At 43.9% G+C, this 276,685-nt stretch overlaps 1 protein-coding gene and 2 long non-coding RNA genes across 6 annotated transcripts; 2 read left to right on the top strand and 1 right to left on the bottom strand.

Moving 5' to 3' along the window:
- Window positions 1-45,259: 45,259 nt before the first annotated feature.
- CTTNBP2NL (CTTNBP2 N-terminal like) lies at window positions 45,260-259,837 on the top strand. Of its 4 annotated transcripts, XM_073320254.1 has the most exons (7): window positions 45,260-45,417; window positions 77,580-77,667; window positions 130,462-130,609; window positions 233,965-234,072; window positions 251,186-251,416; window positions 254,220-254,327; window positions 255,257-259,837. In XM_073320254.1, the coding sequence occupies exons 3-7, from the start codon at window positions 130,580-130,582 to the stop codon at window positions 256,727-256,729; spliced, it is 1,950 nt and encodes a 649-aa protein (XP_073176355.1). In that variant the 5' UTR covers window positions 45,260-45,417; window positions 77,580-77,667; window positions 130,462-130,579; the 3' UTR covers window positions 256,730-259,837. The 4 variants fall into 4 exon arrangements, with proteins under 4 accessions (XP_073176355.1, XP_073176358.1, XP_073176356.1 ...); XM_073320255.1 differs by lacking the exons at window positions 45,260-45,417; window positions 77,580-77,667; window positions 130,462-130,609 and adding exons at window positions 222,580-222,663; window positions 233,266-233,408; XM_073320257.2 differs by lacking the exons at window positions 45,260-45,417; window positions 77,580-77,667; window positions 130,462-130,609 and adding an exon at window positions 222,549-222,663.
- LOC140901424 (uncharacterized) lies at window positions 249,267-263,985 on the bottom strand. The gene is made up of 3 exons (XR_012155850.1): window positions 263,801-263,985; window positions 262,508-262,580; window positions 249,267-249,597 (listed from the first exon to the last, which is right to left on the bottom strand). It is a non-coding gene; the product is annotated as an uncharacterized LOC140901424 (long non-coding RNA).
- LOC140901423 (uncharacterized) lies at window positions 259,991-273,722 on the top strand. Its single transcript, XR_012155848.2, has 3 exons — window positions 259,991-260,052; window positions 263,688-263,748; window positions 265,666-273,722. It is a non-coding gene; the product is annotated as an uncharacterized LOC140901423 (long non-coding RNA).
- The last annotated feature ends 2,963 nt before the right edge of the window (window positions 273,723-276,685 follow it).

Below are 276,685 nucleotides of genomic sequence, written 5' to 3'. Positions count from 1 at the left end.
GGTCCCATTTGGCTTTGGTCACTGAGTCTGTGAAAATAAAACATTGTTTGTTTGCAAAACAAAATTCTGTTTTTCAACAAAATTTCACATTCACTAAAAGTTTTTGATCAGCTCTGCTCATCAGGCCATGTCTGCGTTACTGGCACAGCTGCAGTGACGTGAATCTGGAGCTGTACACCCATAGTGCAGATGCAGACTACAGCGACAGAAGCAATTTTTCTATCCCCGTTGGAGCTTCACTTCCCCAGGTGATGGTAGCTAGATCAGTGGAAGTATTCTTCCATCAGCCTAGCTGTGTGGACACTGGTGCTTAGGTCAGCACAGTTATGTCAATCTAAGTATAGACCAGGCCTTGGAGAGAGGAGTGCCGATAGAACCTATACTTTCCATACACCTCCAGTCCTTACTAGAGGCTTAATTGCAATGGAGGCTTTTATGAAAACCAGTTACAGGGCCAAATTTGTAGCTGAGTCTGAGTCTAGGAAAAGTTGCTGTAATTTTACACTCAGCTCTCACTATGTATGTTTCAGGGGCGCTGGAAAAATTTCTACAGTGGGGGTGCGGAGAGCCGTTGAACCAAAGTGTAAACCCTGCATGTGATGGAAACCACTTCAAGCCTGGGAGCATGGCTGCATCCCCAGCACCCGTAGTTCTAGCACCTCTGGTATGTTCCACTAAATCAGAATTGCTCTGGACTCAGAGAATCATAGAATAACAGAGTTGGAAGGGACCTCTGGAGGCCATCCCGTCCAAACCCCTGCCCAGAGCAGGACCAGTCCCAACTAAATCATCCCAGCCAGGGCTTTGTCAAGCCTGACCTTAAAAACCCCCAAGGAAGGGGATTCCACCACCTCCTTAGGCAACTCATTCCAGTGTTTCACCACCCTCCTAGTGAAAAAGTTTTTCCTAATATCCAACGTAAATCTCCCCCACTGCAACTTGAGACCATTACTCCTTGTCCTGTCCTCTGCTATCACTGAGAATAGTCTAGATCCATCCTCTTTGGATCCACCTTTCAGGTAGTTAAAAGCAGCTATCAAATCCCCCCCCTCATTCGTCTCTTCCATAGACTAAACAATCCCAGTTCCCTCAGCCTCTCCTCATAACTCATGTGTACCAGACCCCAATCACTTTTGTTGCCCTTTGCTGGACTCTCTCTAATTTCTCCACATCCTTCTTGTAGCGTGGGGCCCAAAACTGGACACAGTACTCCAGATGAGGCCTCACCAATGTCGAATAGAGGGGAACAATTATGTCCCTCAATCTGCTGGCAATGCCCCTACTTATACACCCCAAAATGCCATTGGCCTTCTTGGCAAAAAGGGCACACTGTTGACTCATATCCAGCTTCTTGTCCACTGTCACCCCTAGTCCTTCTCTGCAGAGCTGCTGCCTAGCCATTCGGTCCCTAGTCTGTAGCGGTGCATTGGATTCTTCCGTCCTAAGTGCAGGACTCTGCACTTGTCCTTGTTGAACCTCATCAGATTTCTTTTGGCCCAATCCTCCAATTTGTCTAGGTCCCTCTGTATCCTATCCCTCCCCTCCAGCGTATCTACCACTCCTCCCAATTTAGTGTCATTCGCAAACTTGCTAAGGGTGCAATCCACACCATCCTCCAGATCATTAATGAAGATATTGAACAAAACCGGCCCCAGGACCAACCCTTGGGGCACTCCGCTAGATACTGGCTGCCAACTAGACATGGAGCCATTGATCACTACCCGTTGAGCCCGACAATCTAGCCAACTTTCTACCCACCTTGTAGTGCATCCATCCAGCCCATACTTCTTTAACTTGCTGACAAGAATACTGTGGGAGACCGTGTCAAAAGCTTTGCTAAAGTCGAGGAATAACACGTCCACTGCTTTCCCTTCATCCACAGAACCAGTTATCTCATCATAGAAGGCAATTGATTAGTCAGGCATGACTTGCCCTTGGTGAATCCATGCTGACTGTTCCTGATCACTTTCCTCTCCTCTAAGTGCTTCAGAATTGATTCCTTGAGGACCTGCTCCATGATTTTTTCCAGGGACTGAGGTGAGGCTGACTGGCCTGTAGTTCCCAGGATCCTCCTCCTTCCCCTTTTTAAAGATGGGCACTACATTAACTTTTTTCCAGTCATCCGGGACCTCCCCCGATCGCCATGAGTTTTCAAAGATAATGGCCAATGGCTCTGCAATCACATCCGCCAATTCCTTTAGCACTCTCAGATGCAGCGCATCCAGCCCCATGGACTTGTGCACGTCCAGTTTTTCTAAATAGTCCCGAACCACTTCTTCCTTCACTCCCTCGAACTTGTTGAGGGAACCCTCTAGCTAAATGTAGGTGATTCCTGCACTACTACTATCAGCAAGACTGCACTTTTACCAATAGAGCCAGTTTTGCTTATGGGGGTGGCTTTACTATCCCAGCATACGGTGCATTCGCATTAGAAACACTTTGCCAGTGTCATGTATGTGTGTGTTCCTAGGGCCTTCTGGTGGCAGTTTGTTGGTCAGGGATCATATTGCTATGGTGGCAGAAGTCTGTAGTGTAGCCATAGCTTTAGTCTCCATTCCACTGTAAATCAGTGGATCCGATATAGGCCTATGGATTGCACCTACTTATCAATGTCAAGCTTATCTCCACTTGTCTTAGACATCACTTCAGAATTTGGCACTACAGTTTCACCTGTTCCTGCTACTTGTCCCCACTGGTCACCATACATCTGTCTTCCTCATCCCAAATGGTGGTTTTGGGGATGAGTGTCATGTCCTAACCGGAGGATTAAAGATCTCAGACCTTCTGTGTGTAGATCATGGTCATCACTTCTTAATCTTCTCCTTGATAAAATAACAGATTCAGTATCTTAAGACTGTTATTGCAAAGGAGGGTTTTCCACATCTCCACAGGTTTGGAGTATGACGTCAGGGCACAGGTTTTGATCTCAGCAACACTTCTATGAATGGAATTCAGTTATTTTGAATTGGAGCAAATGAGTTAAGGATCTGATCTTATGCCTCAAAATTTCATCCAGCCAGCAAAAAGAATTCCAGTAAAAACTTTTGTTTGCTTTCATAAGATTTGAAAGATTTTTATAAGTTTATTAACGAGTTCATACAAAGTAGCATGAATTTATAACCGTTTATAGCAAATATGAGAACTATATAAAATCTAACTAAGCTATCAAAATTAGTGGGCTATATTCTGATCTCTCACTCATGTAAACTAGCTTCACTGGCATTATTCTGGATTTATACTGGTGTAATGGAAAGTAGAATTTGCCCAGATATCTCCTTTGCTGTTCATGAAAGGATACAGCCTGCAAAAGATAAAACCTATTGTCTGTTTTGTTTTTAATTCCTTTTATTTATTTGTTTTAGCTTTCTATGACCAAAAACACCCCGACTCTATGGCATACAATGAAAGTAATTTCTTTTGAAAAGGAGAAGGGGCAGGTGGGGAAAAGCAGAATTTAAATTAATCCAAATCCTCCTATGTATGATTAATTGATAGTCTCTCACTGGGCCATACAAGATAACTAATTACTACAGAATTAGTGCAGTGTTCTCATTGACATTAATGCCCCTTTACACTGTTCTACCAGTGTAAGGAAGCCTTAATATAGGTGTTATTTTTCTAAGAGAATTTTGTACCTGCCTTAAGGAATCTTTATATTGCCAGAGTGGTGTAAAGGAGCCTTTAGTCTAAATGAGAATTAGGCCCACAGTCTTGGTTCATCAAAGAAAGAGGTTCCTACTGTGGAATCTTTAAGGGGTGTGTCTCCATTGCAAAGTTAACACACGTTATCTAGCTTGAGTGAGGGTGGCCACGTGACGAAATAACACTCAAGCCTCTGTGACCACACACTGACATCACTCATGGCATTAAGACTTCTGGGGGCACAGCCTGTGACTCTCCACTGCAGTAATATAAGTAGCTTTATGATTCTCTCCCAGGGCGTGGCGAGAGAACTTGTCTGTGCTTTCTGGGCCCATGGAGAATTGACGGAAAGTGTTGAAGGACTGGGGATGGTGGAGTGAAGCTAATTTGTGTCCACACTGCAGACTGGCCATGTTGGCAGCACAGAGCTGTCCTAACTCTAGATTTAGCCTATGCCTTCGGAGGGGCTGGTTAACTTGAATTAAAAGCACCATCTCATTTGAAGGAGTACTTGTGGCACCTTAGAGACTAACCAATTTATTTGAGCATGAGCTTTCGTGAGCTACAGCTCACTTCATCGGATGCATACCGTGGAAACTGCAGCAGACTTTATATATACACAGAGAATATGAACCAATACCTCCTCCCACCCCACTGTCCTGCTGGTAATAGCTTATCTAAAGTGATTGAGTTTGATTGATCACTTTAGATAAGCTATTACCAGCAGGACAGTGGGGTGGGAGGAGGTATTGTTTCATATTCTCTGTGTATATATAAAGTCTGCTGCAGTTTCCACGGTATGCATCCGATGAAGTGAGCTGTAGCTCACGAAAGCTAAAGCTATTACCAGCAGGACAGTGGGGTGGGAGGAGGTATTGTTTCATATTCTCTGTGTATATATAAAGTCTGCTGCAGTTTCCACGGTATGCATCCGATGAAGTGAGCTGTAGCTCACGAAAGCTCATCCTCAAATAAATTGGTTAGTCTCTAAGGTGCCACAAGTACTCCTTTTCTTTTTGCGAATACAGACTAACACGGCTGTTACTCTGAAACATCTCATTTGAGTGAGCATTTGGGGGGCGGGGGATGGGACTCAAGTTACATCAACACTTGAGTTTTTATTGCTGGAGTTAACTTTGAAGGGAAGACAAGTTTCCTGAATACAACCGGTACAAAGGATGTCATTTCATTCACAAGAAAGAATAGTGCACCAAAACTGGCCTAAATCCTACCCTCATTTACTTCTGTGTACCTTCACTGGCTTCACTGTAAGGGCAGCTTTAGAAATATAACAAAAAAGAAAAAATATTATATGATGTTAGTTTATTGCTGTGGTTCTCAATCTTTACTGACTTGTCATGCGTACCCGCAAGTTACACTTCACTTAAACTACTTCCTTATAAAATCAGACATTAAAAAGACACAAATGTCACAGCACACTGTTGCTGAAAAATTGCTTAGTCTCATTTTTACCATGTAATTATAAAATCAATTGGAATATAAATATTGTACTGACATTTCAGTGGATAGTATACAGAGCAGTATAAACAAGTCATTGTATGAAAATTTAGTTTGTACTGACTTTGCTGGTGCATTTTATGTAGCCTGTTGTAAAACTAGGCAACTGTCTAGATGAGTTGATGTGCACCCCGCCCACCGGAACACTTCTGCGTACCCACAGGGGTATGTGTACCACTGGTTGAGAGTGCCTGATTGACTGCATCTAAGCTTAATGTGGGTCCAATCCCATTCCCACTGGAGATCACGGGAAGATTTCCCATTCTCATGAACTGGGGAAACACTGGACCATATACGGATATCTATAGTAGAATGCAGTGGCTTATTTTATCTGCAGCCAACGGTTCACATACAAATTGAGTGCATGAAGGAAGTTCTGTAATGAGATGGACAGGCAATTATTAGATAATTGCTTTGAGAAGAATAGTCTTGCAGATAAAGCCCTGGCCTAGCAGTCTAGAGATCTGAGTTCAATACCGGTTTCTTCCACAAGCTCCTTGTGTGGCTGTGGGCAAGTAGATTAATTACTCCATGTAGTTTGTGATCTATCAAAATGAGGATACTAATTCTTCCATGTTTCCCTCTCTTTACCTTCTTAAGCTCTTCAGGAGAGGGATTGGTCCTTACTATGTGTGTACAACTTACAGGCCCTGTAGTGTTTTTGTAAAATACCACCCCCTTCCCCACACACAAATTGTTTGAGGTCTCTAATATATTCACAATTAAAATACCAGATGTTTCATTTGTACTACAGCTGCAAATTAGAATTTTCCCCCTTTTTTGTGAATTTCTTTCTAAAAATGTTATTTCTCCCCAAAACAAGTCAAATTATTTATTTTTACAATCTGGATGTCTTAATTTACTTCTGCTTGGAACATTTCAGTATTGACACTTTCAAAATTTGCCAGTTACAGTTGATTCCACCCCTCACCCTCTCCACAGATCTCATTTCTGTGAGTTATAGGCTATTTAAAAGAGCTCAGTGAGGTGTGAAGATCAGGATATGAGCCATACAAATTTTACATTATTGAAGTAAGATGTTAAACATTTAAATCAATTGATGTAAGGGCCAGATGTTCGATCTTTCAATGGGTTATAATAGGGAAAGTCATTGGGTCAAGTCTCTGTAGGAATTTGAGTGGGACTGGAAAATACACTCCAGTCTCCTTAATCATTTACGCTTCTGTTTTAGAACTGGGAACTCTCTCTTCTGCAGGTATAATTTGTGATGAGTTTGCTAAATCTTGGTATCTTTCTTGTTATCTGACCACATCCTGCTGCTGATGGAATTATTTATTGATAAGAACATACTTTGCATTAGTGAAAATTCCATCTGGGGAGTTAAATTAAACTCAGTAAATGGCTATATCAAGTATAAAAACTTTCTCTTTAAATGGAGATTGTGACACAATTTAAGTGCAAACACAAAATACAAAAGTTTCTCTTTCGATTTGATTGAAGAACTGCCTCTGTGCAAGTGATCAATGCTGACATGAATAGCAAGATGACATGATAAATGAGAATTCCATTGAAATACATATTTGCTTACAAACAAATGAGAAGATAGTGACCTCTCTAAGATCAGAATTTGAGCCTGTAACAGAGCTGGGAATAGAAGTTAGGGGACAGTGGTGTAAAATTGTCATAGATCCACTGACCTATGACAATTAACACTGGCTCAGCATCTGCCATAATGAATCCTAATGTCCTGTTCTAGAATATACTCAGTTCTAGGACTAGAACCTGGAGTCCTTACTCCTAGACCCCTGCTATGACCATTAGAACCTGCAACTTTATCCCCATTTCTTTGGTCAAAGTGCTCTGTTCTCTCATCTCTGAGCTGAGCGCCCCCTACTCTCATGACTATTCCCAAATTGAGCCAGAGATTTAAAACACACAGAAAGGGGCAGAATAAACTGAGAATTGTCTTCGGGAGAATAAGATGAAAGAAAGTTGCAAAGGCTTCCCCTTTCTCCTCTTAGAGCTGTTCTGTTACAGTCCCGTATGCTCTCAGCAGTAATGTTCACTGCTCACCCAAAGGTAGAGATTAATGGGACTTTTATTTGATACCCAGTTACCTGTCAAATGGCAATGCTCCTTTCCTTCCTTTATGCCTTGTTTCATATTAGTAGCAATGGAGCACTGTACTGTAAAATCAGAAGTCCCAAAATGCAAGTGGTCACAAATATGAAATATGATTCCGCCACCGCTACCATCCCATTCTCTGCAGAGTGCCACCAATAAGTTTTGAATTAGCTGGAGAACGTTAAAATGCTGCTATTGATCACTTCTCTCCCAGGAATAACTCGGGCTGTTTCTGGCAAAGAAATGCCTTCTCTCTCCAGGGCTGTGAGACGTGCTTCTGTGGAAATGAAAGCCCTGTACACGTCACATACAAAGCTCACCAGGATGCCTGTGAGCCACAGCATCTAAATGAGTTATCTTTAATAGCAGGACAGAGTGGGGCATCCATGTACACCCTGATTGGTTCTAGCAATGGGAGAAACAGGAATCTAATCTGGGACCATTTTCTGGAAGATGTGGGAACCTTTCCTTCCTCCCCACTACATCTTGCTTCCTGGACAGGAAGGATGGTCCAGGACTTAGGGTGCTAGCTGGGGAGTTGGAAGACGTGAGTTCAGTTTCCTCCTCTGAGACTTTGGGCAAGTCACTGCAGGTACATCTACACTTCAGGCAGGGTATAGACTATAGATGCTGCATGCCCACTAGCATGGGTATAAATAACAGTGTAGATGACGAGGCACGGCTTAGGGGGAGTAGAGTGGAATAGCCTGAACCCCAGGATATATCCCCTACACAGTTCTCTATGGGCCCAAGCAGAGCCTTCTACATCTACACTGCTGCTTCTGGCAGTGTAGTGTCCCACTGCCGGAGCCTTTCCCAGCCCCAGGGAAAGTCTCTGGCAGCAGGGAAAGTCTCTGGCAGCAGGGGAGCGGTCGGGAAAGGTTCTGCCACCAGCCCCTTTCACCGCTGCCTGTAGCTACACATCGCAGTGGCAGGTGTAGACACAGCTTTGCCTTTCAGGCTGACTGCCTGGACACCTGCGCTCTGCCTGCTGCCATAAGCATCAACAAGGCCTCAGTCTCTGTGCCTCAGTTTCCCATCTATAAAGTAGAGATAATGGTATTCCCCTTGGTCACAGAGGCGAGGTGCTCCAGGCTACCATAACGACGGCCACACAAATTCCCAAGAGAGAGAGTGCGTGTGCATTCCTCTGTTGTAGAGAAGTAAATAAAGTCCCATGTTGCCGTTGGTGGGATTTCGGGAATAGATCCCTAGCTGCTGAAAATCAGCACAAGTTCCACTGAATTCAATAGAGGAAAAAACTTCACTATTGTAGGGGGTGGAGCAACTCCAATTAACACCAGCTGAGGACTTGGCTCCTGGCATTTTCCACCAATGGAAAGTGGCATGTGAACATTGATGGAGAGAAAATGGGCTTCTTTATTCCAAGCTGGGGTAGAACAGAGGCGACGTTGAGTGGGAAATGTATTGGACAGTTTGCCACAATCTTCATTTTGCAATAAAATATTTTTCAAATGTGCAGGAGTGACATAGTAAACTATTTCCAAAAGGAAGGTTTTTAACATGCGTCAGAGAAGAGGGCTCCGTGCCCTACTCTCCTTCCCTGATGAGACATTGCAATCAAAAGGCATTAGAGGTAGAAACTTGAAAAACTATGTAATTTGGCAAGTGAAAAATATTAATTTCCCTTTCTTGTTTATGCATTATGTCAGAAGAGTTTGTACACCTGAGTTAGCAAGAATGAGCTATAGTACGAGCCTATAAATTACACTTCCCACAATCGTGTGCTCAGCATGTAGCGATTACTTCTTTAATCATCCTCTTTCTGTTCTGAGTGGTGGCTGTTGTGCCCTGGTGTCTGGGAGCTACAGTATTGTTTGTGCTACCTGTAAATCTCTTTACTGTTCGTAAATGGCACCCCTGACACTGCACAGGTGAATCAATTCTTTCCCTTTGTGTTTTTTTTCCCCTACTCTTCCTTTTTCTCTGCCTCTCTCCCCCCATCACACCCCCTGGCCCATATATGGAACATGAACTGTCCCTTGTGCTGAATAGCATTGGAACATATGGTTTATGTTTTGCAAGAGGTCAGACTAGATCAGTGGTCCCCAAACTGTGGGGCGTGCCCCTCTAGGGGGGCACAGTGGAGCCTGGGCCAGCCCCGACAGGGAACAGGGAGAGAGCGAGCACCACCCTGCCCCCAGTTCTGCTCCATCCCTGGATCTGGCCCCATCCATGACTCTGCGTCTGGCTGGGGGGTAGACAAGGAAAAGTTTGGGCACCACTGGACTTAATGTTCACCATGGTCCCTTGTGGCCTTACAATCTATGAATTCACTAGAAAATTATTACCTTTCCATAGGATGTTTGGTAGTGTAAGAGACCTCCTCTAGCTTCATAGAAACTTATTTCGCTCCTGTAACATTTTCTAGGTTAATTTAAAAATAAATAAATAAACGAGGCTGTAGACAAGTTTTCATTCTCTGTTAAGCTCCATAGGGTTTTAGAATGATTTCTATAAACCTCTACTGGCTTCATCCCAATTAAATTCTCTGGGCCCAATTCTCCATTCTCCTGCACCTTGTGTGGTCATTTATACCACTCAAAAACCTTGCTGTTGTGGCTTGTTAGCTTTTCCTACCCATTTTGCTTTGGTGCAAATGATGACAAGGTGCCAGGGCAATGGTGAATTGGACTCCATAGCACAATCATGTTAGAGTTAGAGGCACACTTTCAAGCACCAGTAATTAGACTTCATTCAGACTTGCAGGTGCATGGCGGTGTATACTGCTTTCCCCATGCACCCAAGCCACAACTGTACCCTAGGGGGTGGTGGCAGCCATACCTCATTTCCCCTCCCTGCAGGTTTTGCTAGGGGAGGGCAGGTGACTTAGGATGGAGGAGGAGGGCAGAGCTTGGGTGCTGGTTTGGCTTTGTCATCCTCATTGGAATTTGCACTGGATGCTGAAAACCCCTTCCCTCAACAATCTGTATTCACATTCACTCCTGCCCCTGCTCCTGGGGCACATCTCACTGGTCAAGCATGGGACTCTTCCAACTTCCCTGTTTACAGTAAATGAAGTATGTTTGTTCCTTCCCACTCTTAATTTTTCCGAGGATTCTGCAGGCCTTAGCGATTAAATCATCTTAATTAAAACCCACTTTACCCCTTTAGAACTTGTGCTAAATATAAAAGGAAGAAACAAAAGAAATATTCACTGACGAAAAGCTGTAATGAACCCATGTCAGGAGCTTGATACAAACTGGAAGTTTAAATAAAGACAATGGTGTATATGAGTTAAAGAAGTGAGTCATCCTGTTTATCATGGAATTTAATAGCTGCTATCGGAGTGTGTCCAAAACTTCCTGTTATATAAAAATAGGGTTCTGTCTGCGGTTACCCCAGTGGGAGTAACCCTGTGCTGGTTAGGTGTTCCACCAGGAAGAGTTGTTTGAAGCTAGGGGATTTGGTGCTGCGGACACTTGTGTGAAGTGTCTTTCCTTTTCACCTGCATGTGGTTCATAACTAAGGCGCAGAAGCACTTAAAGTAAGACTCTTTGGGAACACATGCACCTCGCACACAATTTTTCATCCTACGTGAGTGGCAGCTGAAGCGCTGAATTGGACCAGGATTGCTCAGAAGCTTTGGAAGGTTCTTGCTAAATCCTGGGCTGAGTTTCAAGCTCCCAAAGGAACAGGAAACTAGTCTGTGTTTTTTGCTGGGCTTGGGACTTGGTAATGATGTTTTCACAGCTCCTTTGCCATATCTTACTTCTATGGCCTCTGGGCTGATTTTGTATGGCAGTTCTTGTGCTTCTAGATAAATTTCCTTTGCAACCATTGAAATCTACTGAGAGAATGTGTATATTGGTGTTGTATGCAGGTAGAGCTGGATTTAAAGGGGTTGATTTGCAGAAGTCTTGAGCACCTGCACCTTCAACTGAAATCAATGGGAGCTTAGAGTGCTCAGCACTGTTGATGATCAGTACCTCAGGTCCTGATACTGCAACTGGCTCAGCCCAGACAGACTCTGAGCTTACCCAGAGCCTTCCTGACTTCAACAGGACTCCATATGTGTAGAACCGGGTATAGGATCAGGGCCTTGGTGTGAAATAGAAGGCTACCCTTGTGACAAAGTTGTGTGTCATTTAATAGGGATGGCATCCTCAAAGTTCTATGGCAATGGAGAAGGGTTCTGTAGAATTTACTCTAAAATGTATAGCGTTTAATAGATAATGATAACCTTAAATGAACCATCCCAGAGACTGTAATAGGAAATTGTATCCTTTTAAAAGAATGCTATAGGATGTTTCAAAAACCCTGTGGCAAGGATATCGGTTCTCATTCAATTCCACAGGACTTGTCCATAAAGGTACCTGCCATAGAGAGCTTTAGCTCCTACTGCAGGCTGAGGGCTGGAGTGGTTACAGTTAATTTAAACTGATCAGTAAACGTTGGTAAAACCAATTTTACTGTACACACAAACCGGCAAAACATTTCCATCAAAATATTCTGAATTTACAGATAAGCAAAATAAGAAAAAAATCTGCTTGATCATTTGTTAGGGTTTTTAAGGGTATTTAATTTGTATGGTTGGACCCGCTGTTGGCAGTTTTGTTTTAATGGTTATAAAGCTTTAACTTTTTGACTCTCCGCATCCGTCGTTCAATAATCATTGTCCAAACACCCCCTATTATTTGACCATTTCATAATCTCCTGCAACTGTGAAAATTTAAATTGATAAACAAGTTTAACAATAAACATTGATATTATCCAAAGAAATTATTTTAAAAAATCAAATTTTGCCACGCCTACTTAGAACTGTAACGCATGTTGTATTCCACATTTTTAGCTGAATTCTCCCTGTAGGGTAATTAGCTGGTGAGTGAGCAAGTCCTTCACCTAGTAAAGGGAACAGATGGTACTGATGATCTTTAATAGGCAGTCACCGAAATCAAAGTAATGAAGCAGCTGCACGTTTTCACACTGGAGCAGCTGAAAGCAGAATCTTTATCAGTTCTGATGCTCACTGTGTAGCCGGGGGGGACACTGCTTTCTTCTCGTCGTTGGTTTCCTGGGTCGCAGGCAGAAAAGGAGTTGCCATGTTTAGAATTTTCCAAGACATCTTTGACAGCTGAGGGTGTTAGAGTTGCTTGGGCTTTTACCATGATCAGCGCCTGCAAGGGCTATAGGCATGATTAGCAGGGAGTCTTCAGATCACAAAGAGGCCTGCATGATACCTGGTCCATTGAGAAAGGGCCCAGGGGGAAACCCCATAGGAAAAAAACAAGGTGTAACTTAATCAAAAAAACTCGGGAAGAACTATAAATGAGAGAAACCTTAGAGTTAAAATGAGGAGACCCGTGAGAGATGGAAGTGTGTTGAATTTAGAGAGACTCTTGCTGTAACATGCGGATCCAGATTTCAGAACCCACGCAGTGAGGGAGAGGTGCTGATGGTGCTACCAGCTGAGTCCCCGGTCCTTCACACTTTCTGTCCCCTCCGCCTGGGCTTGGGGGCGAGGCAGGACCACTCTGGCAGCTCTACACCAGTGGGAGAACCTCTTTTCCCCAAGTCACTTCCAGAGTGGTGTAAAGGGGCTATTACACAACCCAGAACTGACCCCGGGAGCTGCAAGGCATCTGGAATCATAGAGGCCGAGACTAGGCTGCTGGTTTTTTATGCCCCTTGGTCCTCTCTGAACTAATGACTGATGGCACCTATGTTCATGTAAGCTAACCAGCTGGTTTTAAAATGCCTGACATTTTAGCTTAAATGCCTGAGTGTTACTGGCTAGCACCTGCTAAACTTCCCTGGGAAGTTCTAACTTTCATGCTTGAAACGCTAATGAGAGTTGTTTGGAATTTGTTCCTCTGTCACTCCCTGCCTACATTTACTCATTCTTTGTCATAAAATAGGACTCCAGCACTGAGGAAACCAAAAGCCCCTTTCCACGGCCTACTTGAACATAAGTGGTTGATCTTAGAAAGCTGTTGTTAGGAGTGAGGGTTTGAAGTTTAACCCCTTTCAGTCTCCTATGGAGTTTTCATAATCTCTCCCTGAATTGCAGAATAACAAGAGTACAATTTAAACTGCAGACAAAATAACTGGAAATCACACACTGTCACAGCCGCTGAAGAGAGAGCTATAAATATACCCTGATTGAACACAGTAGGCAAAGATGAGAGTGAGGATAGCGTACTAGACAGTGCATTATCTCTGCCATCTGTTTTCTGCTAACACCCATTTATACAAGAAACCAACACTTGAAAATATTGGATGGGAATAATTGTTCCTTTGGAATAATTTTCCATTGGATTCAATTAACCATTAATTTAGTACAAGTCCTATTAAAACTTTGCAACTGACACTCTTGCTGAGATTTTCCAAGTTTAGTGAGTGCCACGTTTATAAGCAATGGGTTGGGATATTATAGGAAACGGCTTGTAATTTCACCTAAAATTCAAACTTCAACCAAAACAAAATTTTGGAGATTATAAAATGTTGGGTTAATTTGTTGGCTTAAAACACTCCAATTTTATGTTCTGTGCTTCTATTCAGCCATTGCCATTGACTTCAGAGGATAGAATTGCTTGCATCACCTTGAGGCTTTAGTTTCTCTCTCCACTCTAGACTGGAAGCCTAAGGCTGAAATAAAAAGGAGACTGTTTGTTCTCTAAGCCTTTCTGGGAGACAAGAAGAAGAAAAAATCTCAAGAGAAAATCCAGTCTTTCAAGATTTTCCCTATGTTTTGCATTCTGACATGATTTTTTAAAAAAGCGTTTGGATCAGTATCTAAATTCTTGGTCCTTATCCAATCCACACTTTTTTTTTTCAAATTGCACTGACTTGTTCAGACGGTCAAACAGAGGATTTGTCGTCTAATTTTTCAAAGGAAAATGTTAGTTATTTAGGCTCTCCAGTACCAGAAGGAAGAATTTTTCCACCCAAGAACTGAAAAAAGGCATCACTTGCCTTCTTCTGAAACATCATCTCCATAATGAATCTGACCCGCTGTTCATTGGACTGTTAGAGGGATTTTCCTCACTTGAAAGCAGTTCAAATGGAGATTAGGGGTTGGTAATGAATCTATTAAAAGAAGACATGGAGGGTTGCTTCTACTCCAGATCGCACTGTTTCCATTTCTTTCCCATCTCCAGCTGGCAACTGCCTGGCATATTGGCATAATTCACCCATTGTTACTTACCCAAAGCTCACACAAGGTTCTCTGAAACTTATACAGAACCTGGCCTGGATTTGTTGCTTGCAGGGAAAACCCAAACCAGGACAGATTCACTGTTAGGTAATTAGAGACTCGTGAAACTTCCCTATTTGCTGGTTTCAGAGGAACAGCCGTGTTAGTCTGTATTCGCAAAAAGAAAAGGAGTACTTGTGGCACCTTAGAGACTAACCAATTTATTTGAGCATGAGCTTGAAGTGAGCTGTAGCTCACGAAAGCTCATGCTCAAATAAATTGGTTAGTCTCTAAGGTGCCACAAGTACTCCTTTTCTTTTTCCCTATTTGCTGTTTCCTGTAGCTCTGAGACCTGTGGCTTCTCTCCTCTAGGAATTTCACAAATAAAATTGCTTCTCAAAGACATGGGAACCAAAGCTTTCTATAGCAGCTGTAGCTCATGAAAGCTTATGCTCAAATAAATGTGTTAAGGTGCCACAAGTCCTCCTTTTCTTTTTGCGGATACAGGCTAACACAGCTGCTACTCTGAAACCTGAAATATAGCAGTTTGGTATCTCTGTGATGCTACAACAATAGCCAGACATTCACATTTCTAAATCCTGACTCAGGGACTGAACGCTGTTTCATCTCTTTGACACACTAGACAGACGGGAGTTTAATTATTAGAACCCTTGATGAAATGGAAAACAAAGGGCCAGTTTTGTAGAAGAGGCGTTAAATTTCATTAAAGGAACGTTTTGCAAAAGGACAATGCAGCCATTTCTGTCCTTTTGCTAACTGGGCCTGCTTTGTTAGCAGATATATCTTAAAAAGATACCTGCATGCATCACGTCTTCAAACATAAAATATCCCCAAATGGTTCCTTTATTACTACAGCATCTGTTAACTCTAGAAAGGGAAAATATAGCGGAGCACAGAACAGTGCACAGCAACAAGCCAGTGAGGGCTAATTAGCTCAGTGAGCATGTTTTAAATTGCTAAACATAAGTATATTTACTTTCTTGTTTGTCCCTAAGTGTTAGCACTACTTCGATTTTTTTTTTTACTGCAATTATGTGATTCCCTGGTGGCACTGGCTTAGAAACTGGCCTCTCTTAGCTGAAAGTGATTTTGAAGTTGAGAATAATTTTGATGTTTGTAAATGGGAATTGTAAATGCAGTTTTTAAAAAAAAAAAATCTTTACCCTTAGGGTTCAGTTACTATGGTGATGGGCACAGAATAAGAATCTAGGCATTTTGTGGATCACATCTCTCCTACATCATGAGGGTTCACATAAACCCAATGTAATTTTTTATCCTAATTCAAGTAATTAGTTATGCTCATATCTATCTTATAAATGCCTAATCTCTTTGTTATGGATCCTGCTAAACTCATGGCCTCCACCATACCTTGTGGCAGTGAGTTCCACAGATTTATAATGTGTTGTGCAAAAGACGTGAATCTGTGGCTCAAGTGTTGCTAAGTACTTCACACCTGAGCTTTCTTCTAAGTGGCTTCTTGGGTTTATCCTAAAACATAAAGGTCAGTAGATACCATGCTCAGTAAAAACTGAAAATGTAAAACATTTGGAGCTAAGAGATTTGAGTTGTTTCCAGACTCCCACTTCCACTGTTAATCTGAAGTTCATTCTGATATTTATTTTCTTTCAGTTACTATTTTTTTGCAGTTAGTTAAATTGAGAGATTGAAATATGGTATACATCACATCCTGAAACTTACTTAATTGTGTTAAGATTCCTGCACCAACAAATGAAACCCTAAGGGTTCCTCCTCCACGAAAACTGCTATCAGGGTTAGAATTCAAACAGAAAAATAAAATTCCATATCAACAATGTATTGGAAAGCTACACAATCTGTTTCAATGATCCATTTGTGACAGGATCCCAGAGTACAACCAAGAACTCTGGGACTACTGTGCTCCCTTAGCCTCGGCTGGAGAGTTATCTCACCTAACGCTGTGCAGTGACCAGAAGCAAAACCCCGTCAGGTGCTGTGATTGCTCAGCCATCAGCATGTGGAGCCACACACCCAGCTAAATTGCATGAGTGCTCTCTCAGCCACTCATGAATCACACAGAGAGAGACACCAGCCAATCACCCCAGCCTTGCACTCCAGAAATATACCATCTTACACTGCTCAAGACTCTTGGACAGTACAAGCTCGTTAATTAGTTTGCCACTTCTTCAAAGGAAAGTGGACATGCACCCTCAGCCTTTGTAACCTGAGCTGAGACTCCCCAAGTACTTCAACCAAACACACTATTTTAGGTAAATAGAAAACAGATTTATTAACTATAGAAAGATAGATTTTAAGTGATCATAAGTAGCAGTCACAGAGATCAAAGTTGGTTACCTAAAATATACAAATAAAAGCACATTCTAAATTCTAACATTAACGGCAAGATTTGAATGAAATAGTCTCTTGCCCCAACAGATGTTACGTGCAGCTCACAGTTCCTCAGTACACAGACTGGACTCCCTCCCAGCCTGGGACCAGTCTCTCTAGTTCAAAGTCTTTGTCTTCCAGATGATGATCTGGGTGTTTGAGATAAGAGGAAGGGAGAGAGGCCAAGTGGTGATGTCACTGTCCTTCTTTTATACTTACTTTCAGGTGCTGAAAAGATCCTGGCTATGATGTGGGGGTTAGGCAGCCCTCGTTTCCTGGGAAATTTCTGGGAGAGTGGATTCTTTTGATGGGCCATTAACGCCTGTTTGGCCAGTGATAACTGCTCTTTTGTCCCTACTGAAAGGCTGGCTGGGGGCGTCTCCCAACTTCACAACATATTTCAGTAGCATATATAGCAATATTTCGTAACTTAACATGCAATGATAGTACATACAATCCAACAGGATATTAAGATTCAGCAGATAAAGACTTTAAAAATGAAACCTCACAAGGCATGCATTGTACAAAACATCATAATCGTATGACAGTGGTGACTATGGGGACTCCACAGTACTCCTTTGAGGTACAGAGTTACACCATTTTGTTCCAAAATTCTGTGCACACGCACTATGTGCTCTCCAAATTAGGGGCTAAGTGAATAGATAGGAACAGGTTTTAAAGTGAATCAGTAAGCAGTTTAACATCATTTTATAATTCGCATGTCATTTAACATTGTTGCTGATTATTATTTATTATGTATTAACTAAATTGCCTGTTTGCAGGCTAGAGGATTCCAATCTCCAGTCCTGACATACTGGTATTTTACACTAGTGCTACACTTCACTTAACAATAAATAATAATGGATAAGCTAACTTTAAAAAATGGTTACACTGCACTGCCAACAAACGGAAAAGGTGGCTACTTGCTACCCAGAGACCTTTCTCACCGACTATTCATCCACTGGTGTCAAGGTGCAATGGGCTGTTAAGAGCCTTCTGGAAGAGAGCACACATTAATACAAAGTGTCATCGAATGCAAGGCACTGCTGTCATCTCTTATTGAAAGAGAGGTGAAATATGAAGCCATGTCATGTTCCAGTTTTTGTCCTTTAACCTAAAGCGCTGAGGTATGGCTCCTTTTGGGATAGCTTAGCTGGCATCTCTTCATATGAGCAGCTGGGATTTTCTCTCATGCAGTTGTTTTGCTATTTCATCCCTTTCTCTGTGTAATAATTACTGAATGTGCTGGAACATCTCCATTCTAAGAGACACACATGCAATATCAGCTGCTGTTTGCAGAAAGCCCTTAGAGGTGACGCTCCCAACACAAACTGATGAAAGGGAAGATTTTGGAAGCCCCCCACCTCACAAGGGTGTCGAGGAAAAATGTGTTAAAGATTGCAAGGTGCTCAAATACTATGGTGATTGGGGCTGTATAAGTACCTAAGACAGACAGGAACTGCACTTTGATGTCCAGCCAGGTTCCATTTATAGTTTAGAGGGTTAGTTCTTGCCTGGATATTTTGAATAAAATGCAGAAGTCATCTCCACAGGCAGAAAGGTATCACACTGCAATGGAAAAGCCATGCAGGCTAGGGCATCTAGGGATATTTTGCCACTGGCCTAATTTGTAAATTATAGTCACAGATGTGTGCATTTTGTAGAGCTGGTCAGGAAACCTGTTTTAAAAAAAATTTCTTTGAAAATGATCAGGAGTTGGCTGAAAAAATAAAAACGCAAATACACCCGCCCCCTCAAAAAAAAAAAAAAAAAACAACCCCAAAACCAGGTTTTTTGTAAGCAAACTTAAACTCTTTCAGTTTTGCCAGAAAAACAAAATGTTTGGGAAGGGGTCAGGAAAACCCAAACTTTCTGAGGAAATTGGAAGGTATTTTGCAAAAATGTCCATTTGGTCTAAAAGCCCCTGTCCAAAAAATAATTCTGATTCAAAATTTCCAGCCAGTTGTAGTATTTTGGCAGATGAGCACTCCTAGAGGACGAAATTCACTCAGCACAAGGCTTCTGCACCACTTCCATCACCGAGGGCTTCAGTGAGCAGGCATATTTTCTCAACAGTTCTGGCTGGGGTAGCTCTGAAAAGCACTGTGGGGTCCTCAGCAGCCCTGACTCATGAACTTGGTGACTCATTGGGTTCTACCTGGTGCTGCTCTGAATGCTCTGAGTCCCATGCCAGCTCTCAGTGCACATTGACTAACCATCCTCATTTCTTTTAATGCTTATTCTTCTGCTGTGTCATCTCCTTTGTCTCTTATTGAGATTTCTATTTGGGTCTCGTTATGCCTTTTCATGAAGGGGATCTTTGCTCTTGATCAGTCATGCAGGAGTGTTTGTGTGCACCTGCATAACAGCTCTTGAATTTATAACAACGTGCAGCTGCAAACAGCAGCTACAATTGCTCTCCTAAGCATACGAAGAAGGAAAATGCCAGGTTTGGGGTTTGGAGCTTGGTGTCTCTCAAAGAACATTTCTCATGGACATTTTAGTATCAGGACCCTGATTGCTAATAGTTACACCTCACTTACACTTTAATAATGAGTGAGATTTTTCAGGATAAATGGTTAGGTGTCATGATAGATGGACTTATCTCCTAATGGAGAAGTAGTGTATTTATTTGAAAAAAATCATCTACAGTTACAGACGCAAACATACTTCTACCCAGCTCTGATTCTAGCTTTGTCTGCCTTGTGTACCCCATCCTCCCTGGACCTTGATACAGAAAATAGAGGCATCTAGTGGCTGAGTCATATACTTAAAGTAAACACACAATTACAGAGGGAAGACTCAGATGCAGATCTTAGCAGTCTGACGAAACGAGTTCATCTGCTACTTTTTAATATCTTGGATAAATTGATGCTGTTCAAATCCCACTCCTTAGTTAATGAGGCAGAGGAGATTACCCCAAACCGAGGAGACACCCAGGGAGTTTTCTATGAAGAAGCCTGAAAGTGAGGGAGGCTTTGTATAAAGCACTTTAAAGTTGCTTTTATTTGTTAGCAACAGCTTCTAGCAAGATGAATAATTTGGGAGTGAAGAATATATTTTGAGACAGAGCAGGAGCCCTTGATCTGAAACTAATTTGTTATCAAAAAGTTAGATTTATAAGTTGCATTTTATTCTGAGCAGTATAATGGAATGTAAATATATATATACTGGGTCTCATTCTCCTCTGTTTTACGCTGCTGTCATGTCATTGAGCTCAGAGGAGTAACACTGACAAAGCCAATGTGGAAAAACAGGTCCCCCATATTTTCATGCTAATAATCGGTTAACATATAGCGGTGGTCCCAAGTTCTGCTGTTAAGAGTTGCAGCAGTAACTTGAGCCAAGTTAGGAAGAAGACCTCTGGCATTACTGGGCTTGATTGCAGATTTGCAGTGGAGGTACACAAGGTTTACACTGAAGAGCAGAACCAGGTTGTTATGTGTTTTGGACTGGAGTTGACGGGGTGTCTGGATTATTGCTCTGTCAATGCTCAGTAATTGAATCTTATCCTTTGTTGTCTGAAGACCTAATTATTCTAATAGTTTAGAAAGGAATATTTTTGCCACCAATTTGTGAAGAAATTTATATCTTACATGTAGGAAACATCTTCTCACATACTTTATTGGAGAGCGCAAACCACACTGTAGAGCCCTAGAACACATGAAGTCCTAGATAAAATAGTGAGGGCTATGGAAGTGTTTGAATCTTTATATGAACCAGGAAACAGGCTTTATTTGTACTCCATATAGCTTCTTTTTCAAAACTCTCTTTGACCTGTTACTCCTTGTAATGCATTCTGGAAAAAGTCATGGAGGCCTCTCGTAGTGAACTGAACACCTGTAAAATTCCAATGCCCTAGCAACCAAAGACTGTGTGACCTAGTGGGCAAAATGATATCGCAATGTAAGGACATTCTTCTCCTTTGAGGTTGGACCATTTATGAGAAATTCTTCATATCTTTTAATATCTGTGTCACTCAGCTACTGTCAGGCCATGAATTCCTCCAGATAAGGAAATAAACACCAACCCCCATGCAAAGACTGCATATACCTCTCACAGCCATGGGCTGCACTTCTATAAATTAAATTTTTTTTTCTCTTCCTCTCAGGAAGCATTTGGAGGTTTTCAGGTGCCTCTTCTGGAGATACAGGTACCTTGCTACAGCAAATACACAGACTCATTCTGGGTTTAATAATTCTCCTGCATTCACTAGACTCTCACTCAAAGGTGAGCATAGCCCATGGTGGGAGCGGAGAACAGGAAGCCTGTAAGTGTGTCCCATGTCCTGTGCGTGCACTGCTGTAGCCCCGTGGCTAGTCTTGTTTTGACTTCTGTGCTCTCCAGTGGCCTTGTTTGCAGTGGTAGGGAGTATGCCAACCTTTATCAACACTGGTAAAGATGCTGGCTCCCCATCTTGGCCCTTCAGTGGGGTTTGAATCCTAGCTCAGTCAGGAGATCATGGGATTCTTAATCTCAGAGTAATGGGTTTAAATCCCTTTTGGGAGCTACTTCTAGCACAACCCATCCCTTGGGCTATCAGAAGAGTTTGAATCTGGGATCTTCAGTTCTTAAAATAGTTTCTCTACTGCCTCAGCTAAAGGCATCTCTCCTTTCAGCTAGCAATTGTAGTAGACTTGTGTCCCTTTATGTGGACCATCCACTAGATACTCCTGGGGGAATTCTGCACCTCTGCACATGCACAGAATTTATGTCCCCACAGATTTCTTTGCTTCTTTGCAGAAAAATGACTTTCTGCTGGGGAAGCAAAGGGAAGTCACAAGAGCGGTCATGCGACCCTCCCCAGCAGTATGTTTTGGGTGCCCAGGGCAGCTGGCAGAGAGGTAAATCACAGTGGGGCAGGAGGCAGGACTGGGGAAGACCTGGCTAGTGGCTTCTACCCTGCACTGGACTCAGTCGCTAGTCCTGACTGGGGAGGACAGGATTTTGTCTTCCCTTGCACAGCATCTGGGGCTGGTCAGACCCACCCCCAGATTCCTCTCTCGGTTGCAGGAAGCTCTGCAAACTCTCCCCCTCCCTCCCTACTTCCTCCACCCATCACTCCTTAGCTGCAGCAGGAGGGATCCCTGTACAGGGAGCTTCTCCCCCATCCACCCAAACCCTGTGCCTCCAGACCCCCTCATACCCAGACCGTACTGCCTCCCCTCCCCTCCCTGAACTCAGAAATCCTTCTGATGAGCCCCACTCCCTCTGGACCTCCCTGATGAGCCACTGCACCTGGATCCTCACCCCACTGAGCCCCAACCAGTTGTATCTGGATCCCCACCCGACTCCCCCAGCATCTGGACCCTCTACTGAGCCCCCCACATCCAGAGCTCCATCCCCCCAACACCCAGATGATCCCCACCCCAACGAGTCCCAACAGTCTTTACCTGGGCCCCCTGCAGAGTCCCATTACCATTGCACCCAACTCCCCTTTCCCCCCTCCCCCAAGCTCCTGTACATACAGATCCCCCCAGCACCTGGATCCCCCACTAAGCCAGATGGCCCCACCCAGAACCCTCTCAGCCCACATCTGGATCCCCCCACACTAAGCTCCTCCACACTTGGATTCTGCCTTACTGAGCCTGCCTGCCCACACCTGGTATACCTGGCATGGAGGGGCAGGGCCTGGGGGTGTTTCTGGGGCAGGCCCGGTCCTTGCACTGTGTTAGGATTGGGTGCAGCCTCATCGCTGAGTCTTTGTCTGGAGTGGGGAGGAGGGCAGCTTCACAGTGATCTCCCACCTCCGTGAAGTTAGTGATCTGTGCTCCCCAGTCTAATGCTGGAGCCTCCACATTTATTTGTCAAATATAACTGGCAGAATTTTGCAGAATTTTAAAATATTGTACACAGAATTTTAATTTTTTTTGAGTGAAGAATGCCCTCAGGAGTAACTAGAGATGGATGAAGACTCTCTCCTTGTGTGAGACACGTAGGGGCTAGTGCATGTCTCTGGGGACTGCTCTCGCAAGCAGCTTCAGTAAAGTCTCTAACGTAGGGGGATGGCAGCTATTCAGAATAGAGCTGAGTGGCAAAAGGTTTTCCCATCCTGTGGATATTTTCAAGAGTTTGAAAACATTTTCTGCCTCAAAACACTTTCTGTGAACCAAAAAAACCATTTTTAATTTCACTTCAAGTTGATCAAAACACTTTATTCTGATAATTTATAAAGGTTTTGAGTGTGACCTTTTTTTTTTTTGTATAACCTTTTTTAAGTCTGATTAACTTAAACTTCAAAACAAAACAAAAATGGTTTTGGACTGGAAAACTGGGAATTTTTTGTCTTGAAATTGTTGAACCGAATAATTTCAACACTTTTTCTCTGCATGTTTTCCAAGCCAGAAAATCAGTTGAACCCATTCCTGTTTCTCAAACAGCTTCAGTTTCAATGAATCAGTGTTTGTGATTAAATAATAATTCATCGAACAATGGCCACCAGCTCTAATTCAGAGCTGGCCTTAACATTCAGTGACATGCATCTCGGAGCATGACTTCCCCCTCAGCGAACCCGTTCTGCATCCTGAGTATCTACTCCCAGGCAGCCCCAGTATCGAATGGGAGCTGAATCTGTTGTGTTGGTGAAAATGCTGTGATGGGAATGTCCGGCAGAGCTGACATTCATAGTTACATCTCGCTTTTGGGTTAGAGTTCTGTTTGCGCTTGTCTGCAGCAGCAGAGGCTTCCTAGTGAGGGAGACCTTTACAAATTACAGACCTGACTCAAAGCCCATTGTGTTTTGGAGAAAGGGAGGCAGAAATTTGAGGTATTTTGTAGTAATATCATAGAATATCAGGGTTGGAAGGGACCTCAGGAGGTCATCTAGTCCAATCTCCTGCTCAAAGCAGGACCAATCCCCAAGTTTTGCCCCAGATCCCTAAATGGCCCCCTCAAGGATTGAACTCACAACCCTGGGTTTAGCAGGCCAATGCTCAAAGCACTGAGCTAACCCTCCCCCCAATATGGCATTTACCTCCTTCGCAAGCCTCTTTGGGAAGGCCAGTGCAGTCTGCGAGAGAGAGTATGCCATCTAGGAGCTAGGGCGAGAAGGCTGGGAATCGAACTCCTGGGTTCTATTCGTACCCAAGCCTCGGGCTTGCTGTGTGACCTGGCACTTCACCGCTGTGGGCCCCACGTTCCCTGAAGGAGACAATAATCCTGCCCTGCTACAGAAGGGGCCTTTTGTATTGGCATTATCTGAGAAAATGAGCAAACTATTCACAAGAACTGCTCAGATTATTTATTGGGAACAAATTACACATTTTTGGCACTTTTGTCCAATAAATGATTTATAAATTATTGTTATTATTTATCCAGCCATGTAAATGGCAGAATAATAGCCAACTAAGATGACCATTTTTATATTTTAATCCATAGAATTAATTATTCATCCTGAATAAAGGTTCATTATTCTACTAGTTTGAGGCATGCTATAGATGAACTGATGCCTGGTGAGCCACCCACGTGTATGTTCACTGCCAGTGAAGCTACTCTTTTCTTGTGATCTCCATGAAAGGAAATGGCAAAAAAAATTTAAAAAGGGAAATCAAATGTTTCTTCCAGTTAATCAGGAAAACTTGAAATGAGTTCTCATTCCAGGAGAGCGATTATAACTACTTACCCACTTGGCTGTACCTGCAAACCTAACAGCACACCTACAGGACAGTGTGAAGCTCCTTTTTGAAACTAGAGAGAGAAAAGATGGGTGAGGTAATACCTTTATTGGCCTGATCTCTGTTGTGAAAGAGATGAGATGAGCTTAAGGAGGGGTCTGCCCTCGGGCTGGTTTTGTTCAACATCTTCATTAATTATCTGGAGGATGGTGTGGATTGCACCCTCAGCAAATTCGCAGATGACACTAACTTGGGGGGAGAAATAGATACTTGGAGGGTAGGGATAGGGTCCAGAGTGACCTAGACAAATTGGAGGATTGGGCCAAAAGAAATCTGATGTGGTTCACCAAGGACAAGTGCAGAGTCCTGCACTTAGGACGGAAGAATCGCTCGTACCGCTACAGGCTGGGGACCGACTGGCTAAGCGACAGTTCTGCAGAAAAGGACCTAGGGGTTACAGTGGACGAGAAGCTGGATATGAGACAACAGTGTGCTCTTGTTGTCGAGTAGGCTAATGGCATATTGGGCTGCATTAGTAAGAGCACTGGCAGCAGATCAAGGGAAGTGATTATTTCCCTCTGTTCAGCACTGGTGAGGCCACATCTGGAGTACTGTGTCCAGTTTTGGCCCCCCCACTACAGAAAGGTTGTGGACAAATTGGAGTCCAGTGAAGGGCAATGAAAATGATCAGGGGGCTGGGGCACATGACTTATGAGGAGAGGCTGAGGGCTTGTGTAGTCTGCAGAAGAGAAGAATGAGCAGGGATTTGATAGCTGCTTTCAACTACATGAAAGGGGGTTCCAAAGAGGATGGATCTAGACTGTTCTCAGTGGTAGCAGATGACAGAACAAGGAGTAATGGTCTCAAGTTGCAGTGGGGGAGGTCTTGGTTGGATATAAGGAAAAACTATTTCACTAGGAGCGTGGTGAAGCACGGGAATGGGTTACTTAGGGAGGTGGTGGAATCTCCATCCTTAGAGGTTTTTAAGGCCCAGTTTGACAAAGCTGTGGCTGGGATGATTTAGTTGGGGTTGGTCCTGCTTTGAACAGGGGGTTGGACTAGATACCTCCTGAGGTCTCTTCCAACCCTAATCCTTCTATGAGTCTATCGTTACTCCCCGCACCTTGTCTGTCTAGTATCCTGGGGCAAACACTGCTACAACAACACTGCCAGCAACTTTTGTAATTATAGACAGTCCCCACTGGTGCTAATATAGGAGTGGAAGGGTTGGCTGCATCACTTCATTGCTGAGCTGGGGGATAACACTCGTGGGGAGATGGCAAGCCTTAATAAATGGTTCTCAAAGGCTTTGGGGGACCCTCAGATCAACAGGTGCTATAGAAATCCGGGTCAGCTCCTCAGCAGCAATAAATTAAAGTCACAATCATCATCGTGCTTTGTTAGCCAGATCCTCACCAGGTTTGTAAATTGAAGTCCGTGGTGATACACTGATTCATACCAGTTGAGGCTCCTGCTCTAGCCTGGAGCCTTAGCCTTTTGTTCTCCATGGGAGGAACTAAGCCATCATTTGCAAAGTTGCACTGCAGCACAAGTCATTTCTGGATTATCTGACAAAATGTAGGATGGCTATCAGATGCCTGTGTGTGCTGAGTAAACAAGAGCACATCATAAAGACTTAATTATAAAACCTAATGGTGTAAGACTCTTATGATTTGTGGAAAATTGGTCATTAACTGCAGGGGTATGAAAAACAAACATTTTTTTTCTGGCATTTCCATTCAGCTACGGTGAACAAACACACATTGGAAAATTTAGAAATGTAACAAATTATTCAAAGTGGCAAACGTAATGGGCTCATTTTTATGGGGCTTGTTTCTAGTGGCTGGAGTGAGTTTGGCTAATAAATTTACAGCCCAAATTACAACGAAAACTTGAGTGTTTTCTCACGACTGAAGAAATGAGCGTGCTTTTCATCTGCTTTGCTTTGGAGCTGCTGGCCAGAGACCGATTAACCTTTGCATCTGATTGAAAAAGAACAGTGATAAGGAACTAGAGTATTAACCCTTCAAACACTGATGAGTTCCATACAGTCAGCTAGTGCAATGGAAGCTGGGGATAGCTGGAAAGATGTATATATTGAATATATTCAAACGATCTTGGTTTAATGCAAGGTCAACAAAAGTCAAGACATGTAAGAGCATGAGGCCTGATTCTCACACTTGCATTACTTTCACACTGATTGGAGTTACTCCAGATTTAGCCTGGAGAAAATGAGAGCAGAATCAGTCCCAACATTTCCAAACATCGTTAACTTGGCCTGCAGTGATGGCTTTTAATCAGTGCAGGATATGCAGCTGTAGCTTTCTGCACCATGGTCCTGAGCACCTACTGTAAACATCACCTCTGCCCTGATTCTCCACGGTCCTCTCTTGAGCTCTCCAAATTTCCTTCTTCCCTCTCTGTCCCATCTACCACAGCCGGAGAATTGCTGTAACACCACCTCACTTAGCACTCTCCCGGCATATCAGCACTTCTGCTGGGCAGTAGTCACCCAGGAGGGAATGTGAGAACAAAGAGCTGGGGCAGGTGGAGGTCTCGGGTCATAGGCAGGGAGGGAACTTTAATTGTACTTCATATATCCAAGCTAAAGCTGACCCTATCAGCTACACTGCACAGAAGGGGATTCATTTCCATTCCTTTCCATGCAGTGTGTACCTCTGTACTGCCACATTGCCAGTGGGGTTGGGTCAGAAGTGCACAGTGCCAAGAGGGATGCATCTCCAGCACTACAAGTGCCGTTACATTCCCGGGGCTCTACTCAGTAAGTGGCAAAAACGAACTGGTCAGTCTCCATCTCTGCCTGTTTGGCTTCCTGTTAAGGAAGGTTATTGGATTGAGATTAATTTCAGGTTTTTTTAATGCTGAAATAAACCAGAAACTTTTGAAGCTGGCTTTTCATCAGATTGACGCATGTTGTGGGCTTCTAATCTGAATAAGGGAGTAAGGTTTTTGTCCAATCCAATACATGGGTAGCAAGAAATAGGTCATTTTTAATTAACTGCAGTTAACTTGGTTGATTCCCCTCTCCCAAACATGTCACTACTTCTAATATCAATCATCAAATAGCCTCTCCCAGAGCAATTATTCTAACAAAATTGGTTGCTATCATAGTTAACAATTTTCATAATAATGAATTAATTGCCCCCCGGCTTACCTACCCTCTAAACAACAAGCTAGGTATTAGTTTCTGGTAGTGATTCATTTCAGGGGACTTAGCACTTAATTACATTTTAGCAAAGTCTGTTTTGAATCCTTGGAGGTGTGAGACACTGCAGGCTTCGAACATATCTTGTTGAAGGGATCTGAGTAAATTATTCTATTCATTCTTAAACTCGCTTATCATGAGATTGTTTTGTCACTGCTGATTTATCTTTGCCCAAAAGAGCTCGCCCCAGTTGTAAGGTTTACATTAATAAGTAAATCTGCTTTAAAAATAATAATTACATTGTGTGAATGCATTTCAGCGGTGGGTGGCATGATCTCTCCTTGGATAACTTGCATATCAATCGGTAAAGCCATTGAAATGGTCTGGGATGTTTGGGGATGAAATACAACTACATACATGCAAGTTCATTATAATTTGTATTCCTACTCCTTGTATTTCACGATAATTGCGCATGTATTAACCATTCTACTTCACAAGAACAAGGACTGCCAGATTGGATCAGAGAGGGCAAGAGTCGATCTAGCCCATTATCCTGTTTTTGCATGAGGGCAGTATCAGCTGTTTCAAAGGAAGGTGCAAGATACCCAAAGTAGTCAACTAAGGGAAAATCTGCCCCCAGCAAAGGTTTCTTCCTGACCGCCATCAGTTGGGATGGGCTTAAGCCTGGAAGCACAAGTGTTTCTATCCTTTCCAAAACTCCCCCCCCACCCCCATATTTACTGTGATAACTCTGGCTAGTCGTGTTCTCCATATAAATATCTAATCCTGCTAAGCTCTTGGCCTCATCAGATCTTCTGGCAAGGAATCCCAAAGGCTAACTGTGCATGGTGTGAAAAGTATTTTTAATCACATTTAAATTTGTTGCTTTTCAATTGTATTGAAAATCCCCTAGTTCTTGTATAGTTATTGTACTGTAAGACAGGTTAAATAGCATTTTCCTTGACTGTTGTGTTTGTAAATCCAAACTTACATCCAGTTTTAGACAAGGAAGCTAACATTTATCTTTGTTTATTGAGAGAATTAATTGAGGTTTCTTAAGCCTTGTAAGATCCTCTGATGTCAGACATTACCTAGCTGCAAAGCAGTTATTAATACTGGGGTTGACTTTCAAGGCCACAAAGAAGAGTTAGGGATTCACAGCAGCCCATGGGAGCTGAGTACCTGACTCCCCTTGGCTTTAGAAACTCTGCCCCATTATATGACAGAGATGTCTTGAGTAGAGTGTCAGTCTACAACCCCAAACCAGGGACCCACCACCCCAGCTAAGAAAGCACAACAATGGACCCAGAATTCAGGAGGATTGTTTTCAAAATAGGGTTTAAGGGATGCATTGGCCTTGGGCTGACCCTCTGCACAGGAGTGGATTTAACCCCAGATTAATAAATCGGGTATAAATGCCCCTTTGAACCGCTTTCCATTGTCAGAATCTTACTAACCAGTCACTGCTCACCTGAGAGGACACAAAAGATGCTAGGGAAAAAAAATAGTGAATTTAAAATGGCTTCTCCTATTGTACTTGCTGCTGGATGAACTATTTAATGATGTGAGTAGCTTGTAGGGAGAACCCAGAACCCTGTGGGCAGAACCCATAGGCTCTTTTACCATCAGGTTTCTTTTATGGAGAGAAGTCGAGAAAGCTCTCTCCGTTCCCGTCGCATTGTAGCCACAGGCTTACTCTTCCTTCTTAGAAAAGGGCCTCGTTAATCAAATGTTCTGGAAATGCATGTGATCAGCTGTATCAAAATCACTAATCCTCATTAAGAAATAATGAAAATCCAGGCTTGCCGTACACCGTGCGGGAATTTACTTCAGTGGACTCTCCTTCCCACCTCTTTTACAAAAGGTTGGCTAGGAAAAGTATTCTGGGGGGACATCATTTGGAATAGAATATTTGGCAAGAGAAGAGGAAGAAAGCCATCACTTGGGATGTACAGGTCGAATGAGCACATTTTAAGGAAAGCCAGTGTGATCAATGTAGTGGGCCTAATTCTCTTTTTAGATTGGTGTTACTCTATTGGCTGCAGGGCAGCCGTTCCTGATATTCGCTGGTGCAAGGGGAGATCAGAATTAGCCCCCATGAGTGTTGAAAGTGCAGTTGCTTTAGGTTATTTGGTGGCCAAGTTCTGCTCTCAGCTACACTGGAGTAAATCTGGAGAGACTGATGAAGTCAGTGGAGTTTGTCATTGAGACTAGAGCACAGCCCTATGAATTATTGCAGTTAGATATTCCAGTGTTCGCTCCAAATCCATCTAGTATCCCTACTGCACAGCATGATAGCTGCCCCTGCCCAGTCTCTCACAGACAGAATCAAACGTCTACACGATCAGGTCTTGAAATCCAGTTCTTGCTTCTTGGGGAAAATAATGGGCCTGGTGCTCTGTGCAGTGATTACACCCACACCATGCCCATGTCAGAAGTCAGCAAATCAGACACATTCTTTACACAAGTGTAAGTGACAATATAAGGTGCAAGGAAGAGGAGACCCTGACTCCATATCCTTATGAAGGTCTTTTTTTTTTTTTTTTTTTTTTTACCTGTACCCTTCCTCTACTCATCGCTCGAACAAACTCATGCCAAACTTGAGCCCCTCTTATGACCTTCTTGTCAGTAATTCTATTGCAGTGGAAAGAGGCAAAAGGCAGTCATAGAAACGGTGCATGACTCTTCAAATTACTTTTTCCAATAACAGCCATTTTAAAATGGACCTCAGCATCATAGGCAGGTGGCCCGTGGGATTACTGTTGTTTGATGGCACGTGTATCAGACCAAAGATCAGCAATGCATTAATTAATCATTCGCCAGTTCCTGGACAGTGCAGCCAGAGGAATTAAAAAATGCTAACCCCAGGACCAGTGAAAACATACCGTGCGCAGGCTACGTTTTCAAAAGTGGGACACTAAAGGTTGCAAAAGTAGCATGGCCCAGAGACAGTAACACATATTAAAATGTCCTCTCCGAATACACCAGAAAGCAGGGTTGCAATATTTCAGGCTACAAATGACTTCATCACATGATCAAGCCCTCCAGCAGAGTGTCCTTGCTTAATGGTAACTCCTCATCAGATCACATACAGCCTAATCCAAAGCAGTCAACTTGAAAGACTAATATTCTATTCTATATACGTTCTTGTACTGCACTCATCCCAGTACGATCTGATGTCAAGTAGCTGTGGATCAGACCAATAAGGAGTAAAGCAAGATATTAAGGAGTTCATGGCAAAGTGAAACATTCTTCTAATGTCCAAAAATATATCCACAAAAAGGATTCTCCTCTCAAAAGACAAGGGATAAGACGACATGGCCCAGTTCACTGATTCTTAAAAGCTTCTGTGTAATTTACCTTTGAAAAGTTAGTGCAGGCAACTTGGAGTCAAGACTGCTGTGTTCTGTTCTAAGATCTTCCACTGATTTACTGAGTTAGAGTTGGGCAAGTCACTTAACCTACTTAACAACGCACTTCCCGCTAAACTGGCTTCCCCATCCATATAATGCATATAACAATCTTTAACTCGCAGAGGCGTTGTAAGGATTTCCTAATGATGGCAAAATGTTTTGAGCTCCTTTGTTGAAAGGTGCTTTAGAAGTTCAAAGCGTTATCATTGCTAACCCTCAACACCATAAATACTAACAAGATTTTTACTTTCATCTCACACTCCCAAGTCGTAACACTGTGAAGAGTTAATATCTGATTAAACAATACGCTGCACAAAGAGGCTCATTATGTAGAAAGAAAAATGATTTCTGTGGTTGTTTTTGCCGTTTGACTTCATCTGAGAGAAGAGAAGATATGAAATGGGAGCGGCCAGAGAGAGTTTTTCATACTTGAAAAAGTGATAAAACTTTGATAACTTCCAAGCCAGCTCAGATGGCAGGCAGCAAAGACAAATATATAAAACATCAAAAAGTACAGGAAGGCAGGCAGTGCCTGCGTGCTCCAAATTTAGCTCGCCACAGTTTAATTCATTCTTAAAGCAGAAGGAAAATCTTCCCCATAAACAGTTTGCATTACAGACCCACTTCTGTGTGTGATCAGTCAGAATGAAAGGGTTAGAGTCACTCTGTGTGACTAAAACCCCCCCACACATATGAAATGAATCTGTAATAAACTAACTGAGTGACTTTTCAGGTTGGTGTTAAAACATTTGTAACACACCAGAACTGCTAAAAAAGGGAAGGAAAAAATTGTGCATGCCTAGACTTTGAGATAATGAGAAAGATCGAAAGGAAATATTTAGATGTCAGGGTTTGAAGTTCAGCCATTTTTAGCAGGGTTGGGTTTTTTTCATTTACAGTGTAAATCTGGAAGGATTTTTTTTTACTTGCAAAACAACTCTTCCCGTGAGTAAAGGCATGCCAGTGTGGACATGCTCCCAAATGTACGCTGCCAATGCTCCCAGAGGAGTGAAATTTACCCTTCTGCAGCCCAAGTCCCATGCAAGTCAATGAACAAAAAGCCAATGCGACTTATGCTGAGCTATAAGGGTACACTTAAGTGCTCTGCTTAATAGGGGTGGATTTAAGCACATGCTTAAGTGCTTTGTTAAACTGGAAGCTAAACCCTCAAAATAAAGCTTCAGTGGGTTTTAAGTGATACATAGGCATTTGCTGGCCTTCAGCAAAGGGGATAATTTACCTGAGAAACCGCTAGTGTTATATGCCTTGATTACCAATGAGAGAGAGGGAGAGAGAGAGGGGAATAAATGCACCTTCTAGTAGCAGCTGGAGGAATGAAGAACTTAAAATATGAAAAGATACCCTATGGCAAGGTAATTATACATTTGACTTTGCTGGAATTACCAGTTACTTCAATCTTTCTGACTCAGGCAAATATTTTAATAAGTTGCAAATATTACTGATTCGTCTGGCTTCCATTTCCATATCATTAAACAGGAGAAGGTCTTGGGATAGTCAAGTGGGTGTAATAAAAAGAATCCCATTATTATTTAACCCTAATTAATGTCCATTGAAACTAACTGTTAACTGGGTTTAATAACTTGTGATTTTGATCTTACTAAATAACCACAAATTATTACTGTGAATGTTCAGCTGGGAACCTAATTAACCACTTGTTGCATAGGTCTTTTTTGTTAATTGCATGGCAGTTAACAGTATCCCATGCACTATTATTAAACACATGCTTTTGGGGTAACTAATCTGCATAATTGTTACTAAATCTAAATTAAACATTTCACTGAGACTCTGAAAACACTGCAAATGCCTTTACTTGCAAACAGCAGCAATCAATCAATAAATAAAAATTCAATATTGAAACAAGGCCAGAATTCTGATTTGCAATTTTTGCACTGTGGAAGGATAAATATCTGCTCTCCAAATCCACCAAGCAAGCAAAAGTCAGCTCAAATAGATGGATTTTGATTCATTTTTTCCTGATAGCACTAGCTAATAGGATGCTAGCTGCGATATTCCATCATAACACTGAGATGGTTCTCCTAAGAAAAAATGTAGCAAATTTTGCTACATCTGTTGCCTGAAGGAATGGTAAGGAGCTAATCTACACTTTGGCATCAGAATTATTCACTATGCCCAGTGGGAGCCTGAATTATGGGAGAGCTGTCCAAAAATGTAAGCACCTCAAGCAAACCCATGAGGAATTTACCTGTTGTCATGAATAGGAAGCAAATAACCTCTCCCATTAGCTCAGCTGACCTTTACAAATCTTTGACATAAACAGTCCTGCTTTTTGGGAGGGTAAATTCAGCCGCCTCCTGCATGGGTAGAGATGCGGCTCACAACAGGCATGAAGGGGGGGGCCGAGATTTGGGTGGCTTTGCTGGTATTCCTTCCCTGTCCTCCCCCATGCGGCAGGGAGCTGGCGGGGAGCAGAGATCAACCAACCATTCCCCTGCTGCCCCACACATTGTGTAGACGTCCCCAGCCCTGGGTAAGGAGCAGCGGCAGAATGGCGCTTCCCCTGCTCTGGAGCTCTGGAGGCTGTGGGCCTCCTTTCATACCTTTAACCCAACAGGACTTCCCTGCGCCCAGCCTTACTGAGTGGGGCTCTCTGCTGGAGCCAGGATTTTGGCTTTTGTGAATTTCACTATAAGTGAAAACTGAAGGAGATGTGGTTGCCATCAGGAAATTGCATCCATCCATCTGCCCTGGTTTTGGGCTTTCTCCAGACTAAACTTCTCTCTTAATAAAAGATTTTGAAATTCAGCTTGAGAAAGCGCCCAACCCCCACCTCCACGTGATCCAAGAAGCTCGCCCACAAACACAGGAGCCATAAGCCCAGACATTGCTGATATTCCAGCGCAGAACAAAAATCTCATTCAGCCTCAGCCTTTCAGCTCACTCTTGTACATTACAAAGAAGCAGAATAGGGTGTAACTCATTTTTGCCATGTGCCGATCTCACTTGTGGTTCACCCCTGTGCAGAGGAACAGCCCAAAACCTTTGCAGCACTTAAGTCCCACTGAGGCCCTCAGAACAGGATTTAACCAGTGCTGACTCACTGATAATCAATGGCATAGTGTTCAGGAGAGTGAATTTGTCCAGAAGAGACTGAAGCTGCATTTTTCAGAGCAGTCAAAACATTTCAGGCCTGATGCTGAGAGCATTAAGCTATCCGCTTTGTAATACACTCAATCAGAATGCCATAATGTATAGACTATCTTCACAGAATCCATTAACAGTGCATAACAGGGAATTAGGAAGCTTTCATCAGCAGTGCAGGGATGAGGAGTCAGTTTGCCCCTGATCTCCAAGCAGAAACAGTGAGCATTTTCCCCCTTTCTATTGGCGTGATTGTTAAAAAAATACCAATTATGTTAAAATGAAAAGTCATTAAAATGCAGTTATTTCAGCTGTATATGTTTATAGCTATATAACTATGCTGAAAGACCAAATCTGAAGATCTTTATGTGCTTAATAAAACTGAATAATTTGCTAGGGGGAAAAAATCTTCCCTGTCAGTAGCAAGTAAATTTGATTTTTCCACGTGACTGCAAACCTATTACAGGTATATAAAACACAGATGGTTGGATACCAGATCACATGTTCCCATGCTGGGAAAGCTGCACAGTAATTCTGGGGCACAGAAGGAGGAGAACTATTATTTAGATTTTTTGTGGCAGAGCCATCTTTTTGTTCTGTGTTTGTACAGCACCTGGGGTCCTGGTCATTACAATAATACAAATAACAACTTATATGCTACCCAGGCTACTAGTACACAAACCAGGAAACAGACTTCAGCCCTAGATCTAGTTGGAACCTGAAATTCCAAAATTCCATTTATTTTCATTCTAAACCAGAATGAAAATTTGAAATTCCCCATGAAATGAAAATGTCAACTTTTTTTTTTTGGTTTGACCTGCTCAGTGAATCACCATTTTCCAATGGTAAACTAACTGTTCCATCAGAAAAGTGTTGGCCAGCTCCATATAGGGTACAGTATCTAAATGATCATCCCTGGTATAGCTAATGAAATATCTGTCAAGCCCTAACCATATAATGTGTGTGTCTAACCTAATCCAATGGAGAAAGCACCCACCAATGTAGTGTTTTTCTCCTTTGTCTAATATTCTCTTGTCTGCATTCCAATTTGCTAAGCATAATACAACATGCTTTTTTACCTCTGACCTCCTCTTCAGAGAGGAGAAATATGCGGTGAAATCCTGGCTCCACTGAAGTCAATGGCAAAACTCCCAATGACTTGAATGGAGCCAAGATTTCACCCATAGTCACGTGGTTAGTTCAGAGGTCTAGATTTCAGAAGATCTGGATTCCATCCCCAGTTCTGCTTCAGGCTTCCCATCACTAAAACTCCCTGTGCCCAATTTCCTCACCTGGGTAAATGGGGAGGGGAAATGTTCTTTCAGTCTATTCCCACTGAATGAAATATAGGAACGTCGATATATAAGTGTCAGGATTCTGGCAACTTCCTTTTCCAGCAGTTTCACAAATAAATCACTTACACCCACTCAAAGAGGGTGGTTCCATGATTACCCCTGATTGTCAGCACAGAATGAGCGTTTTAGTTACCCATTTTTTGTATTAAACATGAAAGAGAGGTGTTGAAACCCTCATTCCAGACACGCACTCACTCTTCCTCCTATGGGTGAGGAAAGCTGCTAGACAGTTGAGGGTTTTCTAACACTACTAAACTCCTCCCTGTGATGTAGTCTTTTCAAAAGAGTATTGAGCAACTGATTAACTATAGTCCTGGAGATCTGACAGGCTTTCAATCAGACACTTTCACAAACAGGCCATGTCCAAGTGATAAATTGACTACTAGAGAAGATAAACAAATATAACCTCTAACTAGTGCTGTGACACTCATCCGTTAGGCGGTTGCTTTGAGTACGCTGGAGGAGAGCACCTCCGTCTTTAAAACTCAAGGCTTATATCGAGGTTGCCTTCATCTGCAGGGAAATCACGTGGTGAGGAGATGTGCCCCGTCTATCTGTACCAGTTGTCAAGGCTGATGTCAACCCAGAGGCCTCCAAAGCCCTTCACTGTGCTGCTTAGAGCATCCTTCAGATGTGGCTGGGCACCACAGGGAGTTGAAGAAAGGGCAGAGGTGAGAGTGTAGCAATGCTCAGATTCCCATTTTAGAGTGCTGCAGAGCCAGAGCTGCAGCAGCACTGTGAGTAGCAGTACCGGCTGGCAATGGACGAGGTATTTTAATTCCCACAATGTCACACCGCTTGTAAGGACAGATTCCTTAAGTGATTCGGGGCCCTGGCGCCGCCCCCTGCTTGGTGGCTCTGTGGTTATTTTTGTCGTGTCTGTTGCCATAGGGGTGAGACAAATAGCTGCGGAGGCACAGGGTACCAGACACAGCAGACAGACGGTCTTAGGAAGTTTGAAAGAGAGTGTGACCGAACTGGGGGGGCAGTGAACCTTGTAATGTGGTGAGAGTAAATCTCACAAGCCTGCATCTATGCAGGCACCTCTGGACAAGCTCATTACACTCACTAGAACCTTGAAAACGTAGCCAGGCCAAGCTTTTACATAAGCCATGATCCAGCTCCCAGTCCGTGGATGGGTGTCTTTCCGATGCCTCATGGAGTTTTAGATCTGACCCATGTTCATCAAAGATACATGACTAATACTTGTGTGCTGCTTTGCTTGGCCCTTGAGGGAGATAAGAGTAACAGGGGGGGAATGCAAATGCAAAGAGGGAGGATAAAGACAGGAGAAATCTCAACCTGTGGATGGAGAGAAAAGGAAAGGGGCACAAAGCCTTTGTATTGGTCCCCTAGCCCTGACTCACCTTACTCGCTGGAGATGTGTTCTCTGCATGGGCATGAATTTATGAGGCCTGTGCATCTCTTACATCCCACGGCAGCTCTCAGTGGCACAAATCCCTGTGCAGCAGGGGTGATTTTCAGCCTAAGGTCCCACTTCTGCTGGTTGCTTCTTACCAGCCCATTGATAAAAGAGTAGCTGCTGTTTACCTCACAGCCGGTTATTTTTCTGTCACCCAAAGAGGCTTGTGAAGAGGAAGGATCAGGACAATATAAAGAATAGTTCTAAAGCACAAAGGAAGATGAAGGAAGTGTACAGCTCATACCCTAGGCCTCCCTGGTAACAAAATACATGGCAGCAGTAGAATATAAAAAGGATGGTTTTATTTCCATAAATAATGATGGCAGGGAATTGTGCCGTAAGTTTTTATTAGACATTAATCATTTAGAAAACAGGGCAGCGTTTCCAAGTGAAATACAATCCAGTGCAAATAAGTACATTGCAGGGCAAGTACAACATCATCTCCATCCTTGCATGAAAAGGAAATTATATGGAGTCACATTGCTTCCATCTATAAGCCCTGCAATTCACTCTCATTAATAGAGATTACAATGTGTTCCATGGTCATATTTTAGAGTTATGCCTATAACTGTATTTATCTCTGCATACACGTGTCAGTCGAAGGATCTCTCTCTCTCTTTGCACTAGATAGAAGAAGAAAATTAAGAATGATGAGGAAATAGAGCTGCGTTAGCACAGTGTCTCTTCCAATAATGCTAGAACAATGTACTGGGGGTTGTGATGAATTCTTCATCACCGACAATTTTTAAATCCAGGTTGGATGTTTTTTCTAAAAGATCTTCTCTAGGATTTATTGTGGGCAAGTTGCCTGACCTGTATCATACAAACCATACTAGATCACAATGGCCCCTGCTGGCACTGGAATCTAGGAGAAATGTACTGGGGGCCAGCATCTCCCTTTAAATGGAAACAGAGTAAAATTTTGCACAATCAAATATCCCTCTCTGCTCTTTCGAGCTGTGCTGACATACTAAAACATGACTCATTCAGGTTCCCTCCAGTGGCATGCACTTCCATTTCATTTTAATTCTTCTTTTTGGGTAAAAGTGTTGGGGGGGGGGCTCCCTTCTTTGTTCAGATTCATTTGTTATAAGTTGAAGTTGTTCAGAATGGGGCCTTATTTCTACAGAAAGTGTCTTCCTCTGTGAACGTCTCTCTCTCTGTCGGTTCAGCCATTAGGCCATGTAGCACAGTGGAAAACAATCATCTGAAGAGCCAAGTGCTCATTAAAATACTGAAATGTGCTTAAAAATTCTGCATGAATGATGGTAAATTGTCCTCTGGCTCTTCAGCTCTGAAGACGGTCTTGTCTTGGCCTGTCTCTGTCCTTGCTTTCATTCAGACTGTATTTTTCCTTAAATTAAATAACTTTTTTGTAGTTACTGTATTATAATTCTAAAAGGCGTTTGTGACACTGAGGCTGAGGGCCGCATGGGGAATTCTGCTGGGCACTTATAAGCAGGGTAACACTTATTGAGGATGTAATTGCATAAGGAAATAAACAGCTGTTACCCTCCTCTCCTGATTTCCTTCTCCCCATACCGTCCTGCAGCCTCATCCTGTCCTGAAGGAAAGGAGGACCTTTTTAGAGGAATTCCTCCTGCAGGACAGGAAGCATGTTAAAGCTTGTGGGTGTGCCTTCTTCACTTAAATAGTCATAGTCCTGGAATGTTCCTTTTTTGGAGAATTCCTATGCTGGAGAGCATCCCAGCACCAATGGATGCTCATTTTCAGAGCTGTAGATTCACCCTCAGATGCTGCTGTATCATAATATTATTGACATTGGCTGGAGAACAAGATGAGTGACATTACATCCCACCTCTTGGCTAGGAAAGGATACAAGTACATGAGTCAGGACAGATTTACTTTGACGCATTGAGATACTATCTAGTGTCTTGAAGCAAAAGGGGCCCTAAGAGGTTATGCTGTCACTGTTATCTTAGAATGCTGGCTGATCTTACAAACAGTGGGCCAAATCCTAAACTGGTGGAAATTGGCAGTCAGTGCAGCTATGTGGATTTATACTAGCAGGGGACCTGACCTACACAGAGTGGAATCGGTTGAAGCAGCAACCCCTCCCCAGGCACTCATAGCCAAACACTCAAACCAAAACTTCTCAGAGGTTCTGCAAAGTTGCTCAATATTTTCCAAACATCCCCACTGTTTCTCCTTTTTTGGTACACCCTCTGAATCTGGCAGATCCAGGAAGCAAAACCTTATAAGGTAACCTGTTCTCAAAAGCTATCCCGACCAATTTTTCAGATCTGAAATTCTAGAGAGGATTCAGATAAGCAGCAGAACTTTTGAGGAGCATGTCCAACCTGGAATCAGGCTTCTGGGCTGGACTGTGCCATTGTAAGAATGGTGATCACTTATGTAAGTAGTCCCATTGAATTCAATAGCCACCATACAATTAGGATGCATCAAACAATGGGACTAAATGTATGAACAAGTGCTCACTGATGAGTGAAACTCATCCCCGTGCAGAAAGCTACCCAAGGGTCAATTTCTCCTCAACGTGGAATAAATGTTGCCTCTCCTAGCTCTTAGAGGTTTGTCCATCTGCGGTTCCATTCTATGTATGTTGCAACAAAGCTCCAGAGCGCATGATGCTAAGAAATGGACTATCAATCTTGCTCTGCAGGAAGGGGCTGAAATGTAGACCCTGGTTATTATTTAAACATTGGTGTGTTTGTGGTTGAATAATTGTTATAAATTGGAATCCTCTTAAATCAGCATCCTGCGCTGTCAGTGCCATGTCTCATAAATAAAAGCTTTTACGTTGGCTGCTTTGCAGCTCCCCCTGGAGAAAGGTACAGAGAATCAATAATGAATTTAAGACCAGTCTGTTTGAGCACTTGAAAACAGAAACCCACATCTTGCAGTACACCAGGGTATAAGCACAAGCAAACTCCAATGAATATCTTGTCCCCACAATCATTTAATTGGATCATAGGAGGAACAAAAAGTTGAGATTAATGTCCCATTTCTCACATCTGTCCTTGTAGGTCTGTAGAAGGTACAGGGTGAAAAAAAGTTTGCAAATTATTATGGAAATTCTGGCTTGCTAGCAGAAGATAAACACGCTCAGTATGAAAACAGTTTAAGCAACCGACTCAAATAGACTGTCAACATTTCACAGCGAGGTGGGTCCTGAATGCTGACAGGGAAACAAGTAGAAATGAGAGCTATAGGGCTGTGTTTTCCAAACATTTCCGAAAGGGCTGCACACCTCAAAAGGCCACATGTCCAAATGTTTGCGAAGCTAGGCTAGCAACAGATATGAATTTAACTCCAATCCCCTTGAATGCAATGACAGTTTAGAAAGAAAATCTGTGGATGGGTGAGGATGAATATATGCAAATGAGTAAATAAGTACCTGAGGGCATGAGATTGTGTGAGTGTGGATAAGAAAGTGAGGGCAGGTATGAGTGAGAGAACGAGTCTGTGGGTGTGAGAAAAACAGAAAGATGATGTGAGAAAAGTGTGCGTATCAGTTTCGGGAGGTCTCATTTAGTTTTTTCTCTGTTTTTATTCATAATCTTCCTGACAATCGTTTAACATTTTATTGACTTCACTTTTCTAACAGGATCACTTTAGTTAGACAATAAACCCTCACAACTTCTCTGATAGGAAATGCTAAACTCCGTTTGTCGTTTAATGCCCATCTCAGCCTCTTATGTTGTGAGCTGGCTCTTAAGGCATATCTGTCATTATTTTCCTCTGCTGCCAAGTGGACCCCATTGAGTCAGACAAGTGACAATTGGAGCTGAAATTCAAGTTGCTCTTGGGGGCAGGGTTGTTCCTCCCTTCCCTGATCAATCTTCTCTCTGTGGAAGCAATATTTTTTAGCGCAATTTCTCGTTGCATGCACAGTAAATTGACCTACTAAGGATGTGTCATGTACTGTCCAAACCTCTTCACTAATCTCTGGCTATTGAAAGGACTCTGTGTTAGCACAGAAATGGCCTTTTACCATTACAATGCCTTCCATTATAATGAAGTGTTTTCCTGAGCACACAGCAGCATCTTATTCAGCTCCTGAATATTAAACCATTAATAAATGCTGTCTCTGAAAACGACTCTGGCCAGGAGCTTTTCCATTGAATTCCACTGTAATAAATTGTTGGTGGTACATGTAGGGTTAGGTGAAGCCTTTAGGCTACACCCTGAGTAATGGGAACCATTAATTGCTCTGCCCCAGAAGGAACTGTGGCTCAATGGGTCACTATTTGTTGTGTATTTGGCTCTTGGTGGAACTGAAACGCTATGAAGAAACCACAGGAGCAGCTACATTCTGAATAACCATGTTTACTAGCTGAATGCAAACAGGCGGGGCCTACCTATAGACCTACTGTGGCTTTCACCATTACGTAGAAGACAGTGAGCACCGCTAGACTACTGTATTCCTTTATGTTACATTATTGTTTCCCTTCTTCCCTTTTTTCTCGGGGTGGAGGGAGGAGAGGAGAGGGAATTACAGCTCTCCTAGAAAGGATGCAGTTTATTTCCCTGTTGAACCTGACTACTCTGAGTGAGAGCGGACAAGCCAAGACTCCATCCCCTCCTGCCTGTCTCTGTACTCGCCCTGCCTATTTGCTTGCATGGGGGGAGAACCCAGGGAATCAGTGCTCTGCATCAGACCCAGATGCAAGATCCAGGTGAGTCTATCCAGGGAGCGGCAGGGCATTACCTCCCCATTTTTCCCTGTTCAGCTCAGTAAGTCAACGGCCCAAGCTAGTCCTGAGTGTCCATTTATTAGCATGGACTGAGAAATGACAATGCGGAGACGCCTCCCATGCAGGACAGCTCACCGCAGGAGCACAATGTGTGGTTTCATGAGGCTCCACTCAATGGCAAACTTACCCTTTTCAGATGTGCCTGACTTATCTGATGAATAATTTCGAATGAATAATATTCAAGATCTGCTTTTGTGGGCAAAAGACAAATTGAAAAAGAGGTGACATTTATTGAATAAACATTTTATGAATTATCCACCCAGCTCCAAAAAAGAGTGAGCAAGCTGGAGTCGCTCATTAACAAATCATTAATGGCCTGAATGAGTTTTGCCTCCAAGCCAAAACCTGCAGCTGGGTCCATGAAGACAGACCGTTGGGCCTATTCAGGATTGGGGTCTTGCTTCGTAAGGATTTGTGAAGGCACTGGACTGGGACTCAGGAAATCTGGGTTCAATTCCTGGCTCTGCTACAGAGTCCCTGTGTGACCCTGGTCGAGTCATTTAATATCTCTGTGCCTCAGTTCCCCAGCTGAGAAATGGGGATAATGAGACATACTTTCTTCTACCTTTTGTCTGTCCTGTCTGTTTAGATTGTAATGTAAACTCTTCAAGGAAGGGGCTGTCTCTGCAGAACTGAACATAATGGTATATCAGTATCTGGGCACAATAATAATGCATAATAATATGAATAGTTTAAATAATCTTGTCAGAATAAATATGAAACTACAATAGTTTTTAGAAAGCTAAGATGCTATTAGAAATCTCTCCAGGGACATCATAAAAAATGCCTCATCCAATTTAAGACATTTTTAGGGGATGAAAAAAATACCAGCTCTAAAACACAGTGTAACTCATCCAAGCTGTCACCTTGAGGAATAAAGCCAAGGTTACAGAATGTAAACAGTAAAGTGTCCACCCAATCCAGCCATGCCACTGGAAGCCACATTAGCATTCTTTAGTTTCCTTTGATTTATAATATCGCTGAGGAATTAAGCGTGTTAAAAATAATTTCCCCCAGGTGGTGTGTCTTTGCCTGCTTCTTTTCACATTGAAATATCAGGAGTTCTATCGGCTTGGAATTAACTCAGGAGATACCAAAGTAATCCCTGAAGAGCGGGGTGTGGCCCCTGCCAGTTTCATAGGAAGCGCCTCCAGCAGCAGTCATGTGTGGCTCTGCACTGCAGACCCGGGAGACGGCAGAAAGGATCTGAAGGCATTTGAAATGATGCTCCCAAAATAGATCATTGACTTTAATGGGCCAGATCAAAGCAAAAAGGCTTGGAAGAGAGCCCGGATAAAAGAGACCATGAAAGGTAGAGTGAGATAATGACAGGCAGGAAAGCATGAGAGACATGGACTGCGAGGGCATAGCTGTGTGCAACGCATCCATACTAGAAAGCACATAAAGTAAAGAAAGGGAAATACAAACAAGGATGCAGCATGCCAGAGACAATATTTAGCTCAGAGAAAAGCCCTCGTGGGGTTCCTAGTGGATCTGCTGTTGTAGCTTGCCTGGCACTTGCAAGGGTTTAGAGTCCAGAAGGCATTTGGTGAAAGTCCCAGTGAGTTACCCATTTATTTTTCTTGGATTAACTTGCACATTGCTATTAAAGACGCATCTCCAGCACTGCTTGCTAGGGAGCAATAGGGTCCACCTCCAGCCTACTGGGCCCCACACAAGACTGCAGCACTGTGTGTTTGGGGTGAAATTCAGCCCTGTGCAGGGGGCCAACAAAAGGAGTGGGCATGTCTGTGGGATCTGAGCAGTGCACAGGGCCTGGGCTGGCCTGCTGGACAGGGGTGAATTTCACCCAGAGTCTCTAGGCAGCTCCATCTTTTACTGTTCCTGTCTCTGGTATTTATTATTGTGGTAGCAATAGAATATGCTAGACAAGGGGATAGATTCTCACCTGTCTGAACAATGCCTAGGAGCAATGAGAGGTCAGCCACCAGGAAATCCCTCCCTGCCCCCAGCATGTCCCTCCATCCCTGACACAGCACGCTGTATGCTGCGGGTGAAGAAGGCAGCTACGCCGCTCTTGCCATCTTTACATATGTGGAGTGTTCCTCAACACATGGGGAATGCTCTGCTAGCCTTCTCTGGCCAGCTTGAGCAGTGCAAAGTGAACGTAGCACACCAGAGAATTTGACCCCATGGTCCCTGTTTGACAGAGTGCGGAATAAAACCAGGATGGTGCAGGGAGGAGAAAAACTGAAACAATGAATGATGGTCTTTCAGGATCCTCTCTCTTTTCCTTTTGATCTATGTACTTCCTGTTCTAAACAGAGCTGAGGCGCCAGTGTGGTATGAACTGAAATGAATCCAATGTCCGATTGAGTTGTATTTTTAATAAGCACACTCAGATCCCAGGGTTTGAGGATATAGCAAAGAAATAAATCAATGCGTTATCGCAGGAGTAAGAAGAGAAGATACCACTAAAGTCCATCCAGTTTTAGTCCCAAATATATTGGGCACTGAATTGAACTGATATAGAAATATTTCTTAATGGCCCAAATTTTTTCAGAACTGATCACCTGGACCCTTGATGTTCAGACTGACTAATGAATTAAAAACAGCTCTGACTTTCACTGATCCTCTTGCCTGGGTTATTTGTCATGTTCTCCCCTCTTCTATTGGTGTGAAACCAGACAGGAGTGAAGTTGCAGAGACTGCCTAGAGTTAGCACAGTTTAAAGCTATGCAAGCTCTTTCCTGGTATAAAGTCTGCTAGTGTTAGGGCTTTGTCCCACTTCGGTGGCCATCAACGTTCTCAGCTTAACCAGCCCTCCCGTGGTGTGACATACTCTGTGATGAATGGGCAGTCATTGGAGTCGCTTCACACAGAGATTTCATTTCCACTTTGGGTAAAATTCATCTCTGTGCAAAGGGGCGAGCACAAAGAACACCTTCAAAACAAGCCTCAAGTAGGACTTATGTGGTGCATAGGCTTTGTTCAGGTCATCTGCACTGCAGCAAATTTCACCCTTTGAGAGATTTCAAATGTGAGCTCTGTGTGTTTTCACTAGTAGTCGTGAATTTCATCCTTTCATCCTTGCTTCCTGCAAACACATTGTGGGTGGTTCTTGGTTTTGTTTTTTTAATGTTGTTTTTCCAGAAAAACTAGCATAATACTTACTCTTGGTAAAGCCCTGTATGTTTAAGAATTTACCTCAGACTTTGTTTTTCTGTCAAAATGACACTTCTTTGCCTACAGAAACTGGTTTTATTTCACATATGAACATTCACACAATCAGTGCACAAACCAAACCGTGTGTATGTGTGTGAGAGAGAGAGATTCTTGCCCCATTTTCAGCACCTTTTATTTAAAATATTTAAAATAGGTCAGGACTAGTTTTCAACATCACGTGGAGTGTTGGTTTCCCTCACGAAAAGGATGTGGCCCCCACAGCACGCTATATGGCACTTCAGGTGTTCAGACTCTCCCCAAGACGGGTGACCGAGACAGGCGTCTCCTGGGTCAGATGGTAAAAATCTGTGCAGCTCAGCTGAACTCGGCAGGCTACTCGGAGTTGCAGCAGCTGAGGCACTAAGCTGTGCAACCTCGCAGAGCTTTGCAGTTGATTAGCTACTCAACCTTCACCGCATCACATCTGACAGAGGTGGACTTTATTATCTCCATTTCAGAGATCTGGAAACTGAGGTAAAGAGAGGTTAAGGAACTGACCCAAGGTCCTACAGCTCTGCAACAGAATTCCTGCCTCACGCTGAATGTCCCAGACCCCACAGCCTCTCCTCCTGTGTACCACCTATGGAGCTACCGACCCAGGACAGCAAATACACAGGTGAGAGAAGGCCTTCATTACTCCATATTGCATGGATGGAATCAGGTTTTCACTGTTTCTAATGCACAAAGCTGAATATCTAATTCTCATGATCAAACACTGATAAGGCCAGGCTATTTTTTATTAGTTCCTTTCAGCAAGACTTTATTTTTTGTCCTCCATGATTGTTTGCTTTTGACCATTCATGTTCATCCTCTTCCCAGTAACCTTGGCATTATGTTCAGTTCTGATTTCTCCTGAGGACAGTATTAATTAGACCCTAAAATTGTTGACATACTTCCATCTCGGAAATCTTCATAGCCTGTGACCTGTGCTGTTTCTCTGGCACATGGAGATTTTCTGACATGCTTTTCATTGTGTCCTCCTCACGGCATGGTAACTCCTTGTTTGCTGGTCTCCTGCGAGTGTTCAGATACATGCAGAACTCAGCTGCCAAAATGCTCAGAGGGGGCAGCTCTCTCTTATGGTCACCCTGAATTCACGGCAGAAGGGTGTTTGTCGGTTAAGTGAAATTAAGGTCAGACAAGTGAGTCTTTAAAACTGCCAGTGTCTGGGTCCATATTTATTCCCTCAGCGATGTCCAGTTCAAATGTGCTGGAGTCACAAGAAATATCTTAGGGTCAAATACTATTCTTGGTAATGGTATAAACCTAGAGTAATTCCATTGACATCCAGGCTTTCAGATACCACAATTATGAGAGAGGCATGAATGCATTGGTAGACTAGACAGTGCCTGATATTGTGCAGTGCTGAACACCAGACCAGCTGAAGTCAATGGGAACTTAGTACTTTGGACAATCATGTGCATTATTATTATTATTTATTATTTGTGTTGTGGGAGTGTCTAGGAGCTCCAGTCATAGACCAGAACCTCATTGTGCTAGGCGCTGTACAAACACAATAAAAAGACAGACACTGCCCCAAAGTGTTTACAATCTAAGCCCATCAACTTTGATTGTTATAATGAATAATATTATAATGGAAATTGTGACTAGAACCTGCAAGCTGGTTTTGGAAATCTCATCCTTTATTTATCTGGTGTAATCACAAGCACTTTCCTCAGGGCAGACTTTTGAGGAATACCATGTTCAGATCCCAAACTGGTTACTCATTAATATAAATCGAGAGAATTATGCAAGGTAAAGACTTTTTTCCTTTAAAAATCTGCTCTTGTTCCAGTCCCTTCTCACTCTCCTTGTATTCTAAGATGAAGAGAAATACTTGACAGTATTTCCCCCAACTTTGTTGCTGGAGGGTAGAGTTTGATTTATACACCGTATTTTGTTAAATATATTGAACTAAAAAAGCGACAATCTGAGGCCTTATCTTGTTTGAATTATGGTCCTGCCGGCTGCCAGAAACATTTGTTATGAAGGGGAATGGGGGGAAGGCAGAAAAAAATCACATTACAAATTGCTCGCAAACACAAAAGTGAGTAAAGAGGAGGAGTAGATGTGAACATTGGTATATAGATATTAGTTGCTTCAGAGAAGGAATCTTGTTTCACCTGTTCCATCTAACACACTGATGAGCTCCATGCATCATGCAGGATTTGGTTAAGGTTACAGGAGACCTTGCTAGTGTAGCCAGAGTGAGCAGGAGGCAGCTGGGGAAACATACACCTAATATGGTGCAAGAGTGAAGAAATTTGGATCCTAATTTGATGTCTGTCATAAAACAAATTCATGCAGCTGAAGGGTTTAGAGGACCCTTATCACTTGTACTAAACAACCCAGGAGATTACTCAGTAAATCCAGATTTAATTTGGGGACGCTGTCTTTTTGTACTTTGGAGAGTTTCAGACATTTTCTCTTTACCTCCAGAGATTTTAACCTTTTCTGCTTAGTGCATTTTGTACACTTGACTGGCTGTATACCATTTGTAAGGGCAGGATTGTTGCAGCGCACGTGGCAGAGAGCTGCGTTTAAGGCCTCGTTGGTTCTGTTTCAGGTTCTGCCACGAACTGTCTGGGTCAGGAAAAGGTGAAATCCTTTTCATTCCCTCCCCCACACCCCTACCCCAGTTATTTGCAGGTTGCATGCGTTTTTCACACACACAAGCATACCTTTACATTTGCTAACTCGATCATTGCACGTGCGCTCACACACAAGTCTCAACCTGCTGGTGCATCTGCTAATGGGAACACGTGGTGGTCACGCATGCAGACAAGATGCACTTTCGCATATGACAGCCGATACCGAGCGCGCGCGCACTGAGAAAATGACCCAATGTGCCCAGCTCACATTGCAGCACCTATTTTTTATAGCTTCATATTCAACTGAAACCTAAAAAATCGCAAAAATGCAGGGCTGAAAGGGACCTTGGGTTTCATCAAGTCCAGCCCCCCGCACTGAGGCAGGACCAAGTAACCCGAGACCCTCCCTGACAGGTGTTTGTCCAACCTGTTCTTAAACACCTCCAATGATTCCACAGCCTCCCTTGGAAGCCTGGTCCAGAGTTGAACTAACCTTACAGTTAGAAAGATTTTCCTGCTACCTGACCTAAATCTCCCTTGCTGCAGATTAAACCCATTACTTCTTGTCCTAACTTTCAGGACATGGAAAACCATTGATCTCCCTCCTCTTTGACAGCCCTGAACATACTCTGTTATCAGATCCCACCTTGGCCTTCTCTTTTCAAGATTAAACATGCCCAGGTGTTTAAAGCTTTCCTCATTAAGTTAGGTTTTCTAAACCTTTTACCATGTTTTTGCTTTTCTCTGGAATCTCTCTCCAATTTTTCTACATCATTCCTAAAGTGTGATGCCCAGAATTGGATATAGAAATATAAAAGCAAAGCCCTCTCTTTCCTCCAGCATGATGTTGCTGCTATTTAAGGTCTATTATCCTCCCTCTCCTCTCACATTACTGCCATTAGTGTTATAAATGGGCTGGGTATATGGAGAGGAGAAGAGACCCCCAGGGTAGCAATTACTGGAACTGAATTGTCTAATGCAAGAGGCGGCATTACCCTGGTGTAATTTGATCATAAAATAAATTGCATTGCCCATAAACTGGAGTTTCCCCCAATTGTTTCTGTGCGCTCAGAGCCAGAAGGACCACAGAGAAATAACCCACATCTAGCCTGCTGTGGCCACAACAGTTTTCAGGCTCCAAGGAAAATGGTCACTGCATGTAAGCAGCTGAATATTCATAACAAGATTAAATTCATCTACTGATGTGGTGCCAACACTAACCTCTCCCAGCCAGAACCCCTTGTGTGGAAAAAACATACCCACGCTACTGATCGAAGATCCACTTACCTCATGGGGACTTAACAGACCCCAACATCAGCACTTGTCATGGAACTTGGTATATTGGGGGTTGCTGTAATTTGTGGGTTTCTCTAGGATATGCCTTTCCATCCACGCCAAGGACTTAGAAGGAGCTTTCCTCACACCTGTCGCTGCTGCTCTGAGCATCTGCCAAAGGGGAGAAGGGATGCTTGAGAGAAAGGGAGGTGAAGCCTGTATTCAGTGGTCTTTCCATGTTCTGTCCCAGTCCCTTCCTCCTGCGTCAGCTTCAGTCTGAAACTTGGATCCCCACACAGCAAAGCAGCAGACACGACTGCGCTTCTCTTTTTACCCAGATAAACCACAGGCAACCACTGGGGTGTTACAATCTCAGCAAATGGCCAGCATTCAGCGGGGGGACCTGCAGGGAACATCCAAGATGCTGAAGGAAGTGATGCTGACTTCCGAGCAGGCAGCGCGCTTCCTGTTGCATTGAGACTGAACTGATGCCCCTAGATGACGGGAGGGAACACTGTGCACCTGCCATCCTTTAAATGACGCTTTAAACTGAGACTCTGGTTACTTATGGCCATTCAAGGTCCCAGAGTACTTTTTGAAAGAGTCAGGAATGCACAAAAACATCAGTGACCCAGCCAGACTCCAGGCTGGGTAACTGCCAGCACCTTTTCAACTGGATGCTGTATTCTTCACTTCCTGGCCTACGGTGCTGTGCAGTGTGACAAACCACGCATGACAGCTGTTAGGCACATTGCTTAGTGCACTGCTGAAAGGCACTAAAGTACTACAGTGCTGAGCATGGTATAGGAACCCGTACAGACTAGAATATGTGCTCTTAAACAGCTTCACTTTTTAGCCTAGAGGGGGCACATTTCAGTGGTGGGTGCAGTGATCCCTGTTTGCAAAACACTGGTGCGTCCTCCAAGACAACTGAGGCTATAAAAGCCTAGGGTTTTTAGTAAATATTGTGTGCACACCTATATGTAGTGAGCTGAATCTTGTGTCCACAGAATCCCCCGGTTATTTTCCTGCACTTTCCTTTCAGAATCCAAAGTAGCCGCAGGGCTCTCATGGCAAAGGAAGAGCGTGCTCTGCTTGACATTCCTTTGGCAGTTGCTGTAGTTTCTTCTTCCTCCTGCCTCCCTTCCTTTTAAGGTGTAGGGAAGCATTTTAAAGGCAGTCTTTGTACTCCCACGCTCTCCTGAAATCTCTGCAGGCTCCCTGGGCTCCAGGCTTTCCTCTGAATCACCTTTGGACGCTCTGCTGGAGACTCCTGCTGCAGACGTTTCCTGCATCTATTTTGCAGGCTGTTTTTGTGTTCCCTTTCCCTTGTTCCTGATGATTTTTTCTCTCCCGTGCAATTATCCTAGCTGCGGTTTAATAGACAAATAAACGTGCAATCCTACAACTAGATTAGAAACCAGGACCCCTTGCCACAGGCATTGACGCAAGCTCTGGGAAAACCTGAAATATCTAATAGCCTAGTTAACCCCCTCCAGTCCACCCCACCCTGCCAATAAAGTTCAGATCTGTGTTATTTCAACAGCTCTGCTTACTGTGCTCTGCTGTAATGAATTAGATCAAGCAATGAAATCTTAAGGGTGATTTGCCAAAATTAACTGGTATATATTGAAATATTGTATTACTAGTCTTTATTTATTTGTATTAGTATCGTGCCTAGGAGCCCTAGTCGTGCACCAGAACCCCTTGCGCTAGGCGCTGTACAAACACAGAACAAAAGCCAGGCCCTACCCCAAAGAGCTGACAATCCCACTAGAACAAACATTTTAATTAGCTGTGTCTGTCTGGTAGTTCAGATACAAAAACATCCCCAAATTCACTTTCCCAGGCTTGAAATTTTATTTTGGAAGAAGGAAATATATACCTAATTCTTTCACATTTGGAAAGGTTAAAAAAACAAAAATCCTGAATTGTGGCCTTAGTTAGTGACTTTCCTTTCCCTGAAGAACATACAGTCTATTAGATATAAGCTGCAATGAGTATGGCGGACAAAAGTTGGGGGGAAAGGGAAGGTAGGAAACGCTAATAAAAAGAAGACCTGCAGTTACATGCAGTAGGTGGCTATTATACAGCTGGATCGGTGGTGAAGGTCCAAATCTTTCTTCTTAAAGTAAATCAATAAAATCATCTCTCTGTAACTGATTCACAAGCAAGCCATCCCCACTTTCCTGATTTCTTTAGTCCAAGCACATGCCCACTTTCATTTTCAGGATGCTGTGGTCAGGGATCCTTTGTTAAGAAGCTGAGCAGTTTGTGGGGCATATCACACATACAGTTAGCATGAGACAAAAGATACTCTGTTGCCCAGGCTCCAGCTGTCTGTTTGTTGAAAGTGCTTGTGTATTTCCTGCTGAGAATCACGTAAATCACTCTTTTTAAAATACAGATGAAAACCTATTTAGCAGGCAAGCAATTTCCCTGTGACCTACTTCACTGCAATAATTCCTCTTGCAGACCTCGTTTTAATGACTGGTGTTGTTATCTGATACGTTCTTCTGGTGATGTGCTGACAGTAAAGACAGGCTCTCAGACAGAGAGTAAAAAGCCCTATTGAGGCAATGGCCTTTCCTACAGTTGGTGACCAGCCCACCTAAATATTCAAAGCTCCACCTACAGCCCCCAAAGCCTGACCTCTTTAGCCCTTCTAACTCCCAGCATATTCACAATGTGGGTGTCATCCTGTATCCACAGGTGCCTTAATCAGAATACCCAAAATATATAGATTCATAGATTCATAGATATTAAGGTCAGAAGGGACCATTATGATCATCTAGTCTGACCTCCTGCACATCGCAGACCACAGAATCTCACCCACCCACTCCTGCAATAAACCTCTCACCTATGTTGAGCTACTGAAATCCTCAAATCATGGTTTAAAGACTTCAAGGTGCAGAGAATCCTCCAGCAAGTGACCCGTGGCCCATGCTACAGAGGAAGGCGAAAAACCCCACAGGGCCTCTTCCAATCTGCCCTGGAGGAAAATTCATTCCCAACACCAAATATGGCGATCAGCTGAACCCTGAGCATATGGGCAAGATTCACCAGCCAGATACCCAGGAAAGAATTCTCTGTAGTAACTCAGATCCCACCCCATCTAACATCCCATCACAGGCCATTGGGCCTATTTACCATGAATATTTAAAGATTAATTAATTGCCAAAATCATGTTATCCCATCATACCATTTCTTCCATAAACTTATCGAGTTTAATCTTGAAGCCAGATAGGTCTTTTGCCCCCATGTCTTCCCTTGGAAGCCTATTCCAAAACTTCACTCCTCTGATGGTTAGAAACCTTCGTCTAATTTCAAGTCTAAACTTCCCGATGGCCAGTTTATATCCATTTGTTCTTGTGTCCACATTGGTACTGAGATTAAATAATTCCTCTCCCTCTCTGATATTTATCCCTCTGATATATTTATAGAGAGCTGCAAAACCTGCGGCCATATCTCCACTGCTGCAACAATCAACTCCCCTCTGCCCCAAACACACCTTTCAGGGTTCATGGGTCCTATACAAGCTTATCCCAACATGTGGTGGACCTCATCCAGTGCATCAAATGCCCTAACAACAACTAAGGGGGTGGAGCGCAAAACCAGACTATTACCCTTGTGGATGAATTTCACAGAAAAGCCATAAGAGAAAGACACCCTGTCAGCTGTGGGCAAACACTTTTCACAAAGCGATCACTCCAGATCTGATCTCTCAGTGCTTGTCCTGAAGAGAAACCTGCACAACACCTTCATAAGGCAAGCCTGGGAACTTACATTCATAACTCAGCTAGACACTAAAACCCATGGACTTAACAATGCGTAATAACATCTGAATGTCAGACATTGAAATATCATACATGAACAATAATACCTAGCTTTTCTAAGGTGCTTTTCATGCACACATCTCAGAGCACTTCACAAAGGAGGTCAGTATCATACCCCCATTTTGCAGATGGGGAAACTGAGGCACAGGGACAGGGAAGTGACTTACTTGATCTACTCATAAAGCCACTGGTAGAGCCAAAAATAAAACCCAGGGCTCTTGTGGCCTAGTCCAATGCTCTGGCCACTATGATGCGCTGCCTGGAATGGATACTGGCCAATGTTCCATTTGAGTTCTCATTCCCTTCATCTTGTTACTCGTGTATGTGGGTGACATTCACCTCTGTGGAGTGGGACAGTAAAAAGGTTCTGCAATACACAGGTCCTCAAAATGTGGTGGGTCAACTTCACCCATAGTGAAAAATGATGTAATTTTAAGATGCTACGAATTGTAGAAAAGGAAGTGTGTCTAGAAGCTGTGCTTAGTCATCCTGGGTCCATCTTTTCACTGTCTCGGGTTCCTTTCTTTTAGCAATAGTTTAGTATCCACCACAAAAATGGAAACCTGTCCAGCTTATACCAGAACATTGCTGGGTTTTAATTATTATTTATTTACATTATTTACAGGAATCAATACAATACAAAACGTAGTCATATTTGCTTTCCAACATACCCTAAATACTGCAAAAGGGGGGGAAAAAAGGTGTATTTTTAGCTTGGGTGAGCTAACCCACGTTAACTAAATTGGGTTGAAATAGCAGTGAAGGCATGATAACTAGATTTGCACTCGGGTTAGAAGCTTGAACTGAATCCTGAAATGTATCATTATCATGGTGTCTCATGGAAATCATAGAATATCAGGGTTGGAAGGGACCTCAGAAGGTCATCTAGTCCAACCCCCTGCTCAAAGCAGGACCAATCCCCAACTAAATCATCCCAGCCAGGGCTTTGTCAAGCCTGACCTTAAAAACCTCAAATACGGAACCACAGGCTCCCCTGTAGGCTTCAACTAGTGCTGCTCACCCAAGTTAAAATCTGAATTGCTGTGTCTTCACTGCTCTTTAGTGTGGTTGTCTAATACAGATTAGCTAACCCAAGTTAAGAACACACCTTTATTTGCAGTGTAGACATACCCTTAGTTACTGCATAAGCAGAGAAACATCTGTGGGAGGGATTCAGTACTTCTCTTTTTCTTTCTGAGCGGTGCACAAAGGGTTATGGAAAGGACCCTGGCAGCATTCCTCATATGCCTCTCATGCAGCTTATAATGCTTTCTGGAAAGGATGGGAAGAAGGTTTGCTTACGATGCTTTCCCCATCTTTGATACAGCGAAGGAAGTTAATTATTTCAGGAATTTTTTCTAAATACTATAAAAGTCCTATTCTGGCCCCAAAGCCCATGCATCATCACCTATTTGTTGGTCCAAAAAAGAAGACCTATTTTCTGCCTTCTCTACTTATTCATGACAAGCAATATAGATATAAACCTTTTCTCCATAACATTAGCTTCTTGCCTTATTAAGTCTATGGGGCTATTTGCATAAGCAAAGCTACTCATATGTGTAAATGTCCACCGGATCATGCTCTTCGTTTGTGTCCTTTCCTGGGATACAAACAGAGAAGTTTGATAAAAACATAAAATGTTCTTGCTGGAAGGTTGCAATGTGACACTACTTTATTCTTAGAATTCAGAATAACACACACAAACCCCAAAACAGAGAGAAATACCAAAACAGAAACACAAAGCAGGTTGATTCCTGAAACAGAGAAGCACAAGTTAACTCACCCCACCTTACTCTAGGCTGGCTGGCTGTGGAACTCACTCTGCCAGGCCCAGATCGTGTGCTTCCCGACTGAGCTCCCTACATACAAGCAGGGCCAGGAAAACCTTTGCCATGTAGAGTGACAGACCTCAATCCTCTAGGCAGGAAGCTCAAAAGGAGAGACAAGACGAGAAGCAGTTTTCACTTTGGCAAACTGCTTCCTAACATTTTGAAACCAACTTCAGTGTTAAAAAAAAATGCTGGCAAACATTTTGCATCAATCTCTTGTGAAGTAAATTTCATTAGTCTGATCTCAGCTCTCCCAATATCCCTGTACAACATACTCCTGAGTTTCATGGTTAATTGTGTGGTCTTCTCTCTTGCTCTCTACTCTTCCAAGGGTAACATTTACAATATTTTGTGTTGTTTTAGAGAATGTTTGCCTAATTAAAAATATGTTCACCTTAAAATGTGTCATTATCAGGGTGTCTCGGGGAGACACTAAACCCCAAGCCAGTAACTGACAGGACTATTTGCTGTACTGAAACATTGTTTCGTGAACAAATATTACATCTAGATACTGGGATGACAGATGAACCAGTAATAGCAGGAGAGTGAATGATAGAGAGATCCAAAAGCTCTACTGTAGATTTAAACACTATTAAAACAAATCCTGGCCCCACTGAAGTCAGTGCGAGTTTTGCCATTGACTTCAATGGGGCCAGGATTTCATCCTTTGTATGTATGTTCCCTTCATTCATTGCTCACGTTGTGTGTTGGGTTTCTGATTCTGTTGGGCATCTTTTACCAATATAGTTTTCTAATGCCCTCTTTCCAGTGCTTTGACAGATACCTGAGACCGGCTGTATTTCTAAACCAATCAGCATTGCTCTGTCCTTTGTCCTGTAGACAACAGGAGGTAGGTGGTGGAAAGACAGTATGGTCCAGTGGGTAAGATACTGGGCCTGGACTCAGGAGACTTGCCTTGTATTCCTGGCTCCTGCCCTTCAGTAAAATGGCGACAGTCACACTTACCTTCTGTTTGAGAGTGTTTTGAGAGGTAGCTATGCGTTTATCTGTGGCTGGGGTGATTCCGAGCTCAAGGAGACATGTTTGCACTAGCCCTCATGGAGTTAGAGCACTAAAAACAGAGTGTAGCCGTGGCAGTGTGAGAGGTGGGATGGGATAACTGGCTTGAGAACATGCCTAGGGCTTGGATGGGAATGTACTCTGCTCTCCTCTTCCCTCTGGGAATCAGGCCCCCAGCTTGAAGTGTAGACATGCTCGTAGAGCTGGCTGAAGGGGGCTATATCACATCTAGTACAGAGGAAAGGTTTACAGTGTCTGTTCAGAGGCATGAACACAACCCCACCTTTCACTGTGCTGATCCTTAGCCTACATCGTGTGCTTTCCACAACCACCTTGTTTTCTACTGTAGGAAACAGCCCCTTTTTGTATTGTTCGCCAAGTTGACTTGCTGGTGTTGGAAAGCACTGGACTGGAAATGTGTAGACATATTAGCTGGTTGAAGGCTGTGGACTAACTAGTCCAGGCACCAAATATATGCTTCTCCAGAAAGCAGATTTCTGAAATGAAAGAGAAAAAGGCTATCAATCCAGACAGCATGAGAGACACTGGCCTCCCCAGCAGAGAAGAGAAACAGGGCTTGACTGAGAGAGCATGTAAAATCAAAAGGAAAGTAGGAGAGAAGCTAAGTTTTAGTTGAAGTGGTTGCTGTAACTTTTTCCATTGATGCACCCTCTTTCCCTGGCTTACCCCTGCTTTCATTTAAGCTTGTTATAGCTCCCATTATAAGCTGTCAAAAATGAAAGAGCCGCAGAAGACCAGCTACAAAACGGTTCATTTTAATCAGAATGGCAACAAACTATTATCTTTTACATGAAGGTATTGCTTTAACTTTACCATATATTGCAGAGATGATGGATAAGTTTAAAAGATGGATATTCTCATAGGGGTTCATGAAAGGTCACCTTTTTCTCTCTTTCTAAAGAAATTATTATTTCAAATTGACTTTAAAAACCATAAAGACGTACAGGTAAAAGCCAAATAAGAATTGTGGCCCTGGTACATTTCCTGGACATTGTATGCAGAAGTCAGACATCAACAAGAGGCAGTTGAAAAGCTCCACTAAATCCAGAGTTCTGAAATCAAGTAGCCACTGCTCTGATGAAAAACAGATGCGTTCAGTCCCCGGTCTCTGTCAGTCCAGCACCTTCACCAGCACTACAGTCTCTTATAGTAAAGATATTCACATACAAACATACAGAGACTGGGACTACTCTCTCCTCGAGATGAGAGCATGGACAACATCCAATGTTCTCCAAAGCTCTCCGCACCCATAACTCTAGTGCACAGAACATGTCAGGTGAAGAGGGAGAAACATTTATTCTAAAGAAGAATTGAAAACACAAGGCTCCTTTTCCTGAAATAGAGAGAGAGAGAGGAGAAATACTGTTGGCAGTCTCCCTAAAAATTATAGAGTAAAATTGATTTTCCCATTGACTTCCAGAGAGCCTTAGTCTCCTAAGTCTCTGAGGACTAGCTGTAAAAAAGGTATTTAGGCACCTAAAGATGCAAATAGGTGCTTACCATGATTTACAAAAGCATCTAAGCAAGTCAGGCACCTGCCTCCCATTGACACTCATGAGAGTTAGGTACATAACCAATGTAGCCACTTTTGGGTACCCATCTGTACCTTTAGGAGCCTAAATACCCTTGTAAATTTTACCCAGACTCTATTTTGCAACCCCCAAAAGTGTGGGTGACTAAGTTTAGATGGTGTCTACTGACTCCTCAGTGTCTTTCCTTTTTTTGTTCCCCGATGGCAGGTGTAAAATGAATGTAAATAGAAGGCAATAATTCTACTCTTGGTTATACACTTAGGACACTTATAATCTTACTGTCTGCACTGGAGGATGAGGTGGGGATGGAATCCTAATCTTTACTCTGTTTCAGAGTTGTAGGAAAACCTATCAAATAACATTTTTTCAGTCATCAACGCTGTGTGCTGATAGAAAGAGGAGCTAGTGTGGCTGAAAGGGCATGACCATTGTTTTGGTTTAATCTTACAGACAATTCTTACTTTTTTGATACTGTAACTATCTGCAAGGGCTAGGACTTGCTGATGAGTTCTACAGATTCACAAACTCAAATTCTCTTTTGAAGGCCACAATTCACTATCTTACAACTTGTGCACTTATTTGTTAAATGAGTTGCAAGCAAAACTGTGCACATGCATCGTTTGCTATTTCCATGACCATCAGAATCAAGGAATGTGCATATTAGGTGTGCAATTTCACAAACTATGCACGTTTGCATGCTTAAAGACAGCTGAGTTCTTTGCTAGAGACCCAGACTAAAAATCTCCTATCGTCTATCACTTGCCTGTCTTCTGGTAGTAAAAACTACACAAAAATCACCAGCTGTTGCTCCACAATTACAGTACTTGCGTGTACAAATTTGGCACACAACTCTGTGTGCATTTTCACACACAATTTGTTTAAAAGTGTGCTCTGTATTTCACTATTTTTGAGCTATTTACTTCTCTTAAAGAGGATAAAGACTTCTTTAGAAATTATTCTTCCTCCCTGTCTTATACAGTATCTCCTGCAACTCTTATCCTTTTTAGTAAACTAAGGACATTTGCACTGATGCAGACTCTTTGTTCTTTAAAAGTCTCGTCCGCACCTGCTGCTCATTCCCCACCTGAAGTCACAATCGTGCCTTTGTGACCTCACAGTTTTCTCCACAGCAACCACTTGCTTTTCTTCCCCCAGCCTTTCCCGGAAAGGCACACTGCTCTGTAACATCCCATCCGGGGGCTTTGATGCAGATGAAAGCTGTGATCTGCTGTGATCTGACCAATCCTGTATGCATCCCCTCACAACACACTGGTACCAGCTGTCTTTACATTGAACACACATCATTAAGCAGCAGATACTGTAGTGCAAAGTGAACCCTCCTTAACAACCCCCTGAACTGAGTAAATATGCAGCAATCATTTTTCCCTCCAAGTTCTCAATGGAAATACAAGTTTAGATCCTGGGCAGCACTTAACCAAGGAGGTTGCCAGAATATACTTTTGAAAACTATAATAAATTAGACACACAAACTTTATTAAATAGGATTAAATTGAGAGGATTTTAGCTAGGAATACAAACAAAAGCTCTAATTATGCTAGGTTAATACCATTGAAGCTAATGAAAGTTAGGAGTACTCAGCTCCTTCCAGTACCAGACACTCTGCAATGCCAGCTCATGTCATGTGCATATTCTCTGGTAATAGAAAATGTATTTCATTGCCAGCTGTTTACCTGCAAATGCATGCCCATTTATTTGAAATTTCAGTGTTGCAGGGCAATATCAGCAATTTGTCCTGGTATTTATATCTCCGTTCTTGCAGCATGGTGATCTTAATGTGTGAAGGAGGGAGAGGGAAACCTACTTTGAAATATCAGAAATGAAGAAGAATCACGGAGGACTGGCCGTTTCCATGTGAAGGAACTGGAAACAGAATAGGAAGGGAGCAGGAAAGGAATGATCTGGAGTGGAGGTCTCTTTCTCATTGCGCGGTTTGAGAAGATCTTATCTGTGGAAGTAGGAACAGATTGGAATGGGTCTTTTGAGGGTGAACAGCTTCAATAGATGTGTGAGGAGAGATTAGAAGGTGGGGGAGGCGGGTTCTGAGTGATGGGGTAAACTTAATTGAAACTGGAACACTGAGCATCCAAAATTCAGTATGAGCAAGGAGATACCCTCCAAGTGATTGCCTCGTCATGTCTGTCTGCGCCTTTGTGATGGGGTTGTCATCTTGTCCAGCTCTTTTCCCTGGTCTGTTTATTAATTCCTAATTGAATAACTCTCACATAAATTAACATATTCACCAAAGGGCTGCTTCCAGGTTGGCTCCATAGTAAAATGAGTGGCACTGGAAATCCAATTAGACACAAAGAGAGAGTGCCATCTCCATAAAAGCAGAGCATATGCAGAATGCAGTCAAACACACTCACTATGGAAAGCTGCTAGATTACACAATGGTCACGTGGGATTAGCTGCTGCAAATTCATATTTATCCCAAGGTGGTTGTGAAGCAATTGGTGTTCATGACTACCCCAGAGATAAGCACTCTTTCAGTGTCAGGTAAGGTAACCTTGTGTTGATTAAAGTATGTTCAGACACTCGTTAAGTTATTCTCCTTTGCAAGAACACTGTGAATGGCACAAATTTGGAGGCACAGAAATTCTTGTATTCTATTTACAGGGTTGCCACCAAGCCTAGTGACCCTCAACAGACATGTCAAATAGACTTCTGCAAGTTTACTCAACAGGAGTAAGCTTTGGCTTTATATAGCATCCTTAATACTTTAGATACACCAAGACATTCTCGTAAGCAACGAGTGCTATACTGGCAGAGCAGTGATTGCAGAAAGGGATGCTGCATGCAGATACAGCTCGTATGCAAACTCAGGTCATGGGAACTCGTTTCTCGCTGAGAAGAGGGCATGCTGGCAAAGAGTCTCCAACCTCTTTTCAGACCTGACATAAGAACTTTAACAGCCAGTTGACATTCCTCAGAGAGAGGAGCAAAACAGACCTGGGTTTAATGTCTCATATGAAGGCTGAATTCCCCACAAGTCTGAATACCTCTGCCCTCTTTGACTGATGCTACTGGCCCACTCTGCAACCCAAGGGCTAAATTCTGCTCTGATTCACATCCTCTGGGGCTGCACAGTTGTTGTTAAACAGTTGCACATAATGCCATAGGAATACATGGGTTAAAAACAGAACCTAATCAGGAATATGTGAGATGCAAAGGGAAATAGCCCATGTGGTGAAAAGTAAATTAGATTGTAATGACCATTGTAATTATAACACAAGAAAGACATTTGCATGGTATGTATATTGTTTTTCTTGTAATGTCCCTTTAAATAGCAGCAGCAGCTTCAGTATGACTTGGTGATTCTGTAAATTCAGATTAAGGTTCTGGTCTCTTTGGATATCACCAATATCTGCTTATAAAACCCAGCTTGGTAACATGAGTTCACACATATTCTGACTGCAGTAGAAATTTGTTTCCTTGACGGGAAAAAGTAAAAATAAAAACACGAAAGCTGATGCTCAAATAAATTGGTTAGTCTCTAAGGTGCCACAAGTACTCCTTTTCTTTTTGCGAATACAGACTAACACAGCTGCTACTCTGAAACCAAAGAAAGAGAATGATTAAACTCCCAAGAGTTCAGGCCCCTGGAAATAGTTCATGAAAAGTCTCCTCATCCCTAGAATATTTACGATTGTATCCAGTTTCAATATGTTAACACCCTCTTGCATTCTGTGCAAACATAATTCATCTATTCGACTCAATGTTATATTTTGGGGAGTTGGGAAAGAAGCTGCCAAGAAACTAACAGTTATATATAACTAGAAAATTCAAAGTCTCTGGTTACAGTTCACTGAATTACAGGTAAATCAGGCCATTTCCCCATAGCCAATTGTATAGCTATATTCAGAGATCAGGTACTGACCATCCAATTGCCTAATTTTAAGAATCACATTTGGAGCAAACTCCATAATAATTTGGTTTGTCTACCTCAAGCTCCCAAGCAACTTCTAGATTTGGACACTGTAATTTATCTCAGCCTATGGATTTCCCTGTGGCAACCATCTAAATCAATGCAGAAATGGCTTTGAACATGATGGAGTGTCAGGGTTTACCTTGCACTTTGAGCTGGATTATTTTTTCATTTCTCAAGATGAAGTGGCTATGTTGAGAAGTCAGAGACCATAGGTTGGCATTAAATTACTTCATTTCTTCTCAGTTTTGCATTGGCCCATGGCACTTGTCAGATTTATAATTTCTCCCCCAACTCTTTTTGATTTGGCCAGTGACACCTTAGCTACTATATTGGCAAAATAAATAAATCACAGGTCTTAAGAGTGATCAGTATTATTAAGAGTGCTTTGTGCCAAACATACTCCCACTCAATACGTATGCTTCTTAGTAATGTTCCTAGTTTGTCTCCCTCATTGAACATAACTAGCTTCTGCTTTGGGTTCAGTAGTGTACCATAGGCTATGTTAATGTGCAGGCAGCTGTTGAAACTGAAGGAGCAACAGGAAAAGAGAGCATCATACCGCAGACTTTGGTCGATCTTCCCCATCCCTGTTCCAAGGGAAAGCAGAGGAATGATTATCCCAATCAGCCAACCTCCTGCCATGGAAAAACAAAGGTGACTGGCCAGGAGTGATCATGAGAACAAAACAAATGGAGAATGATACGCTGATCCTGCTTACTTATACTACGGAGGTGTATGTTGTCACACACCATCCTGCTCTCTTTATTCAATACTTAGGCTATCTGTATTATGCCTTTAACAACAAATCACTTATCGATAGCAGCACAACTTCAGAGGTGACTACCAGTGGCTGCTAAAGCTTGCCAGTTATTCTAATTACTTTTAGATGATTTAGCACTCTATGGTGTCTGTATTAAAGGTGCATGTATCTAAAGGTAGCATGGACTCTGAAAAGGCTGTTCAAAATTAAGTTTGTTGTGCCAATAAAAGGTAACTTCAGCGCATACGACATATAGCAGGCTACTTGGTCTTTAATATTTCATCTGTCAAATCAGCAGGGCTTGTGGTAAACTTAAGGTTCTGGAGCAGCCAAGACTCTCGCTCCTGAAGATCTACTAAATCGTTAATGTTTCGTTTTCAGTTGCACCCCAACATGCTGTAACCCAAGGATTAGTCCTATTGTTTGGCATTGAAAGATGTTTAAATTGGTGGTTTTGGAACTAGAAAGAGGCAAAAAGCATTGTTTCTGTTATACCACTCCAGCCCAAGGGGACATAGTCTGCAGCATTCCCTTCTCTGGTAATTTTCCTTTCCCCCCCCAGCCTTGAGAAGAACTCAGAAAAGTCTTGAGTCTAGATGGGAGAAGGCAAAAACCAGGACATGGCACTTTTGGAATAGGGCACCATGCTTTTCCATTGCAACAGCTGTAGAAGCTCAGAGTGACAATCTGTAGAGGAATGTATCTGATGTCTAGCCTCTGAAGCAGGTTTGCCAGAAGCTGGGAATGGGCGACGGGATGGATCACTTGATGGTTCCCTGTTCTGTTCATTCCCTCTGGGGCACCTGGCACTGGCCACTGTCGGAAGACAGGATACGGGCTAGATGGACCTTTGGTCTGACCCGGTATGGCCGTTCTTAGGGACATCATAAGAACATGAGAACTTATCTGGGCAGCTTCACTCCACTCCCCACCTTGTGCTCAGTGATGACGACATGCTGAGAAGCCATTAGATGATAAAATAGAGTTGAAGTTGGCCAAATCCCACTGGTAAAAGGATAGTTGAGAATTTTAAGGTTAGGAGAACCCGGTGCTTATCTTTCCAAAGGTGTCCTGTGGCTGCTGCTTCTAGAGCCGTTTCATGAGACCCCGTTTGCAAAAGGAAAGGCATGGTATACGCTGCAGCTGCATGACTGCGGATGAGCGTACACCTGTGCACATCTCAGGCAGAGGCTTGCTAGAACTGATCATCAGACAGACGTCCAGGACTAACCCAGAGCTTTTGCATCTGTGCGTCCACACAGCGTGCATGCAAGGCTGAAAGCGAGAGTTGTCCACTCACACCAGTAGTCTATCCCACTGGAAGCTCAGTGCTAGAGCTGGAGAAGTTACTGGATTCTCATTGTCTCCCACCTTCCCTCTGAGTCATTATTGGATTCTCTGCCACTGGGGGCTCTGGAGAGGAGATTATTTTATCTGGAATTAAATTGAGCAGCATTGTCAGTCCTGACGCAGGCTCTTCAGTGCTTAGCTCCTACAGGAGGGTAATATGCATAAGACTAATATATTTTAAAACTGATTGGAGTGGTTGTACCCAGGTTTATCCAAATCATATCCCCAAAGTAGCAACCAACTTCCTTCCCTCCAGCTGAAGAAGGCTTCTAAATCCCACAAGCTCCCTGCTGTACTGTGGGTCCACTATGCTCCTCCTTCGTTAGTGCTTCATTAGAGGCTTACACAAAAGTGTTAAACTAAAGCAACTTTTAACAGCAGAAACCACCTCAGTTTGTGACATCATAATAACATACTCAGCACCAATGATGATATTGCAACATGCTTGTAAAGCTCATGCTGTGCACCCGTCTAGTTACAGGTTAAACTACATGGAGGATAACAGTCTACTGCTGCTACCAGCTGGTGGAGTAACTCTTTTAGCTCAAGTGTTAGAGGTCAGTGTTTTTGGTATTAGGCAGTCTAGGCTCAAACCCACCAGACCCCTCCTAGGGAAGGTCGGTACAATGTTTGATATTGATTGACATGGCAAATGAGCCCCTCAGTAGCAAAGCTCCAGTTTCTATGCAAATGGACCTAGTAAAAATAATAACAAAGAGAAATATCAGGACATACAAACAGAAGTACCTCTCAACTTTGACTAAGTTTCCCATACAGCCTGTGTAGTTCGTGCTCCCTCAATTCCCACCTCCTCCACTAAATGAAAAACTGGTAAAGGAGAGAGGATTTTTCCCCCTCACTGCTTCTTCTGAAGTTGGGCTACTTTAATTTAATATTTTGCTGCAGGTTCCAATCACAGTGACATGAAAATTACCAGGAACAGCTGGGTTCTGTGGTGCCAGCAGGCAGTAGTTTGCCTTGTCTGTAAACAGTTGGGAGGTAAACACTGTCCCAAGGAGTAATTAAGACTATCCAGAGCCAAGTGCTGCTTGGGCTAGCTGCAGCGTTCTTACCTGCCGGCCTCCATTGCCAATGCTCTGATTAATAACATCCCAAACCACTTGATGTGTTGTTGATTCAAAATTCAATAAAAGGGCTAGCCAAACCAAGCAATTTTTCTTCTAAAAATAAAAAGTAACAACACATTTTCAGGCAGGTTAACAAGGTGTGTCAGTCGCTCCAGAGTTTGTCTTTCTCTCTGCAAGGATATGTTGGGATGCTCTGTGGCTTCTGACAGCCTTTTTAAATAAGGGGAATCCAGCATGTAACCCCAAATTGTGTGACTTGAGTGGATTCCATGGTCAGATCAGCACCTAAACTTGGATAAGGGGAAAAGACCTCTTGTGTGTCACCATGACATCATGATCCTGTGTTTCCAAGATGATGCTCTGTTAAAGGGGAAGTAAAAGTAGGGCTCATCGTCACCTTTTTTGTTTTCTTTATGATGTATTAAAAACAGGCATATATGGTTTTTTCACCTTAGAAATTCAGGTCTTTGTGCAAGAAACTATGACAATTGGAGAAGTTATGACATCACAAGCCACAAGAGCTATAAATCCAAGGTACTGAGATTTTGTTTTCTCATTGCTCTTTTCAACACCTCTGATATTCCAAATGCTAATGAACGCTTGGGGGGAAAAGCAACTTTGTCAGATATTCAACTCAGGTGGGAGAGCTCTTGGTATACATCTCCTGAGACTTCTAAGAGGTCCTCCAGCAATAGCAAAATCAGACATGATCTTCTTTATCTATCTAAGGGTAAAACCAAGCAGAAAAAAAACTTTAAATATACTTAGATTGTAAGCTCTTTGGGGCATGAACTTTTTGTTCCCGTGTTTGCACAGTGTCTGGCACAATGGGTTCCTGGTCCATGGCTGGGGCTCCTAGTTGCAACTGCAATACAAACAAGTAAATTGTGTGTCTGTCTGTCTGTCTAATAAATATTCTGCTTTATACAAAGGAAGCAAACGCCCACTTTAGTAAAAAGTTTGCAGATTGCATTTCAGAGATTCTCCCCCCCCCCTTTTATTAATGATCATAGAATACCAGGGTTGGAAGGGACCTCCGGAGGTCATCTAGTCCAACCCCCTGCTCAAAGCAGGACCAATCCCCAAACTAAATCATCCCAGCCAGGGCTTTGTCAAGCCCGTCCTTAAAAACCCCTAAGGAAGGAGATCCTAAGGAAGGAGACACCTCCCTAGGTAACCCATTCCAGTGCCAGTGAAAAAGGTTTTCCTAACATCCAACCTAAATCTCCCCCACAGCAACTTGAGACCATTGCTCCTTGATGTGTGACATTCACTTCTCCATGCATAGTGTCTAAGTAACAGAGTTTTGTGCAGGAAACAGGAAATCAGGTGAGGTGTTCCAGAAGAGAGAGGGAAGTATTACTGCCATTGTACAAGGTACTAGTCAGTCCTGATCTGGAATACTGTACCATTTTGCTCACCCATGTTCAAAACAGATTAATTCAGTGTAGAGCAGGTGACCAGGTAGGCTAACAGGATAATCAGGGGAATGGAAAACCCATTTTTCATAGATTCCAAGCCAGAAGGGACCATTGTGATCATCTAGTCTGATCTCCTGTAGAGCACAGGCAAGAGAACTGCCCCAAAATAATTCCAAGAGCAGAGCTTTTAAAAAGAATCCAATCTTGATTTTAAAATTTCCTGTGATGGAGAATCCAACACAACCCTTAATAAATTGTTCCAATGGTTAATTATCTTCATTGTTTGCTTGCAGTTTTCTTCTTCAAGAGATTTTACAAGTATTAACTTAGAAGTATCAAATAAACACTTCTTTTGTTGTGAGCAGTTCCATGGACTCAGTTAATATTAAGAAGGACAGTCTTTTCCTGAAAACAATAAAGAAGTAGAAGGAGAATTACATGGATCTGTTTTCTCTAAAGAAGTTGATTTTTTAAGCAATGCCAAAAGGCTCACCCATAGTTTGGTAGAATTTTAAAGAGGTCCAAGAAGTCTAGTGCTAAGAAAAAAGAAATGTTAGAAACAGTTGGAGTGTCTGCCGGCTTCGTTCAGCCCAGTTGCATCAAAAAAAGAAGCCCAATCAATAGTAAAAGCTGTTCAGAACTCTCAATAACCTGTGGAGGTGGGAAGGGGGAATCTATAAAAAGAAGCAGAAGGCAGCCAAGAAAGAGTAGAGAAGCGAAAAAAAAAAAAAAAAAGAATTGAGCATTGATCCACAGAGAATATTTCAACAAACACTGAAAGACTCGTAAACATTCAGCGCTCACAGTAGCCAAAGCAGATGGTGAGAGAAAGAGAGGCACTCACACATATGGATGAGGGATGGAGAGAGGGTTACCAAGAATCCAGAAAAAGAACTTGTGCACTAGGGCTAGTTGAAAATTATCCATCAAAACTGGGGTTGGTTGGTTGGTTTGTTTTATGACTTCTTCCCAAAGCAAGTTTTTCCTCAGAAAGTATTTGCTTTCCAGAGCAAATGTTTGGCTTTTCATCAAAAAATCCCGAATCAAAACTTTTCACTCGTTGGCCAAAATCTTGTTTGCAGTCTTAGGACCAAAACTCTAAATTTTCCACAGGGAGAAAAACCTCCAACCCACTTTATTATATTCCATTGCAAAAGAGAGCACCAGACTCTCGTATAAGTGTCATTATGTGGAAACAAAAGCACCCATTTTAGAAAGCCTAATTTGGTATGTTTGATTGGGGATTGGGATAATTCCTGCAGAGCTAATTGGTTGGGGTCTTACAGCAGCTTGTAATGCTATCTTTATCAGCAAGTATATAATTCAGCCAATAGATTCTGTCTGTGCTGTATAGAAGTCCAGACATGGTGTAGTGCCTGGTAAACAACAAGGACAAGAGTGCAACTCAAACTGCATGGAAGTCTGTTTGTTTGGGGCTATGATTGTTTTTTTGCTAAATGCTTCCTGGTTTAGAGGGATTATGAGTCTGTATTTCATGACAGTTACTGAGGGAAATGTATGAAAATAAGATACTTAAATTTCCCAATCCCATTAAGTTCCCCACTGAGGATTCTTTACCAAAACCTGAATTTATTTTTACCAAAACCTGAAAATTTTCTGTGCAAACAGAAGTTTTCTCATGAATGTTTGTTTCCATTTAATCAAAAATGCATTTTTCATGCAAAAAAAAAAAAAAGTTTTGACAAAAAATGTTTTTTCTGGCTCCACGCGGGGCACTAGTACCTTCTCCCAAGGATTCAGAGCCTGCTACCCAAAAGGGTCTGATGTCCTCCGTTTGGATGGAGGGCAGGTGGTGTCCAGGCAGAGGATGATATTTGGATTTGTGTGGCAGGAGTAGCGGTTCTCCGCCCTTCCCTTCCCAAATAGCCAGTTCCTCCTTTCCCCACCGACCCAGTGAGCTAGACTGCAGGGTTTCTACGGCAGCTACAGTATGCAATACCCAGGCCTGCTTCCTCCCTCTCTAACACTCATGCCCTTTCCCAGATCCTGCGCCAGTTGCATCCTCCTCTCCCCTGCCAGCTTCAGCCTTACAAAAACCTATTTAAGGCAAGGTACTGCCAACAAAACCCAGCCCTTCTGGAAAGTCATAGCCCAAGCTTTCTGGTAGAAACAACTCAGGATCTGGGGCTGGTAGCTCTTGGGCCTCCAGTTTCTATATCTGTACGTGAGGTCCCACTATTCCCTTCTTTTTCCTGAGTGGAAATAGGGAGGCCTTGGCCTCTTTTTTTCTCATTGTGCAGTTTCTGTCATTTCAGTTCCCTTCTGTTCTCCCTCAGGGCTTTTAAACTCAAATCTACTAATGTGGGCTCTCCGAAGGCCTGTCTCTTGTGGACAGCTCCACCCATCCATCTCCTACACCCCAAGAAACAGTGCTGTTCGTTTTTGTTCTTTCCCTCCTCAAAGAGATGGTTCTCCAAAGAGCTGAGCCCTCAGGGCTAGCACCTTTAAATCTTGTCCATTGTTCCATCGGAATGAACGTTCTGTAGCGACGGTGATAGGGAATTTATGAGGGGACTCTGAGAAACGTTCCGGGGAAATTAGCAGTGGGAATGTTAATAAAGCAAGTAAAGGTGGTAGGAAATTGCGGGGGCGGGAGAATCTAAATGCATTAATTAGCTCCACCAATTCAAGGGAAAGAAATGTGATTAAATAATTCACCTCTACGGAGATTTGGGTCTTGTCCTCTGGATTTCACTCATCAGCAGGAACAACAGGCGACTTCGTACACCAGTAACTTGTATGGCTTGACTGGCTTGTGTGAGGAAAATAAAAAAGAGAGAGAAAAAAGAAAAAAAAATCTTCAAGTTTAGGCCGGCAGGCACTGGAACTGGCAGGCCGTGAGCAAGTGAATGCAGTCTGGGGTAGATAATATCTTTCTCCCAATGGGGGAGAAAGCAGAGACTTCTACGGCTGCTGTCAGGGCTGCCTCTTCTGGGACTGGAGGGCATCAGGTCATTCTCGGGTAGCACTAAATACACCCAAATAAACTGAGAAAATAAACTGAGAAAATAGACCTTTTATAATAAAGAAAAGAGGGAAGAAGGCAAAGTAGTTTTTTCTTCTGCCTCTTTAGGGAGCTGAACTGTCCTTGGGCTGACTTATCAATGGTGAGGGGGGAGGGATAGCTCAGTGGTTTGAGCACTGGCCTGCTAAACACAAGGTTGTGAGTTCAATCCTTGAGGGGGCCATTTAGGGATCTGGGGCAAAAATTGGGGATTGGTTCTGCTTTGAGCAGGGGGTTGAACTAGATGACCTCCTGAGGTCCCTTCCAACTCTGATATTCTGTGATTCTGTGTCTGGAAATGGTTGGTACTGATCACACGAAAGGAGATGCTCTTACAAAGTTCCATAGAAAAAGTCTAGATAGGAGTCAAAAGAAGAACATATTTCACTCTGCAGCCCAATTTGAATAAATATTATGAGCTGGAATAAAACAGACTCCGATCCAAAATACCCAATCCGACAAGGATTACATACCCCAAAGTCATTTTGTCCAGTGTTGCTTGTTCAGGCAGGCATTTCAAGAGGCCACTTGCATATGGCTCTGCAAAATGTAATTAACTCCAACTGGAATCTGAGCAGGACACTGTGGCTAATGCCAGCTACTCTTGCAAAATGCACCTCGGGATCTTTAATCCAGCTAAGGCTCTATCAAGTGATTTAAAGCCAATTGGGAACACGGGCATTGGTGGACGGATATAAGTGTCTTAAAACTAGATCAACGGAGAATTATTAAAATGACAAAAAAAATTAAGAAAACAGTTGTAAAGGTAGCCTGCCTATAGTGCCTCTGTTTGAAACAGCAATGGTCCTGATCAGAAGCTGGCCTGACTTGTCAGCCTCACAAAAATCCTCTAATAAAACGGGGGAGGAGAGGTTATCTATTTGCTTTATGGAGACCTTCAGATTTTCATTTTAATGGGACACGGTGCTTGACAGATTGAGCTCTAGCGAGAAGCTTATTGTAAATTCAAGCTGGGGCTTACACAAGCCAGTGAGTCTATTTTCTTCCCTTGTTTGCTGGTTGAGCAGGCTGCCACTCAGAGGGATGACTCAGCATTTTGTCAGGGTTGGCATCCTTCGTGCCGGGCTCTAACCTTTCTGCAGCATTTTACACAGGGCTGCCTTGCCCCCAGACAGTCATTGGCAGCAATGTCAACCAGCTTGGATTGCAAATCGAGAAGTGAGGCTGAAGTAAAAAGCAGAAATATGTACGAGACAACATACACACACAAAGCAGATGAGGGGGCTGTGTGGAAAGGCTTGAGAGAGAAGTAACAGGTATAATCACAGCACAATAGACAAATGATATAGATGGGACAAATGCCTTGTAGGCAGCTACTGTCAAAGCTGACAGCAGTGCCAGAGAACAGGTAAGGCTCAGGTTTCCAAGCACGGTGGCAATTTAGACCTGTATCATTCAGCTCCATTGACCCAAATGACTTGGAGGAGACTGAATAAGCTCAAACCTGGGCTGTGACTGACATTTGGAACGTGACAGCTGGGTGCCGCATGCTTTTCACTGCCTGAGAAACTTAAGCTACGTACTGGATCCTAGACCACAAGTTGGTCTCTTCCTCTGGTTACACGTCTGTGTCCCCACCAAGTCTATAAAAGAAAAGAAGAGTGAAGGCGATTGCTGTGCAATGGAAGAACCATTTTCCCCCATAACTCCATGGGATAAAATTCAGCCTGTGCCGAGGGCTAACACACTGCCTACGCACACTAAGTAAGTCGTTCTAAACCCATCAGGGGCCTGTATTGAACTCCCTAAAAATCTCGCTCCTGTCTCCCTCGAGTGAGCGGGTAAAAATGTAACAGGCTGGATGAAATGTAAAGTAAGCTGCTAACTTCAGGTCCTTTCACCTTCCTGCTAGGTCACGCTGCATTCTCTTGCACTGGGGCTAGAATGGGGCGAAACTTTTTGGGCAAATATCTTCTTTGCCCAAAAGTGCAGTTTGGGGTTGACCTAAACTGTTCATGAATTCAGATCAAATTCGGCAAATAGTTTTGGCTGGGAGAAAAAAAGAAGATGACGACTACAAGAAAAGGAAATTGCTGTCTCTAAAATCTTCAAACCTGCTTGCCTAAAGTTAGGCATCTACATCCATATTTAGGCACCTCAATAAACATGGCCTGATTTTCAGGAATCTCCCATTGAATGTAACAGGGTTTTATTATTATTTTTAGTAGGTTTCATGCAGTTTAATAGGATTTGTTTATATTTTTTTGTTCTTAATTTAAAGTGCTACATGCTGTTAATTAATAGATTTAATAGATTACACAGTAAGGCCCCAGTCCAGGAAAGCATGCAGGCATCTGCTTCATTTTAAGCACATGAGTAATCCCACTGAAGTCGATCAAACTACTCATCTGCTTAAATGCATGTGCACGCTCAAGTGCTTTGCTGCACCGGTGCTGAAATGAGAGTCTCAGTGGAGCCTTTTGGTACAGTTTTCTTTGGACACGGAGGCGATCTGTAGCATTCTGAACATTTTTGGCACAAGGGGTGAAATTTTCAAAAATGCCTGTGAGTTAAGTGCCTAAGTCCCGTTTTTTTCCATCTCTTCAACTTGCTCCCCGATGCCTTTGCTGAGGGATCTGCACTTCCCTTGCTGTGGTCTGGCACCTTCCTAATGCCCATAGCAGATCAGGAATGTATCACTGGACAGGTGAGCAGTGCACTGAACTGTTTTTGGGAGCGGCACATCCGTCGGCCCAGGCCTTCGCAAGTTGAGGAGAGTTCAGTTCATTCTGAGACATTTTTTTAAAAAGCAGAGAGGCTAAGTATCTCCCTCAACTGAGGAAGGCTGGGTTATGGTTAAAGCACTGGATAGGTACTCTGGAGACCTGAGTTTGTTTCCCAACTCTGCCACAAATGCGCTTTACAACCTGGGGCAAGTCACTTAACCCATCTGTAAAATGGGGGGAATTAATAGTTCCTTTGTCTTGTCTACTTAGACTACAAGCTCTTTGGGCAGAGACTTTCACTTTGTGTATCTGCAGCATCTAGCACACTGGGGCACGGAGCTCATTTCGGCCCTGTAGGCACAACTGAATATGAATAACAATAACGATTACATGTGAAATAGCAAGAGTTGACCTCTCTGTCAGGCTTCTGCAGCCCAACTGTTCAATATTTACAGTACATAATTCAGAGTTGAGACCATCTGGCTATGTCTGAGCATTGGAGCACACAATTGTATAACATCAGACACTCTTTGGTTTCAGCCCAGCTTCCCTGCTCATTCTCGTAGAATGTGATCCTCTGTCTTGTTTGTGTGTGCGTGTTGGGATTGCTTCTTCTAAAGTTGTTTTTAGTGGGTGTTAGACGTTTTCCTTTCTGATTGACTATAAGCATATGGCACCAGTCAGTACGTGCACAGAGAAATAACACATCATTTTCTGTAGCTGCCTACTAAAAATCTAAAGGAAATGTTTTTAGTACAATTTTGTGGATAAAGAGAGTGGCTTTCAATTTTCAGTTGTTTGGTTTGAAGCTGGAATTACACTAAGCCATAATATGTGAGATTCCTACCTCTATTCTTCTTGCAGAGACAATATCACTGAATACTGAATACTCTTCAAAAACAGCCATTTACAAATTGCAGCAATATTGCACTTTGCTTTCACTTACAGCGATAAACCTGTTGGAGAAAGATTCATATACACTGATGTATTATTAATATCTTAGGCTTATTTAGTGACCTTCCCCTTGAACTATACCAGTTATTTACAGAGAGTACCCAGTGCTGAAATGCATCCACTTCTGTGAACTCTGTATCCAAGCTGTGCCAGAAGCAAAACACTGCTCCAATTTAATGATAACTTCTCTACTTTCAAGTGCAGATGAAATTTAAAGACAATGGACAAAATGTTGTTCTCGGTTTCAATGATGTCTATACACTCTGATGTCTCTGCAGTTATGTCAGATTTATGCCAACATAACCCAAGGCAGAATTTTCTTCCAGAAATGGAGTTATCCACACTGGAATCTGATCAGAACGCTGCCTATGACACTGACCACTCGCTTTTGCAAAATGTGCCAGGGAAACTTTAATGACACCAGATGATCAAGGAATTGGGTTTTATGCCTCATCCAGCAGAACAGCATTGTCCAGTGCCATGCTGAGGCATCGGTTCAGTTCTGACCATATATAATTGTAGGAAAAAAATAGAACTTTTCAGCATTGTTTCTTTCTGTGGAGCACAAACTCTCCACTCCATTTAGCTTCATCCCAGATGCTTGCTATTCTCCTTGCCAGGCCCTGGTGTGGGATTCTTGGTTTCCTTCACAGCAGGTGGAGATATTGCAAATATCTAAAGCAAGGCAGAGAGATGCACTACTTAGGCATCTTTCAATGCGGTGAATTATAGCAGTGGAAACGCACGTTTCTGTAGGTAAGAGAGCCTGAGCCAATACCCATTCAATCAAAGGGAATAGGTATTGTTTCATATTCTCTGTGTATATATAAAGCCTGCTGCAGTTTCCACGATATGCATCTGAAGAAGTGAGCTGTAGCTCACGAAAGCTTATGCTCTAATAAATTGGTTAGTCTCTAAGGTGCCACAAGTCCTCCTTTTCTTTTTGCGAATACAGACTAACACGGCTGTTACTCTGAAACCTTTCTATTGACTATAATGGAAAGCCTAAGGGCTTATTTCTTCCTGTATGGCCAGGCAGCAGAATACAGAGCACATTTACAAAAGTGCTGAGCACCCAGCAGCTCCCATGGTGACACTTATGACCAAATTTCCAGAAAACCCCAGCAAGTCTCTGAATGGCAGTTCAGCTATTCTGAAAATCCAGCCCTGATTTTTGGGTGCTGAACACTGTGAAAATCTGGTCCATAGTGTTTTAACAGGATTGCTTTGTACATTTGAGTCTATAAGTGTTTATGTTCGATTAATCTCTAACATTTTGTTTCAAGCGTCTTACTTAACCTTTTCAGCATCGGATGACTCTGAGTACACTTTGCTCTCTCTCTTTCCTCTGTTTCACACAATATGTTTTTATAATTTCAAGGGGTTTGATGTGTTTTGAATCCCCATCGCTGCTTATGTTTATAAAGCTGGCCACTGACTGGCCTCCTCCTGGAGTCAATCTGATCACAGAGCTGGAAAAGTTTTGAAATACTTTATCAAAACATCATCATCTTGGCTCCTACAGTAGTACAAGGCTTTCACTGGATCCAGAGCTGAACTCTTTTGAAGTTTTCACCTCCGGGCCTTAATTTTTGAGCTGAAAATTCTCTTTATTGTCGCTTCTTGAGGAGTCATGCAAAGAACTATATTTTAAGCAAGACATTCTGACTGTTTCATTAGGGAAGAGCTGGCTATTATTTTTCTCATGCTCCTTCTATTTCTTCCATAGACTCAATCTCTCCTTCTTGGCAGTGGAAACTATCTGCATTCACCAGGGGCCTGTTTCTCCTGTTCGGCACCAGTGTCAATCAGGAGTGACTCCACTCACGTCAGTGCTGATGTACCACAGGGAGATCAGGTGCAGGCTCAAATACCCCAAGGACCTGATTTTAAACAGGTGCTGGCCAGCTACAACTCCATTTGATCTCCAGAGGGCGTTGCAAATGCTCAACTCCTCGGAAAGCTGGGCCTTAGAGCTTTCACACACTTCTGAAGAGTGAATTCTGCTGTCAAGGGAGTAACTGAAACCCATTCAGCACAGGTAGGAGACCCTGAGGGAATGGATGTCTCATTTAGAGCCCCCCAGGGAAATGGGGAGGCTGAAGGAACCCTTTACCCCCCTCAAACACTCCTTTGGAGCTTTGACTTTGTTAGCACATAGTACAGGAGAGGTGGTATGGAATCTCAGGCTGGATTTTCTAGTTGTTCCCCTTTCTGATGTGCTGGTGCTTGAAATCAGTGCAAAGAGTCATAGGTAAAACAATAAGAAAAGGAGTACTAGTGGCACCTTAAAAGCCTCTCAGACACAGAGCAAACTTACCATCACCTATTCCAGGAAATGTGAACTGGTTTAATAGAAAGCAACACCACGAAACACTTGGATATTACGGTGATGGATACTAATAGAAAACTGTAGGAGAGACGGACAGGATGAGGAAGAGCTAGCTGTCGCAGGGGAGTGACTACACTACATGGATCGATACACTGTTGACTAATATATATGTTGGGCTAGTACGTGTATCTATGGTGTACCCACGCCATGTGTATGCTGGTATGGAGTAAGCACAAATAGCATTAAACACAAAATTCTAGTAGTTGTATAGTTTTACTGAGCCTATACTTTTCACATAACCCATGTGATCTCTTATGCTAAGTATCCCATAATCTCTTGCATTCACTGAAGAAAGTTTTGGGTAAAGCAAATGGGGAAGCTTTCAAGACCAGGACAGATGAGTGCTTTACCATAGCAAGAGGAAGGGAGTTGGTAACAAACCTAGGGGGTACCTCCATGCCCTTTAGTACCTGGAATGCATATGTTCAGAACAAGAAGATAGGGAGTACACCATGGTCCCAGAAAAGCAAGGCAGAAAGCTGACTGGTTCAGTGTAGTTTCAGGTAATGCATATAGTACCTTGTACTTGTAAATAGGGCCAGCTCTACAGGTTTTGCCGCCCCAAGCAGTGAACAAAAGCTGCCGCCAGGGACGGCAAAAGGGAGAAGCTGCCGCCGATTTGCCGCAGCCGGCAGAACAGAGGGTGGGGGTGCGGATGACATTCAAGTATATCCTTCCTGTCCCACGGCAGCAACTTAAATGTAGAGCAATTGGCTTTGTAACTCATTGTCTTGATGCAGCAAAGAATCTACTGCAGCATTACGGCACAGTGACAGAATGCACTTTAATGGTGAAAAAATATGAGTATGATCGCGAATAAGATTTTATGGATTTATGAAAAATACATACACGTATCTTGTTGAACATAGCTTTCCATTTGGAAGCTGATTTTAATTAGATATCCTGATATTATGCTGTTCATAAATGATGCAAGTGGTAAAACCTCTTCTTTTCCTTCCTTGGTATATACGAATGCAAGCTCAATTCTGGAATTTAATACATGGTAATGCTTTGGATTTCAAAAAATAATCAGGCAGCATCAAAAATATAAACAGCTGTCATCTACCCTGCCTCTTAAAGGGTACTGTGCCAGGGTGAGAGAGCCACCGTAAAGCCTTCATGTTGAAAGTCAAGAATGGGGATTTATTTGTTTATGTAAGAATTCATTTCCTCCACTTTCAATGTAAATTTATTTCTCCAGTGTCTATCTGGCCCTCTTTGATATGTGAAACTGATGTGCTATTGTACAGGAAGGAGGAACATATGTGCCCAATATACATCTTTCACCTCTGAGGCACTCAAGTCATTTGCTTGGCTTCAGTGCTTCCCATTATACTATAACTAGCTCAAGGATAGGTCCCTGAGCTGCTCAGGAGGAGTGGGGGGGTTTCTTGTGAAGGTGCTTGTTGCAGAAGAGGCTTTACTCTTTGGGTGTAAGGGGGGAGGGAATTGGAGATTACACAAAGTAAAATAGCTTATGTCAAGAAAGATCTAGAGCTCTTGATGCTGGGATGTAAGTGCAATGTGGGACCTAATTTCATGTCCATTGGTGACACACCAGGCAGGGAACCATATCCCTTTGAGCTGTGGCTGTGAGGCTCCAGTCCTGCAAAGAAAACCTCATGTGTGGAGCCCTGTGCTCAGGGAGAGCCCCACTAAATTCTCTTGCGAGCACAAGAGTACACCCATGTGGTTCTGTTTGCAGGCGTGAGGCCAACCTAACAAGTCAGTGTGACCTCTGCTCTTATTTGTAAATCCAGAGTAAGGCAGTAAAGCCAGAGGAGTTACTCTGGATTTATGCAGTTGAAAATGAAAGAAAATTGAGACCACTGTGTTTCTGTTGGGATCAGATCATGCTTGAATAAATTCACTAATCACTTACTGTATAACTTGGGGGTCAGAAGGGGTGTGCCCAGTCTTCATTTATTCACTCTAATTTAAGGTTTTGCATGCCAGTAATACATTTTAGTGTTTTCAGAAGGTCTCTTTCTATAAGTCTGTAATGTGTAACTGAAATTGTATGTATGTAAAGTAAATAAGGTTTTTAAAATGTTTAAGAAGCTTCATTTAAAATTAAATTAAAATGCAGAGCCCCCGGGACCAGTGGCCAGGACCCAATGAGTGGCACTGGAAATCAGCTCGCATGCCGCCTTTGGCACACGTGCTATAGGTTGCCTACCCCTGGTATAACTCATACCTGGCAGAGATGGCTGAAAGTCAGGGACAGTAATTGAGGCATCAAAATTCATATTTTTGGACCATTTTTAAATTTTGATTTTTTTTTTCAAAGCAAAACTTCATCTCTTGTCTTTGCTGAGTTTGGCAAAGCTTCACCACAGGCAGAATTGAACTTTTAACCAGAAAAAAGAGAGGGTTTTTTCTTTTAAATGTGTGGCACTATTGTTAGAACTCTTCCTGCACAAAAACCTGGACTAGTTTTAATGAGCTAAAGAGAGAAAAAATGAGAGAGAATGTCTGACCTGTGAATAAACAGACTTACAGAAGATAGAGATAAAATAACCAGTTAGATCCCATCCAGTCCAGTCCATCTTCCTGCTCGATAGTTCCCGATAGTCAGTCATAGAAGACATATCTAAACCCAACAAATAAGAAAAGCTAAGCCTTATCGACCAAGGGAAAAAGAAACCTTACATGCTACAGTGATGATCCACCATTCATGTGGTCAACAGGAACTCTGCTATATTAGTTGCCATACTGACTTGAGTGGTCATATTGGTGAGCTGTGAAAGAAACGGGAGTTTTCTCTTTGCAAGCCATGACAAGCAGGCTTCACTCAGCTCCTGAATAATTCAGGATGTGCCTTTGATTAATTTCATGTGAAAACGGAAACAAAGTTTACTGCAACTATAGGCCCTTGAAGTGTGGATTGCCAGAGAAAATGTGCAAAGTGCTGTCATGAGAGGATTAATTACTTAGATTAAATATTTTATAAGTTAAATAATGTGTATTTTTGGAGACCAAATGGAATGTCATTTTTCCCCCAAGACAGGGGAAAGTAACTGTATTCGCTTCCCATTAAACCCACAGAGCCCAGTAATAAAGGAGGATGAATTGGGGCTGTAATTTCCATCTGACACTCAAATTTATATTCTGAGCAGCTTTTCATCTTCTCCCTGTAAGTATTGCTTCAAGCTTTAAAGTTTCTACATCAGTTATATGGCTTTGGGGCGGGAAGGGGGGAGAAAAAAGCCCTGTTAATTATGATTGTCTGTTACCCTCTTGCAAGATCTAAAAGGAGATTGCATGATGGAGGGTGTTTTTTATTATTATTATCTGTCCTGTGCAGGATAATGGCAGAGCCTCAGTGTATCATTTTCCTTTTTTCTTTGAGAGAAAAAAGCTGAAGTCAATTTCAGGCACTGGATAGCACAGGAAACTGCATGCTGTTTTTGAAGCAGTGTGCACATCTAGGGCAGTCCCAGCTTGCAAATGCTCCGGAGGAACCACCACGATGGGTCAGAATCCAGTGCCAGGGCGAGATTTTCAAAGCAAGCAAGTGGATGTGGTCACATAGGGAAAACTAATTGGCATTGAAAATCTCAAGACCAGGGTTTGTCTGGCCTCAGTGGTGGGGTCCAGGTTTGATTGGTTTGTCATTACATGAACATCTGTCCACTAACAGCTGGGCTGGAAACACTTGGTCTCATTCATATTGCTAAAGACTCAGCTTATCTCACCTAGGCCACTCAGTTGCCATCCAATGACTTTTGTCACCACAGTCTTGGTCAGATTTGAACTCAGGATGAGGTTGGAGCCAAATCCTGCAAGCTACTCTTCATTGTCATTCCCCTGTTCCCATGCAACATCATAGTGATTTTGGCTGGGTTCAGCACAGGCATGCAGAGAAGCTTCCAGGATTGGAGCCCAAGAAGTGAAAAGCTCCATTGATTTAGAGATCTTTGTATCTCCTCACCACCAGCCATCCAGTCCCCTCAGCAAACCTGCTTTAATTTTGCCGTTGGACTTTCAATGACACTGCATACATTTGGGATATTCTTTCCAAATTAAAATCCCATTCATTGTGCTATGCCTACAGCCTGCAGAATCCCAGACTGGGGCTGGAGCCAGAGCACTGGATGCGGGAGGAGACTGGCACCTTGCTTGGCTTTTTCTGCAAAGAAACTGAGAATTGTAATGAGCAGCTATGTCTAATATCTTTTCCTTCTTGGGGATGGTTGAGTGAAATATGTCATTTGGTTGGAATAATGTAGCAGAAGATTCATTACTCCCTTAGAAGGTTTTTCAAGAATAATTGGACAGTAGATTTTACCTTAGGTTCCTCGATCAAAACTGCTGATCTCAAAGCTACAAAACTGCAGGTCCTTGGAACAAAGGTCAGGCAAACTGATTTGGATGCTTTGTAAACTGGCTTTAATCCAAATTAATCCCGTGACAGATTAAAAACAAGTTTGGATAAATTCCTCCTCCTCCTCCCTCTCCCCCTCCCACGCCCTTTTAGGCCTTCCATCCTTTAAGACAGCGGTTCTCAAACTGTGGGTAGCAGTACCATTTTAATGGGGTCACCAGGGCTGGCTCAGACTTGCTGGGGCCAAAGCCAGAGCCCCAGCACCCGAGACCGTAGCCTGAGGGTTTCAGCCCTGTGTGTTGGGATTCAGGTTACAGGCCCCCTGCCTGGGGCTGAAGCCCTTGGGCTTCAGCTCTGCTCCTCCCCCAGACAGTGGGGCTCAGGCAGGCTCAGGCTTAAGTCCCCAGTCCTGGGGTCGTGTAGTAATTTTTATTGTCAGATGGGGTCACGGTGCAATGAAGTTTGAGAATCCCTGCTTCAGGATCCACACTGAGTGGTCTCAGCAGATCAGACACTTTTTGCTGTCTTTTTCCAAATTCAAACCCTGGGGGAGGCTGAAGTCCCCCAGCAGCAAGGGGGAGTTCCATGCCCTGTGACCAAAGGGCATGAGAACTGGTGACAGGAGCATGCTGGAGCCTATTGGAGAGACAGAGGGCATGTCCACACTGCAATAAGAAGTAGACCTACCCAGACAAAATCCCCTTCCAGGGGAGATTTTTGTGGAAATTAACAGCAGTTTATTTAGCTTTGGAAGGTGGCAGTGGTTCTCTGCTGAAGTTGTGAATTCTTGGCTGGAATGCATGAAACCCTGTGCAATGTGTAGCAAAAAAAAAAAAAAAAGAGGTTAAAAATACAGGCCTTCCCCAAGCAGCCAGAAGCCTTGCAGCTGCTGCCAGTTATCCACCAGTTGGGCTTAATGAGACGGCAAGAGTTCTGTGGAGGAATGTGCAAAAACCTGATTAGCAGTACCTGTTTCCCTTGTATGAGTAAGGTCTTATTGGAAAAACCCGGGAAGTGGGTGGGCACAAGCCCACCCACTACTAAAGGCCCCTCCCCAAGCCTAGCAGGAGGGACCACTGGACCCAGGGACCAACTAATTACGGGGAACAACTAATGAAAAACAGGGATTGGAGTGAGGGTCAGAGGTTCAAAATGAGGGTACTGAATGGGGACACTGAGCAGAGAACCCCGGACAGCGCCCACTGCTCCTCAAAGCTGTCAAGGGAGCCAGCAGACACTGCCCAGTGGAACTCTGCCTGGATGCGTGAAACAAGGGAGAGGTATATCAGTGGTTCTCACCTGTGGGGTGTACACAGATCTTCCACAGGGCGCATCAACTCATCTAGATATTTGCCTAGTTTTACAACAGGCTACATAAAAAGCACTAGCAAAGTCAGTACAAACTAAAATTTCATACAGATAATGACTTGTTTATACTGCTCTAGATACTATCCACTGAAATATAAGTACAATATTTATATTCCAATTGATTTATTTTATAAGTCTACGGTAAAAATGAGCAAGTCAGCAATTTTTCACTAGTATTGTGCTGACACACATGTATTTTAATGTCTGATTTTGTAAGCAAGTCGTTTTTAAGTGAGGTGAAACTTGGGGTACACAAGACAAATCCGACTCCTGAAAGGGGTACAGTAGTCTGGAAAGGTTAAGAGCCACAGGGGTATATAAACCAGTGGCAGGATGCATGCTTGAAGGGAAGGTACTGGGGGCTGGGTCTATGGTGTAGGTTTCTTGTTGTTTTGTGTTGCAATAAATCCCTCCCTCTCTTTTCTTTTCTAATCAGAATTTGCTGAGGGAAGGGGAGCTTTTATTTTTCTATCGAGAGAGGGGAGCTTCAGGGAGTCTGAGATTGTCAACTTTTGCTAGCTGTATTTAGGCATGTAGGCATAAATTGTAACTAGAGGTTCAGCTGCGCTCTGTGCATACACACAATGAGATACAGTCTCTACCCTAAAGATTTTACCATCTAAATGCATAGGACGGTTTAAGGAAGGATTCTTGTCCTCATTTTACAGATGGGGCAACTGAGATTCACCGGGAGTCCACAGCAGAGTTGGGGAATGAGCCTGGGTTATGTGAGTCCTAGTCCGGTGTCTTAACCACAACCCATTCTTCTTTGTAAATCTAATGTATTTTTTCACTACAATATGATGTTCTCCCTTTGCCCTTCCTCTGAGTCGTTCATCCCGTCTTTCTACTGGATTTTTCTGGTTGTTCCTCCTACATGTAATGCCAACCCATCAGTGTCCTGTGTCAGCTTTTGAACCTGTGATGTTCACATGGGTATGAGATTAACCTGGACAAGTTTGTCCATCTCTGAACAAGCTGTGTGCTGTGTTGCCTGGTGGTGAAAATCTCTCTGAGGCCATTCTCGGGTGTGTGTGTGTGCTATGACTGGCTGCAGCATGGACCGGAACAGATCAATTCAGGAATATCCCTGGTTTTGCTCACAAGGCAGAATGTTTCCACATTGGCTGTGGAGACGCTGATTCCTATGGCAACGTTTTGTATTGTATTAATTTCACTGACACATGAAGGGTAGTCTCAGCCCCCTGTGGCTTCCATTTACTCCAGACTCTGACTTCAGTGTGCTTACATCCCGACCTTAGTGTTAATGTTAGTGCTCGTATTTACTGCTTGATTCGTCTCCAAAATGTCTGAAGGCTATGATATTTTCATCTTATTGAGAGCATTATATTTCCTAAAGGCTATTAAAAAACAAAACAAAAAACAAAAAACTGAACTCCACATAGATTCTGGTATAATTCCCTCCATTTGGAGTTGACATGCATGCTAATAAAGACATAAGGAAAATAGCTCTCAAAAGGCGAAGGAAAGATGGAACCCAGCAGCGAGCCTTAGCCAGAGATGTGCTTAGCTGTCTGACACTATATTCACACTAATCTCTAGCAATTAAAATGTGGTATCTCCTATTTCAAGCTGAGTAATGATAAGAGGTGCCATAAAATTGAATCATATATACCCTAGCTATTCAGAATAGAATAATTTAGGAGCCTTTCATCTTCATAAGTATATTTGTGCATTTTTTTTAAAAAAAGTACATCTATTCTCTTTCGTGTTGGGTTGTAATTTCTATTCGAGTGTGAGAATCTTATAAAATGATTAATCGAATTATCTTCCGAATGACACATTAATATTTTTGTGGAAGGAATGGTAACTTACTTTCCCCAGTTTTTAAAATTTCTTTTCGAACTATCAAGCCCTTCTGGCACTAGGTGAAGTCCAAAGAGTTCCAGGGGGTAGATCTTCTGAGGCATAAATAAATGGCATTTAGATGTCTAATTCCTAATTAATGCTGGGATGTTCAAAGGAGCCTAAGTAAGGTAGGTGCCTGAATCCCATTGACTTTCAGGGTCTTTTGAAAATCCAAGCCCTATTTGTTCACTAAATATTGCAAATCTCTAAAAATTCTGTAGCCCTTCCTAATGAATCTGATGAGTTTTGTTGCAGTTTGATTAATGCATTTGCATGTCCTCTTTGAAGTTCCTCCTAAAGATCCACTCCTCCTTCAGTGCCACCAAGAAATCAGTTAATATACATTGAAAAATATCAGAACCAAGCCCCTGATCCTGAAAACTCTTCCACATTTGTTTTTAAGCATGTGAGTGCCTTGACTTCAATTGGCACTGCCACTGTCAGTGTGTTTAAGGTTCCTCTATGCTAAGTCCACTGGCAACAAGTGATACTCATATGCTTAAATATACATGCATGAATATAAAATTCTCCCTTCTTTGTTTCCCAGTACACCCTGAATTGTAGGTTGCAAAATTCCTGTACTGGACATTGCCTTGTTTTGTGTCTTGGACATTAAGCAATGTGTGCACTGTCAGTTCTTATACATGTTACTTACATATTAAAAAAGCAAGACCTTTCGTCAAGAATATTTATCAGGAAAAGGGGATAGGAATGGGCTGGGAGATGTACCTTGCTGCTTCAAATAAGCAAGTCATTCTTTCAGTCACACACTGTCAAATGCATTGTGGGGGAGGGTTAGCTAGGTGGTTTGAGCATTGGCCTGCTAAACCCAGGGTTGTGAGTTCAATCCTTGAGGGGGCCATTTAGGGATCTGGGGCAAAAATTGGGGATTGGTCCTGCTTTGAACAGGGGGTTGGACTAGATGACCTCCTGAGGTCCCTTCCAACCCTGATATTCTATGATTCTATGAAAGGGGGGAAAACACTGTTAATTCATTGCCTGAGACCTCACTTTATTAGGGGTTAGAGATGGTATGGATTCTATTAGCCTGTTGCTAAAGAGGAACTTCTTCAATAAGGTATTTGAGTAGATCAGTGGTAACCGATAGAAATACAATAGTGATTTAGGAATAGTTACAGAATTCCTTTTTATAATGAGGCCATATGTGTTTGTTCACACCAGTATCTGCCCATAAATCCAATTTAACAGGTGTGTTAAATTAACTAGCACCAGAGAGGGATTTTTCTAGCTTGTAAATGAGAGAGAATGGAGCAATTGACTCTTAATATTTAGCTTCAAAATAATCGCGTTTACTGTGACTTTAGAACTCTTTGTTTCTTTGTAACAATCACTGCCATAACTTTAGCTTTATGAAGCAGCTCAGTTCCTTGCATCTGGATGCTGAGCCCTTCTAAAAATCTAGCTGCAGTCATGGGACTAAGCTATTGAGAATCTGGCCCTGTGCTCTTTGCTGTTTGTACACACTCAAGGAAAACAGTGTGGCCTATTGGTTGAAGCAGGGGATTGTGAAGTCAGGAGCCAGGGCTGGGTTCTATGCCCAGCTCTACCAATCTCTCACTTTGAGGAAGTCACTCAATATCTTTCTGCTTCAGTCTGCTATTCTGTTAAATGGGTATAATAATACCAGCCTACCTCTGAGAGAGTTGAGGGTTAAACTACATTTGTAAAGGACTTTGTGATCCTTGAATGAAAGGTGTGCAAATGCAAACTATGATTTCATAGCAGTATACTCACTTAGCCAGAGAGTTTATGCAACAGCATTATGCAGTTGTCAAGAAGTGCTGAGGATTTTTGAACGTCTTGTATCTTCCTAACAAAGGGAAGCATCTCATAGAGAGCCACTGGAAATGAGGCAGCGCCCGTTTCCTTCTTGTGTTAGAGGATTTTAATACAAGACCGCATAAGACACACGAAGTCCCCAGTAACATTGAATCTTCCCGGTCAATGCAGTGGAAATACAGATGAGAGGGCTCCCTTTAGCATGTACATGCATGGGTGTGCGCATGCATACCAACCCTTCAGACCAGGTCACTGTAACAGCTCAGTGGGTTTCAGCGTTGTCTGTGCACTTGGGCTGGATGCAACCGACAGCTCCACTGTCAGTGGCTGTGCCAGGCAGATGACCCCTCTCGTAACATAGAATATGCCCAGACTGTCCTTCCAGCACACTGCCATCTTTTGGCACATGGAAGGAAAGAGCGCAGAGGGCAAACAGGAAGGTTTGATGGAGCACTGAGCTGTTTTCTGCCTGCTGCCCAGTAGCATTCACCCCTGGATAAAGCTCTGCTCACACCAGCAGCTTTCAGTTTAAACTCTGCAGTTGATGGCGACTTACCTTGAATCATTCATGAGTGTTATGTTTGGTGTGTGGGTGTGTCTGGTGTTCACTGTTTCAGTAATTTCACAAGCTCTTTCTCATTTGCATCATTCTCTTCTTCAGGGATTTAACTGTATTCTCTTACCATATTCCTTCTTATACCTTCCTGATTGAGTTAAAGTAACTATTTTATTAAACTCCAGAATCCTGAATGTATTTGTCTTCCTAACCCATATCCTATTACATGCTCTCAGACCACCCACATGCTTTACTGCCTTTACATTTGCCCTGCAATCTTTCATGCCAGTTGACTTTTCATCTTCAAATCCCTTTTCACATTAAACACAGACCCACATTGTCAGCCCCATTTTTCTTTGAAATCCATCAGAAGTCCATGCCAGGAGTGGCCGGAGGTGTTCTTCACAATTTGCAAACAGCATTACGGTCTTGGGGGAAATGTCCTAGAGCGTTGCTCTGAATTGATTAAGTAGTTTCTCAGCTTAGATATATATTTTCCAGCACACAGTTTGACAACATTTTTACCTCTAATGGAATTTTATCCAGTCTTGATCACTGAACATACTTCACGCCCAGAGCATGGCTCACTAAAGCCTCATATAAAGTTTTGAAAATCAACAGAAGAGAAGGATCTCTGTGGTCTCTCAGACTGGTTTCTCTAAACAGACAAACAAAGCCTCCATTTTGCTGCCTATTTTATAGGCACACTCATATGGCCAGAGAGAGGAGAACATACGTCCTTTTCCAGATTTGGCCAGGGTTTATTGGGCTTTGCCTGCCCAGAGCCCAAACCTGATCCAGAATCGAAAAAGGATACTTAGCTCTACTTGTCTGTCTACCTATGAACTTAAATAGCCCCATTGTTGTTGTATCTGAGCACATGCCATGAATCTGTGACTATCATCGCTATACTCCTGTGGGGTAGAGAAGTATTACCCTCATTTTAAAGATGGGGAACTGAAGCATAAAAAGATTAATGGACTTGGCCAAACTGATGTTTAGAAGTTCAGGGGTATCTATTTATTTAGTCCCCATTACTTTTTGTTCTCCCTGCTGCTGGTTGATTCCATGAGGAAATCGATTCCCACAGCGGTGCTGAGATGAAGCAGGAAGCAGCAGAAATCTCAGGAGAGACTATTCTTACAAGATTCCATAGTCTTCAGATTCAAGAAGTGCAGCTTGCTTGGATAAAGGTCTGATCTGCTGGACCCTCACCCCAAATGTCTGAGAGAGACCATTGCTGATTACAGGGAGCATCCCGCTGTGGGTAGGGGAATATTGCATCATCTAAACTATCACGCTCAAATGTGCAGATGTATTAAAAAAACATCTCCACAGTATCCCTCAGCGCCACAGGGCACTCTTCCACAAGCCCCAGAAACCAAAACAGGTAGCACAATGAACCTGGCTATTCAGGAGGGACAGACTCTGCTCTGTCTCGGGAGAAAAGAAATCTCTCAAGCGGCAGCAGTGTAAACTGGAAGTAACGCCACTCCACTCGATGGATTTACATCTGTGTAAAACAACTGAACAAGAGATCAGAGTCAGACCTCTGTCAATCCTGTGGCAGCCTCCAGAAGAGACGCAAATTTGGGAGGACACCATGCTCCTAATTATATTTATTCTGCCTGGCTGGAGTGGCAGCTGGAGTGCGTTCTAGCTAAACAAAAGGGATACTTGGCAGTGCCTGGCATTCAATTTGCGGGGCTTAGCATGAATGAACGAATTCCCTCCCGCGAACTAAAATCTACTGAGTCTATTTCAACGAGCAAGTCCTGGGAATGGCACTGTGTGGAGCTGCTCAGGACATAATTCTCTCAAGATTTTGTAAATTCAACTGAGGCTAAAATTTTCGTGGATGAAAATGTGTGGAAAATTTTGCAGCTCAGTTCCTCCTATTCAAACTACCTTTCCAATCTTTCTAGAAACAGCATAATGAAAACAAAACAAAAACTTGGAGGCAAACCATAAAGTATTTTGCTTCTGACAAAACTGGTGAACACATGATCTTCCATGAGTTGCACTGTAGGCATGAAATCTTTGTACCTGGCTTTGTGAGGGGACAGATAGCTAGAACCTCTGTTACTTGAGACATTTTAAAACCAAACTGGACAGAGCACTGGAGACTAGATCACGTGGGGCAATCCTGAACTAGTAGTGAGTTGGGAAAAGATGGCTTGGTTCCATTTGGTTCAATCTCTGGAGCTATGAGTCTCTTATTCTAAGAGTTCAAAGCATCAGATGGATCTAGAGAATGCGTTCTCCTACCACAAATACTGTTCCTAATAATAATCTTAAACAGAAGGAGAAAGATAAGAATTACCAGACTGGATCTGAGCATGGAACCATCTAGCCCACCAAATAGTTCACAGGATGGTGCAAGAAACTCTGATGTAGGAGAGAGACTTCCACCCCAAGGATGTCTGATATAAAAGAAGAACCTCTAAATAATGAACAGTAACAGAAAAAGCCAGCGTTTTATTGAAACATTGACAAGAAAGAGAATAATTGATGTCAGTGGTGGAAAGCAGTGCTAGAGAGCACTTCTGTTTATGCACAAATAGCAACAGAAGGCAATCAGCAATGAGGGGAAAGGGTACAGCAAGCACATGACAAACTGAACAGGGATTTGGTAAAACGTGGCCTCTGGGAAAGTTTTCCTGAGTGTTGTGGTCAAGCCATTAAAAGTTCCCATCAGACTGTACAGCTACTGTCTTGCTAAGAGTCTTGCAGAGAAGAAAAGAAAGGAAATAAGTCAATAATATATCTTTGTGCTCATTTAATTTTTATTCACTGTAGATCGGTACAGATACCAAAATAGCTCACTTCTCAAGTGATTGTTTAACATTTTTGTACTGTGACAGTTTCCTGGCTGCAACTTGAAACTAGATGAAGCTAGAAAGATCATCTCAGCCATCAAACTCTACCTGAGGCCATGACATCTTTCCAGCTTTACACTCGTGTCAACTGAGGCTTCATTAGTCACTCAGACATTTCCCACAACATGAGCTGTAGCTTTTGTGTGGGTGTAACTTTGAGTGAGGAATGAGAAGAGACAGAAGTAGATATAGACAGCTATAGTAAATGGCTGTCTTTGTCTCAACTTCTCAACACCTTTGCTTGTTGAGCAGTATTAAAAACATAAGTAAGTGAAACAGCTGCTTTTTGTTTTTCAATCTGCTCTTTCACAATGGTGTTATTCCAGACACACACACATGGTTTTTGGGATGTGTCCTGACTGTTCACACCAGTATTGTTGGTTAAAAACAAAAGGGGGGGAGGGGAGAGACAGTAAACAGAATGGGAAATGAAAGAAAATTCCCCAGTACAGCAGTAATAATTCTTAAGGAGCATGTTCTGAAGGACATTGGCTTTTTCCACTCTAAGGTGTCATTTTTGACAACTCACCTTAGTGAGACTGACTTTGGGGGCTGGAGAGGGAGCTATACTGGGCATCAACATTGTTTCCTTACTTTACTTGGAAAGGATCAGCATACCAGTGTGGGGAGCTAATTATATAAATCCCAAAGCAGGAAAAGTTTTGACTTTATTTAATAGGAACAAAAGCCTCGCCTGTGTTTAATTAGTCTGCCCTTTGTTTTTGAAAAATCAAGTTGACCTGACTTTGCAGTTAGCCAACAGACTGCTGCTTAATGTTCCAGTCCTCTCGAGATAGAAGTCACCTGCTGCTGGGTGTTACAGGAAGAGCTAGGTAGGACTTCAAAAGTCCAGGTTGCATCCCATAATATAAAGAGGTGTGCCATGGTGCTGAATGGTTTGTGTGTTCAGATGGAATGCACCTGCAGTTGTGCTCAGCTCCCAGGGAGCTGTAGGGTGCTGAGCACTTGTGAAAAATCTGATGGCTTATTTAGGTGCCTGAATAGGAATTGAGCCCCTCTTCAGATCACCTAGCCCCCAATGTGCGTGCTGAACCCTTCTGAAAATTCTGGTCTTCATGCCCTGCAGAATGGCCTGGGAACATCCAGGTAGAACACTGCCCCTGCTTTTTACCCTAACCAAAGGACAGTCCATCCTTTCTGCACCAGGAATTTGCTGCAGAATTCAAGGATTCCTAAATCTGTCATAGTGTAAAGGGAACTGAAAGCCAAGGTTTTACTTGCTGAAACCAGAGTTCTGTGGTTCCCCTTTAATAGCAGACATGCTAACTCTACCTAAAACAACATACAGAGCTGTGTTCTCTAGATCAGTGTCTGACCTCAGCTAGAGCAGTTTAAATCCAGAGTAATTCCACTTGCTTGCTTGCAATGTGCTTTGAGATGCTCAGAGGGAAGGTTATAGAAGTGCCAAGTATTATGGAGTACTGGGTACTAGATTTCATATCAATACTATGCAAATTACATGAGTATCATGATCGAGAACAATGAGGGGCTTGAGTAAGGGAGATGGAGGCTTTCCCATTATCAGCCACTCATTCAAATACAAGTCAGATGGGAAGGACCAGAGTTTATTCCTCTCTGAATAGAGCTGGTCAAAATATTCTGAAAAATGTTGACTGCAAAAGGGACAATTTTTTGGTGAAAACTTTTCTATTTTTCAGCTAACTCCACCTCTGACATGTTCATCAGCCTGAGTGAGGTTGGTACCCTTCACTCTACTTTCTAGCAGACAGCTGTTCACAACACAAAGTCTGTCACTTACCACTGTCTCTTTTGCTGAGAAACCAAGGACTGACTAGGTTGCAGAGGCCAAGCTATCTTTTCTCCTGTGGAGTGTGCCGTTTGGGTAGGGTGACCAGATGTCCCGATTTTATAGGGACAGTCCTGATATCTGGGGCTTTTTCTTATATTGTCGCCAATTATCCCCCACCCCAGTCCCAATTTTTCATAGTTGCTATCTGGTCACCCTACGTTTGGGTCAGGACAGAGGTATCTTACATTGCTGGAGCAGTGTGAAGGAACCTTATACACTGCCGTTGCCCATATGCTGTAGCTGGTCAATCGATAAACAGAGTACGTGGTTATCTACCTAGAAACTTACGTGAGCAAAAGATTCACTGGAGGGGGGGAAAATCAAAGCAAAAAAGAAGAGCATAGCTGAGCCCTCTTGGAATTAATGGCAGTGAATGAAATGAGCTTTTGCTGACTTTTTATCATTGCTGAAACATATTTTTAGGATGCAAACAGCTTTTCTGAAATGACACTGGTAATGCTTAGAGGATGAGTTAGGAGTACATTAAAATGAGTTCATTTTAGATGTAAGTACATGATTCCTAGCTGATCAGTTACCTGCAGTGCTAGACGCTCGACAACATACATTATTCGTGAGCGCCTAATGTAGCCTGAAACCAAGCTCCTTCTATAGACAGAGTTCAAAACCAAAACAAGAAGTTTCCCCACAGTGAGGTGGTGGTGGGTCTTATATACTCCACAGGCCCCTGCTTTGCTGGCCTACTAATGAAGTTCCATCCTGCAGGAATGCTGATGGGAGGTCAGTATGTGGGGGAAGGTAGCCCTGTTTTTGTCCAGGCCGTAGCCACTCTAACGATAGCGGAACAGGAGAAGGTTTGCACCAGTGGTTAGGACTCTGGCTGACCGACCTGGGTTCTTCTCACAGGCTCACCATGTGACCTTGGACAAGTCACTTAGCCTCTCTGGGCCTCAGTTTCCCCATCTGTACCATGGGGATAAGAGCACTGCCCTGCCTCATAAGGCTGTTGTGAGGATAAACACTTTCAAGATCATGAGGCAGCTGGTACCTAAGATAGACAGAAGACTTCCCGCTCCAAGATTGTCGGTGCCAAACGTTGGCATTTGCTCATCTGGGATTCTCTTCTCCATGCTCCCTGATGGCCTCTTTAAGTGACCTTTAACCTCACCCCATGCCCACTTTGTGCCACTGTCATGTCCTCCCGCAGGGAAGTGCCATGTTTGTGTTCTAGGACAGAGCCCACTCAGGGTCTCAACTCACTTTACATGTAAGAAAACCAGGGGTTAGAGTGAGAAACTAAACTGTTGCTGATACTTGGATGGGGCCCGATCTGCTTTGGGCCCAAAGTGTCATCTGAGGATCCATGTTAACAACTGAACTTACCGTGGTGAGTCCATTTTCCTTGGTAAATGTTCACAGCATTGCTCTTGGTAACGGGCTGTGCTGGGATGCACATCAGCCACTGCCTTGGTGCTCTCACAAGTGCATGATGTTAATCATGTAACACATGTAACAGCCCTGTGCATGCGGTAACTTTCTGTGCATCCCTTCATGGTCATTCACAGCCCAGAGCGTAACCGGCGGTGTAGCAGTGCCGTGGAGTCCATGTGACTGCAGCAGCTTTCTCAAGGCAGCAGCACCATCTGGAACAAGGGGCAACGAGAAAGCTAGGAAATGTCTGCACTGAACTCCCCTGATCTGAGGCTACATTGCGAACTCAAACCAGGTCGATCCAAAAAGGGTCACTGAGGTTCATGTCTTCACTGGGCTTCATTTAAAATGGCCTGGGTCTTGAATTGAAATCCAGCAAAATATGCTGCTTCACAATGACTTTTCTCCTGAGACTCGAGTCTGATAAGGGGCGGGGGGTTACTTTCTTTGTTTGGGTTTTCTTAGGAAACTTCCGGTGCTTTCAAATCTTAAATTCCAGCAAAGAGGGGTTGGAAAGAGGGAGGCTGTGAACCTATGTGGCTCAAAACTATAAACACAGCATATTTCTCCCTCTGCAAACAGCCCAAACATCTTCCTACTTGGGCATATGTATCCACGCTACATGGAGACGACTCACACAGTACACCATGGCCACCAAGGCAGCAAGAGTCCGCAGGTGGCTGCATCTCTAATCAACGCAAATTAAAAGTTTGCAGGGGAGTGGGCTCCATTCTTGTGATGCTATTGACTCAAAGGAGGGGCTCAAACCTAGAGTCCTTGTTAAAAGATTGGAAAGCTGTGAGTTGAGTCAGGGGAGCCCTCTGAACAGAGTCTGTAGAGATCTGCTAGAATAGGGCAGTGAGGGAGAGGGCCAAATCGAATCCTGCCCCATACACCCCAACTGTCTTGCCACTAGACTATGGGGGGCTGTGGCCACCCCTAGAAACCCCTTCTATTAATGAATCTTCAGACAGCGCTTCCTCTCTCACTGCTGTAAGCCTGTGTCTCTCCACCCTCAGTTGCTGACCCTCAACGGAATGCTTAAGCAAATAGAAATGAAAAGGCCCTTGTGTTCCTAAATCTGCACAGAAAATCCATTTCCCTTTGACAGGAAGCCATCTGCATTGCTCTCCCTCTCTGTCTTGAGCTGGGGCTTTGTCAGTGAATTCTCACATGCAAATTAACTGCCCCTTGTTTTCTCTTTGTTCCACAGATCAGCTTAATAATACTGGGATGCCTCATACAAGGCTCCCGATCAAATCCTCCTTGTTCGTTTTCATTTTTCTGCACTTGGCAAAACCAGACATGATATTTCTGGGACCTCAAAAAAGGGGGTGAGGGGAAATCCCCTTCAATCCCTTCCCCTGTATATTAGCCTGTTTTTTTGTGGGGGTGGGGGTGGTTTTAATCTCTCCTTCTAGTGCTCTTGCTTAGAGAAGAAGAAAATAAAGGACTAATTGCCTGCTCTCCTCAATTGTCTGTCTGGTGTGAGAAGTGGCTGCAGGAATTGTTCCTGCATGCCCTGTCTCATCTTTCCCTCAAAAGCCTTGCGTCTCCCTGAGCTTGACTTTGCATTTGACGTTCCATATCGAGCAGCCCCAGGAGCAACACAGACCCTTGAAGGGGAAAGAAACATGCAGGCTTAGGAGGAAAGTAAAAGGGACTACAAATGTACAACCTGGGTAGAGCACAGCTAACGGGGACACAGATACCTGCAATTATCTGAAAGGTGCAATGTGAACAGTAAGGTGAGAGACAAGGAAGAATACAAGAGAGTGGCCCAGGAAAGTATAACTTGGAACAATGATCCCAACTAAACAAAGAATCATTGAGGATGAATGGGCCAAACTTACCTCTGCTGAAATTCCATTGACTTGGGTTGGACTGTGCCAATTTATATCAAGGGTGAAGGTGGCCCACTGGAAGAAAAAAATTCCCACCTGTTGGGCCATGGAGCAATTTCCCCAGGAGGAGAGGAGGAAGCCCCATCTTTGAGACTTTTCAAAATAGGTGCCACTTACAGCATAAGACAAAGGACAATCCCGCACTGACTACCTGGTCCGAGTGGATTATATGATGACTGGTATCTCTGATTCTATGCAGAACATGTGACAAATGCAAAGGGCAGAATCTGCTTTTAACAATAGTCATGAAAAGCTACATCAGCAATCTGAAAGGAGACCCGGGACTTTTATTTTCCCCTATTAGATTTTTCCAGCGATTTAGGAAGAAAGTCAGTACCTTTTTTTATTAAGAAGAGGAAGCAGAAGCAGCTTTTATTGATTAGACTGTCTCTTCTGCTTTGTCCAGATCTTTGTGATACTAGACATGTTCCTGAGTGAGACTGTAGATACATTACTGTGAAACTTGGGCTCAAATTTCCTGGCCTTTACAAGCTAGTTTGAAAACTTTTACAGCTGTCAAGACACTGCAGAGATTTATTTGCATTGTTACTCTAATTATGTTTTGGGGAGGTTTTGGCCTTTCAGATAAATTTTTTTTTAAATCTCCTCAAAGATCTATTTTTTAATTCTCTCACCTCAGCAGTGTACTCAGGCTCCTCAAAGTGTGGGAGTAGGGTGGAGTTTTTTCCTTTATTTAGTTTCCCAGCATGAAGCATTAAGGACCCTACCCAAGACCCCCAAATGGCAGGGAAGGGACATTGCCCACACTGTTGTGTTTTGCAGCAGAGACTCAGGTGCAGGTTTCTGACAGAGAGTTAGAATTGAATTTCACTCCCAGGCAACCATTCCTCGCTTGCCTGAGTAGCTCCTACTCCATTCATCCTGCCTTTTTCTGTTCCTTCTGTTCTGAGGACTTGATCTTCTCTTACCTTAAGCTCTTCACCAGGGTCCCCTGAGGCTTATTTCAGAAACTCTCAATGGGTAACAGCTATATATGTCCTTCCTATTCTATCCAAACATGCCCAGATAGTTCCTGAAAACATCTTTGAGAGCCCCGTGCACTTAACTCTGTTCCTACTGAAGGCAACGGGAGCCAGTTAAAGCACCAAGTATCAGATTCATTCTAGTACACTGATACATCCTTATTGCTACGTGGGAACATGCTTCATTCCGTGTTCTACCCAAACTGCTGCAGCCGTGCAAGTAACTCAGCCATTGAGTCCCAAGGGTGAGGAGCTGCGCAGCCTTTGAAGCTGAAGCAGAACTCACGTGACATTTGGAAGATGCTGAATGCTTTCAATCAGACGCCGTCTTGTGATTCTGTTCTTCATGGGAAGCTGCTATGGCCAATAGGAGCTGTAAACAGAAAGATGGTTGCATGAGTGGAGGAGGCAGTCGTTCAGGCTGACCCAGCAGCAAACTGACAGGACTGGGAAATTATTTTATTACTGGCTCAACATGTTTGGTTCATTGGCCTTTGTTCGATCATTATAAAAAGTTGGTGGTGTAAAGAGAAGACACAGCTTGCCTGACTCTGATCTCACTTGACTTCAGAGGAGATGCTCCTGATTTGCACAGCTGTAGGTGAGCCAAGAAGGAAGCCCTGAGCATGCCATTTATCCATAGGAACGTTACGGGCCAGGGAGCTTCCCCTCCGCTGCTTTGCCATCAATGTGCCTCCTCCCGCTGAGCAACGAAAAGGTGTTTTGTCAATCAAAACAGAAAGTTGCCCTGGAGTGAACCCCTCCAGGGGCAGGAGCAGCATTTAGTCTCCCTGCCCTGTTCAAACCCCAGCTTCTCTGTGAAGATTGCCAAGAAGAGGATCAAATGGACCCCATTGTGGTGGTGTTCTGTAGCATTGTTCTCTGCCTGAGTTTTATTTTAAGACCAGCTGCCAAATAATTGTGCTTTCATGTTACATACACTTTTGACAAGCCAAGTGGTTTTAATTAGTCCCCACAGCCCTGAGCACAACACAACCTGTCCTTCTGGCAGCGACAAATGGATACATGCCCACTGCAAGGGGCAGCAGGTATTACCAAGGAGTGAGACATGCAGTGTTGCTGAAAGGGTTTTTTTTCAGCCTTTAAGCAGGCTGCCCATTTGATCCCGTTCGGACTGGCACCTAGGCTCCAGTAGGGCAGCCCAGCTGGCAGGCACAAAGCCACTGGAGCAGATGGACGCGGCCGAAGCCACCCAGCGGACCATGCGTAGAGGCTCAGTTACACGGAGCGAGGCCGGGGGTATGGAGAGGGCCAGCCTTCTCCAAGACAGCCGCTGTCACTCCGCAAGCATGTGGCTGGGGGAGCAACTTCCAAAAGTGGCTAGTGTCAGGTCTGTACGCTATACAACAGTAGGACTCTGAGGAAACCACCTGGGCACAGCTGGGTTCCAAATAACCGTGTTCACTAACAATATACAAATGTACTAGGCCTAGCTAGATAAGTTAGGTTTGGGTGGGTTCTGCCGCAGGCATCAGGGAGGCCTGTTCTCAAACTGTTTGAAGAGATACTACCCAATTCCTATTCACTGCACTGCCTGACCTTACCTCCAACTCCTCCCTGCACGTTGACCCCATTCCCATTATCTCCTATGCACACCTGTCCATTCAGTCCACTCCCCTGCCGCTCCTGTCTCTACCCTTTGCCTTCTCGCTCAGATTCTTTGCTCAGCTCCCTGCAGTTCTGGGGAAAGGACTTGCCTCTCATTCTCTTTTGTGAAACCAATGCTCTGCCACCTGCACTGGCTTCCAATAAGCTTCCAGGTAGAATTCAAGATGTTTGGTTTTAACCTATGAAACCCTAACTGGAAGCTGGTTCCCTGGGAGATGGCCTCTCTCCCTGAGAGATACCGCCACAGTTCACAGCAACAGGGGCACTGAAGCTGGAAATCTCTCCAAATAAATGAAAGGGAGATGCTGGCAGGGCATTCTCTGAGACAGGGTCCTCCATTCTGGAACTCGCTCCCCTCCCCTTGGTTTGCCACAGCCTGGATTTGCTGTCTTTGTGGGCATGCTGCAAAGCTCGCCTCTTTTCTCTCTTCTGGTGAAGAAGGGGTGGACTGAGGTGGGATGTCTGTATGGGCAGTGCTGTGTGTATGCTGTGAACTTTGAGTGATGGGCTAGGTGCTCAGAGTGCTAGATGGGTTGCTAGAGTTATATTAGAAATGTGATGAAGAAATGAAGAAATAACATTAAAATATCTGATTCTTTCGGACCTTCCCCTCTACCGATGGGTTTCTTCCCCAATTTTAATATGGCCTTTAAAGCTTTCCTCCTTACAGCTGAATCTGTTCAGTGTTTTGTGACACTCTGCATTTCTCTGGCATGTACCATTATAATGCGAAATATGCCATGTATTCTGCCACCGCCGTGCCAGAATGGAGACGTAGTTATATTCTCACTGCCATTAGGAAGGGAGCTGGAGAAGGAATTTGTGGTGGTGTAAGTTTATCAGTACCTCAAAATGTTTTTCATTTTCATCTTAAATTTTGTACTCAAATGGCAGGATAGTTTCTCCAGCCCATGAAAAATTGTTTCCATTTCAAAGGAGGCAAATTCCTGCCTGGAGCAAATCCACAGCTGCCTAGTGAGGGGAGAAAGCCCTCGTTAAACCTTATGGGGGTTGATAATTGCTTGAAAGGACCACTTTTTTGATGTAGGTCAAATTCTCATTCATCAGACACCGTTTCAGAGCTTGCATCCTGTGTCCTTCCAGGTGCATGTTGAATCTCTTCTACCTAGAAGCCAAGAAAACAGGTGCTGGAGAGGCAGTGTATTGATGTTCATGTGTATCTTGCTCATCCCATAACTATGAATTGTTTTTAAAATGTGTCTTGCCTTGTCTGTGACTTTGATCTCCTTAGGGTGGATAGGGAATCATGTTCAATTCCCATTCACTCAGTAATCACTCTATCAATCTTCTCTGCGAATGTTAGTGGATAAATAGAAATGAACTGTGAAAGTTTGGGGTATGGATTTGGCATTTGAATATGATTTCTGTGCAGTGTAAATAGTTTTGAATTAACTAAAGAATAACAATTGAATGGTCTCATGAGCCTGTTTTTCTGTTCTATTGCCCCATCTTTAAACAACACAGGTAAATATACTGCAGGTTTCAACTGCTCTTTCAGGATCCAGTGTCCCTCAGCGTACTTGGGGGGTTTATTCTTTTTAATCAGAAGTGCTGTTTCAGACAGTTTTAGATCCTGCATCCATATAACTGACAGTGATGTCCTCTTGGTATCCCAAACCTCAGGATTCATGAGTACAGCATGAGGTGTTTTCTTGTAGTATGCTCGTAAAAACACAGGACAAGTCAAAGTGGAGATGCCCAGAGATTCAGCTAATCAGTACATTGTAGCTCATGAGTCTGGTGGCTTCATTCCTGAGGTTTGTGCAAGTGAATATCCAACTGGAAACAGTATGTTTTCCTTTCTTTGTAGTAGAGAAAAAAATCTTTTACAAGGACTGTGTGTGTGTGAATGCAGAGTATATTTACACTATACCAGTGGGAAATAAAGCTTTCCCTATAAATCCTATTACTTCTATAAATGTACTAATACCATGAGTAACAATATTCACAACAGTTTACACCTGGTGTCGCTCTGCAGATACCTGCTGGTATTATATAAATGTGCTAGATGATGACAGCTGATGTAGTACATATTTATATTCCTTCATTTGTAAGAACCCTGCAAAGCACGCTTGTGGACGGATGAAGTAAAGGGCTGGGTTATTAAAAAAAGGGCACAACAGTTGTACCCACAAAACTCAGTGTCGTTAGTGGCAGGCCTGCTGCTGTCTGCTGCGATCCTGCTAGACCACCTGAGCCAGACAGAACTGAGCTTGTAGGTGCTACAGCATGTGTGGCTGCAGGAAGAAAGTGGGAGTGATGTTGCTGTACTGAATGAAGATGGCTTCCTTCAGCTCACATGTCAAGCAGCCATGCAGGTTATTCAAGACCTTGTGCTAGTTTTCATGAGAGCCAGTTACATTAATGCCAAGGTCCTGGCCAACTTCTCACCTGGGAAATGACATTCTCTGATTGCAATAGCCTCGTAGTAATAACTCTGCAGTATTTTTCGTGTCCAGTTCTGAACTGTTGCATAGTATTATTGTGTGTGTTAAACATTGACTGCATTGCACCAAAGAAGGAGATATGTATCAGGAGGGTTTGAAATGATCCCTGTTTACACTCAGAACCTACCTCACAGGAGTGGTGTGAGGCTGATTTGTTTGTATCATGTCAGGGCATAACTCACCCCAAAGGCCACTGTTGCCCCAGTGTTTGTAAAATTCTTTGGGATCTTTAGACAAAAAAGCTACAGAAATGGAAAGCACTAGTATGAATGCACTGAAAAGAGGTATTTGTGCACAATTATTCATTTTGTGCTCACAAGTGTGGGATTGTATTTAGTATGATGGATACATGGGCATTTTGGTAGGCATAGTAATTCTGCCTTCCTTGGAAAGCTTAGTCTTAAGTGTTGCATAACATCATATGCATTCTCAACTAGAGCTGGGCAGGTAACGCTTTTCTCATCCCACAAGAGTTTTTGAATGTTCAAAAAAACTCTTGGTCCCAATATGGGATGAAAAGTCAAAATCTTTTATCTTTTCTTGAATTGATCATCTGGAAAAAAAATTGAATCAGGGCAAGTGAAACCTGTCATTTCAATTTTGACCCCTATCACTGGTTTAACCCTTTATTAGTATAAGTCAACTAAAATTTCAAAACAAAAAGTTATTTTGGATCCAAATGAAAATTTTGACATGTTAAAACACTTTTAAAACTTTTTTTTAGAAAATGTTTTGAACTGGGAGATTTGTCGAAACTGACCCTCTTTCACGAACAATTTCCATTTTGAGGAATCAGCATTTTCTGATTGAAAAAAGTCTCATTGGAAAATTCCCAACCAGCATGCTTCTTCACCTACACAAATCCAGCCAGGTCCATATGCCGCCAAAAGGCCATTACCATCAGCTGGCTTTTCCATGGCATATGTAATTGAGTGACTTCAGTGCATTACTTCCGGACAAGTAGCCACAGTGCTGAAACCATCCCCACAATTACCACTTGACCTCCCGGCTGGTGGTCCAAGCAGTGGAGTCAAGAGTTGAGTTGAGTGTGGCATAGGAAAATGAACTCCTTTAGAGGAGTCCTGCAGTTCAGGACCAGGCCTCTGAGCAAGGGCAAAGACACGCACCTCCACTGCTTTTGGCAATGCTGGCTTTGTGATCTGCAGAAGCCTGTCAAACTGGCATCTTTTGCCAGCACTAAATGCACTCGCGGAATAGGAAGAATGTGTTGCTTTGAGAGGTCAGTTTTGAACCTTTTGAAGTACTTGAGCAGTTCAGGCTAATGAAGTGTAACTCGGCATGAATGTACAGCCTTGTCCCCTCCACTCCTTTCCTCTGTGAATGGCCCTGTGAGCAGACCTGGCTACGTCTGGGCAAAGCTGGGGCCCCTCGGGATAAATCAGCAACTGGGCAGGATGACAGAATGAAGAGGAGAATTCACCAGGAGAGGCCTTAAGACAAAAATGAGATGAAAATCCCCCAAAGGTTGTTTTGTGGCCATTTTACTGGAAGTTGCAAATGGTTTATCAACCAAATCAACTAAAAGGCAAAAGTGGCCTTTGGGGTGAGTTATGCCCTGACATGATTTGCTAATTGATATGTGACGCCATGCACAGAGGTCAAATCACACGAATATGCAGAAAGCAAAACAGGGTAAACACTGGGCTGCCTCTTGACAGTTATCTTTGCCCTACCGGATACTAACCTTACTCCCTATTAAATTCAAACCAGCTCAGGCATGTATAATGGGTCTGCTACAATGTACCGTAACTTCCAATATTTATGATACCACTCTAATATAAAATTACTGCCAAGAGCTTCTGCACTTAAAGTGAGAACAGGCTGTATAAGGAAAATATGCCAGCTTGTGTTTAAAGCAGTGGACTTTGAATCAGGACTTCTGAAGCGTATTTCCAGCTTTGCCACAGGTTTGTTTTTTAATCTTGTACAAATCAGTTCCTTTCTGTGCAACTCAGTTTCAATCAGTAAAATGGGGATAATTATAGTTAAATATTAACTAATCCGGTCACACATGAAAGCACCAACCAGAATGGGCCCCAGGACTTTATGTACATACAAATTTACAGTAAAAGACCATCCCTGCTTGCCAGAAGCTTAGAATTTAAAATAAAAGACTAAGACTGGTCAAAACATTTCCAGCTTTGCATTTTTTTCTACAAAAACCAGGACAAATAAAATGTTCGTTTTTTTTTTTTTTGACTAGTTGCAGAAAACACCTCACATGTGGATGAAACAAACAAGCAGGTCAGGGTGGGAGACGTAGGAGTAATAAAAATAAACAATTGTCTCATGTCTTAAAGGAATTAATGTCTGTAAATCTCACTGAGATCCTGAGGTCAAAGGTGTTATACTCTGTAAGTGCTAGGTATTGCTGTTAATATTGCAAGCTATTTCGCTGTCCAAAACAGAACAGAGAGTGGTCACCCTTAAAAAGGTAGATGAGGATTAGTTGCTTATTCCATGTATGGTGAAACTGAGGAACAGAGAGGTCAAGTGTCTTGCGCAGCAGGTCAGTGATAGATCTACAGCTAGAACCCAGGAGTCCTGAGTACTATTCCCCTTCTCTAACCAGAGCAAACACTGATTCCTTTGTAAAAATCTTCTCTACAGCCGTACAAGTAGTAAATGCTTGGGTTGTGCCGATTTGCCTGGCATCTTGGGCTCTCATTTAAGTGGGGATAAAAGCAGATCACATGACAGTGTTTCATATGCCCTTTGCACAAGTGTAGATGATGGTGCAACGTACCAGGCAGTGGAGAATCAGGCCCCTTATCTCAGTTCCTTTGAGTCTTCTAATCTGATATGCTGCCATTTAAGCTTGTGAGGGATAGAGATCACGCTATTCTCACTGCAATGCTACGTCTGCTCCTGGTACCAAAATGAGCTTTCCAAGAGAGCCCTCTTTACTTAAGTGTCCCCAAGATGCTCTGAGCGATATTTAAAGAAAATCAATTGGGTGGAAAAGGCAGAGAATGGCCCTTAGCTGCTTTATCCACCTGTGATTTCTAGTGCATCTTGGAGAAGCTACATTTTCCCAACTTGATTGAAAGGCAAAAGTTTGTGGATCCTTAGTAACAATCTCCCCAATTTATAAACAGAAGCCAGGCTGAGAGGCAGGAGTCCCTTCATTTCCTAAGGAAAGTTGGTTTCCGTGTTCAGCCTCAGACAATGTTATGTGGAGTCAGGGGGGTAGGAGTGGGACAGCAGTTGTGCAGTTTATGCATCAAGAGATGACCTAGATCTATCGTAACAAAGAACATTCCAAGAGAAAGCTCTTAGGATAACAACAATAAATAATCCTTGGCACTTCTAACGCATTTCACCTAAAGCTATCAAATGTTAGCTTTTGTACCAGCTGACATTATCATCCCCATTTTATAAATGGGGAAACTGAGGCACACAGGGATGAAGTGAATTACCCAAGGCCACACTGTGAGTCAGTGGCAGAGGTGGGAATGGAACCTAGTTAACTGCTCTAACCCCTTGGTGGCATGATCTCCTATGGCAAATGGTTCCATTTTAATGCTTGCCTTTAAATGGTCTGCAAATAGGGCTTGAAACCTCACAAAATTAGGTGCTCTCCAGAGATTTTCTTCAGCTTGAAAATGCTGTAAAAGCAGACACCACCTGTTTTCAGCTTAGCTTCTCTATCACCAACTGAAACCAGAAAGCCCAACACACATGAAAATGAAAAGAGGAAAACCAGCCACATTATTTCTGCACTCCAAACTGGTTCCTGGCTGGATTTGGGTTTGGTCTAAAGGATTTTTCATCAGTTTATAATTTAATCTGAGCAAGTTCCCCCTGTCCAACAGCAAACCCCCAAAAAAACTCAAACAAATCTTGGCTAGCTCACAACAGATTATTATTATTTATTATTGATATTGTAGTAACACCTTAGACCCTCAGTCTTGGACCAGAACCCCCCGGTGCTAGGTGCTATACAAACACTGAGCAAAAATTCAGCCTCTGTCCCAAAAAGTTTACAGTCTAAGTCTGATATTTAATTAGGAGTTTCCTCCTGGCTGAAGATCTCTGGGTGCCTGACACAAACGTTCAATCTGAATTAAGTGCCAATCAAAAGGCTTGGAGGCAGAAATATTGGGGAAATAAATGGACTCTTTGCAGTGGGTTCACCCCCTGTCTTAGAAACCAACACAGAACAAACCATATACATGGTGGTAAATTGGCTTTGAACAATACTTTTATAGGTTGGTTTCACCAGCCAGCTTTCTGGTGTTGCAAGTCTCCACTGTATTTCTGTCCATCTTCCTCCCTCGCTGTCCAGAATCAGCCTCCCAGGTTGGCTCTGCAATGGGTTGGATCACAGAAACCCCCAGGGAGCTGCCACCTGATGTGCCAAGACTACTTCTACGTCTGCTCCTGCTTTCTTGTCCAGTCAGCTTAGGACTTCAGTGCCCTGCCTGGTTTGAGCCAGACCCGCTAGCCTGCTGCAAATCCAGACCCAGGTCTGAACCACGTCCCCTAACAGCTGTAGGCTTAGCTGAAAGCAGCTTACAGAAGTGTTCTGGTCTTTGACACTCAAATTCCCAACTTCCAATGGGGCCCAAACCCGGAATAAATCCTTTTTACCCTGTATAAAGTTTATACAGGGTAAACTCATAAATTGTTCGCCCTCTATAACAGTGATGGAGAGATATGTACAGCTGTTTCCCCCCCCCCCCAAGTATTAATACATACTCTGGGTTAATTAATGAGTAAAAAGTTATTTTATTAAATACCGAAAGTAGGATTTAAGTGGTTCCAAGTAGTAACAGACAGACCAAAGTGAATTACCAAGCAACATAAAATAAAACACGCCAGTCTAAGTCTAGTACAGTAGTAAAAACTGGATCCAGATAAAATCTCACCCTTACAGATGTTTCAATAAGTTTCTTTCACAGACTGGACGGCTTCCTAGTCTGGGCACAATCCTTTCCCCTGGTAAAGCCCTTGTTCCAGCTCAGGTGGTAGCTAGGGGATTCCTCATAATGTCTGCCACCCCTTGTTCTGTTCCACCCACTTATATCTCTTTTGCATAAGGCGGGAATCCTTTGTCCCACTGGGTTCCCACCCCTCCTTCTCAGTGGAAAAGCACCAGGTTGAAGATGGATTCCAGTTCAGGTGACATGATCACATGTCCTGTGAGACCCCAAGCCTTCATTCTTCCCAGCCTGGCTCACAGGAAGGCCTGCCTGCAAACAGAGCCATCCACAGTCAGTTGTCCTGGCTGCTGGGAGCCATCAAGATTCCAAACCACCATTAATGGGCCACACTTTGCATAACGACAATAGGCCCTCAGTTATATTTCATATTTCTAGTTTCAGATACAAGAGTGATACATTTATACAACTAGGATGACCACGCTCAGTAGATTATAAGCTTTGTAGTGATACCTTACAAGAGACCTTTTGCATGAAGCATATTTTAGTTACATTATATTTACACTCATACTTTTATAAAATCATTTTGAGTGCATCACAGGCTCCTATCCCTAGCAGTGGATTTTCCCTCGTGACACAAGCAGCTGACTATTAAATCGAAAGGGTCTAGTTTACCAGAGTCAAAATCCACTGGAAAAAATACAGTTGGAATAAAACCCCCAAAGCATCACAAATCCTAAATTGCTGCAACCTGTCTTTCTGTCTGTCTTTCAAATTATCAAGGGAAATTTATCAGATGTCAGAGCTTGTTAATTTTGTTGATATTAGGAAAGCAAAAAGCCCAATGGACTGAATGGATTCTGTCTCTGTCCAAAACACCATGGAGTCAGTAGCTCCAGGATGCACTCATTAGTTTTGATTACCCTTCCCTTCCTGCCCTGAGCTAGGCTATTTCTGATGTGTTAGCACAAGGAGTGATGGGGATGCAGATTGGGCTTGGTGATGAGAAGGTGGGAGTGGGTAAGCAGCCAGTTGATCTGGGATCACAGCAACATTTCTTCTTGGACGAGCTGTGAGAGCGCCAGCGGGAATCAGCTGCAGCATATTTCTCTGTTCTGGGTGAAAGTGAAATGATACATGAGGGTGCCCTTTTTTATTCGGGAAGATGCATTTCTCTCCAAAGAGAAAGGAAGGGAGGGAGCTCTAGGGGGGAGCACACAGCAAACATAAGGAACATTTTGTTGGAGGCTTTGTAAATAATTGAAAGTCCCTCTCAAGATGAAAAATAATAGTGTGATTACTACTTGCTGTATTTCAGTTGGACTAGAGCAGGAGGTGTGATTCAGAGCTATTTTTCCTGTCAGCATAAGGGCAAGAGAATGCAGCTACTTCTGTGTGAGCTCTTCCTATGAAGAAATAATTGCACTGTCTCTAAACTCAGCATTATTTTGCATTTCTGCAAAACCTCCAAAGTTCCCTCTGTCCTATTCACTCTTACTTTTTGTTTGTTTGTTTTTATTTGTATTACAGTAGCATTTTGAGATCCCAACCCCTTTGTGCTGGGTCTGTGCAAACAAAGAATCCAGGAGCTCACTCTCCAGTAACTCCCATTTCATCACATAAGTACAGCTTGATTTTTAGACATGCTGAGCTCCTGTCAAGAATAATCATGGGAGCAGCTGGATCTGAGCTCTGCCCTGCAAAGTTCTCTGATTCTCTAGAGGGTTGGGAATGTTTGTATAAATAAGACGAGGAATTCCTGTAAGGTAGTGATCCACACGTTAGATAGATAACGTTTGATTCACCTCCATCCTTAACCTTCACCTGTTTCCATAGCTGAACACTAACTAAACCATTAAGACACAAAACATTCGGGTAGGTCTTCATTTTTGCAGTTCTTCTTTCCCATCTGGGAGTAGAAACACTACTGTAGCAGGGAAAAAGCTGTTCTCATGACATTTCTGGAAGTGGAAATGCTGGAAAGTTTTAGGAGAAATCCTGTTCCTATGAAATTGGCAATCCTGTTGTTGCATGTTCAAGAAGTTGGGCTGCTTCACATGTGCTTTTCTGAACTGCAGACCTTTTGAGATTCCTCAACCACTACTTTGCCACCATTATTTAAAGGCTTCAGAAGGGTCTGAACATTCTTGTTTCCTCTTTCTTTGCTACCAGTCAACAAAATAATAAATTTTAAAAATACAGTAGTTTACTCTTGTCATTGTACAAAAAATGCTGGCTACCTTTTCACTTTATTTTGCTACACGTTTAATTACCTCATGGGGAAAAAACACTTGGAGGAAAGCTTTTAAAACATTTCCTGGGTATGCTATGGAACAGAACCCACTGCAGAATGCGCCAAAAATATTTTGATGTAACTATCAGTATTTGATAGATGCTCTGACAACTTATGGCTTTTACACCAAATGGAAAGGCAGTCTGGTCCTCTATGCAGAGACAGGGCTGGCTCCAGGCACCAGCGAAGGAAGCAGGTGGCTGGGGCGGCCAATAGAAAGGGGCGGCACTCCATCCGTTATTGAGGCGGCACGTCCGGGTCTTCAGCGGCAATTCAGCGGCGGTCCTTCGTTCCCTCACTTCCGATTCAGCGGCAGCTCAATTGGGGGTTTTTTGTTTTTGTTTTTTCACCACTTGGGGCGGCAAAAAAGCTGGAGCTGGCCCTGTGCAGAGATATGCGTATAAACACTCATCATTGCACAGGCACCCTGAACTGAGTCTCAACTTTCTTCGCTATAGATTTGACGTACTCAAGCCAATACTTATGAAACCTTCAGAGCGATAACCCTGACTTCGGGGGGAAATGTGTGCGCAGCCTCAGCTGGGCATGCCTAGCTCCCACACACAGCAGGGCCAAGAACGAGGGTCTGCGTTTCCAAGTGCCTGGTGACACTAAATGCTTCAGTGACATTGGGATGACCAGCTACCACGTACACACTAGATGGGACTGACGAGGTTGGACATGTTGTTTAAGTTGCCTCATGTTGGGCACCCAAAATCACTAATCGCTGCTGAAAATGAAGGCCAGGGCTCTTTTCTGGGTATAAAACAGGGCTTCTTTCTATAGTTTTCCACTAGATGAAAATTAGTTTCTCCAACCTATCTTAAGAGTGGGTACCTGTAACTTTATATAAAGCCTGTTGCAGTTTCCACGATATGCATCTGAGGAAGTGAGCTGTAGCTCACGAAAGCTTATGCTCTAATAAATTGGTTAGTCTCTAAGGTGCCACAAGTCCTCCTTTTCTTTTTGCGAATACAGACTAACACGGCTGCTACTCTGAAACCTGTAACTTTACAGTAAGGACCTGGAAGGAGGGGTCATTCTCAGAAGAGAAGGCAGTTACAAAACAATAGCCTAACAATAAGAGAGAAACAACATTATGATTCTCCATTGCAAAGCACTTTCTAGCAGGGATAAGAATGAACTTACCTTTCGAAGGCAGGTAGCGGAAGCAGCTTCAGTGGAATCTCAAACTGGTGAAATTATTCACTGCTGATAATTACCCAATGAAGTTTAGCTCTGGTTTCTATCTGTGGATTGAACCCAATTTCTATGGATGTATTCATTATTTGTCAGTACGGTTCTGAATATTTTAGGGAAACAATTTTCAGCCTGGGGGTTGTTTGCAAACTGTTCTCTCTGACTGGTCATGGTGTGTTACCAGAGTCCCAATAGAGATTGGCAGTGCTGATCAGAAAGGAAAATCTTACCCTGAGGCAGAGAATTTCTGTAGAACTCCATCAACACTCTCCTGCAGTGATACAGTGAATGAGTGCTCTACCTCAAATTATACATTATTAACTGCTTACTAGACCGTTAGTAGGAAAATGAACTAATCAGAGAAAGAGGCATGCAAAGGAATCAATTTGCTTTCTAATGTATTTTAGTTCTTGAATTTGTGCAGTAATGATTGATGATAGCTGAAAGCTGATTGTTAGACACAGGCACTAATAGGATGGCAATCTGAAGAAGACAAATATAGTCATTATTACATTATGGCCTTAGCACTTGGAAATGCAAATCTGTAGTTTTCGGGGTCAGGGGCTTATTCCAATGCTTTGATTATTTTGAAATGAAACCTGTCAGTCCAGCAAAGTATTCTGGACAAGTCATAGAAAGGTTTTATCCAGTTATCTACCCACAGTTATTCAAGCCAGTATATGGTCCTAAAAATCCAGGGATTCATACCTATGACATGACTGGAAAAAAGAAATTAATTTAAGGTCAACTTCTATTGCATTTCCCAATAGTAGCCTCCCAGTTCTGGACCAGAAGAATGGCCCTGGGTTATTTCTTCACCGTCTTGTCTGGCCATGCCACAAATTTATTGGTGACCCTCTCTGTGACTGAATCCGTTAACCGTTGGTCAGCAAGACTGGTTGGGGAGTGACGATTGCACAGGGGAGCCCTTGGGATGTGCGTGAACTGACCAAACTCAGTCTAAACAATTGTGCTGCTAAAACCTGTATTTGGAGATTTTTTTTTAACCGTTTATCAAATGTTGTTGTCAGAGTTGCTATAAACACCCTTTTTTTCTTTCCTGCTTCACCGTGCCTTGCTCCTTGTTCTCATTTGCTGCCCTGCTTGTCTCATGAACATTCTGCCCCCTTTTTCCTCTCCAACCCCTTTTCAATGTCCTTTAATTTAAAAAAAAATCATTTTGTGGATGAATTGAGCACCCATGAAAAGGAGCAGGCTGAGAGCCCTAAGTTTGGGTCGCTCCGCACAGGAAGGAGCTGGGCAAAGGCATCCACATGTGCAGGAGATAAGTGTCTGTCTACCCTTATGGGAAAGTCCAACAGAATGTTTTAGGGAGGAAAATCACGTCTCTGCGGCCCGCCGCTTCCCGAAGCTCCTATTGGCCAGGAACGGTGAACCGCGGCCACTGGGAACTGCGAGGACTCGTGCCTGTGGACGGTCAATAACAGCAAAATATCTCGCGGCCCACAGTCTGATTACCCTGATGGGCCGCAGGGTGCTTACCACCGTCCTAGAATATTCTAAGGCAGGGGAATAATTAATCATTTAAACTCTATAGACCTGTTCAAAAAACCTTATACTGTAGAAACTTTGTCAGTTTCTGTCATATTCTATAAGGTGGGTTTTTTCATAAAGCTATCATCTATCTGTCTACCTAAGCTTTTATGCTGTACTAGCCATGGCAGTTTCTTTGCACTCCCAAAATGAGCATCACCATCTATAAAGGCCGACTATTATCCTGTCTTTGAATCTCCTGGCTCTTGCCAATGTAAAATCAGATCTTGATCAGATTTATATCCAGAGCTAATTGAAAAATGACATACATTTTTCTTGACAGTTTTCTTTAAAAACTTCTCTTTTCTTTGAAAAAGTTTTGAAATTCTAAATTATTTTTTTAGCTCTACTTATAAGCAAAAGTTTTAGATAATCATTGAGGGATAAAAGATACCCAGAAGGCTATTCTGGAAACAGATTTGCAAGCTGGCTTCAAGTTCATCTGTATATTGAAGGGCTCTGAGCCATGACTTTGCCTTGAGCCTGAATTAAATACATTTTTAGTTCACAAGAACAAAGCAAGAGCATGTCCTAATGTTGCTCAAAGACCCTCATAAACAATTCCACTAGCACTTGAAACAAAACATCTCTAGTGTGCATTCATAATTGAGCTGAGTGCACAGTATATCATGTTAATTGTATATCATTAAAGGGACATTTATAGAGCTGTAATATGAATATAAGAGATAAATCTAATACTCATACAATTAACTCCCAAATTATTTAAGCACATAATATATTGTGTCATTTCAATGATCAGTCCCACTTTGGTAGTTCAACATAAAACCACTTCCCTTCCTAACCAAATCAGTCTGGACACTCTCAGGTATGGTTTTAAACAATGACTGTAAATGGTACTGAAATCTTCTCAACCATTTTTATTTAGAAATCCATGGAAACCACACACTTCTCTGTTGACCCTCAACATAATTTGTTTTAAATCTAGACCACCGATGATTTAGTTTTGAAAAATACAATTTTGCCAGCAGGATGTTCTTATTGAGGACAAAGGCTTTTGTGGAGTTTCAGGTCACAGGGTTCAAGTGAAACTCATTCCCCACCACTTGACTTGCAAGTTCAAACAGTTCCCAAAACTCAAAGCAAATTTCAACCCCTTTCCTGACATTGGATCTACATTGGCGAGACTCATGCACACAGTGGGAATCTCATAGCAGAACTGAGGACTGGGCCATCACCACCATATTTCAGAATGTTACTTGCAAAAACCGATATCTCTGTAGGCTCAAGTGCACGCTTGACACTCAGCCACTGGCCTGCAGTTCAGGTTTGGAAGACAACCTGGAGCCAAATCTTTCTCCCCATTTTAATTTTCATTCAAAAATATAATCACTTTATTCCATTTTTTTTAGTCTTTTTTAAGGTTAAAAATAGAGTAGGGGCTAACTACATCTCCACTTTAGCAGAGATAACCCAGGAGTGAATTGGGTCTTGGAATTTAGGTTTTCAGGTTTAATAGGAATGGGATACCAAGTCCTTTTTATACCTAGGTACTTGGGTCAAATCAGATTGGCAGCAACTGAAAATCACCGTCATTTGGCACCTGTTTGGCAGCTTGCATGGAAGTATGGTGGCCTCAGCCCAGTTCCTGGTGGACAAATGTCCCCATCATAAATACCAGCCAGGCCAGTGGGACACAGAGGCTAAATTCTCCTCTTGCCAGTAGCACTATACCTGTTCTGTAGCTATGCAGAAAGGACTCCAGTCTCCAAGGCTGTACCTTGCACTGTTTTCCATACCTGTTGTAGTAGGATGAAGAGCCACAGCAAACAAGTCTACTGCCTGTTGTCTGAAATCTACATCATGCTGGCGAGATTAATTTATGGATTTGGACTTTGAAGCAAGTACCAAAAGTGACTCCTCTTTCCGCTGTTCCCATCAAAAGAAACTTCTTTGCTCCTGCACTAATGCAATGTTTCTTATGCCAGTAATAAATCACTACAGTCTGAGCAGAGCAGCACTTTTGCTGGCCACAGCAAAGGATTCATATTAGAAAAGCAATTCTCCTGGTGATAGAAATGAGAGGTGCTGACATTTCCAAATATGACCGAGATAGCAAATGGATCCCAGGCTGCCTCAAGCCCAGTGTTCAGGGTCCCCATTCATTTCAAACCTTACTGCTCATGCATGCAATACTCCAGACTGAGCTGAGCCACTGGAGAGTGAACCAGAGGATGTGTAGCTTAAGTGCATTTCATCAGGCAATATGCAGCTGGTTATTAAACAGGGTTGCTTTGCTTTGGTGCCTGATCAATTAAAAGTCATCAATATAATTTTTCTCCCACTCTGTTTGGGGCTCTATATTAGTAACTCAAGAACTAAGCCAATGCTGAGGCAATTTCCCCACTGCCTAGTTTGCTCTTCTGCTGTCCTGGTTTTCTATATGCAGTGTTTATTCATCTAGACTCATGTGCACAAGAGTTTTGAATCTTTCATGTAGCCTTGGTAGGTCTGTAATCTGGCTGAAGCAGAAAGATGTCTTTCGTTTGGGAGTGGAGCTGCCCCTGTTCCCATAGTGAAATCTTTCAGTAGGATATTACAAGCCGTGTCAGCTCTCCACACTCCTCTCTGCATTGTCTGCAGCTTGACAACTGCTGACAAGGACATGAGCACCGCGCTTTAGAAGAGGGCAAACAATTCCACTCTGAAAGGAACGCAGGGTGGCATATTCCTGGATTCATATTCATATTCCACAGGAATACTGGGCCCTTAGTTTTTATTACCTATTTTTCAAATGAAGTAACACTGCAAACCTATCCAAGCCACCTTCAAAAGTTAGCATGGTTTAACATTTTAATACTCTCTAGTCTCTCTCAGAAGTAGCAACAGCAGGGTCACTTCTCCTGAAAAGCAAAATCAGCTGTGTCCAGGTATAACTCAGGCAGGAGAGGAGCAAACACCAGAGTCTCAGATCCAAACGACTGGACATTTTGGAAGGATTCTGATTCAAACCCCCAGATTTGAAGCCATCCCAATGGGGTTTGGTCCCAGTTTATTATCATTGTGCAAATGGAGGGGCAGAAGGATGTAAGGGAACCAGTTATGCCTATCCCCAACGCAGGTTGGCACATGCTTGGGGCTGCTCCATCATGTACCAGTTGGCCAAATGCTGTAAGGGACAACACACCAGCCAAGCACAGGGAAAGCACATCACATTCCACCCAGTCCTGCTAACCATCCCTTGAGCAGGAGGTTGCAGGCATGACCGTGGCCTAGGAGCCAGTTACACCAGCTCTACTCCTCCTGGGAATTCTCCCACACTGGAAGTCTCTGCTCCTTTTGCATCATCCGAGCATGCAAAGGGGGTGGCACGGGGCAGAGGATCTGCCCTATTCTATGTTAGGAGCCTAAAGCATGCTTGCTTTTGTACAAGACACAGACAAAGACATGGTCCCTGCTCCAAGGAGCTTCCATGTTGTCTTGATGGAGAACCCACTGAGTCAATTCCCCCGCGCCTCAGTATGGTTTCTATTACACAAGCACGCATCTAGTGACTTCACTGGTTACTTTCCATTTCCCCCAGTGTAACTAAAAGGAGAATCTGGCCCATCCCAGACATTCATCTTCCAGAGAATTGGGTTTTCAAAAAATAAAACAAAATTAAAAATTAGTCTGACAAATTTGGGGACGGGGGGGAGGGAAAATGGGTCCTTTTCAAACCTGGTTTATTTGAAAACCAGGGGTGAGATAGAAACCACTTTGAACTTTTTTGCAGCATCATTTCTCAGTTTGTGATGCGCTCTGTTTGTTAGTATGCATGTCCAGGGGTCAAACACCAGAGCTGGAAATGGTAGTCAGAGGTTGCCCAAATACCTTCTGAGAACAGCTGCTGGAAAGGCTTATGATTATGGGGGCACCCATGAAAACGAGGAACACAGTTAGTTTGAACTGCCAGTTAACATCTCCTTGGCTCTGTGTTTAGGACTATTTTGAGAAGCCAAAGGATTATCTTTATATCAATGCAAGGTGTCATTTGTTAAGAAAGGGGAGTGGCTGCTATTGGGTGCAGCTGCTGCAAATTGCGGAGTAGTTTGCATTCACATCCTGCAAGTCAACAAATATACATCACGGAAACGTTTATTAGGCTGTGGGGGGAAGGGAAAGTCAGACACTGGTTGGGAGTTTATTTTTAAGAGTCATGCTATGTCAGTGATAGCTTCTGAGATCTAGACCTTGTAGGCCTGAGAAATGCACGTTTTTGTAGGCTGCACCTCTCTAGTCTGTCTTCATGTCCAAAAGTTTACACTAAGCCCCCAAAGTCCCCTGGTAGCTTAGCAGAACATCCGAATCTGGGGCTTGCCCTCTCCACCAGACTAAAATTGCCACTGAGGGCGCATGCTGTAAAAAGTTCAGGTGGAATGGGATTTCCCAGGGAGCTGACAGCCGTTAAATGCTACTGACTTTCAGTGAAATTTGGCTTAGCTATCCCTTGTGCCTTTGAACAGCTCCCTCCTGATTATCAGTTCACTCTGTCCTATGGTCAGGTTTTCAGCTTCGCTCCTATTTAGACACCAAAGTGGCCAGATTTTAAAAAGAGGCCAGCAGGTGGGATGCATGTTGGGAGTTCAGGTCTTTAGTAATCTCTCCCCATTCCCTTCCCCCCACAGCCTAATATACGTTTCCGTGATGTATATTTGTTGCCTTGCAGGATGTGAGTGCAGACTACTCCGCAATTTGCAGCAGCTGCACCCAATGGCAGCCTAACAGATGACACCTTGCATTGATATGCAGATAAACCCATTTGTGGGTGCTAAGCACTTGAAAATCCAGCCCTTGGTTAGTTTCTCAAGCTCACATATATGTAGCTGCTTGTTTTGTACATACACAACTCAAAGTTGATATTGTAGACACAGCCATGTGTTTGTCTCTGCTCAATGAGATATGTTCGATGGGATGTACCACACATACTTGGATACATGGCACCCTCTCTAACTGCATATACTGAATGAAGAGTGGGAAGTGAAAAAGTAGGGCTGAATAATTGAATGACATGAAATGACCCAGAAACTAAGCTAACCCCAACCAGTGCAGCAGAAGGATAAAGTCTTGAAAACTTACTGTAACTTGGTTTCCCTCATCCTGGGAATGTTTCCATTTCATACACTTGCTCCCACTGGGTTTTGATTCTGATGGCAATGTCTGCGATTCGGATACACTTCAACAGCCTCAGTGTTACAGACGAGGTGGTATTGCTTTATTAAATGGCTGCTGAATGACATCCTGGCTGAATGGAATATGGAGCTGGCATATTAGCTCTGTGCACAGATACTCAATTGGACTGTTTCGGGATCAGCTTTCCTGTTCTGAAAGCAGGTAGCCATGTTTTTGCAGAGGTTCCCTTTAACTCCCAGAGTACACTCAGAACATCATGTCCACTAGATTACCATGCGGATGAGAAAGAGCAAGAAAAATGTAAGTTTGTCTATTTCTGTGGCTCCCATCCCTGCAGCGTCTCAGCCCTCACAAATGTTAATGAATTCTCCTTGTATTTTCCCCATTTTACAGATGGGGAAATTGAGTCACGGTGCTAAGACGTGACTTGCCCAAGGTCGTGCACACAGTCTGTGGCAGTAGCTGGACTTCAACCTAGTGCTTCTGAGTCCCAGTCTAGTGCTTTGCAGGATCTTTTCTTATTTAATAGGTGGGAGAGAGATCTGAAGGGTTAATTCATAGTCACTAAAAATGATATAAAATTCCATGGGCCAAGATATGATCTTGGTGATTCCATGGCACTCACGGGAATAACTCTGGATTTACCCTGATGTAACTGAGACCATAATTTGGCAATGAAGAAAGAACCAGGGGTTGAATGGCCATGGAGATTAGTCTACCCTACAAGGGGTCTCTAAATGTCTAGAACGAAGTACTTGGGTAAGAGTGGAAGAAGGTAGCATTAGTGCTACCTTTTCACGGGTAACAAGCAGATGACCTCGGGTCTCCGGGCTGCCAAATCCTGCGCCTTTCATGTGCACTAACTGTAAGCCTAAAGAGAAATATGTATTTTTAAAAGATCTCTCGCGCTTTGCATAGCTAACACTGATACCCTGATACCTTGGCTCCTCTGACAGCCTCGTACCCGTAATCTGGGTCTGTACATTTGGAGAAGTAGACTAAAAGTTTTGCTAGATACAGTACCTGGGAGTCCTCTCTTTTCAGTGCCCTTCCCTGTGGCATGAGCACAGGAAGGAGTGCTTGGAAAGAGCAGCCACTTGTCCTCTGAAAGGGTTTAAATTAAATTGTATAAGCCAGTGGCGTGACCTCAGAAGGCAGGACAAACTGAAATCACAGCTCCTCGGGTTTCTAATGTATACATGAGGTACTCTTCTGTCCACCCAGCTTCTGCATTCAATCAGCAACAACTTATTTCACAATTCTGTCCTTCTGCATTCTTTTGTGCACTTTCATAGTTAACAAAGGATAACTTGGGAACTTTTCTTTTTGCTGCTGCTGGATACAGATTGGCTACTCATTTCTAGGGAGCAATTTTGGAGAGGTGGGGAAGGAAAGAGTCATAAAAAGATGCACAGACAACTCTCAGAGGAGGAGGAGGTTATTTTCAGCTGTTGATTAGAGAGCCAGTGACTTCCTTTAACCATGGTTAAAATGTACAGACTCCATGTATTTGTGAACACTACCAGAATTGTCACCCAGTTAGATGCCAGATTAAGGGGTTTCTAAGTGCCATGAAAAATGGTACCATAAAGGAAAATAAATGACCTCACTGAAGTGCCCAAAGACTCCCGACTTCATCATCACAAGTCAGTAAAAATGTGGTATTTCCCATGCGGATGGTCCAGTGGTGTTGCAGAAAGTGACTGGGTTTCCTGCTAGTTGATCTTGCTGCTGGGGGTCAAACGCAGGGAGCAGCAACCTCTTGGGATCTTAAGTACAGCAGGGACCTAACCAGACCATAAACCCAAAGTCCCACTCCAATCTCCTCATGGTGCAACCCAGGTACCCTTAATAGGTAATGAATAGGAGGGGGCTGCCTAGACTTTAGGCAGATGGCAAGTCTAGGTACTTAAACCAAGGAACCCACATTAGCCCTTCCCCACTTCGGGGTTGGAAAGAAAGATGATGGTGGTGGTGGTTCAGTTCGTGTCTGCTTGGAAGCTGAAAACCTGATCCCCTTCCATACACGCCAAGTGCCAGCTACCATCCTTAGCTAGTTTGGAGGGAAAGAAGGAAGTTTTGCATTTTTAAAAAATAAATAAATACACTTACTGGTGCCCTTGGAAACTTAAACTGAGATATCAGCCCCAACTGCAGGGATTACTTTCCCCCATCTCTGAAATGAAGCTAGCTGGGAAATGGTTTGTGAACCCTCATGAAAAATTTCAACAAAAATGGGTTTTGTTGAAAATTTTCTTCTATTATTTTCAGGTTTCTGTAATAAACTGAAAACTGCAGTTTTCAGCCAAAAAAAAAATCTCCCTTTTGACAAAAAACGCTGTTTCTCAACAAAATGTTTTCTACCCACTCGAATATAGCTCAACTGCAAAACACAGCACACAGCCGCATGACACACTAAGAGAAGAAATGAAAAGAACGCTCTTTCCAGCTGAAACTTCTCTGGGCATTCTGAGTAGGCAAGATGTAGCCATTAAAGCTAGAATCCAGGAAAGACACAAAGACCAACGTACCTAGTGAAATCAAATTTGTGCTGACCTAGCTTTCATACTTCGTCCAAACGATGGTGTGGCAGATCCTCGGCTGGTATAAATTTTATAGAGTTCCATTGTCTTGCTTTGCTGGCTAACACAAAAGGGATGGGAGATGGCAGACTGCGTTCTATTCCTGACCCTGCCATAGATTTACTGTGTGACCCTGGGCAGCCTCCCTGTTTCACAGGATTATGCTGTTTGTAGAGAAATGCAGCTGGAAGACACTATAGAAAAGTTCAAAGTATGTCTACATTGCAATGAAGTTTTAGTCTTGTAGGTCCAGCAGCATGTCATTCTCCTCGCATTAACATGAGTTTAGTTGGGTTAGTACTGATTCAGAGGGACACGTGCCACAGGAATCCCTAATTGTATTTCCTGCAGAAGACGTGTTGACTGGGCTTGATCTTGCTTTGGCTGTGAGATCTGCCAGTATCACAGCCCAGTATGGTATAGCTGCAGGCTTTCCCACGTGCCATCTACCACTGCTTTTTTAATACACGCTTCTTGCTGTCAGGTCCTTGTTCTTCCATGAGATGCATGTCACAGGAATATAATAGACTTTAAATGGTTGTGTTGCTCCTTATATGCGCCCTAGGCATGTGATTGTGAAATGTCACGGGCTGCTTTTCCCTCTACCTTTCTCTCCTATTGTCTTAAATTCCTGTCAGTGCTGCCGGTTGTTCCACTGCTAAATAGGAGTTACCCCCCCGCCCCCCCCACACTCCTTCTGACGCTCTCCAAACGAACGCCCGCAGCAGCTCAGCTGACAGATTTTCTTCCATTTTGTAGCGTTGCTCCAGAGGGGTCTTCGCTTAGCCTTCTATTTCTCCCGGGGCTCATTGGTGGAAGCTGAGCTTTCACCGAAAGAAAGCAGGGCAGACGCCACGTTACAGAAGGCAAATGAAGAGTGAATCTCTGGGAAATTATGTTAGACACAAACATCATTGTCCCTTCAGCGTTCTGGCTGGTTTTGAATTGTTCCCAATTTCATGTCCAAACTGAGGGAGGAGGTTCTTTCAGAAATGCCAAACAATGTTTAATTCACCCTGTGCATCTCCAGAGGGCTGTGAGGGCCTTATTTCCCCAGGTCTCACCCTCTCAAGTAGCTTGATTTTTAAGCAGTTTTGTCAGAAAGAGATGTAAAAAGCATTCACAATGTTAGGAAAGCAACAAGCCAACCACTATTTGTCTGTTCAGCTTTATTATCTCCCTTCTAACAAATGGGGAACTGAGACCCAGAGATACTAAGGGCCAGATTTTTAAAGCTATTTAGCTGCCTACCAAGGCAGATAGGTGCCTAGAGGGATTTTCAAAACCACCTAGGAGTTAGATGCTTTTGAAAAAACCCCTAGGCACGTGTCTGCATCTTCAGGTGCCTAAATAACTTTGAAAATCTGGCCCTACGTGACTTGCCCACGGTCACACAGGAGATATGTGGGAACTGAACCCAGAATCGTCTGCCTTCGCCACCAGATCATCCTTCTTCAGTAATATTTCCATACACACATGACTGAGAATATTTTCACAGTAGAAAATAAGTGGCCCTGAGAGAGGGAAAGACCTAAGTTTTATCTAAGTTTGTTCCAAAATAAATTAATTTTTAATGCCAGTTTTTCCAGAGTTATGAAAAGAACAGTGGAAATCTCTTTTTTAACCAAATCACTTTTATTAAAATTAATCATGGCCTGAAGCACTTAATTAAAACGAAGGTGCTTTCCTCCCCAGGTGTATTTCAGCAAACTAAATAAATTTTTTTTTTTTCAAACAAAAGGGAAACCATGCTAAGAGGTGCAGCTGGAAATGAGAATTAGTCATTGGCTGCTGTGAAATAGTCACATTCTCATAAAGCATACCAGGGGGAGAAGATAGATTAGAACCTATTTGAGTGGAGAATGTGCAGGTGAATGGAAGTTTCTCAAAGCAATCAGAATTCAAGGTCAACATTGAAAATGCCCCTTTGAATGCAAAGAGTATGTTGAAGGCTGCAAGCATGGACATCAGCAACAAGGGATCCCTTGTCACAGGAAACAGCATGGTGGCATGCCAGTGAAATTTCTATAGCCTCTGTGACAGCTGATCAGGAAGAGCATTGTGTATAGAACACATTTCCTTCCCCTTGCCAATGTGCTGAAGTGCTGTAGGAAGGAAGTTCTGTCTCCACGGCCTATTGATTCCCTGAACTCTTAGCTGAAACTCCTGTGCAAGGGTTAATCGGTGCCAATTCTAATAGTGGTTTTGTGTTGGGGCATGCTTGTCCTGTAGGAACTGAACTGAGCTCCCCCTGCTTCAAAACTCAGAGCAATGTAATTGGGCTGTGTGGCCATCTGACAGCACAGCCCATTTCCACTACACACAGCCGTGCATCCACTGGAGGTGAGATGGGAGTCCAGCCCAAGATGGACTGTGCATGCAGTGCAAGGGAGATGGTGTGAGTACAGAGCTGCTGTTCAGCATGGCACATGGCACACTAGCCCCACTTGTGCCTGCTTCGTCCTTATCTACCATGACATTAAGTCTGGTAATTACGGTACGGCTGACCTTCAGCATTCCTGCACGAGCCCTTGTCCTTGCTGCTGCCACTGGCTTCCTTGGCTTGCAGGAGGCAGAGAGATGGTGACGGATGGTCTCAAAAGAGAATCTAACACTTTTGAAATCTCGAGCCGTGCATAGTCGAGTAATGCCCTCTGCAGCAGCCTGGGGATTTGCTTTATTTTATTTTTTTTCTGGGTATGTTTGTTCTGTACCTAATCTTTGTCTGCAAGAAAGTTTTGTCTTCTCAGCTCCTTAGCACCAGAGACACAAACTTGGGTTTCCCTGCAGTGGAACTTGTCTGGGTACCAACTGAATATCCGCTTTTCATCACCAATCCCTTACCAAGCCTCCCTTACGTCTAAGGCTATGTCTACACTGGCACTTGTCACGGCAAAACTTTTGTCTTTCAGGGTTGTCGTTTTTTAACACCTCTGAAAGACAAAAGTTTTGTCCTTCACTTGCCAGTGTAGACATATTCTCCGAGGTGTTAACCACCCCCCTTCCTCTGAAAAACAAAAGTTTTGCCACACAAGTGCCAGTGTGAACAGTACGTTGTCGGCAGGAGCACTCTCCTGCGGACAACACAAACGCTGCTCGTTGGGGGTGCAAGTTTTTTGACAGCAAGAGAGCCGACAAACAGTGGCTACGCTGCGCAACTTTTAGCGGCACGGCTGTAGTGACACAGCTGTGTAGTGTAGACGGACCCTAAATCAAAGGCTTTTATTATTTATCCTGCATTGTGCTAGGCCTTGAGCACATCTGTGAGAAAGAAACAGTCCCTGTCCTAAAGAGCATACAGTCTAAACAGAGGCCCAGAGAGAAGAGGTGGCTACAACAAAGAGATTGGGAAATACAAGTTAGCTGTGAGGCAGTTGTGATTAGCAAAATAATCTCATTCCTTGCCCACTGATCTTGCTGTTTGTTCATGAAAAGCCCATTGGATGTCAAAGGGTGGCTCAATTGAGTGCAAAATGAGGCAGACTATTTGGAACCAGCATGGCATGACCTTATAGGCACAGCATGGAAATAACAAAAAATATTTTGAGGACAATAATTCTATGCAGTGCAGGTTTCCCAGCACTTTGGGATCTGTTGGAAGCAAAGGAGAAATAGCAATGCACAATATTATTGTAGCTGAGTGACTGCAGTTAGTTTCTCTTTGGATGAGACGCATGAGTCAAGTGTATCTTTCCCTCCCCCCCAACAGGAACGTTTGGGGCTAAATATGCACTCTGGAATGGGTGGCAAAGTTGACAGAATTGTATTTGCAGTTCCCATGGAGCAGGGGGAGAGAAAAAGGGGTGATCCTCCACGGTGACCCCAATTTAGGCTTCAAATGAGAGAAAATCCTCTCTCTTTAAAGAGTGTGCTGTCTTTAGCGAGGACTGATTCTTCTCTCACTTCCACTGGCGCAAATCAGGAACAGCTCCACGGGTATGAACAGGGTGACATTAGCGGGAGAGGAGAATTGGGCCTTCCGTTTGTGTGACAGTGTGTGTCTATTTATAACTGAATGTGTGTTACCTGTCAAAGGACAGCTCAGGAACCGGTTTCAGTCCAGCCAGAACCAATTGCTTGGATGCCTCAAAGCAGCCCCCCATGGCGTTCTCATTGCAACGGCCAGTCAGCTGTCTCCTGAACACGTGGTGCTTGCGGTGTGTCCCACAATCCCAACCCTGACCTTTGCTTTTAGCAAGCGGAGAGAAGAGTACCACCCTGAGCATCGTGGGCTGGGCTGCCACAGCGAATCTCCTGCCTCAGAGGGTCCGTCCACCCAACAAGCAGCAGCAAGAAGAAAAGCCCCGGTCTACAGACTCAGGCTCACAGGGCTCACGCTATGGTGCTAAAAGTATCTGTATAGACTCTGCAGCTCAGGCTCTGAAGCCCACCCTTACTCCCTAGGCTTCAGAGTCTGCTCCAGCCCCAGCTGCAACATTGCTATTTACAGCGTGAGCCTGAGCCTGTAGACCTGGGTTCTGAGCCACGCTCCTGTGGGCTGTGTAGACATAGCCCAGGAGGCTTTGCTAGAGGCTGGGCTGTCCATGCTGGCAAACAGAAGTGCTCAGATTTGTGTCTGCAATTCATTTGGTGTCAAAAATCATGGCCACCAAAGGAAGCCAGGCCCAGGAACAACTGAAAATAGTTTCTTCAAGATCCCAGGGCTCTTTTTGTAAGAATAGACAATTGCTACTTTGTGTCTGGTTCAGAAGGGTTCAGGTTGGATGCTCCCCTGTGGTGGCTGCATTGTACAGCTGCTGTGTCTGGATAGTTTATCATATGCTTTCTCCTGGACAGAGCTGCACTCATTTGACTCACGGCACTGGCTGGCAACACCCAGCGCAGCCTGTCACAGGATGAAAAAGTGTGATTTGTGTCCTGATTGCACAGAGACATGGGTGCAGACAGATGGACGGACATATTGTCCACATGCAAACACATTCAGGGCTGGTATCAGTCTCATGAGGAGGTGCCTCCTCCATGGCTAACATTTTGCATCCAATCAAACACAAAGAAAACAAATGTGTTTGAAGACAAGAATGTGAAAAATAAATAAGCAGCCACGTGTATGATTCAGATCAGAGCCAAGATGTCTGCCTAGGGAGAGGACTAATGAAAAATGGAACAAAGAATACCTCGCAGCTGAGCTAGGGCAGATAATTTCCAATCTGTTCAGGTTATCTAGCAATGACTAGGGGAGGGAATCAGAGGGAGAGCAATCAGATTTGTCATTGTGACAATTTGCACTGCACTTTGAACTTAGAATCCCCTGTCAAGACTTGGCAGCATCTTGGCAGCTAGGGACGGACTCCGGACAGTCAGCCCCCTCCCCCAACAATTCTATTAGGGCCACACAGATAAGTGACGTGGTAATGAACATCCTGTGGGCAGTTACAAGGCCAGGCCTGAGCAGAGGGGAAGGGGTGTTTGTTTCTCTGTTTTTGAAGCAGAGGGGAAAGCGCTGTTTTTTTTCCCTAAAGGGACAGAACACCGCCAGCACGCTCCTTTCACAGCAGGTTGGAGATACATGACCAGTAAAGCACAAACCAGTCTCTGTACGCTCAAGGGCCATTTTTTTAAAATAAATTGTTTCCTGCTCTAGGATTCAGTAGTTTCCAGAAGAAACTGCCCTTGAGCAGAGCCAAGATTTTAAGAGCATAAACCCTTTCTCCGAAGCCCCATAAATTCATCTGAAATTTGCTGTTGACTTTTTGGCTACAGTGTTGCGACTGGAGTGGTTCTAGAGAATGCATGTGATGTGACTGTGGACTCAGTTCCTTTCCGACCCAAGTGGTGGATCTCCAGAGCACGCAGTTGCAGAATATACGATAGACACATGAGATCTGCCTGAGCTGTCTCATTTGGAAGAATTGTAGCCTTGGATTGCAAGGTGGCATGGGTGAATCATGAGGTCCCTTCCAGTTTCACTGAGGGATTGATTTCATTCTGTCTGCAGCTCTTTTGAGAGGATGCATTTAGACCAGTATACTGTTGTGTTCATACATGTCAGCAAATGGAAAAGTACATGACACACTGGAAGTACAGCTGTATCTTCATGTACATCATGTATCTTAAGCACTCCATGGCTCACTTGTGGTACGTACGTTGTATCTGAGCACCAGCTTGCCTCAGGTGTGTCGTACTCTTTTCACTTTGCTGACAGGCTTGAAGCATGACACCAAATGCCATAGTCTCTCCAACTTCCTGGAGTCAAACCTCATGGTAACGGTAAAGATGACTTGACACAGGAGCTCCTGCGGGAGTTACAGGATCTTTGCCTGTGTGGTGGAGAGAACTGGGTGGGATCATCCATCATGGAAACAGGCATATGGATTAATCACTGTGACCTGGGCACAAAAACAAATAAATGTGGTTTGGACTACGTCATCCGTGTTTAGGGTGACATTTCCCTGTGTATGGTCGGGGGAGTGGGTAGCTGCGAGCAATGTCCATGTTTAAAGAGGGTAAAATTTAGCCAAAAAAAGACCCAAACGTTAAAATAACTGCATGTGCAGTAGCACACTATGGAGCTGGATGCAAAAACTGGGCAGCTGTGTAGGCAAACATGGGGCTGGGCGCATACATGGGCTTTTTCACATGCAGATTTGGTGTTTAACTCCCCAAACCCCCTCTCCCTCCCCCCCACAGTTCATCAGTAGGGGGTTGAATTCAAGACCTTAAGGAACAAAGCATAAAGTATGACTTTCTCTAAACTCTCCATTAACTAGTAGCAGGTGGGAATGGGTGACAGGCAATAGATCACTTGATGATTAACTGTTCTGCTCATTCCCTCTGAAACACCTGGCACTGGCTGCTGTGGAAAGACAGGGTACTGGGCTAGACAGACCTTTGGTATAGCCGTTCTTTTGTCCAGTAGAAATCTGATATCTTCTATGTCGATGAGCCACGAGAGGGGGATGTGATATATTATGCAAACGTGTAACATCTGCAAGTGAAGATCCAGTAAATGCATGAACAAATTAGGTATGCAATTTTGCAAATCAGGCTCTTACAGTTTCCTCTTACACATATGTAGTCATATCCTAGTCATTAATTAGGAAAAATCCTCCTTGAAGTTATAGGGTAGTTTGCTTGAGTAAGGACTGCAAGTCAGTCCCAGAACTGGTCACACCCTAAAGAAAAGTGAGAGGTTCTAGTGCAGCAATTCTTCTTTCCCTGCAACTCCTGCCAGTGAAATGCCAGCAGAATATGCAAAATCCTATACCAAAGCACTCGCTCCCATGGCAGGCTGCATGTGCAGCTATGAATGCCGAATTAAACTTTGTTTACCATTTTGAATTAGTGAGTTAATGAATATCATATCTCTGAGGCATCCATCTTGGTCAAGTACATTGTGCCTCACAGCTGTTGTTTTTGTCTGGATTAGGTTTGCTCCAGTTTGTATGAAGATGTCTACAAAGTAATAAACCCAACACTTATCTGAGTCTAAAAAATTATAAAATTTTTATTAGCTTCCAAGAAATTGGGTTTTCTCCTTTTTGCCTTGGCAATAAAAGTTGATTTGTTCTACAGCTCCCTGATAGAATATTTGGGCGCCAGCATTTACTTAAATCTAATGACTCTTCTTAAAAGACATTAAGGTTCTCTCCTGAGTGCAAATTCATCAGGTCTTTTGAAATTACGTGCTGATTACTTGGGTTTTAAATGTGATCACACCTCTCCTATTAAATTTTACCTGCATAAACAATTCCAGTGTATCCTCATACTGCTGCATGGTTATTTATATCCACTTTATTAAGGTTATTTTCTCAGCAATGGTGTTGCTTCTAAATCTGCCTGGATTTATTTAGTGCCAAGTAGCATAGAATTCAGTATGTCATTGCAGAAGCATTGCTTTCTCTGTCTGTCTCCCGCCGCCTGGCTTTATTTAGTGCTGTGAGTGATAACAGGGAGCAAAGAGACACTAGATGGACTTTCTTCTGAGAGAGCTTTCAGCCACCATTTGCTCTATTAATATTTTTTCCCCGGAACACCTTACATTCCTTGGTAAGAGGCAACATAGCCACGTTCACAGTATATGTCCATTCTTCTGATTTACTTGCAATAATATGTTGATTTCTAGACCAGCTCATGGCCCCACCGACTATCGTCATCATAATTAGCCGTATTACGTTAGTGCCCTGGGCCCCAACGGAGATCAGGCCCCATTGGGTTAGGCAAGTGTATAGTATGAGACAGTCCTTGCCCTGAAGGCTGAACAATACAAACAAACCAGGTTGGGAGGCGCAGACATGGTAAGTGACTTGCCCAAGGTCACCCAGCAGGTCAATGGCTGAGGCAGGAACAAAACCCAAGTCTCCTAGTCCTGTGACCTATGTACCAGACCATGCTGCCTCTCATGCTGGTGGAGGACATTACCCTCCTGTGAGATTGGCTGCATCTCTAAAAACACTTGGGGATGCAGATCCACTCCTGAGGATGTTACTCAGCAAGGGGTGTTTTGCCTGACAAAGTCTTCTAGCTAGAAATGGTAGATGATTTATTATAATTATGAGGAGTACATGTAAATGTATTCCTTGACACACTGCTGGACAACTGGAAGTAGCCTGCATAACATCAGATAGAATTCCTGACCTCCTGTTATTTCAGTGGGGGGGTTTAGTGCCCAGGAATATTGTTTTGTTCCATAAGCGGTTGTTACAAACTGTGTTTGCTATGCAAAGATGTGGGCTCACCAAACAAAATGTGGAATGCTGTTACTCCCTTAACTTCAGCTGTGGTCAGACAAGTAAAAAAGAGAAATGTGAGCAATTCAATTTATAATAGCACTAGCCTAGGACTTGGGACACTTGGGGTCAACTCCCTGCTCTGCAGCAGACTCCCTGCGTGACCAGCGTGACATGGCAGATAGTGCCGGCATGCTGGATAGCAGTGGGGTGCAGTACAAAATGTGAGACTGAGCTCCACTGTTTGTTGTTGTGACTTCAGCCCAAATGCCTGCCCCCGTTGTGCTGAACTGGTCATGAAACAGGAACCACAGTGAGCATCGAAGGTTGCACTTCTGCCTTTTTGCGCCTCTCTGACCTGATTGGACCATGTTAAATTAACCGGGCTTTCTCCGCGAGGGCCCTTCAGCTTTGGAATTCACTCCCACTTTGGTCTGAAATAGACCAAGTTTGCTGACTTCTAGAATAATCTGCAAAGCAATTGGTTTTTACTAGATCTTTTGGGGAGAGGTGTGTTGCGTGAGGGATAGTCGTTCAGGAGTTGGGGGGGCGTATTCGTTAATTCTTTTGATCTAAGGGTTGGCTAGCTGTGGCTGACATGATGAGATTTGATCTTGTTATGCTCTGTTACTTTAAAGGAATGTCATAAATCTAAATAAATATATATTGAGATGACATGACAAGTTCAGCAGGTCTGCGCACTCTCTCTCTCTCTCTCATTTGTCATCTTAGGACATGAGAAAGGGGTGTCAGTCCCTAAGATGCTACTTTCCAGTAGCCTCACTCCCTTTTGCCTTTTGTGTGTGTTGTGATTTTTGGAATACTGGTAAATATGCCTCATCAGTATGGAGTTCTCAGGGAGATAAGCAGAGCACTCAAGGCAAAAATACCTATATAAAGAGTCTCCTTTTTTTTCCTTCCAGCTGGTTTGCATTATGATCTGACCATTGTAGGGCTTAAGAAAATTGAAGTTGAAGAACTAATTTGACGCTGTGCTGTGTGACACTGGGAAAGCAGATGGCTCAGTGGATCAGACCAATGATCCATCTAGCCCAGTGTCTTGCTTCTAGAAGGGGTCAGCACATGCTGGTCCGAAAACCTAAATCTCAGGAAAATAAGAAACGCAATACGATATGGGGAAAGTCGGGCACGTTCCTGGGGAGGCTTTTCAACCCTAAAACAAAGACATTTTCAGGTTGCTTTTTTTTTTTTTAATTTCTCACCAGTGGAGATATCCAAGAATGAAAACTCAGCCACATAAATACTGAAAGGGCAATAATATGAAGGAGGGAGGAGCATTGTTACCCATGGGACAAGTCACTGGAGTTCAGTAAAGAACATAGGGAATTAACATGGAAAAAACATATTTATATGGGAGGTCTTCCTTGGACGTGCAGAATGGCCAGAACAGGGAAGAGTGTGTCTACCTGGGTGATTCGGGTAGAGTCACTAGGGATGCACAGGGTGAGGTTAAGTGCAGCCTCTTTCCTGGTATATGTGGAGGATGATTGAGGTGGTCTCTTCCAAGCTGATAAAACACCGATGATTTGCTCTGTGGCTGAGATGGTCTCAAAAAGCAGATCAAAGTAAATAGTTGCTTAAAAGGACAAGCAATTAACCCCCGATGGGCAATGGGCAGAGGTGGAGATTCTCTGCCACCAGGAGAGATCAAGTGTCACCATGGCATTTCTAGGGGAGAACCTCTGAGAAGACGGGGCGTGAGATGATGGAGCAGAGCTGGAGTAAACTCTGAGCCCTTGAGTACGGCTGCTCGCATGTGCTGGATAGGCAGAGGGGGTTCTGCAAGGGTCTGCTGGTAGTAGCCTTGGGGCAATGAAGGAAAGACAATGGGGTTAATTCTTGTTTCACCTGAATCAGGAGTAACTCCAGTGAACTCCAGTGCAGGTAGGTGCAGTGAGGGGTAGGCCAGGCGAGGACCGAGGAAGGTAGACAAACCGTTACGCGGTGTGCAGCCAAGGTGGGCCGCTATAGGAGCACTGTGGCCGGAGCAGCCTGGGTAATGTGGATAAAAGGGGTTCCTTTCTCAGCACTTCTGCTGACAGTGTGTGTCTGGGGATCTTATTTCACCCCTGGTGCGTGAAGGAGCAGGTATCTGCAGCTGGATAAGGGCTGCAAATTCATGTTGCAAACAGCGGGGACCCTGCTGCAAACCTGTGGCCCCAGATCCACAGGCTGCAGGATAGAAAGAGACATTTGCATCAGAGGAACGAACGTGTGTTCTCTATCTGCCAACATGAAACTGTTGGCACCACATTACCTTGGATTCGGGAGGGGTGAATTTGAAGACATTGCCCCATTCCTCTGGCATGGGGGATGGGTTTGAGGGGAGATAAAAAATTATACAGCATATCAGACCAGGATACCTGGTGGTTTATTTTACTTTTTTTAATGAACACTTCCTTGAAGCCAGTTAAAATTAATAATATCTTTTTCTCTCCCCTCCGATGGGTGGTGGTCTGTATATAAATTAGCTCTTAAATGAGTGGCTCCTCCCTGGATAAAAGCCATGATTACAAACAGTGTGTTGCTTAGCACTTGTTGCTAAGCTACAGGAGAGCAAAGGTGCCTTTGGCTGCGCAGCACTCTTCCTAGCATGGCAGGTTACGCAGATGTTGTATTAAGAAAAATGATCTGGAGTTGGGGTTGGCTGGAATTATTGCCATGATGTATTTTTCCCTTCAGCTAAATATAAACTAGTTTTCTACACTTCCCAGACTACCCCGAATTGGAAGGGGAGGAACTGAGAGCAGAGGGAGCTGTGTCAAATACAATGGATGTGACCTTGCTTATTTTCATCTTTTCTTTTTTGTTCCCTGATAAACCAGACACTTACCTCTACTTATTGTAGTACGAGTAATTTATGGAGGGTGCTTAGGGTGCTACAGTCCGTTTCCCCACCCCACCCCTGGAGTGATGTGTAACTCAGTTGACATATATACATACATAGGGCATTAGAATGTCTTTGCTTCTTCATGATGGATAAGCCAATGAGGAACACGTGGTTGCTGGGTCAAGTACACTAAATGCCAAGAGAAGAGACATGCTAGTGAAATAGGAATTCTGCTGGATCCAACCGCAAGTGAATTGTATGCAGACGCATGTTGGAGCCAACTAGATTATCCTGTCGTTTTGAGCAGAGTTCAGCCCTGCGCAGACAGACGGCACAAAGCACATGCCCCACGTAAGCCCCTTGGAGTCCTCAGGGTAAAATTGATCCTTTGTGCTCAATCTTTGTAGCACATGCACTGCGTGCCTCGGGTAGCACGTGACCAAGATTCATCCCCGAGTTTGGTCTCTACACCCAGTGAACCAGCTTGAGAGGAGAGAGGAACATCAGCTGAGGCATGTTTTCTGTACCTCCCTCTGCCCCCGGCACTGCTACATCCCATTGCGTCAGTGTAGGGACAAATAGGGACAAATTAATATTCAACTGGAGCATTAAGGGTACCTGTACCGGCCTGGAGGCGGGGGGCGGGGTGCTGAGACAGATACCAACACCCCTAGGTCGAGTCCCTGGAGAGGCTGGTGTAAGGGGGTTTTTTAGCACTAAGATTGGAATGCTTACGCTCTTTGGAATGGAAGATTTAGATCCCAGCAGGACTCACTCAGCCATTCAACCTTCAGCTGTAGATAAATTGAGCTTGGACACAATAAACTGCATGGAGTAATCAGGTTTGCCCAGAGCTATGAGTTGGACACTGAAGATGCAGTGTAAGAGCTGGGGGACACCCTGACGTGGTTGACCAAACACCTCCCTTCCCAGCAGTTCTGTGCTGTGCGCTGGCTGGGATGCTCCATCACCACGGTGGCTGCATTTCATTGATACTTAATGAAGCACCTTGGGATGAAAGGTGCTCTGTGTAAACGTCTCCACTGACTGAAGGAAACAGCCCCTGGACTCATCAGTTCAGAGGAGGAAGATGTGTGTCCCCTGATGGATTCGCTCTTTGGGCCATTTCATCTAGAGCTCACACGGTTGGCTAAAATATTTCTCCAAAGGAGTGTCTCGTGCCTTCCAAGGAAAGGGAAGATACAGGGTGTATTATGGCCAGTATGAGATCCAGTCCTGTGGCTACAAAACCAGAGAGCATTTGTGAACATACACACTGGAGAAAACCCCACGATGAAACTCTCACTAGCCCTGGGTTTGAACTTTAATCTAGAGTAAGTGTCAGCCTCGTTCTCCCCCAACTGGTCCCCGGATCCTGCCTTACTATCTAACACCTCTAAGCTATGGAAAGAGAGACTTCCGGCTGAGCGTAGCCTCTAGATGCTCAGGGCCTGCCCCCTCCCACTGTAATTAGGAGTTTTGCCCAGTTGCCCTTGGCTGCAGCAGGCACAGGCCCTACGCCAGGAAGAGGTTCTTTTACAGCTCAGTCTGTTGTTTGTACACTGCTTGCAAAAAACTAATAGTAACGTTTTGAGCTCAAACAGCCCTCTATGGGCCTCCTCCTGAACTGGTGAATTTGGTTTTGCCGGTTTTGCCATGGACTTCAGTGATCAGGGCCCAAATATCTGCAAAGCTCTGTATAAACATTAACTAACTAAACCTCACTCTGCCCAGGGGAAGTTGTTGAGTATTATCCCCAGTTTAGAGATGAGGAAACTGAGGCACAAACAGAGTTTTTTGAGTGACCTGCCTAGGTTGCACAAGAAGCTGCTGGCAGAGCTGAGAATAAAACCCAGGGCTTCCAATCATGTGCCTTAGGCCACCAGACCACGCTTGGCTTTCTTAGGGCCTAAACCTGCAATCTGAAACAATCCCGCAGTGGAATTTAGGAGTGAAGGTTCAGATCCTTAAGAGGAAGGGACGTCGGGGAAAATGTTCTTCAATATATTTCATGTGATTAGTAAGTTTCTGTTGAGTTCCAGACCTAGGCATGCACAATGGAAAGACAGGCCTTGCCTCAAAGAGCCCACAGTCTAAGTACCATGGTCAGTCCCTGGGGACGGGCAGAGAACACTTTGTGTTGCTCTCAGGCTACCCGCTATAGCCAATGCCCAAAGGGAGGGGGATGGTCTTTCTGGAGGGGGGGCTTTTTCCAAGTATGCACAACATGCAGAGCTTTGGAGGGGGCATAGAGAAAAGAAAATATGACAAACTGAGGCCTCTGGGATGGCTCTTCTCCTAGCCTCTTTGGCTGATGCATTAGTACTAGCATTGTAAACAGAAATGGCCCTTCATTGTCTGGGGGCGAGAGAGAAATCAGTGATACTTTAAATCAATAATGCAACAAGAATTACCAGGAGAGGAAGAGATGATCAACAAATGAACTGAACATCAGACACTGTGACTCTCTCTCTACCTAAATCGAACGGCCTGGCTCTGCATGGTTATTTTGCGGGGGGAGTTCCAGCTTTATAACAAGAAAAAAAACAATGAAGTGCTTCTGCTGTAATGGGGTCCCTGCTGCCTGGAAGAGGACCCTGCCCTACGTATGGAAATAACTTTAACACCCAGAAAGTGGGGCTGGGGCAGTGGGGGGGGGTGGTTCAAAAAGAGCCTGGCACATGAATAGCTATCACTAGTTTTCTGTATTATGACTAAGGCAACTGGCCATCTGAACCACTTATTTTCCCCCTAAAGGCTTTCATGTCATTGCCTATAATGTGGTGGTGGTTGTTTTCCTCTCAGCAGGTAAATTTCTCTCCATGTTCTCAGAATTGAATCACTCTCACAGAATCACAGAGGCAATGCAGGCCAATGGGTAGGGCACTTGCACTGGGAGCTCAAGAGACCTGAGTGCTGTTCCCTGGTTTGCTGTGTGAGCTTGGCCAAGTTGCTTTGCCTCTTCGTGACTCAGTTTCTCCATCCGTAAAATGAGGAGATTGATACTTATCTTCCCTTTGCAAAGTGCTTTGAGATCTCATGGATAAACAGCACTACAGCAGAGCTAAATATTGTTCCAGAACCTGGGCTTCTCCAACTCCCTCTCCCTGCCTATGCAACATTGTTCCTTAGTAATCATATTGAAGCAAAATTACTGGAGCCAATATCTGCAGTTCACCAATGGGAGGGAGATGCCCGCAGCTCCATGTCTGATTGTAAATGCCACTACAGTGCTGGAGCTGCAAGGCTGAGGCATGGAGCTCTCAGATCCCCATCTATGGGAAAAGCTAGCCCAGGCCAGTTTCATTTACATGACTTAGTATGTTCCATACTCATAGTTCCACATATCCTGTGTGGCTGCTTTACTTGGAATGTATCTGTGTTCTGACTGTACAAATCTCAATGGATTGCGATTGCAACTGTATTCCTGAAAGGGCCTGGGCGCCGAGTGTGAAGAGTGTCACTGCTTTCTGGAAAAAGAACAGGAGGACTTGTGGCACCTTAGAGACTAACAAATTTATTTGAGCATAAGCTTTCATGAGCTACAGCTCACTCCATCGGATGCATCCAGCTTTCTGTGTGAGCTTAGACCACTAGAGCCTGTCTTTTAAAAATATGTGGGGGTAAGCTACTAGGTCAGAAGAAGCTTAAGGATGAATTTGTATGCTCAGACGCGTACTGGGGAAATGAATATGAAGCTCATGTTGGTGCTTCCTTCCTTGGCAGGCATGTGCAGGATGAATCTTGTTAAGATGACAATAAACGAAGGTTTTACACCATTCACTGAAGGAAACAGCCCCTGGAGTCGTCATCAAACCTGAGAAACGCACCTGGCTAGAGCAAGATGAACATAAGAGACACAGCCTCAGGACAGGTAGGATTCCAGATGCACAGAGTGCAGACAAGCGGACATGTTTCTGACCTGCTGGTTTAGCAGGCTTAACCCCCAGTTCCACTGCGTGGCTGCAGCTTTCTCCTTCCCATCAATTGGAAAGAAAACTGTGAGCTATATAATGTTCTGACTGCACCAACAACAGCAATGTGTAGTGTCCTGGCTTGTGCGTGTGCAGAACTGCTTTCTCACGGACGGGGTGCATGCACGTATGAGTGTAGGTGCACAATACTGCCTGTGTGTATTAGGGCTGCCAGTTTTGGTTGGACGTATTCCTGGAGGTTTCATCACATGACATAATCTTTACTTAAAGATTAATCTTTAATTCTTGGAGACTCCAGGAGAATCCTAACCTATATGTTCAGGGACAGGGTACATTGAACTATTTTGAGGGGGCAGGGGCATGTATCTGTCGCTCCCTATAGACCCCACACACACACACCAAAAATCATCCCTGATACTAACAGAGGGTTTGTCTCTGCTCAGATAGAAGTGTTGTTTTACTGTTGAGTACAGCATTTGTTCCTGGGTTAATGCCTGTTGTGGAAAGGAACCAAGGGAATTCGCATGTAGCTGGTGGCTGTGATGTTTTGGGGTCACCCAGACTGGCAAGGGGTTCTGTCACTGCCTGTCTTATAACTTTGGGTGCCTTAACGCCATGCTGCTCTGGCTCAGATCCTGGCACCCAGAGCCAGCCCACAAGCATAAAGGTCTCACCCTGGCTTCCCACCAGCCTCATTACTCCTCATAGGGTATCCCAAGAGCCCTTCTGATCTCAAGTCACCCCAAATCTGTCCTCCCACTGAGCTCTTAATTGCCAGATACTCGGGCTGTTCCCCTCTGGTTGGTCACCCGCAAAGGTGTGAAACCTGTCCCCAGTTATCAGTTCCCTTTGGCACCCACAGTTTGCACAACAGAGACCTGCTTGGGGTAAAAATAAACGAAATGAAGAAAAATCACTGAATCAGAGATGAAATAGTGAGGAAAAGCTAGCACATACAAGTTACACAGCAAATAAACATAAAGAGACAACTTCAAGCTTTACCCCTCTATACGAGATAAATTTCCACTTTGCCTCTGAACAATTTCCTAGTGTGCCTCCTGTCCGAGAGGGGATCCAGTGTTTCACAGACAGCTTCCCTCTTAGAGGCTGCACATGGATACCTTTCACTGCAAATCCCTTCCCGTTGAATAGGTTTTAAAGGTGTTTGTTTTTATTTTCTCCCACACTATCGTAATTCATGGTTATTCAGAGAAAGGGGGTTGGGGCAGGGGGATTCTCTCTTGGGGCATCTCAGTGTCTTCCCATTAACCGTAATGGCCCATCATTTGTCCTTTCCTGGGTTGGTATTTGTGTCTGGTTTTGTGTAAACACCCAGTTCGAGAAGAGCTTTTCCCTGCTGTGAGGTGTATTTCGAATTGTAGCATGGGTCATGAGGACAGTATTCTATGTACACAAATACACTGATTCATAACCACAGTCTGTACCCATATCCCATAATGACCATCAAGTTCAGGACAGTGGAACCTTTCATAAAAGACGTCACCAGACACATTGTATACACAGGAACACTGTGTCCAGCCAGTGGATTCAGTTGCCCACTCTTTGGAGTTGAGACCCCTTGAGGGGCTTTCTCAGGCAGGTGGCTTGGGATTTCAGGATCACTCAACCAACCCATAGATGGCTGCACCACGTGTGCAATGCTGCCCGCAAGTGGATGGGATAGAGGGGTGAGGGGTGCACATGCTAGTTGGTCTAAATTCTTCAAATTTTCACATTTTTTCAGGAAAATCAAGTTTTTCATGAAAATGTGCTGCTGTGTGTGTTTACCATTGCGTGTGTGTGCACGCCCATGTATGCATTTTATGCTGCCCTCCAAGGGATAAGGTCTGTCAAACCTCCTTGTGCTTGTAGATAGTTTCCCTTTACCTGCTCAGCAGGTCGACCCTGACGAGGGGCGGAGACTGTCTGTGTTTGTACAGGTCCTGGTCCGTGACTGGCGCTGCTAGGTGCTACCACCATACAAACACTAATAGTCATGTCTGTGTGCCTTGGGCTCATGCCCTTTGGGCCCGTCTGTCTCTGCAGAGTGTTCTCTATGCTGGAGTAACCGATGGCCTGATTTCCAGAGGCTCGGTTCACTATCAGCCACACTGACCATGAGAGAAGAGCTGAGTTTCCAGGGCTGCCAGTCCAGTGCCTCTCGCTAGCTCTGAGCTCCCTGGGACAGACAAAACAGGTGAGCGCCCGCACCTGATTAGACAGCAAGGAGGAAATCTTGGTTATTTGCAAAGACTGCAAAGCTCTAGCACTTGCAGTCGATGGCGACAGCAGCCGGAGCTGCTGTGTCCTGCTTCGTCTTTCAGGAGGGCTTCGTGTGGATTTCCCCCTCTGTGTGTGAGGACATGGTTACTCTGAGCTTGATGCCTTTGAAGTGTTTCTCTGACTGAATCTCTTCAGGTTGCCTCATGCCTCAAAGCAGAGCCGTGATTTGTTGTTGCTGGTTTAGAGGCATGTTTGTTTGTTTGACTGAGCTGCACTGGCATAATGCTCACAAAAAATCCCACTTGCCAGCACAGGAAATGTGCTTTCAGTCCCCTGGTTTGCCATGAAATCCTATTTTTAAATAAAAACCCCGAGATAATCTGTCCGGTGTCAGGACAGGGTATGACATGGTAGGTTCATGGGGTCTCATGTACAGCTGCAAAGCTCTTCCTATTTAAGAGTGTCTGCAAGTCAAAAGGAAGGTCAGATGTGCACCAAACTGTTTGATCATCACACGTCATGCTTCGCAGCTCTGGGCTTCTTGGTTTGTTTTTATCATGCAGATGAGAAATATATCCAAAGATCTGTGGGAATGATCAACAAGAGTACTGCAAACCAAATCGTTATTCAAACACTAATGCAACATTTTTAATTTCGTTGTTATTTTTTAACTCCCTTGGCTTTTTATGTGTTCATTTCCATCCAGAATAATGATGGCTGCATTAGCAGAAGGTGATTTAATTGCACAAACTTTAGAAAAGCAGGGAGCCTGGTTTTTCCGAATGCAGAGCGTTAGCAATTCCCCACATGCTTGTGTTCATCTTAAGAATCAATAAAGCGCAAACATGTCTAATTACCCTAAAATATTTTGCAAAATCTGAAGTCAGATTAGATTTTGCTTAAGCATCAAATAAAAACTTTAATGTCCACCAGAATCAATATGTTACCCATGGGCCCGAAGATTTCCACTTGTAATGAAGGTCTGTAATAACATTAAGATCTTCCTGAATACATTTACTTTTTTTCCCCCTCCTTACCACAGAGATCGAAATATAATTAGTTGGAAAAATAATGCTCGGCTGCTTTCCTTGCCACACATTCTGAATGCATGTGTTCATGAACATCAGTCTCAAATATTTTAATTATTTAATTAAGCGCAAAGAATATTTTACCTGCATAGTAATTCTTCCAAAAGGGGGCAGGAAGGGATTATTGTGTTGATTGGAAGTGAAAATGAGTTATATGGCAAATTCTATATGGTGAGTGTGGCTAGGTTTTTGGTTTTTTTGTTGTTGTTGTTCCTGGGAAAAGTGTTGATAAAAAAGGGAGGTTTTGTGTGGTCTCCATTTTTCTTCAAAAGGTTTGGATTTTTATCAAAAACTTGAAAACCAAACTTTTCCTGTTTTTGACTGAAACTTTTCGGTGTTTGTTTTTGTCAGCGAACACCTGAAAATGATACTCAAAATGCAGACGTGTCTGTGTGGATGAAAACCATGTTTTTCTTTTAAAAAAAAAAAAAAAATCTTCTGAATGGAAAAGTCTGACTAGTCCCAATGGTGAGGTGGGACCACATTCACTGATTTTCCCCAACCCAGCTCTTCCTCTCACCTCTTCAGTGCACACAGAAGATGCAGTCCTGATACTTCCTTGTGCAAGGGCTCAGGATTGTGCTGTTTTCCACTGGACTGGTGACAATCGTCTGTTCATAGCATTGCACATCTTGTATTATTCACAGCTCATTTGAGTGATCAGGTCCTCCACTCACCAGATGTTCCTCGCTGCTTTATGATTCCGGAATAGCTTAGGGGTTTATGTGTTAGCAGATGCCAAACGCGCTAGCTGGAATGAGTAGGGAAGGGCGAGGAAATTACGAGAGCCATGATTTTTTGACAACATTCATAACTGAGTCTCATACCCCTGGCTGAAATCACCAGTCTGTCTATTTTACGTTGTATTCGTGCAGGAAAAGATAGCTATTGCTCTCTAATGAGATACATAGGGAAACTGTTTAGACCGTTGGTGGTGTTCCCCACTGGCACTCCTCCCTGCCCCCCCCCACACACACTCCCACCCCCCCACAGTGAATTTAAATCCTAAACTTCCTTTAACAACTGGAACAAATACATTGTCATTTTGCTCAATGATGTACAGTTTGACGGGACCACTCAACATACACTCAACATTTCATCTGCTAAATAGGAGACAGCAACGCTAATCATGCCACAGCAGAGAGGTATATTCTAAATGGATAGGAATAAACAGACATAAATGTTGTTATGCATTTTGAGTGCATCTTCTATTTTCCAGGCTCCACTGCAGTAATGAGGCAAATTCTGCTCCGCTTTATGCTAGCATCTTTTGAAAGTCTTTTGAAATGGGCGGGATCACTCTAGATTTATCCCACTGTAAATGGGAGCAAATTTGGCTCCACTCCTCCAGCGTCTGAAGCCTGCTATCTCCCATAATACATGGAGCACCATTGCGATGTCTAGCATTCACTCAGTAGTTTTGAAGCAAATGCAGACAATGGTATGCTCCCAGTGCTTTTTAGGAGCCTAGTTGTTCTGCCACTGGATTTGCTAGCAAAACATACCCGGTCTCCAGCAGGAACGGCTACGGGTCACAACACACATCCTGCTACGTGCTGCCAGCTCCCTCAACTCCCAGTGACTCTTGGGCATTCAGAGGCCACAGCAACTTTCAAGATCAGGCCCTCAGTGAAGTAAAGTCTGTCACTGATGTGGGCCATTTAGAAAGGAAGGGTCATCTTGGAGCTAAGGCACTGGCCTTGGGCTTTGGTGATATGAGCCAATTCCCAGCTCTACCAAAGACGCCCTGTGTGACCTGGGCAAATCCCTTAACCTCTCTGTGCCACAGTTCCCTTCTGTCAAATAAGAATAATGATATTCCCTTTGTCTGTCTGCCGTCTTAACCTGTATATGCTCTGTGGGGCGGGAATGTCTCTTGCTGTGTTTGCATGACCCCGATCTCAGTGGGAGCCTGTAGGTGCTATCTAAGTGCTACCCGTACATATACATTTAAGCGCTGCAGGGGAGGAGCTTTTCAACACACCTAAAGAACGTAGGAGCAGGAGTGACTTTCATTCTTGAATTCCTCAGCTGCTTTTGAAAATGTTCCCCAGGTTGCCTTTGCAACAGACACAGACCTCTCTTCCCAAAAGCCATCTGCATTGTTTCAAAACATGACTTGTCGGTGACACTGATCCAGCATGTGTTTCATTTCACTGGGAGTTATTAGCGGGAGTTCTTATTACTATTTATTTATTAATTAGTCATTAATTATCTATTGAGTGTTGTGTGTGTGCTCCACAATGGACAAGAAAGGAGAAAGCATTTGAATTCTCCCCCTTTGTTGACAGCTTTAGCTAATTATTGGGTCATTTGCTGGTAGGACAATAGAAAAAAAATCACAAAAGGGTTTTTCTTTTCGGTCAGAATTTTTCTACCCACTCGATCCCCAAGAGAAAACTTCACCGTTGGAGATGGAGGCTTTTTTATTGCAGATCTACATCCACGTAAGCAGGCCCGGAGCTCTAGTCCTTGTATCTTTACCCTGTCATGGCAACTTGGGAGGGCTTCTGCATTTTTGCCCCCAGGCAGCACATGACTAATAAGAAACCCAAGGAAGCCCTTTTTAAGTGAAGCTCAGATGCCAGGGAGATTGACTGTAAACAGATTTACTGAAGTTTGCAACCACATTTCACCAACCATTATTCTAATTAGCCCTTGTGCTGTGGACTTTGCAATGGGATTTCTTTTTTTCCCTCTCCCTCTGCAAATGAACAATGCAATTAAATCACTGAGTTGGCTTCCTGAAAGCTTGGATGCCTTCTTGCCCTCAGCCCAGCCAGGCTGCCATTCAAATCGGCACCAGGGCCCGCTGAGCCCGAAATCACATGCCTAGCCGACACATCTGGGAGCTGACACAGGAGGGCGTTCTGAAGGAAGCTTCAGTAATTTTCTGACCCCCTCTGCTCACCAGAGTTCCTTTCTGACTGCTGCAAACGCTACACAAAACAAAGCTGCTGAAGGTGGAGGCAAACGGAGAAGGCCAGTGAAGACGTAAGCTGACTTGCAGGAGCACAAAGATCAAGCAGGACTGATTTACAGTGATTGAATGGTTTTCTCTTGCAGTGGCCCTCCGAAAGTTTAAGGCTGGTAATCCCCTAAAGACGCACACAGCACTATATTCTGCAAATTGATGATCCTGCTGGGTGTCAGAGGTTAAACTGGCCAAATAGGGAGCTAGGCAGGAGGGTCACGGAAAGGGCTCTGGGCATGCAAGACAATCAGAGAAGGAAAATTAAACTGGGCGAAGAGGCTCGGGCAAACAAAGGCCACAGCAAAGCAGTGAAATCCAGACTCTCTCCCGCTGCTGTTGGGAGGTGGTGTGCACTATTTGCACATAGTAATCTGTGCCGCAGGACCGCTGGGCAGCACCCTGAGAAAGTCAAGCAGTTCCTCCTTTCGGCGGTGGCAATCACCCAGATGAAGCAGTGAGAATGGCACTGGGGGAGCCTGCCAGGCTCAGGCCAGACCAGTGTTGCACGAACTCAGGGAACTCGGCACAGGTCCAGTCTCAAAGCTGTGGGGGCTGAAGCTGCTGCCCATGAAGTTCTGTAATATTCGCCGGGCCCTAACAACTGCTCGGCGAGACGGGTACCAGAGAACCGGTGCCTGTGCTCCTGTTATACTGCCAGGGGTTGAGGCCTAGCGGGACATTCTTACCCTTTATCACCGGAGATCCTAAATATGCCCTTGGAGGCCTCTTCTTACCTAGGTTCTAATATTGATGTCCATCACCGTTGTATCTGGGCACCTTTCCTTCTTTCTCCCGTGACATCCAGTGATTACCTCTGTCTCTTAGATGACTTATTTGAAGAACAATGTATCCCAAATTCTAGCAGTGCTAGTTAGCTCTGTCTGCCACATACATGCTCCCACAAAGAGGGCACATTTCATTTTACAAGGAGAACACATTCATCTTTGACTCTTGTTGTGTGCATTGTCCTTGCCGGAGATATAGCAGCCAGAGTTTTATTTACACACCGCTTCATCTTTCAAATCCCACTAACATTCCTGACTCAATTTCCCTCTGCTTCTCCCTGCTGATAAATCAATGAAGGATCTAAAGGATCCGATCAACCACAACTGAACACTTGCAAGAGCAAAACTGAAGCATTCAAGTTACCGCTTCTCCAGGGAAAGCAGACGCACCAGTATCTCCCTCGCCGTCTCTGCAGAGACCTGCGTCAACTATTGGTGGTTTTGCTTACCAAGGGCACTTAAACGAGCAGTCAGTGAATGGCGAGGTGTCAGTATGGACAGGGAGCTTATCAATATGTAAGACAGGTGCAGGGTATGATTGTTTCTCGGAGACGCCACCTAGTGGGCTGTGATTTCACCATGATGTTGGATTTTTCATTCAGCTTTAGCAGGGCCTACAGGTTTCCCATTCACTGTTAATGGCAGCTGCACGTTTTCCATTCTGGACTTGTCCGGGCTGCAAGTTTCCCATTCAGTCTTAGCGACAGCTGTCTATGGGTCTAGCTAGCTTTCTCACAGCGCTCTCAGCCAGAAAGTGTGGTGGATTCATTCAGACTGTGGCAACATCCCCTGCAGGCACCCCATAATGCCTGTGACCAGTACATCCAGAGAAAGAAAGCCAAGACCTCACAGCCTCCTGCAAACTCACTGTAAAATATTACTGCACTCTGCCGCATGAGCTCAGAAAGCTGCAGTGACATTGGTGGAAGATCTAGTGCTTTGGGGAGTATTTTTGTGTTTCCAATGAATTAACAAGGGATTGTAGCGGAGGGAGGCATAATGACACTGTATTTTCGGGGTAGGCATAGGCAGACCGTGAGCCAAATCTAAATTGCCAGACACTTTTGAACTGACTCCGAAATCTTTTATTTACTTATTATCATTATTATTTTTGTATTATTTTCTCTGGAGTCTGGACCTTGCCTATACCTTGACCAAAAAGATATTTCAAATGCAAGCCCACAAGATTTCATGCTGCTTTCACTCCCATTGCATCTGTTCTCCAAATTAGCCTTCTACCAAAACTGAGCAGGATTTCAAGGGGCCATTTTTCTCATGAATTTCATTGTCCTGATCTGAATAGCATTTTTTCTATTATTTTGTCCATCGGGGAAGAGATCCAAACCTATTATGGCTGGAACATGTCATACCCCTTCCTCCATTCCCCTCTCCATTTTAATAACCTAATTATGGGAAGGTTGGAGGAGAGCTGAATAATATCTAAGCAGAATTTGTCACTTATATGAGCAGCCAATAACTGCCCAGAGATTAATCAGCTGACGCTGACTGACTGTAAACTAATAGCTGGACGGTCGCTGCTGCAGTGGTAATTTCTAAACCTGCTCAGCAAACACTTGGAGTCTCTCTGTGCTCTCGCTGAAAACCCACATTCAGGAACAGGAGAAATGGAGAGTGCAGGTTTCCGAGAGCACCTTTCATCCCAACAGATCCCAAATCATTTCACAACCGGGGGCTCTGATCCTGCAAATGCTTACCTGAAGGATTCTCATTAATGTCAATTGGTTATGGACAGGCACCACTGGGAGATATTTTCCCCTGTGCTAAGGGCTGGCTTCTTGGGGTGCCATACAGCTCTGCACATGAGATGAATTTACCCAAAGAGGGGGAAATAGTTTGCTGAGGTTGGTTCTTCATTTTTGTTTTTTTATGGGTTTTTGTTATTGTTGTTTTGTTTTTTGGCACAATAGAACGGTGCACCAAATCTCAGCCAACTTCTACCACTGAGCTGCTCCAACGCCGCTGGGAGGTGCCATTGTCCTGCGTAAAGACTTACTGAGGAGGGTTCATTTTCTGGTCAGGATTTGGACTCTACTATGTGCCGTCCTATGCAAGTCTTTCGAATCCCCGTCAGAGGGGAACTGGACGGCCCAGGGAAGTGCAGTCTCCCGTGTGCTCAGTTAATGGTTTGAAATCTGATCCTGGCTAGTAGGGCCTGCTGGTTGCTGAGTCCTATGGGAACTGAGTGGGGGGGATTCTATGAGGTGGTTTCTCCTGGATACTCAGTGGCCCCTCAGCTAAGGGGACTAGAACTGAATAGGCCATAGAACTCCCCTGTAGTCCTCCTAGATCTGGAATGGCTGCATTGTTGTAGAAAAAGCTTACCCTATCCCGGTCTGAGCAGTACCGGCTCTGGATCAACAAAGGGCTTCAAGCATTTGTCAGCCCAGTACCTGATTGCACTGAAATAAAACATCTTGACTGTCATGTCGAGCTCTAAAGGTTTCTGTTGCCTTTTGAAAAGGGGCAGAATCAGACCATTCCAGAGGGAACTCCCTTCCTCCAAAGTGCAGAGCTGGGAAATAGGATTCCTTCTGATTAAGAGCTGGGTTGACTTCTGAAGATTTTTGTCATCGGCTCTGTAACTTTCTCAGACAGACCAGGCTTTTCTATGGACCCGTAAATAATGGTTCTTTACTGAGAGTAGGGAAATATACCTTTCTCTCTTTCATTTATCTTTATCGGTGATGTGGGAGACTTGTAAAGACTCCAGGCCCATTCCTAGGAAACTAAATCCTGTACATGTCACTAGTGGGAAAACCATATTATTTGCAGATGGATTGCATCGTAAATGTTTGCAGACAATATGATATTTTACCATAATAAAGGTGGAGGCAAGGGGTTTTAATTTTGTTTTTTGTGTTTTTTCCCCCTAAGCAAGAAAATCCCCATAGCAGATTTTGATGGTCCTCTTTGCTACATCAGGGAACTGAAGAGTAGTTCAGTAAGCACTACACATATTGCTTTGTCTTTTAATAATAGATAGCACACACACACTCCTTGCTGCTGTTGTTTTAGACAGCATCTTGGGGAATAAATTGTCCAAAGATTTCCAGTTATTCCGAGATGCAAGGGAATAACGAGTCTGTCTCCAAGAATATCCATTTCCCTGCTCACATTTAAACCTGTTCTAGTCGCAACCAAACATTGATCCAGGAAGGTGATGCTCTTTAGCTATTGCAGAAAATTTGATCCCAGTCCCCTCATCTCTGTCCTTCAGACCAAATGCTTGCCATGTTCGTGCTTACAAAGATTTTGGCTTTTCTCCCTCTCCCGCACATTCCGCTGGGTCTGTTTTAACCCAGCCCCGTACTACAAATGCCACTTGCTCTGTGTTATCAGCAGAAACTAGCTGCCAACAGAGCCACCGTGGCCCTAGAGCTAAAGCTGCTGTCCTCTGATGGCCGCAGAGCCTTTACAAGGGTTCTTTCAGTTTCACTGATGCAGGGCAAGTTCAGGCAGGTTGTTCAAACTCGCTTGTGTAGGCATGTGTCCCCTGCCCTCCCCAACACACACTCCTCTGTGACTACAAGGACCTTCCCAAACCAGCTCAACCTTCATCCTTCCCAGGGATGCTATTCTCTGATCTATTTTCCGGATTTCATTCCGCCCTAATGGGATTGCCGGTAAATATACTATTTTGGAGCCTGCCTCCAGAACCTGGCATTAAAGTTGTAGATATAACGTCCTCCTCGAGTGGTCAGCCGGGCTCGATCCAGCATTCGGCAAAGTGGTCCAGCAGACTGGCTAGCGAATGAGGTCAAAGGTGCCTGGGGTTGTGTTCTTGGCTCTGCGCCCTTGGGCAGGTCATGTCCTCTCTTTATTTCCCCTCCGGCCCTTTGTCTATTGTGGCTACTTCGAGTCTAAGGTCCTTGGGACAAGGATTGTCTCTCTCTCTCTGTGTACCTGTCAGGAGCAAGGACCTGCAGCAAGCCTGCTGGCCTGCTAACTTAACCCCTCAGACACCCTACTGAGCACAGCTGGGCCCCAGATTAGCCAGCAGACTGCCCCGATTGGCTGAGGGGATCAACAGACCTGCTCTTAAAACTGGCAGCAGGATGTTGACTGCTCAAAGCATTTGCCCCCGGCCGCAATAGCTCTCGGACCTGCTTGTTCCAGCCCTGCTCCTGCCTTTCCTTATTCCAGGTAACCTGGCTCTGAGCTTCGGCCTTGACCCTGCCTCTGGTATCTGACCTCTGACTCCGGTTCTGATCCTGGCTCCTGACTGAAGCTGTGCCCTTTGGCTTGGGCATCTGAATCTGGTGTTGGGCTCCAATTCCCGGCTATCAGCGCCTATTCTAACGAGTAGGCCTGACCCCTGCTCTGACGATTGGGTCTTGCTCCTGCTCTAACTGCTGGGCGCAGCCACGCAGGCCCAGTCCCTCACACCCAGCTCAATGGGGCCCCTAGTTCAGTTGGTGCCTTTCGGTGTGGTTGCAATATAAATAATAATCCTGGGATCGTCAATGCTAAAGGCTTGAGTCTCTACTGCTCCAGGTAAAGGAGTACATCTTTAACAGGTTGCTGTAGTAGACTCTTATCTACTCATGGACCCACTGCTAGACAGGAACGGAGACCCTCCTAGGGTGGGTTACACCAGCCCTCCCCTCCAAGGCCCTGCACTGATTGCCCATGTGCTTTTGTAAAATGTGCTGCATGTATGAGAATACACAGGCACGTTGTGGCTTTGCCGTGGCTCTCTTGTATAAGAAAAACACAGTTTAAGGCACGCAGGAGATCACGCTGCCTTTGCAACCTGCACATTTTCTGCTCTAATGCTTTGTGTGCTCCAGGTCTCAGTATTAATCACAGGAGCATATGGCTCTGCTCACAGCCTCTGATCCCTTCCATGTCCCTGTTTAGGGCATGCAACATAAAATGCTAATTATTTTAAATTTGATACAGGTGTTAATAAGGGCTGATGACTTGAGCTGTGATAGATTTAACCCTTCCTTAGGGACCCTACCTCTAGGAGGCTGACCACATGTAAAAGAGGGTGAAAGTGACCTGTTCCCAGTATTTGAATAAAGAAAGGCCAAAGGAGGATGGGGGAGAAGAAAAGGTAAAGAAGGGATGAAAAAAATCCCTCCACCTTTGGCTGAACCAAGAGGAGCTGTACTAAGTTTATCTCAACTAGAACCCACTCTTTGCCAGCCTTACAAGGCTGAGTGCAAACTTTCAGTGGTTCATCAAGCAAGCCAATTGCTCACCTGCATCTGGAAGAGCGATGTGCCATAATATGGTGGTTCCTAACTCATGCGCTATTGACCGTTGGGGATCTGTAGAGAGCTGGCTGGTCCCATGGGCGAGATGTTGGCTCTGCCTTTTTGTTTCCGGCTGCTAAACTGCATTTTAAAAGAAGATGAACATATATTAAATGCTTTTCTCCTGACAGCAATTTCTGGAATTGCTGCAGTGTTGTTATGCAGTCGTGACTGGGAGGAGAGGTGTCTATCAGACAGAGGGCCTTCATTCTGATGTCAGTTACCTGGTGTAAACAGGGAGTAAATTCGTTGCTGTGTTTGCACTGGTGGGACAGGGAGCAGAATTTGGCCTACATCGCTCTATTAAAATGTGGCCCATCCTACGTAAAAGTCAGGGCGCCCCTGACATGACACATTCTGCACCTCAGCTGCCATGAAATCCGCAAGACAAAATATCGTTCCCAACTCTATTAATCAAAGTGATGTCGTCGTTTGCTCCTGTTCACTGTCACTTTTGGTGTTATTTAGGCCTTCACATTCTAATTAACAGGGACCCTGAGTCATCGCACACTCTGCTTTATCACGTTTTTACACCCTGGTAATGTGTATTGTTCTCCCCGAGAGGCTGGGTCATATCTAATGTTGACTACAGACCAAATGAGTTAGGATTCCCTTAGCTCAGTGGGCAGCAGTCCATGAAACCCATCACACTGTGCAGCTCAGGGGGATTGTGGCTAGAACATCACAGAATGATTCACTGAAAACCTGCCTGTGTCTTATGGATTAGGAAGCTTCTTAACCCATCAATATTTCTACCTATCAGCATCATATCCCCCATGTCACTCTCAGGAAACATTCTTCTAGGAAGCGTTCAGATTTAGTTAAAGGGAGCTGGTTTTTTAAATTTATTTCAATCTGTCTCCTTCCACCTGTTTGCCAGCTCCCTCCCCCTCTATCTAGCAGTCTGTTTCTCTACTAATTTAAACCAAGATTCAGGCAAAGATCATGTCAAAAACCTCAGTTGCATGCAGTTGAGATCAGGGAGGAGAACAGAAAATTAACTTAGAAATGACAGCAAAGAAACAGGGACCATAGTTAAAAATCAAGTGATTCGTTTACTGGAAACTACGCACATGATTCTGATCTCACGTGCTCTGTGAAGGAACACCGATGTGAAACAGGATAAGAGCAGAGTCAGGACCCAAATCTATGTCCTGGCAACCTCTATCCTAAGGGGCTAATTCTGCCCTCGTTCCCATTGGCTTCAGCACGGAAATGTCTCATCTGTAATAAAAGTATTGCTGGGGATTTTGGGGCTCATTTTTGCAGGTCACATTGGCCAGCACGAATCAGACATAAGGCAGCAGCAAGTATGCTGTGCTAAATTACATATTCATGAAAGTGTAAGGGGGTCTAGGCAGCAAGATTCATCATGATTTGAGATTTTCTGGAAAAAACTAAGTTAGCTGTAGCTTTCAGGAAATGTGCTGGGTTGGGAGCATCTTTAGCTAAGAATGACAAATACTATGAAAAGCTAAATAGCACAGCTAATGTCCATTGTGTGTCTGAAAAGTTAATCAGTTCCACTGAGTGGCCTGGCAGGGCAGGCCGCCATTTCTCAAGAGAAGAGATGCCCAGCAATGAAATAGCAGAGAATGCTGGGGGACAGCGTAGAGGTACCTTGGCAGAACTGGAGTGAGGATGAGGCTTTGGATGGCAGTGTAGGAACAACAGGGGATGATGCAGGTCATAACTGGACAGAGCTGCGTGGGTGCCAAGAACTTGAACAGAAAGGGAACCGCACAATCGGATTGAATGCACAGCCAGAATTGTGGTTTGGGTAGATGGGTGCAGATTAGAATAACACGATATGATGCATGTAAGTCAGAACTGAGGTATATTAACAGAGCTGTGGGTATTGTACTATATGGAACCATGGAATCACAAGCCTTCTTAAACAAGAGGTGTTTACTATACAAAACAACTACAACTCCAGGAAACACAAACCATCAGGCTTCCCCCACAGCTCAAGTTCCAGCTTGATCTAATTTTGTTTACCAGGAGCTATGCCCTGTCTGGAATTCTGTACAGCATAAAGTGGCATCTAGTAGCCAGATAATATATATCAAGTGAATATATTTTTATAGTGGGGTTGGGGGTCCTGGATTAGAACAGCAGCAGGGTACAGTTGTTCAAGATTGAGACGTCTTGGCAGAGTTATGTTGGAAGTAACTGGTGCAGCCTCTGCCGGACTTGCACATGAAACCAATCATCACTATGAGACCTTGAGTTCTATCAGCATTCCTGTAATTGAACATGCAATGCGGGCTTTCTTAAAATCAATTTAAATGAGCCATGAATATCACTAATCTAAGACAGACTTTTCTCACATGCAAATAATAGAATGATTAAGAATGCACCAGTGGAATGCTTCCAGCCAAAGTCTGAATCCTGCAGCTTCATGAATTTATTGGGCAGCTCAGTTCACTGAAATTTTTATGAGTCAGACTCTTCTGAAAAAGTAATGGGGAAATGAAGCAGCAGTGTCTGAAAACCACAGAATCTTCTTTTATGCAGTATGCATTAGGCCATGTTCCTTTACCTCACAGTCTATCAGAGTTGAAGCTTGAAAATCTGCAGAGCCAGCTGGGAAACCTGGTGAAAAAGGAGGCAAAGCAAGGAGGCAAAGTTGTCCTGCCTTCACAGTAAGTTGTCCTGCCTTCACAGTGGGTCAGGCTGGAACAGAACAGAGAGGGAAAGTTACTGAGGACAGAAATGACTTAGAGCAAATTTCAAGGTGCTTAAGAAATAACGCTCCTGACTCCTGTAGAGTTCAGCAAGCCAATGCTAACCTTGGGCTGTGTAGAGGTTGTGACACATGCATCCTGAACTTGAGAACTTTAGCTTCACGTAAGGCTGTTGTAACGAAATATTCTATCCTGACCCACCTGAACCATAAAATCAAGTTGTGTTGTGCCAACATCTTTTCATTCATCATCTGCGCTACCCTGCATAGCATCCTGGGACTAAAAACAACAGTAGTTCTGTACAAAGGGGTATTTTTTCTTTGCTTTGCTGATGCAGCAGATTGATGAGAGATAAATTCACCTCTTCGCAGAGAGCCAGCACAAAGCCAGAGCGCTCCTGAAGACCTGCATAACCTTCAACATTCATGAGGTGCATAAGCATTGTGCTGGCCCTTAGCACATGGGTACATTTAAGGCTAATGTTTAAATGCTTTGAAATCATTCCTACTCCCTCCCATTGCATCTTTTACCCCATCAACCTGTCCTCTTCCATCCTCTCTCTGATTCTTTTGCCCAGTGATCTTGCAAAATGTTTGCTGCTATGTGCATAACAACCTGCACTTTTTCTTGCAAAGATGCAATGCCCCTGTGTGGGTTTTGTATTGCGCATTCATGCAAAACTTAGAAACAAAAAAAACTTCCTATTTTTTTAAATACACAGAAATCTCACTTTCCTTCTAAAAATATTGAGCACAAGACTCATGAAATGTTGGGAATAATTACTCAGACTAGCTAAACTCAACTGGGGCGGGGACCCTCTTGAGAAAGATATTTTGGAAAATGGCTACATTAAATATAAAAAAGAAAAAGAATTCGTAAAACTTCCTAACTTATAAAACTTCCTTCCACGGCCCTATTAAATGGCCTGTTAAGGAGACACACAGAGTACTCATGAATTCATAATAAACAAGGTCATTTTGGAAAGCTTTCCTTTCCCCCATAGTTTAAATTCATGAGTCGAGGGCTGGGGGCAATGCGTTTTTGTGGTTAGGGATGCAAAAGGAAGGTAGAGGTGACCGGTACCTTGTCTGCCTCCAGGTTTTATTCTGAACAGGAACAAAATGGGATCTCTCCATCACTGAACAGCACAAGGAGACTTTCACATTGCTCCGGGGTCAAAAATCAGAAGACAATTCAAAGGAAATGAAATGCAGATAGGGTTAAATTCCCCCTGTACTGCTTAAGACCATAAAATAGGGTGTGACTGGTGCATAAAACTTTCACTGGTCCTCTGCACAGGGGTGATTTTTCATTCTAAATGTCCCTAAACACCCCCGGAGTCTGACGTCTTCTGCTTGTATACAGAACAGATACAGCACAAGCTAGAGCTGTGCAAGCTTCTCCCACCCCTCACCTGGCCCTTGTGACTTTGTAGGGGCATGTCTAGGGATGACGGGCAAATTCATCCTTGCCTCAGTGCTGAAACAGTGGAGACAACTAGCGTCAGTTGCAAGGGCCTCTCTTTTTAACATTTGCACCTCTTGGCTGGGTTTTTGCATAAAGTGTTCTCCAAACAGCTGCTTTTAACTCCGTTAACTGCAGTGCTGTCATGATTGTTCTCTGGAATCTGACTGCGTGGCCTCTACCCATTCTGTTCCTGACAGGCGTCCGTCTCTAGGGTTCTCAACCACCACCTTTCACCACCGAGGCTCATTTAATAATTCGATCGCACACCTTGTACGTGAGTGTTTCTTGTCGCATGCTTTTTCCCCCAGCAAGGGCCACATTTACACCAGCTGTGGAATCCGGTCAAGCAGTGAAACTCCATTGCCTCCCATGGCGCTGTACTGATTTACACCCGCTCATGGTGTTTTTATTTCTGTGGGGAGGGACGGTCCGTTCATTTGGTTTTTAATTATCTCTGCTGTGGAGAGTACAGCTCTGAACCTGATCCTACTGCACAGCACTGCACGCCCCCATTTTAAAATCCAGTGCTAACTGCCCATCCTTACTTAGTAGCATGAAACAAGGAGGGATGTAACTCCCCAATGCTTAAGATTTCAGAATGTCAGATATCAGAGAGAGGAATAACCTGCATCTTTTGGGTTGCTTGTGCAGAGCCATTTCTTGCTCTGAAATTTAGATGCAACAAAAACTGAAGCATTTCACCAGCATCACTGAGAGAGCCGTGCCGTGTGCTTCACTCTGTTCTCTTCACCATTCTTCCGCAAAACAAGCCCCCTTTTCAATATTCTCAGCAAGTATCACGTGCAGGATATGGCAGTTTATTTATAGCCAGTTCATTTTCATTTTCCTCCTAGCAGGGATGAGATCGTACGTAGAGATTTCACTCCTTGGGGAACCTATCTCATTTCCACTGCAGGAGAGCTTGACACCTCCTGCAAATGAATGAATTACCAAGACATAAGCACACAGAAACTACACAGGGACCCTCTTTTCATTGAGAATTCACATTGCCTCTGCCCCCCTTCCTTTAATTTAATATACCATGTACAGAATGTACAGGTTCCAGATGTGGTGCAGAATTACTGAATGAGAAATCTCATGGCTTTAACCATTTCCAGATTTGCCCTTGATAAAATCCTTGATTGATCACCTACCAGATATGCACTGGCCAGCTAGCCAGATCTCAGTACTCCCTAACTGCATAGTCTACTTTCTGTCCACCCACAGGCCCACCCAAGTTTCTGATTTAATAGCTTGTGTTAAGCCATTTAAGGGGAAGGGTGCAATTGTGTGAATCTGTTTCAGGCAGGCGATGCCTCTGCTCATCGAACATAAGAATGGCCATACTGGATCAGACCAAAGGTCCATCTAGCCCAGTATCCTGTCTGCCGACAGTGGCCAATGCCAGGTGCCCCAGAGGGAATGAACAGAACAGGTGATCATCAAGTGATCCATCCCCTGTCGTCCAGTCCCAGTTTGTGGCAAACAGAGGGTAGGGACACTCAGAGCATAGCACTGCATCCCTAACCATCCAGGCTAGTAGCCATTGATGGACCTATCCTCCATGAACTTATCTAGTTCTTTTTTGAACCCTATTATACGTTTGGCAACATCTCTTTGCAAAAAGTTCCATAGATTGACTGTGCATAGTGTGAAGAAATACTTTGTTTTGTTTGTTTTAAACCTGTTGCCTATTTATTTCATTTGGTGACCCCCTCATTCTTGTGTTATGAGGAATAAATAAAACTTCCTTATTTACTTTCTCCAGACCCGTCTTGATTTTATAGACCTCTATAATATCCCTCCTTTGTCATCTCTTTTCCAAGATGAAAAGTCCCAGTCTTATTAATCTCTCCTTATATAGATGTTGTTCCATACCCCTAATTATTTGTTGTTGCCCTTCTCTGTACCGTTTCCAATTTCAATATATCTCTCTTGAGATGGGGCTACCAGATCTGCACACAGTATTCAAGATGTCGTCGTACCATGGATTTATACAGAAGCATTCCTGTCTTGTTCTCTATCCCGTTGCTAATGGTTCCTAACATTCTATTAGCTTTTTTGACTGCCACTGCACATTGAGTGGATGTTTTCAGAGAACTGTCCACAGTGACTCCAAGATCTCTTCCTTGAGTGGTAACAGCTAACTTAGACCCCATTATTTTATATGGGATTTTGTTTCCAATGTGCATTACTTTGCATTTATCAACACTGAATTTCATCTGCCATTTTGTTGCCCTGTCACTCAGTTTTGTGAGATCCTTTTGTAGCTCTTCACACTCTGCTTTAGACTTAACTATCTTGAGTAGTCGTATCATCTGCAAACGTTGCCACCTCACTATTTACCCCTTTTTCCAGATCATTTATGAATATGTTGAATAGGACTGGTCCCAGTACAGACCGCCTGGGGACACCACTATTTACCTCTCTCCGTTCTGGAAACTGACCATGGATTCCTACCCTTTGTTTCCTGTCTTTTAACCAGTTACTGGTCCATGAGAGGACCCTTCCCTCTTTTCCCATAACAGCTCACTCTGCTTAAGAGCCTTTGGTGAGGGACCTTGTCAAAGGCTTTTAGAAAATCTAAGTACACTATATCCACTGGATCCCCCTTGTCCACATGCTTGTTGACCCCCTCAAAGAATTTGAATAGATTGGTGAGGTATGATTTCCTTTTCCAAAAGCTGTGTAGACTCTTCCCCAACAAAACGTGTTCATTTATGTGTCTGATAATTCAGTTCCTTACCATAGTTTTAACCAATTTGCCTGGTACTGAAGTTAGGCTTCCCAGCTGGTTTTCGGCTGGTCGGGCATTTCTGGAAGTAGCAGAGTGCGAGAGCCCGCGCTCGTAACAGTGCATCTGCAAAACACTAGCACCGTGTCGCCAACAGAAAATGCAGCAAGATGCATCTGGCAAGCCCAGGACTAGACAGGAGATAACCCGTCTGAAGTCTCAGCTTTTCACTGATGTTCTGGGCAAGGACTGACTATTTCTTGTGTGTAGAGCATCCAGCGCCCAGTATCCTGCTGGGCCCCTAGGTAATACTGAAATATAAATAACAATAGTAATTCAGCAAAAAGAACATGTTCCCGAGTGTTTTGGAACTGGTTCCCTGGAGGGAAGGAGAAGAGCAGAGAGAAGCCAAGTTCCTCCCTGCCCCTCCTGCAATTTCATCTCTGTGAAAGGATGATCAGACCCCAGCTTTAATGTGCGCATGCACTCCTGATTGGCTTCCATTCCGCCAGACCTCAAATATTGTCCAAGCCATTGCACAGCGTTCTTAGCAACCTGCCCCAGAGTATCCGCCCCCCCAGACCAAACACGCTTTACAGAAAAAGGGCTTAAGTTTCCACCACCTGGCACCATGTGCCCTCCTGTCTACCTGTGCAGAGCACGTGCAGAGCACATGTGAAACTGCCTTTCTGATGTGATGAAACTTTGCAATTGTGTAAATGATGAAACAAGGGACAAAGCAGCAGAGAATCTGGACCATAATTTGAACTAAACTTGGTTGCTCTCTCTGTCCAAAATGGTAGGGCTGGGTGGGAGACTGCTCAGGGTTTTTGCAAATCATCGTAAGAGATTAATAGCACTAGCTAAAGCCATTACTAATGTTTACAATATGATTTATTTAAGGTGTTCATCTAATACACACACAACTAATCTAATGCTATTGATGCTTAATCTGACCCTTAAATATCCTATATATTTAGTTAATGCAATTAAAGTAGGATGACATATAACAAGAGAATCTAGTTAAAAACAGCTGCACATTTCAGTACTGCGCACACAGCACTGTGCGAATTCACCAAAGAGTAAAAAAGCTGGGAGCTCAGGCCACAGTTTACAAACCTTAGTGTACAGTTAGGCACTAAAATCCCAATGTATAGGCACCTCAGGAAATCTTCTGAAGTACTGAGAGCCCTGCCGTTGGCTCATGGGAGTCAAAGTTGCTCAGCATCCCTAAAAGTGAGGTCCTTAGTGTGGGTACCTAACTGCAGATTTATCTGAAAACGCAGGGCAAAATTATCAAAAAGGCCTAAGTCACTTAGGGACTTTTGAAAATGTCACCCATCATCAACAAAACGTCTCAGAGTGGTTTCTCCTACTGGAGTATGAATTTGAAGTTCTCTTTCCAGGGGTGAGGAAAGGGAGTATTCTCTGACTAGGCACACTGCTAAGCAATGACCCACACCAAGTCTTTTGTCTTTCTCTCCCATGCTCCACAAGCAGTAAAACTAAGAACATTTCCCCCTCAGCTGTGGTGAGTACTCCCTGGTCAGAAAAGAACAGAACAAGATTCATCACTATAAGTCCAGCCTCTAATTTAGGGTCTGTGTTAGGGGAAGACTCCTCTCTTCATCCTTCTCAAATGCTTCCCCCAAGATCATTGCTCCTCAGACAGCTTGAAGCATTGTTTCATTGGGTCAGTGAGCCCCACAGGGAAGGAAAGGAAGGGGAAGCCAAGACATTTTAAAGGCAGAGAGTGACAGACAGGTCACTGCAAGGAGACTGCAAGCTGACTCCAGGTGCCTGCTGGGAGAGACGTGCTTGTGGGTAGCCTTTCCAAGGCTTGTCAGGATGTGGCTCAGTTTTCACAGTGCAGGCTGTCACAGCATCAGTGAGCAAGAAGCTGCAGGAATGACCCACCGGTGCAGCATGGGAGCCAAGAGCCTGCTGGCACGAGGGTGCAGCGTGGAACGGTGCGGAGCATTGCAAAGACCAGGCACTCTGTTTTAATCATAGGCTATTTCCCCACATGGTTTAAAAATGAAAATGGATTTTCCTAGCGTACAGTACTGTTCTATTTGTAGCTTGGAAGACCTGGCTCAGGACAGGGCCCGGGCGGAGCAGATTAGAAACTCGGCCTAAGCGTCTGCACTAGAAAATGAAGTCGACCTCACTGGCGTCGGCACACAGTCACTGCAGTGACGACATGGCTTGTGTCTGTCGACACTTGGCTCCTTGCCTCAGCGCTGCACGTCCTCACCTGGAGCGCTTGTATCGATTGTACTGTTCTTGAAGAACATGGGTACAAATTTTAGGCACCTTACGATGAAAAAAGACTCCTACTGGGATTTTTTTCAAAAGCAGCTAGGTTCCTAACTCCCTTTGATTTCACACCTAACTGCATCTTTAGGCATCTAAATACCTTTAAAAATCTGACCCCTGAATCTCTGTTGCTGTATGTTTTGCCAGTGCTTTCTTCTTGATGTTGGGCCAAAATCTCAGCTGATGCAAATCAGTGACCTCAATGGAGCTATGCTGATTTACGGCAGCCAAGGACTGTACATTAAAATTTAATGGAAAATGTAAATTATCATTAAAATTTTCAGTGAATGACTTTTGTGAGAACACAGCCAGGTCTCCATTTGCTCACGTTATTATGGACAGCAATCTTGAACAAAAGAGTAAAGAAATGTTTTTAATAACTTTTCTGGCCAAGTTTTATTTTGGTCCAATAATTTGGTCCAGTTTCCCCTCTGGTATCATCTACTCTCAGATTCTACATGATCCTTTGTCAAGAAATCAGTGATTTGCACGTTTCCATCAAATCCCATTAGTTACCTTCATGCTACATAACTGACTTCCTGAGGCCTTGTCTACATCATGACTTTACCAGCTGGGGATGCTGTTCTGTAGCAGTTACTGGTGCCCTTGAAATTCAAGCAAACGGTAATTAGTACTGTGCAGTGTAGACTGACCACAGAAGCATGGAATTTCACTTACTACTTGAAGCCGGTAAATAGTCTACATTGTTTCCTTTTTGCAGCTGCTCACAATTCAGAGGGATTGCCTTCCATAGTCAGCATGTCATAATTTCTGTGTCTGCTCAGTGGAATGAATCAATGCATAACCTCTAGACCATGCTTGGGAATTTCAGCTGTATCAGGGTATTTTTCTCCCAAAAGATATAATTTCTGGACTTTCAAATTTAAATATAACCCTGGTTTATCTGTGCACAGGACAAATCCAGAATGTAGAACCCCACTATTTAGTTTATTTCCATTTTATAAATGGGCCTATGAAAAATACAAGACACTTGCACAAACTAAATTTATAAACACATAGAAAAACATTGATTGAACCCAATGCCAACAGCAAAACACTCTGAAATTACCCTCTCCCCTTGGATCCAATGACACACACTGCCTTCCAAGCCCCTTTAGAAAAGCTTGGGGTACATATTCAGTGCAATATTCCCTAAATTCAAGATCTTTTGGAGCAGGGGCAAGAGTAAATTCCAGAGTTAAAAGCCTTCTAGAGAGAGAATTCTGTCCCCTCCCCTGCACTAACAAAGCTGGCAACTGTCAGTGTCCCAGCTAAGCGTAATTGTTCAGGCAAAACACCCAGGGAGAGGCAGTCTCTAATATACACTACATCCAAACCATAAAAAGCTGTATGGATCAAAAGCAATACCTGGAAGTAGACCTGGTAACCAAGACAGTAATAAACACGTTGGATAGTAGTTTGACTGTCTGTTTATAAAGATATTGTTCGGATCATATGTGCAGGATGGGTTGGCAAATGTTGCAAAAACGATTCTGTGATTCTTCCTCTGAAGTTTTAAACAAATCTGCTTCATCTGTAGCCATGCCTTTTGCATTTGCTCTCTGTGAATAATTTTGCAAACTAGGTCACAAACAGGAATCAGCAAACTTTAACCAATTAGGGTCTGATCTTGTAAACAATTATGCATGTGAGCAGTCCCACTGAATTTTAAGGGATTACTCTTGTGGGCAAAGTTATTTATTATATATGTGATTTCAGGATCAGGCTTTCATGGCAGAAAGCAAATTTCATTCAGGAAATCTGATTCTCAGAGTTAGGTTCATCCAGCCAGGGAGCAGCAACGTGCCAGGTGATGAAGGTAGCGCCTGTCTAAAAGACACAGAATGAGCAGCTAACCAATTGCATATAAATTGCAGACCAAGAATCAGTCTCAGAAATTATTTGGCCAAAAAAAAAATTAATACATTAAAGGACAATCACCATCTATTAGCAGACAATTTGTGACTAGAAAAACTTATGAATTACAGTATTTGTTGCATATTATTCCCCAAGCTCTGCTAAGTCCTATCATTCCACTGGAAGTATGTCAGGGATTGCAGGTGGTCTGGTTCTGGCACGGTATCCACCTCTAACAACCCTTCTGCAGGACAGTTAACTGGAGCATAAAGAGACTTGAAGTGGAGAATGATTGATGTAAAGAATGATCAACTTTTCCGAACCGTTAATCCCAAATGAAAACCCTAGTGCTAGAATTTAGGATTTTGCATGGTATGAAACTATTCTTAACCCTCCCACCTCCCAAAACCATCATATAATGAACTGGCTGTTATTAGCAAGGGAGGTGAATGCACGTTATCCTTCATTGAGCGGTAACACGGCATTTGCAAATGAAGAAAAATGCCTTAGTTAGTATGTAACTATGCACAGAAAAGGCTCCCACGTTATGAAGATTTCAAAGCAAGGCAATTGAGTGCAGCAGCAGGGCCTAGAAATTACCATCATGGGACTTTAAAATAGCATATGGATAGATCTGTATGGAGTTTTCCCCAACCCCAGACTCTGGATTGTACTATGAAACATGACTATAAACTACAGCAGCAGAGAGGCATGGGTCATGGAGAAAAGCTATGAGATCTGAACTGAGGTGGTGAGTCAAAAAAGAGGAGGGGGTGTACAGGACGGATGGCTCAGATCGTAGAAATGTAAGGCTGGGGGGGACCTCAAGAGGTCATTTAGTCCAGCCCCCTGCACTGAGGCAGCCCCAAGTAACCCTGGGCCTAGACCATCCCTGACAGGTGTTTGTCCAACCTGTTCTTAAACACCTCCCATGATGGGGATACCACAGCCTCCCTTGGGAACCTATTCCGATACTTAACAATCCTTATTTTTGGAAAGTTTTTCCCTAATACTTAACCTAAATCTCCCTTGCTGCATAGATTCACAGCTAGATGGAGTCATTGTGATCGTTTAGTCTGACTGCCTGTATACCACAGGCCAGAGAACTTCCCCCAAAAAATTCCTAGTGCAGATCTTTTAGGGGAAAAAAATCCAATCTGGATTTAAAAATTGCCAGTGACGGAGACTCAACAATGATCGTTGGTTAATTGGCCCAATGGTTATTTGCCCTCATTCTTAAAAATGGGCACCTTATTTTGAGTCTGAGTTTGTCTAGCTTCAACCTCCAGCCCTTGGATTGTTAGAACTTTGTGTGCTGGAGTGAAGAGCCCATTATCAAATATTTGTTCCCCAGGTAGGTACTTATAGACTGTGATCAAATCACACCTTAACCTTCTCTTTGTTAAGCTAAATAGATTGAGCTCTGTGAGTCTATCACTATAAGGTTTTCTAATCCTTTAATCGTTCTTGTGGCTCTTCTGTGAACAATCTCCAACATCCTTCTTGAACTGTGGACGGTTTCCAGCAGCATTCACACCAGTGCCAAATAACATCAGTAAAATAACCTCTCTACTCCTACGCGAGATTTCCAGGGGTTTTACATCCCAGGATAGCATTAGTCCTTTTGGCCACAGCATCACATTGGGAGCTTGTGTTCAGCTGATTATCCACCATGACCCCCAAATCTTTTTCAGAGTCCTAGATCAGGGGAAGGGATCCTGCAGCAGCAGTGACAAGGTTGTCTGGATGGATGGAGAGAAGAGTCATAGAGGGACATAATGTACAAGGACTGTGAAATTGGCTGGAACAAGTCCACAGGGGGGTTAGATGTAGAGTTGGTTGAAAATTCTCATAATTTAGGTGGCTATTTTCAAAAACAGAATGTATCTTTTTTCACCAGCTTATAGAGTTTACAAAGTGCCTGGAATTTGAAAAAAAAATGAAGTTTTGACAAAATGTGTACTTTTTAAAAAAAAAAACATGGAAACTTCTCCGCATTTTTTTTTAACATGCTGTATTACAAATCAGTGGGCTAAATTCCTCACTGGTGAAATCAGCAGATCTATATCAGGGATGGATTTGACCCAGGGAGGCCAATTTTGAACCAAATGGGGAGACTGTGAAGTTATTTGAGAATAGGGGTTGGTCAGGAAAAGGGAGACTCTCCATAAAAATTCACTTTGTATGCCAGCAGCTCCACATTGATGGATATACCTGTAGGACTGCAGATAGGGGCTTTCAGGATTACTTTTCATCTGATTCATTCTGATGAGGCTCAAGATACTGAGAACTGTAGATGTGCCCATCCAACAGTGAACCAACTAGTGACTGGAACAAAGTATTAATTCCACAGCTCGGATGTGAACTTCAGATATTTGACTTATGACTTTCACAAGGAAAATGCCAAAGCAATAGTAACCTTTTCTAAGTGTCAGTCGTCTCAAAGCACGACTCTGATCCCATTTCCTATGATCAAAATGCTACATGAGATGGGCAAGCAAGAGAAAATAAAAATTTAATACATCTTTCCAATGAACCTTCTTTATTATATTCCTCCAGGCAAATGGTGCCAAGTTACATTAATCACTTTGTAATCAGTTTCAGTGTTACATCCTTAGCTTATACTCTACATAAAGGGCTCCTTTGAGCAATCTTATAAGCAGGGTGGAGAGTACATTCATGCAGCTACGTACACAAATCCTATTAGAGCAAAGGATCAAAAAGGGGTTACAGCAGTTACCAGTTGGTCTGGTTGTTGAGACACTAGCTAACAGGACTGAGGTTCCATGCCTCATTCTGCCACTTAACGCATTCCAGTTAGTTCACTGCTCTGTGCTGTGGGCTATCCATCAATAAAATGAAGTTCATGTCACTTATCTACCTGCTTGTGGGGGCTAATTAATTCTTGAGCGTGAAGTGCCTTAGAATACTCGAATAAAAGGTGTCACGGAAGTGTGAAGAACTGTTGTTCAGAGTGGGAGGTGATGGGAATGAATGGTCCAGGGGATCATTTTGGGGGGCTGGGGAGAGGATGGGTAGCCCTTTAAAAATACAGTCAGGCTTGTAATGCAGAAGCATGCTTTCTCTGGTGTCTTGCCATGCACTGGTGGGGTTTTAAGGGACTGGTTTGCCCAAAGTTTTCTGCCAGGCTGATTAATCCATTTGCAGCTAAGTACTCTCCAGTTTGAAAGCAGCCCCCACAAGAACTCTGGGGCATGTTAGCTCTTCTCTGTGCCTGTCATCCTGACCCAACAGATTTCTGCCTCCTCTGGTTCTCTTCTGAGCTGTGGGGAACTACAGGAGCTTGGCTGGTTCTCAGGCCTGGGGGGGATCTCTATCGTTTTCCATGCTCCAGCCAAGCTGGAACACACAAGGAGGAGAATATTAACAGCAGCAGCCAATCACAGTGTTTTAAAGCTCACAAATTGCAGGGGGTTACAAGAAATTCCCTCATGGGGTACGTGTCTGTTGTTGGCCAACCGTCCAGTGAGACAACAAACAAGCTAGTGCTGTGTCATTACTAGACTCGTGTGGATAGGAAATTACTCCAGCACAGCCCTGTTGAGTGTTCTCGTCATGCAGTGTTGGAGTTGTCTGAAGCAAATTGCTATCAGAAGACCTCTCCAGCTGCCAAATGTAGATCTCTCTGGCCAGATTCACCTCATGTTACTCCGTTGATTTCCTGGGGGTTACGCCCGGCATGTTGTGCTGATGTGTTGATTTTCAGCAGTAACTATCCTGAGAGTAAGTAAGTTTTTTCCTAACACGTAACCTAAATCTCCCTTGTTGCAAATTAAGCCCACTAATTCTTGTCCCATCTTCAGTGAACATGGAGAACAACTGATCACCATTCTCTTTATAGTAGCCCTTCACATATCTGAAGACTGTTACCAGGTTCCCCCTCTCGGTCATCTTTTCTCAAATCTAAACAAGCCCAGACTTTATAACCTTTCCTCCTAGGTCAGGTTTGCTAAACTTTTGATCATTTTTGTTGCTCTCCTTTGGACTTTCTCCAATTTGTCCCCATCTTTTCTCAAGTGTGGCACCCAGCCCCGGACACAGCACTTCAACTGAGGCCTCACCAGTTCCAAGCAGAGCAGGACAATTACCTCCAGTGTCTTACATAGGACACTCCTGTCAGTACACCCCAGAATTATGTTAGCCTTTTTGAGAACTGCATCACATTTTTGACTCCTAGTCAGTTTGTGATCCACTGCAACCCCCAGAGCCGTTTCAGCAGCACAACCACCTAGCCAGTTATTCCCCATTTTGTAGTTGTGCGTTTGATTTTTTTCCTTCCTAAGTGAAGTAGGTTGCATTTGTCTTGAGTTTCAGCTTGTTGAATTCAGACCAGTTCTCCAGTTTGTCAAGCTATATCTGCAGCCAGCACACCCAGCGCTGTGACCCTATCCGCCCTCACCAGGTAAACAGAGTGAGGCCAGATTAGTGTTCGGATGGGCAGATTTCAAATACTGCATCAGTTGGGGCTGATGCAACAGTAGATGGTACCCCGCAAGTCACCGGGTTGGAGTGGACGCCCCCCGCATGGGATAGTGGAGTGCTGTGCTACGGTGGTGCCATCATGGAAACCTGCGGTTCTGAGCGTGACTCCTCATGAAACGGCCCCTGTCACGTTTCACAGCAGGCCTGTCATCTTCCTTTAAGGCCATTTGACTTTATCTCTTGATCCGCCACGAATTCCAGGAGTCTCCTAACGAACATCTATATCATCAATAGTACAAAGCAAGTCAACTCCCCACATCCCAGACAGCAAAAGTTCAAGCCTGGGGATCCTTTCCCTGCCCTGTGGCTCTAGGCAATTTTTCCTTGCAAACCGTTTTTCCACAGTACCCACTCTGGGGGGCTGGCTTTAGGATCTTCACCATCATCTCAGAAACTCTGAGCTCCAGGATATTTGAGAGACAGGAAAATGTAGCTGTTCCCCCCCCCCACCCCCCAGATTAGGTTAAGAGGAACTGAAGTCTGTTTTTAAACTGCTGCTCATCTCTAGCCATCTGCCCTGCTTGGACAACCCTGATAAAAGGCCTAGAGTTGGTACCAAGAAAACGAGCTGAATGTAGGAAGTCAATGGTTTGATTACTTTTAATACAGGTGTTCGATTAGCACCATGTAAATGAGGGGCTGTTTCTAAACAGAAAAAATAAATGAGAGAGAGCCTGTGTATTTGATAGTATTACTTTTGTGTGTTTGTTTGTATTTCAATGGAGAATAGAGACCCCAATTGAGATCAAGGCCCCCTGGTGTTAGGGGCTGTACATACACATAGTAAGAGGCAGTCCCTGCCCGGAAGAGCTTGCAGTGTAAATGAGAACAAGTGTGAGAGAGAGAAATAGAATCGCCATTTTTCAAGTGGCAAATGGAGCCACACACAGGTAGATCAAGTAATTTCCCCAAGGTCAGAGAAGGAGTTTGTGGCAAAGCCCAGATCTCGGGTCCCAGTATACCCTGTCAGCCTTGGTGCTATGACCATTTAACCTGCTCTGCCTCAAAGTAACGCTGTTGTTTGGCTGATGAGTGTTTCCTCTCCTTCATCAGGAGCTGGGCACCAGCTCACTGCCTGCAGCTTAAACATCACACGTGGGGCAGTAGTGTGTATCCTGGAGGTGTGAGGTGCCTCCAGCAGAATGCTGTCCATCCAGAGCCCACGGCCCTGCTCTGAGGAGGGGCACCGCCCTAGCTGGTGAAAAACCCATCTGTGCAACATTCCATTTGCAGCTCACTCCACAGCCTTCCTTCGGGACCTAAAATCCTCCATTCCATAGTCACTCCAGTTTTTCTTTCCCTCCTTGAAATTCACCCAAGCATTCAGCCTGCGTTTCTGGGGATCTGACCGTCAGCTTTAATAAACAGAGAAAGCAATGCAGGCACATGCCAACCGTCCCAGAAGCCTGTCACTTTCCCAAACGCATGGTGGTTTTAAACAGTCGAGTGGATCGAGGAGTGAATTTAAATGGGACATAGCCCATGACTTATTAATTATAAGCACCCATCAAATGGGAGAGCTGCGACTGGGGATGGAGCAGCAGAGCGGGCTGTACCAGAGGGAGGAGGCAGAAGGCTGGAAGCGGGATAAAGTGGTGGGAGGGAGAAACATGGTGCATCTCCATTGGGGCTTTTGTTTTGGTTTAGCTCTCTTAGAGGTTTAGGCTTTCTCCAGGTAGATTTAGGAGCAGAGCTGTCATCTCATTAGCTGGAACAATCTACAGAGCAAACCTGCAAGGACTGTGCCGTGACAGCAATTTGTGCTCTGAAGAGAACCGTGTGGACATTGTGTCTGGTTCTGCTCCCTGTACGTCAGCAGTAATGTTCCTGAAGTGGGTGGTTTAAAGCTGGTGTAAAGTGAGATCAGAGGAAGGTCCTTTATTTCCTTAGAAGCTGCACTACCAACGCCACAAGGGTATATAACTTCCATAGGTTGTCAGAGATCATTTCAGCTCACAAGAACATCACAGGTAGGGAAGCTCTAACTGAAGGATCACGGAGACTGACAGAGGAAAGATAGAGAGGGCTGTCTGCCCTGGAAGTCACAGCATGGGATATCAGACGTGGTAAAGTAGTTAGAAAAATATATGGACCCCTGCTGAAACACTGGCCCCTTTGCAGAACTGGGGTTCTTGGGGGTGAGGCAGGGGGACCATATCTGAACATTTCAGAGCTGTAAACAAGTTTGTTTCTTTGCAGCCAGATGCAGACATGCGTGACATAGTTTCACAGCAGAGGCTGCTTTTGTGACATTTTTGGCTGTGGAAATATTCACATTCTGCATACTCTAAAGACATGGATAGTTCTGATGGCCCATCCACATTCTGGCTGGCTTTCCCAGCAAGCGGGAACGCTGGACGCTTCAGAATGTGGGGACTGCCCGATTGGATGAGACCCAAACTCCATCTAGCTCAGTATCCTGTGTCTAACAGGAGAAGCATCAGATGCTTCAGAGGAAGGTTCAAGAAACCCTGCAGGAGGCAGATGTGTGATAATTAGTCCCCAGGGAAAGTTTCTTCTTAAGTTTGAGTTTGGCTTATGCCCTGAACCATGAAAGAGTTTTATATCCCTTCCAAAGTTCTGGGCATTTTAACCCTTACTATTATAACTTAGGATATTTTTGTTTCCCATATTAATGTCCAGTTCCTTCTCTTAGTCCTGCTAATCACTCGGTCTCAGTGATTTTCATATATCGTTTATGGATGGGATAGCTGTTGAGGGCCCAATTTTCGAAGGTGCTCGGGGTAGGAGGTACCAAACCACTCATGCTCCTCGGTTGTATTTTTTTAAATAAAATTTAAGGAAATTCCAGAAAGAAAAGTCCTTTCAACCTAAAAGTCTAAACTTTTCATTTTGAAAATGTGGAAACAACAGGTTTCAACGTCTTCTGAGGTTTTTTAGTTTTTTACTAAAACAGTTAGCCAAAATTGACATGAATTCACAGCTGATCTGAATCTGCATTTATTTTGCCAAAAAAAAGTTTCAGTTGAAAAAATTCACCCACCTATGCAAAAAATTCTCCCTCTGCTCTCATTTAGGCATCAAAATAAAAGACTGAATTTTGAGACAGGTGCATGTGGATACTGAGCTCTTTGGGATATCTGTTCCCGCATGTCTGAAAAACAGCTGAGCCAATGGAGGAAGGGCATGAAGGGGATCCCTGGGTATTTTCTGGTCCAGGGGGGAAAAACCCAAATTAGCACATTATCTTTTGACTGAAATGTGGATTTAACCCTTTTAATGAAGGTTTTTTTTGTAACTCAGGCAGACAGGAAAATGAAGGAATCCTTTTTTCTGTTTCATCTCAGCCAGGGACCACCCACGGGTTAGCATATTGGCTTCTTGGTCTGGTCTCTATGATTCTGTTTCTGTGATCTATGCAGCACCATATGGAGTTTTTTTGTAGCACGCAATGTTTAAAAAAAGAGATCAATATTCAGTCAGACATTGAGAGCCTGAGTCAAAGGATCCAATGACTTGAATGGGGTTTTGGATTAGGCCCCAGGTGAGCAGCTAGCAGACTCCCTCACCCTGAACACCCTACACATGGGGTTAAAGGGAGGAGAAATCATGGGGGCATGACACAAAGGGCCCAAGGAGAAAAAGAAAGGGAAGCTTTTAAAGGCTGGGTGAAAATAAATAAAAGCTGTAAAAGAGAGGGAGAGCCAATGAGCTGAGATCTTTGAACAAGATGATCAGACAGGAAAGCTCAAATGGCAAGTCACAGCCCAAACCAAGCAGCAATTGGCAGCCAGACTATAAAACATAGATGTGCTAGCACCATCCGAGAGAGAAGGGAACTGGGAGCGAGGGGAGGGAGGGTGCAATTCTGTATGCCTCTAAAAATGGCTGTGAAAAGAAAAGTTCCTTAGAATTAAATAGCAAGTGATAACTTTTCTGCAGACTTTCAAAACCAGGCTATGGGATTCTGCAGCAGGGGCATGATTCTGGATTAGATTCTCTTGAACTTTTCAGTGTGCTGGGCTGAGCAAAATGGGCCACGTTTCCCCCTCAGCACATTTGCTTCAGAGCTGGTTTGTATAACACAACTAGCCAGACAGGCTGCAGTCCTGCGCCAGGACCCCATTGACTCCAATGGCATTCTGCACCTGCATGTTGCAGGGGGCCCTGCTAGCTGATGAAGGATCAGGGCCATGTTGAGGAAGTGGGATTCATGTCAGTAAAGTGCCCATTCCCATTTGCAGACAGGTGGGCAGAACAATCTAAACCTTTTGGAGAGTGCTTGGGCACTATTGACACATTTCACATAACCTCAACTTGCAGAATCTCTCTGTTTCATCCCTTGCAGATTCCTTAAGGCTAGTCTGTAGCCGTTTGACAGAGAAATGTGTTCTATACAGAATCCTCTGCTGTTCACACGTTTTCTTTATCACTCTGTAGCAGAGGCTTTGAGTCCTTATCCTGTTTAGTACATTTCATGCAACTGGTTCAGTCTGGTGTAGTGTATTATTGTCTGTAAATAGGTTCAAGTGAAAGGGACTGCCACATCTCTCCCGGCATGCCACTTTTACTTAGCAAACTTTGAGAGAAAAGTTACAATCCTAAACCACCTTGACAGGACTTTCTCTAAGCAGTGCTCTCTACAACACAACCTCAGCTGCACTCTGCAGAAGCAGGAATGAATCCAAAACAATGGATTATTGGATTACACATGCATAATATTTCATATCCCCACAATGGGTAGCACGTTACACTGTAGCTGGATACTAACCAAGGCTGTATGCATAGATTCTTGCATATGTTGTGTATAGTCTAAGAAATTACCTTCCAGTATCAAACCAATATTAACTTACAGTTGATTTATCTGATGCTTTTAATGTCAGCCAGAAATGGATTAAATGGCCAGGCAGAGTGATGGGAAAATTATATTTATTGTTGAAACGCAAAAGCTCACCATCATGTATTTATACCATGCTAGCTAAGTGGGAACCAGTATTGTTCAGTTAACACAGGGGATTCGTAGCCAGGATTTTATGATCTGCTCCCAGATCTGCCGCTGCCTCTTTCCCCATTTGTAAAATGGAGATAGTGATATCTCATATTGGGGACCGTAAGACTTAACTGATGTTTCTAAACTGCTTTGAAATCCTCAGATCAAAATGATAAACTCATAGCATTACAGCATCTAACAATAGCTATTTCATAAACCACTTTTTCATTTCTTGACATGGTTCTAATTCTAGCTATCAGCTGGTATGTCATAGAGTGCTTTTAGCTTGGGAAAAGGCCTTGAGAGCCAGAGAGTATACTGACCATAAAGACCATCTGGTCAAAAGCAAGACCCAAACCCTATTGTTTCCATGGTACACAAAGTGTTTGTAAGCACATGATTAAACAGGGTAAGTTAACTCCCTGACTGTCACTTCTTGAAATGTAAAGCTGGCAATGTTATGTAAACATTCTGCAAACCTAATGCTTAATAGATACATAAACAGAACGTTGTGCATCAGTGTAGGCTCTGTGCACGTGCATAGGGTAGGCAACCACAGTCTAATGCTAATGTATGCTTCAGAGGTCTAGTTCCTTGGCTGCCTATTTAAATTCCTGTGAACTTCAAAGGTGTGGAGGTAGGAAGCTTGGGTGGCATTCATCACTGGTCAGAATACCAGCATGAGACCCAGTCCTCAGGACAGGCTTTCCAGCCAGTGTTCAAATTCTTTCCATTTCAGGCCAAGTCAGACATGGACTTGTCTTGCCATTTTGCATAGTGTTAGGTGCTTCTCTGTGCAGTCAAAGCCAAGCAGTGGAGAGGAACAGAAATCAGAATTAAAGCTAGAGCAGTGATATCTCTAGAAATTAATCTTACTTAAACATTCACTGATGTTCTGAAGCACTGGACGTGTTCCTGAATGGAATTCAAGCTTGGGCAAGGCTCATCTTCATGTGGGAAATGGCCATGGTAGACCATGGAAGCTGCAAAATTATTTTAAAGGAAAGCTGAGATTCTTACCTACTTATGGGACTCCAGGAGCTGGGGTTTAAGAAATATTCCAAATATGATGATGTCTGTGATAAAATCAAGAGCGTTGGCTACCGTGGGAGAAGGCAGCATCAGCCCCAGTCTGTCACCTACTAGTGCCTTGTCCCTGTCAAGCCACATCCACTTTGGCATGTCTGGTTTCTCAGTGGTGCCCCTAGAACTGCATCTGTCTGAGATGAGCCCCAGGATTTTAGCTCTCATTATGCTGTATGTGGTCAGAAAATGCCTAAGGCCTGTCTCAAGTGAAAGCAAGTACATGGTTGTATGTTCTGGATGTGTGTGGTCAGCAGGTCCTTGTTTCTCATGTACAGACAGGTGCGCACAGGAGCAGCTGCCATACTTTTCAAATTGCTGCAAAACTGCAACAATTTGGACCAGGAGGAACTTAGAGTCTCTGTCACTAATACATCCCACACTGAGACATCTATTTGTTGTGCTAAACTGTTCATTTTGTTGCCGCTTTTTCCCACCCACCTCCACCCCTTTGTCAGTTCTGTCTCATCTCCTCTGACCCCTGGGCATTGAGCTCGCTAGGGAGGGTACTTCCTTCTTGGTTGCTTGTCTATGCTGTGCCTGGCCCAATGGGGTCCTGGTTCTTGAGTAGCACTCTCAGGAGCCACTGTAATTACTAGTAACAACCATCATTTTGCTGAGCTCTGTCAGCAAGGTGAGTAAGTGTGTCGTGATGTCCAGGATTTCGGCCGATTGTACAGATTCTGCATCAAGGTGATTTGTTTTGTTGAATAAACCCTGGGCAAAGGGCTGGCGTGAGGTCTATGTTTGCCCCTCTGTGCCTCGTTGTCAGGCCTTCTCTAAGTGGGAGCTTAGTATTCTGCTGCAGCTGCCACGTTTTTATATAAATATTGAGTTTCCAGTTTCCATGTTTCGCCTCTTGCATGGATTGCCCTGTAGGGAAACGTGTTCCTTGCACCCTAACCTCTGTAAAAAGTTGGTCTTGCTGATGTGTGTGTGGGTTAGAGGGAGAACGGATTTATTCATGCAGCAGGTAGGTATGTGAGAGAAAATTCAAATTGATCAGAAAATTAAATATTCATAGGACATTATTCATTAAGATTCATCTTGCCAAGTGGGTGAAATGAGGCAAGGGAAGAAATTAGCTTGCTTGAGAGTGTCAAAGTGATTATGTGATTAAATTGCAATTTATAATTTCTCCTTCAAAAATGTTACTTCTTGATTTGTGTTTCTGCCCCTTCTTTATTTTTCTTCAAGACTCTCATTATATTGTATGTGATCAGAAAATGCCAAAGGCTTGGCTTAAGTGAAAGCAGTGCATAGTTGTATATTCTGGATGCATGGGGCCAGCAGGTCCTTGTTTCTCATGTACTTTACATGCCCCTGGGTTGTCTGCCTACCTTTCCTATGATTTATTTTTCTTTTAGGCTACTAGCAAGTCTTGCAAATGGTCTGTGTGCCATTAACAATCTCCTCGCCCCTAAATACAGCCCTGGCTTTTACTTATTCCTTTAAAAAGTCAATTTTTACAGCAGTTGAAGTGAAGCAAATCTTTAGCATCTTGCATTGTTACACAGGGTAATACAGTGTTACACTGAATACACCAGGGGATTTGGAGCAGAGCAGAACAGTGCCCTGATGCGTTCTCCTCTAATCCTACTATAATGTCAGGCAGGTAGCAGCTCAATTCCTTTCGCACACAGATCCCAACACCCTCAGTGTGTTCAGAGCAAGGAAACTACACCCGCAGGGCAGCACAAGGGCAGGAAAGCTTGTTCTAATATTGCACCCCAATTTCAATGACTCAGCCTCTTGTTTTTGTCATGGCTCCTAACCCAGCATAGGGAAACACTTTCTTTTTTTGCTGCCCAATAAAACTGTAGGGGCATATGCTGGCAGCTGAGAAATGCAATGTTAATTCATGGCTTGTTTATGAACAACGCAAGGCTTGCACAGGTTAATTAGTTGAGGCAGGCTTTTCTTCAAATGAATGAGCAGGCATGGTTTTATAGCTCTGTCACCCAGTTTATTTGTTCATTTTCTGTTTTATTTGGAAATACATTTATACAACAATAAATAAAATCAGCCATGACAGGGCTTATGTCTGCAGCAAGCATTTAAGCCCTGCCAAGGTAGTAATCCACAGAATACTTGCAGTTATCGGCCTTGGCAGGAGTTGGATATCTTTTCTAACTATGGGACAGGTGGTTAGGAGAGATAGTGAAATTTGTGCCAAGCGACAGCGTACGGGGAAGGTGCAGGCAGCTGGGGAAGGGAAAGACATGAAAAAATGACTGGCTACTATGTGCTGAGGAGAAAGGAGAATCTCCTGCTTCAGAAAAGCCATCCCAAGGTAGAAGTCTTTCCTCCAAAAGGAAGAAAAATTCTCAGCTCGAAGCCTTTTTTTTTTTTTTGGTATCCAGCAGATGCTCTTATATCCAGAGCTTTAGAGCAGAGCCCGGAGCTGGAGCACGGAGCAGCTCCGGAGCAGTGGAGCTGCAGGTTTTTGCCTGGAGCTGGAGCGGAGCCGGAGCACAGCTCCAAAGCCCTGCTTATATCAAGTAATGGCTTAATCTGTGCTAACATGGATGGTCAAGGTTAATATTAAATTTACATTGTTTCTCCTATCCACCCCTTCAGATTACATCAGATCTGTCTACAGCAGCAGCATTAGCCTGAGTTTGCAAAAGCGTACCCTGCTGATCAAATATTACAGGCTAGATGGGCCACTTTGCTTCTAGAAGGTGCAAAAGAGTTGACCTTGTCCATTAAGCAAGGAGCTGGGTTCATGCTGAAATTAAACATTTAGAGCAAACATGAGAATGAAAGGCATTGGAGCAGGGAAAGAGAGGAGCCAGTGCGCCAGACTTGCTGCAAAGGTGGTTTTTTGCAGGTCTTGGAGGGGAACTGGGAGACGTTAGAGAAACTGTGTTGCCATGGAAGAGGATCGAGGTAGCTGAAGTCTTTTCTCTAGTGAGGGAATGCAAAATGTAATGTAATGTAGCATTACTGAGCTGCCAAATCACTTCTGAAGGTCTTCGGAACTTGTGTGCTCAGGTTTCCCCAGGATCTGAGGCATGACTAGACAGTAATAGCTGCTAGTCAAACAAGTACCCTTTGCCTCTGGAGTTGTTGCCAGAGCATGTGAGAGACATCAGCAAAATTGGTGGCAATGGGAAGACCAAAGAGAGACCTGTTTCCTCTGCAATGGGCAGGGAATGCCATTTTCTCAGGCTTTAGTCTGAGCACTCAGATTGATACTACCTTGATGGGCCTAAGGAGAAGGCTCATCCAGTACTGGCATTTCTTGGCTAGTGTGACAATCTGGAGCCACATTTTAGGGTGAGCTGCCCAGCCATGCTCCTCTGTAGACCAGGAGTCCTCCTAGCTGTTACCCATGGAGACTGGCAGACCCTCAGCACTCTGCCTTGGGGGAAACACTGATCTCTTTGCAGCTGGTAGCTAGATAACACTTGCCAGGTGTGAGTGTGCTATTCATTTCCCTAAAACATATGCCATCTCCTGCATGTGCTGTCTTCATCTCTCCCATCCCATCTCAGAGTTACAGCTCTGGGCACCTCCCCATAGCATAATATGGTATCGTCCTAGCCTCTATGTGGCCTCCTCTCTCCCTAAGAGACACTAGTTGCCCCAAGGTCACCTGCCTGGTGTAACCATCCTCAATCGCAGCCTCCAAAAGGTGCTCTGCCTGTGGCTGATTGACGTGTCCTTTCTCCATTCCACACCTCTCAACTCAAGGTTCTGGGACCTACTGCGAGATCATTGACCCCCCTTCCCCCCTTGCTGAGGCGTCACCTCGAAGAGTCCCAGAGATCACACAGAGAGGCTAGAAGGTCACTTCTCCAGAATGTATCATCTTTTAAACAGAACATCATGGTTTCTTCCCCTCCTTTTGCAATGTGAGAACTTGGCTGACACTACAAGGAGCTCAATGGTGGGGAAGCTGGTTTCAAAGCTACATTGTGCATGAAAATGTCTGTTCCCCAATCAGAGATGCAATGTCCAGATCTTTCAGTCTACAGAAATTTAGCTGAGTGTACATATTAACCCCCATTCATGTTAACCTTTAACTCACGCTATCCACCCCTGTTGTTGAAGTCCCTTGAAATCAGTGAAATGTCAGCATCAGGGCTGTGCAAAAATTTCACAGTGACCTGTGATCCTGCATGCAGCCCTCCTGGTTCTGAATTTCATCACAAACTCGAAACTCAGAGCAGGTTCTTCAAAAGATTCCCAGGGGTCTCGCTTTCTTGGGGAGAGAGAAGGAGAGAATCCAACATGACACACATTAGTCAATCACTTAATGCCCTTACTGGAAAGCACCCGGGTACCACAGTGATGGATGTGGTATCAAACCTGGGATGGAATGGACTAGAACAGAATAGAAAAAAAGCTCTCATCTGAACCAACCTGGGACCAATTAACAGGTTTATATTGAAATACTTTGTGGATTTTCCCATGGCTCTGTGGTTGAACTCTGGTTTTGCCAAACCTCCACCTCTGATGCTCAAAGGGGACACATCCACTTGCCTCAGAACTAGGACTGATTAGAAAATGGGAGAGGAGGATCCATGCATTTTCCTCCCCAATTTTTCACTCGAATTTCTGCTTCAGTGGCAACTTTCCTAGATCTTCTACTCAAAGTTACAGAAAACATTGATGTAGTGGGTGAAATTCACCCCTGTGCAGAGAACAAGCATCAGGGCTTTGCGTCACTTACCTCCTGCTAACCATAGGACTTAAATAGGACAAAGCAATGCTTTGGCTTTCTGCCAGCCCTCTGTATGGAGGTGAATTTCATCCCCAGTGCCCTGAGTTACATATAGCTCTGTTCCAGATGCACCTGGTCATGCAGCAAGCACCTGTCTTTATTGCATGGGTAAAGCCATGTAATATTTACACATTCCCTCATCCAGTGCCCAGGTGAGTTTCTTATAATTTTATAAAAAGAAAAGAAATAAAACCCACTGATTTTGCTTCACTTACCCCAAAGCCTTTAATATAGCTTTCTCCGTCTAGATTCTAGATAAGTTACAGTAAGCAAGTATGGAGAACAAATCCCTGGGCTTTTAATTAGGCACTTAAAGAAGAGGAATAAAGTTGAGTTGCCTTCTCGGACTGTTCCAAGGGTGTATTCTTTTTTGGGCAACCAAAGCAGTGTAGCATGATTTCTTTTAATAGTTGACAAAATATCATGGATTGACGTCACCTAATTACTTAGTATCTACATGCTGGGACAAACTGGGGCAAAATATGACAATATTCCAGTTGGCCGGTCCCAATGAGGCTAACATCTCCTGCACATTAGCCAAATGAACTGCTATTTATCTGCACCTTGCAAGAAAGGAACATTGTAAATACAAGAAGATGGTTTGATTTCCGAGTTGTAACTGAGGCCCTGTCTACAGTGGGATTTTAGCCACGAGTGTAGCTGTCGCAGCCTACTCCAGTCTGAGTCGATTATCTGCCAGTGTATGTGCTAAAGCCCCAGCAGAGACGGAAACCCGCACCGGTATGAATCTTGCCTGCAGTAGGGGTTTGCACTGGTACAGCTACACAGGTGGTTAAAACCCAGCAGAAGCAAGGTCTCAGCATTTCCCTGGACAAGGCAGTTCCCTTTGTGACCTGGAACAACATGAGGAAAACAGAGATTCTCTTTTCCCAATGTCCTTTTCACTCCATTTTTAAAGGGCAATAATATTCAGAAGAAAAGGACAAAAGGGGTGATTAATCCTCCATTAAAAACCACGAGATTCCAAGAGTCACTGTTGCTAAGAGCAGAGCTGTGTGCAAGGGCAGAGGGTTTGAAGCGATGACGCAGGCTGCAGAGAGGAGATAATAAGGAGAGAAGAAAACACTCTCAGTAATATATCATTAGAGAGTCTTAAGCCAGCAGCCAATAATTTTGCAGCAAGGCAGAGCTAGATACAGTGATTGTGGTGGGCACTCACTAAGAGATATTTCAGCTCAGGTGCCCTTTCTGTAGTTTTTCAAAGTACCAAAATAAATCAACAGTAGGTGCTATTTTAAGCAATAAATATGAAGCCTGTAGATAGTGTCAGGTCAGAAGAGGAATGTGGAGTAAATTAAGAGCCAGCTGGATTGTTTTCCTCTTTCATCTATGCCTGTGTTCTTAATTGCACGGCTTCTTTGTGCTGTTGTTTGATAAAGCTATGGAAGGTGAACGCAAGACTGAGCCTGCTGCAGAGGTGTCTTGCAAAGCATAGACAAAGAAGATCAGGGTACCCACAAACTTTCTTGTGTGTTCCTAGAGCTCAGAACCCAGCCCTGCTGTCAGATAGACATGAGCTGGAAGAGCATTCTGGGCAAAGGCATGCAAATGAGAGAGAGCTGTTATTTAGCCACATTCCTAAGACCACAGAACTCCTGAGTTTTTGATCTGACTCTGATATTATCTTCCTTCAATGTTAATTATTTTTATTACTAACATTCTTTATTATTCAGTTGTGCACCAAAAGCATCCTGCTTTACTTCCAACCTCCCAGGTCCAGCACTACCATGGAAAGTTGTTTTTCAAACCCAGTCAAGTGTTCGGTTTATCCAGCCCCCACCTCCTTACTAAAACAAATGTCTTGTCCCATTGCAATTCACCTTATCTCCGATCATAAGGATATATATTACCAGCCAACTTCAGTACTGGGTCCAGGATTGGAGGCACAAAGCACCTTCCTTTGTATCAATGATGAAAGTGAAGAGGTACTGACTGGTGTCCTGCCATCCTGACTTCTACCCAGAGTCTATGCATAAGGCTGTGAATACCGAGCAAATCCAGCAGTACCAGAATCATACACATTGCTACCTTTTTAGATGCACATCATGGCAGTCACAGAAATGTTGGACAATAAGAAACATGAAAGAGGAAGGATGGTTAGGGTGCTAGTCTGAACTGTAGGAGACCTGGGTCCAATACTCTGGATTTAGGACTTTGTCACAGACTCTCTGTGTGACTTCGGGAAAGTGACTTAGCCTCTGCGTGCCTCAGTTTCCCATCTGTACAATGGGGATAATTGCACTGCCCTGCCTCGGAGGTAGGGGTGAGGATAAATGCAGTAAAGTTAGTGAGGCGCTCAGATACTCCAGTGACAGGGGGCTGGATAGATAGATAGATGACAGCACCAAGAAACTACAAAGAAGCTGAAAAAAAGACTTCACAAAAGGAGGAGTCAATAATAATAGAGAATAGGGGAAATACGCCTAATATAGCACTGTGCCTAAAAGGAAAACACTCCACAGATGCCCCAGCAGGAAAATGTGGGTGCCTAATAAAGCATATGGTTATTCCTATAAAGTTTAGAGCGAGTGCATTTGGGCTATTTAGGAAACATGCAGCTCAAAGAAATTCACCCTCATTAAACTGCTCTAAATCAGGTTACTTGCTTGTTTCTGCATCACCTGTAAGACACCTTTATAATTACTTGGCATTGGCAAGCCATTACTCAGAGGTTCTTGGCCAGGGTAGCAGACGACATGATTGTCTCATAAACCTAATGAACCCTATTGATTACCACAGGATAGGAACTGAGCTATAACCAGTCCCTTATTCTTTATTTGTTTAGTTATCAGATCTGAATTCACAGCCGAGCCCTGACACTGAGTTATGAGAGAATATGTGCTGTTGCCACATTTCACAAATAAAGCAAAGTTAAGCACATGCACTCAATTCAATTGTAACCCAGATCAATACGAGCTGTAAAGTGAATTTAGTCCCTGCTTTTGAAGCAGTTTTCTAATGCTGTCTCCATTTAAGATAATGCTTGGCAGAAAGTATGTCCCAATGGGTTTATGAGCTAGTGGTGTTGGCAGCTAAAGAGTTATAATACTCATCAATAGTCTCCAAAATGAAAGATCCACAGTTCTTTTACAGAACCTTGTTCTGTCTCCCTTTATGCATGAACTGAGAAAATCTTTGCAGAAAAGTATTCAATGCACCACGTCTCAGTTTTGAAATCCTAGTTCTTCTCTCAGGAATAGAAATAAATAAGCCAAAAAACAGGAATTAATTCAGAGATTTGAAGGCCAGAAGACACAATTCTGACCTAGTCTGACCTCCTCCATGACAGAGGCCATAGGATTTCACAGAGTGGTACCTGCATCAAGCCCAGAACTTCTGTATGAGCTAAAACACATCCTATAGAAAGATATCCAACAGAGAAGCAATGGAGAATCCCCCCATCTCTACAGCAGGTGTTCCAATGGTTAATTACCCTCATTGTTAAAATATTTGCCCTGTTTCTAGTATGAATTTGTCTAGCTTTCTCTGCCAACTATTCCAAGTTAAATAACCAGAGGATGATTGTACCACCTACCATGGATGTAAGCATTTATCTCAATTGCCAAGTGTTAAAGTTGCTTTCAAAAAACAGGTTCAAAGAGTAATTGGCTACGTCATCTTGATCACTCTCTTACCTCATTTGGGGACTAGCATTGGTTTCCTCATCTCAGCCTGTGAAGTTCCTCTGTAGGGCATTACTCCCTCACTGGGACACCAGTGGTTGGAAGCAGTGACTGCAAGCAGTACTGTTGAATCCAAACAGATTTTATTGAGGCAATTCTTCCACAGATTGTGCAATGAACTCGTATCTCTTCTTACTCACCAGCACATGAGCAAAGCCTGAGTGTGTGTTCTGACAGACATACGGTCCCTCTCTGGCCTGGCCCAGATACTTTATATGATCCCATCTAAGGGTCCCACACCCTTTTGGCCATGTTTAAAATCCCTACTCAACTACTCCATCACTCAAGCCCCATTCAGACATCAGTCCACCTGCTGCCTTGTGTCTGATTTATTTGTCAGTGAATATCTCACTGCCGATAATCCCACATGGTCATGCAGCAAAATCACCTGGAAACGGAGTGCATCCGTGTGAGCAGAACACTACTCGTTAACCCTTTCGCTAGTCCTGCTGTTCTTCTGGTGGCCCCAATGCAAGATTAGAACAGGGCAGCAGGTGAGTTCTCACTGGAGATCACTGGGACATTGGGCAGCAAGAGAGGAGTGAACAGGAGTTCCCACAGTGGGGGCAAAGCTGCAGAGCGACTTTCATAGTCAGTTAGCCAAAGAGCCCAACATACGACATCCACGTTATTTTCTCAGTTTTTCCCTTTTGCTTTTAATTTTCCCTACTCTGATTAATATGTCAAAGCTTATGAACAATTCACTCCCTCCGAATTTGGGCTTTGGTCTGTTTTTCTCCCATCCCTTTCAGAAACTTTTACAGTTGTCAAAGCCTTGGCTGTTTGTGTGCTGAAATGAACAAGCCCAGAGCTGTCACAGCTCTGCTGAGGAAAGACCCAAGAATAACTCTCTCAGCAAATCCAGGACAGATGCATTTTAATTCTTCACAGAGCAAGTTTCTGTCTCTGCGTTCTAAAGACACAGCATAAAATTCATTATGGGGAATTTTTCTTCTTTTAGTGAAATCAATGGAAATGGAAAATCCTTCAACTCTTACTTTCTAAGTCTCTCTGTAGCTATCACAACTGGAGAAGCAGAGCTATTGAAAAAGCACCTTCTTAGATTTCCACTAAGACACCAAATGTTGTTTCCATTAGCCACAGGAGAACCTCCTCTACCTACTGTATTGCTGAGCTGCATGAGAGAGGCCCATCCTACAGACCGAGTCTTTTGTAGTTATTATATTGGGGCTCCCAGGTGCACATTAAGGAGAGAATAGATCCCTGACACAGCGACCTAAGCTGGATTTGGCCCCCACATACCCAGTGAGAGAGGAGAAACAGGTCCAGTCTCATTTTGGCTCAATTTTGGACTAAATCAGAGCAAAAATATTTCCAAGATAATGGGTGTCATTCACATGGATGTATCATGGGGGAGAGGAGAAGGGTTATAATTTATATTTTAGTAGCACCTAGATGCCCCAAACAAGATCACAGCCCCTTTGTTCTATACACTGTACAAACACATAACAAAAGGCAGCCCCTGCCTCAAAGAGCTTCCAGTATAGATAGACAAGGCGGGCAAAAGGTGAAAGGGGAAACTCAGGCACAAAGAGGCAATGTGACTTAAGCAAGGTGATACAGCAAGTGGCAGATCCAGAAATAGAACCCCTAGTCTCTTAGTCCCTGTCCTGTGCCTGACCAACTGCACATGTAAATGCTCAATTGCATGTCTGTCTGGCCACTGGCAGAAGATGATAGAACAAACGTGACAGACGTTAGTCACTTTGCTTAATGAACTGCTGGAAGGTGCTCAGATCCTATGGTGATGAATGTGTTATCAGAACTATAGAATAGAAAAGACCATGGTAGCAGGGCATGTGCTGCCAGGGAGCAGCAAGCCCTGACCTAATGAGAAGCCCAGCAGCAGGCAGGAATTGGGAATCAGCAGATCTAGCTAAGCAGCAGCTAATGATTGGCTGTGTGATTCCCCGCTGGAAGAGAGAATTGAGAACTCAGGTCCATAAGGTGGGCAGGTGAGACAAACCCTTTCCTGTGGCCCAGAGCTGCTGGGGGTAGGTGTGGACCCGCAGTACCAGCCCAGGTCAGGACTGTCTCTTTTGTTACTTCTCCATGTATTTTGCATTTGTGTGGAAGGCAAAACCAGAGTTGGGTGTGGGCATGTGGCTGGCTGTTTTTCCCGCAGCTAGTGGTTAGGCCTACCACATTACAACCATGTTATTACTTAGTCCTGCCTTGAGTGCAGAAGACTGGGCTAGTCAGCCTACTGAGGTCCCTCCCTGTCCTACGCTTCTATGATTGTGTGTCCTGTGCACGTCAATCTACGGATCTCAAAGCACTGCACAGACACTATTCATTACACCTCAAACCAGTGGGTCGGTAGCATCATTCTCACTTAACAGAGGGGTAAACTGAGGCACAGAGAAGGGACGTGACTTGCCCAAGATCATACACAAAGTCAGTACGACAACCCAAGAGCCCTGATTTCCAGTCACTTGCTGTAACCACCCGACCACGCGTCCTCCTGGCACACAGCTTTGACAAGGTGCTCCATTCTGGCCTCAACTGCGCAATCCCTCCTGCTGTGTCACTGCTCTGACTTGGCTTTTAGACAAAAATGATTCACTTTTTCCCCCTTCCTATTTGATTCCCTCCTAGGCTAGGTTTCAGAGTAACAGCTGTGTTAGTTTCTATTCGCAAAAAGAAAAGGAGGACTTGTGGCACCTTAGAGACTAACCAATTTATTTGAGCATAAGCTTTCGTGAGCTACAGCTCACTTCATCGGATGCATACCGTGGAAAGTATAGAAGATCTTTTTATATACACAAAGCATGAAAAAATGGGTGTTTACCACTACAAAAGGTTTTCTCTCCTCCCACCCCACTCTCCTGCTGGTAATAGCTTATCTAAAGTGATCACTCTGCTTATGCGTATGATATGTGTGTGATAATCAAGGTGGGCCATTTCCAGCACAAATCCAGGGTTTAACAAGAACGTCGGGAGGTGCGGGGGTAGGAAAAAACAAGGGGAAATAGGTTACCTTGCATAATGACTTAGCCACTCCCAGTCTCTATTCAAGCCTAAGTTAATTGTATCCAATTTGCAAATGAATTCCAATTCAACAGTCTCTCACTGGAGTCTGGTTTTGAAGTTTTTTTGTTGTAATATCGCAACTTTCATGTCTGTAATCACGTGACCAGAGAGATTGAAGTGTTCTCCGACTGGTTTATGAATGTTATAATTCTTGACATCTGATTTGTGTCCATTTATTTTTTTATGTAGAGACTGTCCAGTTTGAGCAATGTACATGGCAGAGGGGCATTGCTGGCACATATCACATTGGTGGATGTGCAGGTGAACGAGCCTCTGATAGTGTGGCTGATGTGATTAGGCCCTGTGATGGTGTCCCCTGAATAGATATGTGGGCACAGTTGGCAACGGGCTTTGTTGCAAGGATAGGTTCCTGGGTTACTGGTTCTGTTGTGTGGTATGTGGTTGCTGGTGAGTATTTGCTTCAGGTTGCGGGGCTGTCTGTAGGCAAGGACTGGCCTGTCTCCCAAGATTTGTGAGAGTGTTGGGTCATCCTTCAGGATAGGTTGTAGATCCTTAATAATGCATTGGAGGGGTTTTAGTTGGGGGCTGAAGGTGACGGCTAGAGGCGTTCTGTTATTTTCTTTGTTAGGCCTGTCCTGTAGTAGGTGATTTCTGGGAACTCTTCTGGCTCTATCAATCTGTTTCTTCATTTCCGCAGGTGGGTGTTGTAGTTGTAAGATAGCGATCTTGTAGGTGTTTGTCTCTGTCTGAGGGTTTGGAGCAAATGCGGTTGTATCGCAGAGCTTGGCTGTAGACAATGGATCGTGTGGTGTGGTCAGGGTGAAAGCTGGAGGCATGTAGGTAGGAATAGCGGTCAGTAGGTTTCCGGGATAGGGTGGTGTTTATGTGACCATCGTTTATTAGCACTGTAGTGTCCAGGAAGTGGATCTCTTGTGTGGACTGGACCAGGCTGAGATTGATGGTGGGATGGAAATTGTTGAAATCTTGGTGGAATTCCTCAAGGGCTTCTTTTCCATGGGTCCAGATGATGAAAATGTTATCAATATAGCGCAAGTAGAGTAGGGGCGTTAGGGGACGAGAGCTAAAGCAGATTACCACAAAACCCCTTGATGGGCACTTTGCAAAACAAAAGGAAAAACACAGCTGAGAAGGGGAGGAAAAAGCTTCAAATCTTCTTTGTGTTAATCTGAGGGAACAATTTGCCGAGTGACTCTTTAAGCCCTTATCAAATGACCTTGCTCTGAGATTTGAGAGGTGCTCTCAGCTTCTGCATGTCAGTTTGTGGGGACTTGTCAGCCTCGGTTTTCTCATTAGCGTTGCTGCAAAGGCCCGGATGGCATACCACAAAGACAGACAACTTGTAGGGCCACTTTACAATCAGATTCCTCCCCTTCCTTCACAAACCCCCACTTCTGTAGAGACAGCGAAAAGTCAAAGGCCCCCTTTATCTTTACACAGCAAGACGAGGAACACTCTTTTTAGCTAACTGTGAACTAACAGGGCCTGCCTCACGCCTTGTAGAGTCATTTATGCCAGTACAAAATGCCACCAAACCACAATGGCAGAGTTTGACACCAACGTCGCAGTCCCTTTGTGCTGCAGTTAATATATTTTGTGTTTATGGGGTGTTCTATGGGCTGAGAGAGCCTCTGCTCTTACTCAGCCCAGTGCTCTGGCCAAAGAGGTGCTTAGATAAGGCAAAGCATGTGGATTGTTTGGGTCTTATGCCAAAGTTGGATTCTCTTGTCACTCTTGAATTCCTGCGTCTGTAGCCAGGCATAACCTGTATTGACTTTTAATAGTGCTTACGCAATTCCCGTCTCTCCTTCAAGCACAACTTTTTCCGCAGAGTCTCTCCCCAATAATCCACTCCTATGGTATTAATTTTTAAAAAATGAAAAAGGAGCATCTGATGATTTGATGTATTTTATGTCAGAACTACATTGTCTGTCTGGTTTCGAATCTAACCTCCCAGAGACAAGTGCCCAGACTTCCTCTGTCTTTAGACAGTCCTGTCAATGCTGCTGCCAGACAGCAAATTATAGTCAGAGGGAGAGCTCTGCAGAGGCATTTGCAGACATGATCCTTCACCTGCAGTAGTTTCCAGTAGAGAAATGAGAGGCTACCGCTCACATACTTTTAGTGTATTTATTTTTAATTAGAAATGAGCCTGAACTGCAAAATTGAGCCCTTTGACTGGGTTTTGAATGCCCTCCAAAGCAGGGATGTTTGGCTCTATTAATAATTATTTGTATAATTGTAGTGCATAGGGTCCCTGATCACAGATCAGGGCACCATTGTGCTAGACACTGAGCACGTATATAATGAAAAGATGATCCTTGCTTACAGTGAGATTGCAAGCTCTTTAGAAGATGAGTGACAACAGGTGGATATAACAGAGCAGAAGAGCCCAAGGTAACAGTCAGACAATTATAACTTGTGTAATTAGAAGCAGTCACTGCATGCCAGCTGCCCAGCCATTGTTGAGTGCTTTTCATGCGTCCCAGAATAGGCTGGATTTAAGGGGAAATTTGAAGGAGGATAATGTTGTAACCTCATGGATTTTTACAGGATCTAAGGTTTTGATACAGGCCACTAGAGAAATAATGGCCAGCTGCAAAAATCCCAGTCCCTAATCTGGGTTTGAATTCCCCAAATTCTGGGCTATTTGGTTTTGGAGTTTTTACTATTGCTAAGGAAAATTAACTTTCATTTTGACAACTGGCTTAGTGGCAAATCTAAAGCCGCATTGGATCCATCCCTTGCCTTGCCCTTTGGAATGCTTTCACAAACTCGGGGCAAGCTGTCAGTTCCTCAAACAGATCAAGGCGATAAGAAATTAAATATATTTGTTGGTGCTAAAAATAGCACAGTTCCTCTTTGGGGATACATGAAAAAGCGCCTTTCACAAGAAAAAACACTGGGCCTCTGCCAGGCAACAGATGCAAAACCCTTCTCCTGCATTGCTCTGGGAATTGATGGCTGTTGTCTCCCCACGTTGGTGTTTCTATTTTTAGCAACAGATCAATGCAGCCTCTCCTGCCTGTGGAAGAAACGCAGGCTGTCCTGCCGAATGGTAGGTATTGAGAAGCTTGTATTAAATATTAATTCACGTTAGACAAAGAGCCATTTCATCTTTGTCACTCAGGCAACACAAATGGAAAATCCATGAGACCCTTTCCGTTAGGCGGTGCTGACAAGGTTCTAATTGATGGGGTAGTGAGTGGGGAGGCATGCTGCGCATTCCTGAAGTGTGAGCAATAAACCACAAGTGTCATTAAGAAATGTTCCCCTCCTCCCCCTCAGACGAGCAATAAACTTCAGGCTGAATGTTTTATCGATTCCCCTGCTATTGATTGGTAAATGGATTAGGTGACAGAAACAGATGGAGATGGCAAATTCTGCAGTACTGCTGTGCCCTTCCCTTAACTCAAGATCTCAGCTCAAAGCATTTTACAGGTCAACGGTAATTAAGCCTCACGATGCGCCTTGCTCCCCCCTCCTCACATGATAGGTTAGTACTGTTATCCCCATCTCAGGGATGGGGAAACCGAGGCACGGAGCATTGACATCACTTGACCATGGGCTTCTAGTGAATCACTAACAGGGCTAGCAATAGTTTTGGCTCCCAATCACTTAATCTATATGGCTGTTCAATTTTTTTTAACCTTGAGAATAGCCAGTCATCCAAGGAAGCTCTCCCCCGTCCAATAACTACAATATCTATTTCCTTTCAGACACAACTTTAAATCCCACTTTTATCAATCTAGGAGATAAGTAGACCCTCTGCACAAACTGGCCACCACTACGTCTCTCCAGTAGATGTAACAGCGTGCCTCTGGGTGGCTTGTAGGCAGATGGGATTGAATCTGAGACCCCGATCTAAGCACGAGTCTTTACTCCCTAAGCTAAAAGACCCACAAGCCAAGGCTGTGGGAGTCTCGTCAACCTCAGCTGAGCCACCACTAGAGGGGAAGAGAGTACCTCACTGAGTGGGTGTGGGTCACGCAGACAGTGTGCTGTCTCACCCTCATGATCCTGGGAGTAGTGATGGTGTAATTCTAGGATGCAGTGAGTGGAAAGCACTGAAACATCTCACAAAATTGCAGGGATCCTGAGATTGCAGTTCCTAAGTAGCATTCATACACCGCATTAGCATTTCCAGCAGGCAGGTTAATCCTCTAAACTTCACATGTGGTTCATGGGGAGGTAAGGCTATTTGATCACTCAAGGGGAAAAAATTAAATAGGGGCCCCATGCAAATAAGAAATTATGCAAATCACCTTATATATTAGGCTGACAACATTTTCGGTTGCTATTTCAGCTTTCGTTGCCTGAATGCAAATTCCCACATGATCTACTAAATGTGAGAGAGCTTGAGATGCATGATAATATCAGGACATTTCCCTGGATACTCCGTGCTGGATGTTTTGGATGTTTTCTCTCTACGCAAATGATTTGTGGGAGGAGATGGGGGGCGATGGGGAGAGTGGGTTTGCATTGCTTGCTGAGGTTTCTCAGAACTGCTCTTTTCCCCCTTCCCCATTTTTAAGTGCATTTTCAGTGCTGATGAAAGGGGCCAGGAAGGCAGGCCTGGAAGGTAACAATCTTGACCCACAGAAGAAGAACAGTAAAGCCAGCAAGCTTCCCCTTCCCACTGCCCCTGGCCTGTGGTTCCTCTGCCCAGAGCTGGTGTGTCCCCCAAGGCCCATTTAGTCCTTGGGGTCTCTGCTTAGACTCTCGACAAGAGGGACAGTGGTGATACTGACACCAGGCCACTGCTGCCTGCACTGAGTCCCACCAGGTCATTGCATGCAGAGCACCAAGCAGTCTCCATATAAGGTGCAAGGCTCTGCATCCCATTGCCAGTCAGCTGAGATGGTCAGTCTCCTGCTTGCTCAGAGGCGTTGCTTCGAAAATCATCTGCTCAGCGTTAGCAACGTGGGGATCCAGGGTGATTCCCATTTTGTCACACCCCTGGCTGGAGCCCATTCCAGCTTCTCCACTCCTGCTGCTCAATGAGAAGCCTACATCAGCTGCTGTCCCCCCAGTTCCCAACACAAACACGGGTACCAGTTCAGGACACATTCCCGAGTCTCTTCCCCTGCCCCACAGCAGGGGATTTTGGGGCTGTGGGGAGAAGTTTGCGCATTGGTTCATCTGGAACAATTGAATAGCTTAGCAGGGAGCCTCAGATTTGTTTGAACCAGTTCTGTGGAAACTTGACTTCAGAGCTCCTGTTTACATTGGTGGTTTTCCAGGCAATTCATTAACATGGCTGCAGCAGAATTGTCAGAGTAATTATATATGTGCGCTAACAAGCCAAACCCTAAGACTATAGATGCTGAATTAGCAAAAGCTCCTAAGTACAGGTAGGTTCACCCAGAATTAATACAGGTAGCCACACAAATGTCCTCTCCTGATTAAATGAAACGGCATCTTCCCACCCCCAATTACCTGTTATAAGTTCTAGAGAAAGGCTTTCCTGGGTAATAAAATCCCAGCTGTATTTCTCAGCAAATGTAATAAAATGGGAATTTGACCAAGTTCTGGAGCAGCATCAAAGCTGTGATCTGTTCTATACGTGGACATTCCAGTCTTCCACCCCACAACTTTGAATCTGACACTATCGTTTTCTTCCATGTGACCCAGTGATTTCCTGAGCCAATTAAAGAGACCTGGTGGGGGACGTCATCTCTCTTATTGGGCCAACTTCTGCTGGCGAGAGAGACGAGATTTCGAGCCACACAGAGCTCTGCATCAGCCCTGGGAAAGATACTCCCAGTGTCACAGCTAAATGCAAGATTGAACAGATTGTTTAGCATAAGTAGTTAACACACATTCTAAGGGACCATTTGAGGTAGAAGAAGAAAAGTAAAAATGCCATATACAATAATTCTTTTTATCCTTTTATCCCAGGATCTCGATATTTTTTTAAACATTAATTACACCTTACAACCCAGTGCAACATAGTTCAATAATATTATCCCCATTTTACAGATGAGGAAATGGACGTACACTCCATGTAATTTGTTCGAGTGCTCAGCCCCTCAATCAGGGCCGCTAGCTCTGTTAAAAAGGGCTCCACAGCCAGTGTGCAGATTCAGAGTAGGTCAAAAAATCTGGCCCCTGATTTTGGTGTAGAAATGGGAGCTGAGCTGTTTTGGAAAACTGGCACAGAGACTGAGCCTGCCTTTTCACAGTCAGTCAGTTGCACAGCTCAAGATGGCAGTTTGGGAGTCCTGGCGGCCAGCCCTGTGTTCTTCGCATGACACTAAACCATCTCCTGCAGTAATTTTGGCAGTCGTGATGTTTCTTGCTACATTTTAGCCCAAAGAGAATGTTTTGAGTGGGTCAAATTATAAACCTCTGAAAAGGTCAGCGGAGTTTTGCCAGCAGAGAAATAGGCCCAGTGGATATCTAGGGTGTGCGTCTCCTTTGGCTGAAGGAGGCAGCATTGCTCAGTGGATAGAGCACTGGACTGGGAATCAGGAGACCTGGGTTCTATATTTCCAGTTCTCTCCCTGGCCTGTTGGTGACCTTAGGCGAGTCATTTCACTTCCTTTTGCCTCAGTTTCCCCATCTGTAAAATGGGGGTACTGCTGCTTAGCTCTGTAAAGTGCTTTGAGATTGATGGCTCAAGAGTGCTGTATAGCAGGTAGGTGATGGTGGTATTACCAGGGATTCTAGTTTTCCATGGTAAAAAAAACCATAAAAATGCACGTTTTTCCACAATTAAAATGAAAAGCTGAACTTTAGTTTCTCTAGTCACCATATATATAGGTATCAGTTGAACACAATATTTTATTGATAAAGTGGAACCCCGTTTATCTGATCTAATGGGGCCGGATTGGATCATCAACCATTCTGATAATCCAGAGAGTTTCCGCCCAGGCGGTGAGGCTTCCACTTCAGCAGAAGCCCGAGCTCCGCCACGCAGGGCTGACAGCCCAAGCCCCAGGCGGTGGGGCATGGGCTGTCAGCCCCAGTTCGGTTAATGCAGATAGCCAGATAATGGAAGCTCAGATAAAAGGGGTTCTGCTGCATGTTTTTATTTTTTCACAAAATGTAAAAACTCAGGATTCTGTGTTAGAATGCAAATCCCATGTTTTTCCATAGCAAACAGAGTTCTAGGATCCCTGGTTATTACTGGGTACCCAGCCTTACTGACTCCTCTTTTCTGAACGCCAGTGGTCTCTCTTCCCCTCACAGACCTGCGCAGCCATGTAGGGTGGAAGGAAATAGCAGCCTACTGAGTTACGAAATACAGTGGAAGAGAAAATACCAGCTTTAGTCTCTACTGTCACGGGAGCTTGTTTTTAAAAATAGACCTTTCCCTCCTGCCCCGACCTTTGTGGAAATAGCAAGTGCCTTAGAGGGAAGCTGAATGTGCTCCTGGTGGTTGGCTGCATTGTTTGTCGTGTCTCCTTACAGTGTGTGCATGGGGGAGGGTTCCTGATTTCCCTACCGGCAGCTCATGACAGTGTTTCATGACGATTGTACCTTTCTGTGCTATGAACACACTCGCACGTCCTCATTTCCTAGCTGAAAGTGGACAGTCTCCCCAGTATCTGGTTGATGGACACTGAACTGACTTGCGTGTTCCAGGGGCATTTCCTACCGCTACATACGTCTGGAGAACAAAAAAGTGCCTGATTCTATGCAACATTTATTGTCATCATGCCCCAGTCAGGACAGGGTCCAGTCACGCTAGGCGCTGTTCAAACATATTCTGTATTATCCAGTGACCAGGAGCCCTAGTCCTCGACCAGGACCCTGTTGTGCTAAGCACTGTACAGAGAGAGAGAGAGAGAGAGAAAAAAAACAGTCCCTGCCCCAAGGAGCTCACAATCCTAAGTGTAAGGCAAGAGGCGACAGACAGACAGACAGGAGTGGGGGAGGGTTCAAAGAAGCAATGAGACAGTCTTGGTCAGCAGTGGTCTCTGCACACCAGCAGACCCAATTACCATTCCAGCTCCAAAGGGCTAACAGTCTGACGGGGAAGCAGAGGAGACAAAATGTTGACAAGTCGAGGGCATTTTTCAGGGAGTGTCAATGACACAGAACAGCCATTCTAAGATGGACAGTGTTATCGAGGTGGGGCTCTGTAGGTCTGGAAGGAATAGGAGAGCGTCCTGCCGGGTGTATTGTCATGAGAGCAGGCTGTCACCCAATAGCATGGCTCTGGGCACCAGCTGATCACTCTTGGAGGAGAAAGGAAAGTGTCAGCCCCTAACCTGCAGTGCCACGTTGCGCAATTGGACAAGTGCCCTCCCCTCGACCCCTTCCTCTGAGCCACCCAGCACTGGTGGATACTGGGCTTGAGACACCAATGGTGAGATCCAGTCTGGCAAATGCCCTGTTGATAGATCCTTACTAGCCATTTCTGCTTAGAAAGCTCAGCTGGCTGACTACGCTAATTTGCATGTGCCGCTCCTGTGAGAGCAGGACTTGATTAAATGCACAACAGGGTAAATTAAGTGGTGTGTCCTGTGCTCTGTGTGCACAAATGAGAGGAATCAGAGTGTGTGTGTGCACAGGGGGGCTCAGAGAGAAGCAGCCAGCCGCTCATCCCTTATTAGCACGTAATTGCGAGAACTGGAAACCAGGTGATACAGGGTGGCTGACCTTAAGTGGTTACCAGGCGGCAATTGTCAAACATATAAGGGCTCAGCTGCTATTCTCCAGACACTGTGTGTTTCCGGCTCAGCTCGCCACTGGGGAAGGTACTGTCTCCGCCCACCTGGGGCAGGGGCTGGAAGGGAACACCACCGATTTGTTCATAACATATGTTTAGAACATAAGACGATAGTACTAAAAGGTAGTCGTACTCGTTCCTCTCTCTCCGGCATGGACCTGGCACCTTGCAGCCACGTCACACGGGGTCTGTTACTCACAGGATCTCCAGGCTGTGGGGTAACCTTCCAAGGGGGAAGGAAGGCCTTGTGACTGGGACTCGGGGGATCTGGGCTGAGTTCCTGGTACCGCTACAGATTGCCTGTTTGATCTTGGGCAAATCACGTAATCTCTCTAGGCCTCAGTTCCCTGTCTGTGACATGAGGCTAATAATCCTTCCTCTGCCTGTTCAGAGCGGAAGGCCTTTGATACATGGACTGTCTCGAACCATGTGTATGTACTAAGGGGCCCTCATCTTTGTTCAGGCCTCTAGATGCTGCTGCAATGCAATTAATAACGCGGCACTGCCCAGCCCCTCAGAACTGGGCTTCTGAGTCTAGCAAAAGCATGTGATGGCTAAGAGTATGGAGGAGGAGGGAAAGGAAATGGGATCCCAACTGTTACGATAACATGGTGTGGCTGCTTGACGCAGGGAGAAATATCTCTGTGGTCAGATAAGCCATTATAACAGATAACAGATTATGGCCATTTTAGAATAAGCTGCTGCTGGAATCCCTCCCTAAGAACCAGAGCACTGAGTATTAAAGGTTTCCAAAACTCAGTAATCAGACATACATTTGCTCTGGGCCTTCCCTGCAAACTGGGTGGGGGGGAATAATCAGATGAGCAACCCTGATCTCGGTTCCTCAGGTTCCTGTCTCTAACCAATCCTTAATTGCCCCTCATCCCTGCCTGTTGCCTGAGCTGCCAGGCGTGGGGCTGTCAAACTGTGATGGTTGAACTGACAGAGGTCTCAGAAAATGAGGAGCAAATTACGATAGGTTTTTTTAATAGTTTATTAACACACACACAGCAAATTCTTTCAGCGCCAGTGGGGAGCATCCATAACAACCACCTTAAAACTGTTGCCATTCAGAGGGAGGGTCTCATTCAGAATCCAGTCCGAAAAGCTGGGCAACAAGGGACTGCAGATGAGAAGTGGGTAGTGGATCCCACTGTGTTGCTTGTGGGGTTAAAATAGAGAGTGCAGCCAGGAGAAGGAGCGCTTACCCCACCTGCAAAATTCGTCTGATGGTACGTCACCCATCTTCATCCAAGTGTCTCCAGCTCTAGGGGAGGCCATCGCTGCTGCGTCTGGGCTCTGGCTGCATTGGATTTGCAGACAATGTCTTCTTGCCTCATCCCTTCCAGTCCCCCTCTTCCTTGCTACGGCAGGCAAGCTTCACATGGCGCTTCCATTTATAACTAGCTTATAAAAAGGGTGAATGCAGTTTAGTAGATATCATCAGCAAAGCTGGTCAGGAATTTTTCGATAAAACATTTGTTGTTTGGGAAATGCTGATTCATTGGGAAGGTGTCTTGGGTCCAGGATGGACTGTGTGTGATCTCTCTCTCCCCTCCCAATAGCCCCCTGGGATGTAAGAGCTGCAGGTTCAAGTCCACGCTCTGCTTTAGTCAGTGTTCCCTTTCTCTCTCTTGCACATGTCTTTTCACAAAATATTTTGAGGGGTCCCAATTTCATTCTGATGTGGAACAAAAACAAAAATTTCAAATCTTCATTACTTTTCACGAAAGGGAATTCTTGTTTTCCAGCCGCCAGCCCTAGTTATCAGCATGTTACAGATGTAGCCTGTGTGTGTTAGATGGTTAAATCATGGTTATGAACAACCTAGTGACCTGTTAAGACTCTATAAATGATTAACTGTTTATTAAAACACCCATTAATCATGCATAAATGGAACCCTAATACCAAGTGTGGCTGTTATTCCTCCCTCTGACATTGCATTGTCTGTAACCTTGAAAATGTTCCCGTCACATCTTTCCCCCTCTTTTCTTCATTCCCTTTTCACCAGCGCAGGCATCATCAAAGTCATCACTGGAGCAGGGCCTAGTTCTCTGGCATTTGCTCCCCACTGTCAAAGCTATATTAGTGCTGGCTGATGTCTGTCGTGCTTCAGAGGGAAATAGAAATTTTCTCCTAAGCCCTTGAGTTGAGAGATTAGCTAGGGGTGAGGATGGGGAAGAAGGGCTACTGTTTTGATGTGAGAGCCAGGCATGATAAATAACTCCAAAAAGGCTTATAAAATGATAGACTTGTTTTAACCCCTGAGCAGCTAAAGTGTTGGGAATCTAATTACTTTCCCTTGTGGGTGCTTGTAAAAATTCTGTGTGTTCACTTTATTTTCAAATACAGTGCTATGGAACACTCAGCAAATCTCAGAAGGAAGTAGAGCCCCCCCCCCCCCAATTCTCTCTCTCTTACAAGAGCTCAGATATTGTGACTGTAGGTGCAGTTTTGCAAACAAACTGCTCTGAGACAGAAAGAGAAGATCAGGGGAAATACTCAGCTTTAAAGACACTGGAATACCTCTAATTAGAGTTTGGATTCTGTAATGCACTCAAACTATGTGGATAACTCAATAACAGGTGTTGGAACTGCTCCACCCTATGGGACAGATGCTGAGTATCTGCCGTTAGCTGTACTCTGTAGTGGTCAGAGCAAGGGATGAGGAGTCTGGACTCCTGGGTTCTATTCCCAGCTCTGCTACTGGCTTGCTATGTGACCTTGAGCAAGTTACTTCACCTCTCTGTCCTTCAGTGTCTTCACCGGTAAAGTAGATGATAATACTTACCATGCAGTGAGAATTAATTGTTATAAAGAACAATAAGGTTCTCAGACTGAAGGTGCAATAGAAGTGCTAAGTATTATTATTATAAAGCCTGCCTAACTACTTCTGTGATCATATGTTAGTTCAAAAGGAAGAGCTTTGCTGGGTATGGTACAGAAAAGTGCTTCTCCAGACACACAGCAGCCTGCTCCCCGTCCAAGCTGGGATGTAGATTTTGCTACATTAAGGAAATGATATAGTTCCAACTATGCTGTGGAAGTACTGGTGTTCTTGTATCATCTTTATGTATAAATAATGTTTAAGGACATATTTTTGTGCTGTTCTTCAATCAGCTTATGACTTGGATGAGCAAAGATCTAATCATTTGCCCTGATTATTCTGGTCTGTGCTGTAGAGCTTTCAGGCAGTTCTTCAGATGCTGAAATGGGAGAGTGTGATTACAGGAAGCACTGTAGGTGTTCCTGCATATCCACTGGCTTCTTTGTAGAGGGGCAGGGGACTGGCTTTAAATAGCAATGAGAAATGAGGCTGAAACATGCTATACCACTGTCAGGGGTTATTTATTAATGACTTTCTGCAAATCTTGTCTTGGAGAGGGGGATCGGAGAAGGACTGCATGCTTAGCGGTGGAGTAGGAAGCTCTGACATACGTGTATGAACACATCTGCCTTTTGGTGCATAATGGCGTCCCCCAACCATCACTGGTATTGCTGCTCTTCTTTACCCGGCTATGCTCTCGGTCTAGCAAGGAGACAAGTCAACTCTGAGTGGAAAGGGAAGCTGGAGGGAGAATGAGTTGCACTCGCCTGTCTGGTAACGGGGCATGGCAACATGAGCCTCAGCAAGTCTTTCTCTGCTACACCTCCAGAGCGCCACGCCAAGTGTGGACAGGTGGCTTTGATGAATAGCTCATCTCTTCCATGAGACAGGGTTGAGTTCATCTGCTTTAAGCAATCCATAATCACCTGTTCATTAGAACTAAATGGTCTGGAGTGGGGGCTGTTTGGAAGGGAGCTATCAAGTGAGTTAGAGCAGTGAGGAGAGAGGTAGGGGAGGATGGCTTTTGCCCAGCTCTTCCTGGTGTTTGGCAGCAAATGTTGATGCCTTTTTAATTTGCTCTGAGATGGTTCTCTGGGAAAGCAAGAGGCTGACCTGGCAGCATGCCGCCCCTGCGTATTCTGCAGCTACGCAGCTCCATCTGCTGGAATCTTCCTTAACACAGATCCTCGGGTGGGCTTCCGTGCAGTCTGGTGAGTGCTGCTGTGCTCACACCCACCTTTTGGACGGCAAACTCAGCTGAGAGCTCTGCCCACAGGTGCCCCCACTGGACGCACACTGGGTGAGAGTGTTCTCAGGACAAGCTGTGCAGCCTCTGGCATAGAGAGCCGACCTCGCAGCATCCGGATGCTCTGCCCAGTGGATAGTCTTCAGTCCCAGTACTGCCTGGGGGTCTGCCAGTGCAGACTCCAATGGAAGTCAGTCCAAGTGAACCTTTTTCTTCTGGTTTTACCTGCCGTGAGAATTTGTTCAGTCAAAAGACAAAAATGAAATGCACTTGTTGGGTCTAATTCTCAGTTATACTATAGCCCCTTTATGCCGTGATGGCAGTGCCCAAAACAGATACTTTTAAATGGCCCCCCCAAAGATGCCCTCACACAGCAGGCACCCTTAGGGGGAGTACAGCTGGCAGACAGGCTCCAGACCAGCCTGGTTCTCAGGGTGGCTCCGGGATGTGTCAGGGTATACCTGCTGCCCGGCACTGTGGCTGTTCTCTGCTTCCCAGGCCATATGGGCAGCACAGAGGGTGTTTGAGCAGCCCCAAGGGTTCTGCCTGGTGTTGAAATGGCTCTTTAGTGGCCCACTGCTGGGCAGACTGTTACCAGTACCAGTGAAAATTCAGATTCAATTTGCTCAATGCACAACAATTTATTTGAGAAAGAGTCACACAAGCAGTAAAAGGTTATATAATACATCTTCCTAATCAGCCTCAATTCCCAAACATACCCTCAGTGACTATGTTGGCCTTACACAGGATCCTGATTGGCCAACAAAGCAGGTATAGCTACCTGTCCTAGATGGAGACTTCTCTTCTCAAGTGCTTGATCTGTCAAATGTCCCCCAAAGCAAGGTCTTGGTTACCCTGAGGCCATCTGGTTCAAAAGTCCTTCAAAAATCCCTCATAGCAGGGTGTTGGCTACCCTGAGACCCTCTGTCTTACAGCATCACAGACCTCTTCAGATATTAATTGGGGAACTAAGTAACTAACTAAATAACACTGGACGTATGGTAATCTTAGTACTTGTACCCTTGCTCTCAAAGGAGTCACATGTCCCAGAAATATGCCCTGTGGGCATTCCATTACTGGGTTTTCTAATTAATATTTTAGAAAGGGCTGCAAAATGGATAGAGACCAAAGATCAGTTGACATTTACCCTCTTCTTAATCATTCACTTGAGCTCTTAGTGTGGTACCATCCTAAAGGGTCATTTTGACCCAGGTCATCCTGGACCAGACTCATGTTTACCACATTCATTCATGTCAATCACAGCAATTCACAATAATAATTTGCCACCGTCTCAACACCTGGTCCCAGGATAAAGGGTAATAGCCAAGCATAGGAAGGGAGTAGCAGAGAATCAGGCCCCTCATTTCCCCCAGCATCAGAGCATTTTACCATGTATTGGATGTCAGTAGCTTGGAACACTGCTTTTCTCATCCTTGATTTGGAACCAGTTCTTCCAGCATTGGCTCTTGCAAGGCAGATTGCTGCTCATGTGACACAAGGTCAGTCGTTAGGTGTTTTTTTGGGTGTGGCCAGGTACAGAAAATCATTGGCACTCAATCCTTCTCCCATGGTATTGCAGGCCTGAGACAAAGCACCTGCAGAGGCTGTCTGGATGGCTCGTCTATCTGCTCCAGCAGAGCACAGCAGCTGCATTTCAAGGGAAGTTATGAGACTCGTTCCAGCATTAAACTGGACTGAAGAGACTCAGCAGTGTCTTGAAAATCAAATGCAAACAACTTGTCATAAACATACAGCTAAGGATAGCATAAAATCCCTCCTTTACCTGTAAAGGGTTAATCAGTTCAATTAACCTAGTTGGCACCTGACCAGAAGGACCAATGGGGAAAGAAGATACTTTCAAATCTGGGTGGAGGGAAGGGGTTTTTTGTGTGTGTGTGTATGTGTGCTTTTATTGTTCTCTCCAAGACAAAGAGAGAGACCAAGCAAGTAATCCAGCTCCTACTGAATGATACATCTAAAATTACAGAAATAGTCAATAATAGCAAGGAAATGTGTTAGAGTATCTCTTGTTTTAGCGTGTGAATTTTTTCTATACTAAGAGGAAGGTTTATTCCTGTTTTTTGTAACTTTAAAGTTTTGCCTAGAGGGGAATCCTCTGTGTTTTAAATCTTATTACCCTGTAAAATTACCTTTCTTCCTGATTTTACAGAGGTGCTTCTTTTACTTTTTTTCTTTATAATAAAGTTCTATTTTTAAGAATCTGATTGGGATTTTTAGTGTCCTAAAGACCAAGGGTCTGATTTGTGCTCACCTTGTTTACTCTCAAGCCTCCCCAGGAAAGGGGGTGAAGGGACTTAGGGGGATATTTTGGGGAAACTGGAACTCCAAGTGGTCCTTTTCCTAAATCTTTGTCTAACTCACTTGGTGGTGGCAGCAATACTGTTACAAGGAAGAATTTGTGCCTTGGGGAAGTTTTTAACCTAAGCTGATAGAAATAAGCTTAGGGGGACTTTCATGTAGGTCCCCACATCTGTACCCTAGAATTCAGAGTGGGGAGGGAACCCTGACACACTGCACAACTGGCTTTTCCTATTTAGTTGTTACAAAAACAACACTGAACATGAAGTGTTTCATGGTTCCTGGACCTAGGGTTCCACTTCACTGTAAACAAAAGACTTTCCTGAACTGAGCCAGCATCCTGCAGTTATCCACATACTGCAAACTTAAAGTACTTTTTGCAATCCACGTTTTTCAAACCTCCATTGCTTGTAGCTCATTGGCAACCCTCTGAGCTATCCAGTCTCCTTATTTCTCAGTGTTGGAGGCTTGTCTGTCTCCCAATGCTTAATCCATCATTTCTTTTACACCTCCCCCTTCATTTCTTTTACGATCCTACAGTATGTGCTTTTTATCTCTTTACAATCGTAAAGAGACTCATAACCAGAGCTGAACAAATAGTGTGTTTGGGGGAAAAAAAAGTCATTCACAAAAAACAGTCTGTTGCAGGTGAATTATCCACCAGCAGAAAGGGCTGGATTTATCAGCTAACATATTCACTAGGAACAGTTTCACAATCTCTGCTGCCCCCCTGGTTTTGCAGCCTCTGTAGAGAGAGGAAGGGACTTGCCCAGGGTCACACAGCAGCTTAGTGGCAGAGCCAGGAATAGAATTTGGGTTGTGTGACTCCCAGTGTAATGCCCTGTGTAATAGGCCACACTGCTTATCAATTATAATTTGATTGCTCAATGTGTGTTTAAAAAGTCTTTTCAGTCCATCTATACAGCTGCTGTGCTATCTTCCATTCATGCCCTTTCGTATATATGATGGATGGGACCACCCCATTGTTAAGTGTTTTGCCTTAAGTGTGAGAAAACCTGGATTTGTGCTGGAAATGGCCCACCTTGATTATCATGCACATTGTAGGGAGAATGGTCACTTTGGATGAGCTATTACCAGCAGGATAGTGAGTTTGTGTGTGTGGTTTTGGGGGGGGGGGGGGGGTGAGGGGGTGAGAGAACCTGGATTTGTGCAGGAAATGGCCCAACTTGATTATCATGCACATTGTGTAAAGAGTTGTCACTTTGGATGGGCTATCACCAGCAGGAGAGTGAATTTGTGTGGGGGGGTGGAGGGTGAGAAAACCTGGATTTGTGCAGGAAATGGCCCAACCTGATGATCACTTTAGATAAGCTATTACCAGCAGGACAGTGGGGTGGGAGGAGGTATTGTTTCATATTCTCTCTGTGTGTATATAAAGTCTGCTGCAGTTTCCACGGTATGCATCCGATGAAGTGAGCTGTAGCTCACGAAAAGCTCATGCTCAAATAAATTGGTTAGTCTCTAAGGTGCCACAAGTACTCCTTTTCTTTTTGCGAATACAGACTAACACGGCTGTTACTCTGAAACTTGCCTTACAAAAGCATAGATGAGGAAGGGTGGGACAGAATATGCCACTCTCTTACTTCCAACAAGTCAAATTCATCCCTAATGTAACTCCAGTGAAGAAAAGAGGGTTGCACCAAGTATCAAATCATTCTCGTCTAATCTGAGGATGATTGCATAAATTGGATGGTGGAAACCAGTTTAGCTCACAGGATTATCCAAGGTAATTATTACAGTCAGTGTCTGTGTGAATGGCCGTTTGAGGGCTTGCTCTAACTTGGCCATGCTAACACAACTGCATGTAGGTTAACGGAGCTGGGAAAGATCTTGTGGGAAAGTGTGCGTGTTGCTACGATCACAGGCATAGAATGTGCTCGTCATCCTTAGACAAGGGGCTAGCCATGTGACAAGGAGCTGCAACTTTTGTAACCAACAAAATGAATGATGCCAGAGCTCATTTGGCCATGTGGGCGCGCTGCTACCTGGGGTTACTAATGTCACGGAAACTTAAGATTAACATTGTGTTCAGCAGTCCAACATCCTCAGATCTTGACGAGAAGACCAGTGAAGCATTCAGGCTGCTAGCCGCTGTGCTGGCAGGAAAGACAAATTACTTTTGTATTTTGCACTGCAATGGTAGCTGTCCCGTTATGTCCAGGGCATACACGCTGAGAAGTTAGATTAAAAACATGAATACTCTTTCTGGAAGACTGCAATGTAACACTATTTTATTTCTTAGAATTTAGAACACACAAGAACCCAGAACCAGGGAGACACAAAGCAGGCTGCTCCCTAAAACTCTCCTCACCTTACTATAAGCTAGCACTCTGCAGAATGACTGCTGCTCCCAGATGTTTCACTACAGCACCCCAGGAATTCCCCTTTCCCACCTCCTCCCTCAAAGCGATAATTTGCAATTCCATCAGTCCTCAAAACACCACACCTGTGAGCAATTTTTATCTGTGTGGGTGGGTGTGTATGTATATATCCCTTCATTAATAGACTTCAGGTGCTTTACAAGGTGAGTGAACATTATCACCTGTATTTTACAGATGGGGAACACACGGGCTCAGAAATGAAGTTTTGCCTAAGGTGTCGCAATGAATCCGTGATAAAGCAGTGAATAGAACCTACAAGTAGCAAGCCTCAGTCCCTACTTTAACAACAAAGAACAGTTCCGAACTTGAAAGGCATTTTTCTTCTGCTTAAAGATGCAGTTCTCTTCCTTGAGAGGGAAACCATTAAAGGTGACCAGCAACATATTTGTTCCCCTTTTTGTGGCGGTGTTATCTAAAAGCTCTGGTGTGGAACTCAACAATGAAGAACTGTCCAGTGTCTTTGAATTTTTTATGCCTTGACAATGTTTATCGGTAAGAAAACTGGTGATGTTTAATAGGAGTCATTGCTTCGCCTGAATGGATGACAGTGCCTGAAAAATGGAAAGGTTATTATCTTAGGATAGTCTCCATATTCCCCATAGTCCATCATCCACCTAAGTTTTGTTACACTTTTGTTCAGCGGTGTTGCTGAAGCCTTGAATATATTATACAGAAAGAAGTTACAGCAAATGAGTGTGACTAATGTGAAGCATTTCTCCCAGAATTCATTATAAGAGCTTCCTTTCCTTGTGTAATGACAATATGATTAATGAGCACTGAAGCTCAATAGTCTAATGTTCCAGTCGGATGGTCTCCCTTTGCCTTAAGATCCCAGTTGGTTCCAGAATGGGTCAAGTGTACAGATGTTCCACACGGTTAAGCAAAAGGATTTTGAATATTAACCTTTAATTTAGTCACAGATTAATTTTTTTTCCGTGCTGCAGAGGAAACAATTGTCCCAGCCCAAAGCAAACGTGGGAACTAATTTCAGAAAGTTGGCTGAGGTTGAAAACCCCTTGTGGCAGGCTGCATGAGCACCGGAATGGGGTTGGTCAAGAAGGAAGCATGGCAGGGTGTAGGGGGTGTGCCAGCATTATGTTCGGTGGGCGCAGACTGAGAAACACCCAACCGGCCAGGAAAGGAGCAGCTAGATGGACAGTGGCAGCTTACTAGGAAAAGCAACAAACTGTCTCCAGTTCTTTACTGGTGATTCCCGTACAAGGGGAAGGGGTGGAAAGAAGCCCTGCTCGGTACCCAGCAATAGCATGACCATACACCAATGCAAGCAGGTGGATGATTATTTATTTGTATTACAGTAGCACCTCCCAGCCCCACTGAGATCAATACCCCACTGTGCCATGCCTTGCAATAACATATAGAGGTAGTCACCATCCTCAGCACCGAGCTGGCTGTGTTCATCATCCCAAGTACTATTTAGCATTACGTTCTGCAGACTGAGGGATAGCTACAAATAAACACATTGTGACATGAAATACAGTGACATGCATTTCACTGCACTCCCCACGCTGCTTTGAAGGTCAGCAATGTCATGAAATGCTGCACAATCCTGAACTCAAAGCCCAGCAGATAGCTGAAGGGATGAGTGTATCACAAACACTTGGTTCTAAAAATCACACAGTTGTTGTAATTTGCAGTACGTGCTTACTTTGGGATCATAAACGCTGTTTGTTTCGCCTATGCCCAGAAGTGATTTGGGTTGCCCAAGATCTCTGGCATATTAGTAAGTAGTTTATTGGTGCTTCCGGCCCCAATCCTGCAACAATGTCTGTGCAGGCAGAGCCTTGCACCTACCTGGAGCCCTAGTGAAGCCAACCGGAGCTCACTGCAGAATCAGAGCCTCAGTGATCAGCTCATATATTACTGTCTTTCTTAGCAATGGATTTGCAGAGTCTGCCTGCTTCATTGGATTAGCTTCACACCACACAATACTTTTCAATTCCTAACTGTGGCATCCTTGATAACCAAATTGCATGCTTCAGTGTTGCCTTCCTTGGCCCATTATATTATCAGAAGATGCATTCTTGGCTAAGCAACTTCCATTTTCCCCTCAAATTCAGCTCTTTACTTTGCTGATTCCTGTGGCTATCGTATTCCAGTAGCTGAGCTGCACACTTCAGCAATTTAGTTTTCTACTCACTTTCCTGCTATGAGATGCATGTTTCAGCACTTGAATGTTCACGTGCTTTGCTGAGCGTCTGGCATGCTTCACCCAAGGTTGATGTTTGCCCCAGAGACCTCCTTTTACTCGGCTCTCCTCTGACAGCTGTTGCAACATGCCTGGGGCCAGACTCATGAAAGGAATAATGGGGAGGCATGTTTGGTTTCCAGAACATTAATGAGTGTTGTGGAATGGCATGGCGCCCGCTTGGCTTTCCCTAACAAAACACTGTTCTCTGGTTGAGAGATGGGACAGTCCCGACACCCTGACTCCAACTGCGCCTGACATTGATGAGATCCCACATCCAACTCTAGATCCATATCTGAGCTTTGCCCTTGGGCAATTTGATACAAACTAGCCTGAGTTTGATGACTTTCTGAATGTGCTGCATAAGCTATTCATTTGATAGGGATTTAAGAGAAGGTTGAGAGTATCTTCCAGGAGATGATGAGAGCTTCTGGAGCTGGTTTACTAGCTGGCTGAGTTAATTAGTTCCTGTTGAATGTCTGTTTTTAATGCTGCTGAGTGTATTATGCTGTAGTAAGATTAATAAAGTGTCAGGGAGTCTAGAGCTCCTGTAGAGGCATCTTATATTTACTAGCATTGAAATGAATAGCCCTGCTCTTTAGAGTGCGTTGAGCCAACCCCTCAAATCCCAGAGCAAGGCTGTATTTTGCAGCTCGTCTTTTATTTAACCCCAGGAACAGAAGCCCGAGGAGCTCAACAGAGCAATATAACAGTGCTAACTAGCTTCCACCAGGCTGCTCTCAGAAGCAGCTTGCCTCGACAGCTCTGTCTCCAGCTGCCTCGGAGATGCTTGGACTTCCACTAACTTCCCTTCCAAGAGCAGAGGCTGAGGATTTGCAGCACAATGATGGCCAGACTCTTGCAAGTGACAATTGTTGTTGCTATGGGACCTGGCTGTGTCCTGGGGGGCTCTGCAGGAGAGGGCTGCCCAAAGTCCTGGGCATTATTACCTTTTCCATTCAGCCCCCACCTCCCTTTGGAGAGTGGGATTCCAGGGATGTGAGATGGCAGAGGAAGAAGGCCTATCTCAGTGTCACTGGAGCTATGCTGACAGGCAGGCGGTCATACTGGGCTACTGGGTGGCATGAAGGCCCGGCCCTCCATGCTGTGACTGCACAGGCTTCCAGTGGCATTCCTGGGGTCTGCAAGTTCTAGGGGCCATTAACACCCAGTTCCTTGCACATGGCAAAGGAAGAACAAACCACTCTCCTAGCAGAAGACTTTGGAGACATGTCTGCAATGGTTCCTGACCATAAGAGTTTTTCTGCTAGGGCCATGATTTGACCTGTTGCTATTAATCACAAAGGGGCCATAATGTGTCAGGTTACTATACAGGTGTGTATGGGGGAGCAGGAGGAGAGATTGCCCCATATGTCGCTGTGCAACTGCCAGGCACAATGACAGCATCTGTGTTCCCCAGAGCACCAGGACTGCTCTCTCCTTGGGCCTCCTAGGCACAAAATGGCAGGAGCCAACACCATAGTCCTGTCCCCGACTTGCTGGGTTGCACAGCAGTCCAGGTGTGGAGGAGGGAGCATGCTGCACTCCCTAAAATGATGGGAATGTGTGACACTGGCAAAACCTGTCTGAAGGATGACAGCCTCCTACTGCTAGCAGCTAGTGGAGTTACTCCTTTAACCCAAGTGTTCGAGCCTGGTGCTAAAGGCCCTAGGTTCAAACCCTGCTGATGACCTTATAGGGAAGTCATTTCACATGCTCCCCCTGCCTGTTGGGGAAGAATTTGTCCTGCTTGAGGCAGAATTCCTTCTGGAGTGGTATAGCCCCACACCACCCACAGTGTGCCTAAATGACACCCTTATTATTTGCAGATTCATCACCTGTATTACAGCAGCACATAGAAACTCTATGTGAAGTTGGGGCACCATTGCGTTCAATGCTGTGCAAATGCTGAGCAAGAGAGGGGTCCTGGCCAGAGATTGCAACCTAGCTAATGAATGAGCCCTTAGAGAGCACCACCAGCATTCCACTCCTTCACCGACAAAACACAAAAGAAGGGGCCCGTCCGTAAGAGCTCGTGCATTAATCTGCAAAACATAAGTCATTCGGTAGCAATCAGTGAAAGGTCCTCTGAGGTTATTGGAACCATTGATCTTGGGAAGAGACATTTATTTGATTGGAATATTTATAAGGACAAAATGTTAATAAATGTTCACACCAGAACAAAGGAGGCCTTTTCTTTGTCAGTAGCTGGGTCCTTTGCTCATAATGCTACGGCTCAATATGAAACACAGACCCACAGCTCTCCGCACTGGGGTTATTCTCTCATCATATGATGGTTTGGGGGGGGGGCATTGATTAAAGGAGAAAAAAGTAATCGTAACATTCTGTTGTCTAATCTGATCAGTCTAGAAATCGATCCAATAAAAATGGAAAACACGATGGGATAAAAGAGAGAGAGAAGAATTTGCTTGGAGACTTTAATTAAATGCCACAGAAGGTTTCAGGATGTGCAGGAGTGCTCTCTACTGTGGTGAAGAGATAAAAGTGCCTCAGTAAACACGGATGCACTGGAAATGGTTTATAATTCCCAGGACGGTTGGGAGATACTCTTGAAAAACCCTCCTGCTGGGATGTGTATGGGGGACGGGATCAGATGTGTGTGGGATTCTTAATCAGTATTATCTGTGGGTATTACAGAAATAATAACATACTATTATTATGTGATGAGGACAAAAACACCCTCCCAAAACTTATTTATTTTGACCCAAGCTCTTTGGATGGTCCTAGGCTGATCTAGTCTTCCAGGCAAGCAAATGTAATGTACTCACAGGGCACCTTGTAAAACAAACCCACAGTGTATTTTATCACTAAAAAAGTTAGGGCAAAACTCTTGGAAAGACAGAAGTGTCCCTTGATTGTGGACGTCACTGTATTTCTGTCTATTGAAGTTATTTATATGGCTCCATTTAAGGTAAATTCTGAGCACCTCACAAACATTTATTGCATTTATCCTCACAACACCACTCCTGAGGAGCAGGGCTCTTATCTCCATTTTGCAGATAGTGAACTGAAGCACAGTGACTTCGGGTGTGTCTAGACTGCACACTAAGCCCGGGCCCATGGGATTTGGGCCTGTGGACTTCGTGCTTCCAAGCCCACGCGTGAGAATCCACACTGCATCATAAACCTGGGTTTACAATTGCTGACTCAGCTCTCACAGCTGTGCTAATGTGTCCATACCACACTGCGCCAACCTTCTGACTCAAGTCTGCGGCTTGAGCTCCATTCACACTACAAAACAACAAAGCTTGGACCCGACTCACAGAGGGACTCAGGCTCTGCCCCACACCCCACCCCAAGGAGGGTCTGAGGACCCAGGTTCTGAGTGCTTGCTGACCCAAGTCAGACTGATTTGTATGTGGACAGAAGGGGGTGTGGTCTCAAAGCTGAGTCAGAGCCCAGGCTTAGTGTGCGGAATGGACATCGCTTTTAAGGGACTTGCTAAAGACACACAGAGAGTCTGGCCGGGCAGGGAATTGAGCCTTGATCATCTGAATCCGGGACTGGGCCACTGCTGCTTCTCGAAGTTCAGGAACTCGATTCTCCATTAGAGAACTGGACGTTGAGGCTGCTGCGGTGCCTAAATGCTTGGCTGTTGTTGATGCTCTTCTTGCACCAGAGTAAAGAGGTTGGCCTGGCTTCAGAGGTTACACAAAAGAGACTGTGGGCCCAATCCAACTACTGGAGTTAATGGAAAGGGCTTCCATTGGCTTCAGTGACAGTTGGACCAGGCCCATTAAGCTCCCACGGTTAAGCTAAGGGACCTAATCGCTGATGACAAGGATAAAAATAAACACAGACTGAGCATGGTGTTTTAAGATTACAGGCCTGCTGGGGTTAGCCAGGGTCAGACAGTGCAGAAAGGTGAAGCAAATTGGACAGCCCTAGCATCAAATGAGATTTGGGCTGAGAGCTCACTAAGCTGGAGCGCGAACCAAGTCACTGTTATTTTGGGTTACAAGGCGGGGATTAGGGTTCACAGCTCTGTCCTTTTTTTTTTTTTTTTTTTTAAATACTTCTTGTGAAAGAAATCAGATTGATCGCCCTGGAAAAAGAAGGCTTCTGTTTATCCCCAGCAAGCTTCCCCTCCGTTCCCTCACCAGCGTGCGTCAGTCCTGGCTTGGAAGTACTTCTCTGGGGGTAAGAGAGAAATTCCACCACCAGCGCTCATTGAGACCTTGGTCTGCCAAAGAACCAGGGTGAAAGGCGGTGTGAAGTCCAGCGCACTAGGAACTGGACTCAGACCACTGAGTCCTGGTGATTTCTGCCCAGATCGCTGGATAGTCATGGGATAGTCGTGCTTTTTAGTCCCTGCTAAGATGGAGAGGAAGAAAGAGAGGGCTCAGAGATAACTGAGCAACATCAATGTGAGCAGGGAGGGAAGATGAGATGTTCAGGATATGCCATATTTAGCTGAAGGGAGCAATGGATGTTCATGAAGGAGTCATCAGTGCAAAGACATAAGCCAGGGCAGAGAGAGATGCGAGGGCCAACAGCACATGCCTCATGGGAAACTGTGGCTGACGTAGGTCATAGGCATGTTTCACACAATGTAGGTTTAAATATTTAAAGCAAAAAATATAAGCCACAAAGAGAAACTATGGCTGACCACGGCAAAGAAACCAATATTGATATTCTGGGGCTGCAGTCAGTTATGTCAATGGTATCTGAGTACACTGGGAAATAAGAAAGAGAAACTTTTTTCCAGGTTACTGGGCAAAATAATGAAATACACATTTGAATAACCTTCAGGTACAGCATCTGTCCTCCAGGTATTTACTCAAGCTAATAAAATCCCCTATTTTAGGTAATGAGATGGCAATAGCTGTTATTCATGCAAACGGGAGCCACTTGGTTTTGAATCATTCAGACAAAAATAGCAAGATGGAAAAGCAGGAATCCAATGTATTTCAAGCAGAAAATCAAAATTATAAATCCCACTGCCTGTGAGCATGTAATAATATAGGCTCTGTATAATTAACTAGCTTAAACTGCAAACCTTAAACTGTTGGTTCTAATCAAGATGTAGACAGCGCCTAACAAAACACAGGTAACTATGAGACTAGTTATTTAATTTAATATTTTTAGGGATCAGAATAGCTATAATTTTATCTATAAAGCATGCTCTCCTAGAGCCTGGGACTGTGAGCCTGTGTAATTCTAAACCATGGCATGACTCCTTCTCTCCCTTACATCCATTCTGTTTTACCTTCTGCTCCCAGTCCTCACAATGAAATTCATCCCTGCGCAGTGGGTCAACATCACAGCCAGCCACCTCTCATGTTAGGGTCTCAGTGAGACACACATGGTGTGCAGGCTATCTGCACAAGGATCAATCACACCCAATAAGTTCAGTCCTGCTTCCATTGGAGTCAATGGCCGGAGAACCAGAACAGGCTCAAGTGTACGAGAACAGTGTTTTGCTTTTGTACAGTATCTTCTGGGCAATTCAATGAATTTTACAAGCATTAAGGAGCCTAATCCTGTTCCCACTGAAATCTACAGGAAACAATTTTGCCATTGGAGCAGGATTGGGTCCTCCTCACAGTCCTATGGGATAGGCATAAAAACATTAAATTTCAGAGATCGAGAAACTGAGATGGGGAGAGGTTAAGTGACTTACCCGAGAATGGGCAGTGATCCGTGACAGAGCTCAGAATGGAACCCAGAGCCCTGACTCCCAGTCCCCTATTCTAACTACTGCCTCACTTGATCTCTTTTACTAACTGCAGTGTCACTCAAAGAAGCAGAGGGGCAGTATGTTTGTTACCACCAACAGACTGGATCCCCAGCCCAACTAAAAACAGCAACACACACAAGGTTAATGTCCAAAATCCACCTCCTTCCTGGGACTTCCTTTGTTCCGAGCTCAGAAATAACAAATGTCAAACCATAGCCACAGCTTACTCTGGAGTTGGCTGCTTGTGGGATTTATCCGTCAAGACCTCCTGTTGCATCCTGAGCTCGACTCTCCACCTTTTATCTACTGGGTTGGAATTTAGGAACCCACTTGGTCTGGTGGCTGAGATGAATCAGCAGAATAGTCCTGCATCTCTGGGCAGGGTGCCAGAAGCTGGCAGTTACCGGCTGCTGGCTGCATATACAGTGAGTCCTCATCTGTCCTAGGTAATGACCCTTATCAGTTCAGTTGCAACTTGGCCATCCCATACTAGTGGCTTGCTATGGTCTTTCAGGCGGTGGTGCTCATCTGTTTGAACTATTGTGGAAAAACACCTCAGGGAGGGTCTGTTCTCTCCAAGATGCCTATGCGCAATTCCCATAAAGAGACCCCTTCAGTCTATAATAGCGCCATTTAATTCAAGAAATACAGAGCAAGTCACAGTCCTGTATTTCTTCTTCTAACTTTGCAGTGTTGGAAACTCCCAGAAACAGCATTCCAAAATGGGCCAGTGCAAAAGGGTCTTTTGCCTTTGCCAGCGCTGCAGTACGTGTAAGTGACTGCCTAGAGTCTGGAAAACCAGCAGTCCTTAGTACCATCTGTCCTCTCATAAACTCGGGAGATATAGTATGGCAACATTTAAAAAAACAGATGGAGAAGATGTCATTACAAAGTGTGCATGCTACACCCAAATGATGTCTTCCTGGACGGCAGGTGTTCCACCATCGGCCTGAAAAATGCTACTTATCAAGAAATGGCCTGGAAATTACCACGTTGGACACAATCACACTGTTAACTTTCCGCGTTTTTTATCATTTTGTGAGTGTGACAGAGTAGTCTGCCCCTTAAATGGAGTAGTGCTTCATGGTCAGCCCATACTGGCAAAGGACCCCTTAAGGGTTTGAAAGTCCAACAGATATCTACAAAAGGAGCTGTGGGGGATACGGAGAGAGAGAAGCAGTCCTGGAAATGAGTGGTGCTTGGGAACAGATCCCATCACTGTGTCCTTAAGGGCCCAGAGCAAGGAGTCTTGCAGAGAGGGTAAGGCTGGCTTCAGAGTCCTTTCCTCTTAAGCTAAAGGGAAATCTCTAGTCATTATTGTTGCATCAGGATTTTAACCTGTTCAGCTTGAGCTGCAAACATTCCCACCGTCACTCCTGACTGGGGTTTGAACAGCATCCATGTCAAGGCAGTGGTTTGTTTGGATTTCGTTTGCATTTACAAACTGCCTTACAGAAGCTTTGTGTACACTTTTTTCTCTCTGAATATCTGCAGGCTTTGTCAGGCTGCTGTCTGTGGGGGGGGGGTGTGTTGGGATAGGTTGCAAAGTAGAAGTCAGGGCATTTGTCCAGTTTCCCTGGCTGGCTGAGCCTACACCATCTGGCTTAACTTTGGATCACTGGAGCAGCACAAAGCAGTCGGAGCATACTTAACTCTGGCCTTAGATTTGGACTTTTCAATATCCTACAAGACTAGCAAGCCACACTCACCTGCCTGTGAGATCCAGCAGATGGGCCAGGAGGTGCAGCTCTGACTGAAATATACTTGGGGGTGTCTTCCTTCCAATACCCTTCTCAAGTGAGTTATAGGATAAAGCAGCTACAGGAGCAATTTCTTCCTGAGGCAGCAGCTACTTGGGTTGCCCCTTAATGAAAGAACAGTTTGTTTCTTTGATACACTGCTCTAAATAAATGAATATTTCCGTTTTAATAAGCCTGGACCTCTGCCACAGAGTGTTACCTTATTCATTCTTTTAAAAAATGTATGTAAACAAATCTCAAGTTTCTGTGAAAGTAGGGGAACAACTTAGCATACTGATGCAATTCCAAAGCAGAAGCTTTGTCTGATTTCAAAGCAGAAGAGGGTGCTTGAAATACAACTGAATTAATGCGGAAGGAGATGAGTTTCTGTGGAGTCCCATCAAATAAAATATGCATATTTTATTCCCCTTTCATCATAATGGTAATATACAGGGTGCAGGGAGTATTAATAATTCCAGCAGTATTCTAAGTGGGTGAATGGGGCCTGGACACTGCAAAAGGTGTCTGATTAGCATACTTAAATCAGTGTTGTAATTAGTGTGAGTTCGCTTTCCAGGCTTTAAAACTTCCTAGTTTTACATGGACCATACTATTGAAATCTGAAGCTTACAGGAATAACTCTTGCTGGTTTCCACTCATTCAGGGAATCTCTTTGCTCACTGAGCTGCATTGACTATTTGATTTAGATGGGAAGGTTTACTTCGTGTGCCTTGGATGTGTTCCAGTCCAGGCTGGCATCTACAATGTGCAGAGTTGAACAAGGAGATGAGGGCTAGATCCAAAGCTCACTGACATCAATGGGAGTTTTCCCACTAACTAGGATGAGCCAGTGGTTAGGACTCAGGTGACATGGGTTCACTACCCTGCTCTGACAGACTCCCCATGTGACCTTGGGCAAGTCACTTAGTCTCTTTGTGGTTCAGTTCTCCTATCTGTACAATGGGGACAATAGCACTTCCTTACATCATGGGTTTGTTGTGAAGATAAATACACTCAACATAAGAAAATAAGAATGGCCATACTGGGTCAGACCAATGGTCTGTCTCGCCCAGTATCCTGTCTCTGACAGTGACCGGTGCCAGATGCTTCAGTGGGAGTGAACAGAACAGGGCAATTATCAACTGATCCAGCCCTTGTCATCCAGTCCCAGGTTCTAACAGTCAGAGGCTTAAGGACACCCAGAGCATGGGGTTCCATCTCTGACCATCTTGGCTATTAGCTATTGATGGACCTAACCTCACTGAACTTACATAATTCTTTTCTGAACCTAGTTATACTTTTGGCCTTTACCACATCCGCGGTAATGAGTTCCACGGGTTGATTGTGTTGTGTGAAAATATACTTCCTTATTTTTGTTTTGTAACCTACTGCCTTTTAATTTATTGGGTGACCCCTAGTTCTTGTGTTATGAGAAGCGGCAAATAACACTTCCTTATTCACTTTCTCCACACCAGTCAGATCTCTGCTCCATTGTTTCTTTTCCAAGTTGAACAATTCCAGTCTTTTTAATTTTGCCTCCTTTGGAAGCTATTCCATACACCTAATCATTTTTGTTGTCCTTCTCTATACTTTTTCCAATTTATCTTTTTTGAGATGGGGTGACCAGAACTGCAAGCAGTATTCAAGGTGTGAGCATACCATGGATTTATAGAGAGGCATTAGGATATTTTCTGTCTTATCTATCCCTTTCCTAATGGTTCCTAACATTCTGTTAGCTTTTTTGGCTACCTCCACATGTTAAGCAGATGATTTCTGAGAACTATTCATGACTCCAAGATCTTTCTTGAGTGGTAACAGTAAATTTAGACCCCATCAATTTGCATGTATAGTTGGGATTTTGTTTGCCAGCGTGCATTACTTTGCATTTAATCAACATTGAATTTCATCTGCCATTTTGTTGCCCAGTCGCCCAGTTTAGTGATATCCCTTTGTCACTCTTCGCAGTTAGCTTTGGATTTAACTATCTTGGGTAATTGTATGTCCTCTGCAAACTTTGCCACCAAACTACTTACCCCTTTTTCCAGATTATTTATGAATATGTTGAACAGCACTGGTCCCAATGCAAATCCTTGGGGGATCACACTATTTACTTCTCTGTGAGAACTCTGACTATTTATTGCTATCCTTTGTTTCCTATCTTTTAACCAGTTACTGACCCATGAGTGGACCTTCCCTCTTATCCCATGACAGCTCACTTTGCTTAAGAGCCTTTGGTGAGGGACCTTATTAAAGACTTTCTGAAAGTCCAAGAATGCTATCTCCACTGGATTACCCTTTTCCACACATTTGACCTCCTGAAAGAATTCTAATAGATGGGTTGAAACTATAGTAAAGAACAGAATGATCAGACACATAGCTTAATATGATACTTTGGAGAAGAGTTAATATGGCTTTGGTAAAGGGAAATCTTATCAGTTTGCCTTGTACTGAAGTTAGGTTTACTGGCCTGTAATTGCCAAGATCACCTCTGAAGCCTGTTTTAAAAATCAGCATCACATTAGCTATCTGCGAGTCAGCTGGTACAGAGGCTGACTTAAGTGATGCGTTACATACCACAGGTTTTGGCCTGCCTAATTATATTTTTGACTTGGCAGCTTTTTTGCTTTTCTGTTTTCCTCACTAGGATTTGAATTCCAATTTTTAAAAAATGTCTTTGTCTCTAGCTGCCTCTCTTACTCTATTTAGCCAGGGTGGCTTTTTATTTTTGGTCCTCTTACTGGGTTGTTTTTTGTTTTTTTATTTGGTGTATGCATATATTTTGAGCCTCTGTTATGGTGTTTTTAAAAAGTGGTCATGCAGCTTGCAGGCATTTCATTCTTGTGACTATTCCTTTTAATTTCCATTTAACTAGCCTCTTCATTTTTGTGTAGTTCCCCTTTTTGAAGTTAAATTATGCTGTGGTGGGTTTCTTTGGCATTTTCTCCCCTTACAAGGATGTATACATTTAATTATATTGTGGTCACTATGACCTAGAGGTTCAGCTATATTTTTGGGCCAGATCCTGTGCGCCACTTAGGACTGAATCAAGAATTGCCTCTACCCTTATGGGTTCCAGGACTAGCTGCTCCAAGAAGCAGTCGTTAATGATGTCTAGAATATTTGTGAATAATCTCTTCCCCAGTTCTGTCACTGAAGAATGGTGGCCTTCCTTTTACTTAGTGTAACCTATGTTAGATCACCCTCAGGCTAGCTCACAAGTAGGCAAGATAATGGCCTCCTACTACTGGGTGCTAATGGAATTTCTCCTTTAGCACAAGTGGTTGAAGTCTGTGTTTTGGTGCAAGTTCAAACCCTGATGGCATCCTATGGCAGGGGGGTTAGGTTAGGATCATATTCCACAGTTTGTTTATCTCATTGTGTATCCCCCCCTTATGAAAGGAACAATCACAGCTGTCAGAGTCCAGTTGTTCACCAATTTCTGTAACAAAAAACAAGTGGTGAAAGGTGAGCTCCAAGCAAGCATTTGTCTGGCTGATGTTTGTAATAGCAACAATGGCTGTCAGGTTGGAAGGTCCTAGCAGGATGGCAGAGGTGTTGGCAACCCAGTATTGGGGGAAGCTTTCAAAGAGAGAAGAACTAATTTATTTACTGCTTTTGCCTATTGCTATCATCTGAGCTACGGCACAGTTCCCATGTTTCCCTCTTCTCTACTTAGAGAAATGATTAGAAAACGCTTTCAGCAAGCCCACCTTATGGGCAGTAGAGAAATGATTTGTTCTCCAGACTCCCTGCCCCCCTTAGTTTTCATGCTTTTCTCTTACTCTTTTTTCTGATCTTCCAACTGTGGAGGAAAGGAAATCAATCAGGGTCCCAGAGTCTTGGCAAGTGATTGCCCAGCAGTGAAAGCAATTTCCAGCTGTACTGAGCATGGAGTAATTCAATGGGTCTGAGGCCATGGGCTGTTATTAGATGGGGGTCATTTCCTAGCATATTACTGTTCTCTACCACTTTTTGTGCCCCCAATCTGGTTTCAAGCATGTAATATAGTTGTAATAAGAGCCCAGTATGGTGAATAAAGTGGCAAACAAACTCCACTGCCTTATCAAAGCATTCAATCACAATCTGAAATTTGTCCACCAAGCGAACAGCTCACGGAGTTCTTTGTACATTAAATTACCTAAAAGGACTAGGGAAAGGAAAGAGGCAAAGTGACATTCCTTCCTTCTGTCTGTAATTAATATTGTATTTGTAGCAAGAAGGGGTCTGGCAAGACCACGGTCTGTCTCTGTGCATGTTTCCTATGTAGGCACTCAGCCAGGAAGGGTTGATGTGGGAAAGAATTCAATTCCAAATGCTTACAAGTAAAGAAAATGCAATCCAATACTGCAGACACATCCATTCCCTTGCCTATTCCTTGAGACCTTCGCATTTTTTCTTCTCCCGCTCTGCTTTGAATAGAACAGTGCTCAATCTCCTGGATACATCTTCTCCACGCAACAGCTCCCAGTCATGGCTGTCAGCTGTAGGGCCTTTGTTGTTAATGCATAACTTGAATTAATTGCAGGCTGTTGTGTTTTTGTCTGTATCACTGCAATGTTTATTTAGACATTAATTCTGAGAAAGAAGTTTTTTAAAAGTAGAGATGAATTGCCAAGAAAAATGATAGTCTGATATCAGTCTGAGCACAGAAACAGAGCTGTGTGCTGTACACAGTAAGCTCAGCTGTCTCATCTCCTGCCTTTCTGCAGGGTTAGTCAGAAATATTATGGGTCCCAGATGTATGCCCATGACTGCATCTATCCCATTATTATTACAGTAGCATCTAGAAGTCTCAGCTAAAATCAGAGCTCCATTGTGCGGAACATTGCACAAACAGGTAGCAATAGACAGCCCCTGTCCCAAAGAGCTGGCAGATTAAATAGTCAAAATTAGAGCTGGGTGAAAGGTTTCTTGTTTCACTGGCAAACTGAAAACTGGGGAGAAAAAAAATCTGTTTTTGGATTGAGCAAAATATTTTCTTTCTGACCGAGTAAAATTAAAGGAAATTTATATAGCAAATGTCATTTCAAACTGAAAAATTGAAATGTTTGGAAAATGTCAAAACTCTTTTGATTGATTTAGATTTGTAAGGTTTTTTTCCCCTCCCTAAATGAAAAATTGGGTGAAACTAACATGTATTCACGAAACTTCTCACTGTTAACAAATCTACATTTTTCACCTAAAAAACCCCCCCAAAAATTTATGCAAAATTTTGTGCCCAGCTCGAATGAAGAAAGACGAAGGAAGGAAGGAAATATTGTCTTCCCAAGGGGCCACAGAGATGTTAGGGCTATGTTTTCAAGAGACTCAGATCCCAATTAGTCACCAGAATTAAATGGCCGGGTTTTCCAAAGTATTCAGCACCTCACAACTTCACTGTCACGTTTATGGTCAAAAGAGCCCAGCCTCCCAGGTGTCTTTCTCTTTGGGAAGCCTGGACATAGGTGACTTGCTTAAGCTCTCACAGGGAGTCTGTGCTAGAGGCATGGATTGAATCCAGATCACCCGAGTACCAGTCCAGTGACTAACTATAAAACCGTTCTTCCTCTAAACCCTCATAATCTGAGCCAGGTCTGTATTTTAACTCTGAACCCTGAAGCGCTGTAAAAAGGTGAGTTGATATTTCACTCTATGGTCCTCTTCCCTCTCAGTCAGTAAGGACTTGCTGTCCAGCCTGCCATTATGGGTGCTGTACTGTTGGCAATTAGGGTTGCCAATTTTGGTTGGATGTATTCCTGAAGGTTTAATCACATCACATAATCTTTACTCCAGGACAATTGTGGAGGTTTGGCAACTCTAGGAGATGCTGTCTCTTGGATCAAATGTAATACCAAGGTCCTCGCCACGGGCACCATCGGGTGGATGTTAAACTCTAATGTCCTGGCCAAATTCCAAGTTGGATAGTTATGTTGTTTACCTGTGAAACTGAAGGAGGAATTAATTGGATATGGTATTTTTCTTTACTGCCGAGTCCAAAACTCTTGCTGCGTGCTCTTTTAACCAGCTGCTGTGTTTCACCCCAAATAGGGCTGTATTTGAATGATAGGTGAAATAATTCTTCTGTAGAGAAAGTGATCCACTGGGGTTTGCAACGCTGGACTGAATCCTCAGATGGTATACGCTGGCACTGAAATAAATGGAACTATGTTGAGTGACCCCACATGAGGACCTGGCCCATTATGTGAATGTGAAATAGTATGTGCTGTGAAAACCTGAGTGTCTGAGCAATTATTGAACACATGCTGGAACCAGTTTCTTTAGCTTCCAGAATCAAACTCCTTACTGTAATGTGCTGAGGGATATTTAAGTATGAAGAACAACATAGTCTGGGATATGTAAGTATCAAGATACAAAAAGCAAATTCTGTTCTCTCTCTTTCTTTATATTTGTGTGTGTATAAAATATGCATACACTTTAGTTTATACTCTTATGTATCAGAGGTATCAACTTAGTTCTCTGAGATCTTTTATTTTTTTCATATAGAAATATTAGTTATAAGATCAAAGTCGCATTATGTCAAAAACAGTCCTCTGGTAACAACAAAAAGAATCAGTTTCCCAAAGGAGAAATGCTCCATTTTTGTGTCATAAAAATTACAAATAAAGCATTTTCTATATTACTTCAGAATATGATGGCTGTTAAATCTTATACAATATAGATAAGCCTTACTGAAGTGCTGAGAAAGCCTATTCAAATATAGCTAGGGTGGTAGAGAGTAAAAGAGGAATGCTTAGCAATTGAAGTTGAAAATTGCCTGATTAGAAAATAGTTTCTCGGAGCATCCTTGGCATTGTACCATTTTTAGCTGCACTAATACAGCACAATCCAAGATTATCAAATAATATTGTGTACCTTTCATCCAGAGATCTCAACACAATTGGCAAATATGAGTGGCGTTATCCTCTGAAGACGGGGACATTCAGTTTCAGTGACTCAAGTTATTAACGGGTCAATTGACTTGCTAATGGTCCCAGGTCTCCTAAATTCAAGTCCCCGGCTGTAATCCCTGGACCACTGTAGCAGACACTAAGAGGAAAATGAAGCAAAAGGTAGAGATCGCATTTGGCCACCTATGTGCATTACGTGATATAAGGCAGGTTTTTGATTAATAAAATTAGCGCTGAGAAAAGTGCCAGGCCCCTGGAGGCAGATTTCCTCTACGAACACAGACACAGGGTAGGTGGCAGCAATTTATTTTCCCCCAGCCTGTGTGCTTCAGTCCTGTCCTGGAGTTTGCTCCTTTGTCCTTGGCCTGGCTGCTGAGGCTGCCAGCTCATTCTAATTAGGGACACCTGTCTATTAGCAACTGGACTGAGATTTTGTCATCCTTCTGTCTCTGACAAACCGCACCAATTAATTCACCTTGGCTGCTGAAGGGCCATTAGATTCAAGCCAATGATCTAGAATGAAAAGCTCCACATCCCATTACCCTTCCGCCTCAGCTATCCAATGGCCAGCCAAAGCCTCATGTAATGCAATGTACGAAGGAAGGAGTCACAGGGGTAATTTTGGTACTGTATGTTCACAGGAGGGGATTTTATTGAAGAAAGAGTGCAGAAAGGATTCACCCTATTTGCACACGCAGTTTAGAAAACAAAATTAAGGCTGTATGTGTTTACATCCTCTATATTTTTGTATAATGCTTCATGCCTATTTCCTTGGTTGTAAATGGACTCGTCTCAGTAAGCTGCCAAATAAAAAGGGGGTTTATGGCTCCTTTTGAGTATTGACTTGTTTAAAAACAAACAAAATCCCAAACATTAAAATCAAGGATGAATTTTTAAAGGCAAAGTGAGGTTATAACTTCTGCCTGTAAAAAGCCATACAGATTTTATTAGGCTGTTTTACGTTGTTCCCCAGTTTGAAGGGAAAGAAACAACACACAAGCACAAAACAAAATGTTTTCATTGTGGCAAAATTTCTGGAAAAAGACTGACGATCCTGTGCTAATGCAAAGAGCCTTCTGAAGTACACATCCACACAGCAGAAGAAACAACACACAGGTTTAAGGATGGTTGTCATACAGTATTTAAGGAGATAAAATATATAATGCTCATGAGGCAGCTCTGGATATCTTCCCAGCTAGTTTCTTGTTTCAGTGGTGTCACAGCCATGACAAATCAGTTCCTTTCTAATTGTTTGTATTCATGTTTTATTCCCTTTTGTTTGTGACACCTTCTTAGAAGCTGCTTTTTTACCTGTTTTGTCCTCTTCTCTTGGCACCTGATGTATTTTGTTAATTTTTTCAGTGCAAGAAAAGCCTAAACTGTCTGTCCTGTTTCAGGGTGCACTGCACTGTGATCCTCTCTTCTGGTCCCAGCTGAGTGCACCCCTCCAGGTCCTAGGCCTCAAGCCTTCATATCTCTGAGGCAGAATCCTGCGATTCTCCCACTCCTTGAGAGGACCTGGAGATACAGTACCCTGTGTACCAGCTGGGCTAACCCGTCAGGTCCAAACAGTCTTGGTACTTGTGGTTCTTCCTTGTGGGAGCTAAGACCAATGATGACAGTGACCCAAAACAGCTTTCTTAAAATAAAGTATTGTTTAATCTTAACTGTAGGAACAAGGCCAGGCATAAGAGAAGACATTTTAAAAACAATAAACAGTCTACGTGCATGTCTATCTTATCTAAAGCCTTAGATAGGCCTATCATACCCCTGATCCACAGCCTCTGGAGTCCAGAAGTCAGTCTGTTCCCCAGTAGTCTCAGCCTCCCATTTAAATCCAGCCAAAATCCTTTGTTGTTTCCTCTGTCTTTACAGCCTGGTTAAACCGGTCCAAGTTGGACTTCAAAGCAAAGGACTCAGCACTTTCTCTTATCCCTTGATGTGTTTGTCAGGAGATGTGAATATCAGAAACCCTCTCCCCCTGCCTGGCTGGCTGCATTTCCTGACAAACCTGCTGATGAATTAATATAATAGATACTTCCCGGTCAAGATACAGTATTCATAAATTACAGGCAGCTCCAAATCAGTCTCATCATCCCATCTTCTGACATCACCAGTGAGGTCAGCAGAAATGTGCACAGTTCAATTATTACAGCAAAATGTATTAATAGAAAGATGGATATGCTTCAAAAGTTTTAGAGGCAGGTTTAGGATGCTTCTCTGATGTATATAAATCCTTAATTAAAAGACATTCCTTTCCATCCTAAGTCATTCTTCCTCTTAGAAGGTTACATTCTAAAACATTAGATGGTTGCATCTAGTGGTTAGAGCTGGGATGTCAGGGACCCAGGCTGCCTGGGTTCTGTTCCTGGTTCTGCCAATTATTCTATTACTTCAAGCAAGTCCCTGAAACACTCTGCATCATTTTAAGCTTTTGTAAAATGGAGAGGATATTTATCTTCCTAAATGACCTTTGAAAACACCATGCATTCCTGGGATGAAAAGGACTTTGGAAATACACAGAATTAATTATCAGAACACTACACTTAAAGAAAACTGTTTATCCTGATCAATTACTCTTACTCCAAAAAAAAAAAAAAAAAACATAACAAGTAGTGTCTGGGCCAGTCCTGTCTCCTAATGTGAACAGTCCAGCAGGAGCCCAATGCATCGGAGCCCCACAAGGAAATTCACTTCTTTTTTCCAGTAGTGTGTCTAGTTCATTGAAAAGTTCCGACACCGACAGAATGAAGTTTAAAATGAAATTTGTGAAAATGCCAAGAAAAGAAAATTTTCAAGCAAAATACTGTCAATCTACAGCCCTTAACTAGTAAGATCTGAACTGTTCTCACACTGAGTCTGTTATGTTCGATACCCACAATCAGTATTCCAATAATGTCCCCCATTTCGGATCTTTATCTTTTGTAGGGTGTATGTGTAATATAGATACAGATATAAAGAATCGAATCCACATGACATAGCAAAGTTTGTACTAAGTCATTGCATGATCATCCTGCTATAACCCTTGTCCTTCCTTGCCCCATCTCCTCCTTACTGTTCATCACCTTCACCTATTGGGTCACACTTAAAAATCTAATTTGCATGCTCTCTGGGGCAGGTGCCACATCCTTTTAGGTCATCTGTGAAGTGCCCAGGACCCAGCTGGGTAATATACAAGCTAGGTAATAATAGTGTGGCTAGTGCATTCTCTGCACAGCCCTGGGTGGGAGAAGTACCTTCCATTTCTGGAAGTCTCTCTGCAAACCCTACTCTTCCTGAACTGCTGGTTTCTTTTCATGAGACTGTGGAGAAGAGAGCAGCTGGATGATTTTCTCTCCTTCCTGCAATACTACCTATTCATGTGGAACACATTGCTGCCTTCTCAGTGGAGCTCTTTGGAGAGGATGCCTGGAGTTTCACCTGGAAATCATTAAAGTCATACTCCCAAGTTTGCTATGCAGCTCACATGAGAGCCTGTCCTTGAAGAGGTACCTACAGTGTCACCAGCACCGTTCCACGTTTTGGGATTTCTGCACATTAACAATCAAACATAGTAAATCTGTAGCAAAATTGACCTCCCTGGTGAGACCCATCCCAACACAGTCCAGGCTCTGGCTTTTTGGCTGCAATATCATACATGTGTGCACAGAAGGATGCTGCTAGAAAACTTTTTTCTTTCATGTGCTTTAGTTTACTAGGTTTTTAGAATAAAATTACACATTTCTCCTTCCCTGAGACCATCTAGGACACTTCAGAGATTATCCCTCTCCAGATGTTTGCTTTTCAGCTGTACTGGCTTCACCAAACCTTCTTTTCAAGTCCCAGAACAGAGAAGCCTTTGGTGCCAGATGTTCTGTGACATAATTCATGCTGATAAGACCTTGTAAGAGCTGAATACATGGCTAGTCAATTATCAGCTGCACATAAGGCCATTCTGAACAAAGGTTGCTTTTCTCATTCTGTTGCTGAGAATTGGATTGGACGCTAAGGAGAACATGTTTGCAGCATCAGGGAAAAAACAAGGAACCAGCAGGAGCTGCCACCCAGAAAACATCTGCCAATTTTGAAAGCAAAGCAATTCCTCCATGTCATTTGCGCATTCAGATATAGTCAGTTTGTTTTTTGACTTGTTTACTGTTTGTACTATGGTAGCACCGAGGAACCCCGGTCAAAGAGCAGGTCCAATTGTGCTAGGCTCCATACAGACAGGTAACAAGGCAGCCAATCTGAGATTGCTCTGGGATTCCCCTTTGCTTCCCTCACGTCTACCTAGGGAGGCCTAGACATGACGTCACCCAGGCACCTGCACAAAAGCTTACAGCATACCGTGAGAGATGCACCCTCCCTCACACTTGCACTGAGACCAATTCTCCCTTCCTCATCACTAGGAACCCAGGTTGGGATCTCAACTCCAACCATCATATACCGGCTCCTGACGCTGTACACAGATCTCTGTGTTGGCCCAAATCTATGGTGTGTAATTAGCACAGTAATACACAATGGATAGTTGCAAAGGGCATAGTGTTTTGGCTGGACACAAAGAACAGGGAGACTAGCCTGGAAGCAAGTTAATAATATACTTTGCACCTCTATGGTGCTTTCCATCTGAGAGTCTCGCTTCACCCCACTCCACTGCCTGGAGAAACAGATAGGTGTGATTGTGCCCATTCTGGTGCTAAGGAAATCAAGACAGAGAGGTCAGGTGATTTGTCCCAAGTCACCCACAATGAGGCAGTGACAGCGGTAAGATTAGAACCCAGGAGCCCTGGCTCAGTCCCTGCTCAAACTACTAGACCACATTCCCTCTTAACATACAACACCAGGAGAGAACTTAAAATAAGTCACAGGTTTCAGAGTAACAGCCGTGTTGGTCTGTATTCGCAAAAAGAAAAGGAGGACTTGTGGCACCTTAGAGACTAACCAATTTATTTGAGCATGAGCTTTCGTGAGCTACAGCATGCATCCGATGAAGTGAGCTACAGCTCACAAAAGCTTATGCTCAAATAAATTGGTTAGTCTATAAAATAAATCATGTTACCTCCTGCAGATACAATGTACATCAAAATCCTCTCAGTCATAAATGCCCTGTAACTAATTTGGGTTTCAACAACCATTGATTCTGTGAACGTTTTTGTGAGGCAGTTTTAAGGACAATGAAAATAGCAATACAGAGCCTCAGCTCCCTCCAGAGAGTGCTAACAACATGACCAGAAAAGAACAGGTGGGGAACTTTATTTGAAGCTGATGAGTGCCCTTAAAACTCTACAACAAGGGTGGATAGATGGATGCTGTCCATGCAGCAAGCACTCTTCACACTGCCATCCTTCACCATCATAAAAAACAATTTTCTGGAGGTTATAACGTGGGCCAGAAAAAATGATCTAATATGAAAGATGATGGTATTGCAGGACACTGCTCAGTAAACCACATAATATCAAACCAAGGTGATACTCCACAAGTTTGCTTTCCTTATAGTGTGACGCTGGCTAGAACAGGTGATACAGTAATCAGGGTCACATAACTACACCAAATAAATAAATACAAACTTCTAGGACTAAAAAGCATTGGAGTGAACAGGACACTCACTGCCTATCTCATGCCCTCTAGTGGCTTGTAACTTCTTGGGAAAATATGTTAACCTTTCTCCTTTTAATGTTTTATTTTTCTTTTTGCCAGTGACTTTCTGGTGAAAGCTGTTGGATTGACAGTCCAGGAAAATCAATGCCTCTGTTTACCCACCTGGCTTCCAGAGACACCTGGGCATAAGAGTGGAAGCTTCCCCATCCTGCACCGTTAGTAGGGACATTTCGGCATGCACTATGGTAGTGTGAATAAGGTGCAATACAAGCTTTCTGACACAGGATGGAGCTGCATTCTCACAAACAGGGCCAAGGCCTCAGAAGTGGCTCATAGTTTTGTAAGTTGATGAAATACAAACCTGCCATGACCAAACCCAGAAGCTGGCCAATCAATTAACCAAAATTAGCTTCATAATGAGCTTTGAAACATCTAATGGACACCCACTTCTAGCTATGTTCGCTTCTAGGGATGTTGCTTCCTTTTCCAAAAGCCTTGGGAATGCTTTTCTCCTTAATGCCTCCTGGAGCTGCCCACCTTCTGCACCTCCATGCTGGCTTTGAGTTAACCTCAATAATTCACACTCAGAGCACATTAACCATTTAAAGAGGAAGCTGCTCCTTTCTCCAGCCATCCGTCTTGCTGCTGCTTGGTCTTTCAGCTGAGAACTGAGTTGTGTCACTTTCATAGACGACATCTCCTTTGTCAGGCTCCATCCTGCACTTATAGGAAGTGGTGGTCTAATGTAGTCAGTCTTTTCTAGCTCGAACTTCCTTAATTTATGCTGCTCCAATACCAAACTTCTTTCTCTTCCCCCTTTTTGTCTCTGCAGGGGATGGCAGACTTCCGTCCCCCTACTAACACAGCCTGCCTACACCTCATTGATTTCTCCTCTGCAAATCCTCCGTCACAACCCACCTGTTCTCCCTGGCCTATAAATCCTCCTATCCATCTCATTAGTTGGAAACAGTCAGCACTCACTTCCACATGGACTGAGTCTTTGTTTCCCAACTCTAGCATTCTTCCACCTACTCTAGCACGTCACAGCACATGTGGGAGGCTGTGTGGTTTTGTGATTCAAGACAGAACTGTGAGGCAGGAGACTTGAGACCAAATTCTCAGCTGCTGTATATGAGTGCAGCTCCATTGCCTTCAATGGATTGACACCTGTGTACACCTGCTGAGGATCTGACTCATGGGTTCTGATCCCAGGTTAGATACTGACTTGTTTATGTGACCTTGGGCAAGTCACTTATCCCACTCAGTGCCACAATTTCTCCTTCTTTAGAATGGGAATTATTATAATTGTTGTTTATTTGTATTGCAGTAATGCCTAAAGGCCCCAGTGCCATTGTGCTAGGCTGTACACACACAACAGAAGGATGATCTTCGTCCCCAGAAGTTGACAATCCTAAGACAAGAGCCAACAGATGGATACTGACAGACAGACAGCACCAGATCGCTGTGAGATTATGATCAGTGTGATAAGCAGTGGTCTTAGTGTACCATTATAATAGTAGTAGAAATAGGTGAAATATTTTTACAAATAGTTTATTTGCCGAAAAATTGCAGGTGCGGGTCAACTGAAACTATTTGTGAATGCAGGTCACTGAACCAAAAAATCAATTATTTGCTCAGCTCTAAATAGTGGAAACACCAATACCTACTTCCTGGGAGAGGTCATGAGTCTTAATCACTGTGTGTTTCTGAAGGGCTCTGAGATCGCTGGCTGGAAGGCACTATAGACGTGTGAAGTGTTATCTTCACTGATACCTCTTACCAGACAGGACAGCCTGAGCAGTAGGGCTGCCCATTTTGGTTAGATGTATTCCAGAGGTTTCATCACATGACAATCTTTAATTAAAGATTAATCTTTAATTCCTGGAGACTTCAGGACAATCCTGGAGGGTTGGCAACCCTATAGCAGTATTCGGTAATACTTGTGCATGAACAATTCTGTTCAGAAATAAACACATTGTACGTCATGAGTTATAAGGGAGAGGAGTCTAGAATGGCTGAGGATATATGTTGTTGCTAACACTGTCACTGTATAATTGAGCACTTCTCTGTCTGTCACTTTTATCACCGAAGAATTATCATTCTGAGCTGCTGTTTTCACTAGCCTTCCCTGTACTCTGCACCTTCTGTTTAAAGATGCTGCTGCTTTTTCTTAGGAAATGCCTCAACAGAATTTATGTTCATAGGCAATCACAAGCTCCATGTTCTAATGTCATCAGTGTAATAGTAACAGTAAGGATAGCTATTAAGATTTATTCTCTGACTTCCAGAATCTAGTGAGTAACCAATTCCTCAGCACATCTTACTGGAATATCAGAGACCATGCAGCCCTCTCCATAGAAAGGCTCAGTTCTAATTCTGATGACTGTGTGGGGAGTCAGCACTGATGGCAGTAACCCCCGTTCCTCAGAGAACAAGGAGTTGAGACAATCAACTCATAAATCAAGGAGACCCCCACTCTCACTAGGAAGGCAATAGGGTCTATGTGTTAAAATAGCAATCCAGAAGCACTCATGGGTTCTGGTTTTCGTGTTGTACTGGCTAAGAAAACTCAAAAAAATGCTTTGTCTCCTATTACCTATCTGCAAAAGGGGGACAGCAATATTCGCTTCTTTGAGCGGTCGGTGCTGCATGGTCAATTAGTGTTTGTAAAGGGTATTGAGATCTTCAAACAGATAGCATCAAGAATCATGAGCATTTTTTCCACTGAATGCATCCGATGAAGTGAGCTGTAGCTCACGAAAGCTTGTGCTCAGATAAATTTGTTAGTCTCTAAGGTGCCACAAGTTCTCCTTTTCTTTTTATGAGAAGTTGAGTCATCATGAGATTTATCAAGTCACACTGCACAGCAGGATATACAACACCACCCTTTTCCAAGTAAAATCTCAGTGCACCAATAGCATTAAATACCATAGTATGATTTGATGTGACTGTAGAAAATAAGAGACAAACTTAAGATTCTGTAGTTTTTCAAAGAAGCTGACGTAAAACCCCAGACTGGGGTTTTACGTCAGCTTCTTTGTAAAACTACAGAGTCCTTCTTTTCAGATGCCCCCATCACAAGAAAACCCGATTAGTGATAACTGGGTTTTTGTTGGGAGTCTGAGCAGAAGTGCAAATGACTAAATGGGCTGCAGAAACTGACCTCCTATTTCACCTCTACAGGTGGACCTTCTATATCAGTCTTGAGATTCACTGTGCAAGGGAAGTTCATGCTGACAAAAAGAATGGCCTGTAATTAAAGTGCTGGACTTGGGACCAAGGAAATTCCCAGCTCTGCCACAGATTCCCTGTGCAACCTGGGCCAACACAATTCATCTCTCTGTGCCTCAGTTCCCCATCTGTAAAATGGTGATAATATTCTTTTCTCCCACCCTTTGTCTTGAAGGGGCTGTAAGGCAGGGCCAAGACTCTTTTATCCTGTGAATGTACAGCATTTAGCACAACAGTGCCCTGATCCCAGCTGGGTCTAAGCACTAATGTAATATAAATAATAATACAATTGTTTCCCTCTTGGGTTAACAAAGAGAAGCTAAAAGTCCACAATCCTTGGGTAGTGTAAATAAGCATAGTTCCATCAACTTTGGCTGAGCTACACTGCTTTACAGCCGCTGACGATCTGTCCCTTTCTCCCTAAGAGCTGTTTACCTGAACACAATTCTCATTAAAAATAAAAGGATCAGTCACTGGTTTACTACAGTTCTTCACTACAAAGGAATTGCTGCTTAGAACGATTTAGAAATTGCTTTGTTTTAGACAAAAGCTTTGTTTCTTTTGTTCTAATTTTGAGCTTTCAGGTAGGGATTGTCTTGTACAGTGCCCAAGTGGTAAATAATAATAATAAATACTACAACTAGAAAACCAGCCCAGCTACAAAGTGGCTCATGGAGCATGTGATTTCATCAGAACAAGTTTCTTATCATGGACTAAAACCATTCTGGAGTACTTCTAAAACAACAACAACAACAAAATAATCCATATGAACACTCTCTCTCTTGGGAATCAATTAATGTGATAGAAAGAAAGGCTTAAACTCCAATGAGTGAGTGGTTTGCTCCAGGAACTGAGCTGACCGATGACTAAATTCTCATCTTATTTACCTTTCAATTTGTCCTGTACTCTTCCTATTAGAATTAGGTTTGGCAAAAATACAGATTTTTTTCTGCAGACAACACCTGCTCTACATTGCTTTCTCATTAGAGAGGTAGTATTTGCATAACCGACGTTTTTTAAAATAAAAAAACAACCCAGGAAAGATGCTGCTCAGTGTGAAGGCAATTTCTCTGTTGTCACTGTCATCACTCATTTTCTTCACTTCAGAAATAGTTACGTTATTCTGTCTAAGCAGCAAAGGAAAATTGTATCTTTCCAGTAATAATGCATTACAATAACAACACATTTAATTAGAGGTTTGTGAAATGCTTTAAAGATTATAAGGCCTGGGAATGTAAATTATTACTTTTAATTTTTCCTGGTGTCTTATTTAGGATCTCAAAGCACTTTTCAAATATGAATTAAGCCTCAAAACTCTTCTGCAGCAGGTATTATGACTCTGTGAAAAGCACTATATGAGAGTGCAGTAGCATCATTATTATTTTACTAATGAGAAAACTGAGGCACAGAAATTTTGACTTGCCCAGCATCACAAAGTGAAGCCCTGGAAGAGGTAGAATTTTAACCAACGTGTCTAAGATCAATCCACTAGGGGCTGCAAAGTAATAAAATTCCATCTTATTTTTGTATTATGGTAGTACCAAACAGATCTCACCATTGCCGGACAACCAACAAGGGTATTATATATAAAAGCCTCCTTGATTTATCTCATCTGTATCAAAGCAAGGAGGCTTTTCCAAAGAAGCTGGAAGACAACTAGGGACGGCTTGCTCAAGTATGGCCTCTCAAGAAAGTGTGGAAAAAACATGGCATTTCAAAATGTACGCAGGTATGACTAGCGAAAAGCATAATTTTTTCCATAATGATTCAGGGATGTGAATCATGGTAAATTAATGCTGCTGACAAGAAGAAAACTGAAGCTTTTGAAATGTGGTGTTGGCAACAACTCTTGCTATCTCCTGTATGGGGTGGGGGGCGGGGGAAGACGAATGCCTATATTAGAAATATTATTTGAGAGAAGCAGATCCTGATGTCAGAAAGAAAAAGATGCAAACTTATGTATTTTGGTCACAACAGCTGCAGAGATTGAAACTTGCAAAAGTTATTATGGAAGAAATGATAGAGGATCACCCTAGTAGGGGACAACCAGCAAGGAGATGGATGGATGGATGATGGTGTGCAGCAGACCAGTGAGGGGACAGCTGCTGAGCGCTGTAAATTAGTGATGGATCATGAAGGCTTCTGAAAATTCTGCTATGATGTCACCACCAGTCAGACATGACTACGTGGATTTACTTAGTCCATAGAGGGCCCAACCATGACTGAGATCCTATTTTGCTTTGCACTGCACAAAACCAAGATGCTACCTGTCCTAAAAAGCTTACAGTCTAAATATGGGCTCAGAATGCAAAATCAGATGATGTCTTAGCACTGTGATAGAAGTGACAAAACCTTGGGGAGGGGGCTGACCTCTCGTTTGAGGTTGCAAGAAGAGTGCCTGCCTGGAAGAGAGAGGAGCCATCCTGCCTTGGTGCTTCACTTGCGCCATCTGACACCGGCCAGGCTTCCTCCCTGTACTGGCCTGAAGGAACCAAACAAGCAGAGCCAGCCTGAGGACTACGCCAGCAGTGGGCTGCATTATTGATATGGCACATGGTCAGCACCCAAGAGGACCAGGGACAGCTGCCCCCCTTCCCTACCCCAGGCTGGGGGCAGCAATGGGGAAGTTCCTGCTCCCCCCCCCCCCCCGCCCTTTCCTACCCCAGCCTGGGGGCAGAGACGGGGAAGTTCCTCCCCCCTTCCCTACCCCCCCCCCCGCCCTTTCCCACCCCCAGCCTGGGGGCAGAGACGGGGAAGTTCCTCCCCCCTTTCCTACCCTCCCCCGCCCTTTCCTACCCCCAGCCTGGGGGCAGCAATGGGGAAGTTCCCCCCGCCTTCCCTGCCCCCCCCGCCCTTTCCCACCCCCAGCCTGGGGGGCAGAGACGGGGAAGTTCCTCCCTCCTTCCCTGCCCCCCCCCGCCCTTTCCCACCCCCAGCCTGGGGGCAGAGACGGGGAAGTTCCTCCCTCCTTCCCTGCCCCCCCCCCGCCCTTTCCTACCCCAGCCTGGGGGCAGAGACGGGGAAGTTCCCCCCCCTTCCCTACCCCCCCCCGCCCTTTCCCACCCCCAGCCTGGGGGGCAGAGACGGGGAAGTTCCTCCCTCCTTCCCTGCCCCCCCCCCCGCCCTTTCCCACCCCCAGCCTGGGGGCAGAGACGGGGAAGTTCCTCCCTCCTTCCCTGCCCCCCCCCGCCCTTTCCTACCCCAGCCTGGGGGCAGAGACGGGGAAGTTCCCCCCCCTTCCCTTCCCTTCCCTTCCCTTCCCACCCCCAGCCTGGGGGCAGAGACGGGGAAGTTCACCCCCCTTTCCCTGCCCTTTCCCACCCCCGGCTGCGGGGGGGGGGGGGCTCCGAGCCGCCCCGCCCCGGGCACTGCACGGCCTGCGAACAGCGCCCCGCCAGGGCCAGGGCCAGGGCCTCCGCCTACAAGCCCAGCCTCAGACTCCGCCCCCGGAAGTGACGCGTCAATCACAGCCCCGCGCTCTCCTTCCAGGGCCGCGAACAAAAGGGATTTTCAGCCCCGCGCCCCGCCCCTCTGCTCCCAGCGCCGCGCCCTGGTTGGCTGGCGGCGGCCCCGGCGGCCGGCTGCCCGCTCCGCCCCGCTCTTCCGCTCGCTGATTGGCTGTGGGTCCCGGGCGGTGGGGTCGGCGATTGGCCGGCGCGATGTCAGTCGCAGCGGGGCCGGGCGGAGGCGCCTGGATGGGGCGCGCGGCCGGCTGGTAGCGGCGGCGGGTGCGGAGCTGGACGGGGCCCCGGTCAGGTCAGTGTGTCGCCCGGGGGGGGCGCTGCCTCCGCCCCCGGGTCCGCGCGCGCCCGGGGAGCCGTTGGGGGGCGCGTGACCCCCCCTCCCCCCCGGCACGCTCCGCCGGTTGGGGGCGGGCGCCGGGCTCGCGCCAGGTGCCCCGGGGGGGGGAGGGGAGTTGAGTTAGCAGCTGCTCCTGGCGTGTGGGGGCCGCTGCGGGGCCGGGGGCGGGACCCGACCCCGCGCCGAGGGAGCCGCTAGCGTGCCCCAGGGTAGCGCAGCGGTCCCGCTTTGAGCCCGTGTGTGAGCCTTGGGCGGGGGTTTGCCGCTCCCCCCCCCCTCCCCCCAGAGCAGGGGCGGGCAGGACAGTCCCCGCGCGTCCAGCGCCGGGCACGGGGCTGATGCCTCCGGCGTTGCCGGCCAGAGTGTATCGACTGTCTGCTGGTTTTGCAGGGGTGAAGCGGGCAGCCGGGTGCGTCGGTACACAGAGCCTCTGGGGGAGCTTGCGCCCGCACCTTTGTGAAAATTGTTTCCTGCACGGTGTGCCAAGCCAGGGTCCCTTCGTTGTGTGATTGCTGTGCTTTCGTGGTGTGTCGCGCGGAAACAGTCCTCGCGGCGTGACGGTTTCTGGAGTTCGTTCACTCGTCTCTCCTCCATGCAAACACAAACACTTCTGCAGTGGGAACAGAGAACGGAATAAAGGACGGTCCATGAGTATCTGAAGGACGGATACACCGTGGGGTGGGGGAGAACTGCATTTGTTCAAAAGGGTTTCCGGGGACTGCAATGAAGAAGGGAGTTCTTCAGGCTGAAGTGTGTGCCTCTCCCCTCTTCCCCAAGCTCAAAACAATGAGAGGGGCATGGAGTGGACTTCCAGAGGAAGTAATGTTGCTATTGTTTTGGCCCTTCTTAAACTAGACTAGACAGAACACTAGAGAATGTAGAGAAAAATATCTCTCATCAAGGCTGGATATAGTCTTTGGAATCCTGAATGTTATAACCCAGAGTATGCAGAGAGGTAGCTGAGTTGGTCCCAGGGTGTTAGAGAGAGAAGGTGGGTGAGGTTCAATAAAAGATATTACCTCATCCACCTTGTGTCTTTAATAACTCAGAGTAAAAGTTCTTGACATCTGTAGGAGGAAGTGGGTTCTTACCTGGAAGATGGAGCAGAAGCTCAAAGTGAAAATCATAAAAGGTTGCATAGTGGCATCCTATGGAGAGAAATGATAAGCAAACTAATAAGAGAGCAAACAAAGGCAGCAGGTTCCTATTTTCAGATACTGAAGATGTTGAACTGGCAGTGGCCTCTCTATGTTACAGGAAAGAGGCAGAGACAACTTAACAGCTATTGGCAAAGCAAAGATAGGGACAAACTGGTAGCAGATGTGCATAGGCACATGTCATTCTGAGGTATGCATCTGATGAAGTGAGCTGTAGCTCACGAAAGCTTATGCTCTAATAAATTTGTTAGTCTCTAAGGTGCCACAAGTACTCCTGTTCTTTTTATCATTCTGAATAGAGATGCTAAAATGGCCATCACAAATCCCTCACCCTGCAGTAAAGCCATTAACAGGGTTATCAGGGCTTTAAAACGGTGAAATTGACTATTTCTCTGTGTAAAACAACAAAAACAACACCCAACTTAAAGCTGTTATCTTCCAAGCCTTTTCTAAATAATCTGTCTCTAATTTATTATGTAGATATTTAATAATCTTTGGTAAGAAAACTTAAGGTTTTTGCCTTTTTTCTTATCTACAATTTGGACTGTGAAGCGAAAGTTAAAAGGTTGATAACTTATGTGTGTTTTTAAAAAAAGCTATATTTTTGTGGATTCTCCTAGCAATTCTTTGTTTGCGTGTTGCTGAAACATGAATTTGGGGAGATAAATAGGCAACAGGCCACCTATCCTTATGAACCAGTTTTGGGGCGTCTAGATTTGACAAACAATCCGGTCATCTTTTTTTAAAATGTAGATCAGTCATTTTGGATAGTTCCTTTTTAGGTGTCTCCAAGTTACACAATCTGGTCTGTGTGCACGGTATTCATGAACCAGTGTTTGACATCTCCGAGAACAGACTCTGACTCAGAGGCCCAGTAGATGTCATGAAATTTTACATCCTTGGTGTGTAATGGATGGAGTGCTGGCTGAGGCTCTAGCTGACACCATTGCTGGCTATTTCACAGACCAGTATTGGATTTAGCTTTGAAAATCCTCTCTTCTCTAAGTGGAGGACAGACAGAGTCATGAAGAGTATCCGTCAGGGAATTGCTGACAGAATAAAGTAAGGAACAGAAATGTATCTAATTAAGTCTCAAAAATTTACCAGACGTTTACTAGCCTTAGAACTAAGCCTAATAGTGAGAGGTTTTACAAAAGGCAAGGGTGGGGAAGCGCCCTCTACGGGCCAAGCCCTGGAGTAGTGCCTCCATGAGAAACCCAGAACTCCTGCTCATGAGGAAGGGGAGGATATTGCTTCAGGATCTTGGCTATTGCAAGAAAGTGAGGAAAAAATTCTCTGCCACTCTACTCTTTACTAGTCTGCTTTTATGTGTGGATCCTCTTCTGTGAGGAACACACAGCCTACTTCTCTTTCCTTGCTTAGTAGGTTTTATGCTACAGGTATGACATCCTACATCCAGTTAAACTTTTTCCAAGCATGAAATTGACATGAATCTTGAATTTCTTGCTGCTATTCAGAACCATCAGGGCTTCAGTGAAAATGACTTTGGTTTATTAACTACTCTGCTGTTGCTCAGCAAGGCTTCCAGCAGCAATAGAGTCACTGGAGCTGTCTGTGCACAGACTCAGGAAGACAAAATTTCATCTACCAACCTCTGAAATGTAAACCACATGTATCTTTGCAAACATTCGGGCTAGAAACATAGTGCCCCATGCTATAAGGTGCTGAACGCATCTGAATTCAGTTGGTGTTAAAGGTATTTAGGACTTAACAGTGTCAGGCCATATATGTATGTAGCGGCAAGAAGACGTGGATTTTTCAGGCTCTTTATCTAAACATTCGTTTTTAGAAGAAAGGTCTCAAACCTGAGATGATTGACCCCAGAAATGTCTGGTCAGTCCATCGTTAACACAAACATGCTTCTGTTGTGCATTTTAAAAAAGTTTTGGTCTTAACTGGCTCCCAGCCAGAAAAAAGTTTTCATGTGTTTGTGCAAAGCATCTTAGTTTGAAGGTGGCTTATTTTGTGTTTGTATTTGACTTAAAGATATGTATTATTTGGCTTTTAGTCTTGAGTCCTCTTCCAGAGCTTTTGTCTGCAGAGCATTACCACAGCACAGGACAGAGAGTAGGGGATAGTGGAAATGAATAGGTGATTTCCTTTTTCTTAAATGAAGAGATTTGCCACCCAGTGATGTAGCTGGAGGATTTTATATACAGGGGTTTCGTGTGTGATATTTGTAGACTGTAGTTCTAGAAAACAGAAGCATATAGTTCAGGGGGATTTTAGGGATGAGTTTGTCATCACAGTTTAAAGAATATTTTAAGAATAACTTGGTGTGGGGAACTTGTTATTTTGGGAGAGGGGTTGCTTTGTTTTTCTTTTCGTTTAAATCTTTCACCATCCCCCCCAAATAACCCTAAATACTACTCATTTTAACTTAAAATTCTGTTGTGGTTTTGGCTTACTGCCTAATACATTTGAGGAAATGTAGAAATTAGACAAGAAATTAGAGAGAGTGGTATGCCTGTTCTTGAATAGTTAGCTGAAAGCACAGATGCAATATTCTATATGCAACAGCATATTTTTATTTCACTGATTTACAAACTATCCTTTCAGGTTCTTGCATGGCCTCTATCGCTGAGGTATCTGAACGCCTGTGAACTTCTGAAAATATCAGCCCTTTTTCAGTTATGAGGAGTTAAAATGAGGCTTATTCAGAGCTGTAGACACAGAAGCATTGTTGAAAAACCAGCATATTTGTAGCCATAGCGTATGAAAGGACAGGAAGTATCCCCAGTCATTAGAGGAAAATGCCCACTTCTGTTCTGTGTAAGATATTGCAAGGAAAAGCACAAGACACATGAGTCAAATCCTTAAGAGTATGTGGACTGTCTGACAGATCTCTATTACATACTCAGCTGTGGTGTGGTTAGGTTCTTGTCTGATTAGAACACTGGTCCCTTGGAAGTCATGGAGTATGTCATCAAGCTCTGTTGGAGTCAGTGGACCAGATTCTTCTGTTAGGCTAGGGACTTCAGATTTACACTCATGACTACAAACAGAATGTAGCCTAGTGCCTTCATAATAATCTGTGCAGGTATTATGCATGATTAAATATACTGAAATACTCCTATTATTTGGTAGTGTACCTCATCCTTTCCTCCAACAGTGTATGCTCAGAATAATTAGGTCGAATGTAAAACCAGTTTCAGATACATCTGTAAGATTATGTTTAAGTATTTATATTTAAAATTTCTTTTAATATTTATTTTTTGTGTATTTCATGTTAAATTCTGGAAAGTAGGTTATTTTAAGGGAAATATTGACCGGCTCAGAAGAAAATGTGCCATAAGAAATGTTGCTTTCAAGTATTAAAAATTATGTTTCTGCTGAAAAAAGCATAGCACAGCTAAAAGGAAGTTTACCTTTAGACAAGCAATAAGCAGTTCTGTTTGTTTAAGCTCTGAAGTTTTGATTACTGTCTTAAAAGTGTAGCAGACCTCAGACTCAATAAAAATATTTATTCTATAAGACTAAATACTATGTAGTTTTTGTGGTTTGATCTCTGTGTGTTCACACAGGTTAAAATATTGCACTGGATGTGAACTGTAATGTTCTAATTGTTATTCCTAAGTATTGTTTTTAAAGTTGTAAGTGGAGCTTTTTATTTAGGAATATAGAGGTACTCGGTCAATTCTCACCAGTTGCACATGAAAATCTACTTGGCAGGATGAATGTGTGTGTGGTATTAACAGGGGGAAATTGTGCAGGGATAGAGAGGGAACAGTCCTCTGAATAGCATTTAGAGGGAGGAAAATTAGAGAACTTAATATAAAGGACATGCCTAGAGTGACCCAGGATAGGATTCAGATAGACAATGGAATTTATTGGTGTAATGGCCTCTGAGTTATTTTTTTGATTCAGAGACATCTGGTGTTCTTGTGAAATTGGGCACTAAAATAAATGGGGTTGACTTTTAGTTCTTTCTCCTTCCCCCCACCAGCATCCCTCAAGATAAAAGGGCTAGACAGGTTCCATTTCTAAATGTGCATGGGTTCAGCAATGTGGGATCTGCAAGGTGTCATAAGTGACCTTTCCCAGTGTCTTAAAACCATAGTAGTACAAGTGCGTTTTTTTCAAAATACTGTTTTAATTATGTCTGTCTTGTGAGATTTTCGTTATTAAGACATACAGCATGGCTGGGTGAACTGTGCTCTGAGTACAGTTATCGCTTGCTTGTATGTGACTTGTTGCTGTTAGTCTGTATGTGTGTGTCCACCATCTCAAAGTATCTTGAGCTTCATGAAGTTGAAAATTAAAGTGCAAGCCAGTATACATACTGACTAGTTTATATAGCTTGTACTTTTGGTTTCTGTAAATAGTCTTACAGGAGTGTGTTATGAAGTGCTTATTTAGAATAATATCTTTGGGGGCAGGGACTCGGTTCTTTAGCACTTTGTAAATGTATGGTGTTATAGAAATAGGACATGCTTTGGTCAAAGTATTACCATTTTGAATTACAAAGGTTAGCTCTGTGTTCTGATAACTTAGAACGTATTGGATAGCCGCCGTGCTTATGGCTGCAGGCAGTGTGAACTCCCCTCTTATTTGTACTTAAATCCAGTTTGTGAGCAGTGGTGGCAAGCAAATGCACCATAGTAGGAAACTCTCACAGCTTTGCAGAGGATGTGCTGATTGTGAGCTAATGCGGAAATAGGCATAATTCTCCATGTACTGCTGATAAAACAGATGCTGGGTTTCCATTTTTTCAGCGTGAAAATTGATGTTCAGAATAGTGCTAAATGTACTAGTGTTAGTGCAGTTAGTTTTTTCACCTTTAGGACCTCGAAAATTACAGGGGAAAATATCAGCTTTCTTCAGTGATAAAAGAAAATATTTGTCTTATTTTAAATTTACATCCTCTCTTCACTGAACGAATACAACTTAATAGTGAACGTCTCTCAAAATATGATTTGATACTATTTCCTGTAAATATTGATTCAGTCTTAACCTTCATAAATTAGTCTGTGCAAGAACTGACTCACTGTTAAAATTAAGTCATGCATTTCCTGGGCAGATAGGATGTTGAGATTTAAAATCTGTCCATGGCAGTCATGCAGTTCATAAACTTCAAAGTGCCTACTTAAGCATGGTAAATTTTAAAAACTGAAAACAAAGCCAAATTCCCTGCTCTGGTCCCAACCTGTAAAATTAATTCTAGATAGTGATGGGAGTTGCTTTTTGGATGTTATGATTCTGTTCTCTGCTTCCGTTTATAAATGGCACTACACATTTTCTTTCTTCCCTGTGCAAAATAGCTATTATAACTAGGCAGCTATTTCATAGACTAGAAGTGACATAATTGTCAACCAAACAATTCCAGGCATGAGAGAGGTGTCTTGTTTCTGGTCTTGCACAACTATCTCTCTAGAAAAGTATATTGATCAGTTTACAATTCTCCAGCAATTGTCTACTTACAGAATAGTCGTTAAGAATGCAATGTCTTATTGAAATGGGAATCTAATCAAGTTCATACAAATATGAGTCTCCTAAACTGGAAAAGCAGTAGAAATTTTAAGTGTAGATAATGAGATAAAATTGAGTACAAGAGGCTGCATGGCTGGTGGTTGAAGCAGAAGACTGGGAATGTGGATTTCTGGGTTGTCTTTCTGATTCTGCCACTGTTTGAGGGATGTTGGGAAAACACTTGATGCCTCTTCTGTAAAATGGAGGTGATGCATACCTCACACATGAGCTGAGGCTTTCTATGAGCAAGATTCACTGGGCTCCTTTGATGACTATAGAAAGGGAAAATATTAATTATATTATGATAAAATACACTAGATCACTAATGAACTTATTTGCTTTTTTTTAAAAAAAACGTTTTAAAAAAATTAGATCAGTTTTTAGGTTTCTACTGATTCTTCTGTCAAAGGCATTTCTTTTCCAGGCTTGGCAGACCCTACAATATTCCAGATTCTGGCTTCATGGCCAGCCAGCCTATACAGCAGAAGGAATGGTACATGTTGGAAGCCTGTCCTAGGGTTGGGGGAACATCCAGGTTCCTGTGCAAAAGTTTATAGTTAAATTTTAAACTCCATGAACTCTCTTATACTAAAGAAAGAATACATTAAATGATTTAGTCTCTGCAAAATATCATGCAAAGAAACCTGGATGTATTACGGACGTTCAGACCATAGAGAAAGAACATGTCTACAAGTGGTTCCTGTGTCTGATTTATAGGGTGGAGTATGCCTCAGACAATAGCACCTGAATATGACCTCCCAGCAAAGTCTATCTGAAGCAATTGGAATAAATGTGGTTGAAAACTGTCTTGTATTTTTGAAGCCACTTAATGCAAGATGACAATGCCAAGTAACACTAAGCTTAGAAAGAGACTAGGGAATAAGTATGTCTCCTAACATGTGCCAAACTTAGTCTCAAGAATGTGCTCAAATGTCTGAAAATGGGCATATAAGCAGTCTAATTTCATTGGGAATCCACAGACGTTACTGGTTAAGGATTAAAACTGCATGGGAACAGATTAGTTTTTGTAAAGGTATATTCAAAATGATTTGAGTAATTTCCTGACGATAACTTGGTCTGTAACTTGTTTGGAAGTAGTTTTCTCTTTTTCAATATTTGAATTTTGGGATGTTTGTTTGGATGCACAGCTCAAGTGGATGGTATGTTGTTACTTGAGTGTGTGAGAATAACGTTAATTTCAAATTTGCTTCCTTCAAATGTTGGTTCAAAATCTACTGTTTTGGTGATCATCCCTGCAAAGTAATTTAATTTCTTCGAATACTTGTGGAAAACAAATATGCAGAGGAATGAACTCAAAGCATATTTGTTTAAATATTCAAACAGATATTTAGAGAAAAATTGTACTAGTCTCCCAGCTCTAGTGGTAATGAAGATAGAGCAAATATATTGTTCATTGAAGAAATCCGTTTTTCAGTACTACAACCAATCCTCTGATTCCCCCCCCCCCCCCCTTGTCCTGAATATAGCTGGGTTTTTTTACTTAAAGGCATTGGTTGGGATACAGCTTTTTTTTTTTTCTAAAATGCTGTAATATGCTATACACTGCATGTGCTGACTTTAAAACTCTGTTTTGAAATGAAAATGCCAAAATAATTCAGGTGTTTCATCTTAAAAAAGCTGGGCCAAATTAAATTCTTCTTAAATGTCCTCCCTTGTTTAAAGAAGTCTTCCCTTTACCCTTCTGGCAAGTCTCAACAATTCTTATAAAACTCTAATTAAAACTTTGAATGTGGGGACTGTGTTCCAGAACCCATGGATGTTCAATGTATTTGCCGGTTCAGAAAGCCCTCTTCCGAAATAACGAACATTTGCAGCAGAGATCAAAGCATCTAAAGCCAAACTGCGACTGTAAAATGTTCTGAATCTGATTATTATCTCAGTGCTTTTAGTTCTGCAAAGATGACCCAGAGTAGAAAGAATTTTTGTCTGTGAACAGTAGTGGCCTCAACTTTTGCCCTTCAGGGGAATTATTCTCCTGAAAAGAAATGTGTTCTTCTTTAGTTTCCTTATTGTTTGTATTTGCTTGCTCTTCAAGAAAAAAGGCTGCTTTAAATCCAGTTGTCTTCCCTTTGCTGTAAGAGTGGCATTAAATATAAACTTCAAATTTTAATCACTTATCAGCTTTGAAAATGTTTGACTATTTTTCATTTGCGTTTTAACATCAGTGTAGTATCTGGAAGCAAATAATCCTGGGCAGTTCACCAACTTGCATGAACAAAGCGGGAAGATGGGATTTTGTTGAGAATTTCCAGGCACTTATTTGGCAGTTTCAAGACTTCTCCTATAGCTGTAATTTTTGTTTGTTTGTTTTTGTTTTGTTTTTTTAGGAACAGGTCATGCCTCCTTTTTTTTTTTTTAAATAAACATAAAACGTGTTTCAGTGAGTCAAACAAAAGTGGGTTTGTTAATACACAGCAGTAGAGTTCATATTGATTTGTTTACTCATAACTAAATTAAGAGGTGGTCTCTAACTCAGTCACTGTCCAGTGTAGAAATGGAACTCAATATCTTGTTGGAATTGCCTAGAAGTATTCACAGCTTTTAAGTAGGGTAGCAACTTGTCAGAAGGGAATTCCCTCCCTGTAGGAGGGAATTTAAACTTTCTACTGCATCATGCTGCTGCTACTTGGAGAACCACTTACTTCCTCCTCTGTCTTGAAGGCCCCAACTTATGGCTGGCTGGTCTTGTTGGAAATCATGAAACCAGACATTTAGAGGTTTACCAAACTGTTTATTATACAGTCACACTTCTTTCCCTCAGACAGTAAATTCATTTATCCGCAGTACTGAACACATGCTATGTTGACAGCTCTTTAATGACTAGTTACATTGCATTTTAACAACCACAGTACCATAAACAGCCGTAGCTATGCTTTCATTTAAGAAGACTCTCTAGACATGCCAATGTAAGTCTACCCAGAAAATCCCTATAAAAAAGCTGTACTGCTCTGCTGAAACTTTGCTGCTTTAATACTTCACACTGGACTTTGAGTGAAACAAGAATATTAATTCCTACATGGAGTGCCCTCTGATTAATGCTGAGGGGAGGAATAGATCATTACTTTAAATTCCTCTTAAAGTGTATAGAGGATACTTTAAGGTTGTTACTCTTCTGGGTGAGCAAGACAATGTTCCTTTTCCAGCAGCTGGAAAACTTCATCTGCATAAATAATCCATATTTGTTTGCAATGCTGTAGCTTTGTTGGCCCCAGCATATTAGGGAGACAAGGTGGGTGAGGTAATATCTTTTATTGGACCAACTTCTGCTGGTGAAGGACACAAGCTTTCAAGCTACACAGAGCTCTTCTTCTGGTCAGAAGAGCTCTGTATAGCTTGAAAGCTTGTCTCTATTATCAACAGAAGTTGGTCCATAAAAAGGTATTACCTCACCCACTTTGTGTCTGCTTAAACAAGACTGAACATGGCTTTATTTGCTTAGCTCTACACAAGACAATTATGCAAAGTAGTAGTGACTTTAGAGTAATAGGTTTCACTGGATTCCATTCTGCTGCACATATCTAAACAAAGATTACAAATTAATCGTCCAGTGGGTAAATCCATCTTTTGCTAGCACAGTTGAGCACCATATTCGTTCATGCCTCCCATGACATTTTTGACTTTTAGCAAGTGTTAAGAGTGGCAAAAGATTGTGCTGAATTAGACACATGTAGCTGCTGGTGTTGCCTTACAGTGAAGGATATGTGCAAGAATGTGTTGTAATTTTAGGACTTTTCACAGCCTATACATGTTGGATGCAGAGTATTTTAGGCTTCCACTATAGAGACACAGACTTGTTAAAACATATGAAGTGACTATTGTTGCTCTTAATTAAAATCCAGTATCCAGAATATTGGATCTGCATTCTAATGTGTATCACTTAAAATTGTAGTTCACAAGCTGCTATGGTCTGAAGAAATTCCAGAGAGAGAACAGAAACCAGAGTTCTGCGTGTGTGTATGTTTCTGTGGCATTAACCTTGTGGAGTGACTTGAGTCTGTGCCCCAGGAGATGTCATTAGGGGTGGCTCAAAAGGTACAATGTAGGTTTGAAATGCTAATTTATAAACTTAATATTTATCTTATGGTAGATGGATCAATTTGGACTGCAAAGGTATTTTTCTTAAGCAGCCATTTTTAACCTACAAGTTATATGCCTGAAGTATGGGTCCATGATTAAGTCCTTAGTGGGACATTTGCAGCTATATGGTTCAGATTCACAATCCATAGTAGCATGATTTTTAAAAAAATCACTTCTCCCTCCTATTAATTTTGGCTGCTGCTCAGTGAATATTGTGCATTAGCACTTATTTTCTGCCCACACCATCTGGGTATGCATATGCTTGTGAACCCCTGGGAAAAGGTGAAAAATCAATCTTCTGCAACTAGTTATGGAGGTCATAAAGAAAACACTGGTGTGTATGTTTTCTCCTTTGTTTGACAATACAGCTTGCAATTTGAAAAACTAAAAGGTCTGAAGTTTCCAAGTTCAATGAAGGTTGTGCATTCCTGGGTCTTAGAATATCACAGTTGGTTTTGTTCACAGCAACATCTAGTGAATTAATTCTTTTCTAATTACTTTTGTTTTTCAGGTATTCAGAATGAATCTGGAAAAGCTCAGCAAACCAGAACTACTGACACTATTTAGTATTCTTGAAGGAGAACTAGAAGCAAGAGATCTTGTCATAGACGCCTTAAAGGTATGTTATAAGTAAGTTAATTGGGTCAGAAATGCTACCATGTTCCTGTAGGTTCTGCCAAAGGCCTGTATCGCAACGTGGGGTTTAGCAGCAATGATTTATTACTTTTTAAAAATTCAGACTGGATTTCAGTGGCATGTGTTAGTGCTGTATATTGATCTGTATCTTGGAATTCATTATCAAAAAGTTGGCTGCAAAAGCAAGCAGTTCACTGTTTAAGTGCAGAGAGCATTTTAAATGTCAGTACTTCCTTTTTGATAACAAAACTGCTCCTGATTCTTAATCAGGAAGAATTAAAAGGGTTAGTTTTAAACTTCTTTAATTAAATGTGTCATATGTTCCTGTTTCTTCATTAAGAAAACTCTTCAGAGCAGCAGAGAAGATCAGCTCTCAAAATCTCTCTGGCAAGGGTGACTATTCTGCTGCTTCCTAAGAAGCAGATGCCAGTTCCACGCTAAGAATAACATAGCCCCAATGGGATAGTAAGGCTGCATCTACAGTTCAGGCGGGGGTTGTGATTCCTTTGCTTGTTTACACACATTCGCACTGGTTCTCATCAAGTTAGCGGGAGTATAAATAGCAGTTTGCCCATGGTAGCACTGCTAGTGGACGCAGAGGCACAGCTGCTGCTAGCATTGCTAACGTAGCTATAGTGCATTTATGTCCACGCTAGTTCTCTCCAAGAGCTCACAGTGTAGACATAGCCCGCATGGTGTTCTTGTACCCTCCTTTCATGTAATATGTGTATTAAGTTGCTAGAAAAGAAAGAGAGCACCAGAGCCTTCGCTGCCTGTGTGAACGATGCACAGAGCTGTTTTGTTGGAGCTGGGCAGCGTGGTTGAGAAATGTGTAGCTGATGTTGGGGCTTGCATCCACACTGACTAGCTGAAACTCAACTCTGACAAGTTGGAATTAATGCTCCTGGAGAGAGGCAGGCCACCAGATGAAATTGCAAAACTGCATCTGCCCCTTCGGTGGGGTAATTGATTCATCTCTTGTTACTCTGTCACGGACTGAAGTCCTGTTATCTCTCTAGAAGCATCTGGATGGCCTATACCGGTAGTAGTGTTTTCTCCATCTGCAATTGGCTAGAAAATTGCATCCCTTTCTTTCAGATGCAGGACCTTGTCATCCTTATCTATGCCTTTATCCCCTTGTAGTTTGTCAGCTGCAATGTACTCGACATGTGTTGAGGAAACCATACCTTAAGACCAGTCAAACTTCAGCTGGCCCTTGTAGGGATCACATTATGTCTGTTCTTCATTATTTGCACTGGTTTTCTGTTTGTCTCTGGGCAGTGATTGAAGGTGCTGATTTTGACATGTTGTTTACCCGATATAACTGAAATTTCCTTTCTCTGTGTATCAGGGGAGCTACAATTATCCAAGGCATTCGGGTTTAAATGAGAGAGTGCAGAGAACAGTGTGTTCTTGATGAGGTGTTCTTAGCTGTGGCGCTGACTCCTCCATTTTATCTAGCAATCTTGATCTGTTGTTCTTCAGGGAATGTTTTCAAATGCAGCTCTTCACTAAGGTGCCTTCTGAGAGGGAATATTAAATGGGAGAGTGGGTGTGTGGGAATAATGAGGCAAAAGTATTGTGGGGAAAAAATTAGAGAAGTTTTGTGAGGGTTGACTATCTGGTAACTTGTGTACAGTGACACAGAATTTATAGCTAGGTTCGTAATTCCTGTCCTGGGTCATGCTAAAATTCCAATTACAGTCATTTTGCATGGTCTGTACTTTGTATGTATGTATCTTGTAGCTAGTGCAAGTGGTTTATCTCTTTCTGGCTGGGTGGCAAAGATTAACCACATCTATCTCAAATCTAAAGGTGGGATAGATAGTCATGTGGGCCTGCTGTCTGAACACAATTTTATTGCAAAATGCTGTATGTGTAAAAAGCTTGACTCCGTTGACTTGTATGTGTAAAAAGCTGCTCTGGGTTGCTTCTCCGCATGCTGTGTGTTCTATGGTAACTGCAAAATTCCATGCAACAGTTCTGACATTGACTCTTGGTGTTCATAGAAGGATTAGGGTTGGAAGAGACCTCAGGAGGTCATCTAGTCCAACCCCCTGCACAAAGCAGGACCAATCCCAACTAAATCATCCTAGCCAGGTCTTTGTCATGCTGGACCTTAAAAAGCCTCTAAGGATGGAGATTCCACCACCTCCCAAGGTAACCCATTCCAGTACTTCACCACCCTCTTAGTGAAATAGTTTTCTCCGGTATCCAATCTAGAGCTCCCCAGCATTCTATTCACTTTATAGTCTATTCATCCAATCCATACTTTTTTAACTTGCTGGCAAGAATACTGTGGGAGACCGTATCAAAAACTTTGCTAAACTCAAGATATATCACGTTCATCGCTTTCCCCATATCCACAGAGCTAGTTATCTCATCATAGAAGGCAGTCGGGTTGGTCAGGCATGACTTGCCCTTGGTGAATCCATGTTGACTGTTCCTGATCGCCTTGCTCTCCTCCAAGTTCTTCAAAGTGGATTCCTTGAGGATCTGCTCCATGATTTTTCCAGGGACGGAGGTGAGGCTGACCAGTCTGTAGTTTCCTGGATTCTCCTTCTTCCCTTTTTTTTAAAAGATGGGCACTATATTTGCTGTTTTCGAGTCATCTGGGACCTCCCCCGATCGACACGAATTTTCAAAGATAATGTGATATGTTGTAGTCTCACAATGTCCGTGTTCTGTTCTCCCTTTGTTAACTTCCACCCTTTTATGCTGCTTCCCCATTTCTTTTCCCTTTTATTTTTCATCGTATGGGCTTGTATATGTTTATATGTATTTTTAAGGAACTAACCACTATAATGTCTAGATACCATTATTAAAAGTCTGTATAGTATTATAGTCACACAATAGTTCTCTTGCATCACACATTAGGAGGAGGTTTACAGTGGATACCAATGGGACAGTCCTGCAGCCTAACATGGACTCTGCATGTTTGCTGGCAAATAAAAGCAGGTTCCATGTGTAGTACCTTGAAAGCTTTACCTTCAGTTCCTCTGCATTTGATCCATTCTAAAACATCCAAAACTAAATGACAAAGCCAACTAACTGTAGCTCTGTCCGCTTTTGAAGGTTACCAATATGCTTCAAAGAGAGAACCCCATGAATGGTTGGTTTTACAGCCTATTCTTGCTATGCTGTGCATTATAACGTCTTCTGTTTCTATTGGTAACAGATGTTTAGGTAGTTATTACACATGTTTTCATAAAAGATTGCTTTTGTTGCACTAGTCTAGTTTTATTTACTGCAAGCAGCTTTTGTCTTGTGTAAAGCTCTTCCCCCAAATAGGGAGAACACCCAGAGAAACCACAGCTATAATTAAGAAAGCATTTTGATAAGAAAGTGCCGGATGCTATCAAGTATAAGTGTTGTGTTTAGTCTGCACATGTTGTGTTTAGGTAAGTGTTATCTTTCCAGGCTTCAGCACTGGGCAGCATGAATGAAGTGAGAGGAAGCTAGCAACGTTGCAGTCCACTCTGTATTCCATTAGATGACTGGAAATTGGATTTAAATTTGTATACAAAAGAAAGCTGCCTATTCGACTCCATTCACCGGATCCTTTGGTTTGAAATAAGATCTGGCTTGGTTTAAGATTTGGGATCTGCCTTGTATGTCAGGCCATCACCTCATTAGTTTTGCACAACCTGATCTTGCTGTCAGTGATGATTATTCTGTAGCTGACACATCATGGTTTTTGTCTTCATTATTTTTTCTCCTCCTCAGTTGTGCAGGTGTAAATCTCTGGGATTGTTTGGAGGAGTTTTCCCATGTACAAAAAGATCACTCTCTCTTTGTGAGGGAACTTCCACTTCAACACCCATTTTATTCCCTGGGGGATTTAATTTTTCACAAAGATACTGTGACCTGAAGCAGTTACCAAGTGTAGAAAATTCTCCTTAAACTCCCTGTTCGGGGCGGCCATCTTATTCAAGCCATCTGGCTAAAGATATTTGAAGAGGGAAAACACCAAGGAAGGAGAGAAGTAATTGTTTGGGGTAGTACAAGGGGGTATACCTTGGTGTAATAGGAGAATTCAGGTTTCCCTCCCCCCACAATGCAACGAAAATGCTAAGTTTCTACTCAGCTTTTGAGCCCTGTGTACCTGTGGTGGTGTAGCCAAGAGAATAGTGCTATTTGGAAAGACCTTTTCAGAAATACACGCAGCAAACAGTATGTTAAGGTGAAAGGATAAACTAAGTAATGCATATTGTGAAATCTCATGGCTCCAGTGGCTAAAAAATTGAGCAAACATTAGCTTTCTGCGTTTGAGATATGGTGGGAAAAGGCTTTTTATTATTCGATGAAATGTGCTTTATCTGTTCAATAATTTTGAAGTTAGAGAAACTGGAACATTAGAAAGGAGGAAATGGAACTGGCAGGTAATTGAAGTAAATCGTAAAATGTGACTGTGTTCAATATTAAAGGTTACTTCAAGTTGGGTTGTCATTACTTGTAATGTTATTTCAGATATCTCAAAACTGGAATGGCAGGTTGCTTGCCTTCCTACAGTGCTGACTTAGCTAGCCTTCTTTCAGATGCCCTTCTAGCCTCAATCCAATTCAGAGCAGACAAAAATACTGTGTGCTGAAAAAACCTTGTATCTTAAGGCCTTTATTGAACTTTCTTCTTGCATCCAGACAGTGTCTTGTTTTTTCAGGACACCCGTTACTCTCTCACAGGCTTTGTGTAATGGTCTACAAACACACTTAGTTTGTACTTTAGTGTAGATCTGCATTCCTGCAATTTTTTTGATAGGGTGCAAGGGAGAGGCTGACCCAAAGTAAGATGGCTTCAATGTATGTACATTGAAATAATGGCATGAGCAACAATAATTAAAATGGAGATTTAACCAGCAGTGAAGTGTTTGTGACCAATTCATACAGCATAAAAACAACCAAAAAAGAATTTCACAAGTACATTTGAATAATTAACAAATTAGATGAAATTATGGTCTGCTCATGGCGATCACCTAAATTAAAGTGGCTAAGTAATCAAATTAATTACTCTCCTAGCTCTAGTAAAGGATCAATTGTAATGTGATTCACAGCCTCCTACCTTCCCCCCTCCTCAAAATAAAAGTAATAGAGAAAACTGAAGTTAGTGGAAAAAGAGAAGTAAAAACTTTGCTTCAAAAGTAGTTCTCACTGTGATTCCCCCAGAGTACTACCCATTTGGCCTACAGAGTGGCAGAGAGAACTTGTATCTTCATTTCCTCTACAGAGCAGTCTAAAATACATGTGTAACAAACCATAAGGTCAGAAATCAGGATTGTTTTAATATTTAGGTAAGGTATAACTTAATAAACAATAGTATTTTTCTACAATATTTACATTATGTAAATACATGTTAACATCTAGCAAAAAATCCTGAAGCTTGCTCAAATCATGTGATGGTTATTCAGCAAGATGAGGAGGATTGCATTAAACTAGCACATGGTAGGATGTACAAGTTCTACATCTGATTCAATAAACTCTTGAAATCTCTGGAGTTATATGGCATAATAATTTTTTATTTATATTGCAACAAGGAGCACGCACCAGAGGATGTTTATGTGCCTTCTGTTAAAATATCACTGCAGTCCTCTAAGGGGTAACAAAAATGATGCACCCAGGCAGACTAAGTAAAAAAATTAAAAGCTGCCCCTTTGTACGGAAAGAATACACAAACACACCTGTATACATTGCAGCCACTAAAAAAGCCTTCCTTCCCTGTCACTCTGACCATATCATGCCCTTTTTTGTTTCTTTGTATTGGCTCCCTGTTTCTCACCCTATCAGATTCAAGCTCCTTGCCCTAAGAACATAAGAACGTCCATACTGGGTCAGGCCAAAGGTCCATCTAGCCCAGTATCCTGTCTTCTGACAGTGGCCAATGCCAGGTGCCCCAGAGGGAATGAACAGAACAGGTAATGATCAAGTGACCCATCCCCTGTCACCCGTTCCCAGCTTCTGGCAAACAGAGGCTAGTGACACCATCCCTGCCCATCCTGACTAATAGCCATTGATGGACATATCCTCCAGTTTATCTAGTTCTTTTTTGAACCCTGTTATAGTCTTGGCCTTCACAACATCCTCTGGCAAGGAGTTCCACAGGTTGACTCTGCATTGTGTGAAAAAATACTTGCTTTTGTTTGCTTTAAACCTGCTGCCTATTAATTTCATTTGGTGACCCCTAGTTCTTGTGTTTATGAGTAAGACTAAATAAAACTTCCTTATTTACTTTCTCCACACCAGTCATTATTTTATAAACCTGTATCATATCTTCCCCCCCTTAGTCGTCTCTTTTCCAAGCTGAAAAGTCCAAGTCTTATTAATCTCTCCTTATATGGCAGCCATTCCATACCCCTAATCATTTTTGTTGCCCTTTTCTGAATCTTTTCCAATTCCAAAATATCTTTTTGAGGTCTCTTTCTCGAGTGGTAACCGCTAATTTAGACTCCATCATTTTACATGTATAGTTGGGATTATGTTTTTCAATGTGCATTACTGTGCATTTATCAACATTGAATTTCATCTGCCATTTTGTTGCCCAGTCACCCAGTTTTGTGAGATCATTTTGTAGCTCTTCACATTCTGCTTGAGACTTAACTATCTTAAGTAGTTTTGTATCACCTGCAAATTTTGCCTCCTCATTGTTTATCCCTTTTTCCAGATCAGTTATTAATATGTTGAATAGAACTGGTCCCAGTACAAACCCCTGGGGGACACCACTGTTTACCTCTCTCCATTCTGAAAACTGATAATTTATTCCTACCCTTGGTTTCCTATCTTTTAACCAGTTACCAATCCATGAGAAGACCTTTCCTCTTATCCCATGACAGCTTTGCTTTGCTTAGCTTAAGAGCCTTTGGTGAGGGACCTTGTCAAAGGCTTTCTGAAAATCTGAGTACGCTATATCCATTGGATCCCCCTTGTCCACATGCTTGTTGACCCCTCAAAGAATTTTAGTAGATTGGTGAGGCATGATTTCCCTTTACAAAAAACATGTTGACTCGTCCCCAACAAATTATGTTAATCTGTGTGTCTAACTGAAGTCAGGCTTACCTGCCTGTAATTGCTGGGATCGCCTCTGGAGCCCTTTTTAAAAATTGGTGTCACATTAGCTATCCTCCAATCATTTGATACAGAAGCTGATTTAAATGATAGGTTACAAACCATAGTTAGTAGTTCTGCAATTTCACTTTTCAGTTCCTTCAGAACTCTTGGGTGAATAGCATATGGTCCTGGTGACTTATTACTGTTTATCAATTTGTTCCAAAAATCTAATGACACCTCAATCTAGGACAGTCCCTCAGATTTGTCACCTAAAAAGAATGGCTCAGGTTTGGGAATCTCCCTCACATCCTCAGCTGTGAAGACCGATGCAAAGAATTCATTTAGTTTCTCCTCAATGGCCTTATCTTGAAGTTCCTACTTACCTTTGTCCCTCTGCGCATCTCCCAAATGTGCTTTTGCACGTTCTTCCATCTTGCTCTCTACATGTGGGGAGTCTCACCGAACTAGTTCAAGAGGCTACCACCTTCCTTTTCTAAGGATCACTTTCTGCTAGAACTCTTGCAAGAAAACAGCCAGGACTAAATTGAATGCTGATTAGGATGAGATGATCCTATTTTAAATATATTCAAATGAGTCAGAACAGTCAATTTATGCATGCCAGTTAGGTGAGCTAGTGTGACTTTATTACTATCACTCTTGCCTTTGCTTTCGCCATCTGCCTCTTCCCTCCATATTATTCCTTAATCTCGCTTGTTGCATCTTGTTCCAAATTAGACTGTAATCTCTTGGTGGCAGGGACTCTGTCTTCCTATGTCTCACTATGGGACCCCGATCCTGACTTAATACAAATAATACAGCGATTTGAAGTTGACTCCAATCGGAACATATCAGTTAGAAAGGGCTAAACTAACAAATTATTTTTATCAATAGTATTCACTGAGGGCTTCAGTAAGACACTCACCCCCTTTCCCACTTGTGGCTGCACGCATCCCAGTTTCCAAGCTGTCCCCCTCCTATTCACTCTACAAACCGCTTCTCAAAAGTCCTTCTCAAAGTTAACCAATCCATCTCACCTTCATATCTTAATTTCATTTCCAGGACGCTCTGCTCCCTCTTCCACCTGATTATATTTAAAGCACACAACAAGGTTGCAGCTATTTTGGGGATGAGAAATGTTTAGAATCACTTGACACAATTTAAACATTAAGGGCCCATTTCTGTGGTCCTTACTTGTGCAAGACTGTCATGTAGAAAGGACTGCATGAGTGGGCCCCAAATTATCCTTCTCAGATCCAACAAATCATATGAGTGAAAGGAATCCATTAAAATAAACTAGATCAATCATTCTTGACATTTATAGAGTGCTTTGTTCCCTTTCTCTTTTTTGAGAACAGAATTCTCCATTCATTAAAACTGAAGTTTTGGTTGCTTTTAGATCAGAAAACAGGAAGCCGCTTTCAGGCTTGTTCTTGCTTGAGGCTGAAGCTCTTTCATAGCAGAGTAGAACCTGGCTAATTAGCATTAATGACTGGGAGACTCTGAATTACTGAATTTTGCAAGTGAACAAACAGATGAACAAACAATAAACAATAAAGTGAGGATAATGCATTCCAAAACAAACTGTTCAGTTGTCAATTGAGTTATAGTTTCTAGTTTTCTGTTCAGTACCATAAGGCCTCGCTACAGCAGCTACTAAATCTTTGAGAGAAGGGGCAAGACAACTGATATTGTTTCTTTTTTATGCCGATTATAAAGTGCTTGGATTTAGCAGGCTTCTGCTGTACTCTGTCCTCTTTAATTACAATATTTGATGCAGCTTTTTCTGTATATATTTAGGAAACTTTCACTTTCACTAATGTTTCAGTTAAGAAGTTGACCCTGCTCCCCAGTAAATCATGATAAAATGTGCTGCCCCCCACCTGTCCAGTAACTGGGCGACTTCTGCGCAACAAATACGATTAGGTGACTATTTTCTCCCCTCTGTGTTATTACTTGAATATATTTTTTGTGTGATAGTCTCAACTTCACATTCTGTTTTCATTAATATAGAGATGGCCAAAGTGAAGCTTGTGAGCCCCGTTCAGCCCATGAGGGCCCTCATCTTCAGTTCAGGGAGTCCAAGCCTACTGTGATCCATCTTGATCAATTGGAAGGCCAGGATCATGCTGGGATTTGTAGTCTCTAGGCTACACTTCAGTTTTACACACAAGAGAAGCTGTAGTCTGTTCCGTTTCATGTACATTTGGAGCATCCCTTAGGTTTCTTGCAAACTGCAACATAACCTGTATGTGAGCAAAGTCTGAGCTACCTTAACTTGCTGGCTTTTTCATTTAATATCGATAATGCTATTATGTTGGTTCAGTATTTACTGACTAGCCAAATACATCAATAGGTAAAAGCCTTGTTATTTTGGATCTGTCTTAAAATATCTACTAGTAACCACATTTTGGTCCAAATCATGTTCAGTATTTAGATACAGAGTTGCTGTGGGACTAATGATAGGGAGTTGATTCTTTATGGTATTTCTTCCTGGAAGCGTAGTGCAAAGTCAGTAATCCCCACCCCGATTACTGTGACCTCAGCTTATCTTTATTTTCTAACATCTGTCTCTGGGGAAAGAAGTAATAAGGAAGTTCAAGAATGCAGGGGAAGCTATTTAAAGAATATGCCATTCTCCATATCTAAAGGAGGAACTTCAGGACAGATTAAACTGCTGGGGAATTGTAGGTCCAGATTAATACAATGAAATTAAAACAGTTTAAAAAACTTATTCCTGTTTTCCCTAATGTGAAAATAACTAAAATCTAACTGCTATATATACATTCCCCTTTTTCTGTTCAAACAATAAAGGTTGTGTTGGAAATTCCCACTAATATATACCTTGTGGTTCAGTAAAGGAAGTTGAGGAGGGTTGAGAGGCCATGATGCAATGTTCTGTCTCAGCCAGATCTTCAGTAAAAAGAACATTAAGAAAGAAACCCGAAGGATATTGTGTGGGAAACATTCGGCCCTGAGTAGCCTGGAAATCCCCAGATAAAACAATAGAGTTTTCCTAGCAGAGTGGAGCCATCAGTTTGCTTATCTCCACACTAAACATCTCATAACTGTTCCAAATATTGCTTCTGCTCCATAAAACCAGAATGATCCTTTTTCAGAATAGACTAGCAGTGGTCAGTTACCCTACTTCAAACTGGACAAAGCCAGCCAGTTACCGCAGCACCCAGTGTGCGTCAACATCTTCATTAACAGAATCTGAGATATTATTTTTGAGTAGCTGTTAGTCTTCCAGTTAGCTGAATTTTGTTGTGCTACTTCAAATATTTTCTCCTCTTCTGCCTAGGAATCTTGTATTTCCTCTAAGAATAGTTGAATAGCTTGGACAGCCGACTAAGTTATTTTTTGAGTTTGCATATTGATTTAACATAAATATGCAAACCCCAGTAACAACTTCCACACTGAAAGGAGACAGTCACTGGGAAGTAAGTACATTATATTCAGTTGTCCAGGTGAATGGCTGTGCCCTTAAACTAGAAGACCAGATGGATTCAGTGGCCTAAGCCACCAGATAACTCTCAGCTTTGTCAGTTAATGCACATAGCCTGCATCACAGTTTCATTTCAGAGGGACTCGGTTGAAAATTTTCAGTGCAAGATTTATCTGTTCAGCCATGTCTCCAGTGGTGTCACCTGTGCAACAGACTGCAAGTAGTAGTAGTTAGAATAATCTCTCTACAGACTTTCTATTTGCTAGTGCATCCTTCTGAAACAATTGACATGTTTTGTAAACTCATAAATGTATTGTATATTTCTTGAGAGTGGGTGGGTGTTGTATCTTTCGAGGTATGGTATATTTAGTTATGGTTTTTGTGTTGTCTAGATATATATGGTTAAATATTTATGCTCAGCTGACTTGTATTTATTTGTATGAGGATAGTTAGATTTGAGAGAACTGTTGAAATGTAGCTTAGTTTCATTTGGTTATTTCAGTTCAGGAAAATCATTAATGGCTCACAAAGTAACAAGGAGGAACTTCTTGTTCTTTCCCACACAGGAAATAAACCACCCTAGCTTGATTCAACAAAGTGTACAATATGATGCCTGAAAGCAGGAGAAAAATGTGGCTTTGTGGATAGTTTCAGGCCTCACAAAAATCATATATAAAGAACACACCATGTGTGTGTGTTTTGGTTTTTGATTTTGGTTGTTTCCACATAAGTGGACTGGGTGTTAAGTTACACTGACAGAGGAGGGAGGGACCCTTCTTAATGCCTTATGGAGCCAGATCAAAACTTTCTGGAAAGCTTTTCCCGGAGAGAAATGAGCTAGGAGTAAATTTTTTCAGAAGTGCTGATAATATTAGAAGTGCTAATACCATTTTGAAGCTGGAATTTGTTTCTGTTGTGGTAGTGTGTAACCACTACAGGGTTGGATTCAATTTAAAAAGAGAAAACAGCTTGTCCATCAAAGCAACTGGGCCAGCTGGACTTACACTTTTTTTAATTTATTGAAAGGCTTTCCAGTCCTTGGATCATTTAAATGTTCCCACACAACTGTAGTTGGATTTGGTTTGCTCATGTTTTGTATTGCTTCAGAAACAATTGAGGATTTTTCCCCTTTATCTATTAAAAAAATCAATCCATTAGTTTTTTCCTGTGATTCATTTAAACCATTGGCAGCATATTTATCCAAAACAGCACTCCCTTTTCCTTCCTCTTCCTCACAGCAGTCTCTTAAGCTCTGATCATACATATTTGGATACAAAAAGTATATACACTTTTGAACGTTTATAAACAGAGTGGAGTATTTATTGTGTATATGTGGTGCGGGGGAGAAAGAGAGGGATGGTGGGGACAGGACATAATGCTATTGATTGCAGCTACAAGATAGAAAAGGAGTACTTGTGGCACCTTAGAGACTAACAAATTTATTTGAGCATAAGCTTTCGTGAGCTACAGCTCACTTATATTTGTTAGTCTTTAAGGTGCCACAAGTACTCCTTTTTCTTTGTGCGAATACAGACTAACATGGCTGCTACTCTGAAACTCATGGAAATGTTATCCATATTGAGTTTTGAAAGTCTCGCTCCCTTTGTTTTTAACCAACCCTAACTTTTCTACCTAAAATATGTCCTGAAAATAGTTATTCTGTGCCACTTACTAGTCATGTCTTACTTCTCTTTAGTAAGTGAAAGGGCTGAAACAATAGATTGTTAGGGTGATGTTTCATTCTGTATTCTGTGTAGGTATCTTGTTTTTCCCTATCCTCCAGCAGCTGTATGTCATTTAACAGGATCAACAGAGTCATTGCTGTGTGGAATGAGTGTTAAGAACTCTATTAATTCTGAAAAGGCTACCGTATTTAATTTGGTATGGCTTACTTATGTGTTTATGTTCATAAAGATACCCAGATGTGTGCATGCTTATGTATAAAATTATAAAACACACTAATACACAGAAGGCAGTGTTAGGCCTCATCTCTCAAGTGGCAAAGCCATATGTTATGCATGCTCTCCCTGAGTCTAGAAAACTGTAACAATCTTATTTTTATGTAGTGACTTCTCTTTGTGGATCCCACAGTTCTTTGCAAACGATGTACAGAACAGTACCAGTGAAATTCAATCACTTCTGGGATGGTGGACAGCAACCAACAAGCTCTCAACACACTGCAGAATCCTCTGGGGAGGGAAAATTTTGGCCAAGTGCACCGGGGCAGACCCTTACTCTTAAAATCGCTCATATGACTTTTTAACTATTTGCAAAAAACGGGCAAGATTTTTTTGTTTAAAGGTATGCTTAACAGCCCTATACCCAGGAAAATGCATGATACTCTACTAACCTTGGCAGGATGAAGGGCTGAGTTATCCCTGAGTCAGGATTAATACCTGTGGTTCTAGGGAGTCTAGATCAGTGTATCTCAACCTTTTTGATACCACGGACCAGCTTGCTGCCTTCCTAACCTGTGTCAGGACGATCTCAGGGATGGCACCAGTCCACGGACCAGTCCTTGAGAAACACTAGTCTAAATGTATCCAGTCTGAAACTGATACCCCTAAGGCATCTCCTCTGATTGGTATGTTTGCTACACTGAATGCCAGATTTGTGTTTTTAATCACTTACATCATAGCATTGTACCTTGAGATGGGAGCATTTGGGGTGAGATTTTCAAAAATGCTCAACATTGGCCTGTTTACTGTTGAAGTCAATGGTGAAACTCTCATGGGCTTCAGTCAGAGCAAAGTTAGGCCAAGGAGTGCTTTTGAAAAGCTCAGCTCTGGGTGTTCTTCCCTTACCACCATCACACACACCTTTTCTTTTATTCTGGAATTGAAACCATGTGCCTTTGATTCTAATTCTTAACAGAGGAGGAAGGTGTTTGTGTATATGTAACTTTTAATTTTTTTAATATTGTTCCTTGTGTGTTGTTTATTTTCTTCTGAACTTTTTTAGTAAATGTTCAAAGCAGTGGGAAGAGGCAACATTGTTTGACAGGTGCCCAACAAACACATTCTGTAGTGCAATGGTTGGTTCGAAATTTTACTTTTTATAGGATACCAAGTGTGCTGGGTTTTTTAATTCTTGTCTGTCATGGAAAGAAATGAGTGTTGGATGATTAGCTGTTTGTGATGCTTTGTTTCGTTTAGTCTGTACCTGGGTGAAAGAATTTCACTTGTTTGCTCACCAGCTATATAGATTTATAGGTTATTGTTGGAGTGAAATTCTGTAATGCCTAGTGTGAATGTCATTATGATATTACAGCCAGGAGGATGCACAAAATTGCTCTTCCAGTGAAACATCACTAAATTATTAAATCTCTCTGTCAGGGAGACTGAGTATTTACTGTCTTTCCTTTTAAGAGGTTACGGGACACCAGAGACTTGGGGCTTGCTGGCTCTACTTATCTACACACCAATTACTGAGTTTCTGTAGTGTGCTGTATGTATTGTGTAGTGGCTCTGATACTTTTTAGTGGTGTTTAGCTAATGTGCTCATTCCAGTACAGTGCAGACAGCAGCTGTGAAAGGTATTTGTGGTTTGTGTATAGGAGGTTGGGAGTTTAACAGAGGATGAGTTCAGAGCACTGAGCCAAGTGGCTAGTTAGTCCCACTGAACAAGCTCTTCTAAATCTTTGTTGTGGTAGAGGAAATGCTTGTGAGGACATTTACTGAATTAAAAGCCTTCTTTTAGATTTAAGAACCTTTGAAAAATCTAATTAAGCGAGACATTGAGTTACTTGTAATGACCTTGTAAGCGCCTTCAAGAGACACTGGAAGACCTATTGGATCTTTGTTGTTATCGGAGCTTAAAATCAGACGCTTTTAAGTTATAAACAGTAACATAATGATGCTTACTGACTCCTTTTACTGGGTAATTTTTGTGTATAAAGAAGTTGTCATCTTTGAGATTAATGTTCCTACACACTTCAGCCCTCAGATGGATAAATCTTCAATATGTCAATTGTCCGAATGCTGTCTGTAATATGCAACCTTTTCAAGCTGGTGCTTGAACTTTAGTAGTTAAGCAAATGCATGGCCACCAGAGTTTGTTACAAAGTTGAAAAAAATATTTCCTTCCTTTGTCCTCGGATGCAGAAACTGTTCATAAAAGGCCTCCTTGTTTACATTTTCTCCACTGAGCTCTGTGTTTCTTGGAATAGTGATTCTTTCGGTATCTCTGACCCAGAGTGAGCAAATGGTGTTGATTATGAGTCAAAACATGACATAATTGGTGAAGTGGAATTTCCTCTATGTAGAGAGCTTTTGTGTTCTCTGAATCTGTGCTTGGATATACTTCACTTTTTTCCCATATATATAACACACATTGTAGGGACAGAAAAGCATGCACATTTGTTGAAACTCAGGCTATGAAACCTTTCCTTTTTGCATCCTTTCCCCATGGAGCAGGGGAAGGGTTCGGAGTATCAGTATAGTACATGAATGTTAGAAAAGGGCACATCTTTCCCATTCTGGAAGTGATAAAGCAATAGTTTCTTTTCAGCACCTCTGATACCTTGCATCTGAGGATTTTTGAGACTTTATGAATGCTAGTGAAACCTCCACCCCTCTTTGTCAGGGTAGGTTTCAAAGTCTGCAGTTGTCCCACTTTTTATTCTTTGTCACTGGTGGAACACACTCTCACTTGGATAAACTTAGGAGACAAACCTTATTTTGTATATGAGGGGAAGCTAAGACACAGTGAGGTGAAGAGACTTGTTCAAAGTTACACAGCACTTCAGTGGCAGAGCCAGGAATGGAACCTAAGAGTTCAGATTCCTGATCTCCTGTTCCACCCACATGGTTCAGTGAATTTAACAAAACAAGCAGCTTTGACTTCAATCTGGTTTCAGTTAACATGAGTAAACTTTGGGGGTCATTTTGGGGAGAGGAGGTCCTTGGTACTTCAGTTGAAAAGAATCCTTTTATTGATCATCTTCTTGTTTCTTTGGCATTTTAATTAAGTACAGTCAAAAGACATGGGCATTGGGAGCTGGATTCCTTTTCTTGCATGTAGCTTCCTGTTGGGGAAAGCAAAAATGGAAATCAATAGTTTCAACTGAAATGATTCTAGCAGGAAGGAAAACAGAGATGGAAATTTCATGCTTTTGGGTCTGCACTTTGGCTCACTTACATACGGTTTGCAGTGTGACAGAGTTTTGTGCTTAATTTGTACTTTCAGACCCTATCCCCATGCCGCCTCCCCTCTCCCCCCACCCCTGGTACCACGTTGCCATGTATCTTGTGAAACTAGCTTTTCTTCCTATATCTTGTGGTAGAGGTCAGTCTTGATCTTTTAAAATGATTTGCTAGGCATGGTAATTGGTAAAATAAACGTCTTCATAAATCTACACTTCATGTAAGCCACGCAGCACTCAAAAAGAAAACAAACAAAAAAAAACCCCTAAAAGACTCCTCACCCCATTCCTGCTCTGTATTAACTTCAAACTATACCATGATGGATGGCATATACTGGTCCTCACCACACTTAGTGACGAGCAGGTGGTCCCCTTTATGTAAAATTCCTGTTAAAGAACTGATGGCTCCTCATTCAGGGCTTGTCTTCATTAGCCATGTTGAAGCGCTGCTGTGGCACCTGCCTGGCACCAGCGCGGGGAGAGGGCTCTCCCACAAGGGCAGTGGCTCCAGCGCTGGGGCACTGTCTACGCTGCGCTTTGCAGCGCTCGGAGGGGTGGCTTTTCGCACCCCTGAGCGAGAAAGTTGCAGTGCTGTAAAGTGCCAGTGTAGACAAGGCATCAGTTAGAAGAGGATGTGCTGGATGCTGTCTAGCCCTGGGACACTGGCGTCTCTTCTATACTGTAGGTGTAAATCCAACCCAGGTTCTAGAACGGGTTGAAACTTTCAGATAAATTTTTGTGTTTTGACGGTGGGGGGGAACCTAAATTTTTCAACAAAATATTGTGCTGTGCTTGGGGTTGGTTTAAAAAAAAAATCAAAAAATTCTGATGCAATTTCAAGCAACAATTAAAAATAAAAAAAAAAAACCCTCATGACATTTGACTGTTTTGGGGGAGCATTTTTTGACCCAGGTCTACCAGCTGCATAAGGATGTAAAGTTGTTTAAGCATTGACCGTGTGCGCTGTGGCCATTTGATAGCTTTTCATGGGTTGTGAAATAAGTTATTTCGACTATGTCCAGGTCTCAAAGGACTAGTCATTCGCCACAAAAACCATGACCTGTATGGGCCCCCTTGTTATCAGCATCAGCAGAGATGGCAAGGACTAAATGGGCCATGGAGGCTGCACTAATCGCCCATTTAGAAGTCGGTGTGCGGTCATTGTGAAGAAGCTTGCTGTATTGCTTGCCCCAGCTTCTAGTCTATCTGTCCTATGGATTAGTAGAGCTCTTTAGTCTCTGTTAACCCAGCACCTTTCATCAGGAAAAAACGTGCAATGCTAGATACTTTTATCCCTCCAGCGGATAACTAGGTCTGTATCACATCTTGCTGCCACGCAGCAGGGACATCTGCGTCTCAGAGATAAAATATGATGGGATATTTGTTCTATCTGGAAACTGACACATCATTTCTGTATGATTCTTCAGTTACCACCTTTTAATAAATTGAAATACATATTTATATATTTCAGGCCCAGCACAGAAACACTTTCATTGAAGAACGCTATGGAAAATACAACATCAGTGACCCGTTAATGGCTCTGCAGAGAGATTTTGAGATGCTGAAGGTGGGAAATCATGGCGAAAAGCAACCAGTTTGCTCCAATCCTTTGTCTATCCTTAAAGTAGTGATGAAACATTGCAAAAATATGCAGGAAAGAATGCTCTCTCAACTAGCTGCTGCAGAAAGCAGGCACAGAAAGGTAGGTTTTAATTTCTATAGAACTCACTATAAATAATGTACTTTTAGGAATATGTTGTTGGCTTTAGTGTGGTAAAGAGTGAAAGTTAAATGTAAAAGGAGTTCCTGTAGTTGCTAAACAGTCCTACTTTGTAGCTTTAAAAAGATTTAATTGGTCAATATTGTACAGTTAGTAAAGATTGTGTATTGTAAATACGAAGGTACATGTGCTGCTGTTCTATTAATGGGAGATCTGTGGAAAATGTAGGGAGGAAATAGCTTACTCAGATTGGGGAAGTATAGTACGAACTAAACTTAGGGGGAAAAAAGTCCTTTCATTTACATGTCATCACACAGAAAGCTTTGCCAATTCACAGCAGCACTGAGCTCTCAGAGCAAAAACAGAATTGAACTATGCCTGTGGGTTAACTGAATGGTCTATATTTGATTATTTAAAAGAGAAATATAATTGGTTGGTATGCAGCTTCTCCTTATAGACTTTATCACATGTACACATTTTTTCCTCCAAAAATATTGTTTAACAAGGGGTATTTTTAATATTGCTTTAACCGTCTCCCAAATTGGCATGAATGCATAGTAAAGGCACACTTAGTAAAAGCTCTGGCCATACTCTCTTTGGAGGCCCCACCTCTCCAGAGCTGTGCTTATCTGGCTTACAGTGGAAAGCTGCACCTAAGTATGAAGACAAACAAGAACTTCCACTGACCTGGACTCATTGGAATCTCACAACTCTTTAATTTATTTGCTCTTCAGTGTACTTAGTTTGCAGAGTTCAGGTTTTTGAAGGGTGTCAACCAGTTTTGTTTTGTTTTTTTTTGTTCCTCTCCAAACAGAGTCAAACCAATATTTGCTACCAGTGTAGACACTGCAACCAGTAAAGTAAGGGAAGCAGCAACAAATTAGTAGATATGAATTTCGTCATCTGGTGGCTTGTCTGAACTAAAAGCCATTATCCAAAAATGACTCCTTCTCAGCAAAGTCACTTCTTGCTGTGGCCTGATTCTGTAAATCTTGCTTATAGCACTCATGTAAATAGGTCTATTCCCTTTAGAAGTAAGAGAGCGAGAGAAAAAATGGGCCCATTGTGTCTAGTTAATGATGTTGGCCAGTAAGATTCAAAATAAGCTTTTACTCCTGTATTGGCTATGAGACAGCGAGCTGGATTCTATTCTGCCTTTTACATTAATGCCACCACTGTCTAAAGCAGTTCTGATTGCAGCATATTTACTACATCAATGTGAGAGGCAGAAAGCAACTTGACTTTTAGATCTGAGGCAGTGTGTGTAGAGAAGACATTTGGAAGTTATCTTTGCTCAATTTACTAAGTAATTTGACATGTAAGTCATTGAAAGAATAAATACGAAACATTACTTCACTTTTTCAGCTGTGTATTTGGCTATAATCACTTTTTAAATGCAAATTAGCCCTCCCCATAAGGTGCACTGATATGTTTGTGCAAGATATCTAGAAAATGACTTTGTCAGAAGGATTGAGTAGATGCTGAGTTCTTGGTGAATTTGTTTGGGAGAACTGGAATTTTGGTCATGACATACTGCAGAGTTGCAGTATCTGACTGGAAAGTTTGTATGTTGACTCTTCTGAGTTAATGGAATCTGTTATTTTAATTCAGGGTAGAATTTGAAGGAGCTTCTTGACTGGGCCTTATAGCAGGCAGTTTTGTTTCAAGTGTTAGAACAAATTAGAGTTATTTTAAAATACATTTGTTTTGTCAAATCAGGCTTAAATATTTGTGCTGCAAGCTTCAAATCTCTCCCAGGACACAGCAAAGGTATTCCTGAGGGCACTTTGTGCCGTAAAAATTCTGCACACAATATTTTAAAACTCTGCAAATTTTATTTGTAAAATTAATATGGAGGCTCCAGCATGGCATTGGGGAAGCACAGGCTCCTGGCTGCAGGGAGGTTGGGAGATCACTTTTCAGCTCCTCTCCTGGAGGACAGACTCAGCAGTGGGGCTGCACACAACCCTGACACAGCGCAAGGACCAATCCTGCCCCTCCATGCCAGGTGCACCAGGTTTGGGCAGGATATAAGTGTGCAGGACATCTGGATGCACGTGGATAGAGCTCAGCAGGGGGGTCTTGGGCTCATTGAGGGGGTTCTGAGTGTGAGCGTTTGGGTGGATGGTGGAGCAGCTCCCTATACAGGGATCCCTCCCCCCCCCCCCTGCAGCTGAGGAGCAATGGGTGCAGGAGATTGCAGAGCTTTCTGCAGTGGGGGGAAGAACTCTGGGGGTGGGTCTGATGAAGTCCTGTCCTTCCCAGCCCAAGCTGCTGAGCCTGGCCCAGGGTAGGAGCCACCACCCAGGTGGTCCCCTGCCCCACCTCTCTGCTGACTGCCCTGGGCACCTAAAACATACTGCTGGGTTGGGTCACATGACCACTCTTGTGGCTTCCCTTTGTTTCCCTGTCAGAAAATAATTTTTCTGCAGGGGATATAAATTCTGCACATGCACAGTGATGCAGAATTCCCCCAGGAGTAAAAGAGAACTGCATATCATAATGCAAATTTCCCTTGAACCAATATCTAAAAACATACTCATGAGGCTGTATATATGCTCCTGGTTTTTATCTTAATGACCTTGTTAGTAAATCCTCTCTCAGGCACCAGCTAAAACTGAAATTCTGTGAGGAAAATACATTTTTAAAGCTGCCCTACAAACTGGAGACAAACATACAAATTATTTATTGAAGGCTAAAATAAGGGCACATGGAGAGTGGGTTTCTGAGCATGTATGTAAATGCTTTTCCATAAAAAGATGACTGAAGTGTCTGTGTTTGGAAGGTGATACTGGATCTTGAGGAAGAGAGGCAGCGGCATGCCCAGGACACTGCTGAAGGAGATGATGTCACCTACATGTTGGAGAAGGAGCGGGAGCGGCTGACTCAGCAGGTGTGTCTTGGGAGTTAATAATTGCCTTCCCCCCAGAAAGCTGAATGCTGTCAGAACATACAGATCTGCTTCATCACCCAGATTTAGTATAACATTTGTCTAATTGTACCTGAATTGTAAATAAATATTAAGGATCTGAGACTCTACATTTCATGGCTTTTGTTAACCCGATATAAAATACCAGCTTTGTCCTGCCCAGTTTTCCATGTGTGAAATGAGTTACAATGTTCACAGGTTAAGAAAGCTTGTTTCAGCCTTAAAATGGAAAAAAACTCATGAAGCAGGCTGAACTTAAAGGCAAAACAATCCGAGTTGTACCCTGTGGCTTTCTGATACTTTGCAGTACTGGTGCCGAACTCCTGAACTCGTAGGGGAAGAATTGGTATACTTTTGTTCAGAGAGCCATAAGAATGCAGATGCATGTTACTGCTTGATCTGTAACACAAGAACGATAAAAAGCTATAGTGTTAGACTTTAGACTTCCATAAACATTTCTAAATGGCATTGTAAAGCAGATTGGGGGGGGAGGGGATAGGGAGGTGGAACCAGTAAGAGAAACTTCTGTATGCTAGACCGTTGGTGTATATTACGCTCAAGGTAAACATCTGAAAATTTCCCATCAGTGACTATATAAAGTGGTACGTTAATGCTAATGTTACATACATGCCAAGAACAGATTTGAGTTGTTAGCCATACAAGAGTTGGTGACCTCACAGACACCTAAAGTGGAACAGGGAACCATGTGTCTTCGTGTGTGGTGGTAATGAGACTCTCTGTTGCTGAAAAATATAGGATCGTGAGCTCAGGTAGATGAGGAAAGCTTCTTATCTGCAGCTCTACCACATTAGTTTTTTGGGGTATTGAAAGTTGTCTCATTTGCATATGGGAGGCTGTTTAGTTTCTTCTGAGAACTCTGTCTTCTTTTCCAGCTGGACTTTGAAAGGACCCAAGTGAAAAAATTTGAAAAAGAGCAGAAGAAGCTGTCAAGCCAGTTGGAGGAAGAGAGGGCACGCCACAAGCAGCTGTCCTCCATGCTTGTGCTGGAGTGCAAGAAAGCCACAGCCAAGGTAGTGGAAGAGGGACAGAAGGCAGGGGAGCTGAGCTTGAAACTGGAGAAAGAGAGGAGCAAAGTGGGCAAGCTAGAGGAAGAGCTGGCCTCCAAGAAGAAGCGGGGGTTGCAGATGGAGGCACAGGTGGAAAAGCAGCTCTCTGAGTTCGACATCGAAAGAGAACAGCTGAGAGCCAAGCTGAATCGAGAAGAGAACCGGACAAAGGCACTCAAGGAAGAGTTGGAGAGCCTGAAGAAAGCCCTGAAAGAACTGGAGGTTCCTTGCCAGGGCACCAGCCATGCTGAGCACTCAGAGCAAAACCCCTCAGCAATGTCCAGAGCTGTAGCAACAGAGAGCCCACTGGTGAGGTCTGTGTCTTGCCAGACAGAAAGCTCCCAGGCAGACAGAATCAATCTGGGCAGTGCGGGCATAACTGCACACATGGCCTTGCCCAGCCCTGCCACACCTGCCCATCCCTATGCTAAAGCAAATGGGCACTGTGACACAGACATGCAAACAAGCGGTGAGCTAGAGCAGACAGACATAGCAGAGAACCAGGCACCACTGAGAGAGAAGCCTGTTGGGCCAGTCCCAGAAAGTGCAGTTGAGAATGGAAGTTCCCCTGTAAGAACAGAATCTCCTGTGTATATGATCCCACAGCTTCCTTCTGGTGGGACATCTCTCTCTCCCAGCAGTACAGCTGCCTCATCTCTGACATCTTCTCCATGCTCGTCCCCAGTTCTGACTAAACGTTCGGTAGGAGCTTCAGGAAACAGCCCTGGTTACCAGTCGTCCTATCAGGTGGGGATCAACCAACGTTTCCATGCTGCCAGGCACAAATTTCAGTCCCAAGCTGATCAGGACCATCAGTCGAGTGGCCTGCAGAGCCCACCATCGAGGGATTTGTCCCCTACCCTTGCAGACAACTCCGCTGCCAAACAGCTAGCCCGCAACACAGTCACTCAGGTGCTTTCCAGATTCACCAGTCAGCAAGGACCTATGAAGCCAGTCTCTGCGAATAGTTCGCCCTTTGGCACAGACTATCGGAATCTGGCAAACACGGGGAGTCCAAAAAGCGAGTCCAGCCCGGGCAAAGTTTCTAGCCCGCTGAGCCCATTGTCTCCTGGAATTAAATCCCCAACAATCCCTCGAGCAGAAAGGGGGAACCCTCCACCTATTCCTCCAAAGAAACCTGGCCTGGCTCAGTCCCCAGCAACTCCTACCCCACTAACCAAAACCCCTTCCCAGGCATCCTCGGTTGGTGCTACCATGGACTTGGCAAGTAGCTGCTCTAACAATGCTGTAGTAGCAAATGGTAAAGACATTGAGATACTGTTGCCAACTAAGAGCTAGTCTTTAGAAAACGTGAACGTAGCATTCCATGGCTTAGCTTCCTGGAGCTGAGACACTGTTTTATCCACTCCATGTTATTTATTTGGGTAGTAGCAGAATGTGTCTGTAGAATACATCTAGCATACTTTCTTTTTAAAAAATAGGTAGGAAATAATTTGTTGATGTATAAACCTGAACTATAGAGCTAAGGTAGCCTCTTAAAGGTGTCTCATGCCAGCCGTCAAATGAAACGGGGAGGGAAGAAAAGTGTGCTGGGAGCAAACTATAATGGGGCTGAAGCATTCATTTTAAATTGTGCAGAAATCACTTGTGCAAATTTTTATTCCAGATGAACACTGTATAAAAAGTGCCTGAACTAAGCCTAAGATATGAATGTGGTTTTCTGTACAAAACAAAAAAGGGACCATCTAACAGCAGAAATAACAGCTCTTCTGTGAATCATGGATGTTTAAATCACGTTTTTAATCCTTCCCCATTGTTGTTAAATCAAGTTTGTAAATAACATGCTACAGAATGAACATCTTTCAAAAGGTGACCACAGAGTGACCCCAGTTTTGCCCTGTCATGTTAGGATGCATCTCCTGTTGACAGTAGAGGAGATGCACGAGTGCATTAGGGTAGATTTTGGTCCTACTGTTTAGCTCTGTGCAGCCCAATCCCCTTTCTTTTCCACTGGAGTTGTCCAAAAACAGTGGCAGCATTAAACAGTCAGGGTGCTAGTTTCTTGCAGTTCATTAATTTCCCACATAGTCTCACTGTAGGTTAAATTGCTAAAGATTCATTCCTGGTGCTTCACCTTTGATTTTAAACTTCAAGCAATCTACTGGTATGTCAGGTTTCAGAGTAGCAGCTGTGTTAGTCTGTATTCGCAAAAAGAAAAGGAGTACTTGTGGCACCTTAGAGACTAACCAATTTATTTGAGCATAAGCTTTCGTGAGCTACAGCTCACTTCATCAGATGGTATGTGTAGAACTTGTGAGATAAGGATCTTGCTATTACTTGAAAAGAGAAATTGCTAGTCATTCTATACAGTAAGATAGGATCTTTACTAATAATCAAAAGCAATAACTTAAATTGCTCACTTTGTAACAATACTGTATGTCAGACTGACAAATTTTACTGATCAGTTTGCTAAAGGATCCTGCTAGCCTCATTGGCTGCAGCTATGGAACCAAATTAACTTTTATATAGATATGCATATATGTATAGATAGATGCACCGATGTACATGTTACACACAATGCAGATATAAATCTTAGTGTGGTTATGTTATTGAAGTTCTCCATAATTCATAAAGAAAAGGTAGAAATACACTTTTAAGATTATAGAACAAGAGAGCAGGAGGTTTTTTAAATTAGAAAGTCTGCCTAACTTTTGGAGGAAGACGTTAAGTTCAATTTGCAACAAACATGCAATAAGTTTTGCCTGTGCTGTGAAGTGAATGGCAAACTTATGCTACTCACCTTCAAATAGGACAGCATAATCTAGTGTGTGAAGATACTACAGTAATGGACACTAAATGTAACAAGATAGATACAACAGAGATCAGGGTTAGTCTGGAGACTGGAATCTAACCCAAATGAGTGTGTATCCCAAATGCCAAGTGGCACAGATTGTAAGACTGATCTGAAACTTAAAGATCAGTTTTGCTGCTTGATGTCAGGCCATTTTTAACCATTCTGCCTATAGCAACATGGGGCCCACAGTTGGGTGCTTGCTCCTCTGTTTTAGTTATTCAGCACATAACTGAACAAAGCACTTGATACTTTATTGTAAAGATTCCTGCAGTGGTTGGAAAGATGCATTCTTATATATGCTAATAGGTCTCTTCCAGCTCAGAGTCTTAATTTATAGGACAGAATTCTTGAACTGTTTTAATAGATGGTGTCCTAGCCAACCCCTTTCTCCCCCACCCTCCCAACAACAGCCATACTGGGTCAGACCAAAGGCCCATCTAGCCCTGTGTTCTGACAGGTGCTCCAGAGGGAATGAACAGAACAGGTAATCACCAAGTGATCCATTCCCAGCTTCTGGCAAACAGGAGGCTAGGAACACCATGCCTGTCCATCCTGGCTAATAGCCCTTGAGGGACCTATTTTCCATGAACTTATCTAGCTCTTTTTTGAACCCTGTTATAGTCTTGGCCTTCACAGCATCCTCTGGCAAGGAGTTCCACAGGTTGATCGTGTGTTGTGGTAAAAAAAAACACAAACAAACTTGTTTTAAACCTGCTGCCTATTAGTGACCCCTAATTCTTGTATTATGAGAAGGAGTCAATACCACTTTACTCCTCACCAGTCATGATTTTATCTAGAGCTCTATCATATCCCCCCACTTAGTCATCTCTTTTCCAAGCTGAAAAATGACCCATATGATGGTATAACGCAGTGGAGATGGTTAGATATATTTTTACAGACTTCTAAATAATAAAGTTTACACTTTAAGAAAAATAGTAGTACCCTATAGCAAAATAGGTAGAGACTCTTAGGAAAGCACATTTAAAATTTGATTTTTCTCCTGATAAGAGTAACAGCTGAAAACTGAGGAGTGACTGGATTTTAGCTAGAGTATCATTCCAGCAACTGCTCTGACCTGTTTTCTTGCTTTTACCCTAATCTTAAGTGGCAATACCATTTCTTTATGATATGACTCTAGAGCGAGATATACACTATAGTGAAGTTTATTTCTTAGGAAATGCACTGAATACTGTATTTCTTCTGCAATGTAATATGGGGAGGGGGAATGCAAGAGAAAAGTGTATTTTTGCTAGTAGCCTTTCTTCAACAAAGCACAACTATTAAAATGGTTTCAGCTAATCAAGAAATTTAGGGTTAGTATTTAAATTTTTGATGTAGATTCTGTGTGGAAGCAACTAAAACTTCTATGATTCATGTCTGAGTTATAAGCAGACATTGCTGCAGAGCTGTGTCACTGGCTGAGGGGGTTATAATGATGAAGTGCAAAATGTATACACTAGTATTCATTAACATTTGTAAATTTGTAAAGCCAAATGTACCAAGCGGAAGTCTTTAATCATTTTTATAGCTGACAGCATTAAACGTGTTAAACATTCATACTATCAATAAAGTATTTTATTTTTAAGATCTGACTATTGTGCAAGGACATTTTAAAAATTTGTTCTGAGCTCTCATGGCCTATGTATCTGTAAATGCCACCTGGGGATAATCAAGCTGTCTCTTACCAATGCCTGTTTTTTTGTTTTGTTTTTTTAACCACATTACACAGTAACAAAAGGAAGGTGCCCTGGAGCCTCCTGCTTGTGCAGCAGGGACACTTGGAAGAGTATGGCTCCCCAAACTAAAGGTATTTTGTTGCCTAATGTACACACTACAGCAGTGTTAGATCACCTGAAGACACTGAGCATGTAATCTTTGTATCTATTAGGCTGGCTTGATCTATATGGGTTTCATTTCTGTTCAATTCTATTAACAAATGACCAGCATATTGAATATTTCTATACTTAATGCTTGCCTTAAATGCAAAAAAGTTACTGTGAACTATGCTAATTAGACAGGTGCAAAATCTATGGTTTTTCTTAGGTCATTTTGGAAAGTTACAGCTGGGGAAAATTATCCATCACTATTCATAAGTCTGTTCTGCAGGCTTTGGATGCTTTAGCATCCATTTAAGTTTTACATGAAGTTGCAAGTGCCTTTTGAAATGGCAAGTTGTAAACAGGACCTTATTCAAAAGGCTAGAGTGATGCTAGGCATTATTTAATAATGGGCTTTTACATGATACACACTTACTGTTGGCTTGGAGGGCAACTTTTGTTTAAAATAAAGAGCAGGAATTAGAGGGTAGTCAGCTGTTCAGTGTTGTCTAAACACTGAGTCTATGCAAAGCTGTGCTCTGTATCTGGCACACTACAGCACCCTACATCACAATAACCTCTCTCCTCCCCACACAATACACAGCTCTGTATTGGCCAGGAATTGAACCCAGGAGTCTCCTTACATGCTCCTCTACCATTGTCATTTCCCGTCAGTGTTTGTTTTTTATGCTGGCTTATTAAAAGCCATATTTTATCATCACTTGCCTAGTGATTAAACTCTTCTCTTACAGGCTGTTGGTTCATAGCTATTTCTGCTATGACTAACTCCCAGGATTCTGGGATTTAAAGTATTGTAGCTATGTATGTCCTCTAGCAACAGGCTCTTCTGGGTGGGTTTTTTTATTAAAACTGAGGGACAAGCACACAGCTAAAGACAGTCCCTGTCCCGAACAGCTTACAACAAACAGACAATGTGTTGGATCAGTAAGTCACACAGTTGGTCAATGGCAGAACTGGGATGCCAGCCCAGTGCCCTATCCCCTGGGCAATGTGGTCTTAGCAGGGGTGGAATACTGCTGCTCTTATAAAGTGTACCCTTGTGTAAGATAGAAAGGGGTTCTAGATTCAGGGAGCTGGAATTGCCAGTTACTAATGGCTCACAGGTGCAAGATGAACACAGTAGCATGATCACCATTGACCAGCTGGCACCAGCTCTGCTAGATCTCCTTTCCTTGTGATCCCATTAGTTCAGCAGCTTCTGGCCAGAGTGTGCTTGGGAATGATCCTGGTGGCTGGACAGGCCAGCAATGGCCTGGTATAAATACAGCTGGGAAGCAGCAGGAATTCTGCAGGCAGCCCTCCCACTGTACTATTGCAGTGGGTTACATTAGGACGCCCTCTGCTCCTGGAGGGGGTGTCCGTCAGGTGAGATTTAAAATTAAATCCACACCCCTCATCCCTTGTGCTAGCCCTCTAGCATTTTAGAGAAGCCCTAGAAACACTAGATCTCTTGCTACCTCACTGCTCCTGCATCTTGTAGGATGGGCAGGGTGTGAACCCAGACTCCTGGTAAGGTTCCAGATAGAGTATTTGCATTCTGGTGACCTAAATTCCCTCTGCCGCTTCCACTGGATGAAGGATTCCTTGATGCACTGAAATACAGCCCCCAGAGCAACACTCCACACCAATGACACACTGCTTTCCTTTGGAATGAAAGGGGCCATTCCAGGTAACCTTTTGATATTTACAGATCACAGGTGCTAAGTAATGCTTCTTGCTAGGCAAGTAACTGGGAGGCTGTACTGAGCCAAGGGGGAGCTATTTCTCCATCAAAGCTGCAGTGCAAACTCCTCTCTCCAGTCCCCTGTTTCATTTAACCTGGTGACTAGTGAAGCACCAGTCCCTATCCCTAAACAGGGATTGGGCTTGACTGCATATGTACAGCTCCCAGCACAACAAAAAGATGGCCTCTGCTCCAAAGAGCTTGTGTGTTTGGGCCTTTCCTGCTACAGCTGCCCCTAGCCCAGCCTTCAGGAGTGCTCTAGAGATGCTCCTCATGTTCCCTTAGTCACTTTATCTTTGTATCAGGCCCCACTGAGCAGGTCTTGCAGCATGAGAAGCAGTTCTGTGCTCTCTCACTGTAGGCTTGGGAAACAGTTGCTCATAAGGAGTCTCCCCACATTGGCCCTGCCCCAGTACAGTTGGGCAGCAACCACTCAACCAGGGCTATTTCCTCCCTGTAATGAGCCCCATCCTTCGTGCCAAGGCCTGGGAGGGGAGAGCCCTGCCCATTCACCAGTGAGTTGCTTAATGAGTGTTTGAAACTCTCCCTCCTGGGGGCAGGGCTGGGATGCTCAGGGCCCTCACCCAAGCCTGGCATGCCCACAAACCCTTTAAGCATCAAAAGCATATTGGAGTTTCATCCGCCTCCTGACATCACATGGCTTTAACCCTAACTGTGGAAATCAACTTAACCCAACCTACCTTTCCTGCTGCAACACTGAGGGTGGCTCCCAGGATCCAGACCCAGTCCTCAGTTCCTGCTTGCAGCCATTTTCTGCAAGGGAAAAGCAATGAGTCAGTTTCTCTGACACACAAGGCTCCTATTCATCTCCCATTTTAACTCACCCCGAGTAGCTCTGAATGGCACTGGCAGTTTCTCACATGCAGCCACCAGGGGCTTTTCTTGCAGCCACAGCCTCTTGGGTCATGATTGGGAGGGGGGGGAAGCAGCAGGCCTCCCCTGGGCCACCAGCAGAGCCTGGTCCCTGCTGCCTTCTGGCACCAGACTGCAGGAGAGTTCCCAAATCCCCACCTTCCTGGGGGAAGTGGGGCTCAGGCTTCAGTGGGCTCCATCCCCCAGTCACAGGGTTTGGGGCTCTGCCCCCCCCACCCCCATCCAGGGCTTGCTTTGTCCCCCAGCTTGCCAGGGCTGAGTAAATCTGCTACTGTGAGAAGTGATATTAACAAATATACAAGTATCACTTCTTACAGAAGCAGATTTACTAGCTAGCAAGTCTTAAAATGCTTTGCATGTTTTATGGGTGTGTCTGTTTAGGTGCAGTAAAGAACAGAGACACAACTGTCCATTTTTATTATTGAGTCTGCAAAAACCTAAATAAATGACAATGATTTGAATGTGTCTAGAGTAAATTTGTTTTTCCTAAAGCTAATTAAGTATTTTAAGAAAAAGAGAGCGGCCACCAGCAAGAGTTGGTACGTTTCTACCTTTGAAGGAATTCTTAGTGTCCACACCTCAGAAAGGGTCACAGTTGTGACAGTTGTTGGCAGCCTCCCTCGAGCGAGCTCTGATCAAAGAGGGGGAATTCAGACCTTCTGTGGCCTGTGCTTTACCTGCTGTGTGGCTCAAGAAAGCCAATCTGGCACCGTTACCCCTATGTTGCAGTCCAGTGAGAGTTGGTGACCTACAGTGAGTGGCGCATGAAATCAGGCTTTCTAGATAGTTTGGAAAACATGATTGCCCAGCAGTGAGTTTTCCTGGCAAACTCCTCCCTAAATATGTGAGACTAGCTTAGCTCCCAGCCCTGCCTGAAACCTTCTGGCTTGTAGCTGAGTTTGTATCAGGTTTAACAGGTCTCCAGCAGGAGTTTGTAACTTGTTGCATGTCTGCAAATAAAGAACTTTTCTCCTTCCCTCTATACAGGTAACTGCATGTAGCACCAGCAGAAGCGCAGCTCGCTTGGACCACCTTCTGGTTGAGAGAGGTAGGTCCATGTGCCTCACACACGGCAAGCAACACGAATGGGAGAGCTTTACCTTTTCAGAGGTGTTGTCCTGTCTCTCACTGATCCTCCTCCAGCTACATGATCATACGTTTACTAGGAAAACAGTGCTCTTCTGGTTCAGCACAGGCCTGGAACTCAAGACCTGGGTTCAATTTCCAATTCTGCCACTGACTCCATGTGGGACTCTGGGCAGGTCACTTAGTTTCTCTGTTGCAGCTCCCCATCTGAAAAAGAAAAAGCACGTTGTAATTTGTCTGTCTTGTCTATTTAGAGTTTAGGCTTTTTAGGACAGGAAGTCTTCATATGAGTTGCCCAGCACTTAGCATAATGGGCCCAGACCTTCTACTAGAACACAATAACGGTTACCAAATGCAAGTCTGAATTAACTCTTCACAGTTGCAAAGCTTTCCATCTTAAAGTACTTACTGATGCAGACTGAACCTGGGTTTATAAAGTGGGATTAAGGGAGATAATAAGTGGGCTCAGCTTTGAGGCTTAAATATTTGTTTTAAGTAGTCTGATCCAGTGTCTAACTGGGTTACTTGTTTCAGAGTAACAGCCGTGTTAGTCTGTATCTGCAAAAAGAAAAGGAGGACTTGTGGCACCTTAGAAACTAACAAAGGTGAGCATAAGCTTTCGTGAGCTACAGCTCACTTCATTGGCTGAATGCATCCAATGAAGTGAGCTGTAGCTCACGAAAGCTTATGTTCAAATAAATTTGTTAGTCTAAGGTGCCACAAGTCCTCCTGTTCTTTTTGGGTTACTTGTGTATGTTGAAGTTTACAAGGTACCTGTAGTATTACCCGGGGCGGTTTGCTCCCCTCCCTTGCTAGTCTAGGGCTGGGAATTAGAGGGTGAATGTTGATTGCCCACATCAAAGCACCAGGCCCTTGGAGCTGACTGCAGCGTGTCAGTGGGCAGCATGCAGGGGTTACAAGGTTTTGTGTCAGGCCGTCAGTGGAGTTGGAGAGAAGTGAGGAATACAAAGGACACATGGCAGGGGGATGACGGGTGAGGCAAAGAGGCTGGGGGTGCTGACTATCTGGAAAGAGGAGATGCCCCCTTCCCATCCAAAAAGCTAAAGGGAGACTGATTTCTCCTCCAGCTATTGGTGATTACCACTGGATTTCCTCACACAGGCTGTGCTCTTATGCTCAGTGACTGCTCCCACCAACTGGGGCGGGTGGGGGAGAGGAGCAGCTCCAGGTTCTCAGAGAGGATCTCTGCATGGCCAGCCACCATTGTCTGGACCCTCCCCACACAGCAGTGGCTTTGCTAGCCCCATGCAGAATTGGCCTCATATCACTTGTATGTGACAATGTTGTGCTGTTGCAGAGCTGCTGACTGGCATGGTACAAGGGGGGTGCTCCAGGAGCACAGGGAGGGAGCGCTCATGGAAAGCGGCCGGGGCCAAGGGCAGCTTGCCTGAGGGCCTCCTGTACCCTCACTGAAGGCAATGGAGCCTTTCCACTGTCTTTAATAGGAGATGGTTTGGACCCACTGGGCCTGCAAGTGGCTTTGTAATTGGTTGCTTTACCAGCACAGTCAATGAGATCACTCTGGAAAAGCCCTATAGCAATGAAACCCATGGAGTAACAGGAGACAGAGGATCCTCTTGTCTGATAGGAGGCTACAGGAGGGCTGGTTAGGCTGCCTAGGGAAAGTGACCTTTCTCTAATAGAGGACTTTTCCAGAAGGCCAGAATTGAAGGGCCATGGAAAGAGGGCTCCCTCCTGCTCGGAGTCTGGCCAAGTGGAGACCTACAGGAGCGCCCAGGCACTCAGCACAGAGGCTGCCCTCCAGTGTCCCTGGCTCCCAGGTGGGCGCTGTTTCAGGAAGGACCCCATGAGAGGGACAGTGAGGTTTCTGTAATGCAGGGTCTTTCCCTCCCTCTAGGAGGCCTGCACAGCTGGACTGCTTCCCTCAATGGACTCTCTCTGAGAGGAAACGTCAAGAAAAGTTTTTCAAAAAACTCTCCAAACCTTCCCACATAGACAGGTCATTCTGGGGTGAGATCAAAGGTTTGTTAGCCCACATAGGGCTGTAGTGGTCACCCTATCACAAAGGTAGTCAAACAGGCCACTCCCAATGAGTGCCAGTCAAATCTATTCTCTAGCATCTTCTTGGGACTTGTCTATAGATCTTGGTGTAGACATAACTAATCCTGCCCAGCGTATACACTGTTAATACCACGTCATCCCTGCATCTCACAGCATTTCCCACAGGAGCTTAGGTGGCATCACAGAACGCATCCCACAGTTCATTCGAGACAGGAAGTGCCACATACCAGACTCAACTGAAACACCAAGTGGAACTTGGATGAGGAGAACACAGTCACTCCAGTGGTCAACACCACTTAGACTATTTGTAATCACTGAATAACCTACTAGCTTGTTGGCAAAAGTTCTCATTGTAACTAGCTGAGTCAGCAGCCTCCAGTGCTCCTGGCTGTCGTCCTACAGCATGGACTTAAATCTGTATTGGACGTTCAGTCAATGACCCTCTGCCACACCCCTCCTCCTCTTCTCTTTCGAGATCTCCCATCCTAGTGCTGACCAGGGCAGATGCTGCTTAGCTTCTGTGAGCTGACGTGCTCATGGAGTGATGGTTCAAACCATGCTAATGATGCCGCTAGTAACAACATATGGTTCTCCTCCCCCCCCCCCCCCCCCAATAACACAGTTCATTTATTTTTGTTGTGTCCTGACATGTTCCCTAGAGTCTCCACTAGAGGACAGCATTTCCATAAGGAATAACAGTCCTGACGCTAATGGTCCATCCTTTCTGGGAACGGTGCCTGGTCAGGATGTCCTGCAGCACAAACTGCACCATGCTCTTTTGGGGACTAAAAGACCAAACTTTAAAAGAGGATTTTGTTACACTGAGCCTTGGTTCTAGGCTGGGTTCAGCTGCCACCATGGTGTTTGGAACCAACTGGTGCACAGAATGGACTGGTCCCAGCCTGCCTGGTACATACACCAGGCCAGCCCGTGCATCTCCAGTGCGATCTGGTTGGACTAGGATATGAAATGCTACTGCAGAGGATTAACTACCCTGGATCAAATGTAATATGATTTGATAACTACTCTTCCTCTCCAATGTAATAGTTTGGAGCCAGGCTGGTCCCCTGCTCCCTCAACAAGTGCAGGATTGGGCCCCAAGTGCTGTTTCCCAGTTATTTGCTCAGTCTTGTTTGATATACAACTTCCCCTACTTCAGGGGATCAGGCCATATTCTAACACAGTGGTTCTCAAACTTTTGTACTGGTGACCCCTTTCACACAGCAAGCCTCTGAGCACAACCCCCATTCTAAGTTAAAAACACTTTATATTGAACACCATTATAAATGCTGGAGGCAAAGCAGGGTTTGGGGTGGAGGCTGACAGCTCGCAAACCCCCCCCCCCCCCACATAATAACCTCATGACCCCCTGAGGACTCCCAACCCCCCGTTTGAGAACCCCTGTTCTAACACCAAACCCTGGTTGGACACCCTGGTTCTGCTGCCCTTAACCTTCCTATAGGAGACATACTGGACTTTATTCTCCTTGTTGGCCTACCCTGGAAGCCACATTGGCTGCTTTGTGCCCTGCAGACTCATTTTAGGAGAGGGGATACACTGAAATGGCTGTAATGGAAGCCAAGCAACAGAGCACAAAGCAGCCACAGCTCTGGGGAGAAAAATCCCAGCAACCCAGTGCTGCTTGTTAAAGTTTGCATTCAGGCTTTATAGCGCAATAGCTCTTTACTGCTTCCTAACCTCCATTCCTGATCTGTTGTGGCAAATGGCTGATGCTATTGGAGGAGTCCCACACTTTTGCTTGCTGTGGTGGGTCAGGGCACTGCCCATTGCCCCTATTCTTGGGCATTGACAGCTCTGCAAGTGCCCTAGTAGGGGAGAAAAGGGACCTGGGTCCACCCCCTATTCCAGTCCCAGTCCCTTCAGCTTTACAGTCTTCTTACCCTCTTTCCCCTTGAGCAGGGTTTCCTTCCCCTAGTACACCACTCCTCCAGTCAATAACACTGCTCCTCCAAACTACAGTCAGCTCTCCTTCCCTTCTCTGGGCTGACTGAAGCAGGGGGTTTTTATCAGGTCTCTGGCAGGGCCTTAATTGGCTCCAGGTGCTCTAATTAACCTGTAGTCAGTAACCTCTCCTCAGTCCACAGGGATTAAGGTTCTGATTATCCTGGGGCTTGCACCCACCCACCTCTCAGGCTTTCCAATAAGGCCCACTTCCCAGTACCCAATAGGATCACTCTCCTGCTGCCCTCTGGCCCTGCTGTATTACACTGTGCTTGTGTATGCACCTTCAGAGAGGGTCCCTGTCCACTCTGCAAAGTGCCCTGCAAACCACTAGCTCTGGATCAGTGTTACTGATAACGAAAGCAGAACTGCGTTCATTCGCTTTGTGCGTGCCAGTCTCCAAATACATATTGACAAACACCATGGAGAAGCAAAAATTGAGGTCCCTGCTTTCACCTCCCACAAGGCAACAGACACAACTGTTCCTTTAGCTCCATGGTTCTAAAGCAGGGGTACGCAGAGGTCTTTCTGGGGGTGCATCAACTCATCTAGATATTTATCTAGTTTTACAACAGGCGACAAAAAAAGCACTAGCGAAGTCAGTACAAACTACAATTTCATACAGACAATGACTTGTTTATCCTGCTCTGGATACTGTCCACTGAAATGTAAGTACAATACTTATATTCCACTTGATTTATTTTATAATTACATGGTCCAAATGAGAAAGTCAGCAATTTGTCTGTAATAGTGTGTTGTGAGTGTTTGTATTTTTATGTCTGGTTTTGTAAGCAAGTTGTTTTTAAGTGAGGTGAAACTTGGGGTAGGCAAGACAAATCCGACTCCTGAAAGGGGTACAGCAGCCTGGAAAGGTGGAGAGCTGCTGCCTTAGCTCACCCTACAGAGGGCACTAATAATACATTAGTCAGAATATTGTATCTGTATGAATATGTGGGCTTGTGTGCAAAATATTCAGGCCAGCAGAGGGCAGACTTGCACAGCCACACACATCTGCTTGTTCTTGTTTCACAGGAGTGTCGGGTCCCAAATCCATGTGGCAGGGATTATTGCGGTTGTGTTTATGGGGAAGCTAAACAACTACAGACCATGATTTATCTGCAAGTGTTAGATGCTGTGTGATGGATCAATGGGAGCGAGGTGAAATCCTGAGCTCTGGCAGAGATGGATTTATTACTGTATAAAAAGTGCAATACTCAAATGACGCAGCAGATATTTCACTGCAAATATCTTGCCAGGGGCTTCCTTCTGGCGTTGGCATTTTGGGTCTGAGTCCAGACCTCAGGCTAGAATTGAGGAGTCTGGTACCCAGCACCCTTTCTAGAGAGAAATGTGCTGGTTTCTCCTGGCCTGTGTACGTACATACGTATGTACCTACACACACACACGCATCCCTCTCTCTTCTCCTCTCCTGGCTCCGCACTCTCTGTGGATTTGGAGGAACAGTTTCAGCACTGATTGCCAGTACAAATGACTTCACACTTACTGCCCTTCCCACCAGCTAATTGACTTCCTGGTCTGGGACCAGGAGAGATCCTTGTCCCACCCCAGCCTGGTTCTCTTTATCCTGTCTCCAAATCTCTCTGTGTTAGGCTCTTCTTGGTTTGGAAAGAGAGACGTCCCCTCCACTCTGACTAATCCCCATCCTTCTTCCTAACGTCTGTACAAGTGAACTTGGCTTGCTCTGAACTATTCAGAAGGGGGTAAACATTGAGACCCTTTCTTTTCCCTTTTCAATCATGACTGGAGCCAGAATTGCCGAATTGCTGGAGGAGGCTCCTGAACAGATGGCTCCAACTGCACAGTACAATTCCCAATCTGAACTCCAAAGTCCAGGGGCACCTGGGTTCAGGCCTGTCCTTTGATCTCCACTCTAGTTCACAGACCGCTGATCAGGTTGTGTTGACGTGCAAGTCTCCTGAGTAAGGATCCGGGTGTTGAGAGTCGGTGTTATTTCCCCATGATACTTTCTTCTGTGAGTAGACTCCAAGGTGTTGTGGTGCCATCTTCCTCTAGGTGCCACGCTTGGGAAACCTCTTAGGGCTGGGACTTCATGCTTCTCTTTTTCTAGGCGGTGCTCTGCACACCTGTCGCACTATAACATAGCGGGGCGAGTGGGTGTTCTATTAGTCACTCTCCGTTCTTTACACCTGGCCGCTTTCCTCCATGAGGAAGGGAATTCTCTAATCAGCTGCTGTAGCTGGCTCTATTGTCAGCAAAATAATCATTACAGTTCTAAGAGAAACTGTAACCAGATCAGCAGAACCACGTCCTCCCCAGCACAGCCCTGTTACCAAACGCCAGGGCCTTTTGTCTGATAACTCAATTGACAAAACTAATTACACGGGCCCAGGCAAAATCTAACCGTAATATTTCCAAATGAGGCTGGGGGTCAGTAACTTCACTCCCAGCAGGCTGGAAAAGGAGGCAGGAGAATTAGGGACTGATTTACTTGCTGTTGCAATGAATAGGAAGTGGATTCGTTCAGGTCCAACAGTGACCTGCTCTAGCCAGCTCGGGTTTCATGCACCTCGGTCCCAGTTGGGGAGATGACAGTACCAGGATCAGTGAACAGCTAAGGCAGGGTGAATTGCTCAATATAACTCAGTCCTTGCTAGCAGGAGGGTGATGCACAGGCTGGGCTCGGGGGAAGGAGAAGGGACTCTCCTTGCTGTTTCCTTACCCACAAGACAGGAGGTAGCAGAAGTGAGGAGAAACTCGTATTTCCAGCCCACAACTCAGTCCAATTATTGGAGTTCCTGGGAGGCAAATGCTACCCAGGCTGGCACCAAAGGGCATTCTGAGATCGACTGCCTGTGAGCTGAGCCACCCTAGTTCTGTACAGCTTGGGGCTGAAAGAGGTGGAGCTCCCTACAAGTAGCTTGCCATAAAGATGACCTATTCTAACCCATTATGGGAGGGCCATCGTGACTCCATCATCATGGTTGTAAAAAAGGGTTTTCGTTTCCTTTACAAACCGCTCCAAAATCCACATACAATGTCAGCTTGTTTGGAAAATTTGGCATGCCAGCTAGGGCCCTGCGTGGAGTTTGGGGTGTAGATTTGAGGTCATTTGGACAAGGTCATTTCCTGGGACACTGTCCCTTCAAAATGACCCATTTGACCTGGGAGCCTCCCTCCCAAAAGGCAGATCCCTGTCGCAGACATGACTGAGCCCAGGAGCTTAGTTGGAGCTAAACATGGATTGGACATTGCTTTCGATCCCTTCTACGGTGCGTGTTCTCATATTATCCCATATGTGCCTCTTGCAGGGTTCTTGCATCTCCCTCGGAAGCAGCTGGTGCTGCCCATGGGGCAGACAGGACGCTGGGCTCGATGGCCCCCGGGTCTGATCAAATCAGGCAATGGCTCCGTTCACAGACAGCATCCACAAAGGGGCTGTTGCAACTACTTCGTATTTGAAATTCATGTAGAACTTGAATGAGCGTGAAGGACAATGGAACAGCTCCCCCTCCATTCATCCCTGGGCATTGGCGTGGGTCGTGCGCTGGGCACGCAGTCTTGCTAAGATGTATGTTTAGGAAAAACTGCAGCTCCTCAAGATGAACAAGCAGGGAAGCTGTCAGCCCATTTGTCTTAACAGCTCCTCGGTTCAGCCAGAGACTGTGGCCGAGAGGGAGGAGCTTTTTCCCCCTACTCTGTAGTGTCCTGCTCTCACTGAAAAGGTTTTGGTGCCTGTGTACCAGGCTTGTTTTTACAACCCCCCAGTGAGTCGGGCCTGGGTTGCCCCCACCATAAACACACTTGGCCCTTGAAGTCTGCAAACACCGAGCGTGGTGTAAAAAGTTTCCATGCTGTGATGTTTAGCACAAACAACATGCCACAAGGCCAAGTTTTGCTTAAAGCCCTCCCCTCTCTCAGGGGCCTTCGCTAGGTTCCATGCTCTGCTCCTGGGCCTTTTGTCACTTCACCCACTTGCCTCATCATCAGTCGTCAATGCCAGAAAACAGTAACCTCCTGCTATGGCTGAATCAGTGGGGGAGGGTGTGAGCAAATCAGTGCTGATGGGGGGGGGAGGATTTCTTGCAAGCAGAATGGAAAAGGTTGTACTGGGTTTCTTGTGGATGCCATTCTTGCCTATCCATCATGATTCAGGGCCCCCTGTTGCACCAAACATCTGTCTCTTAGGTGACAGGGGCCTTGGCAATAGCCACAGGCCACCCCTCTGGCCGAACAGGGTGCAAGGATTCCACTTGGGACTCCACCCCCATCCCTTTGCTGCCTTCGTCCCTGGGAGCAGTGCTGGGCATGTTCTTGACAGTGAATGCGCAGGTGAGGGCCCGATTCATGGCAGCCAGGGGCAGCTCCTGAGCGAGGAGTTGGTTTGAGATAAACTGCAATAGGCTGATCAATCCAGGCGGTGGAGTGGGGGGTGTATGTGTGGCCATGAATCGTGATTGAAAGCCACTCCAGACCCACCTGTTGAGCAGTGCGTCTGAGGACAAAGCAGGGATTTGAATCAAACCTGTCTGACTTGGCTTCAAAATTGCCCCCCGAGCTCCAGCATGTTAGTAGTATTGCTAGTTCTCAAAGAACAACTCTCCCTGCCACTGGGGCAGCTTTTCTTCTGCAGAGTCTCATGTCTTGCTTTGCAATGTTCCCACAGGCCGTGCGGCTCACTCTGGGACTGAGCAGAAGGAATCCAGCTGAAGAGCTGAGTCTGATATTTTTCATCTTGCTCTGAAAACAAAAGGGAATTTGTTTCATGTGGAGTCCAAAGTTCTGTTTACATGTTAATTATGCAGCCCCATGTGCTACTAATAAAGAGCTTGAGAAGCACTGTGCAGAGCTGCATGTGGGAATGAACTAGCCTTTAGACTGCACCACATCCTGCTGGAGACTGCCAGACATGCCCAGCGTTGGAAACAGAGGAGATCAGTATTTACTGACATCTCACCTTGCCTGTGTCCCCTGCAGTCCTGTGTATGGGTGCCTAGTCGCTTCTCTGCCCTCCTACCCTTACAGCTCCCAATAAGAAGTTTCTCAGACAGCTAAAGGCTTGGGGACCACAAAGCTCCCACACTGATCTGGAGGTTTGGTTGGAATTACACCTGCTTTGGCTTGGTTGGTCAGGTGGGTGCACGTTCCATTTGATTGACAGCTCACAATTGCCTTTCTGAAAGATACACTCTTGCTCAACCAGAAGTTGCAGACTTGCTGCAGGCATCACAAGGGGAAATTCTCTGGGGTTGTGTCATGCAGAAGGTCTGTCTAGATGATCAGAGTGGTGGTCCCTTTTACTGGACCAGGCCCACGTATACCCATCAGCTAGAAAAAATTCATTGCCCCCACAGGTTGGAGTAGACACCTACCTGGTGTCATCCCCAGGGTGGATGAAGATGCAGGAAGTGTTGCAGTTTCTCTATGTCATGTTTAAATGTTATCAGGCATCCAGTCAAAAATAAATAAAATCACAGAAAGGGCAAGGACTCATAGAAACACAGTTTAATTTTGACCAAATTCAGCAGAAAGCTTCTAAATACACTTGAAAGGCAACTGTGTAGTTGTACGGCTTTGGGCAGTCTGGGAAGTATATAGCACTCTGTGATGTATTTTAATGTGTTTTCCTGTACTTGTTTTGCCTTTGGCTAAAGCAAAAGTCTATAGGCACGTGACAGTATAAGCTTGTTCGATACTCTATAATACAGCAAAATACTGGTCGTTAGCTGTAGAATGGACTGATGTGAGAAGTTGGTCTATTTTTTATTAAGTTATGCAGATAGATAGTTTGGATGTTATCTGCTCGGCCAGAGACCTAAGTCTAAGCACACATGATACAACTGTAATTATCTTCTTCCTATCAGTGAATACAATGACAATACATGTCAACTACTTATAACAGTAATGACTCTTACTGGAAGGGCTGTGGAATGTCTTCTGTGGAGAATAAAGTATAACCCTGTACTCTCATGTAATTGCTACATCGAACTAGGTGCTACTGACAGTCTAATACACCCCTTGGAGCAAAATAACTCCCCAAAATAGTCCTGGTAGTTTGCTGATGGTTAAAACATCAGAATCTGTCTGATTTGCTCAATATTCTGTCGCTATGCTCAGTGCTGTGGGGTCCATCGGGGCACCCCATATCTTCTCTGTGACATCTTGTTGCACAGGTTCCCTCAGCCTGATGCTGCACCAAGCTTAGGATTGCTTCGGGATCAGGGGGCAGCACCATCATGTTCTGTGCTAACACCCATCCATTGCTAACAGGGGACACATGAAGATACCAAGACCAGACTGATAATTTGCACATTTCAGATGCTGCCTGAAGGAAGCCAGTGTTGGCGGAAGTTTCTCACTTATTTGGTTATTCTTAGCAAACAACTCGCAGTGCATATTACCCAGCGACACTTGTTTTTTACCACTGTACAATAAAGACACCAGTAAGACAGAGGCTGCTGACTGAAAAAGCCGCAGGCGAGTTGGCCTGCATTTACCTCCCTGCAGGTCTTGCTAGGCATACTATTGTGCAAGGCCTACTTGATCCAGCTACTGCTTGGTTTTTCATTAACTCCTGGGTTAGGTCAGGTGTGTCCATGCCATGAATTCAAAGGAATGGTTCTAATTGATAAAGCCACAGTTGGGTCATCTTTGGGGTGTGACCATGGCTGAGAGTTTCTGCTCTTTGCCCTCAGAATTGCTCGTACTGTATGTAGTGGGAGTAGCTTATAAATGACAGCCTGGAGTTAGGTTACTGATACACCACAGCTGATATTTCACGCTTGTTCTTGGAATGGGAAGAAATCACTTTTCTGTTGCACAGAGCTAGGCTCTGAGAGAGTCTGGCTCACTCCCCCTTTGGCTTAATGAGAAGGGATTTGAATAGCGATCTCCCACCTAAGTGCTGGTCTCTGAGGTATCCTTCAGTCTTACCTTGGGAAGCACATCCACTTTAATTACATATTAACGGGAGAAGAGCCCTTGCAAGAAGCCTTCTCTAGCCTGGTGGTTTGGGTACTGGCCTGGAATGATGAAGACCCTGGTTCAGGTCTACCCTCTGGCATAAGAGGAGGGAGATCCCTCAGGCTTCACTTTTTGAAGTGGTTCCACTCATAATTAAAGATTAATAGGGCAAAAGCGAGTGATTCAAGCAAGATGCCTTCCCTGGCCTAGTGGTTGGGCTAGTGGCCTGAGATGGTGGAGGCTTGGGTTCAATTCCCACCTCTTCCTTAGCAAGAAGATATTTGAGCAGGTGTTTTGTTACCTCAGCTTTCCTTTTAATGGACTATTAAAAAGCGAATCACTCTTTTGCCCCCCGCAGCCGGCTACCCGCCCAGGCGGTGGGAGAGCCCAGTTCCAATCCCCCCTCTGCGAGGGGGTTGGAACAGGGCTCTCCCACCTCCCAGGGACCGCCCCCCACCCCTCCCCGCCCCACCCCCCACCCTACCCACCCGCCCCGCCCCCCACCCCTCCCACCCCACCCGCCCCCCTCTAGAGGTGAGAGGCCCGTGTCTGAGATCCCCTCCTTTTCTCAGGAAGACAAGGGCTCCCCCGAAGGGGAGGGGACCTAAACAGGAGTCTGCCACCTCCCCGGTCACCTGGGAGATGGGATTTCCCCATTCAAACCCCTTCTAAAGGGGCAGAGGGAGGATTCGAACCAGGAAATCCAAGGATCTCCCACTGCCTAAGCAAGCACCCAACCGCTGGACTAGAGAGTGATCCTAGCCCTTCACCTGCCCCAACTCGTACTTAAGTAAAGGGGAAGGGCGCCAACAGGAAAAAAGCAGACACGGGCCGCGAACTCGGGTCTCCACTACCCCAGGGGCGTCTAACCTAAGCACCGAGCCACGGGCGGCTGCTCGCCCCGCGCCTTGGCCCGCTTAACAGGGGCTCACAGGCATCGGATGAAGTGGGCTGCAGCTCAGGAGAGCTCGCGCTCAACAAGGCCTCCAGTTCTTTCTGCAGCGGAACCGCCTCAAGCGGCGGCCGGAGCCTCCCTGCCCCGGCCTCCCTGCCCCGGCCGGCATTCCGGACGTCGCCTGGGGCCGCCGCAGATCGCTGCGGGCCGCACCCGGGCCCCTTGCAAGCCAGCTGGCTGCAAGCGCTCGCCAGCCCGCCCGCGGAGCCCCCCCGGCCATCCGGCCCCCGCTGAGCCCCGCGGCCCGGGTCGCCCCTCGGAGCCCTGGCGGCGCTCACCGCCCCCGGCGCAGCAAACCCAGCCCGGGGGCCAGACAAGCCGCCCTGCCGGCCCCCAGCCGCCTCTCGTCCGCGGGAGCCTCGCAAGGCTCCGCCGGCCGAGACAGGCTCCCGCAGCGCCGGCTCAGCCCCGCAGCGCCCCGCTCCCCGCAGCGCCGCCCGCCCGCCGGGGGACAGGGGCTCGGCGAGGCTGTCGGCGGAGAGGCCGCGGGGCAGGGTGCCGCTGAGACGGGCGGGCTGCGGGGGCCCGGGCGCAGCTGTGTGTGACAGGGACGGATCACCGGCCCGCGGGCGTTTGTTTGTCTAGCAGCCGGATGTGCGTCGGGGAGGGATAGGAACGTCTGCTGGCACTTGGGGGCTGCAGGGAGGGCTGCCAAGGAAGGGATAAAACTCCTGACAAGTTTGGACTAGCAGGCGAGTTGATTAGCTGAGAGATGAAAATTCACAGCTCTGCTCTTGAAAGGGCCATGAGCTGCTGGAGATGTGTTTATGAGAGAGGAAAACAAACACACAGGCACACACAGAGCCATCAGACGGATCTCCTCCTCACTTTCCATTAAAGGCTCTCTCCCCCCATCCTATACACCCTCTGTTCACACACCCGCACAGAGAACCAACTAGCCAGCAAGCTCTTTGGGACACAGAGTGTATCTTCACATGTGGATGCAGAGCACCTAGCGCCATGGCCCCCCGATCCAGGTCTCTGCATGCTACCCCAA

Source organism: Lepidochelys kempii, chromosome 21, assembly GCF_965140285.1.
Source record: "Lepidochelys kempii isolate rLepKem1 chromosome 21, rLepKem1.hap1, whole genome shotgun sequence".
NCBI lineage: Eukaryota > Metazoa > Chordata > Testudines > Cheloniidae > Lepidochelys > Lepidochelys kempii.
The sequence above is the reverse complement of the archived record's forward strand: the minus strand, read 5'-3'. Positions and strand labels throughout refer to the sequence as shown.

What these genes read in the sequence shown, in the direction of transcription:
- CTTNBP2NL (XM_073320254.1), top strand. Translation starts at nt 130,580, where the DNA reads ATGAACATAAGAGACACAGCCTCAGGACAG. An exon ending in GAGACACAGCCTCAGGACAG is followed by an intron (nt 130,610 to 233,964) that starts GTAGGATTCCAG and finishes TTTGTTTTTCAG; the next exon opens with GTATTCAGAATGAATCTGGA. An exon ending in TTGTCATAGACGCCTTAAAG is followed by an intron (nt 234,073 to 251,185) that starts GTATGTTATAAG and finishes TATATATTTCAG; the next exon opens with GCCCAGCACAGAAACACTTT.